This window comes from Mugil cephalus, chromosome 19, assembly GCF_022458985.1.
Source record: "Mugil cephalus isolate CIBA_MC_2020 chromosome 19, CIBA_Mcephalus_1.1, whole genome shotgun sequence".
Taxonomy (NCBI): Eukaryota; Metazoa; Chordata; class Actinopteri; order Mugiliformes; family Mugilidae; genus Mugil; species Mugil cephalus.
In genome coordinates this window covers 2894617-3154859 of record NC_061788.1, presented here as the reverse complement: position 1 = coordinate 3154859, position 260243 = coordinate 2894617, and the positions used below count along the sequence as shown (strand labels likewise).

The 260243-nt window shown below is 41.4% G+C and overlaps 9 protein-coding genes and 2 long non-coding RNA genes across 13 annotated transcripts; 5 read left to right on the top strand and 6 right to left on the bottom strand.

The window, feature by feature from the left end:
* Positions 1-5171: 5171 nt before the first annotated feature.
* LOC124996909 lies at positions 5172-18716 on the bottom strand. Its single transcript, XR_007110902.1, has 6 exons — positions 18541-18716; positions 17372-17664; positions 17161-17236; positions 16919-17041; positions 5976-6119; positions 5172-5855 (listed from the first exon to the last, which is right to left on the bottom strand). It is a non-coding gene; the product is annotated as an uncharacterized LOC124996909 (long non-coding RNA).
* A 29625-nt stretch (positions 18717-48341) lies between these two features.
* On the bottom strand, positions 48342-58420 carry LOC124996867. 2 transcript variants are annotated; one of them, XR_007110899.1, is made up of 3 exons: positions 58153-58420; positions 56084-56192; positions 48342-48868 (listed from the first exon to the last, which is right to left on the bottom strand). It is a non-coding gene; the product is annotated as an uncharacterized LOC124996867 (long non-coding RNA). The 2 variants fall into 2 exon arrangements; XR_007110900.1 differs by having other exon boundaries at positions 56084-56186.
* A 21047-nt stretch (positions 58421-79467) lies between these two features.
* On the bottom strand, positions 79468-85936 carry mzt2b (mitotic spindle organizing protein 2B). 2 transcript variants are annotated; one of them, XM_047568995.1, is made up of 5 exons: positions 85685-85936; positions 85333-85522; positions 83875-84035; positions 81730-81867; positions 79468-79940 (listed from the first exon to the last, which is right to left on the bottom strand). In XM_047568995.1, exons 2-5 carry the CDS (start codon positions 85506-85508, stop codon positions 79795-79797), a joined length of 621 nt encoding a protein of 206 aa, XP_047424951.1. In that variant the 5' UTR covers positions 85509-85522; positions 85685-85936; the 3' UTR covers positions 79468-79794. The 2 variants fall into 2 exon arrangements, with proteins under 2 accessions (XP_047424951.1, XP_047424952.1); XM_047568996.1 differs by lacking the exon at positions 81730-81867 and having other exon boundaries at positions 85685-85845.
* A 502-nt stretch (positions 85937-86438) lies between these two features.
* On the top strand, positions 86439-93872 carry trim23 (tripartite motif containing 23). The gene is made up of 11 exons (XM_047569464.1): positions 86439-86788; positions 87540-87702; positions 88297-88418; positions 88501-88779; positions 88870-89052; positions 89141-89356; positions 90085-90219; positions 90337-90466; positions 90548-90658; positions 91413-91537; positions 92721-93872. Exons 1-11 carry the CDS (start codon positions 86690-86692, stop codon positions 92898-92900), a joined length of 1743 nt encoding a protein of 580 aa, XP_047425420.1. The 5' UTR covers positions 86439-86689; the 3' UTR covers positions 92901-93872.
* Positions 93775-102525, bottom strand: ppwd1 (peptidylprolyl isomerase domain and WD repeat containing 1). Its single transcript, XM_047569463.1, has 11 exons — positions 102353-102525; positions 102135-102237; positions 101754-101857; positions 101052-101172; positions 99671-100118; positions 99369-99559; positions 96738-96927; positions 95706-95887; positions 95549-95630; positions 95284-95466; positions 93775-94289 (listed from the first exon to the last, which is right to left on the bottom strand). The coding sequence occupies exons 1-11, from the start codon at positions 102483-102485 to the stop codon at positions 94146-94148; spliced, it is 1881 nt and encodes a 626-aa protein (XP_047425419.1). The 5' UTR covers positions 102486-102525; the 3' UTR covers positions 93775-94145.
* Positions 102526-102960: 435 nt separating this feature from the next.
* cwc27 (CWC27 spliceosome associated cyclophilin) lies at positions 102961-133271 on the top strand. Its single transcript, XM_047569465.1, has 14 exons — positions 102961-103179; positions 103376-103472; positions 104178-104290; positions 104384-104527; positions 104620-104718; positions 104804-104907; positions 105146-105215; positions 105325-105404; positions 105961-105985; positions 106071-106234; positions 118685-118791; positions 125082-125191; positions 125283-125392; positions 132735-133271. Exons 1-14 carry the CDS (start codon positions 103138-103140, stop codon positions 132895-132897), a joined length of 1428 nt encoding a protein of 475 aa, XP_047425421.1. The 5' UTR covers positions 102961-103137; the 3' UTR covers positions 132898-133271.
* A 16571-nt stretch (positions 133272-149842) lies between these two features.
* Positions 149843-216905, bottom strand: adamts6 (ADAM metallopeptidase with thrombospondin type 1 motif, 6). Its single transcript, XM_047570681.1, has 25 exons — positions 216341-216905; positions 213861-214351; positions 213356-213741; positions 210482-210656; positions 209633-209856; positions 209442-209525; positions 207509-207654; positions 204347-204390; positions 200378-200483; positions 197967-198113; positions 191735-191876; positions 186711-186818; positions 182292-182437; positions 179769-179832; positions 176514-176616; positions 174909-175042; positions 169205-169328; positions 168575-168655; positions 165883-166046; positions 163723-163861; positions 161962-162091; positions 158633-158837; positions 158370-158546; positions 155222-155378; positions 149843-152783 (listed from the first exon to the last, which is right to left on the bottom strand). Exons 2-25 carry the CDS (start codon positions 213958-213960, stop codon positions 152674-152676), a joined length of 3396 nt encoding a protein of 1131 aa, XP_047426637.1. The 5' UTR covers positions 213961-214351; positions 216341-216905; the 3' UTR covers positions 149843-152673.
* Positions 216906-222677: 5772 nt separating this feature from the next.
* On the top strand, positions 222678-225618 carry LOC124996910 (placenta-specific gene 8 protein-like). The gene is made up of 4 exons (XM_047570324.1): positions 222678-223293; positions 223611-223749; positions 224231-224355; positions 225449-225618. Exons 2-4 carry the CDS (start codon positions 223632-223634, stop codon positions 225551-225553), a joined length of 348 nt encoding a protein of 115 aa, XP_047426280.1. The 5' UTR covers positions 222678-223293; positions 223611-223631; the 3' UTR covers positions 225554-225618.
* A 4776-nt stretch (positions 225619-230394) lies between these two features.
* On the top strand, positions 230395-233175 carry LOC124997066 (placenta-specific gene 8 protein-like). Its single transcript, XM_047570603.1, has 5 exons — positions 230395-230484; positions 230606-230711; positions 231181-231305; positions 232820-232928; positions 233020-233175. The coding sequence occupies exons 2-4, from the start codon at positions 230627-230629 to the stop codon at positions 232922-232924; spliced, it is 315 nt and encodes a 104-aa protein (XP_047426559.1). The 5' UTR covers positions 230395-230484; positions 230606-230626; the 3' UTR covers positions 232925-232928; positions 233020-233175.
* A 4483-nt stretch (positions 233176-237658) lies between these two features.
* cops4 (COP9 constitutive photomorphogenic homolog subunit 4 (Arabidopsis)) lies at positions 237659-243086 on the bottom strand. Its single transcript, XM_047570602.1, has 10 exons — positions 242927-243086; positions 242485-242564; positions 242227-242378; positions 242032-242135; positions 241793-241946; positions 240730-240880; positions 240466-240636; positions 239061-239176; positions 238781-238865; positions 237659-238089 (listed from the first exon to the last, which is right to left on the bottom strand). The coding sequence occupies exons 1-10, from the start codon at positions 242998-243000 to the stop codon at positions 237956-237958; spliced, it is 1221 nt and encodes a 406-aa protein (XP_047426558.1). The 5' UTR covers positions 243001-243086; the 3' UTR covers positions 237659-237955.
* Positions 243087-243996: 910 nt separating this feature from the next.
* Positions 243997-258679, top strand: lin54 (lin-54 DREAM MuvB core complex component). The gene is made up of 14 exons (XM_047570501.1): positions 243997-244120; positions 247323-248056; positions 250239-250350; positions 250449-250579; positions 251638-251793; positions 252610-252811; positions 252914-252987; positions 253077-253274; positions 253368-253459; positions 253944-254015; positions 254355-254457; positions 255628-255765; positions 255853-256055; positions 257567-258679. The coding sequence occupies exons 2-14, from the start codon at positions 247352-247354 to the stop codon at positions 257766-257768; spliced, it is 2388 nt and encodes a 795-aa protein (XP_047426457.1). The 5' UTR covers positions 243997-244120; positions 247323-247351; the 3' UTR covers positions 257769-258679.
* The last annotated feature ends 1564 nt before the right edge of the window (positions 258680-260243 follow it).

The window sequence follows — 260243 nt, the reverse complement described above, 5'->3', positions numbered from 1 at the left end:
TTTTATATTATTATTTAAACAAAACAAGCAAATTCTACTTGTTATGTTACAAAATGTTTATTTCTTTAAAAAATTCCTTATTGATGTTTTTTGGTTTTGTCTTGTCCTGAACGAGAAACGTCCAGTCTATAAGTAACACATGCTATTACCTTTCTTTCTTTCTTTCTTTCTTTCTTTCTTTCTTTCTTTCTTTCTTTCTAACCGTAACATCTCCCGTTTCCCTCCTTTTTTTACTGAATGATGAAGATTTAAAAAAAACCCTCGTCTTAAAAAGCAAACCAAGGCCGTTCTGTCTTTTTCTTTGGTGAAATGTCCCTTTATTTTTGTTCCCTTATTTATCTGACTGATGAAAAGTCAAATATAATCTAAATGTCTTTGCCAGACTACACCTCTCCTATCCATCCTATCCATCCTTCCTTCCCTCCTTCCTTCCCTCCTTCCTTCCTTCTTGGCTGTTTGTCAGTTTTCTTTGCTGTAACGTTTCCTGTTTCTTCACTTTTGTAACTAAATGATGAAATAGTCAAAAAACAAACAAAAACCCATCAGAGTAAACAGAACCAAGGCTAACGTCTTCTATCCTTTTTATTTTTACTATAAAATCTCCACTATTCTTGTTCCCTTATTTTATCTGAATAGGTTATTGTCTAAGTAGCTAACCCAGGCTAACACTGCTCTCTAATTGCTTCCTTCCTTCCTTAATAATAATAATGCACTGGTTTTATATTGTGCTTTTCTATTTTTAGATGTTGGGTATTTGTCTTTTTGTTTTGTTCCTTTTTTTAAAAAAAATGCTGAAACATCTATGACTAATGCAGACTAACACCTTCCTCCCTTTATTTGTAGCTATTTGTCTTGTTTCTTTAGTGTATTGTCTCTTTACTTTTGTTCCCTGATTTTACTCAAATATTGAAAAAGTTAGTAGCTGACATCTCTCTATTATTAATTACTTCCTTTCCTTTTATTTTTCTTCCCTTATTTTACCTGAAAGCTGTAAAAGTTGAAAGGTCATTGTCTGAGAAACTAACCCAGGGATTAACTGTTTCCTCCTTCTCTTCCTTTACAGTAAAATAAATAAATAAATGAAGCAAACAGCACAGAAAGCTATTTGTGCGTTTTATTTATTTATTTTACTGTAGCGTCTCCTGTGTTCATGGTCACTTTTTACCTGAAGGCTCAGATGTGTCCACTCAGACTAACACATCACTTCCTTCCTTTCTATCTGTGTTTTTTCTCCTGTATTCCTCTGTTTTTCCTGAAAAGTCAAAGGGCCGTTCTGTTCCCTCCTTGTTGTCTCTATATATATATAATATTTCAGTGACGCCGTACAGACGCATTAGAGCTCGTTCTCTCCTATAATTAGTGTTTCTCCCCCATCAGAATCACACGTGGATGTTATCTACAGGTATCCGCCGGTTTAACCTGGACGTTTCAGGTCTCTCTCTCTCTGAGGCAGACGAGGCCGGATCAGCTTCCCCCAATTACCCGGGATCCAAAACACGGCGACCTTTAGCCCCCGCGAGACGAGGGACAGACACACACACAAAAAAAAACACAACAAAAAAACAGATAGGAGGCAGACAAAAAGCCCACGGTGGGAAAAAGAGCATGTGAGGCAAATGCATCCAGTCACCTCTTGTTTGAATGCATCTCCATCACATTGTGTGAAGGAATAAATAGAAAGAAAGAAAAAAAAAAAAAAAAGCTCTTGTTTGCTTTTGCTTTGTCCTGCTCTCGGGTGCACCACCCAAACATGAAGACTCTCACCTGTGGAGAGGAGGGAGGGAGGAGGGAGGGAGGAGGGGGGGGAGGATGGGGGGGGGGAGCTGTCCGTGGTACCGGTGGCAGGAAGGCACCAAGGACAGCGGCGAGCTTTTCTTTCCTTTCAGGGAGAATCTCCGGGCGTTGCATGATCACATATAGCTTTGGCTCCGTTCTGCAGACGCCGCGTACATATTAAACGGATCCTTTGTGCGCGTCGGCGCGTCGGCAGATTGAAAACTGGTCCGAGATGACCTCAAGTCAGGGGTAGAAATACGACTTAGAGTTTGATTCTTATTTGCTGCGCAGCACGTCTCACAGCCGCCTCGTAACCGTCGGCTCGTACGAGCAGCAGATCTCAATAAAACGTCAGAAATCATTAGAATAATAAACTAATGTAAAGCTCATTTTTTTGTGATTGTCGTCGTAAAAGTTTCCTCAACGACGTTTTTTTTTTAACATTTCTCGTGGGTTATTCACGAGTTTGTTTTTCCAGAGGCGGCTCAAACGCGTCACGTGTTCCTGCTCAAGGACCGACGCGTGAAGCGGTTCGAGCGTCGGCCCCTTTTTCTTTACGTCCGCGCTGCAGATTCACCGGTAAAACATGTAAACAACACGAGAACATGCACAAACCCTGAACCCCCCCTTCCCCCCCCTCCTCAGACCCGCTACATGTTCCACGGCTCGGCTCAGGCTGTTTTCTGCAGCGAGTTTTTTAGTCATTCATTTATTTATTTATTTATTTATTTAGATGAAATAAAAAGAAGAAGCAAAGGATGAAGATCTATAAAAGCACCAACACCCCAGATTCAGCCCCCACATCCACGGCTCCGCTCCACTCTGCACCGTGACAGCTCAGACACCTAAGCAGACCTCCTCCCTCCCCCCTCCTCCCCCCTCTTCCTCCCCCCCTCCCGCCGCCGTGCAGTGTCACCCCAACCCCGAAGCCGCGCACACGCTCACACAGGCAGACGCGCACGCCCAAGACCACCTCCAGGGCCCCCTCTTTGGCAGGGCCGGTCCCAGGGGAGAGGTTAGTATGATGGATGTCTGATTGGTAGCCCTCCCTTAGGGCCTCCCTCTCCGTCACCTCTCTACGCTCTGAATTAAAAGGCCGTTTGTCTCCTCTGAGTCCTCAGCTGTAGAGCGTCGGCCTGCAATTTCACAGCACTCAGAGACAGAGAGGGAGACCATTACAGAGGAGGTTGTCAGGGGAGCCATCAGAGCCCGGACACGCCTGAGGGACTCTCTCTTTCCCCTCTATCTTCCGTGCTCCCCCGTCTCCTCCCGCCCGGCAACACCTCTATCCCACTGGAGGCAGCCAACCCTGCACTCCACAAATATATAAATATTCAAAGGCCTCGGTGTCATTCGAGCATGTATGTGCATACGTATAACAAAAAAAAAAATCATTCAGGGATTTGTCTTTTTTTTTTTTAAATCTCTGTTGCCGCTGAAATAAATTAACACGTGTGGTTATATAAAGACGATTAGGGAAAGAAGAAATAACACGTTCTATCTGGAAATGTAGAAAAATCCACTCGGAATGAATTCAGAAAACTCAGCGACGAGCGGATGTTAGGAAACTGAGTCAGCTTGATGACAGCGTGACTCTTCTCCACTTTAACAACAACTAATTAACTTCCTGCTTCTCGGATTTTTGAAGCCGGGTTGATGGTTTGGCGTCGGATCGACGTGCACCAGCCTCAGTCTCCTCTAAACGCACGTCCTCCAGCTCCGACGAGGCGCCGCTCAGTTCCAGTCTGCGCTGTTTTGAAGAGAGACTCGACGCCACCGGCCAGAAGACGACCGACGCAATTACACAACAACGCACCGACGCAAAAGGCGAACCCACGCGACGCTTGTGGCTCGTGCGTTGATCCCCGGTGAGAGCATACTCCGAGCTTTACGCTCATTCTGCAGACGTCACCATGCAGCAGAGTCTATATTTAACATTAATGCAACAAAGTCTTAATGGAGTCGGACCTGGTTTAATACCAAGAGGCTGCAGATTAATTAGAAGGATCCTGAGAGACGTTCATATTCAGACCTCTCTCTCTCTCTCCGTCTGTGGATCTAAAGCCAATGTACACCGATCAGGCACAACATTATGACCACCTTCCTAATGTTGAGCCTCCAAATCAGTTGTGACCTGTCAGAGAGCGGACACGAGCCTCCTGAGGGCGTCCTGTGGTGTCTGGAAACAGGAGGTTGTTGGCCGTGGGCTTTGAGGGGAGGGGAGGGGCCTCTAGGGGTGGATCATCCCACAGATACGTGATCAGTTTGGGATCTAGTGAATTTGGAGGCCAGGTTCAGTTCTTCATGAGTTGTTCCTAAACTGTTTTTGCATCATCTGTATCAGGCTGCATCCTGCTGCCATCAAGGCAAGGAGTGTCAATGCTATGTGGTGGTGTGTGTGTGTGTGTGTGGGGGGGGTTATTCTGGTGTAGGTGGGTGCTACATGTCTAACCCCTACATAGGGCCTTATATACGAGTTACACCATTTTGTAAGGGGTGTCTAAAGCCTTACTGATCAAATTCCATGTCCTACATAGTCAAAAAGTAGAGACTTGTTGGTTGGGTGGTGGTGGGCTTCCCATCATGCATTGCGTCCCTAGCGGCACCGCCCACATTTGGAGTTTCGTCACAAAAATATTAAACTTTTAATCACATGAATGAACGTTGTTTCCCAACAGAGCACTGGATTGTCACAAGATGGTTTAAATGTAATTCAGTCAGTGGTCATAATGTTGTGGCTGATCCGTGACATTTAAATTTCTACACATGCATTTCTTGTTTTTACTTTTACCCAAGGCAACAAACTCAATTCTTATCCTGAAAATCCCACTCATTTCCATTCACCGAAGCTCAAACTCGAATGATTGACGTCTCCTATTAGTGGTCATAATGTTATGGCAGCAGGAGCAGATTAAACGGAGACTTGGTTTGGGTTTCCAGCGGCGTATCGCTTCCAGTTTGATGATCTCGGTAGTTTTTTCCTGGGAGCCACAGAGCAGCGATTCAGTAAAGTACAGTGTCCTTGTGTCATTGTGCGCATTGAAAGAACATCCAGTTCTTTAGACCTGAACTATACGAGGCCCCGATGCACGAGCAGCAACAACCACCCGAGCCGAAACGCACAAACATTTTTATGGGAATTATTTTAGAAAAATTGAAAAATACTGAAGATTGCTGCCTCCAGACAGCCTGTAATATATAAAGAAAAAAATACAACAACTAGCGTCCTGTTTTTCCAAAGAATTTCACTTGATTGCATTTTTCAGTTTTAATATTTTTATTTTTTTTTAGTCACTGCTTCAAAAAAAAAAACACTTAAAAAAAAGACAATAAGCTTTTCCATTAAAAAAAAAAAAAAAAAAAAGTTCTTGAATTAATTCCGCAACGATTTTATTTTGAAGGATTCCACCCAAGTATCACGAGGAGGAAAAACAAACACGTCTGGAATTCCAAAACCACAAATAACCCCGTCTTCACTTAACCAGAATAAACACTTAATTCAAACAACTCCATTCACCCTTTTTCGCCCTCTGCACCAACTCCTCTCCCTGCAAATAAACACGAGGGGCACATCCGAGGCTGCGTCCCACATTTTCCCACTTGTGAAAAGATAATTGGAGCGTTGTTCGGGTCTGCGAAAGTGAGTCGCGAGTGATTGTGCGCCGCCGTCCGTCAGGGGCCTCGGCTTCTTTTTTTTCCTGCAGTCGGGCCCTTCGTGTAAAGTGGTGTGACTCGGTGTAAAAAAGACAGGTGGCTGGGATCCGGGCGTTTGTCGGAGAGTAAAAAACCCAACTGCGCGGCTCACACTGTGTCGAGTTCAGCCCCCTTCATTGAGATATAATGAGGGAGATCACCTTTCACTGTGGGCCATCCTAATGAGGTAATGAATGGGGGTGTGCATTGCACCTTTGCCCTCACCTACTCTATTAATCAGAGTAGGGTCACACATAGCCGCCAGGACCCAACCTCCCCCATCTGGCAGCACTAATGGACCAAGCGATGGATGGAAGGTGCTTTTAGTTAAAGAGCTCTGGTCAGAAACCAGGAGAGAAGAGGAGAGGAGAGAGGGATGGCATTTCCTAGAGGGGGGAGAATAAAAAAAAAAGGTGGAAGCAGCCGAGTGTTTTACACCTGCAAGGTAGAAGGAGTGAGAGTGTGTGTGTGTGTGTGTGTGTGTGTGTGTGACGTTGACCTCTGACCTCATCTCAGCCACCTCGAGGAAGGATCAGAAGGGTCGGAGAGCTATCTGGACCGCCGGTAGCAGGATCACAAATTGACATTTACCGTCTGAACCGCGATGAAAGACGACGACGCTGCTGCTCGTGTTGTTGTCTCGGGTTCGTCTGCAAGAACGGGAGGCAGGAAGAAAGGAAGAAAGGGAGAAAGAAGTAAAATGTCATTGTTTCTTTCATGAAAAGTGGAAATCTGATCTTCTAATAACCATGTAAATGCTTAGTGATTGTAAAAAATGATATAGATCAGCCACAACGTTACAGAAAACACAACGACATTACAGAATAGACAACATTACAGAAAACACGACATTTCAGAAAACACAACAACATTTCAGAAAACACAACATTTCAGAAAACATGACATTTCAGAAAACACAACAACATTACGAAAAACACAACAATATTACAGAAAACACAACGACATTTCAGAAAACACAACATTTCAGAAAACATGACATTTGAGAAAACACAACAACATTACGAAAAACACAACAACATTACAGAAAACACAACATTTCGTAAAACATGACATTTCAGAAAACTCGAAAACATTATGGAAAACACGACGACATTTCAGAATACACACCACTACAGAAAACACATTTCAGAAAACACAACGACATTTCAGAAAAAAACACTTCAGAAAACACAACAATATTTCAGAAAACACGATATTTCAGAAAACATAATGAGATTACAGAAAACACAACAACATTTCAGAGTACACAACATTTCGTAAAACATGACATTTCAGAAAACACAACAACATTTCAGAAAACACAACAGTGTTACAGAAAACACAACAACATTATGGAAAGCACAAGGACATTTCAGAAAACACAATAACATCTCAGAAAACACAACAGCATTTCAGAAAACATGACAATACAGAAAAGACCATGAGGAAACACAACAACATTACAGAAAACACAACAACATTTCGGATAACACAACGACATTTCAGAGAACACAACAACATTTCAGAAAACACGATGACATTTCAATATAACAGAAAACGCCACATTTCAGAAAAAAACAACAGTATTACAGAAAACACAACAATAGAGAAAAGACAATGAGAAAACACAACGACATTTCAAAAAACACAATGACAATACAGAAAGCACGACATTTCACAAAAACACAACATTTCAAATCAGATACTGATGACGTATCTGTGGGAGGATCCACCCCTTTTACGGCCCCTCCCCTCAAAGGCCACGGCCAACAACATCCTGTTTCCAGACACCTTGGTTTCACAACTGTTTCGGAGGCACAATATTAATAATACTTGCTAATATAAGGAAGGTGGTCATAATGTTTTGCCTGGTCGGTGTAATCGTTTAAATTTCCATCACATAAAAACTGTAGAAACAGACACCGGACGGAAATAACTCCACAAACTGTGAGATCAGTTTGACTCCAGATTAAACGGAGTATTTGCATTTTTAATGACGCAGTGTGTTTTGTGGATCGCTGCCTCTCAGCTGGAGGCGACTCAAAGCTCGTCCCGCGATGGAAACACACACACATCCCGTTTGGTTTAGGCTTTACCAACACGACACGACGCTTCCACTGTTTAACCCTCAGACCGAAAACAGATGATTTGATGTTTAAACTTGTTTGTGAATATATTTGTTTAACAAGGTGGATTAGAAATTAGGAACAGCAGCTATTTTCACTGGAAAAAATCCATTGTCTTCTATGTAATTTACACACTTTGACGCTGGCGGCCGCTTTTGGCCCTCGGGCCGCATGTTTGACACCTCTACTATAATGGATGTGATGGCACTTAGTTATTTTCTCACCATCAACTGTTGAAACGTAATTTTGGCCCAATAGAAACAACATTTTCAAATAAAAATGGCCGACAGTAAACGCAGTGAAACAGGAACTGATTCCAGCGAATGTGAAGATTTGGGAAAATAATAAAAGAAAAAGATGAAATTCAGGCTGCACTGTTCTTTAAGGGTTTGTAAAGTAATTTAAAGAGTTAAAGACGACTTATATATAAGGAAGTAGTGGTGCTCTGGCTTTGCTTTTTTATTAATTGTTGGTAAAAATGCACCAATTGTCCACACATAATAAAGTCTCAATAAATGGCCCTTATTTTGGGAAAAAAAGAATAAAAACAAAATGCAAAGATTAACTTTGATATAATACTCGGATGCTTTTGGAATAAATTCAGAAATATTTACATGATATACATTTTTGTCATATTACACAAACAATCCTGTAAATGTGTGAAAAGGGGCCTTAATTCAAATTATTCATTCATTTTATAGTGGTTTCTTAATAGTTAAACAATAATTTATTTTAATGATTGTTAGAGACTGTACGTTACAAAATAGAAATAAAAAAGCTAAAAACATGTATATTACATATTTCTGTATTTTTTACCTGCTGAATGTAACTAAAAAAGTAACTTGTAATCCATTTCAGTTACTTTCAAAATCAAGTAATCAGTAAAGTAACTAAGTTAGAGCAGTAATCAGATTACTTTTTCAAGGTAAATGTGGCAACACTGTTCCCACATTACCTCGAATGAATTGGAGTATCGAAAGTATCGATACTTTGATCTGGGAATCGATTTTAGAGCATAAAGACCTGGTATCGCAAGTATCGATATTTCGGTATCGATCCGCACCATCGCTGCTAATAAACACAAAGCTAATGATCCAGGGAAAGTGTGAAGAGTATCACTACACCTGTGAACGAAGGCCGTTCCCTTCACCAGGAATGATTTAGACCTGGGTTTATCCGAGTTCTCGTCGGGGATCGGAGCCAGAGTCGGATTACACACATTTTATTTATTTATTTATTTATTTTTTACTCCTAAACATCCGCTTCAGTGTGAATTCTAGTCTGTGTTAATCTGGTTAGAAGCTTCTCCGCTGGTGATCTGAGGAATATCTGTGAATAATATCTGGAGTGAACTCAGCATGATGGAGAGGGAGGAGGAAAAGAGGAGGAGGAGGAGGAGGAGGAAAAGAGGAGGAGGGAGGGAGGTGAAATAATCTCGGCTGTGTATGTGTTCTCAGCATCCCGTCCTCCCCTGGCTAACCGCACCGGCGGCCACTTGAATTAGCAGCGGAGGATTATGGGCAGAGAGCCTCATTAATCTGGGCAACAAACAGTGGCCAGTGTGAATATTTGCACCCAGAAATTGAAAAGATTAAGTCCTATTTGACAATGACTGGCAGGCTCTGCGCTGCAAGAGGCTACTGTTAAATATTCATACCCCGGACTCCTTCTCCTTCTCTTTCCGTCTGTCTGTCTGTTGTGTGTTTATGTGAGTGTGTGTGTGTGTGTGTGTGTGTTTGTGTGCCAATGTGCAAATGGGAGACAATAAGTCTGTCATTATGAGCAATCAAGCCTCCAAATTTAATAGTCTTTTAAACCAGATTGGCAAAAGGAGAAAATCTCATAGAGCAAATTATGGAAGACCAACTCTGCCATAATTAACAATTAATAAATAAATACAGATATATGCATTTTTGGCATTTATTTATTTAAGGCATATATATTTAGGTAATGATTTATTTATTTGTGGCATATATATATATATATATATAGGTATTAAGTGACTTATTTGTTTATTTAAGGCATATATATTTATTTAATGATCTATTTATTAATTTTTCATTTATTTATTTATGGAACATATATTTAGGTAATGATTTATTTATTATTTTTTTATTTATTTATTTAGGGCATATATATTTAGGTAATTGTGATTTATTTATTTATATATTTAAGGCATATATATTTAATTAATGATCTATTTATTAATTTTTGATTTATTTATTTATGGAATATATATTTAAGTAATGAGTGATTTATTTATTTATTTATTTAAGGCATATATATTTAGTTAATGATTTATTTAATAATTTTTATTTGATTTATTTATGGCATATATATTTAGGTAATTGTGATTTATTTATTTATTTAAGGCATATATATTTAGTTAATGATTTATTTATTTTTTATTTATTTATGGCATGTATGTTTAGATAATAAGTGATTTGTTTATTTATTTAAGAGAGTTATTTATTTATTTACAGCATATATCTGTAGGTATATTTTTTAAATTAATTAATTAATTAATTTAGTTTTAATTATGGCAGCGTTGGTCCTCCATAGAAAAATCACCTGGAATTAACTTTATAGCTTCCTATTTAAGCCAAAAACTGAAATAAAAAATAAATAAATAAAACAAAAGTGAATGAGAAACGTCTGCTGCAACGTCCCATCATCCTGCAGCCCCCCCTCCACAAACCCCCCCTTGTCTGCAGCCTGGCAGGAGATTCCCTCCTGCAAACGCTCAGCAAATACACCTGCTATTCATTTCCTACAAGGCAGAGGAGTCTCGCCAGACCTGACAAAGCTATTTACCCACCTCCAGCCCAGCCTGTGCAGACGCTATCGCTAATGTTTTCCCTTCTGCAGGAGATCAATATGTTTGGAAGCAGACAAACAGCCCCGCTCTGCCAGGCGGGCTCTATCCCCCCCGTTTAGCGGGGCCACCACTGGGGGCCCTGACAGCAGATGTACACAAGCGAATCAACAAGCGACGCTCCTCCAGAGTCAACACCGGACACAATCAACGGCGCGGGATCTGCGGCGCTAAGAATTAACACCGAGGCCCATATGTGCCACGCCGAGGATCAAACACCGGCCCCTCGTCCCGGCGCCAAGTCATGTCCACGACGACGGAGGAGGAAGGAGGAAGGAGGAGGAAGGAGCATCGATCCGGGAGACGGGGCGGAAATTTAAAGCTGCTGGAATGAACATAAACCTGGACGGAGGGTGGGAAATAATTCAGGCCGATTCAGGGAGAAGACAAGTTTCCACCAGATAAAACTGAGATATAAGCTTCAGCAAACAAAAAAAAAAAAAAAAAAAAACAACAAACAAAAAAAAAAAAGGAAAAGAAAAAGCCAGACAATATAAACAGCCAGAGCCAGACTAAACCAACATCCAGGTCCCTGGATAAACCCTCATGGTGCTCTCTAGGGCTTCCTCCTCTCCTCTCCTCACCCCTCCTCTCTCCTCCTTCCTCACCCCTTCTCTCCTCCCCTCCCCTCACCCCTCCCCTCTTCTCCTCCTGTGTACTTCAATTCCTCTCATGCACTTTTTCAACTCTAATTTCTTTTTTCCTGCATCTCATCTTGTTGTCTCACCCCTCTCCTCTCCATCTATTCTCTCCTTGCATCTAGCCTTCTCTCCCCCCCTCCTCTCCTCTCCTCACCCTTCCTCTTCTCCTCACCCCTCCTCCCCTTAACCCCCTCCCCTCTCCTCCTCCTCCTGTTTCCTCCGAGTTCCTCTCATACATTTCTTCTACTCTTATTTCTCTCATCTTGTTGTCTCCCCTCTCCTCACCCCTCCTCTCCTCTCTCCTCCTCGCATCTACCCTCCCCACCTCTCACCCTTCCTCCTCTCCTCACCTTTATCCTCCTCACCCCACCCCTCCTCTCCTCATGTGCACTCCAATTCCTCTCATACATTTCTTCTGTTTTTCCTTCCTCCCATCTTGTTGTCTCCCCTCTCCTCTCCCCTCCCACACTCCTCAGCCTTCCTCTCCTCTCCTTCTCTCCTCACCCCTCCTCTTGTGTACTCCAATTCCTCTCATGCACTTCTTCTACGCTAATTTCTTTTTTCCTCCATCTCATCTCGTTGTCTCATCCTCTCCTTGCATCTAGCCTCCCCTCACCCCTCCTTGTCTCCTCCCCTCTCCTCACCCCTCCTCCTGTTTCCTCCGAGTTCCTCTCATACATTTCTTCAACTCTTATTTCCTCCCTCTCACCTCCTCGTCTCTCCTGTTTCCTCCTCTTTGACTATTTCGACTTAACATAAAACATGTTCACACATAAAGACAAAATCCGAATCCGAAATATTCTTTCTTCAGCTTTTTTGTTTTTTAAAACATTTTATAATAATTTTTATTCTAGAAACCTTTGCTCCCGTCCTGAGTCCTGTCTCAGGTAGAGGAGTAAAAGGAGGAGGAGGACGCTGGTGTCTCAGCTCGGCTCCGATCCACGGATCGAAAACGACGAATCAGAGCTCGAACGCATTTGAATATTCTTTTCCGACGCGAAGCAGCTGTGTGCAAATGCGTGTGCCGAAGGTGGTCGAGGGGTCGATTCCAGGTTGAACGTGTTGTGTGGCCGTGCATCGATGTGTGTGTGTGTGTGTGTGTGTGTGTGTGTGTGTGGGTGTGTGCAGGGTGAGTGTGCTAAATTGCTCTGTGTTGTGGAGATAACAGCGTATCCCTATCAGCTGCATCAGGGGGCTTAAGACCCCGATGGGCGTGAGGGGAGAATGAATTTTCCTCACTACTCTGCATATTACGGGATTACACTGCACCTTTAGATATGCTCGGGCTGAGCCGGGCTCTGCCTCGTGGCTACACGCATGTAGATTATTGAAACAGACTGTCGCACGGAGAACGAACTGAAGCAACACCACGGGGAGCTGGAAACCGGCGACACTGATGAGGGGAGATAACCTTGATGGGATTTTGGGAGGTTTTTGACATTGTTCGGGGAGAATGGTTCTTTGTAATCGGAACTTTTATTTATATACTTAAATACACAACAGCAGGGATTGTGTTCTTTTAAAGAACTTCATGCTTATCGATACTTTTCGTGCTCAATCCAGAAGGGGGCGGTAGTGCACCTAAAAGTTGCACCAAAAAACAAACGAAGAAAAAGAATCTTTACGTTGTTGAAACACGTCACGATGGTGTTTGGCTTTGTTTTGGTTTTACCAGGCTATTGTTTTTAGCCGTTGTTAGCTTAGCTTGTAGTTTCCATATAACACATGAAACTTAAATTACACTAGAACAGCATTTCAACATATGTATGTGGATAAATACTGTCTGTATGACTCATTTAATGCAAAAAAAACTAATCACTGTGCTAATAGACGGAAGCTTCTATTTACTGTTTACACACAGGGCGGCCATCTTGGAAACTCAACTCAGGTGAAAGTGATTCTACGACTTTTTGAGGAGAAAATCCGACTTTTGGGGGGGATTTCGTTCGAGTTGAAAATTCCGACTTCCAAATATAAATGGGACGCACCATGAATAACAAGAGACACATGTGTTCAACAACCTAAGGTCAACGAGTGCAGCTAATCGCTAAGTCGCTAGTCAGGGTCCAGTGATCAATGAGAACACAAGTTCTTATCTCATGTTTAGAAACTTAATAAAATTGCTGTTGTTTACACGAAACCACGAACACCTACTTTTTCTAGACCATTGATCTTAAACAGGGGGTCTGCACCCTCTAGAGGGTCCACGGAGGTATTACAAGGGGGTCGCAAAATTGTTGGTTGATCAGACATTTTTATATATATTTTTTTTTAATTTTCTCCCACAAATTTAAACGTCTTCCAACAAATCATTCAGCGCCACAGTAGGTGTCTCAACAGATCATCGTTTCACACCTGTCAATCTAAACCTCCTGTGCGCAGTAGCCCCGCCCCTATCGCTGCTGAGCCAATCACAGGTCAGGTCACAGGTCAACTCAGGTTACTCCTCAACTGGCCGAGAGCCTATTTATTCTCCAGGTGGAATCACAGACGCACAACGTTACAACATTAGCAGAAGAGAAGCTAACAGTGCAACATTAGCTCCCATCGGCCAGCTACTACATTTAACCAAGATTATAGTTAAAACTATAAATAAATATATAATAGATATATATATACTGAACGGCCACGCTACTGTTGCACATGTATGAAATAAAAAAAATGAATGTGTGTTATTTTTACAGTTTAATATTGAATGCAAAATGATAATAATTTTATAAACAGCACTAAGTTTAATATAGAACATATATAGACGGTAGGGGGGGTCTCTACTTAATAGTGTGAGGGTTAGTTTTGGGGGCCTTGGTCTGAAAAACGTTGAATCGTTAAAGAATCGGTGTCAATAAAATAAAAAGTCATCGATGTCCGTCCCTAACAAAAACAAAAAATAAATAAATAAATGAGGGGTTTCCTTGAAAACAGCTCACTTAGCCGCCTCCAAACTGCAAATATCTATAATCTCTGGCCCCTGTTTCAGCCCGGGGGCCCCCTTCATCCCATCTTAAGTCCAGCTTACATCAGGTGCGACAGAGTCTTTCATCAGTTACAAGTTCGCCCACCGGTGCCACATGGATAGAAAACGTGTAGGCAGACCTGTCCTCCGCCGAGTTCAGTGGCGGGAGGGGCCTTCATCATCTTCTTCTTCTTCTCTTTTCCCTTCAACGCCTCCTCCTCCTCCTCCTCCTCCTCCCCCCACCCCACCCCACCCCACCCCACCCCATCCCATCCCCTCCTCACAGCCTCTGGCTAATTACTCCTTTTTTCAAATGCAAAGCAGCGGCAGAAAGTGAGATGATTTCTCGGCGGCCGCTTTAGGGAGAAAGCGAGGAGAGGGGAAGAGAAAGAAAGCCACAGCGAGAAGAGACGGGAGGAGAGGCTGAATGGAAGAAAGAGGTGACTTTCTTTCCTCGGCTGGCAGGGACCTTTGAAGTTGGGCAAGAAGACGGTGGCGGTGGAGGGAGGAGGAGGAGGAGGAGGGGGAGGAAGGAAAAAAAGCAAGGGGAAGATCGTGTTAACGAGATGGCCTCTAAAGACGAATTAAATGGTGGGAGAAAAGAAACACGATCAGGCCTGGCCCTACTTATAGACTCCTCACAGACCGGCTCCTTTCAGCTCCAAAGCCTGAATTCCTCAGCTCAGCTCTTTAAAAGGCTTGGAGTGTGGGGTGTACGAGCGAGGGGGGTGGGGGGTGGGGGGGTGGGGGGGGGCGACGGGGCTGTGTGTTTGAGTGCAAATGTGTGCGCGGGAGGGTCACCCGTCCTTTAGTCGCACATCCCGGCCCCTGAATGGGGGAGGTCAGGGACTTACACACCGATGGAGGGGTCAGAAGTGGTCGGGGATTACACGTCTGCTCTAAGTCCCTGAGATCCCAGTGTTTTCACTCCCTCTCGCTGTTTGTTGTTTTGTGGCGGAGCAGACGGAGGAAAGAAAAGGAGACGGTCGGGGGAATTAGTGTAAAGCTCAGGAGATGAATGGGCATCTTATTCGCACCTCTTGTTGGCTGTTTTTCAGGAGTCCCCCCCCCCCCCCTCTACAACCACCAACCACCACCTCCACCTCCACCTCCTCCCTCTTCCTTCCACCCCAAAACAGCCCTCCCATTCCTTGTCGTGGTGAAAGCGCGTTAGGGTTGCCTTTGTGCGGACAAAAAGGAGACTCCCCTCCTGGCTTTCATGCTCCTGGTGGAGCAACAAGAGGATTTGGCCGCCGTGCAGCGAGCGGAGCTGCTCCGGCTTTGATTGGACGTCGGCGGGAGAGAGAGCTCCGCTTCTCCTTTCTTGATTAATCAAGTGATTCCAGTGCTCTCAATAACACCTTCTTTTTTTTCCCCTTTCTGTGTCTCAATAATCCCCCAAACACCACCACCTCCCCCCGAAAAAAAAAAGAAAGGAAAAACTCATGTCTTCTTCTCTTTTTTCCCTCCTTCCCCTCACAGAAGAACATTTCTAATTTATCTTATTTATTTTTTCCACCTGCTTCCCGTCACTTTGCGCTGATCTCATGTTGTGTGGGCGGGTTTTTATTTCTGCATGAAAACTAATTTAGTTGAAAATAAATAAATAAATAAAAAGTTGACCGGGAGTCGACTGGTTTCTGATGCATCATTTTTTTTGCACGTTGATATCTGAAGAGTTTTAAACGCAAAAACTCTACACGCAAACAACAGAACGATATCACAAACCGAAGGCTGTCCCCGGTGCGACCGTGTGGTGCACGTCGGGTTCGGTTCAATTATATTCGTTTTTAGTTCATTTGCCCGCGTGAACCACGCGGAGAATAAAAGCGGGTGCTCGAGTTTGCAAATTATTTTTATTGTTATTAAGTGGGCGACTGGTCATTGTGCTCGAACCACTTCAGCCTCCGCTCGGGCAACGCACACAATATACCAGAGAACATACGACGAACACGTCGGCCGTGTTTCCACGCGCTGATCTGATTATTCTCCTCACATTTCTTCGATGCTTTTAACCAGAGCAGGCGACGGCCTGAACCAACGCCGTGGATCGTTGTTTTTTTTTTTTTTTTTTTTTTTTAAAAAAGGTGTACAAGATAAAATACATTACAAGTGTTTATCTCCAGAATTTGCAAATATCAAATAGCTGAAGGTAATAAAGTTGAACAAAAGCTGTTTCCTAGCAACACAATCTGAATGAAAGGATTATATATCTGAGCTGCGGAGCTGCTGTGGTCAAGCCGCTGGGGGTTGAGTGCCTTGCTTAAAGGGAATAAAACAGCGTTAAAGAGTCTGTTTGTGCAACTTTCACACTGTTTCCTTCCACAGAAAGTCTCAAAACTGCCGACCCTTCTTGTTGAGTAACGGAGGTAACTTTAGCAGCTTTACCACCACTTTAACGTAGTTATTCAGTGCAAACTAAATCCATTACACTCTGATTAGATAAATACACACACATATATGTATATGTATATGTGTACAGTATATCTACATACATCCAGGGGTAAAGGGGAAAAAATACGATAAAATCAGTCGTAGATCTCATCTTGAAATAGCTGCATCGAACCATCAGTAACAATAATGACTCTGCATTTGCAGCAAAATCATTTCCCACCAGTCCAGTCAATAGAAGCATGAAAACTGGCCAAAGCTTCTTATCAAAAAAACTCCAAACTCTGGGACTGAAAAACGAAACCAAGGCAGATGTGCTGAAAACTGCAGTTCCACAAATGGCCACTTGAGGCTCGCTCCAAAAACAGGTCAAAAATGTCCTTCTGAAAAACTTTACAGCTCTATTTTAGGCAGAATGTTGCTAATTTTGCACAGATAAGGAAGAGACTAGGATGACACTTACAGGTTTGTAGCTCTCTGGTTCTGCTCCGTCTCTTTGACCATGTTTGAATTTACCAATAGTAGTCGATTACTTCCAAGATGGCGACGCTCTTCATGGATTCCTACGGGAGACGCCACTGAAAAGCTGTTAAAGTAGAACATGTGCAACTTTACAGACGACATAACATATTTACATCCTGGTACTGAAGCTTAAAGTTGTGCATATATTAGGGAGAGGTGTTGAATGACTTGTTGTGCACTTACAGGTTCACCTCTTTGACCATTTTTGAATCAACCTGCTAACACCACATGGAGCTTCCTAGCGGCTCTTTACTGAAACCTACAGGTGAAGAAAATCAGATGCATGCAGTTTGAAAATTATAAAATCTTAGGATAGGGTAGGATATTGACAGAACTTGTGGATAAATAAGGAAGAGACTGGGTAGGGGTGTTGGATGACACATGGTGCACTTACAGGTTCAGCTCCATCTCCAGCTGGAGAAACCAAACTGAAGTTCACAGAGGCTCTTCACGGAAACCTACAGGTGACTGAAAACATCACTGAAAATTTCTAAATTTCTAATCTTAAAGAAAAGGTAGGATGTCTATAGAACTCATGCATAAATAAGGTACGATATGACAAGGTTCTCTCTGGTTCATCTCCACGGACGCTTAGCCAGGAGTCGATCACCATCAAGATGGCGGCGACCTGGAAACACCACAGCGAGCTTCACTGCTCCTCTTCAGGGAAACCTACGGGTGATGTCACTGAAAATCAGACGCACAATATCAGTTGAGGAGACCTTAAGGTGAACACTGGTTCTACCTGATTAATCTAATTAACACGCAGCCAACATGGGTCCAGGAAGTGGGCAGACTGGGGGGTTAAAAAGAACCCTGGGGACCTGTTAGACATTTTAACCCTCTGGAGTCGATGGACGCAACAGTGCGTCCAAATCACATGATCAGTTTAAGACGACGTGGCAGCAAGACGCAGCGTCACTGAATCTTCGTTTCAACTTTTGTAGAAAGTGCAAACTTTAAATTATAGACCAGCTTTTATATTGTGTTGATAGACCAAGTAAAACTAGACTCTTTAGAAATCATTTACGTCACAGTTTTCCTGAATATTTCCGTCATGTTGGTGCACGGACAAACAGAAAAAAGTAAAATGCTAGCAAGCAGAGAATGCTAGTTAGCTTTAAATGCTTGAAAGCAAAATGATAATAATAATGTATATTTATTTATTTTGATATTATAATAGAACACATATAGTAGGTAGTTACTTCATCAGTTTGTCCTTAGCCTGAAAAACGTTTAAAGTTATAAAAATGGTTCATTCACCGAGAAAAATCTAACTTTTTCCTACTGGAATAATTGTAAAATGACACATGTGAGGTTGTGCTGTAAAGAATGAAACCAAACAAGGACCAAAGTGATGAAATATAAAACCAAAAGTAGCCAAAAAACAGCCAATTATTCTGTTCTACGCAACATTTAAATCCCTCAGGATCCAAATATGTGTTGGCAAAAAAAAAAAAACAAAACAAACCTGACGAGATAAAACGGGCGCGCGAAGCATCAGTTTAACCCGTTCACAAAGATAAATACTTGTTAACGCACTGATCCCAAACCTCACCTCACCTAAACTAAACCCAGCACCTGCTCGGCTGGAGGCACATCTCTCTTCTCGGCTCCACAACGTTGGATTGTGAATTTCTTTTTCGCCTTATCAGTTCGGCGGCTTCGTATCTAGTTGTGGTGGTGGTGGTGGTGGTGGTGGGGGGGGTTCAGCTGGTAGTAGGTGGGTGGCTGCTATAGATGCTACAAACACAAGAGAAAAACACAGAGAGGGAGAGGAAGAGAAAGAGGGGGTGAGAGGTGGCGATAAACAGAGTTGGGTGGGGGGTGCCTTGCGACGATAAATCAAGTTCCAGACTAATCTATTTAGCATGCTCTCACCATTATCCTGTCAGTGAAACAGCTAATTAATTAACTGATTCCACAATGAAGAGGTTTTGAATGAGCCCATTTAGATAATTACTACAAGGAGCCGATCGGGCCAGTCATTTACAACTGTCACACAGGTTCCAGCGCTGGCAGCTGCCCTTCACTCTGGCCCCGGCCTTCACCGGCGCAAACACTGCACGACAAACGCCGTCAACACCACGTTTATGTCTCTGAACGATGCAAAGACCTGAGACGATAAAATCCATCCGTGCATCCCTGCTTTATTCACTCTCTAACGTGACAAACCTACTTCAGGTCCCATTCACAGCACAAATCTTAGGTAAATAACCGATCCCTGGTTCATTTTTTTTTTTTACCTCATTCGTTTCTTTGAGCTTATTTTGCCAGAGATGAAGCAGCTTAATAAACTGACAATTGTACATTTTTTGTCTTCGGGGCAACAGAGCAAAGGAATGCTCTGAACGCACGCCCCCGAAAATCAGGGATTACCGGCTCACATAAAAGAGGCATGATGAGATTTCCTTTCTGCAAACGATGCCAGCGTCAATTATCGGCGTCGTTTGGCTGCGAAGTAAATAATAAATCCGTTTAAATCCTGTTTTAGGTAAATTTCATTTTGGTTTTTCAAAATAAAAGCGGCTTTAACTGGATTTAGTTGATGAGGTCGCTTCAAATATACAGCCACACAAGGGATGACATGCTGTTGTATTAAAATCAGTCGTAGTTAACTCGCTAAAATCAAAGATAGGATGCAGGATGTCTCACTTCCTCCATCATTTGTGCCATTTTTAGCGAAACTGCTGAATAAAAACATCTTAAATATTACATTTACAGTGTAAACTTTCAATATGAAACTAAACGAAGCATCAGCTTTGAACAAGAAGTAGTTTTTGAAAAAAAAAAGCCCTCGTATATGTACACGTGGCTTATTTCACTGTATAATACAATAAAGTCACCACAAAACAATTTATTTGCAATCCTGAACACTGCTGTGCAAAAACAAGATTACAAACAATTAAGTCCCAACATCCTCAAACGAGTATTTGCTAATTAGTGTCATTGTAGCTCGTAACTATTGATATTATTTGTTAAATTTATATCAGTGTTAACTAGAAAAGTTAATAATCATAAATAAAAAAGTTTCAATCGTAATATTGGACGAGGTTTTTTTTCTTTTGTCCCTTGATCAGCTGCAGAATCAATCAGCCGACTAGTGTGTTAACGCTTTGCTGCCACTAGATGGCAGACTAACAGGTGTAAGTGAAGCAGAATAAGACTAAAACTTAACGTCCCCATATGAGGACGTAGGGTCTCGGGAGGATAAGAAAAAGACAATTAATATGAAATAATTTATAATATAATAACAAATATCTGCAAAAATGTCAACTTTAAATCTTGATTCAGATCCGTTGTAGCTGTAATAGGGAACTGGTTTTGGTTTCATGCAACTTTTATTGGTTGCATGAAGGAAAAACTGACTCAAAAGACCAAAAAGATGGTCTTTAATTTGCTTTTGTTGTTTAAAGGACCAGTGTGTATGATTAGGTGACACCTAGTGGTGAGGTTGTAGACTGCACCCAAATAAAACTGCTCGCTCCCTTCAACTACAAAAGCAGCCGGTCTTTGGTTTGAACCTTCAGAGCTACTGTTAAAAAAAATCTCTGTGCCCACTTTCAGGTGAGTTAATGAAACCCCCCCCCACCCCCCACCCCCAAAAATAACAAAAAAGTAATGGAACAGATTTGTTCGCTTTTATCTTCCACTTGATTTCATGGACTTGCCAAAAAAATAGCGCAACCACTTGAGGCACTTCAAGCTTGTCACGTTAATGCATTTAAAGATTTTTTTTTTTGTCTTCCTGTTATTTTATTTGAGGAAGTTTAATGACTTGAAGGCAAGGAGAGATGGTTGGGCTAAGGACAGGACATCGATCTAACACGACATTGAAATTACACTCCGGTGTAAATACAGTGACAGAGGCATGACTAGGTGTGATGATTGCAGGATGGTATCTTATTAATGCCTTCGCCACATATTTGAACATTTAAGCCTGAACTTTACAAAAACATTTTTAGATTTTTGGGATTTCTATTAGAATTTTGGTTTTATTCTAACTCTAACTTAACTTAGCCAAGTTTATTTTACTAGATAATACTGTTTTTATTATTATTTTTAATATTTCATTTTATTTTTTTCAACAACAAAGTTACATTTACAAAAGCTCAAGGTGGCAAAATAAAAATGAAGCAAACTCACAATGACATGACCACAGAAAATAAAGTGAATGAAAAAGAATAAAGAAAAAATATATGTTATGAAATAATGGAAGATACTGAGAGAGACAAAGGGAAGCATCACTAAAGCCAAACCACGCTCGAACACTATTATTTTATTTTAATCTAACCTTATTTTTTTATCTTTCTTTTTACTTGTGGTTTTAAAAGTGTTTCTTTTATGTGCAACTAAGCTACTTGGAGAAAGTAATTTCCCTCGTGGATCATTAAAGTCTGTCTCAGTCAAGTTAAAATTAAAGTGAAATAATGAAAATTTAAAAATGAGAGTTTTTTGTAGTTGGTAATGCAAAACTATTTCTGGTTTAGTACGAATGTGACGGGATCAGGACTGAGCAGGAGTTAAGGTTTTGCTAAATTTTAAGATTTTGATGGAATAAGTGAGGACTCTGATTACGAGGTGAAGCGTAGGATGGAAGCAGCGGTGATGTTGCCTCTATCTGATTGGCCAGCGGAGTTTGTTTCCAGATTGTTGAGTCTTTTATGTGGGACCACCCTGTGTGGCTCCAGCTGTGGAAGCTCAGCGACCTCTGAGTCGTAGGCTGCCTATTATCAACCCTTTCCCACCTGCAGAACCGCTCAAGTTTGTAAACGCATTAATATTAATATGCAGGAGCCGGTTAGAGCGTCGAGAAATTTTGCAAAAAATCGTCAAGGAGTGAACACGTAAAGAAAAGAATAGAACTGTTAAACAACAACAAAAATAATAAAAAAAAAAACACTACGTCTACTCCTCTAACCGGAGAGGGTCACATCTGAAGTCCTCTAATAAGGAATGAAAGCAGAAAAAACAAGCCTCTATCGGCGGAGGAGGTTAATTAACTGAGCAACGCGGGATAATCTACTATCTTTTCAAATAAACAATTACTTGATCAATTGTGTTTGATTAAAGGAAACATGATTGTCATTGTGTTTTTTTGTATTTTCCTCCGAGTACAGCAGCTCATTACGGCCGCGTATTTACAGGATCCTCAGCCTCGTCTTTACGCCGAGTCGGAGTTTGACCCGTTCGCAGCCTCTTAAAGGACATGCGTGTCCCTCATTAAGACTGACAGGAGCAGACGTCCGTGTTAAGAGCTACTTCACGCAACCTGAGATGAAATTAATTAAAACGAAGAGAAAAAAAAAAAAGAAAAACACTAGTTTCCAACTCTTTTAATTGTTGTTACGGACTTGAAGTAGTTGAACGGAGCCGTGGAGCCGCAGGTCCGTCGTGAATGAGGCTGCGTTCATGTGAGCTGATGAGGGGTCACCCTTTGCTCCACCACCATGGCCCCCCCCTCCACCCGTTCATAGTTTTCATGGGAAAAAAAAGGCCGAGTTAAGACCCCCAGACCGCCGCCCTGAGCACAAAGGCCCCCGAAGGTGGTTATCTCACTGCCTGAGTCACTGATCGGGGTTTTGTCTTGTCACCTTATTTCACTCCAGCAGCAGCAGACAGCTCAATCCACTCCATCAGATCAGAGCTCCTCTCTTCTCCATACACGGCCCCCCCACCACCACCACCACCACAACACCCCCCACACCTCCTTTTCTCTCAATAATGGTCAATCCCGCATCAATACGCAAGGCTCCTTTCAATGTGTCTATTCCCAGAGGTGGCCTCATTACCCCAGGGTGTTTTGTTTGTTTGTTCCTTGGTTAAAGGAGCTGAATTGAGCAGCCGGCATGGGGTTGGACTGGAGGGGGGGGAGGAGGAGGAGGGGACTGTGGGGGTGTGGGGGGGGTGGAGGGGTGAAGATGGAAGTGGTTTTAAGAGCTGGATGGGCGGGTAGGTGGTGGGCTCTGAAGAGGACAGATAGGCAATCACAGAGCAGGAGGTCACGGGAGGCCGCCTGCATCGGTGATGATAATAACAGGAATTATTCCAGGTAAGAGGACGCCGGCAGTAATGATGATGCATATTTACGTCTGTGAGGATCCTGAGAGGATCCTGAGAGGATTGTCCGGGTCGCGGCGCCGCGACCTGTACGTATGTACAGTTTTTTTTTTTAAAAGCTAAATGAGCTTGGAAGCGGCTGCGGCGTAAAAATCACACATCTGTGTTTGTGTAGAGCGTCACTTTGCTGCGTTTACGCGGACACACCGAGCTTTAAATCAGATCGAGAGGGAATCCTCTGTAAACCTTAGAGATTCGGTTCAACGGAAAAATCTGATCTGATAAACGTGTAAACACTCGTTTAAACACTTGATATAAAAAAAAAACCATCAGGTTGAGTTGAGTTGAGTTTGCAGGAGAAACAAAGATGAAGCAGCATCTTTGAAAACATCTCGATCGTCTTCTTTAAAACGTCTCCTTCTTGCTATATTTCCAGCGAGATCAGCCACATCATTATGACCAGACACCCCCACTCCACAGCAATAGCTGGGTTCACATGGAGCCAAATATTCCGATTACAGTCGGTTTAGAAGCCCAAAGAATATTCCCACATGACTTTAGGTCCCAAACGGACCTAAAGTCATGTGAACAGTGAATCTGAATTAAGTCAGAGCCTCTGTTCTGTCTGAGCATGCTCTGTCTTCAGTGACCCCCCCTCCACTAACAACATTGTGTTGCCAGACACATCACATGACACCTGAAGGCCACGTTCACACGTATGAACACTACATGTTTTTCTCCAGTTTTCCATGGCATCCTTTGGAGGATTTCTCCGTAAAGGCTGTAGTACATATCCCAGACCTACAGGTGGTGCTGTTTCACCTACAGAACTCAGCCAACGAAGAAGAAGAAGAAGAAGAAGAAGAAGAGGTAGAGGTAGAGCATGTGCATTAACCCTGCACACCGTATACAAACATACAGTCCAGATTACAGCCTTTTTAACTCGTCATAGTGGTGAAGTATCTATTGGACGTCGCCATCCAACAACCATGTTGTTGTTGTCATGAGACGTCGGGGGCTAAAGGGTCGAGGGTTCACTCAAAAATATATTAGGAAGGTGGTCATAATGTTATGCTAGATTTTAAATTTTAATTTAAAATAAAGTATGTCAGTCAGGTTGAAGTATTATTACTCAGTCATATGTGTTAAGGTTTAAAGGACTAATTTAGTTCAACATCCTGAGACTTGAGCTTTTATTCGTTATGTATTTTTAATTTATCCAAAACATTCGGGATTAGTTGGATCTAAGACGTATATAAAAAAAAAAGCATCGCCGTTGCACAGGAAGTGTTTGAAAAAAGAAATACATGTACGTATATATGTGGCCACTATCTCATTATTTATATTATAAAGAAGTTTAATACCTGAACATGGCTGTGTAAAGACAGAAAAGTCCCAACGTCCTCAAATGAGTCCTTGCTATTTAGTGACGTTGTAGCTCGTTGCTAACGATAAGATTAGTTAAATCTGCACGTCATATCAAAGAGGAAACATTAATAAGTATAAATAAATTAAGTTTTAACCTTTGCTACCACTACATGGCAGACTAAAGCGTCCACTAACGAGGACGATGGGTTTAAATGAGGCAGAATAAGCTGCAACAAAACCTAAAACTTAATGTCCCCATATGAGGACGCAGTGTTTTCTTTAAAGAACCAGAGTCAGATTTAGTGCCATCTAGTGGTGAGATTACAAATAGCGTTTTATCACAGTGTGTAAAAATTAAAAGTACATATGTTTCTTTAAGGGGCTCATTGTGAAGAAAACATAATCTGCAAACAGACTTCCTGGACTTTTAATTTCAATCCTGATTCATAATTTCTGTTTCGCCTTCACCCAACCAGAAACAAATGCAAACATAGGTCTCGTCTTTCGTAATTAAACAGCCTCGCGTCAGTGCTTTTACTCCGGTAAAGGACGCGAACGCTTTCACCCACCGCTTACAGGAGGAATCACACCTCGCTGTACGAACCTCACGAACCCTCACGTGACGCGGAAACTCTCACAACCCGCGAACGTCTTCAGGGACCGACTTCCTGAACAGAAAGCGACACAGTCGCGCACACGCACACACACAGTTGTGAAGGACACGCGGGGCCGATTAATTACGAGGAGTAGGTCACTTTAAATCTGGGGGAAGGACAGCCTGTTGTTCCTGCGGAATGGGTTGTAATTAAAGGAAGGCGAGCGGCAGCCGCCCCGAAAAGGCCACACATCAGCCCTTCATGGGCCTAAGATGCCACTGATGGGAATTTATGACCAACCCCCCCCACACCCACACCCACCCCCACCCATCCACCTACCACCACCACCACCTCCTCCTCCTCTACAACCCAACCCACCTCACAGGAGTAGGTGCTCGTCTTAGCAAAGAAAAGCAAAGAGTGCGCACTGAAACCGCTCTCATGTGCACAATCATGCAAATATAATATGTTTTAAGTAAGAAGAGGCGGCTGCAAATCACGGCAACAACACCAGAGTTTAGGTTTTAGGTTTGAGCTCCCTCTCTCTCTCCCTCTCTCCTCCCAAACAAAAATTGATTTTATGACTCCGGCTCTTCAGCAGGGGGACGGGGATTTATTTGAACAAGCCCGAAAGTGTTGTACAGTACTTCAGCGGGCAGGATGAAAGCCGGATCCTCCTCCTCCTCCGCCCCGCGTTTAAAAAAAACTACACCTTTCTCTTCCCTCCATTTCCATTTCATTTTTACGCTCATCTTCATCAAATTCCACTCCCGTCCCTCTTCGCCCGGACTCCGCGTATACTACGTCCTCACCTCTCCGTCTATCCCTCCCTTTCAACCCGCTCAGTCCTTTTTCAGCTATCGCTCCATAAAACACTCCTTCTACCCGCTGCTTTCTGACGTCTCTCCTTCCACCTCCATCCATCTCCTCCCCCCCTCCCTCTATCTCCCCAGCCTCCCCTCCTCCTCCTCCTCCTCCTGCCTCCCACCGCCTCAAACCGCCGCCACCTCACTCGCTCTCACAGCCGTTCACTCCATTTTTCTGCACATGAGATTTGCCTAACAATAAGTGGCTCTGCCCAAGGTCAGATAAGAGAAGCACAGCCCAGGAAGCCACAGCCACTGTTTCTTTCATCCCCCTTTTTTTTTTTTTTCTCCCCCTCCCTCCCCCTCTCTCTCTCTTCCTCCCTCCTCTCTCTCCTCACAGCTTTCGAATTATCTCTGCAGCACATAATAATAATTACTGAGGACGGCAACATAGAGATAAGAATGCAGGAGCTGAAATGGCGAGAGGGAGAAAGAGAGAGGAGGAGGAGGAGGAGGAGGAGGAGGGGGGGAGAGAAGGAGGAGGAGAAGGAGGGAGGGGGGTTAGAAAAACTATAGAAGCTGGAAGGAGCGTAGTAAAGGTATATTAGAAGGGCTGTGAGGCATGAGAAAATAAGGACGGCGGTCAGATGACAATGAAGAGGAGGCAGAAGAGAGAGAAGGGGAATTATTAAAGGAGGTTGCTGTTATTGTTATATAGTTTTCTTCTTCTTTTCTCTTAATAGCACCTCAGTTTTTTTAGCGAGCGTATTCATAACTGACGAAATGTTTTTGTTTTGTTTTACGTGGTCTGCAGGTTAATGATCAAAAAAAATTCAGGCGCCCAGAAGATTTGCAATTACAAGTACGTCCAGTACGACTCGCATGCAACAAACGCTGTAAATCGCAGAAACGCAACGACAAAAAGTGGAGCTAAAGCAAGTAGAGCTCCCCCTGGTGACGGGCTACAGCATAGATGACAGTAGCAAATTAGGCCACGCCCCCCGACACATGTCATCCATTCATGATCATTCCACAGTAAAAAAAACATTCACTACTTTGACTTTATAGTGTGAATTTGGATTTTTTTTAACATTATAACCAACGTTAGAATCATAATTTTAAAGTGATTAACACATTTCGACTCTCACAACTTTTAATATTTATCCACTCGTTTTGTTTCTGCGTGTTTTATCCATTTCTTCTGAGCGGAGCAGAGAAAACTCAAGAGTTTTGCCTTTTAAATGGTTTGAACAACAACAATACACAACACAAATAAGGGGGCGTGGCCTTTTCCGTGACTCTCTTCTACAGGTCGTAAGCCCCGCCCCCTCAACGTTAGTGGGCGGACCTAAAACTAAAACAAATGACGGTTTCTGTCTGTTTTATGGTAGTTAATATAACATTCATAGTTTTAGTTCGTTATTTGACGCTACAGAAACAGGATGTGACATAATGGCGACCACCAGTTGCCATGCCAACCGCTCCGTAAAGCAGTCTGTGGGGCCGTGAGAGTTGTAAAAAAAAAATAAATAAATAAAAAAAAATTAAGAACAAGTACAGAGTATAATCCAACATTTGGAGGTAGAGGAGAGCGTGGTATTAATTAAATGGAAACGTGAGCGAGGCTGGAGTTAGTGTGAGCGGGGGCATCGATATCACGGCTCATACTAATCAGGCTCCCGGGTTAAAAATAGTGTCCGTTTGGCCAATGCATATTTATGTATTTTTTTTTGGGGGGGATATTATCCTAGGGAGCTCTGTGGCTGTGTGGACGACTGACATGTATCAGGCTTTAGACGCACAAAATCACATTTCCACCGCTGGATTTGTTCACAATTACTGATGTAAAATGGCTAAACTTTTTCTGTAAAAAGAGACGAGAGACACATACTGCTTTCAAATAAGTCTGGTGTGAGGTTTGCTCTGCATCAGCTGCAAAAGAGATTGTAATGAAGGAACACAGAGGCAGAAGGAGGCTGCTTTATGAAGGATGGAAGGATGGATCTGTTCCTACCGGTCGTGTTCTGCAAATGAGTAAAGTTTCACGTAAATGTTTCCTTAATTTGTTGCACGTGTTTAAAAGTGAATCTATTATAAAGTATCTGAAACGTCTTCGTTACTTTCATTTTTGTTGCTAACTTCTGCTCAGTGTCGTCAGATCACAGAGTGAAGAAGAAGCAAATAAAAAGCGAGTGGACACCAAACAAAGGAAATTGCTTTCTCTGTTTTTAATGCTAGCGTGCGGCTCGGCAGCATTTCTGCACCTGTGACAATGCGCCCCCCCCCACACCCCACCACACCCCACCACCCCCTTCGCCGTCACATCAGACCTGCGCTCGGCGGGGGTCAAATTGCCATTTTGCTACAAGATGAAGTGTCCCTTAAATTGATTGTATTTCCACAATCACTCTGGGAAAGAGAAGAAGAGGAGACAATTTCTCTTTATGAGTTGTTACGCCTGCACATGCACACTTCGTCTGCGGGGGCCGACCGCTGTGCGCCGCCGCCGCCGCGCTGTGGCCACGTAGGACCGAGGGGGGGGGCAGAACGCACACATTAAGAAGTTCTGATTATCTCGGCAGAAAGAACCTGTTAAAACAAAGAAACATCTCCACAAACACACACGGGTCGAGCTCCTCGCGGCGTCCTGCTCCACCTAACCCCTGACCTCCATATCTGGGGGGGGAGCAGCGTAAGCTTCCTAGTCCCTGAGCTGCTCCCAAAACCCTCCACACATACACAAACACCACCACCTCCACCACCTCCACCCACCCACCCATGTCTCACCCCACAGTACTCCACCCCCAACCCCCAGAGGACCCGCTATCAGCTGGGCTGAGCCCTCCTGCACCAGCCTGATATCCACGCAGGGTTGGAGGGAGGGGCGGCGGCGGCGGCGGCTGTGTGGAAGTACAGAGCGGCTGTGATTTACAGTGAGAGACGGAGACAGAATGAGAATCGGGGTCTCTCTATATTTCTGTTTGTCTCTGCCTTTTGTGTGCAGCTCCCATACGTGCATGTGTACGTCCTTCTTCCCCCCCCCCCCCCCACAGCGTGCAGCGATGATTATCGCTAATGCGTTATTACTTCAAACGATGGCCGATTAGCCCCCACCTCCGCGGCCCGATCCCCTATCCCCCCCACCTCCCCCTTCTCCCCCCGTTTCATCCCCTGTCGCCGTGCAGCCGCCGCCCCGGCCTCACCCCTCAGAGTGTCGGGTGTAGTAATGCCATTCTGGCCACTTCTTATCTCCCAACTCAGGCCCCGTCACCTGGGTGACCCGTGAACTAACCATCGAGAGGGCAGGATGAGTTGGGAGGTGGGCGGGGTTGGCGGAGGGGGGGGGGGGCTGCTGAGGAAAAGGATGGAGGGAAAGGCTGAGTGGGTGGTTTGGCTGTCTGCTCTGAGATAATGACCCGGGTTCTAGTTCCCAGACGTAAACAGACGCTGGTCAGTTTAGCTCGTAGCTCAAATTAGCACCGACTCCCTGAAAACGTTTGTTTGCTCTTTGTAAAAATCTATAAATAAATAAATAAATAAATAACAGGAAGTCGACTGTTTGTGACGTTGCACCTGAAAAAATCTGCAAAATCCAGACTTCTAAGAGAAAACTGAAGCGTTTCATCACAAGGTTTAAATTTACTCTCAGTCTAATGTGCATGACATGAAATATTGTCTTTTTTTTATTCCTATTTACATTAATCAGCCATAACATTATGACCACATTCCTAATATTGTGCAGGTTTCTGTTGTGCCTCCGAGGGGGAGGGGCCTCTGTGGATCATCCCACAGATACTACCTGTTTCTTTGACTTGTTCCTAAACCGTTTTTTGTGTGTGTCAGGCTGCTGCCATCAAGGAGTGTCGTTGCTATGGGAAGGGGGGGGTCTGGTCTAGGTGGGGGCTACATGTCTAAATAACATCCTCCTGAACGAACGCCAGGGTGCAAAAAATTTCCCAGCTGAAGCACTGAACTGTCACAAGATGTTATTCACTTCTACTGTCAGTGGTCATAATGTTGTGGCTGATCGGTGTACCTACACATCAGGTACATGTTTGGAAGCAACTGAGCAATAAAGGTTTGAGCAGATGCACAAACTTAATCTGTCACGAATAAATCAAATTTCATGAGAAGACGTAAAATAAAAAAATGCATCCAAACTTTATGGAAAAACTAAACAGTCGGCGCTTAATATAGAAAACTACCGATTAAAAATCGCATATATTTAAAAAAACCATGCAAAGATCTGTAAAAAATAATAAAATAATAGACAACAAAGCTGTGACTGAACATGTGTAGATTGGTGATTGTTATCTCTCTCTAGTGTAGAATGATTGTGTCGACTGGAGCTGAGATTAGACCTGAGCACATTCAGATCTGTCAAAAAAAAAAAAAAGAACAACAACAACCACTTGATATGAGATTTGAGGCAAAGCAAGACAAGGTAGAAAATATATATATAAATATATAAATATATATATATATATGTATTGGGCTGATATTTCCAGAAAACGCTGAGGAAGGCAGAGGGAGAGCGACGCCGCTTCCTCTCCGGAGTTTGACAGAGATTATCCGAACCTACATCTGATTTGCATACTTGTCTGTGGCAGAAATCCCGCTCGCTCCCTCCTGTCTGATTCACGGTCCGACCTTATCTCTGTGTTTTTAGCGCCGCGAACCTGCCAATGACTGACTGTTAACCCTTCACAAATTCATCATTTGGCCGCATTGATTAAAAGATGAGTGAACTTATTATGCATTAAAGCGTCATGTCAAAGCCCTGGCACAGGCAAGATAGCGGCCTTATCTCCCCCCCTGCCTCCCCCCCTCCCCTCCCACCACCACCACCACCTGATAAGAGACAACATGGGAGAGAGAGAGGGAGAGAGACGGGGCAGCGGCAGGAGGAGGAGGGGGGAGGAGGAGGAAGAAGCAGAGCTGAGGAGAGATGGAAGATGGGAGGAAGGGGTGAAGGGTGGTGGGAGGTGGAATAAGGAGGGAGCGGCTGAGGAGAAGGAGCGCAGTACATTCAGAGCAGAGGGGAGGGATGGAAGAAATTGAGAGGGACGGCGGAAAAGATGGGAGACGGCGCCGGGGCATCTAATGTCGCCGCTGTCATGGGATCAGCCTCCCTCCATTCACTCGGCCTCCTTACCTCGCTTTTCTTTTTTTTTCTTTTTTTTTTTTTGCCTCCATTTGCATTTTTTTCCTTTTTCCTACAATTTCTTTTTCGGGCTTCTTCCTTTTCCTGAGTCTCCTCTGCCTCCCCCCCCCTCCCCTCCTCTGCCTCCCTCCTTCCTTCTCTCTCTTCAGTAGGTCTTTGAAGGGAGGTCATGAGGGAGACAATGCAAACACAGGCTCCCTGAATAGAGAATGGGAAGAGGACAGCTGTTGGAGATGACAGCGATGGCTGTTAAAACGCAATCTGTCTCTCTTCCCACCGGCCTGTTGCAGACACACACTAACACACACACTAACACACACACACAGTAACACACTAACACACACACACTCATGCATCCACGCAGACCGGAGGCCTCACATCTTTTCACAGAGGCCACAATGTCAGGGCGACACTCCCAACTGTCAAACACAAGGGTGAGTGTCTATATATATATGTATGTATATATATTTATGTGTGTGTGTGTGTGTAAATGCGCAGTAAGTGAACAATGAGCACACGGTGAAACGCGTCTATTGTGTTTAGCGCAGCGATAACAGTGAAGGAGTAAATGTCCAGAGAAACAAGCGTATTATCCCCTGAATAACACAAATAATCATATTAATGTCATCACGCTGCAACGATTAGTCATCACACTCCTGTTATAGTATCAAACTGCTTTTACGATAGAAAAATCATAGGTTTCGTTTATTATATTATCATTATTATTATTATTATTATATAGAGGGTATGAACGTGATGTCACAGTCAGCTGACGTCTCCATGGTTACGGCCACTGAGTGACAAACAGTGACAGTTAAACATGGAGATTAGCAGCGTTAGTTTGGATCACAGACTTTAATAGAGTCTAAACTGTAAAACTAAATTTTTAAAAAAAGGTGAAGAGCTGTTGTGTGATTGACTGAACCAACACATTTGAAAAGCAGTCAGATATATTTTATATTTTTACAGATATCTGCCAAAGAACAGAGAAGTAAATGTATCACTGCATTAGAAGAAACAACTGTAATCCAGGTTCACATTTAGTGTCAGTTAATATTAATTTATGTTGTGTTTATTGATGAAGTCAAACCTTAAGTTACTTGTTAAGTTACGTTCTGGAGGCTGTCAGATAAGTTTGTGGATGTTGTTGTTTTGTCGTAGTTACATCCGACAGTAACTATTTCAGTTCCAACAATAAATAACAATAAAACATTAAACTGAATATTTGTGATCGCTCCTCGTCATCCTTTTAACGCTACAGTATTATATGGCTAATGTTACTTCTCAGTAAAGCTCTTAGCGTTAGCATCTTTTATTTAGCTACATTTATCAGAACTGAAATGAGCTAAAACTAACTGAAACTGAGGCTAATCCACTTTTTCAAATCCATACCAGTTCAATTGTCCTTAATTTGATCTGATAATCCACATTTTTCCTGGTTTCTCTGTATTTAATGATACATTTCACCATGTTTTTGCCCCTCAGGGGGCGTGGCCTCAGATGACGTCAGTGACGTCAATGATACCCTCTATACAGTGTTGGGAAAACTACTTCAAAAACGTATTGCATTATTTATTACTTGTTACTGTCACTTTCAAAATAATTAGTTACATTATAATACCATTACATTACTTTGGCATTACTTTTAAATTACTTTCACCAAAATAACTGGAAATATGTATTCTGTGTTCTTCACAGTTTGTAAACAGTGTGATGGTTTTTGAGGGGCGGGGCTTAGCTGGAGGCAAAAGATCTCAAACACTGTAGCCTGCAAACGCCGGTTAGCATATATTTGTTTTGGCAAGAATTGACGAGCGAAATGTTTATTTTAGAGAATAAACTAATACACTCACTCCCCGAGACCATGAGTGCTATTTTAAAAAGTTGACTCTGACTATATTCACCGACTCGACAATTTGACCAAAGGACACTGAGGGGACGAAGTCTGGTCTGTCTTTATCAAGTGAAGCCTCTGCAACAAAAATATTACAAGAAGTAAGTGGAACCACTGTGGAGGGGAACGTAGTAAATGCAACTTAAGCTTGGACACCACTGAAACATACAGCTAATGTTGAGTTAGCTAGCGGTTAGCATTAGCATTGATCTGTAACAAGAATCCTCCAAATAATGATTAACTTAACGTAATTTCAGTCACGATTACATTACATACTAATCTTATCTGATATGAAGTGTGGCTGTAGTTGTTGACTGTCTCACTTCAATCTTCTTTAAATGGCCAAAGTTGTCTAATGGCTAATGTTGTGACATCATAGTGACGTAGGCCATGAAAGGGTCTATAGATCTTATTGCATTCAGTGTAGCCCATCACAATGACGTCACATCTTATTTTTATCGCGCCAAATAAGTAAAATAAAACTTTTCAGGGTTAAAAAAGGACACTTGAAAAAATACATGACAGAAACCAGCCTTGAACTATAATTTATTTGATGTGTATTTTTGCCTCCATCCACTAACATTAAGGGGGGCGGGGCTTATATGACCTATATAACTAACAGCCGACCACCAGGGGGAGCAGCTTCGCATGCTTTGGTGTCACTTTTAGAAGAGCTGTTATGGGCAACTTCCATTAATCGTGGTTTAATTCAGATAAGTTGAAACCAACGTGAGGAAATAGTGTGAAGTAAATTCTTATTGTTTGTTCTCACGCTGCTTGATCAACTGGAGAAATCAAATTTTTTGTTTTTTGTTGTTGTTTTGGCATCATTTTACACACAAGCAGCCTTTTAAAAGTGTTGTAATCACTGAGGGTTTGATTTACATTTTTATTTTTAGTAATTCTCACAATATCAGATAGGTTTGTCTAATTTCATGAGTGGTCGAAACATTTTGATCCTTTTAATTTGATCAAAGTCACTTAGAGCTCAGTTAATTCATCTCATTAATTTCTGGTGACATAACATCGGATAAAAATATGGAGTTAAAAAAAAAATGTTCACAGCTATGCTCTCTCACACTTTCAGAGAAATAAATAGATTTTCCGATAAATATTTTTAACACGAAGCGGCGTTAGCTCGCAACGTGACCTTTGTCTGATAGAATCCAGAACACCTGTGAACGCTGGGGGCTATTATGGTTTTATTTTATTTTTTTATTTTTTTTGAGCATGCAAAGCTGTATTGTTTAGGATAAAATGCAGAAAAAAATACAAAGCGTCCGGCTAATTTTTTTTTTTTTTTTTTTTTAGCTGGAATGATTAGAAACGTCCTCGAGTGGATGGAGAAAGAGTGGAAGCAGGAGAGTTAAAGTCTATTAGTCAACGTGTAATCAGCACAAACAGCTGACTGATGGGATTGGAGAGGGTGGGGGGGTGTTGGGAGGGGGTGAGGGGGGTGGAGGGGGGACGTCGGGAGGGGGTGGGGTTTGTGGGGGGGGGGGGCATCGGGAGGGGTTGGACGAAGCAAAAAAAAAAAAAAAAAAATGTAAACGGGAGGTTTGCTCTGTATCTGGCCTCCACATCCCCCCTCGTGGAGGAGGAAAGTGGCGTGAGGGAGGGGGGAGGGAGGGGGGAGGAAAAGCAAGAAATCGCAGGTAACAACAATCCTCTGTCGTCCTTGTTGATGTGTGTGTGTGAGCAGTATCTCAGGCCCCATACTCCACTGACAGCAGGAGATAAACATAGGCCTGTGCTACTGACCACATGATTTATCAACATGAATTTCACCCCCATCCGATATCTACTCCCCCCCCCACTCTCTTTCTTTCTCGAACACACACACACACACACACACACACACACACACACTCATACACACAGGTCCACTCATTAACTGTCAAAACGCACTAATGAGAAATAAAGAGATTGTCTGAGAATATTGGAGGGAGGTGAGGAGCAGCACAAAAACAAAGAAATTAAACATTCAGTACGTTTACATACATGCAATTCGAATTATTGCCTTAACCTCCCTGAGACCCTCCGTCCTCATATGGGGACATTGAGTTTTAGGTTTTATTGCAGCTTGTTCTACTTCATTTAAACCCCTTGTCCTCGTTAGTGGACACTTAAGTCTGCCATCTAGTGGAAGTAAAGGGTAAAAAGACGAGCACAGGACAAAAGTGGACAAAGAACAAAAGCCCATCAAAGTCGACGGTTAAAACTTACTTATTTATTCCTTCGTAATGTTTCTAGTTTGATGTGACCCACATTTAACAAATCTTTATCAATAGCAACGAGTTACAACCTCGCAAATTAGCAAGTACTCGTTTGGGGACGTCGGGACTCCATTATTCGCAATTCTGGTTTTGCTAAGTCATGTTCAGGTATTAAAATAAATAGTTTTATATTTTGTCACACATCGGTGACTTTATTATAATATAAATAATGAAATAAATACCAGTGTCCACATATGAGGACATTGTTTTTTGTTTTTTTTTTCGAAAACTACTACTTCCTGTTCAAAGATGATTTTTAGTTTTTATACTTCTTAGTTCCTACTGATCCCAAAATACCTTGGACAAATTGTAAATGCACATAAAATAAAAGCTTGGGTTTCAGAGGGTTAATCCGACTTTAACTGGACAACTTAAGTGCATGTAAACATGTTACTACGACTAAAATCAGTCGCTCCCTTTATCCAACGAAGACGCCCAGATAATTTTCTCCGTCATGTATACACATTAATACGACTTTAACTAGACAATCCCAGAACAAAAACATCCAAGAAAGCCGGAGCATCAGGGAGCATCCGGCGCTTCTAGATGACGTCACGTAGTTGTTGACTTTGCGTTTTATAATTGGTTGGACAACAGGAAGAAGCGGAAAAGAGGTTAGCAGTTTTAGTGGTTGTTATCAAAGCTGAGCAGCTTCTCAGTTCTGTTTTGTCCTTTTATTCTTTGGATAAATTGATAAAAGCTGTATTTTTATTTGATCTCTATCAAGATAAAACTTTTTTGCACCTACTGTACAAATTACTGGATTAAGTGAATTATTTTGTCATTTGATTACTTTTTTACACGAATAACGTGCTGTCTTCGTATTTTTTGTTTTGTGGAAAATTAAAAATTATAAATAAATAACAAAATTTAATTGAGCCGTCTCTTCCAAACACAGCCCAAGCAAAACGTAGCAGAACATATAGCAGTTTTTTTAAAATATATATATATATATATATATATATATTTTATGTGCAGTAAGACAAATAAACTGAAAATATTCTTTTTTTAAGATATATATTTTTCATTTGATTTTTTTTATGCGCAATAATACAAATAAGCCAAACATATAGTTGACGTCATCTAGAAGCACTGGATACTCACCCGAGCAGATCTGGTTCTTACACCGGCAGAAGAACCACCTGAGGGATAGCGCCATCTTATCTGCAACATAAGTAGCGCGAACATTACGTACAAGATTAAAACTATTATCCACCTGGTTTTTGTTTGAAATGCCGGTCTGACTCCAGTTGTTTATTATAGATGTGTTAGATTAGGGGGCCGTGTCAACCCTCTGAAAAGACACATATCGCCACCTAGTGTGGAGGAGGAGAATTTTCTCCATTGCATGTAAACTGGGCATTCAGAAAGTCGAATTTCGAGCATCAATCAATCTGTAACGGTTGTAAAAAAAACCTAAAGATCTGCATTATAACGACTGCAGAGAAAAATCCACTTTGTGCCATTACATGCACATGAATGTCTCACACACACACACACACTTCGCAATTAGACTGTTCCCTCTGCTTTGGTTTTTGTGCGAGGGGGCTCTGGTGTTGAAATGGGTGTTAACACCTTGTCTTCCTGCATCCCCGTTCCTTCCTCCCTTCCCTCCTTCCCTTTATTCCGTTCGTGCTACACCCCCTCGGCTCTGCAGCCTCCCCACTCGGAGCAAAAGATTTGGGCAAAAAAAAAAAAAAAAAAGAAATACTAAAAAAATAAAAAAAAAGGTGCCAGACGCTCCGAAGGCAGACCAGGGACTCACTCTGCTGGAGATGGAGATGGAAAGGAAGGAAGAAATAATGATGTAAGGAGGGCTGGAGCTGTGTGTGTGTTTGTGTGTGTGTGTGTGTGTGTGTTTGTGTGTGTGTGTGTGTAGGAGTGGTCGTCCATGTGTCTCCTACCAACAAGTGTTAGCTTGTTTACTGACTGTTTGGACCGTGTTGATTGTCCCCCTCTAACCTCTCCTCGCTTGATGAGTTTGACTTCGCCGAGGTGCTAACTAGAACCCAAATGCTCCGGTGCAGATAGAAACTCCTCCTCCTCCTCCTCCTCCACGCACTACTGAACGTCTGCAGGAGGCCACCAACCAATCTGAAATACAGATTTGTACCATAAGAAAAAATAATTCTTCCCATTTCCAGACTTTATTTCTGATTTTACATTCGTGATTTTATTATTTCCGTTCTTTCCGTTCTCTCATTATTCCAGTCGTCGCTGCAGCCTCATCACGTGCATTCACCTTTAAATCGAGCTGTTCTGGGCGGTTTTGAATTTTATTTCGCAGGTTTTTCATGCACATTTTTCTGGTGCATTTACTGCAGATAGCGTAGCCTGTTCTGGAAAGGACGTTTATGGAGCTGCCTCTTTCTGCAGAGCAGAGAAGCGCATATTCATCGTATATTTTGGGCACGATTTCCTCTGTGTGTGTGTTTTTGTTTTTGTTTTTTTTTTTTGTCTGGAAACCGTCGGTTGTATCTGGAGAGGACAGGTGTTCACAGGTGTGTGGCCTTGTTGCACTTAAGTACGGTGCCTCTAAACAGTATTGGCCCCCACCTGGATGTTTCCTCCTTTTGTTGCTTTTATGAATTGAATCATGGTCAACAGAATTCACGAACACACACAAAAAAATAAAATAAATAAAGAGAAAACTGTAGTCAGAGGGTGAAAACACATTTCTAGAACGTGATGTGAAATTAGGGACTGCATGAGTACTCACTCCTTTAAGTCGGTGTTTACGAGATGCATGTTGGGCTGCGTTCACAGTAGGGCTGTCACACTATTAACAAAAATGTAAATAACAACGTAAAAATCCAGGAAATGCATCTTTAACTTTATTTATGTAGTTTTCTCTCTTTTGGGAGATGAATTACGTTGAAAATAATAGTAGAATGGAATAAAACTGGCTGTAAGTACCACAACTACTGACTCGATTCTTGTTCACAACATCCCTCACTATTACTGTACAATATTACACATTAATGTTATTAGTGTACAATACTTCAAGTCATTTTACTGCATGATTTTGAGGAAAAATAGGCATCCTGACAGTTCAATTCCTCATTTTTATAAAACCCTTCCCTTCATAGGTTTGTTCAAATATTGGCTCGATTCTTGTTCACAGTGCCCCCAGTACCGTAACTACAGAAGTAGACGTGCAAGAAAAACTGGGTTAGTGGTTTGTTAGAGCAAAGAGCAAAAAATTTCAGCCACGTTCATCAAAAATTACAGCAAATTTTTACTGCACTTGTACATCGTCCTTCTTTCTTCTCCATGCAAAAAAAAAAAAAATGCTCCACCTTTGTCGGGTTTGTGCTTGGATCAGGCATAAAAAGCAGTTTCTGAGTCTGGGCTTGGACTCGGCCACTTCACAACATTCACCCTGTCGTCTTTAAACCAAGTCTGTGAGGCGATCACTCTGTCGTGGTTCGCTTGCTAAGTGCCTATGCAGGATTTCCCCTATATTTCCTTCTATATGTCCAGGCTCCTGCTGCAGAGATGCATCCCCAACAGCATGATGCTGCCACCGCCATGCTCTGTCTGTTCTCACCTGGATTCTCACATAAAATACACGATAAACCAAGTCACGGTGCAGAGGCCGACACCCTGACGCCACAGACTGACGTGCACCTCCTCATTGGTCGGCTCGGTAGTAGCATGTTTCCTGTTTAGTGTTTCCGGCTGGTTAAGGCTAAGGTTAACTGAGGAGGTTCAAAGACACTGGCGTTGTTAGGCCTGTTTTGGGGGCTGAATATGAGCTTAAATAAATAATTATATATGATAACATGAATAATATGATCATAAATTTGTCCATTTCCCTTCATATCACAGTGTCAGGTAGAGCGATGCCCCTCCACTGCGTCCTCATCCAATCCACTCCACTTATTAATATTAATTGAATTCAAGTAATTAAGTCGTATTTTTTTACGGGGCTTGAAATTGCAACCATTTTAGTCACGTCTATAATCTGTGCGACTTCAAAACATTTGAGAGCAAACAATTATTGTGATGTGAGCGACAGTCCTGCCTCTATGTTGATCAGGTATTAACAGTTACTATTGTGTTTAAAAAAAATAATAATAACAATAAATAAACTGTCTTTTGTGAAACCTCCCCTGTCCTTAAAACCTAGAGACGCCCCTGGTCGAAGATACAAATATTTCTGGAAGTGAAGCAGAAAGAAAGTAGAAGTTGTTGTTGACTGAGACACAAGTATAAACTCGTAGTTTATGTACGTCTAGTACTTTAAATGAGCCTTTAGATGACAGATGTGTCTGCACACGTCACCAGTCGGATGTGCGATTATTTTGTCACTGATATTGACAATTATGTTAAAAAAAAGAAGAAGAAAAGTCCAGTCGCTCTATTTTTGGAGCCTTTCTGCAAACACTGCGTATTGATCAGGGCTGTTTTTAACAGACTGCTGTGAGGTCCATTAACCTGTGGTGATGACAAAGCATTAAGAGACTAATGTGTCCCCCGGGGACTGCAGGGGCCGAAGAAGGATGAGTGGGACGATTTAAAGTTCAGTCCAAAGCTGAAGCTGTTCGAAAGACGCCTCAGACCTGATCATGTGATTCCTGTGACTGTTTTTATTGTGATGTATTTCATCATTTATATGATGACACTCACTTCACCACTTTCAGCCTTAAAGCAGCATTTTTCCGTCTGGTGTGGAGACACCGTGATGCTGCACTAGTCATAACAGGCCAGTCTGACCCAGTTGTGAATTATCGGGTCGAGACGAGCTCCGTGTTGGTCTGAGAGTCGCCTCATTCGTTCACACTGAACGACCTCATTAACCCAAACGGGTCAGAGACGGATTCATCCAGAAACCAGGTTTATTATAAGCAGCTGAGAACACGTTCTGAGATAAAAGTCAAGTTCTGAACATTTATCCAAAACTACAATCCGTTACTAATCTACAACAGAGTGCACAGGACCGATCAGCCACAACATTATGACCACTGATGGGAGAAATAAATAAACCACTTTGAGACAATTCAATGTTCTGCTGGGAAACTTTTGGACTTGGCATTAATTCGTTAGACATGTAGCATCCACCTAGACCAGACCAGATCAGACCAGTTACCTACCCCCCCACCCCATAGCAATAATAATAATAATAATAATAATAATAATAATAATAATAATAATCCCCAGCAGGACTCAGCCAAAAAAATACTACAATACGAGGTGTGTTTTTAACATCATCGTGTCAGTGATTATGTTGTTGCTGCTGTGATATTAAATAAAATAAAAAAAACTATTTTAAAAGAAAAGTAAATAAGTTGTTAAGGTTTGTGTGGAGCCTCTCGCCGACGGTGCAGGATGAGGGATGCGTCGTCGTTTACTGTTAATTTGATTGTTGTCCTTTCTCAGATCCATTCTGCGCCGGCGGCGAGTGTCGGGCTGATACGACGATGTAACTGTCCCCCCTCCCACCTCCACCCCCCCCCTCCCTCCTCCCTGTCATCCGTTCACTTTTCTTATTTCATGCTCAGCCGGGAAGCCGTGTTTGTTTCTCTGTGACTGCCACGTATCTGGCGTTCAATCAAAACGTCTGCAGGACCGAAAACTGCTCGTCTTTAAATGACTTTGTCCCGTGTTCACGTTGATTGTTTTTTTGTTTTGGGGGGGGCGACATATTGAAAGTGGTCCGCCGACTCCTCCTCGTCGGCTTCTTTGTGCTCCCCATCTTTAGTCCTTTTATTTTCTTCTTCTTCTTCTTCTTCTCCCTTTCCATCCTCCCCTGTTCTATTCTCCTCCACAGATTCCCTCCCTCCATAATTACCACTTATTAATTTTAAATGAGAGCCCTAACACGTTTGCATGGTTTTAATACAGCCTGGTTAATATGAGAGGTAATTTATGGGCTGTGGGTGGGATGGAGGGATGACGGAATGAGAGTCGTCCATCACGGGGAATCATTACGGACCCGGGCGCTCGCTATCGGGGGAAGGACGGCGCACAGGTGAGTGTCAGGTAACCGAGGGCTGGAGGTATATTAGGATATTTAAAGAAAAAAAAAAAAAAAAATGTGGTTGGTAGTTTGAGGAGAAAATCCGTATTCCTCCATATATTTTCCTCCTGCACTTTTTCCTTTCCTTCCGCCTCTCCTCTGATTTCCTTTCTTCTCCTCTCCACTCCTGTCTTTGTATTGCATGCCCCATTTCAGAGGCTTTTCAGGGGCTGAAGTGGCGCTCGGCTGTACTGAAGTGTCTGCACTGCTGTGCCTGAGCCTGCAATTCACCGACGACTCACTGTATGTGTGTGTGTGTGTGTGTGTGTGTGTGTGTGTGTGTGTGTGTGTGTGTGTGTGTGTGTGTGTGCCCGAGCCTGCAATTCACCAATTTCACCGCTAATTAGCCCACAAAGGCGACCGGCAGGGAGGAGCAGAGGAGGGAGGAGGGAGGAGGGAGGAGAGGGTGGAGAGAGGGGTGGCATACGTGGGAGGTCCAGGCCTGAAGGGGGGAGGATGTGGGAGAGGGGGGAGGGGGGTGCTGGCACAGCTGAGACACATGGCACGGGACCAGACAGACGTCTTTGTGTGTTTGTGTGTGTGTGTGTGTGTGTCTGCAGCAGTGTGTCGGAGCATGCGTCCCGCCGTCGGCCCTGGCCGTGGCCGGTGTTTGGTTGCAGCTGTAGTTCAGCGAGTCTTAACTCCCGAGGCTGGTTCCCAGCATGCCCCGGGAGTCCCACTACGCCCACTGGCATCCACTGCGCTGGTCCTCTGCCATCGCTGCCAGAGACACACACACACACAGAGAGATTCACATCCCTCTTGCCAATTGTTTTACTACGTATCAGACGGGGGCCTTTCCAGGGAGGGAGGCGGGAGGCGGGAGGCCTGGACGCCGGCCCACGGCCGCTATGGAGCCCGTCCAGTGTTTTTATTTTTACGCCATTTATTTATTTGTCTGTTTGTTTGCTTGTTTGTTTGTTTTATTGTGTCGCGTTTGTTCCGTGTATTTGCACACACAGACTTGGATGTGAAGATGGATCCAATATGTGTCTGTTTACATGTTTACTTATACTGTATGTGCACATTCATATATGTATACACACACACAGATATATACATAGGTATATAATAAAATAAATTCATTAATGTCGTGTAAATGCATGAACACATTAATGATAATGGAAAGAATAAATATCTAATTATAACATATGTTTGATTCTGCTGCAGAAGATGAAACGTTGACGAGCTGTTAGTTAATTCACTTAATACAGTAGATAGATAGATAGATAGATAGATAGATAGATAGATAGATAGATAGATAGATAGATAGATAGATAGATAGATAGAATCTATATTATTATTATTATTATTATCATCATTATTATTATTATCATTTTGAATTCAATATTTCCAATATATATGTTGGCTTCATATTAATGTAAATTTAAACAAATTTAAATTTGTGGGAGAAAATTTAAAAAAAAATAGATATAAAAAATGTCTAATCAACCAAAGATTTTGTGACTCCGCCCCCCTGCAGTACCACCACGGACCCACTAGGGGCACTGGAACGAGTCTGATCTGGACCTGGGTGGCTGTATATTCCTAACTACACTTGGTTAATAAACCAACTTTGCTTGCACATATTAAATGACATAAATTAATAATCAAAAGCTGCTGCTGGGGTCTGTGTGTGTGATGCATATATATGATTGAGGGTCCTGGAACTTGTCCCAGCCGTCATTGGGGTTAGAGGCGGGGTTTCACCCTTACACAGGTCTATCACAGGACTAACACAAAGACACAAACAATGCTTCACACCCACGGGCCAGTTTAGAAATCACCAATTAACCCAACGAGCTCGTCTTTGGACTGTGGGAGGAAACCGGGGGCATCTGGAGAGAACAGGCCAACGCAGAAAACAGAAAAGGCCCCAGCTGGAGCGTCAGCACCAACCACGACACAATTAATCTGATTACTAGTGTAAGACCTGTACATCAAGGAAAACCGAGCAGCGAGCTGAATGGTTCTAAAGGGTTCTAAACAATTAATAAATAAACACTTTAACCACATTATTCAAACCACTCAGTTTGGAGGTCAAGCTGAAAGTGAGTTTTCCATTATGCATGAAAATACTTCGCATACAACTATAGGAATTACAGAGTCAGAGCTTACTATCTGAAGTCCTGGTCAGTTCTGTCCATCTGTTGACTTCTTTTTTTTACCATCTGTGATTATATCGGCCCAGGTTCTGGGGGGGGCCCCAGGCAAAGATGTACTAGCAAAATCTGACATATTAGGTAGATAGAAGGAGGCCTTTAGGGAGGGATGTGGAGTCTTGTCAAAGCACTGTAGGGCTGTTTGAGGGTGTCGTAGGTTTGAGGGGGTTTATGGTTGTCATTGCAAAATGTGCCAAAAGGCAGCAATTTGGAGGGGGGGCGGGGGGGCCTTTCTCTGGTGGCCCTAAGAAATCCAAAGCTACAACAATGAGTCAAACAACTTGTCTAAATTTAGATACTTGTCAACAACAGCTGGAAAAGGAGGAAAGTTTATGGTATAGACTGTAAAAGAAGTGGACACAATGACAGCTCCTCTAAAATTAAATCCAATGCCTGTTGAGCTCCCCCTGGTGGCTGATTGGCATAAGCTCCGACTAAAATATTACGGTTCACGTTAAATACACATGGACTACAGGTAAAACAAATGGAAAGTAAATTTCAGTGAGTCTAACGTATGTACAGGTCATCAATATCTGCTCAGGCTGTGGATCCAAACTCGCAAGATGGCGCCACTTAGCATCAAATTAGGAGGAAGTTAGGATGTCGCATTTTTCTACAGGCTATGGTGGAGACTACAACTATGGAAGCCCTAAGCAGCCATGAATTCATACATATTTCCTCCGTTTTCATGTGATACCGAATTAATTTCCTCTGTTTTCTAGAAATCTTGAGTTATTTATCTTGAAAAAACAAAGATCTCCAGAAACTCAATTGTTAAGTAGCAAACATTGTACAAAAGAACAAAACAAACACAATGCTATTATCATTGTTAATATTACAGTAGTATTTTTAAGGGCATCCATCAGTCAGCACGGCAGATCACATATGACAGAACTCTCTCAAATTAAATACATCAAGGTTCTCAAGAAAAAAAGATGAAATTAACTCGTAATCACGGGAACACGGAAAAAATAATATGTGAACACATGGTCGCTTAGGGCTTCCGTACAAAACAGACGTAAAAGTCAATGTTGAAAGAAATTATTTGACATTTTCAGAGATGGTTTCACAATTTTAGGGCGTTAACATAAGTGTTTTTGTTCTAGTTTCACTTGGACACACAATGACACTTTAAAAACAGGATGTGACTTCATGATGATTGGCAGTTGCCATGACAACCGCTCTGTAAAGTGGTCCCATGGGTGAAAGTAGGAAAAAATAACAACGAATCAAACCCAAACACCGATGATTCGGTGAGAAGAAGTGTGGGCGGGTCAATCGTTATCTAACAAACATTAAAGCAAACAAAACTTTTGAGAAAACAAAACTTTTCCCGAGGCAACGAGATAATTAACTCGTTATCTAAAAAAAAAAAAAAAAAAAAAAAAAAAACGGAGCACATTTTCCCGAGATAATGAGATAATTAACTTGAGATTTCGAGAAAACAGAGGAAATTAACTTGTTACCGTGAGAAAACGGAAGAATAAATATGTGAACGCATGGCCGCTTAGGGCTTCCGTACAAAAACAGAGGAATCATTTAAAAAAAATAATAATACATACTTTAGGGCGTTAACATAAGTTTTGTTTTAGTTTCATTTTAGTTATTGGACGCACAATGACATCACGATGATTGGCAGTTGCCAATGACAACCGCATCACGAGTGGCTCTTTGCAAAGTACTAAATGTCAAAATTGAAAACGTTTCGAAAAGCTTAGTAAAGAAAAAGAATATCTTGTGCAAACAGATAAAAGAAAAACATACAAAAGAAAAAAGAAAAAATAAAGCCCACCGCCGAAGATCGATCAATAGATCGATGGATAAAATGAAGTCTGCTGACCGACAGGACTGTTCAGATGCACATTTAGTGCGGGTGAAGCCGAGAGGGGTCGGTGTGACTGATGGCTTCCTCGCCCTGCCTCTTCTCCCCGCTCGCCACTGATGGATTAAAGCTCTGGACAAGGCTTCAGCCCTATTGATCCCACCTGCCACGGCTGCTCACATCAGCTGGTGTGAGGGAAGGAGGGGGGGGGGGGGATGTGGATAAGATGGGGCACGGCGAGTTAGTCGGGAGGGGTTAAGGATGTTTTCCCACCCACCACCTAGTCCCACCTGTTTAGGTAAACTCTGATTACTTGGCGTGTTTTGGCAGCGGTGAACTGCACAACTGTGATAAAAAATCTGAAAAATCAGCTGGTGGAGAAAAAAAAAAAAAAGAAGAAGGAGAAACTGACGCTACTCACAATGTTTGCAGAGAGAGTGGGTGGAAGTGTTTGGCTAATTAAATGAGTAAACCCGTTTCTAGGCTAAATGAAAAACATCTTGTTCGCTGGTGTTTTAAACAAGTCGAGGAGGAGTAAATTTAAACTTAATGAGACTACTTATCAGCATGATTATCACTTTGTTTTAATGTTAATGAAGACGCTGCTCCAAATAAAGACTCACAAACAAGAGTGAGAGACTGCTGCCACCAGGCTTTGAGCTCAGTGCAAACTCATTGTGTTAGCATGCTAAGGTGCTAATATTCGTTCATTAGCTGTGGAACCCCGGCTGAGGCTGATGGCAAAGTCATTAGTGTTGCAGGTATTTGGTGATCAGGATGAGATTTGGACGAATTTATCCGTTTTCAATTTTTGGAAAAGTAGGAAAAGAATAACAGGACAAACGTTGATGAGTCTAAAAGAAGCGTGGACGGGTCAGCGATGGCCGTATCCCCGGGATACCAGTTTGACCAATGGGAGGATGTTGGACGTTTTAACAGGACGACGGTGCAACTTTTAAACCATCAATGTTCTGCTGGGAAACTTTTGGACCTGGAATTAATTCATGTGGATGTTTCTTAGACATGTAGATGTAGCCCCCACCTAGACCAGACCAGACACCCCCACCCCATAGCAATGACATCCAAAAGTTTTAGAGACATTTTTTCTCAAAACCACAAGTCTTAACCTACTTGTGGTGCAAGAAGACAAGACAAGGGGGTCACCAGTGTTACTAGGACGAACTGTGCGTTCCATTTACCTCGGAGGGCGGAAGTCGGCGCTGGGAATGATGTCACGCCTGAGTTATCGGCGTTCTAGTTACAGAAGTCGGAAAACTAGATGTGTCCATGGAAGCTCCTGACTTAATATAACTTGGTGTGTTCGATAACTACACAATTGTAAATGGAAGTCATGATTACACAGGATGAGATGTGCCAAGATCTGAGGCAAAACGCATTTATTAGTCCAGTACAACTGAAAAAACGAACAGCAGGCTAGCAGTCAGCTACCACTAGCAACCAAAAAGAAGACACCCGCTAACTAGCCTAGCCAAAAGCAGTAAGTAAGAAGTGATGGGATGTGCGACTACATGTCAACCAACACATCTCCCCTCTGCAAAACACAATTAGAAACCCAGTCCAACTGAAAGACAATAAAAACAAACACCGATCAGCGTGCTAGCCCTCAGCTACCAGCTAGCAACCAACAGGGAGACATTAGCTAACTAGCCTAGCCAACAGCAATCATTGGGGTTTTCAAGTGGGCACCTCCCTTCACAGATGTTTTGTTAAGTTAGGCCCATGACAGAGAGATTAGCTTAACTACTCGGCTAGCCTTACCTTTAGCATGCTCCTCAGCCAGGATGTTTCCTCCTTAGCCACAGCCACCCACTTGCTCACTCTGCTGCCAGGGACATGTTGTTTACTGCGACCCTCTGTTCTCTCCTGCGAATACCCAGCATCTACTAGACCACACAAGGCAGAAATTTATAAAAATATTCAAAGGTTTTAAGTATTTTAAACATTTAAACAGGTGTTTGGATCTGTTTTGGTTTTAGCAGGCTATTGCTTTTAGCCGTTGTTAGCGCCACATGGGCTGGTAGTTTCTATATAACACATGAAAACCAGCCAGTTTAATGCAACAAAAACTAATCAAAAGCGATAATAAACGTAATATTACACGTTTGCACATGGGGCGGCCATTTTGGATTCTACAACTTTCAGAGCAGAAAATCCGACTTCGGGGGGCGTTCCAGTAAATTCCGACGTCTTAGTACGAATGGAACGCACCAATAATCCTCTGGAGGCCAAGGACTGAACTAAAGACATCACCTTTCAGAGAGACGTTGTTAGAGTCCAGGTAAACTGGAAAATGTCTCGAGTCAAAGACGGCTCATTTTCCCTTTTTTTTTTTTTTTTGGGCACACTTAAAAGATACCCGTGTTTTTTTTTTTTTTTTCGTGAGCCCCCGGGGGCCGCGTTTGTCGCTGCGGATTCAGCAATCGAGACTCATTTCACGTGGCGGGACTATCACCGTCCTCCACGCCGCCCTTATCTAACTAACTGATAAATAACACAGTCTGTCACAATGATAACAAGGTCAACTCAATAGGCTGACCAACAGCAATGTTTTCCCCCCGAAGCGTCGAGCAGTCACATCTGATGCCTGCGCTGACCTCCATGCTAATGAACAAAACACAGGGACGGAGGGAGAAGGAGAACAAATGAATATGAATGAAAGGCAAATCTATCAGAAACACGCCTCCTTTAAATAACCCCCTCCCTCGCTCCCCTCCCCTCCTCCACTCCGCTCCTCGCCTCCCCCCCCCCCGTCCCCTCCACCCCGTTATATTTTATTCTCCGGCGCGTGGTGAATTTAATAAATATATGCAAATGTGTGCTGTGGAACATGACGAGTGTAAATCAGGCGAGGATGTTCTTTGAGCGCTGCCGAGATTGAGGCTGAGAGCTGACCCTGGGTTAATCATTTTTCACTTCCCTATCGCATTCAGTTTCTGCTGCCTCCGTGCATGCGTGTGTCCATGTGTGTGCCACAATGCAGCATGTGCGATTGTGTGTGTATGTGTGTGTGTGTGTGTGTGTGTGTGTGTGTGTGTGTGTGTGTGTGCGCTGCTGCAGGCAATACACAATGCATTATAAACTTTGTACACATGATTGGGATAATATTTACTTTCAAATTTATGCAAAATGAGACATCAGTACTTTTTTTTTTTTTTTTTTTTTCCAATTTGAATATTTCACACTTTTTGTGTAAATGTGCACGTTTTGCTGCAGCGATCCAAAGGCCAGGAGATGTAACAGTATCCCAAAAAGATCTCACCTCCAACCAGGTAGATCCAGAAATCCACTTTGCACACGCCTCCTGATTATTTTAAAGCCTTTTGTTTTTTGTCCTGTTTTTTTTTTTTGTTCCCCCCGCTAGTTGGTTAATTGCGTAGTAAACAGCACAATGCTAACACGCTATCAGCGATCTAAATGGACCAGGTGTGCAGTGATGGCTGCCTCCTGGACTGGCGCATAATTACTTGTCTTACAATGCTCACGGTGTTCACACATCACTTCCCGGTTTGACAATGCGGCGTGTTGAGATGTGTTTCACGCCGCTGGTCGCTCCAACTGTACATGTAGATTAGCGGGCTACGTTAAAAGTGTCAGCACTGAGCCAGCAGCAGACGTTCGTCTTTCACAACAAAGGCTGAAACAAAAGGCGGCCGGACTCGGGTTCCTCACCAGATTGACTTGTTCAGTTCTTAATGAAGACCTGAAGGATGGAGGGAAACGGGGTTTTATTGATGGGAGTCACATTTAAGCTTTGTTACGGACACACAATGACCCGGATGGTCGAGAACTTTTCGTTTTCTTTCTGCATGTAGCCACGTTGTGCAGGAACCGGTGTAGCAGCTGCACGGATGTGAAGTTTTCGGGAGATTAATTTAACAATGGCCCTGTTTCCACATTGTTGTCATGTGAATTTTGCAGCAACCGCACAAAATGGTGCAAGGTGTCTACAATAAAATAAGAACTAATTTAAAAAAAGAAAAAGATTTTGTGGATTCTTGGCCTTTTTTCTCATGTGATACATAAACGGAAACACAGATGGAGTAATTACACATCCTCAAACTTCCATATTGTCAAATTTTTGTGATAAACGTGTTTATCGCAAGTCTTTGTTTATGTCGCTTTAGCATAAGTTTGGAGTTCTTTCAACCAGTCCAGGGTATAATTGGCTTGTTTAGCTTCATCCTTTTCAGTTTGACCCTCACCTGTGTCATTTTACAGTTATTTTCTTTCCATTTTGACAAAATGTATTAACACATTGGACCTAAAACTAAACTAAAACCATAAAATCTGAGTAGGAAGAAGTTCAATTTTTCTCTTGTTTTTTCTCAACATGTTTAACGAACCATTTTTTAAACTGAAGTGTGAATTCCAAAAGCTTGTGACCAGATTTAGGAAACAAAAAAGCCAATTATAACTATTTCCAACCATTTACAAAAGCATCAGGTGTCACAATAAATAATAACATCTACAAATATCTAATCAACTTATATCTGAAAGCCCCAAATCTCTGACTTCTTTCTCTTTGGCTGCAGTCGCTCCATAAACTGAATATAGCGTCACTCCCACAACTTTTCCCTCTTCCTTAGTAACCATTGACACATATGCTAAGCTAAGCTAAGATAAATTTATAAAAATACTTTGTAAATATGCCGGATCGTAGCCGCTGAGAGCCGCTAACTTGTGTCAGCACATAATTTCCTGGTTGGTTGATGGGATGCATTTTTCCACCAATAGGAAAGGAGGAGTCATGTTTAGTTTTTTGTTTGTTTTTTCCAGCGTTTCGAGCATTTGAAGTCAGATAGCGATCTCCGTTTTCCTTTTCACCATTTTTTCCCATACACCAGATGTGCACCAACATGACGGCAACATTCAGGAAAAAGTGTGACGTAAATTATTTATAAGTCGAGTTTTACTTGTTCTGTCAACACCGTTTAAAAACTGGTCTTTAGGTTGAAGTTTGCACTTAAATACAAAAGTTCAAACAGAGCGGACTGATGGAAACTTCTTCTTCTTCACCAACAAAATATATTAATATCTGGCTTTATATCGGTCTGTTTGATTTGTTTGTTTTTCATTTAGTGTTATTACTGGTTTCTTTTTCATGTTAATGGACATAATGTAAATCTACATGTTTAGCATTTGTTTGTTTTTGCTTTTTAAAGTAAAAATCTAATAAGTCTGAAACCAAACTTGACCTGAAATCTTTCCACACTCAGAGTGTCCATCTTATATATATAAATATGTGTATATATAGCTATAAATGGAGACACCACCAGCGCTAATAGTTATGTTTTGAGGACTGTGAGCAGTAATCACCATGTTTACTTGTTTATTTATCATTAAACCGTTTCTGTTTTAACATCCAGGAGGTGAAGTAATTAACAGAAATTAGTAAAAAGGAAGTTCACTAATCATTAACTTGTAATGAAAAATATTCAGAGGAAGTCTATTATATATTTAATGTCATAAATCATAACAAATTAGCGGCTTTAAATGATAGAAAACACCTGTATCTGTGCTGCCCACTGTTTACTGCGTTTATCCTCTAATGAATTAACTACTAAAGAAATAATATCACAGATGATAAAACACAGGGAAACATCTCGCTGACGTACAGGTGTGCACACACATCTAAAAACTGTAAATAACAATACTGTCCAAACCAGTCTGCCACAACATTATGACCACTGTCAGGAGAAGTAAATAACATTTAAACCATCTTGTGACAATTTAATGTTCTGCTGGGAAACGTTTGGACCTGGTGGATGTTAGTTAGACATGTAGCCCCCACCTACACCAGACCACACCAGACCTGACACCCCCCACCCCATAGCTATGACACTCCTTGATGGCAGCAGGATGCAGCTTGACACAGACACACAAAAACAGGTTAGGAACAACTCAGAAAAAACACGAAGAACAGCCTCCGAATCCACTAGAAACTGAGCGTAGTGGGATTAGGAAGGTGGTCATAATGTTATGGCTGACTGGAATATGTATAAAGTGTTTCAGTCAGGTTGAAGAAGTATTATCATTCCATCATATTTGTTAAAAATCGTGTTTAACGGACTAATATTATTCAAGGAAAACGCACTTTCTTTAAAGAACCATGGTGTCGAATTTAGTGCCATCTAGTGGTGAGACTGCAAATAGGGGACAAGTAAATATCTCAGTTTTATTTCATTTATATGGATCTCCAATAGCTTTGGCTAAGAAGTCCATTATCTTTACACTGCAGTACTCAACTACCCAAAACCCACCACACACAACAACTTAAAAACACCTCACAACAATCTACAACACAAAAAAGAAAATGATACATATAGTACGTAAAGTACAAGTTAGCAGTAACACCAGAATGAAATCCTTAGCATAATTCATAAATGGTCAGATGGAGGTAGAAATGGAATAAACCCCTCTGGTTCTTCTTTTTCTCACCATTTATAGTCGAGTCTATTCAAGTAACCAGACTCTGAGTCCTTGTGTGTGTGTGTGTGTGTGTGTGTGTGTGTGTGTGTGGATACTTGACCAAATAAAGCCGATTCTGATTCTAATGCTGCTCTATTCTGGACGCACAAAGCACACACAGCACATCAGTCCATCTCCAAAGAAGAATCCCGCATCCTTTTCTCCTCCTCATTCATTTTGCGACTGCCTCTTAAACAGGAATCGTTTTTTTTTTTTTTCTGTTTGTGTTGTGTTGTGTTTTTTTTTTGTATGCTGCACACACTGTGTGAAACCCCTCGAGGCAGATTTTGTGATTTGCGCTGTTGGGTTATATAAATGAAAATGACTTGAGTCGACGACGTGGCTTTATGCTTTATGTGTCTTTGATAAACTCTGTGGCTGTGAATTCTTATTTTTGCGTAGACGTGACGGGACAGATTCTCCTCTTACTGAACATTACAGCTCTGGTCTCGTCTGACCCGCGATGAATGAGGCGGAGAAACGACGGCGGCAGAACCACGGCTTTAAAAACAGAAAGCACTGTCGCGATCAAAGACGTGTTTTTTTGTTCTAAATGAACTAATACAGTAGCAGGAGCTCTGCACAGCGACACATGGTTGCACAGCAGTAGGATCAAAGACTCAAAGAAATGAGCTTCAGATATTTTGTTCCTCTTTCTCTGGTCCTTCAACAAACTCAATAATGTTCCTTTATTAGGACGAACAACAGCGCTGTGGTTTCCCTTGACTTACACACATCATCCCATCCCACTGCCAGAAATACTCTACTACCGTGTATTTGTCTGCAGCTGAATATAATCAACCGGCGAACGCAGCAAAAGCTACGAATCCAGATGTTTAGGAGTCATTTTTGGATGAATAGGTGATATATATACGTGTGTGAAATGTAACTACGCGCCACTGTGATTGGTCCTCATGGTCGTAGCCAAGCAGCGACCTCCGGCTCATGCAGAACAACTGCAGTTCATCGAGTGGCCACTAGAGGCTCCAGAAGGGAGAAAATCCCCCATTGACCTCCATGTTAAAAAGCCCAACTTTACAGCATTATTAAACATGTTTACAGCCTGGTATAGAAAATAGTTTTAGAATCAAAAGTTTATTCATGACAACTGTAACGGGAGGTGATTTTCTTTCCGACTCATTAGTTTATTTTTTATTAAGGTTTAACATTGTTAATGGCGGAGTGATGTCACAGTGGGTTTGTCCATAGTAGATTCAGTCAGTGGCAGCAGCTTGTCCCTGCATTTTTCAGATCGATTGTTTTGGATCAATAAAGAATCAGTGAATCGGTCGTGGTTCTTGAACGTGAAGGAGGAAGTGGAAAAAAAATATCGATACGTCTGATACCAGCTCTAAAATCGATTCTCAAATCAAAGCATCGATACTAATACGAGGCATTTATTATGAGGACAGGGTCACAATTAAGATGCAAGTTTTTATTTTATAGTGAAACAATCATTTATATTAATGGTCTTATTATTTTATTTCCCTTTTTTTTGTGTTTGAAACAACATTTTCACATATTTTGTATGATTGTTTCTCTGTTTGGTTTCTCTGCCACAAACTCAATATACTTCAGAGTTTAAAATAAATAAATAAATAACTGACTCTGATGTCTTGTATTCTTTATGAAGCTATGATTTGAAATACTCTAGTTTTTTTTTTTTAGGTTTACCAGACACATTAGGTTGTATTTACACAAAGTATCGGATCGGTATCGCCGATACCAGCCTGAATTTTACTCAGTATCAGATCAAAAAAGGATATCGGTGGTATCGAACATCATTAGTGTTTGCATGGTGTTGTTAAAGAGTGAACCAGACGTAGGCTCTGTACGTAAGTTACGTAAGTTACGTAGGTTACTGCGTCTATGGAGCAGTAAATTTTGGTTAAACATTAACACTTGATATTTATTTGCCAAATTCCTTTTAGTTGAGGGCGTCACATAAAGTCCAGTTTGATCTCAAGGGGCTCAGACCAGTTTCATAAAAACCTTTCAATAAATAAATAAATAAATAAATAAATGAAGACAAATCCAAATGTTTCCCTTTGCTTTTGTGCAAAACATTTTATGAACAGTTTGAAATTTCCAGTGCAGCTTCTGCACGTCTGCTGTTTAGTTCCAGGCCTCAAACTGGGATCAAATCAGTTTTATTGGAAAAATAGCAGTTAGCGTCTTCATTCACGAAGTCTTCATAAACAGGTAATTGGTTATATTACAGAACGCAGCATAAAAGAATTATTACTAGAAGGGCAGCGCAGAGCGTCTCCCTGTATGTGCACGGTGTCACAAGCCGCACATGAAATGTTTACATGTTGCTTTGTGTGTTAAGATTAAACAGTTTAAAGGGAAGAAGAAAAAAAAAAAAACGCATTAACGCTTGTGCCTTTTCACCAGCTCATAAAAGAAATACCAAACATTCCTCGGAAACATTCCTGAAGCGGCGACTGTCGCATCTCTGCGGCCTGAAACAAACTCGTCCTCTAACGTAAACATCAGCTGTGAGAAAACACTCGAGAAAAACCCTCGAGAGACGCGTCCGTCCGTCCGTCCGTCATTTGTGCGTCCGCAGATCTACAGCAGCAACATCCCCGTCCCTCATCGATCGCTGGATGCTTCACCACGGGGCTCTTTTTCTTTCTATCTATTTATTTATTTATTTATTTATTTCACTCCTCTCTCCCTCTCTCTCTCTCTCTCTGCTCTTTTTCAAATGATTGCGCTTCTAATCAAACATAATTTGCTCACTATCGCAGCCCCTGTTCTCACCCCGCGCACCCTCACCCATCCTCGCCCCCTTTTCCACGGTAGCCCCCCCTCAGCCCAGGGCCTGTTGCCAAGGCAACCGGCATCTCATTTCTGAAGTGTCAGTTTGCATTATTGTCTTCACGCTTTCCAGCAATAACCCCTCTCCTTCTCTTTTTCCACCCCCCCCCCCCCCCCTCCCCCATCCTCCCCCCTTTCTCTCTGTTTGTCTGTACCTCCCTCACAAATACTCATACACTCACTCTCTCTCTCTCTGGTCATGTAATGTTTTCTCTCTTGCACTTTTATCCTTTAGATTTTTTATTTATTTATTTTTCCTCTCTCCACTTGAGTTCCCCCCCCCCCCCCACACACACACACACACACACACACACACACACACACACACACACACACATACATAATGCAACACAAACAAACACCGTGCATTGACTATGTCCTGTTACGATGTGAAATACATTAGCTCACCTGCAGAAGAGAAGCCGCTCTCAAGCACAAATATTATTATAAAAAAAAATGAATAAATTCATAAAAATCTACAGGTTTGGTTTGGTACACTTTTATATTATAGGGGCCAAAAGTAGAATTGCAAAGAAATAAATTGATAAAGCTAAAAACACTATTATATTTGATGCTTTTTACTTTATTATCCTGCTGTGATAAATCTGAAGCAGTTTGGTTCAATCGAATGGACGGATATTCTTTTAATTTGACATGCACATGAAGCTTTTAAACTGGATTTGAACTCTAGACAACTTAAATGTTGGACAACATATTAGCATATTAGCTAGGGCTGGGTTGGTAAACTGGTTCATACCATATACCAGTCCCCCGACTAAAGCTGTCCCCACAAAATGTCCCCAGTTTCAGCTTTTTATGAATGAGAAGAAAAATGTTGCGCGCAGACTACAGTTATTACGGTAGCCGGTCGCGCTGCTATTGATGTTACAAACATAGTAGTTTAAATATAAATGAAACTGTAATTGTATTTATTTCATCTCGATAACATTTAATTCATGCAAACCTGTTTTACTACTAGTGTGGGATTATTCTACAATATTTACTCATCATAGTAAAATAGTAAAATAGTCCATCCTTATTCAAACTACTGCATTAATTCCTCTCAACCAGTAGAAAATGTGATTATGCATAAAAAAAACGTCAGAATTTTGAAAAATACCATAATATAGATTTGTCAGCCCTAATATTAGCTACACTCAACTGCACTGGGTCAGTCACAATAAAACACCACAAGAAACGACCTGAATCGATGCATTTTCTAGCGATAATAAATGAAGTTGTTTAAGTTTCTGAAAGAAAAACATTTAAAATGTTCCTCGCTTCAACTTAACTCCAGAGTCTAAGGCCACTGAAATGAATGTGTGTTTACCTAAGGACCTGTAAATGGAACTTTTGTTAATTTATCTAAACAGAAATGCTTGCTGGATTATTAATATATATATTTAGTTTGTACTATCGAGTGATACGCTGAGATCTTTGTAAATCAAAGCAAATATTAAAAAGAAAATGTATTAAAAAAAAAAAAAAAAAGCTATTTATTCAAAATGAAACCAGCAACAGAGACCTTGATTTAATAAGAAGAAAAATAAATAAATAAATAAATAAAGCTACTGATGTTTGAATTTGAGGAAAGGAAAAGCTGCGGGGTGTTCACACTGACCTCAGCTCCATCCTGAATGTTTCAGGATCTGGCGCCTGGTGAGGAGCTGTGACTGTGGGGAACTTCCACCTCGGCGGCGACTCTCGGATGAAGCCGCCGGCGCCTGGAGCTCAACACAGAGAATCAACTAGTGAGATATGCAAGTTTCAGCAGCAGTGGTTTCAAACAGGTCACAGTTTTTGTTTTTCCCAGTCAAAGAAAACTCCACAGGATGTCTCCAAATAAACCACACTGTTAAAAAATAGTCAAATTATCCTGAAATATCAACAGTTTAATCCATAAATGCAGGATATTGCAGTAAATTATATTAATTAGATGAAATGTGATAGTGTTTTACAGTATTGAATGCTCCAAGGAAAAAAAAAACTGTATTTTTTCATAGTATTTTTTTTTTTACAGTGCATCCATTTCCGACTTGAGAACTGATGAATGGGTGTGATCACTTTTCTTTTTTGTCACATCACGTAGTCGTTAAGGATAATTTTTATAATTGGTTGAACAACAGGAAGAAGCGGAAGCTGAAGAGCAGTTAGCCGTTAGCAGAGCAGCTTAGCGGTTTAGTTTTGTCATTTTAGTCTTTGGATAGGTAGATTAATAATTATTTAATCTTTTTCGGGATAAAACTAATTTTTTCGCACCTACTATCCGGTACCTACACGTGCTTTGTTGTATGTTTTTGTTCTGGGGTCATATGTTAGTGCAACCGTTGTGGAGCATGCACACATGTGTTGTCTAGTTTAACTCCAATTAAGGTGTATACATGCCAGAGAAAACCGATTTCCAATCACAACGTCTGGGTGTCTTAACCGGATAAGGAGATTTTAGTTGTGGTAACATGTTTACATGCACTTAAATTGTCCAGTTAAAGTCGGATTAAGGCAATAATTAGCTTTTGTAAATGTAAATGTACTGAGCGATAAAGATCTGCACAGTTGCTGCTTTTAAATTTTAATACATGGGAAGCGCAATGTTCCCTCTTTTCTAATGTTAGATATTGGTGTCGTTCACACTTGTTTTTCTTTGTTACGTGGCTCATATTTTAGTTTTACCTTAAATCTTCAGGTTCTAACTTGTTCTCTAAGAAAAGTTTAATTTAAAAGGGTTGTATTCTGGTAAACATGTGACCACTTGGAAGCTGTATTGTTTGTTTTAAATGCTATATTCATGCAATGTTCAACTGCAAAGGAATAATCTTATAATGTAAAAAAAATATTGCCTAAATCTATACGTAGCATGTAGCAAAGTACAGTAAAAATTTGAGAATTTAGCATCTTCTTCACTTGAAGGAGGAAACTAGTTGATCTCAGTTCATATTCAATATTTCGTTTGAGGGAGTTGTTTGCTGAACAGATTGCAAAGCCCCTTGATGTGTGATATAGTGGCCTATTTAAATAAAGTTGCCTTGACTAACTTGTCTTAAATCCTGCAGGATTTCAGCCTCCTAAAAAAAAAAAACTCATTGAAGACACCAGGACGCGGCTCCAGTTGGACGTTGTTTGACCAAACGTCCCCTTCCTTTCCTTTACCTGAAAAGCAACGCTCCCATTTTCCACTACAATTTCACACAAGTTCCAACCATCCACATATTCTCACACACAAAGGTCACCTATAGCATTTACATAGCACCCTGGATCCATCCAGCCAACATTATGTAATTTAATAAAATTACAAAAATTAGGAAATACAAACCCATGCAGAAGACCAGCATCTACAAAACAATATTATCAATCATGTAGTTTTGTGTTTCTGTCCAGGTACTGAATCCAAATATTTATTGTCTTTTAGCTTCATTTTTGGTCTTGCCAACTTCTTGATTCCTTATAATGAGTAAAATACATCATGGAATCAAACAAAACAGAAATGACTTCATAAAATTATTTATTGACTGCTTTCAATCTAAACAAGGTGACTTCTGACTCTCTTCTGCTGCTGTTTCGTATTTTAGTTGCCTTGCAAATAACAGTTTTAAAAAGTTTCACCAAACCGACCCTGTATCATATCAAGCTAACGTTAGCTAACTACCGACTAGGCTATGTTAGGACAACATTAGCTAACTGACAAACACTTACCGGTCAGAATGGATCTTCAAATGACGAACAAAGTTTGAAGTTGTCGTCTGGGTGTGCGAGATGTTTATGCCGCATGTCTTGCACTGTGCTGTTCGTCTTTTGCCGTCAAAAAATGGTAACTCCGAAAGCCGAAGACGATGAGTCTCGGTACCCCTCCCGCTAACGTGTTGATGCTTAACGTTATCTAGTATGAGAGCGCGGGTTTCTCCAATAAACACGTAAGGTACGTACAGGGGGCGTGGCTGATTGACAGGGTAGTGATCCAATCAACGCCATTCTCAGCCTGCGCTCCTACCAGGTAAATCGATTACGGTGGCCCTGAGGTGCAAATCACAACAGCAAATCCGAAAACGACGGCAAATCAGAAAACACAACGGCAAAAGAGAAAACACAACGACAAATTACAAAACACAATAACAAATTACTAAACACAACAACAAAACAGAAAACACAACGACATTAACAAAACCAGAAAAGGTAAGTACCCTCGGGTGACATGAATCGTAGCTGATTGGACAAAACAACTGGTCTGTCCTTTGAACCGGAAAAAGGCGTTTTTGTTTTTTGTTTTTTTGCATGGTCTGAAAACATGAGCGCCCCGAATGGGCAGGTACGCGTTGCTATTAAGGAATACTTTGACGCCAGACATGAATATGACGCGATACTGGATATGGTTTCGACATTTCACAACGTAAACATTTTCTGATTTGCTGTTGTGTTTAGTCATTTGTTGTTGTGTTTTCTCTTTTTTGTGTTCTGTTTTCTCTTCTGCTGTTGTGTTTTCTGATTTGCCGTCGTTTTTGGATTTGCAGTTGTGTTTTGTCTTTTTTGTCGTTGTGTTTTGTCTTTTGCTGTAGTGTTTTCTCTTTTGTTGGTGTGTTTTCTGATTTGCTGTTGTGATTTGCACCTCAAGGCCACCGTACACAAGTCATAAAAACAGTGACTCGAGACCAAGTCACAGTGACTCGAGTCCCCGTCTCTGCCGTTAGCAAGCATCGACTATTTGAAGACATAAGTTCCAGAGCAATGTTATCATTAATTTATTCCTTTTTTAACTTTGTTTTGGTCTCAACTCTTAAGCTCTGCAGATGGTGACAAATCTGACAGTTTAACCTTTTTCGATCCTAGCTGAGCCTGGAAAAAATATTTTTAGTGGCTTTGCACAAACACACCGACATACACGTCTGTTTAAGGTCAATTTTAAGAAAAAAAATGGTTAGTAGAATTTACTATTTACAGATCCAGCAGTTAAAGGGCATTTTCACTCATTTGGAGCAATATTTGTTCTTTTTTTTTTTTTAGCTCTGTTTTTGGTCCCCACCATGCTGAGGGATACCGACATAAACAGGATAAATATCAGACTGTAAAGATTATTAGAAAGTAGTTGCATGTTTACAAATCATGCAGTTGTACAAAACATTATCGCTCAATCGCTCTGTTTTGGTTTCCATCATTTATGAATATGTTGGATTCATGTTAACGTGTATTTAAAGAAATTTAAAATTGTATATGATATATATATATATATATATATAAATATATATACAAAATGTTTAAACAACCAAAGATTTTGCGAACCCCCTGCAGTACCTCCGCTGACCCCCTGGGGGTTGTTATTTTATAAAAGTTTATGAAAAACTGGTTGGGTCATTTGGAGTCCTGTTTCTGGGCCAATATTTATTTATTATTTATTTATTTATTTATCAAGCATTCGATCTCCACTGTTTACACGGATACTAACATAAACAAGAGAAATAACTGGGTGTTAGGTTTGTTGTCGAGCGGCGTATTAACACATTAGCATTCATTTAAAGTGTTGCTTCTCGTCACCTGGTGAATAACATCGACTCTCTTTTCAGCTCTGTTTTGGTCTCCTCCAACTCCCCAGGGAATGTGACGTCATGTGACATCTTACCTGCTAAACGCCTCTATCGTCTATCAGCCATTAAAGACATATACATGTCTACTAGGAGAAAAAATAAAAATTACCAAATGTAATGAAAGAGCGTCTCTGGTGGGTGCTTGAAACGCGACGAGGCTGATTCCACAAAGTGAGCAAGCGGTTCGTGGAACGGTGGAGTAAAGTGGAGTGTTTTTGAAGGTCTTAAGTGAACATTACCTGTGATCTCATTCTCATTAGGAACAGGGAACATTGTGAAGTGTTGATAGTCCCCGCAGCCCGGAGACGTGTGTGAATGTGTGAGAATGCTGAAGAAATGCGTTCCTTGATGCTTGATGTCAGCGGCAGAACGCCAGCCAAAAGCGAGGCAGGCTGGAGATGAAGGATGCAGGAACCGAGGAGGAGGAGGAGGAGGAGGAGGAGGAGGAACGCTGAAGGTTGGATGGGATGTGTGAACTGCAGAGCCACAAGTGAGAACAGAAAAGAGACGCCGGTTGATTTGTTGCGGCTCGGTGGAAATTTGTCATAATTGCACCTTTTCAACATGCTGAGTGATCTGTTTAGTGACTCCTTTAGAAGCTTGAGGGTTTAACTGTGTTAGTGACGGAAGAAAATATGAAAACAAAAGGTTTTGGTTTAGGAAGTGACAATAAAAGACAGAAGCGCAGGAAAATTAGCACGTTTAGTTAAATTTATATGACCCCGATCAGCCACAACATTATGAGAAGTAAATTACATATTGTGATGATTTAATGTTCATGTAGCACCCACCTAGACCAGACCAGACCAGGCACCCCCACCCCACAGCAATGACACTCCTAGATGGCAAAAGTCTGACACAGACACATACACAAAAACTTTTTAACTACAAAACAACAGATCAGCATAATAATGTCCATTCTCTGAGGGGTCACAGCTATTTTGGAGGCACTACACAATATTAGGAAGGTGGTCATAATGTTATGGCTGACTGGAATATGTATAAAGTGTTTCATTCAGGTTGAAGAAGTATTATCATTCCATCATATTTGTTAAAATTGTGTTTAACGGACTAATATTATTCAAGGGAAACTTTCTTTAAAGAACTGTGGTGTCAAATTTAGTGCCATCTAGTGGTGAGACTGCAAACAGGGGACAAGTAAATACCTCAGTTTTATTTCATTTATTTGGATCTCAATTAGCTTTGGATAAGGAGTCCACAACCAACACGATTATCTTTACACTGCAGTACTCAACTACCCAAAAAACACCACACACAACAACTTAAAAACACCTCACAACAATCTACAAAACTTAAGAGAAAATCAAATACATATAATATGTATAGTACAGGACCTTGTTCCAGTTAGCAGTAACACCATCAACAGCACCAGACACCACAGGACACCCTCAGAAGACCCATGTCCATTCTCTGATGAGTCACAACTGTTTCGGAGGCACGCGGGAGACCTAGACAATATTAGGAAGGTGGTCATAATGATATGGCTGATTAGGTTACGTCATTATTATTAGTTCTCAGGCAAGTTCACAAACAAGAAGAAGTCATGTTACTGAAGCTTTAAACAGTGACAGTAAATAAAGACTCACAGTGATGTAAACACTTGTTTTCTTCTTCCCTGGTTCTTGGAGCCTCTAGTGGCCATCGGTGGAACTGCAGCTTTCGATACTTAGCGATTCTTATCCTAAGTAAACAAACCGATGCTACTTATTGGACGACAGGAAATGTAGACTCCACCCATGTATATAATTTTATTTATGTCTTCTGTACACTGTGGTTCACTTTGATGGATTTTATTTATGAATAGAATGAATTTTAACTTGGGTCACCTATTTGTTCGTGATGTCACTTCCTGGTATCACTGATATAGGTTTCACCTGTGTCTTCATGGAGGTTTTGTGCCGCAACACATAGGTGCATTTAAATATTTTACAATGTATTAGCCACTTTTAATAAAGGCTTTTTAAAGTTTGGGCCTCAATAATGCCTTGGTCACCTTCTTCTCAGTTTGATCACCCCTGCACCTAAGAGCACCTTGAAGCTTTTTAGTAAAAGTAAAAAAGAGGAAGCACTCCTTTTTTTCAGTTTTTGTCCCTTATGAATAGAGTTGGATTGAATCTAAAAGCAAAACTTTTCACAAAAACACTGATAATAGTCTCTCTTAAATTGATATTAGAAAACGTAGTTAGTAAAAATATAGATTCAGTAGTTAAAGAGCTTTAGTTTCCAACCAAATATTTGTTATTTTTTTTAATATATATCTGTTTTTGTCTCCATCATGCTGATGACAGAACAGAAATATGCGGCTCTAGAGTTCGTTTTTAAGACGTTGTATGGTTACACATCCTGCAGTCCTGCACCAAAGAGCACCTTGAAGGTTTTTTTACTTTTCCAAAAAAAGAAGCACTCCTTTTTTTCCTGTTTTTTTCCTTTATGAATAGAGTTGGATTGGATCTAAAAGCAAAATAGAACATTATCTTGTTCAAGCATTTAAAAAGATCGTTCTCCTTTTCAGTTTAAGCATTATGTTTAATGCAGTTTTTTTATTATAGTTTGAATTTTTACAGCTTTATCAGCTAATCTACGGATTAAGCGACATGTTGTCATGAAGTTCAGCTGCTTCTCTTTTATTTTGCATAAACTAAATGACTTTGATGGTAACTTTAAAGATGTCACTCGGGTTTTTTTTATTTAATTTAATAAAATAAACGTAATAATTAACCAGCTCACTGGATAAATAAAGCCTTTTTTGTTTGCAGTAAAAGCTTTAACCTGAGTGAGTCCAGCTCCGTCGTCCCGTGCAGGGCAGCCGGCCTCGCAGTGAAGGGCCGAGTCGCCGGGAGCCTCCCAGGACCTGGAAGGTTAATATTTGAAAGAAGGATGGCTCATAAATATGAGCAAAGGGACTTTTAATTAAATAAGCACTTCTTAAATATTCTCCTGGGCCTGCTGCTTTTGTTTAAAGATGATTGATTGACTACTATCTCTTCAGGCAGGACCATTAGTTTCGCCAGTCCCCACCGTACTCCATCCCTCCCCACCTGCTCTCTATTTTTCCAGATCTGCCAACATCTCTCTCCTCCCTTTCTCTCTCAATTACCTTCCTCTTTCTTATCCCGCCTCCTCCCGTTCCTACGCTCGTTTCTAAGTGCTGTCATCGCCACCCCTTCCCTCTCTGTTTCCATCAGTCCACGTCCCTGAGCCTCTCTCAGGAGGCCCATATTTCTCCAAACTGGTGACAAGGTAATGAGGCCATGCTAAATCCTACCACGCCCTGGAGCTACATCAGAAGGTGGAGGGGCAGGTCGGCCCCCCCCCCGGCCCCCCCCTGCTCGCCCCCGGACACCCCAGCCTGGCCTGGCCTGGCCCGGCCTGGCCCGGCCCGGGCCTGCCGTCACATCTGTCATCGCTTGAGTAGAAACTTTCAGATCTGCAGAGCTGTGCAAGCAAAAGAAAAAAAGAAAAAAACACCTCAAAATGAATTCTACCGTTTCAACCATTCCACTCCTCTGCTCCTATTTGTCTTTATCTGCTTCTGCTCTTTCTCCCGCTGCCTTCCCTCCTTTCTCTGGAGCTGTGCTGTAGCAGCAGTCTGCCATGCTCTGATGATTTCTAGCTGGAAGATGGGGATCGGCGGGGGAGCTCAGTCTGGCTGTGGGCAGCTGAGCCGTGGACAGCTCACACACACAGTCACACTCATATATATATATATATATATTTATCCTCCTGAGACCCAAGCATTTGTTTGGAATGCATCTTAATTTTTTTTAAGATTCTGATCTTTAGGTATTTGGGATTAGTAGGACCCAAAAAGTATAAAAAAAATGAGCATCATATTTGAACTGGAAGTTGAAATGAATTATGTGAATTATTTCAGTGTATATTCTTGGCAATTTAAGTCATTGATGTGTAGCCAACTGCGTCCTCATATAAGGACATTAAGTTTTAGGTTTTATTGCAGCTTATTCTGCTTCATTTAAACCCGTTGTCCTCGTTAGTGGACGCTTTAGTCTGCCATCTAGTGGTAGCAAAGGGTCAATACACTGGACAGTGGACGAGGAACAAAACCCCAACATTTCTAGTTTGAAACGACCTGATAATTTATCAAATTTTATCAATAGCAACGAGCTACAATGTCGCTAATTATCAAGAACTTGTTTGAGGACGTTGGGACTTCATTGTTTGCAATTCTGGGTTTGCTCAGCCATGTTCAGGTATTAAAATAAACTGTTTTATATTTTGTCACACATTGGTGACTCTATTATTATGTAAATAATGGAATAATCCCAGTGTCCACATATGAGGACATATGTGTACGTTTTTTTCACAAATGATTACTTCCTGTTGAAAGATGATGCTTAGTTTTTTTTTATTCTTAGGTCCCAAATACCTTGGAAAAAATAAAATAAAAAAATAAATAAAAAAAAAGCTCTGGTTTCAGGAGAATAATGCAAAAGCAGAGTTGAAAACAATGAAATCCCAACGTCCTCAAATGTGTACCTGTGAATTTGTTAATTTTTCATGTCATATCAAAATAGAAAAGTTAATAAGAAGCGTATTGACCCTTCACTACAAGTACATGGCAGAAAAAAATGTCTAAATTAAGCAGAATAAGCTGCAACAAACCTAAAATATCATGTCCACATATGAGGACGCATGTTCTCAGGAAGTTTTATATATATACATATATATATATGAATGCACACACAAAGAAACAAGAAGGAACTCGTTGCAAGTCCTGGGTATAAGAGAAACTGTGGGTGTGATGTGTCTGCGAACATTTGCACCTTGTCACGTTGAAATCTTCCTGCACACTAGGCAGGTTATCCTTGTGCTCGCATGAAAGGGGGGAAAAAAAAAAGTCTTAGCTGCAAAGCTGTACGCAACAATTCCATCTTTTTCTTCATTCTTTACAGCGTTTTGTGTAATTTTTCATTATGCATCGCAATCTCCAACAACTCCGACGCGAGCCTTATTATTATTATTACCGCTCGTCACCTTGAGGTAAAAGCCCCGAGCTCTGCTACTCCTTTTCCTACATCACCGAATTCCCGCCTCTTTTTTTTGCGAGAAGCAAATCGACAACGAGAGGGTGTCGATTCTGATGGAAATTAATTAAATGCGGTGTGTTTTTTTTGACAATAGTTTAGAAGATCTCATTCAGAGAAGCGGAGATTAGCTTCGTTTGAGATGTTTCAGATAAATAACGTCTCGCTAATGGCGCGGCGATAGGCGAGGGAAGATTAATAATTGGAGTTGAAAACGTGTCGAGAGACGAAGGCCGACGAAAACCACGGAGCATTAATTACCTCGTATTGATCAGGTGAACCGAACAACATGTTTACCAAACACTTTAATGACGCGACTGAAAACTGAAACGCAAACAGAGAGGAGTGACACGGCCTGGTCCATGTGTGGGATGGAGTGACACTCCACAGAGGAGGAGGAGGAGGAGGAGGTGGAGGAGGAGGAGGTGATGGCGTGATAATGGAGGCGGTGGAGAGAAAACACTCTGAGGATATAGAGACGATGGTCGCACTCCAAGTGTGGGACCATGGAGGAGGAGGAGGAGGAGGAGGAGCAGGTGAGGCAGGCTGCAGGTGAAGGGAAGAGGGGGATTGTGGGAGAGGAGAGCGTGAGGAGGGGAAGGGGAAGGGGAAGGGGGAGGAGGGGGGGAGTGGGCAGGCATATTAAAAATGCAGCAGTGGGGAGCAGGCCGGGGATTCACAGTAATTAGATGACAAAACGGCGGCGGGCTGGAGATGAGAGAGAGGGGTCACACACAATGCCACTGCCGCCGGGTAATTTGTAAGTGTCAATCACTGGGCTGCCAGGGGAAAAGAGAGGAGGAGGGAGAGGGAGTGGGAGGTGGCGGAGGAGGAGGAGGAGGAGGAGGTGGGGGTTAGTGTATAGAGAGGAGGGGAGGGGGCTAGAGATAGAAGAAGGAGTCAGGCTGAATATGTGGCTGAGAGAGAAAGAGTGGAAGAGGAGGAGGAGGAGGAGGTAAAAAGAAGGCAAAAAATAAAAAATAAATAAAATGGAGCAAAAAGAGGAGGAGGAGGAGGAGACAAAGAGAGGAAGTGACATCCGGTACGTGGCCTGTTATCGTCCTATTAGACAAACCGCTTTCTAAACAGGAAGCAACAACAGCGTCAGGAGGTTGAATCTACCACAGACACAAAAACAATTACATTTAAATACAGAATATGAACGTTATGACGTTTTTTTCATTTTGAACGTAAAACTAAACAGGTAGAAATTCAGACATAATTACACCCTGAACCAGCACAATATTACAAATAAATAGTGAAATTCAAAGAGCTAACGTTATCGTTAGCTAGAGAACGTTTAGCAAGTAAACAGTTGCTAATTTAACTTTGTGAATAAATGTGAAAGAATAAAAACCATTAAACCCTCTTATGAACTGTGATTGTGAATTATATTAAGTTCGAAACTAACTATTCAATTTAACGCACCAGAAAAATCTTCTCCGGACAAAACCTGATTTTAACAGTAAATGAGAAATGAATGAACCAGGAGTTGGGTCAAATGAACCCAACCAGGTGTTCAGCTTTAAATGATCCCCTTTCAGCCCCATTGACCCAACGCAGAACTACCAGCAAAGTGTTTATCGTACCTCAAATAACCCAGAAATGTGTTAACAACTTAAAATACAAAACACACAGATGTGATATGAATTTTTAATAAACCAACATACTGGTGTGTTTGATTACGCTGCGTTTGGAACATTGTGCTGTGAGACATCGTTTCAGACCGGACCGTTTACAGTGTAACGCTTCTAAACAGACATGATGTCACTGTGAGGTGCAGTGAAGATGGAGAGACTTAAACCTTTTTCTGGAGACAGTCCCTGTTTTGTATGACCTGTCCCCCGGCTAAAGATGTCCCCCTAATTTTAGCTTTATGTGAATGAGACAAAAAATGTTGTGCGCCGACTACAGCTATTACGGTAACGACAGAATGAGAAGACTTGTGCCAAAAAAAAAAAGGTTGTTTGTTTGTTTTTTTAGGGTGACCAAATGTCCCCAACTTCCGAGGACAGTCTCCATTTTGGATGACCTGTCCCCCGACTAAAGCTGTCCCCGAAAATGTCCCCAATTTGAAGTTTTTATGAATGAGGAAAAAAATGTTGTGCGCAGACTATAATTATTACGGTAGCTGGTGCTATTGACATTAGAGACGTAACAGTTTAAATATGTTTAAATATGTTAAAACAAATTGTTCCTGTTTCTTCATTTCATCTGTAAAACATTTAGTTCTTTTTTTTTTTCTGTGAGTTGTAAACATCCCTGGATTTCCATATAAACACGGGGTCATGCAAACCTGTTCTACTACTAGTGTGAGATTATTCTACAGTATTTACTCATCATCACAGTAAAATTGTCCATCCTTAGTCCATCTACTGCATTAATTCCTCTCAACCAGTAGAAAATGTTGTGATTATGCATGAAAAAAAAAAAAAAAAAACGTGATATACGTTTGTGATCATAGCACCCAGCTCTTTTTTTTACCCCATTATTTATTTATTTATTTACAAACTCGGGCACAAATAACCTTCAGCTCCATTGTCGTGGCAGAGATTTAGACTCTACCTGCGCGGCTCGGGTGCAACCACAGGTTGAAGCGTATTCAACGCTCAGGAAGGAGGAAGAGCCAGGAGAAATCAGACAATGACTGGAAAACACGGGCGATGCCACAGCCTTCATTAACAGACTGTCAGGACGTTTCCTTTTCAAGGTGCGACTGTGAGGACACGTCGGAGGTTCGCGAGGCGCAAAAAAAAAAAAAAAAAAATGAAAATGAGATTAACCTTAACAGGATCAGCAATGTATGTAAATATTCATCATGTTATAGGCTAATTGTGCGGCTTCTGCCATGCGGCTTGACGGACGGATGAATGTGTGTGTGTGTGTGTGTGTGTGTGTGTGTGTGTGTGTGTGTGGAGAGGCCTTTCATTCGCTGAAAGGAGTGTGGGTACAATAGGGGCAGTTGCTGGCATGTTTCCAGCGAGCTACACAATGAGGCAGCAGCACAGCACACACACACATATATATTTATACATATATATATGTGTGTGTGTGTGCACAAAATATGGTAAGGAAAGAAAAAAGAAGTACATAATCTAGTCTTTACACATGCAAAATACTCACGCGGGTGTCAGCGAGTCAGGCCGGTGACATGACATGACATAACAGTACTGACATATAATGGGTTCCTTCTCCAGGGAGGAGGGGGGGAGGAGGGGGGGAGGATACTGTCCTGCAGCAGCTTCTTTATCTGCAGCCGTGCACACACCTGCACAAGGATACACATCCATTCATGTGTCTCAGGCCTAGAAAACCGCAACACACAGGTTCAAAATATATAACACAAAGTACAAAGGAACTCATTTCTTCTTCTTCTTCTTCTTTTTTTCTTCTCTTGATTTACATCTCACGAGAAAAAAAAAAAAAAAAAAACTCAAAACCCTTCGACTCAGAACTCCACAGGTTTAAAAAGTTCCTAAACTGCAAACTGAAGGCGTATTAATTAAGCACGCATAAATAAAAGGCAATTAGAGTCTTCACAGTTGAAACACACGGAACGGAGAATTAAAATCTAGCCGAGATAAAGATAGACTAGTAACCTCTGCCTCCGCCTTAATCGAAAGGAATTCGGAGCGTCGCCACGCACACATGCACGGCGCACACCTTTGGAAGCGTCTTAATTGGGAAATGATTAAACTCCTCTTTTCCTCCCTGTTTATTCTCTGGTTGACAATTAGCAGCTCATAATCAGCGGCGCGGAGGATTGTTGCGTCTGAATCGTGTGGCGGAGCTCGCTGGGTTCCACTTCCTACGCTTCAAAACGGACGATATGGGCCTGGAGTAACTCATGAGGGTCAGAAACATGTGGACGGAACAAGGAGGCGACATTCATGGCAGCTAACGTCGCTAATAGTAGCACTGCAGGAGGGTCGCAAAATCTTTGATTGATTAGACATTTTTTATATATTTTTATTTTAATTTCCCCCCACAAATTTAAATTTCTTTAAACACACATTAAATATATAAAGCAAGGGGTCCCTCCTCAATCTCTACATCAGTTTGTGGGTCCTTGGTCTAGAAAATGCATTTGAAACATTTACTGAAAAACGTACAGTAGAAATAACTGCAAATTCATGCAATACAGTGAAGTAAATTTATCTCTGACTTGTATTAACAACAACCCATGTAGCCTTTATACTTAAACAGTTGGAAAATTTAATATTTCAGGATCTTGTTGGGTCTTTTGTCTGGAAAATCTGTATTTTTTTTTTTTTCCATTTTGTCAGTGAATGCAGCACAGCAATAAAAAATAAATAAAATAAAATAAAATAAAATAAAATAGAGAAGTTCAACCCAAACACAAAGAAAAATATAAAAGCAGCAAAATATATTTCGCACATTTACCCAAGTACTGTGCATACACTGATCTGCCAGAACATTATGACCACTAACAGGAGAAGTGAATAACATTTAAACCATCTTGTGACAATTTAATGTTCTGCTACAAAACTTTTGGACCAGACATTCATGAAGAAAAAAAACGAAAGAACAGCACCTGTGGGATGATCCACCATGGAGGTCCCTCTCCTTAAAGGTCCCCGATTAACAACATCCTGTTTTCCAGACACCATAGGACACCCTCAAAAGACCCATGTCCATTCTCTGATGAGTCACAGCTGTTTTTGGAGGCACAAAGGGACCTACAGAATATTAGGAAGGTGGTCATAATGTTATGGCTCATCTGAGTACATGATCTCATAACGATGTCATGATCTTCTGGTAAATCTGGGTCCTGTCACCACCACCACCTGAACATTGTCTCAGACAAGACTCACAGTTTCCCGTTACCATGGTGACGTTCTCCAGGTCAGATCCATCAGACCAGAACCAGCTTCTTCTTCTTCTTCTTCTTCTTCTTCTTCCTCCACGTCTCCGTGGTCCAGTTGTGATGAGGTCAGAGGTCAGCATGTCCGTGGAGATGTTCTTCCTCAAGCCAGGGCAGATATGTGCACTAATTAAACTGGATTTTAATTATCTGTAATAAAGGATAATAATTTAATAAAATACGTTGATCGTATGTTGACGGGTGAAGGAGCTGATAACCCTGATCTGCCGGCAACAGCTACTGCATGTTAGCATAGGCGGCTAATTTTGAAACAAATAAGATGTAACTTTCATTTGAAAACCTTCTCTAAGACCAAATGCTGCGTTTTAATTTTCTCAGATACGTTTTACTACGTTTATCCGACAGCTGTACTTCACTTTACAGCCGATCAGGTCTTTAAAAATCCATCATGACCTAATGAATGATGTGAAATAACTATTACGTTGCTGTAAGGTAAATTAACAAAGCCACCTGGCAGGATATAGGGAGGTGTAAAATCAGCTCTACCTCGTCAACTACAACATTTAATTGCTGTGTGCTCGTTAATGCATCAGGGATAAAGATTCGTCAGCACAACGTGAAGGGAAAAAAAACTGACAGAGACAGTTCTCAGTGTAAATGTTGTCACTTTATATACTTTAAGTACATTGATTTTAACCTTTTACTTGAACGACAGGTGCTTCTAGTCCCTGTAGAAAAGTGGAAAATGAGTTAATTTCACACAAACTGACAGTTTCATTAAACAGTTCAAGGCGGAATAATTATAAGGAACAAAATATGATTGTTGAAGTTGTCGCTTTTTAATTTATTGTGCAAAAATGTGTTTTCGTCTCCTGTCCATTGGAGGCAGAAAAGTACGACAGCTCTAAACACTACATGGATTCAATACGTTGAAACAATTTGAATGTGATTGGTCAGTTCCCAACGGAGAGGCTCCAGATCAACTTTCTGCAAATCAAAAAAAGGTCTGGGCAGGGACGTCGGTCTGGCTTCCAAAAAGGAGCTTTTGTCAGTTTTGCTTCTCCTGTCGGTGGTCATAATGTTTTGGCGGACAGGTGTAACTTTCTGATTAAACAAACACGCCACACCTTGTTCAGCCTTAACGAGATCAGCCTTTTGACGCGGCTCAGAGACACATCTCCACAGTAAAACTGAACAGCTGTGCAGAGTGAGTGCCTCTACTTCTTTTGTATATGTGTGCGTTATAGTGTATAGTGTATGTGTGTGTGTGTGTGTGTGTGTAACCTGACAGCCTGCCACACAACAGGGGTCCAAGCCAGTGTGAACTCTATTCGTTCCCACAGCTGCCATTAACAGACGGAACAAACAGCCTCTCGCTAATAAAGTGAATAAATAAATAAAGCTTAAGAGGCCTTGTTTACCTCCTCGGTCTCTGTCGATTAGTGCTACTTAACGGAAACCAAGGCTTCTCTGTGTGTGTGTGTGTGAGGATTAACTCCACGGTTAAGGTTACTGGTTCAAATTATAGACTGTAAAAATAAATAAATATGGGCGACACATCTTCACTTATTTGCATTGGCTAAACTTATGCTATTTTCCTAGGGGACAGGGGGCGAAGCCATCTTGTAACTTTGTGGTGGTGTCTGATCAGTACGGTCCAAGGGCGGAGCCACGATATCGATGCCCCGCCCACACTTCCTCCAGACTCACTGGCGTCTTCGTTTAATTAATACTAGGCTCTGCTCTACCTCCACCCCTTACAAAAACATGCTGGATTATACGATTATATCTACTTGTTTTTAATTTTTTGTTACAACTCCCACCGTATTGCTTTACAGAGCGGTTGGCATGGCAACTGATAGTCGCCCTTATGTCACATCCTGTTTCTATAGCGTCAAATAACTGAAACAAAACTTATCCACTGAACATTCATCAGAATTACAGTATATTAACTACCTGAAATGACAGAAACTGTCCTTGAAGAAGCAAAAAAATTGCATTGTTTAGTGTTTTAGTTTGGCCCAAGTCCCGCCCACTAACATGGAGGAGGTGGAGCTTATGACCTATACTGCAGCCAGACACCAGGGGGAGTTCTACTGGCTTTGGCTTCACTTTTGAGTTCCGACATCCATATTTACTGAGGCTTAAAACATCTTCAAATACTATGTCTTAAATCTATACCCTATAGATTATCTGGTTATTATAACTAACATTTATATTTAAAATCTCCCGAAACATATTTTTTTCATAAGTATAAAATAGACCTTGGTCCAGTTGGTATGTACAATGGACTTGAGCACTTAATTGCATATACATACTTACTGTTAAAGTCCATATCTGCTCCTGACTTTTATTTATTTATTTATTTTTTAATTCTCAAAGTCTCATTTATGTTGTACAGTTTTCTGTTTTTTTTATTTACTTATTTAAGTGTTTTGTGTTGTACCAATGAGCAAAGAGACCGGAGCCAAATTCTTGGTGTGTGCACACACACATGGAGACCAGGTCAACACCATCGACACTGTTGTGTATTTAACTGGTTTTAAAATAGAATTATAATAATCTGTGTGTGTTCATATAAATAATAAAAGGGACCCATAATGCAACAGAGTGACTCATTGTGTTTTTAATTATTTGATCGAGGAGCTTTAAGGCGCATGGGAATAGAATATTAACATTCATTAATTTTTAACCAACAATTTAATTTTTTCTTTTCTTCTTCTTCTTCTTTTTTTTTTTATTAGATTTGTTGACAGTAAAACTAAATGTAGAATATGACCAGAGCTTTTCACCCTGCAGTTACTCAGGAGTCCTGTTAAGCTTTTAACCAACAGCATGCTACTTTAGTGGAATAAGATAATATTTTCTCATTATATTAACAAAGAGTATATGTATTTCTTAAGTTTCAAGTTAATAAACTTAACCTTTTTAAGTCTGACACTAGATTAGAACGACTGCATCAGAGCTCCTTCAACTCCATTTAAAGACGTCTCAGGAAATATAACGGGCAAGAGTGTGTTTGTCTTTAATACTGCAGGCGTTAAGATAAAAAATGTCACAACAACACAACAGCTAGCCCAGATGAAGGTCCACTCTTCATACCAACATACACACTGAACATCGGGATCAGCCTTGCATGTCGTGTTTACTGACTCTTCAAACTACAAATAAAAATGAAAAGCTAAACTATAGTTGTCAGTTCACCTTAAAACAAATTGTTCAAGTCCAGTTAACTTAACTCAGATGGTTTGAATAATAATAAATAAATGTATTAATTGCGGATTATACCTCTGTGGGACGTAGACGCGTAAGTTACATACGTAGGTTAGATACATACAAGTGTTAAGTACGTAGGTTAGGTACGTAAGTTAGATACATAGGTTACGTACGTAGGTTAGATATATAGGTACGTAGGTTAGGTAAATAGGTCACGTACATAGGCACATAGGTTAGATACATTAAGTACGTAGGTTAGATACATAGGTACGTAGGTCAGATACATAGGTACGTAGGTTAGATATATACATAGGTTAGGTACGTAGGTTAGATAAATTAGGTACGTAGGTTACATACATAGGTACGTAGGTTAGATACATAGGTTAGGTTCATAGGTTAGATAAATTAGGTACGTAGGTTAGATACATAGGTACATAGGTTACTTACGTAGGTTAGATACATAGGTACATAGGTTAGATATATACATAGGTTAGATACATAGGTACGTAGGTCAGATACATAGGTACGTAGGTTAGATATATACATAGGTTAGGTACGTAGGTTAGATAAATTAGGTACGTAGGTTACATACATAGGTACGTAGGTTAGATACATAGGTTAGGTACATAGGTTAGATAAATTAGGTACGTAGGTTAGCTACATAGGTACATAGGTTAGATATATAGGTACATAGGTTACTTACGTAGGTTAGATATATACATAGGTTAGATACATAGGTACGTAGGTTAGATATATAGGTACATAGGTTACTTACGTAGGTTAGATATATACATAGGTTAGATACATAGGTACGTAGGTTAGATACATAGGTTACATACATAGGTACGTAGGTTGCTTACGTAGGTTAGGTACGTAACCTACGCTATGTCAGTGTGAGTCATCTACACTTGTGTGCTCATCTGTCTGGCCCACTCTGTAACAACTCCACCCAAACACTAGTTGGCGCTGTGTCTTTTTTTATCAGTCAGGCTCATTTCTCTTACTTTCGATAATGGCGATTTTGCTGAAGACCAGTCGTACAAATGTTTGCCCCTGAACCTCCTCAGTTAACGTTTCCTCAATGCGCTCCATCTTTATTTTTTTCCCAATTTTATTTCTAGAACAGGGATCTTAAGCGTTTTTCAGGCCAAGGACCCCAAACCGATGGAGAGATCAAGTAGGGACCCCCTCCCTACTATATGTGTATATGAAACTCAGCCTAGTGCTATTGATAAATATACATTATTATCATTTTGTCTTCAGTATTAATCTACTCCTTATGCCTTTACTAAAATATGTTGGATTCATATAAATGTGCATTTAACGACATTTAAATTTGTGGAAATTTAAAAATATACATTATAGACAGACAGTGAAATATACAAGATAAGGGATAAAAATATAGAATTAACACTAACACTGTCACATCTATCTATCTATCTATCTATCTATCTATCTATCTATCTATGTTTTGTGAAGGAGTCCTTTAAGGCAGGTTTCCAGTGAATCACAGAGGAACATATTTTCTAACTTAGTAGCCACACAGGCCCTTTTTGTACTCGCGTTATCCTTCACTGAGATTCAACCCTTCATCCAAAACAATGGTGCTGGGTTTGTTTGTTTGTGCTTAGGTCGCGTCCTTGGATTTTTTTTTTTTTTTTTTTTTTCTTCTGGGGATTTTCGGGGGGTTTCAGTGCCTCCCTCACACCAAAGTTTATATTCATCGTGGATGAAATCTGAGTTCTTCCTTTCAGAGCACATTTAATATGATGACGCTCAAGGTCCACTTACTACCTGTTATGAAGCTGCGGTTTGTTCCATCTTTTCTCAGTGTTTTGTTCTGAATACAGGAGAATTTTGCTAGAGAGGATTTCTGTATGTGCTCAACTAATTACTGTACTGACCGGGGAAATGAATAAAGACAAAGATATTACAATGAATATACTGTATGCGAGGCCTTTCAGAGACTGAATGTGGTCACTCATGACGCCAGCTCTGCTACAATACCTGCTAGGATATACCAGCCAGCCACAACATTATGACCACTGACAGGAGAAGCTAATAACATTTACAGCAACTTGTGACAATCCAGTGTTCAGCTGGGAAACTTTTCATTTATTTGGATGTTACGTAGACATGGAGCACCCACCTAGACCAGAAATATCACTCCAATATCCTCCAATATCGCTAAATTGTCAACTAGTTTACTAACAACCACCTTTTTATTAATGTTATTAAACAATAATAAATATAATGTTATTAAATGGTAATAAAAGGAGCTTATTCAGAATTAGTTTGATTGTGTTTTTTTGTTAAGTTGATATAATCATGACAGATATTTCTTTTCTGGTAATATATCAAATGTATATGGAAAATAATAAAATTGTGTCTGTGTCTGAGGATGTCAAACACATGACATTCCACCTCTCAAGGAAGTGTTGTTAAATCTCCTCTTTCTTAGTTATTTAATATAAAGTAGTGTGTGAGTCAAGCGTGGATTTATCACAACAACGCTACTACAACATGTCTATAAATAACTTTCAATCTCAATTTACTCAACTGTATAATATTTAGAAGAATATTTCCATGTAAAATGCCGGTGATTGGTTATAGAGGGTATGTGTGATGTCACAGGAAACAGACGTCTCCATGGTTACGGCCACTGAGTGACAAAAGGTGTCACAGTCTAAACTGTAAAATTAAATTTAGAAAAAAGGTGAAGAGCTGTTGTGTGACTGATCCAACAGATTTGAAAAGCAGTCAGAGATATATTTTATATTTTTACAGATATCTACCAAAGAACAGGTAAGTAAATGTATCACTGCATTAGAAACAACTGGAATCCAGACACAGAAACCTGGTGTTGTGGTTCACATTAAGTGTCAGGTAATATTAATTTATGCTGTATTTATTGATGAAGTCAGACCTGAAGTTACTTCTTAAGTTACGTTCAGATAAGTTTGTGGATGTTGTTGTTTTGGTTCCAACAATAAATAACAATAAAACAATAAACTGAATATTTGTGATCACTCCTCATCGTCCTTTTAACGCTACAGTATTATATGGCTAACGTTACTTCTCAGTAAAGCTCTTAGCGTTAGCATCTTTTATTTAGCTACATTTATCAGAACTGAAATGACCTAAAACTAACTGAAATGGAGGCTAATAAACTTTTCTACATCCACACTAGTTCATATGGATCATTGTTGAGTCCAATTGTTCTTAATTTGATCTGATAATCCACATTTTTCCTGGTCTCTCTGTATTTACTGACACATTTCACCATGTTTTTGCCACTCAGGGGGCGTGGCCTCAGGAGGAAGTGGCATCAATGAATACCCTCTATAGGCGGCCATGTTGATTTTGAGGCCTGAAAACAGTCAAAATGTGATGAACTATGATAAACTCAAAAAGTCCCTGTAGTTACACAGTATATTGGGTCCATTCTCTGAAGAGTCACAACTGTTTTATTTGTGGATGGTGCAGCTGCTCGACTTTTTAAGCTTTAACGAACAAAAATTAAATTCCACCTGCAGCAGAAATCTCAGGAGAAGGAACCAGAAACACCTGCATGGCTGCATGATTCCACATGTGTATATATATATATATATATATATATATATAGTTTTGTGAGCGTTAGCCTCGAGCGTTAACGCTAATACTGCTTTTGAAAGAAATAGCAAACAGGAGCTAAAGTGGCGGCCTTCAAGTGCTGATCCGGCTACGAGAGGAAAACAATGATGGAGGAGGAGGAGGAGGAGGAGGAGGATCAGCGGGAAAACGTTCGGCCGGTGGTTCAAAGACTTTAGCGCGAATGGAGATAGAGACGGGAGGATAGAGGGAGGGGGGGAGGGAGGGGGGGAGGAAGGGGAGGGAGGCAGCGGGAGGGTGCAACAAGATGGAGAGAGACTGCCTGCACATACTGTCAGGGCAGTTAATATAAGGTGTGGAGATAAGGCCCCACAGACAAACATTGACCAAATCAGGCGTTTCAGCAGCGCAGCCCGAACTGTCAGTCAGCCTGAGAGACAGACCAACAATCAGCACTCTACCTCTGATAAGGGCTCTACTGGGCGCGTGCAGGAAATAGCCAATCTGCAGCCAGCCTGGCAAGGAGGGTGACGGCGGGGGAGCCGGAGTCGGAGGGAGGGAGGGATGATGGAGAGTGAAGGGGTTATAGGAGGAGGTGAATGTAGAGAGACAACAAGTGAGAGAAAGTGGCCTATAAATTTAAAACGTGGAAGGAGTTCACATGATACCTGGAGAGAAGGAGGGAAGAAGAAGAAGAAGGAGAAGAAGGACGATTTTCCGATTTTCCACACCCAACCCAGATGCTCGCGGAGAAAAAGAAAGAAAGGAAGAAAGGAAGAAGAATCAGGAGGGAATAGAAGTGATGGTGTGATATCGGCTCTTAAAATAGTACCTCCCCCCAGTTTTTTGTCACCTGGGAACAGCTCGCACGGAGAGAGAGTGTGAGAACTTGGTTTAGACCAACACCTTACATTAATGATTTGCCAACAGCTTTGACTGGCTCATTCTTCAAGGCGCGCTCGCCTTGCCTTCGTGCACAATAGCATCGTTTCATCCTCTCTATTGATTAATGGTGCATGTAGTGTGTACACGCGCAACCTCACATGCATGAGTGTGTGCAAGCAAGCAAGCAAGCAAGCAAGCAAGTGAGGGATAACGCTTCCTGTTTAATGGAAGACTCTGCTCCGGCTATGAAATTCCCTCATAAGAAAATAAACACATCCAAAAAAAAAAAGAAAAAAAAAGATAGGTTGGGATGCCTATGGAAATCCAAGGTGACGGCGGCGGCGGCGTTGGTGGAAGCTTGGATCCACACTGGCCCCTGTGGGCCGCGCCGTGAAACTGCGGCCCTGGCTGGCGGCGAGTTTGGAGAGATAAATTCCCAGCCGTTTACCTTTGTCAAACACATTTAGGTTCCTCCAAGCAAAACAGCGGAGAGCACCGACAGCTGGCGCGTGTTTATTTTCGGAAGCGGAGTCAGAGGGGTGTCTGAGCTTCCTTGATCATGAACCAAGCCGCCATTACCGCGACCACTGATAACAGTAGGAACCGTAAACAAGCTAATCACCGAGGGCCTATTTGTATTCTCATTTGTGTTTGCATGCACCGGTTGTGCAGGGCATGGGGAGGAAGGGGGTGTGGAGGGGCCACGGATGGAGGGTGGAGCGCGTGCGAAAGGGTTAAGTTCCCCTCCCTGGTCGCATGCTGCTTTCCCTTGCTCTGTCAAGCCCCATTAAACCTGCTACACCACAGCAATATGGTGCCATCAATTACAGGCGCGCTGCCATCAATGCAGAGCGCAGAGGAGAGAGGAGAGAGGAGAGAGGAGAGAGGAGAGAGGCAGGAACACATAAACAGGACAAACGGCCACATAAAAGACCTGCAGCTACATAAAGCCCTGCAGCAGCTCACACACAGCATCCCTCATCTCCCCTCGCCTCCTCCCTGCAGCTCTCACCTCCCAGGCGTCGTTGCCGGGTTGTGAATGAGTGGATGTTTACTTCAAATACAAAACAACGCACGCATTTCACATTCACTTTCATTCATGATACCAGGCCGACTCATGAAAAAGGCTGTGACAAAAATAAATAAAATATATATAAATATACATATATAAATAAATAAATATGTATGCACGCTGGGTGATGGCGTGTGCTTCTACTGCCCCCATGTGACGGGTGTAAGAGCATCACAGGCACAAGATCCAAATGCAAACTTTTTGACCACAGTTGTGACTCATCAGAGAACGGACATGGGCCTTATGAGGGGGTCCTGTGGTTGTTAGTGGGGGGGTGGAGGGGGGGGGGTGTCTAGTCTGGTCTAGGTGGGGGCTACATGTGGATTGAATGCCAGGTCCAAACGCTTCCCAGCAGAACGCTGAACTGTCACGAGATGTTGTTTTACGTCTCCCGTCGGTCAGTGGTCATAATGTTATGGCTGATATATATTGTGCAGGGAACCGTTGTCAGCTACCTTCAGCGTAAAACACCAGAAAGTGTAACTTTGCTTCATGAGCAGATGGAAACTGCAGCGTCCGTCTTTCTCTGCACTCGCCATGAATCCATTTAACGCACATTTATTTTTGTGGCATCGCAGCCACTTTAAAAGTCCAACTGTTCAACTTTAGATTCCTCAAGTTACAACACACACACACACACAAACAAATCTGCATCAATAAACTGCAACTCTTTTTAAAGTTTAGGTCTGAACAGAGAGTTTTAAACCAGGTTAGAAGAAGAAAAGGTGAAGTTAAAGAAAAGAGAACAAATCTGTTACGTATATTTTGACTGGATTTATTAATGAGATAAATCATAATATAAAAATGACATTTAAATTTAGAACAAGTAGAAAATATTTTTGCCAAAAGAAGAAGAACTAGGAGACACTTTTTCATACAGTGTTGGGACTTTAAAGGACTGGTTCATCTAAATTATATCCAGTCACACACAGTCGCTTTCATTTTATTTTCTAAGCCTGAGAATATATCGATGATTCAGCTGAACCAGTCCTTTAACAAACAGTCAACACACAGTTAAACAAAGACATAAATTAAGTGTAAAAGGAAGCTACATATTTACAGACGGAGTCACCCTGGACGCGGGTCTCATGTGGAGTTTATCTGAGATGAGGAGCTGCTGCTGCCCGAGCTCTTGGCCTTCTGCCCTCTAGTGGCGCTGGGCTGCCGCTGCACCCTCTGGCTGGAGGCCTCCCTGCTCTTCTCGGAGTGGCCCGCCGAGGCTTTACTGCGAACTGTTAAAGACAAAAGACGAAAAAATAAATAAATGAATGAATAAATAAATAAACACCACGATCAGGGAGGAGATGGATGTGACAGATTCACACGTTCCGGCGCGAAATGGCCACGATGACGACGACGACGACGGGAATGAAATGAATTAGTTACAGAGGAGCACATGTTTCTTACCTTTTATTTTTAGTGGTGCGACACATCAACACTGCACACCTGACTCCAGACAGTAAAGTGGCAAGAAAGAGCTTTAATCTGCTATGATCTGTGACACAGTTCAGTCTGTGCTTTACTTTATTTAGTTGTTGTACTGTTACAATATGTTTAAGCATTGACCAAAAACCTCTAGATGTGACTTCAATAACAAAAATAAATGCACCATTTTGTGTTTTTAGGGGGGTTCTGCTATTAGATCCACCCCTGTATCTAATATCTATAGCCTTTAGCTTATGGTGGCTACTAGCTACAGTTAGCAAACTTTAGATAGCTATTGCTACGTGCCTATGCTACGGCTACATTATATTCTGTGTGCAGAATAACGCTCTGTTTATCTTAAATAACAAAAAATAAATAAATACAACAACATACTCAGTTCAGAGCTTTAAGTGATCTGGCTACTAGCTACTAGCTACACCCCAACTTCAATAGGTTTAAACTTATGGAAGCTATCAGCTAATATTAGCAAACTTTAGACAGCTATCACTAATTTATTCAGCTTATGTGGTCACAATGTTTCTGAAACATCTTAAATAACTAAATAAAATGCCCGTTCTGAATTAAATGCTTCCACTTTTGCTGCTAGCTACATCTTGACTTTTATAGCCTTTAGCTTATGGTGGCTACCAGCTACAGTTAGCAAACTTCAGGCAGCTATGGCTACATAATATATTGGGTGTAAAATAAGCTAATGGTGGCAAACTTTAGACATTATTTTGCTCATGTTATGACTTTAAGAGTCTTCCCTTCTTATTGTGCGATTGTTACAATGTGTTTTAGCTTTTACAAAACCCTCTACCTGTAAATAAACCCACCTAACGTAGCTATTAGCTATAGCTGCACTTCTACAGCCTGAAGCTTGCGGTGGCTAATGTTAGCAAACTATACAACTATTTTACACTAAGTTACACTATGTTAAAGCACTTTAACAATTAAATTAGAGCCTCTTAATAGGAAAAAAAACACACTAACATTAGATACTTTCAGCAGTTTTGCTACTAGCTAGAGTCTGACGTGCTAATTAAACTTATTGCATGATAAATTATAACAAGTTTTAAGATTTGTTAACCAGCACCAAAAGTCTGTTGCACTTGAACACACAATAAAGGCTAATAAAGGTAATATTATCTCATTTTGAGGTTCAAACCTGTGTAATCGGCTGAACTACTGAAACATGCTTGTTGTGCAACGACACTTAGGATTCAGTTTTAAACTTTCGAGCCACTTTTAAAACAAACCAGAAACATCAACATTTGAGCCGTGAATGTAAAAAAACTCTTCTAGTCCACATGCACCTACACACACACACACACACATGCAAACACACAATTTCATCTGCACGTCACACTTGCAGCACTCATTAATTCTCTGCACATGCTTTTTTCTAAGCGTGACAAGTCGACATGTCAGCTGTGGACCGCGCCCTATCGTGCAGGAGGAAGGCGTGAAGTTATTACTGTGACTCTGGACGATCTCAAAAACATACACAACACTTATATGTTGATTTTTTTTTTAAAAAAAAGGGCAAGCAGGCGGACAGATGGAGGCGTAGGACACATGGCAGCAGAAGGGGACCTTGAGAGTGAGGAGAGCTAGCGTCTTGGGGGCCGTAGACCACAATCTTAGTGTTGACCCTTGTGGCTCGGGGGCCTGACGCTGAGGGGGGGGCTGCAGGAGGCTTAGGGCTCTTTCCAGAGACCAAAGAGTCCTCGTCTTCAGGAAACAGAAAGAATTCACAGGGGGACAGAAAAGAAATTAGAAATCACCGTGACATGCACACAGCGAAGTTCAGCTTTAGTTATTTTTTTTTTTTTTTTTATGACTATCCTTGGTCTTCAGTTCACCTCCACTTAAGTGGAAAACCTCAGTATGGGGTGAAGTGAAGAGGGACTTTAGACGGAGAGAGGGATTAGTCAGAGTGCAGAACAGGAGGTGAGCCTACACAACACTGTGTGCAGACGTTAAGTGGAGGAATGTGAATAGTTCTCATGCTTGAACAGAGACGTGAGGAGCGAAGGAAGAATAAAGCCAGAAAGTAGAAGGAGTAATCATACGGTATGTTCTAAACAGGGCTTATAAAAAAAGAATCAAAACAATGTCCCTCCAGAAAAAACACCAGTTTGTCCAGGACTTTTCTTTTGAAAGTCTTTGGATGCAACAAACAAAATCTAAAGACGTCCTTCACTTGTATTCTGCAAAATTAACGTTCCAAATTTCAAAACTAGTTTTTCCTTAAAGTTTGTGTCTTTTATAAAGCAGTAGAAAAGCTATAAACTGAAAATGGCTGCAAATCAAACCCTCAAAATTGGGCTTGTAAAAGAAATCTATACCATGGAGAGACCTAACTTTGTTTTAAGACTTGAACTGAACGCTGGGAAAAATGCATCGTCTAAGCACATTGTACTGAATAGCACAACACCACAATGCTTCCATAAAACGCACTGTACTGCTTTTCTTTTCTTTCTGCTGTTGTGACACATGACGACCTCATGTTCTTTGTTTTTGACATTCAAAAGAAAATAAAAATGCATTAAAAACAGCCTTTATTAAGGCCAACAATGATCTATTTTCAACAGCTGGTGTCACTGATTAGAGATCCTGCCTTAAAAAACATACTTATCACTGGTTTATCTTCTACATTGGCTTCATTGACTAAAAAACGTTCCACAAGGCTCCCTCCTCGGACCCTTCTTCTTCTCAATTTACATGTATTTATTTCCAAAATCAAGTCCTTTATGTCCTAAAATGTCTTCAAGCGTAATTCTGTTTGACAGAACAGCATCGACTCCATGTCTACAAACCTCAAACCAACAACCAGGACTAATATTCAGCTCTGTGTCTCTTTGTCTCTTTGTGTGCAGATAAGACTGAGACTGAGGACGAGGTGAGGGACAGTGTAACTCACTTCTCAGGTTATATGTGCAGGTATGTACGTGTACGTGAGTGGATTCCAGGTTCGTCAGCTTGGAATGTGGACAATCTGATCCTTTGTGCTGCATTAATGTTTCTACATAACTCAAATACAAAAGGTGCAACATGTTAGTTTGGGGGATTTGGAGTTGCATAAAAACACCTGTGACAGTCCTGAAATGTGGTTCCAGTAAAAAGGTTTTCAGGTAAAGTGTGGATTAGTAATACAGCTTTTTTGTGTGTGTGTTAAAGGTGCAATACACAGTAATTAAGAGCTGATTTCATGTCATGTTTCATTCCTTTGAAAATTAAGGTCATTTTGTCACTTTTTGGAACCTGTCATTGTGTGTATCATTGGGAAATGCTGATTGGACAGTGCAATCATTTACTTCCCTTCTGCTATGACAAGTGAAAATGTGCATCGTGGGAAAGATGTTCACAGATGCAGAAAGCTGACTGACATTTAAACTCATCCGGTGGTTTAAATGGAGAAATGTCAGGGAACCGAACACAGTGGTCTCCTGCAGCTGAAGTAAATCCGTACTGATGTTTTCACTTATTTTGCATCATCAGCCAAAATGGAATTTAAGGACATTTACACACCTCTCCTTGTGTGACAATAACAAAAAAAAGCTGTAAGTGAGGAAGAAGACTTTAATCTAGCTTTTAGTATTTTGTAATTCACTGATTTTCCATCACTCATCCTTTTATAATAACATGACTGTGCTGTTTCGAGCCCTGTGGCAGCGTGTGGGGCTTCTATGTTAAAACCTGCGTTATAAGTCAAACGCTGCGTCTCCGGACACTAACCTCTGGGCTCTGTCGGTGCCGTGGTGACGCTGGTCGTGTGGGAGACGGTCGACGTGTCTCCGCCGCAGCTTTCCGCGACTCTCTGGCCTGCACACATGGCCTTCAGAGTCTGGAACACGGCCTGAGGGGCCACGTTCATCTTCAACAGGTCCACTATGATCCTGAAATCAAAGACGCCTCTTATTAGATTAATCCTTCAAATATAACACTTCACAGGGGTAAAACATACGGCACCGCGGGCCATAAGCCGCCTGCAACAAAGTGCATAAAAGCAAAGACTGGGACTCGAGTCGCTGTTTTGATGACTTGTGACTTGACACCAAATGTCTTTGCTTTTAGCTATTAAAACTACACATGTGAAGGTAAACAGTGAATGCAAAACGCTACGACCTCAAACTTTATCCAGCATTTGAAGGAACGATTCTGCCACGCTTGTAAAATAACTAAAATTAGTCTGAACTCTGAACTGATCTCTCACATGCAACAATCTGCATAATGTGCCACTTGAAACCATATTTACTCTCGGTGCTATTATGTCTTAACTATTATAAAAACCTGTGCAATACACGTTTACATGCTTGCATCTTACCACTGCTGCAACAAAACAACATATACTTCATATTCTATTTTAAAATTCTGTATAATTCATATATTACAATATTTTTAGTATTTTATTCTAACTAAGCTGTATATTTTGTAAATAGTAGCTTCTTGCATTTTTTTTAAATACTTGTACAATACTTTATTTTACTGAAAAGGAGAAGTTCTCCAATCTCATTATACACTGTATAATGACAATAAAGGGCATTCTATTCTATTCTATTCTATTCTATAGTCTTAGTTATCGTAGTAGCTAATGCAGTTAGCTACTACGATAACTTTAAATATGGTTTTAAAAGGCAGTAAATAATATACGTGTCAAGGCTTTAGAGGCTGGGAAACACTGATTTAGGTAAAGAGAGTTTCAAAACATTAAATATGGTTTTAAAACAGATGAAGTAAATGTGGTGTAATAAGGAGTTAATACGTTAATGGATAAAAACACATTTAAGACACAAAGAACTCATTTTTTTTAGTCTCTCTGGAAGCATATTCAACCAACCATGAAAGAGTTGTTTTTGGTCAACAAATAATAATAAATAATTATAAAATTGATTTGTGTTTTGTGTCGTTTGATTCCATGTATTTTACTGAACATATCAGTAGTTTAAATGTCATACGTTTTAAACAGGTTGGATAAATTGGCCGATAATATTATTTGACAGTTACTAATATCGTACATTTTCTCTTTATTAAGACCTGATTCTGCAGATAAGATTTCAATAATGTGACTTGACCCCATCTCTGCTAATTCACTTGTTCTTTTTTGGACTAAAACTAACTAATGGCCCCTGAACTAAAATGCGTTTGACACCTCTGCACTACTTTCCTATTTCTGCTGATTATCTTAACACTTACTTAAAGACTTCCTGGTCCACGATGATTCCTGCAGCCTGTGTCAGTTCAAACAGCTCCGTTTCTTCAGCACTGAGCACTTTCTTCTTCTTTATTGCATATTTCTGCACGTTAGATGTGACCACCAGGGCCGGGGAGTCCGGGGCGGTGGGCACAGTTTGTTGTGGTTGTTGAGACATCACTAATAATATACCTGTGGTGAGAATATATCATCTTACATTTTAAAAAAACAACTCCATCATTCAGTCTCAATAATAACAGTGTGTGTTACCCGCCCACAATGAACATTTTACCAAATATATGACCTTTAGATCCCAAAATGTTAAATATAATAAATAAAATAAGAAATACCTACCGTTTACAGGGTAAATATAAGAATTTTGAGCGTCGTCGTCCACCACAACAGACACCTTCTACAGTAGATGGCAAGACGCGCCAAATATACGTCATCATCATGAGACGTTACCGGAGACTCAAATAAATAAATTATAGAACAGGACGTTCCGCACCACGAACAGGATAAAGAATTAAATAATTAAAACACTCTAAGTTCTGCATGATATAATGTAATTTGTAGTGTACGGCACCGATTAGTTCGTATAAATAAAATTACGTTTTAACTTGTCAATACATATAGTTTTTGTATTTATTTTTTTTATCATTATTCCGGGTCTGCAATAATTTGAGCTATGTATATGTGTTTTTAAAGCTGACATTTTTTTTTTGTGTATAGATCCGTGTTTTCGAATTATTTTGAGGCATATAGAGCTTGTAGATGTACTGGTATGCTTGAAAAATATTTTAGAAAAATAAGTCTGTAAATGAAAGTCTGTAAATTCTGTATGATAATTTACTATCATCTCAAAATATCACAAATTAAGGCCATAATAGCGGTAAAATGACATAACAATAATAAATGAATGAAACAGAATAATATCTTGACGTAATATTTATCACATTCACGTTATTACAAATGTTGTATGTATTTAATGTATATTTTATGTCATTGTAGTTTGTATTTTAAACAACGTTGTTACACTGATAAATAGCATTTTTAAAATATATAGATATTTTAGGTTATTACGCCGATAATTCGGCTGTCTTGTATTGCGCACGCGTGAAAAAGCCGGAAGTAGTCGAAACAACTAATGTTTCTCGCTAAGTGCGAAATTCTCAAATGTATGTGGCACTCGCACTAATGTTACCACCCCAAAACATTAAAACACGCAACTCTACAAACATGAAAACTCTAATAATGGGAAAGTACGGCGATGTTTGCTAATACGAGTCACAGGACGAAACCGGAAGTACCCGGGGGGATTGTGCTCTCACACCTGCTGATCAGCGCTGTCGTCCAAGAATGGCCGCTGCTGCAGCAGGAATAAACAAGCAGGGCGCCGTAGCGACGATGGAGCCCTGTATCCGACACGGGAGGGGAGCCAGTGGAAACGCAGTTAAGGTTGTGATATTGTTGCTAATAAAATGTCCACTGCTAGGTCTCGATCGCGGGTTTTATAGTCGGTTAGTTTGCACGAATAATCGACAGTAGGGAGGCTTGTCTTCGTGGCTTCTGATTTGGGGCGAATGCTGCTGCTGCTGCTGCTGCTGCGTTGGCGTTGAATGCAGAGGATGCCAAGTGCGGATCTAGATCCGATAAGAGATGTCGTAAACAACTGGATATTTGCCGTCCGCTTATCTTAATAATAACTCGTCTGGATTGGTGTAAATTGACACGGCTTCTGGTGTTTGTATCTGCAGCATGCTAACAGGACTGGATGACCCACTGTCGCTAGCTGGCGTCTGCGTTAGCTTTGGTTTTCAGTGCATCTCCTGTGTGTGGTAACCAAAGCTTAGATGATTTTAAAATAAGCTGCTGCTCTTGAATTAGTGTCTACATTGCATTTGTTCAACTAGAAATCAAGAGGCTGATCAGCTGTTACAGCTCACATATAATCAATAACAAAGGATGACTGCACCTCACACTTTTAATCTGAGTATTTAAAATGAGTGCAGTCACTACAATCTATCATGTATAAGTCTCTGCTAAATGTTTTGTTTTTGTAAATATGATGTGACTTTATTATATTGTTTTATAGTGTCTGCCACATGTTAAACTTTTAACTAAACCGCCCCAGGACAAATAAAGTTTTCTGAATCTGAATGCATCTGACAAGCTGTTGATCAAGTTCCACTTCATTTTTTTTTCCCAGGTTCTCGAGTGCGGTGTGTGTGAGGACGTGTTCTCGCTCCAGGGAGACAAGGTCCCTCGTCTGCTGCTCTGCGGTCACACGGTGTGCCACGACTGCCTCACCCGGTTGCCCCTGAGCGGCCGAGCGGTCCGCTGCCCCTTCGACAGACAGCTCACCGAGCTGGGTGAGTGGACAGGTTGTCTGCGGAAGGAATCCGCTAAAGGTTGGAGAGCTGCAAAGAAATTCCTCGTGCATCTTCCTGCGAGTGGTGACGGAGAATAAAAATACAGAACCGTAGGACATCATCCAAGGTTCTGCAGGACAAAGTTATAAAAAAGTAAAAATTAAACTCAGTTAAAAGTGAAGAGATTCACTGAGGAACAAACAACGTTAGCAGTCATCTAAAAGAGGGGGATTACCAAGTAATAACAATAATAATAATAATAATAATAATAATAATACTCAAGTCACAAGACGGTACATTATTGTGACATTGTGGTATTGCAATATATTGCAATATTCTACGTAGTTCGCTGAGAAACTTTAACTGCAGCATAAAATACAGACTGTATGTAAGTACATCAACATATATTGTCATATAGATCCCCTATAATGGACTTTTCATCCAAGGATCTCAGAGTGCTACAGATTAAAAGCAACAAATTAGAGCATAAAAAGCATCGTATAGGAAAAAAGTATATATATAGAGAGAGAATGCACAGATCACTGTGCCATTGATTACTACAGTACTATTTCCCTTTTCTTCTCATCTGCACAGGGGACTCTGGAGTTTGGGGTCTAAAGAAGAACTTTGCTCTGCTGGAGCTCCTGGAGCGCCTCCAGAATGGAGCATCCAACCAGTCGGGAATGGCGGAGGACGCCCTGAAGGGCATGGGAGAAGTAAGTCGCCCCTTCCTTTTTACTAACGTTCCAAGACTGTTTGCTTTCCCCCTTCATTCACACCATCTCCTTTTTCGTCCAGTGTATAATTCGGTGTGACGAGGACGAGAGCCACACGGCCTCCATGTACTGCACCGTGTGCGCCACCCACCTGTGCGCCGAGTGCTCTCAGCTCACCCACTCCACCCGGACGCTGGCCAAACACCGCCGGGTGCCTCTGGCCGACAAGCCTCACGAGAAGACGCTGTGCCCGCAGCACCAGGTCCACGCCATCGAGTTCGTCTGCCTGGAGGAAGCCTGTCAGTCCGGGCCGCTCATGTGCTGTGTGTGTAAGGAGTACGGCAAGCACCAGGGACACAAGGTAGCCGGAGACGTGCTCGTATTACACAGCATTTCTGCACAAAAATGACTACAAACGTGTGCAGATTTTCAGATTTTTCTTTCTTTCCAGCATGCCGTTCTCGAGACCGAAGCCAACCAGATCCGTGCGTCCATCCTGGACATGGCCCACTGCATCCGCACCTTCACAGACGAGGTGTCCGAGTACTCGAGGAAGCTGGTGGGCATCGTGCAGCAAATCGAAGGCGGGGAGCAGATAGTGGAGGACGGCGTAGGCATGGCGCACACCGAGCACGTAAGATGTCACACGGGACTCCTTCCTGAACCCACCGTTTTAACGCTCCTCCTCGTGGCGCTGACGCCCTCTTGCGTGTGTCCGCCAGGTGCCCGGTACGGCGGAGAGCGCTCGATCCTGCGTCCGAGCTTACTTCGCGGACCTCCACGAGACGCTGTGTCGGCAGGAGGAGATGGCGCTGAGCGTGGTGGACGCCCACGTCCGGGAGAGGCTCATCTGGCTGAGGCAGCAGCAGGAGGACATGACCATCCTGCTGTCTCAGGTGTCCACCGCCTGCCTGCACTGCGAGAAGACGCTTCAGCAGGTAGGAAAGGACGGAGTTTAATGAATGGACTGGTGAGAATACGAGGCCGGTAGAATGGCAGTATGGCAATGTTTCAACATACAGAGAAGAAACTACATCTGCACACAATCGAATAGTCCTCAAACCAATCATATAGATCATATAGATATGATCTATGATTACGTTGCTATTTGTCTTTTGTCCGTTCTGTCGTGTTGTTTGTCCTGGCAGATCTTTGCTGCAGCGTAATCAGATCCAAACAGAGAGACTCTAGACCAAGTTTTGCTACAGAAAATGCTGGGAAGTTTGTCTTTTTGCTGACCCTCTGCTGGGATCAGTAAAAACTAAGCATCATCTTTCAACAGGGGAAAAAACAATGTCCTCATTTGTGGACACTGGGATTATTTCATTATTTATACTATAAAGAAGTGACCAATGTGTGACAAAATATAAAACTGTTTATTTTAACACCTGTACATGACTGTGTCCCAATGTCCTCAAACGAGTACTTGCTAATTAGCAAGGTTGTAGCTCACTGCTATTGATAAACAAGTAGTGTAACAAGTAATAAACAAGTGTATTGACCTTTCATAACCAGCACCTGGCAGACAAAAGTGTCTCCTTATGAGGACAACAGTTCTAAATGAAGCAGGATAAGCTGCAAAAAACCTGAAAAGTAACGTCCCCACATGAGGACGTCAGGTCTCAGGAGGTTAAGCCTGATGTGCATTTCCTCCCCCCTCCTATAGGACGACTGCAGAGTTGTGCTGGCAAAGCAGGAGATCAACTGTTTGCTGGAGACGCTTCAGAAGCAGCAGCACCAGTTCACGGAGCTGGCAGACCACATTCAGCTGGATGCCGGCATCCCGGTCACCTTCACGAAGGTACACTCGCGTGCATCCCGCTCACAGTCATTCCTGTGTATTTGCATGCTGCATGCAAATCCCGTCCCTGAAAATAGGGCGAGGGCGTGGGGTAATCTTCTGAAAATGTGTTTTCAGGACAACCGGGTCCACATCGGTCCTAAGATGGAGATCCGCGTGGTGACGCTCGGGCTGGACGGAGCCGGAAAGACGACCATCCTCTTCAAGCTGAAACAGGATGAGTTCATGCAGCCCATCCCAACCATTGGTAAATTCACCCGCTCGGTGATGTTTTTGAGTCAGAAGAGCAAAAACGTCACGTAAAGCTTGGTTTTCGTCTCTCGTCCAGGTTTCAACGTGGAGACGGTGGAATATAAGAACTTAAAGTTCACTATCTGGGATGTCGGTGGGAAACATAAGCTCAGACCCCTCTGGAAACACTATTATCTGAACACTCAAGGTACGTCCTCCACTTTAAAATACTCTGCAGCTACATGCAAATCAGCAACTGAGCAAATATTGTCTATGATAGAATGCAGTCTCTGCTGGATGGGACTGAATTGTTGCAGGTTTTACAGTAAACAAAACTCATTGCTGTCACTGTGTAAATACACTAAGTTCCTGTTGACAGGTGCGACTTTTGATTGTGCATTTAGATCATTCTCTCTGGTTTCCGTCTGCAACAGTTTTAGAATGAATCCCCCAAGGATCTTATATACCAATCAGCCACAACATTATGACCCCCCCCCTCCCTTAACTAACAATATCCTGTTACCAGACACCATAGGACTCCCTCAGAATGCCCATGTCCATTCTCTGATGAGTCACAACTGTTTTAGAGGTACAATGGAGACCTACACAATATAAGGAATGTGGTCATAATTTGGCCCATCGATCCGCCCCAACCTCCTCCCTCGTTTTTCCGATTTTATTGACGCTTTATATACTTATTAGTGGAGCCTGTGTACGTTTAATATTTTTTTATAGTCGACTCATGTTAGTTTTCACATTTCATTTCTGTGACTTTTGCATTTGTGTTAATGTAAAAGGATGCAAAACAAATCTACGTACGGGTGCAAATAAAGTAACCTGACCCTCATGCACAAACAGGGGAGACGGGAGAGGCTGTTTAATGCACCTGCCACCCTCCAGACCAAGGATGCTATTAAATCATTTCACTTTTTGTCCCTCCTCCATCTCTGGTCTTGGTGCAGCGGTGGTGTTTGTGATTGACAGCTGCCACAGGGACAGGCTGATGGAGGCCCACAGTGAACTGGCCAAACTACTGACGGAGAAGGAGCTGAGAGACGCCTTGTTGCTCATCTTTGCAAACAAGCAGGTATTTTATTATATATATATATATATATATATATATATATATATATATATATATATTCCTTAAAGGGATACGCCACCCCTATGCTAAATTTAGTCACTCACCGTATTCCCCAGAGTTGGACAAGTGAGGAAAAGTGTTTTTAAATAGGTCCTAATCCGGCAGTGAAGCTGTTAGCTTTAGCTTAGCATAGGCGCTGTAAGTCGTTCGCAAAGAGTGAAAAATAAACTCAAGAATTTTCCTAATTACTTCTTGTGACCTGTACATTTACATTGAGTACAAATGTCAATGCAATTAAATAAATAAATAAATAAATAAATAAATAAATAAATAAATAAAAGAAATCATGAAAACCTCCAACTTCCGTCAACACACCGACGTCACTCGTTTTCAGGTGCTGGTTGGTATCCTTGCGCCTTGCAGCGGTGCTTTACCGGAATATAGTCCCAAGTCTATTTCTGCCCCAGGCAATCCGTTTGTGTTAATTACATTGAGATTTGCACTCGATGTAAATGTATAGGTTCTGAAATTCTTCAGTTTATGTATCACTTTTGCGAACGACTGACTAATTGGCAACACTACATTACAGCGCCTATGCTAAGCTAAAGCTAACAGCGTTGCTGCCGGATTAGGACAACGCCTGCACCGATTTTAAAACGCATTTTCTCACATATCCAACTCTGGGGAATACGTGAGTGACTGAATTTCACTTAAGTGTGTTGTATCCCTTTGACACTTTAAAACCGGACGGATCGCCGGTGATCCGTTAAAGTTCGCGATTTTTTGAATTACCGTAACTCACAGTAAATTGCGCTATTGACAAAACTCAAAGTGTGCATGAACACAGGAAAGTTGTGCTTTTGTCATAAAGAAGGCATAACTTACTTAGTTTTTTTTCTTTCTTTTTTTTTTTTTAATAACAAAGTTCTCCAAACAAACAAACAAACTCTCTTCCTAGGGCTCCTTGGTCTTGTGTTGCACCCAAACCTGCAGGCGATATCATTACCGTAATGTTGTTGTTTTTTGTTGTTTGTTGTTTTTATTTTTTATTTTAAGCAAGCGCAACTTCCCAGTGTTCAGCCACACTTTGAATTCTGTGCATCTGTGAATTACGGTAATTTAAATAGCGCCAGCGGATGTTTAGGTCTTAAAGGGCTAACTCTTTTCACCGTTTTTGCCTCTGCAGGACGTCCCCGGAGCCGTGTCCGTGGAGGAGATGACGGAGCTGCTGAGTCTACACAAGCTGTGCTGTGGAAGGAGCTGGCACATCCAGGGCTGCGACGCCCGGAGCGGGATGGGCCTCCACGAGGGTCTGGACTGGTTGTCCAGACAACTGGTGGCCGCCGGAGTCCTGGACGTGGCCTGAGCCGAAGACCGGCCTCAGCTCCACATAGACTCTGCTACTCCTCCTCCTCCTGCCCCCACCCACCACCACCTTAACACCCACTTTAAATCAACAACCTCCTCCTCAGTCTTTCCTTGTTTGTGCATCAGTGTGGGCGAAGGAAACAAAGATGTAAATACTCTCTATTAAAACTCTTTAATACTGTCACCTGGTTCAAAGACGACTCCCCCCTTCTGACTCACTCATAACTGAGAGTGGAGCCTCTTTCTCCCCCTCCTTTCTCCCCCTTCTTCCTCTATTCCTCTCTCATCTCTCTTTCCCTCCCCTCCATCATAACTTAACGGTCCGTATTGTAACAACAGTTTCCTTCATTTAATCCTGAGAAATAATAATAATAATAATAATTATAACGAGGGGGGACTAGAGACGTGTCTTCAGACTTGTGGCTTCAAACCATTCATATATTTCTCCTGAGTTTAAAGTGTGAACCTGTTGAATCAGCTGGTCTTGGGTCATAGGACGGGATTTGTGGTGGGGGGGGGTCTGAATGTAGTGTCATCTGTTACGGAAAACAAACTGTTTACTGAAGTTTCTTATTTATGAGCCTCTCGAGGCCGAACAGGTGGGAGATTCTTTTTTTTTTTTATTTTATTTTAAACCGTCGGTCGAATGCACTTTGTCTGCTGCCTCACTACAGGTTTTGGAAGCATCTGCTGTTTCTGAGTGGACTTGAGTATTAACCTCACTGCTATAAAGAAAAACTAAAAAAAAAAAACTAAATAAATAAAGTGTTGTGAAGCTTCTTCCTGTAGAAACGTGTTCATACGCGGCGGTACGCCTCCAACCAGCCTCCAGTAGTAGTGTGATGTGACACATTTAAACGCCGACACTCGACTCGTTGTCCAGGAACCATCATTTGAGTTGATCTTTATTCATTGCTATGTAATGTTTAATATTTGTATCTATGTATAAAAAACAAAAAAAAAAACAAAAGGAAAAAACTGCACGTGTGAAAATCCTCCCACATAGTTTGTGAAAACCATCCGTTCCTCCTTTTTGAAAGCACATTCAGAGCCCTTTGTTACCTTTGGTGGACTTGATATTGGCTTTTTGTAAATTCTATATAATGTGATGCTGTATAATAAACTAATTGACCTAATTCGTGTCTGTGCTGATGCCGATGATGCTCTGGAGGAGGAGGAAGTGGAGGAGGAGGAGGAGGAGGAGGAGGAGGAGGACTGTCCGGGAGCCGAGGGAGACGTGCGATCACTTGACGGTGATGTTGATGATGCTGATGTCCTCGTACGGTTTGTCCGTCTTGGGGTTGACTTTCATGTTGGAGATCCTCTGCACCACCTCCATGCCTTTAGTGCACCTCCCGAACACCGTGTGTTTGTTATCGAGCCACGGCTGCAGAGAAACAGTGGAACAGATTAAAAACGAGAGTTCGCTCAGATTTAAAGGCTCCAACAACGTTTAAAAGAAGAGAAACGTCATCTTTCACAGAGTTTATGACCAGGACATTTCTCCTCTCTTCACGCTACATCAACTCAGACAGGACAAAAATAACAGTAATAAAAAACTGAGTCTGGACTCTATGATCTATAATCTATGATCTATGATCTATATTCTATGATCTATCCACTGGACCAGAACCAGGAACTGATGAGTTGTGACGTTACAGGATGATTCAGATTTAGGAACAAGATTCTTTAGTATAAAGAAAGATGGAGGGAAGGAAGAAAGAAAAAGGAAGAAAGAAAAAGAAAGAAAGAAAAAGAAAGGAACAAGGGGGATAAGAAAGAAAGGAATTAAAGATGTACAGAAGGAAGAAAGGAAAGATGGAAGAAAGGAAGGAAGACAGGAAGGAAAGTACTCAGGAAGGATGGAAAAGGAAAAAAGGAGGAAGTATTAACGATGGGCAGAAGGAAAAAAGAAAAGATGGAAGAAAGCAAGAGAGGAAGAAGGATACTGACTAAAGAAAGACAGACAGAGGAAAGGAAGGAGAGAAGGACGAGGAGAAGGAGAAGGAAAGATGCAAGGAAGGGAGGAAGACAGGAAGGAAATTATTCACGAAAGAAAGAAAGAAAGAAAGAAAGAAAGAAAGAAAGAAAGAAAGAAAGAAAGGTAGTGACAAAAGAAAAACGAAGGGAGGAAGGATGGAAAAGGTGTAGAAGAAAAAACAAAGAAAGAAGGAAAAAATAAATTAGATAGATAGACAGACAGACAGACAGACAGACAGATAGATAGATAGATAGACAGATAGACAGATAGATAGATAGATAATAGATAGATAGATAGATAGATAGATAGATAGATAGATGGATAGATAGATGGATAGATAGATAGACAGATAGATAGACAGATAGATAGATAGATAGATGGATAGACAGACAGATCTTACCGTGGGGACCACGGTGATGAAGAACTGGGAGCCGTTGGTGGCCGGGCCCCCGTTGGCCATACTCAGCGTGTACGGTCGGTCGTGTCTCAGCGTCGCGTGGAACTCGTCCTCGAACTCTCCGCCCCAGATGCTCTCTCCTCCCATCCCCGTCCCCGTCGGGTCTCCGGTCTGGATCATGAAACCCTGGAGGCCACAGCAACGAGGACTCAGGAACCACAGGAACCATCGCTGCCCCCCCCCCCTCACGTTCATTCAGGTAACTCACCTTAATCACTCTGTGGAATATGTGGCTGTTGTAGTATCCGTTCCTGCTGTGGACGCAGAAGTTCTCCACCGTCTTCGGGCATCTAAAATAAATAAACAGAGATGTGTAAATATAAAGGAGACGGTCTAAAGGACTGTGTCCACGCTGCAGGACGTACTCTACGGGGAAGAGCTTGATGTGGATGTCTCCCATGGTGGTGTGGATGATGGCGCTGTCGGACACTCTCTTGGGGCCCTCGGCCTGCGTGGCGGCCATCACCTCCTCCTTGGACGGCTTCTCGTTGAAGATGTCTCTGTCCGAGTCGGCGCTCTTCGTGTCCTCCGGTTCCCTCTTTGAGAACTTTCCACAAACAAAGACGGGAAAAAACAAAAACAAACAAGAGGGCGTGAGTAAGAGAGAGGCGTCTCCATGGTTACGGCCACAGAGCACGGAGGTTAGCGGCGTTAGCTCGAATCAGAGGGTTTAACGGCGTCTAAATCTGAAAATTAATTAAAAACACTACTTCTCAGTAAAACTCTTAGCGTTAGCATCTTTTATTTAGCTTCATTTGAACTGAATGAGGTTAATCCACTTTTCCAAACGAGGAAACAGTAATAAAAAGCCAACTTGAACCTTCTCTCCTTCCTGCAGATGTTTCACAATAAGAGCATTATTATATAAAGGAGCTCATAATATGAAGCTGAGCGTGTTAAGTAATAACAGCATCAAGCAGAAACTTCTTCAGAGACCTCTTAATAAAATACAGTAAATTACTCTTGTTAAACAGATGTAATTAGAGAATAAAAGCCCTGTTCTCCTCTGTAGTTTAGGTAGATTAAGGTTTCCATCACATTTGAGTAAAATAATTTTATTTCTATAAATGTCACATGATATTTTTCAAAGGATAATTTATTTTCATGGACTCTTGCAATTACACCAGTGACCACTAGGGGTCATACTTTAGTATAAATATATAAATATAGTATTTCCTGGCGTTGAAATCAGGTCCATATAAATATCAGGAGACCTGATTTCTGGCCACATTTTTTAGAATTGATTTGAAATAAATAAATGATCTCGTATTCTTTATAATTTGACTACTACTCCTTTTTTTAGGTTTATCAGACACATTAGAGAATCGAACATCTGCTGCGTTTCTCTAAAGGAGGTGACCTGCTGCGGCGCCCCCTCTGGTCAGACGTCCGCTCACCATGTAGAAGCGGTTCTTCTTGAACGCGGTGCAGAAGATGGTCGGGTCGGGCTCCACGTTCTCCAGGGCCGGGTTGTCGGAGGCCTTCATCTCCACGGTGGGAGCCACCTGCATGGCCTTAGCGACGCCCTGGAACAGGCTCAGCTGGACCACGCGGATGTTCTCCAGTTTCCCCAGGATACGGACACATCTGGAGAGAGAGGGAGGGAGAGAGAACTAACACATCTGGTCTGAAGGAGAAGAAACCACAGAGAGAGAGAAGGAGAGGGAGAAAGGAGGTGGGGAGAGAAAGAGGGATAGAAAGGGGGGATAAAGGAGAGGAGGGAAGGAAAGAAGTACAAGGAAAGAGAAAGGGGACAGAGATGGGTGGGGGGAGGAGAGAAAGAGGAGCAGGACAGAGACAGGGAGAAGGGGGAGGCAGAGAGAGAGACAAAAGGGGAGGGAGAAGGGGAAGAGAAAGAGGGAGAAAGGGGAAGGAGGGCTGGGGGAGAAAGAGAAGGGGGAGAGGGGGATAAAAACGGGGAGACAAAGAATAGAGAGGGAGGGAGAGAAAGAGGAGGGATAGAAAGGGAGACGGGAAGGGAATGCGGAGAGAGAGGAAGAGGGGGAGTAAGGAGGAGAGAAAGAGGGAGAGAAAGGGGGACAGATAGAGGGAGAGGGAGAGGGGACAGAGAGTGAGAAAAGAGAGAGAAAGAAAGGGGGAAGGAGGGGAGAGAAAGGCAGAGAAAGAGGGAGAAAGGAGGTGGGGACGGGGGGGCAGAAGAGGGACAGAGATGGGGGGAGGTAGAGATAGAGAGGGAGGGAAAAGGAGAAGGAAGGTGGGGGAGAGAAAGAGGAGAGGGAGAGGGAGAAGGGGGAGGCAGAGAGAGACAACGGGGGAGGGAGGAGGGGAACAGAAAGAGGGAGAAAGGGGAAGGAGGGCTGCGGGAAAGAGGGGGGAGAGGGGGATAGAAATAGGGAGACAAAAAGAATAGAGACAGACATAGAGAGGGAGGGAGAGAAAGAGGAGGGATAGAAAGGGAGACGGGAAGGGAATGTGGAGAGAGAGGAAGAGGGGGAGTAAGGAGGAGAGAAAGAGGGACAGAGAAAGGTAAAGATGGACAAGGGAAGAGAAAGAGGGAGGGAGAAAGGAGGCGGGGGAGAGAAAGAGGGAGAGAAAGGGGGACAGATAGAGATAGAGGGAGAGGGGACAGAGAGTGAGAGAAAATAGAGAGAAAGAAAGGGGGAAGGAGGGGAGAGAAAGAGGGAGAAAGATGGACAGAGATGGGGAGGTAGAGATAGAGAGGGAGGGAAAAGGAGAAGGAAGGTGGAGGGAGAGAAAGAGGAGAGGGAGAGGGAGAAGGGGGAGGCGAGGAAGAAACGGGGGAGGGAAAGAGGGAAGAGAAGAGGAGAAAGGGAAGGAGGGCTGCGGGAAAGAGAAGGGGGAGAGGGGGACAGAAATAGGGAGACATAAAGAATAGAGACAGACCTGGAGAGGGAGGGAGAGAAAGAGGAGGGATAGAAAGGGAGAGGGGAGAGAAATGTGGAGAGAGGAAGAGGGGGAGTAAGGAGGAGAGAAAGAGGAGGGAGACAGATAGAGGGAAAGAGAAAGGGAAAGGTGGGGAGGGAGGGGGTGGGAGAAAGAGGAGAGGAGAAAGAGGGAGAGAAAATGGGAATAGAAAGGGGGCAGAGAGAGGGATGGGAGAGAGAGGGAAGAGAGAGAAAGAGAAAGGGGGAGGAAGAGAAAGGGGAGTCTCTTCTGGGAGACATGTGGACGTTGTCCTTTAGTTCATCAGTTTATCCTGTTTGAAGATAGAAATTGATAGAAACGGGGACAGATAGAGGGAGAGAGAGAAGAAGAGAAGGGAGGGAGGGAGAAGGGAAAGAATGGGGATATAAAGGGGGACAGAGAGCGAAGGAAAGGAGGGAGAGAAAATGGAGAAGAAGAGGAGAGAGAAGGTGAGGAAGCGGGGGTCAGGGGGAGAAAAGGAGACAGAGAAAGGAGGTGGGGGAGAGAAAACAGGAATAGAAAGGGGGCCAGAGAGAGGGATGGGAAAAGGAGGGGAGAGAGAGAAAGAGAAAGGGGGAGGGAGGGGGGGTCAGGGGGAGAAATGTGGAGAGAGAGGGAGAAGGGGGAGAGCAAGGTGGAGGAAGAAGGGGTGAGGGTGAGAGAAAGGGTAGAAGGAGAAAGGAGGTGGGGACAGAGAGAGGGGGAGAAAAAAGGGGGAGAGAGAAAGGGAGGAAGAAAGGATGTGGGGGAGAGAAAGTCTCTTCTGGGAGACATGTCCTTTAGTTCATGAGTTCATCTGTTTGAAGGTGGACTATAAGTCCTGGCTCTGTCCTGGTCTCGTCCCTTCCCTGGTCCTGGTCTTGTCCCGGTCCTGTCTCTGGTCCTGGTCCCTGGTCTCTGTCCCTGGTTCTGGTCCTGTCCCTGGTCTCCTGGTCTCTGTCCCCTGGTCTCCTGGTCTCTGTCCCCTGGTCCCTGTCCCCTGGTCCCCTGGTCTCCTGGTCCCTGTCCCCTGGTCTCCTGGTCTCTGTCCCCTGGTCCCTGTCCCTGTCCCCTGGTCTCTGTCCCCTGGTCCTTTGTCCCCTGGTCCCTGGTCCCCTGGTCTCTGTCCCCTGGTCCCTGTCCCCTGGTCCCCCGTCCTCTACCTGTTGGTCTCCACGTTGATGACCTTGATGCCGAGCATCGTCCCGTACAGGACGAAATGTCCCGTCTCGTCAAAGATGATGTTGGTGAGTCTGATGCCGTCCACCTTCTCCAGCTCCCGCTCCACCGCCATCCTCCTCCCGAACTCCATGTCAGGAAGCTGCTGCCTCATCTGCTGCAGCTCCGTGAACATCTAACGAGGGGGAGGGAGGGAGAGACGGGAGAGAGAGAGACGGGTGAGTCAAATAAAAAAACCTCCTCATTCACTCGGGTCAAAGCTTCAAAGCCTCGTGTGAGAAAATACCGTCAGCGACTCGTCGAACACTCTCATCAGTTTCCCCGTCAGGAAGCGGAAGATCCGGACCTTCCGGTCCGAGGCGATGGTGGCCATCTTCCTCCCGTCGGGGGAGAAGGCCAGGCTGGTGGGGTAGGTTTTGTGCTTGGCGAACTCGTACAGGTCCGTGTCCGTCTTGTACTCCCAGTCCACGTGTCTGGGGAACTTGAACTCGCTGGGGAGGCCCGTCCAGTACTCCAGCATCCCGGCTTTGTCCGCCGACACGATGACTCGGAACCTGGGGTTGAGGCGGATCTGGGACAGGGGGGAGGAGTGCATCTTATCGAAGACGTGCAGTGGCTCGTTGCTCCCCCTCCCGTCGTACACGAAGATCTTCCCCGTGGACTTTTCCGAACAGGCCACGGTGGAGATGGCGTCACCGGGGTTATAGATCCACTCGCTCTGACCCGGATGGAAACTAAAGACAAGAAACAGCTCATGTTATCAGCGCTCAAAGCACAAAAAATACTTCAATATTAGTTATAATTATTAGATTTTAGTAGTTTTAAGTTTGCAGTGAGGATACATTCTTATAGCTTCATAATTTTACCAACAACAGTGACTTAAAAAAAATGAAAAAATGCGGGGTGGACGATGCCTTCAAGAAAACTCGGAAATTCTAAATTCCAACTCAGAAACATCAGATTTCACATATTATAGTGTTCACGTTACAGGTTAACTCAGAACATTAAAATATGCACAGCAGCTATTTATTTTTATTTTCTAATCAATAATTTCTGAGTTTAACAACATTTTAAAAGATTTTTACATCATATAAGATGATGAGTAAATATTGTAGAATAATCCCACACCAGTAGTTAAACAGGTTTGCATGACCCCGTGTTAGCACTGACTGATGATCCGGGGACGTTTACAGCAGAGATAAAAAAAAAAAAGAACTAAATGTTATCAAAATGATATTTATTTTGATATATTTATTCATATTTAAACTGCTGCGTCTATAATATCAATAGCAGAGCGACCAACTACCGTAATAACTGTAGTCTGAGTGCAACATATTTTTTTCTCATTCATAAAAAGCTAAAATTGGGGACATTTTCGGGGACATCTTTAGCCGGAGGACAGGTCATCCACAATGGGGACTGTCTCCAGAAATCGGGGACGTCTGGTAAAAAAAAAAAAAAAAAAGTAGAACTAACAACCGACACAGCACCTTTATTTGGCCATATCCATCCCTGTGTTTTGAAGCGCTACATTGAAAAGGTCCAGTCTGTATCAGTGTCTCACAGCGCAACGTTTCAAAAACTGTGTAATCAAGTACACCTCTATATTAAAAAATCATATCATGAGAGAAAAAAATACTGGTAAGAGATGAAACGAGACGACTCACCCCAGCTTCAGCATATTGATCATGTCAAAGTTGACGACATCGAACACTTTCATTGCCTGATCGTCACCCACAGAACAGAGAAGGGCTCCTTCAGCGCTGACCGCTATGCTTTCTATCACACCTGCACAGACAGACAAGAGCAACGCTTTAGGTCACCAATCAGCCACAACATTAAAACCATCACCCATTATGATGTAATATTCTTCTGCGAATCCTTCGAATGTTCACATCACTTTATTTCTCCCCGAGGGGCATAAAGTAGCTAAAAGTGGACACAATCACAATCAAGACACACTAAACAGTTTGTATAGCTGCATCTGCGGCCTATATGTGGGTCAGTGTTCAGTAGGAGAGGTGCTCTGGAGATGACTGTTGTTTGTTATAGAAGCAAGGAAACTTTAAATAAGATGTTGTGGATGTTTCTTTGTTGTATAAAACCACCTGAACATTCCTGTGGACCAAAAACCCAAGAACACCTCAACTGGGCGTTCCTTGCATTTAAGACCCGTTTTTAAATTCTTTGATTTGTGTTTTGTTGCTGCAACGAGAATCAGTATATTCATCCACCCATCTTCTAATGCTTTGTGGTCTAGTTTGGATGCTCATCTGTCCATTGTGGTTGCTTTCAGCCAATGACCAGACTTGTCAGTCATAATGTTTCATGCATCTTGGCCCAGATGTGATAAACTCCTATTTTCCTACCAAGGTGACTTCGAAAGTGTTTCACGAACTCGATTCCCTCGTCCTCCTTCTTCTTCCAAAATTTGACGTGTCCGTCCTGGCTGGCTGTGATGATGAAGTCTGTCCTGAAAAGGAAGGCGAATAATTTAAATATAAATAGAAGCGGCTTAACTTTCTCTATGTGCACCACATCAGGCATAACATTATGACAACAAACTGATGGTCTGGTCCTCTATTTAGGATGTGAATGAGCCTGAAGTAAACAAAGACTTCCCAAACTTAAAGAGAAGCCATAACACATTAGGTCAGAACCACTTCAGACACCTCCTGCAGGATAATTCATGAGATCAGATGTATGAAAGCTGCCCCAGCTGAGGGGGTAAAGTTCAGATTTTTACTTACTTGGAGCAAACTATGTGAGAGATAACGTCTCTGTGCATGTAGCTGCGTTCATACATTGCAGCCGACGGGAGGTTGTCCAGATACACACGTTCGTACTCGAGTACTGCGGAAAAAAATATTTAAAAAATCAATAGATGTGTTGTTAGCATCAGTTAGCTTTTATTAGCAGGAGTTGTAGATGTGTGACAATCTGGAGAATACACAGCCAGAAACTCCACCTTTTCTTTTCTTGGTCTTCGTGGCTTCGCTCGGCATGGGTCCGACCCATTCTGCATCTTCTCCATCCCCATCGCCTTCCTGGATATCCTCTGCTTTGCGTTTTAGATCCACATTGTTTTCAGACGCCGCCATAGCTGCAGATCTTCCGTCTGGTCCGTTCTTAGTTACGGTACTTCCGTTTGGCGCCAGACTTCCTCTCTTGCAGTTTTTTTTTAGTTTTTAGTTGAAATAACCTCCCACAAATAGGTGGAAAAAACACAGATTTCATTTGAGAATTTATTAATTAGTTAGGACGCTAATTTAGGTTTAAACTAAATCAAATAATCTACTTTTCGCGCACTTTTACCTGAGTTAGCTTTTGTTTCTGGGGGTTCATTATCCCAGAACACTTGGATCAAACCAAGCAGCATCTTTAAAGGGGGGAGGGAACAATAATGTTTGGTATTATCCTGACATAATCCCGTATATATGCGTATATCCCTTTGAATAAATTAAGTATTAACACAACAAAGAAACTAAATACAGTGAAACACGTCGTAATTTTCGAACAACAAACGAAAACTAACCACTGTTTCTATTTCTAATCCCCCCACATGGATGTGAAAGTAAACACTGAGCTCATATGCACGGTTAACATGGCTGAGGAGAGATGATCATTTTTTACTTTTAAAAGAAGCTACCAAAACAAACATTAACTATATACTGTACCTTTTCAAGGAATTTCTGACAGTTTAGGAATTTAAGTTTTCTAGGGTTAGCAAATAAACGCCAAGTCAGCGGCAGAATGAGTAATATTTACATTCAAGAACCACCAACAAATGGAAAGGTGAGTGCGGATTTAATTTCCACTTTATCCACTTATATACAAAACATTATTTACTAGTATAGTCTGTAACGTTGAGGGCGATTAGCTACTGACAGCTAGTCAGTGAAACTTATAACACGTAGAGCTATACGTCATTTCTAGAGTTAAACGTGCATACGTTCATGTTTAAATGTCCCTCTTTCATGCATTTCCTCAGGTCCTGTTGAAGACGACAGCAGGTGACATTGACATCGAGCTGTGGTCCAAGGAGGCTCCTAAAGCATGCAGGAACTTTGTGCAACTGTGCATGGAAGGTGAGAATTCACCGACAGATAGAAAACACACCGTAGTATTAGAATTATAATCTGACCCATGCAGCTTTACTGTGAGAACATTTGTCAGATACGTTGCAGGAACGTTTCTGTGTACATGAATTGTTCTTTATGGATGTATAAATATCTACTCAAGTGTTTATGCTTACAGAAGCGTATTGCATTCAAATAAATAAATATTTTTAATATTTATAAGTATCCGGATAATTCAGGAAATATCATGGAATAATAGAGGAGAGGATTAGAAAAAAATAGAATCTGAAAAATTCCAAAAAACAAACCAAAGAAATATGTTACTCAGAAAAACAGAAATAAATAACCCGAAAAACAAACCAAAAAATACATTTATTTTTGTCAAGTGAATACAATACATGTCTGAAAACGCCAACAAGAACTTGTTTCAATTAAGTCAAAGGTCCCATGTTTGCTGAGATGTCCTCAGAACTATGATTTGTTTTTTTCTGATAGTTTTCCAATATTGTCTTTCTTTTTTTTATTTTTTACTTTTATCACCCAGTTGCATCAAATAAAATATTGCATTTAATACATTTGATGCAATCAGTAAGGGAGACAGTTAATTTCTACTTTATTCTGCACGTGTGTCCACCCTGTTTGCAGACAGATGTTTTATTGTTATTGTGTTTTGCTCCTCGTGAAATGATTCTGCTGCGTTTCTCTGTCCTCTAGGTTACTACGATGGCACAATTTTCCACAGAGTGGTGCCGGAGTTCATTATCCAAGGCGGGGATCCAACTGGAACAGGGGAAGGTGGAGAGTCCATCTACGGCCGACCCTTTAAGGTCCGACTGCCTCTCGTCTCTGCATGAAAAGAATCAATAATTAGGACGTATTAATAATAATAATAATAACCGTGTCCCTTTCAAACCTTTCAGGATGAGTTTCACTCCAGGTTGCGCTTCAACCGTAGAGGCCTGGTTGCCATGGCGAACGCCGGGCCTCACGACAACGGCAGCCAGTTCTTCTTCACCTTGGGACGCGCCGACGAGCTCAACAACAAACACACCATATTTGGAAAGGTAGCTGCCTCCTTCATGAGCGGTCGCTGATCAGCTGCTAATGTTCAAAGACAAACTCAAGAGTGTCGCTTTCTCATCGATCCCCTCTGCAGGTCGCTGGAGACACCATTTATAACATCCTCAGATTAGCAGAAGTGGAATGTGACTGTAACGAGAGACCACTGAATCCCCACAAGATAAAGAACGCTGAGGTATTTTATTTACGTGTTTATTTTTTCTTTTTCGTGTTTCCTGTCTGCTGATTTAGTCTCTGATGACGCCTTCTGGTTCTTGCAGGTTCTCCATTCTCCTTTCGATGACATCGTACCTCGTGAAACAAAGAAATCTAAGAAGGACAAAGACAAAGAGGAGGGAAAGAAGTCACAGTCTAAAGCCACCAAGTGAGTTTTTTCTAATCAGAACATTTGCGTTGATCACTGATGGATTTATTAGTCGCTGAGTCTCATTACTCGATAGTAAGAGACTAAAGCAGCAGCTTGGACTTGACTTATGATAATATCTCGTCTTCTTTTCCTTCTCCTCTTTAAACTTTAATGGGTTTCTGTGTTTAAACTCGTTTTTAGTAGCTACGAGGCTAAATGTGTTTTCAGGTCGGTGTTGTGTGTTTTTGTGCTTCAGGAACTTCAGCCTTTTGTCGTTTGGGGAGGAAGCGGAAGAAGAAGAGGAGATGGTGAACCAAGTCAGCCAGGTACGGAGCTAGAAAAGTTATTTAAGTTATGTACTACAACCAGATTAGAGACGGAAAATCACTGGTTTAGACGTTGTTGTCAACAAATGTTGTTTTTCTGTTTCCTCAGACGTTAAAGGGAAAAAGCAAAAGCAGCCACGACCTCCTGAAAGATGATCCCAGACTGAGCTCTGTTCCAGCAGTCGATAAGTAAGAACAGTTATTCATCCATTAATGAGGAAAACAGACAATGTGACGTTTTTAAAAGCAAACTAAAGACCTGCATTTTTAGTCTGGTTATTTTTTTATTTTTATATTTTTTAGTCTGACTTTTAAGTGAATTTCACTTATTTTTTAATGATTTTATCTTTTAAGTCTGATTATTAATTGAATTTTATTTATTTTATCATTTTTATCTTTTTAGTCTGACTTTTAACAGAATTTTAGTTTTTTTTTATTCGTATTTATTTATTTATTTTTTAAAATATTTTTTGTCTGATTATTTATTGAATTTTGTTTATATTTTTTTAGTCAGACATTTAACTGAATTTTACTTCTGGCTTTTAATTGAATTTTATTTATTTTTATCCTTAGGAGATATTATAATTTATACAGTTATTTTATGTCTCTAGTGTTTCCTTAACTTCAGCCTGTTGAAGGTGTTTCCTGAGTGTTTTTAAATCTTTTTTGTTGTTGTTTTGTTTTTATGTAAAGCACTATGGGCTGCAAAGCAGTTACATTAATATAATTTATTCTACTTTTAAAGGAAAACACCTGGAGACACGGCAGACGTAAGTCGGACATATTGTTTAAAGCAAATAAATAAAAATCACCTCTTTTTGCTGCAGAGTAACATTTCTAAGTTTCTTCTTCCAGTCAGACGACGAGATCGAGGAGGACGAGGGAGCTGATGGAGACTACGACTCGGATCAGAAGGAGAGGATGAGAGACGCCGTCAGCAAAAAGCTGAAGAAGGAAAAGGGTGACGAGAAAACGACGGAGCCCCGTGAAGAAGAGAGAGGGAAGAAGGCCAGCCGCAGGTATGAACACAGAACTTTATCGAACTTCAATAATAATCCAACAGAGGCCAGAGCCATATATTAGAGAGAGTCTGTCCAACTAATGAATGGACCCTCTGTGCTGATTGGTTCTGAGTTGGTCATGTTGTTCATGGGCGCCATGTTGGAAACATCTAACCAATATTCACCCATAGAGAACAAAAACGGAGACATTTATGAGCGCAGAAGCTTAAAAGAAAGAACTGGATGTTAGCATCCTTTCCTCCAATGTGGCAAACATGGCGCCATGATTTGAGTTGGTCAGACTCTCTCTAATATATGGCTCTGATACAGACTAGCTGGTCATTTTTTTGGGTCACTGGGTCCTTTAGAAGTTATTTTTTCACTTGTAATATAACGTGGCCGCCAGGTGGGGGCGCTGTTTGATCATGAAACATAAACACACATCACTGAAACCTTTTGAGATGCCTCCCTGACTGACATATCTGAGAAGCAAAGCATTTAGCAAAGGAATGTTTAAAGTTCGGGCTGCGAACCAACACCCTGAACCTTCAGTTAAATACCAGTAAAACATCATTAGTGACTAATAACAAGCTGCAAATTCATAGATTGAGAATCCAAACCCAGGAAGTGTTTGGATAATTTCTTTCACCGCAAACTGATGTTAAAAGTTCCCCGAGAACGTTTCTGGAAGAGATTGATTTGTATAATAATAAACACACACACAACATATTGTGCAATAATAAACAGCCCCGGCGTCTAGACGCACTGCAAACAGTCATTAACATGTATTAATTGCTGCCTCCCTGCAGCAGTAAACACTGTCGTGTCGTGTCTGGTGGTTTCTCCGAGGAGGTTGTGGTTGGATTAGCAGGACGACTTTGATGTGTGAAGTGACGGATATGCACTTTAAGGAGTTATTTAAAACTTAATAATTCATCTTTTTTTTTGTTCGTAAATTGTCACATCGTTCATTTAAGTCAAATGGGAACACGGCAAAAGTTTCCAGAGTATATTTAGGAACACGAAAGTCAAATACAACACGTCTAACAAGCTTATTTATACTCTTTAGTCCTGAAATACTTTTAATTTTAAAACAATTCTACTCTGAATTAGTATTACACCTCATTGTAGGTCTAGGGTGGAGGGTTTAGGGGGATTCAATGCCAGAAATGGAATCTAATCTTTATATTTAGGACGTCAGTAGAATGTAATACTTTAAAAATAAGAACATTTTTCTTTTGGGATAAGCGCTTAATATCCATGTCCCGTATGTCTCTATGTTGGCCCAAAAAGGAAAAAATCTAGAGCTGAATTTGGGGGTGTTTATTGAGCTGCAGTATACAGCTTCACCACTAGGTGGAACTAAATCATACAAACAGGCCCTTTAAAAAAACAAAAAAACAACTTTACACTTAGTTTGACGGGATTTTGGAGGTTGGAAGTTTAGGACGTCCTTCTAGGGGAGAAGTACGGTGGGATAGTTCTAGATGTTGGAGCTTTAACCGGGAAAACTGCTGCTGATTCCCCCACAATGTGGACATTACTTAGCCTGTATATATGAAGCAATATATATACACATTTATTCATTAATTTATCCAGTTAAGCTTGATGCAAACATTCAGTATCTTCTGCAATAGTCAACTGGACATTTAAGTTACATCCCTAAATGTTAAAGTAAAAACTGAATCCCAAACTGGAATAATACTGCAAATCTTCTTCCGGGTGTCTTCTTCCACCTTCCACTCCGGCTCTGTGTCTACTACCTACGTCCACTCGCCTTCACACACAGTGGACCTGCTATTTGGAAAAACAGGAATGTTGGCACCCGACGCAAAATCACTTACCGCGCTGAAATAGAAGCAAACAGAAGCGTCCGTCCGCGCCAACGGTGCAGGCGCAAAAAAAAAAAAAAAAAAATGAAGGCATTGACGGCATTAGTGCGAAAAATGAGCCGAGGAGAACGGAGAGAGGCCGATTTTTATCTTTCATCTCCCTTTGATGGCGGCCGGTTATCGCTGCTTAACAGGTAGCCCTCAACACGCGTAATCAACATACCCTTCTCTCATTAGCGCTAATGGGATAAGGAGCGAGGGCCCCCACCCTGACTGACAGCCAGCCCGATGCAGGCCGACTCTAGTATATTAAACACAAGCGCAGATTGTTTTGCTACAAGAACTGTAACCCAACACAGTGGTTTGTGTTGGCAGGGAATCAAAGAGCAGACTGGTGGGTACAGTGTTAGTCCGGGACAAAGGGGGCATTGTTGCAGGGTGAGCTCTGCTTCTGGCTTTCAGCTGCCCTGTGCATAAGAGCAACGAGTATCCAGTCATTAAAAAAAAAATTAAAAACAAGCATTTTTAATTCATTTACACTCACACCGATCAGGCGTAACATTATGACCACCTTCCTGATGTTGTGTCGGTTTGGGATCCAGTGGATTTGGAGGTGAGGTCAACACCTCGTGATGTTCTTCATGTTTTTTTTGAGTTGTTTTCAGGCTGATGGGGATTATTATTATTGCTTTGGGGTCGGGAGGGGGTTGCTACTAGGAGCGGATATTGGCAAGGACTTCACGATACTTGAGTCACGATAAAATACATTATTGCGATCTTATGATATTGCGATATATTGCAAAATCCACGTACGTCACAGAGAAATTTTAAACGCAGCTTAAAATACAGGTTGTATATTTGTACATTAGTGATAATTTATTTGACAAATTGAGTCAAAAAACAATAGACTTGGTGCTATTTATAAATATACATTATTATTATTATTATTATTATTTTGGATTCGATATTAAGCTATTTCTTTATGCCTTTAATAGAATATTATTATGTTGGGTTCATGTTAATGTCTATTTAAAGAAATTTAAATTTATGAGGGAAAATTAAAAAAAAAATACATAAAAATATCTAATCAACCAAAGAAATTCCGAAGCCTAGTGCTATTTATAAATATACGTTATTATTATTATTTTGTATTCAATATTAAGCTGTTCGTTTATGCCTTTAATAGAATATGTTGGGTTCATGTTAATGTGAATTTAAAGAAATATTAATACATATATATATAAAAAATGTCTAATCAACCAAATATTTTGCGAACCCCCCGTTGAAGACTGATGTTATTTACTATTTACTTCGCCTGCCAGTGGTCCTAATGTTGTGGCTGATCACAGGTGATTCTTGAATCCTTCTTCATTTACTGAACTGCTGCTCAGAAAAACCAGAAACTCAGAAAACTCTCTCTCTCTCTCTCTCTCACCTCGCATCCAAAATAGTTTTTACATCAGGTCACGACTGACTATCTCCTCGTGTAGCTCCCTCCAGCAGCCAGATGATATTCCACTGCCGTACGCCATGGCTGCAATAACGCTTGGACGTGTTCGCGTTTCACACGGCGACTCCGCCAAATAACGTGTTGTGTGTTGTACCTGGACGGAGACCTGCTCTAAAAAAACCCCAGGATGAGTCACGGCCCGTGAGAAGAAGAGAAACCCCGGTTTTAACCAAGAGTTCGTCTCAACTCGCTGCTGCAGCTGTGACGTTTATTTACGGTTTTTATTTTAACCGTTGATATCGAATCTGGTTTGAAGCAGGGCCTCTTTATTTGAGGATTTAGTGGAGGCGTTGCTTCATAAGAGACACTTCTGAATGAAGTCCCAAAGGCAGCGTATGTGGTAGTCGCCACTTTTTGTTCAAGCCGACGGGGCATCGACTGGAGAGCTGCAAAACGCTTCCATATGGCCGTGACACACAGCAGGGCCTGGCTCCCTCTGCTGTTCTGGTCATCGCTGTTCAGTTTCTGCACGTCCTGTTATTTCCATCACATGTTATCACGTACGTGTATTTGGAGGCTTTAACGGCGCAGGTGGAGTGGCTCTAATAGAGACAAAGTTAGATCCAGATTTTTTTCCTCTTCTCGTTCTTCCAAATGCCCTTTAAATTTATAAAGGCCTTTGGCTGAGAGGGGGTTTTTGTCGTAAATGAGTTTGTGTAATTATCAGACGTTTAACGTCATAAAAAACAGAGATTTTGGAATTTTGTTCGAACGAGTCATTATTTCAGTTCAGATTTATTGATATCCTGAAGGAAATTAGTTGTGCAGCAGACAACAGAGACACAATGAAGGACAACATCAGATGACATCAACGGAACAACCACAATAAAAGTAATAAAATACTTTTAATGAAGACATAACACATTAAAGTGTGAAGTGCAAACAATGCATAAGGTGCATGATACTAATAGATGAGAATATAAGTATAACATAGCTCTGAATTAGTGCACAAACCACGGTTTAACAACATTTACAAATGGGAAGTTACCATTCAACGACTGTCAGACTCATAATATAGTAGCATTACAACCTATTAAAAAAATTACGTCTACAGATTTGTCCCTTTGTTATAGAATTATGAAAATGTTTGCATATAATAAAACATGACTGTTGTTAGTTGTTTAGTTCTGTGTCTCTTGGTGCGTTTCATTTACATTTAAAGTCGCTGGGAATGACGTCACACCTGAATTATCGGTGTTCCAGTTAAAGAAGTCGGAAAACTATAAAAGCCATGAAAGCTCTTACTTTGTTCAAAAATAACTTGGTGTGTTCAATATTTACATTTGCATTTGAGTGTAAAGTGAAATAATATATATATATTTTTTATACATCTTGATATAAGCTAATACTATTACTGTAATGTTAAACACAATTTAGGCGATTTAAGCTACAGAAATTGTTTCTAATTATTGTTTACACATGGGGCGGCCATCTTGGAAACTGAACTCAGGCGTAATGAGGTTTCTACGACTTTCTGAGTAGAAAATCTGACTTTAGGGGTAAAATTCCAACTTGTAACTCGGAAATTCTGACTTCTGAGTCCAAATTAAACGTACCAGTAATCGGTTCCCAGCAGTTCAAGCTTCCAGGCGTCTGCCCACCTTCTGTTTCTACATTTAAAAATAGATAAAGCAGTTGTGTTTACTTCACATCCATGTCTATCTTGTGTTTTGACTTCACTAGCAGACAAAAACCATTTCGCCGTATTTATCAGGCTCGACCCTTTTGTCAGAAAATCCGACTTCGGGGATCGTTCCAGTTGAAAATTCCAACTCAGAACTCGGAAACTCAAATGGAGGAACGCACCGTCTGTGTCCGCTATTCCTACTAAAGCAGCTTGAACAACCAAGAACAGATGCAAAATCTGTCTCTGTCTATGTCATTTTCATCCCTGGAGCCAGGTCGGACGCCCTGGTGGGACAGTTTTGACCCGTGCACTGAATAATCCGTCCCTGGATTCAGCCTTCCCCACATATATTTCCACACCTCAGACGTATCTCCAGCTTCGACTAAGCCTTCTTTTAGCCTTTCGCAGTGACTTAAGTGGGACGTCAGACACTAATTACCCCGACATCGAGGCCGTACCCCAGACGGCGTGTCACTGCGTATTAATTGGCCGCACCTGTGTCTTGTCATCGGTTACAACCCGGCGCCTTCTCAGGGAGAGGTTGCAGGGATCAAGAAAGCATTCGGCGCTGCGTTTGTGCAGAAAGCTGCTAGAGATAATCCAGTTCTTGGCAGAGGGATTGTGTATGTTTTGGAACTGCCAGGTTTAGACGTCTCTGGCCCAGTGTAGCATGTCTGCCCCATATGGGGCACTTGCTTACTGGAAACAGCCCCAGACAGCAACACATATCTAGGATGTGAGGGTTACACTTGAAAGTGAATAAAAATTTAAGAATAAAAAAAAAGCAGAAGGCCACTTGGATTGAGATCAATGTCCACATTCGAGTGCACATTTGCTTTGTCTTACGCTGTCAAACAAGCAAAGCATTTGATTAGAAAAGAAAATCCACAAATAAACGTAATTTATATAAATGTCATGAAAAGATGCAGCTGGCATTCGGCAAGATTAATGAGCGCGTTCCCTCGTGAGCACAGCAGAAGGCTAAATGATCCGTGAGTAATTGTGAGGCAGATGAAGCGCTCTGGAAGATGAACCTCAGTCCGCCGCGTGGTTAATGTGTTAGTCCAGATCACTCTGCAAAGTCATGCAAATTCCTGTGTTGAGGTTGGATTCCTCCACTCCACAGCTCACAGCTCCCCTTGGCTTCTGACCAAGCCATGGAGTGCCCCCCGAGGGGAGTTCACCCAGCCATCTTGTTATTCTAGCACATTCATCCACATCACTTGTTCGATCGTTAGCCCGGTTTGAATCCACCATAGCGGAGAGGAGCTGCCGCTGCCATTCTTGTGGTCGACTTACCAAACAAGACTTAGGTGTTAAATTTTCCCTTTTTAACCCGTTGCGTTTCAGGCTGTGGTCGCATTCCAGCTGATGCATTTCTTAAAGTCGCTGCAGGGCCCCGAATGAGAACACAAAGAAACCCAAAAAAGGCAAATACCCGCCGGCTTTTGGAAAAACTATTGAATCTTTGATGAACCATACAGTCATCACCGTACTATTTTTAAGGCTGTCGAAATTCCTGTGTCAGCCTCAGACTCCTGCCAGACACTGGAGTATTAAAGGCAAGGTTCTGATCATGAAAGACTTCTTGGGCCACAGCCAATCACTTCATATGCTTTCTTTATGAAAAGTTAATCATCCACAGCTCTCTGGTTTTCACATAGTTTGAATTTTCTGAAGGAGTGACCGTAACTGGCAGCCCCCAACCACTCTCTAGACGGGAGTCACAAAAAAAATCGCCATGTGTCTAGCTTTGCCATGATGGGTGTGTTTATTTGGCAGCAAATGACAACAGATGAGTGTCTCTCTGATCTCTGATTGGACTCTCCACTCTCCTGCTGCCACATTCAGAGAGAGCTCTTTTGTATGAAGGGGTCAGTGTTGGGCAGATGGAGGGTCGATTCTCTTTGGCTGTTGCCGGAAAAGGGACGGGTTTAAAGTTACAAGCAGATGGCCATCTCCGCAAACTTCCATTTAAACCTCAGCGCTCAATTTATATTTTTAACTGAACCCACTCAGACTTAGTCATTCCTAGGTTTCCTAAATTATTAACTTTCAAAACCAGTGCCGTTCTAAATTAGGTTGCACCATTAAAAGTTGAGGCATGCCTTGGCAAGTGAAGGCCTCGGTTGCTAGGACGTGCCATCCAGTCAGAACTATATAAACAGGAAGTGGCCGTAGCACCACAAGCTGCAATCAACTGGTTTAACTTCTAAACTCCTCTGTTATCGCCAGGCAAAGCTGGAAACCTCTGAGGAGTTGGCAAAACCGGCAATAAAAGTCACATTAGTCAAGCTTTGGCATTTGAAATTTTTGCGGTTGACAAATCTGTCCAAAAGCTCAGAAATGGTTCTGTCTGCACTACTATAAAATGGAGCGTCCAAAAATAAACGAGGCTGAAACGAGGATAGGGTTTCTCGAAGACCTTGCGCCACTCGTTCACGTTCGAACGAGGAACAAAGGAAGTTGGATGGAGATATAATCTGCCGTCAATTTCCCCAAGAAGATTCAACCCTGTTCACACCTTCAATGGCTGATAATGTGTTCATTCATAGGAGAAAGAAAACAGATTAAAACTGTTTCCTCCAACTCCAAGTTAGTATCTAGTCATTAATCTTATCTCTTATCGGATGAAACGCCTCTAAGAAACTCTACAGTTCCAGTCGCCCTTGTTTCAGCTTGTGTTTTGGATATACCACGACATGGACGACTGAGAACCTTAACAGATTTGACAAGCTTAAAGCCAAACATCTCAATAGTCTACCTTTCAATCACTGATTATCGTTTCAGAGCTTTGTCCATACAGCAAATATGTAAATATCTAAATCTAATCTTCTAATAATGTTCATGTAATAAACGATTATCCCCACCAATATGTCGGCATCCGTCCTCAAAGTCCATCTCAATCGAGACTCGACGCAGAAAATGTGATTTATTCCCGTCAAAGTGCGTAGAAACTGAATAATTTGTAGTCCTGTGATGTGAGGGTCTCGGGGGGGAGGAATTTGCGGAGCCCCAAGGTGAGTCTGAACAGGTGTTGTTGGGGGCTTTTCCTGTCCTCTCTGGCCCCCTTCGCTTTATTGGACACCGGGGCTTTGGGGCTGATTGTTCGGCTGTTGCCTTGGTTACGTCTCTCTTGTTTTTTCAAAATGGCAACGGCGTGTCAGGACAGGCAGAAAGTCATCACTCAGGGGGAAAAGTGTAAACCTTCACCTTTCGGTCTCAGAGAACAAGAAGAAGAGTCCAAGAGGCTTGTTAGTTGTTTGTTATTTGTAGTTTTTACTAGTTTACTTTTTGCAGTTAATACCATCAAGAAGCTTTTTTTGATTCTCTTTGTAAGCAAATAATATAAATAGACATCTGCATGTGACCACTGTTTTGCTTAGTTAATGTTTTTTTTTTGTAAATTTACTTGCTAATGACCTTTGCTAGCATGTTGTCTTTCTTCACATAACATGCTTTTGCAGTTTTTACTTTGTATTTTTCTGCAAAAAGGAGGTATCTGACCTCAGAGTGAACTGCTTTAAGCCCCACTTAAAGGGATTCCTGACTTTACCAATGCCAAGTGCTGAAAACTGCAGTTCCTCAAATGTCCACTTGAGGCTGACTGCAAAAGCAAATTATTACTCAATAACTCTTTGTTAATTACTTGCATGTGGCAGGTGGTTGTCCTTACAGATTGTTTTCCTAAACCCTTATCACCCTCCCGCTAAACCACTTCTTTAATCATTTGTTGGATGATCCAGTTAGGCGGGAGTCAGCCGCTGCCAAAATGACGACGGCCTGAGTCACAAGCTTCAAACCATGTGAAGAACTTTATAAACTGTTTGTTGGCATGAGGGACGCTAAATTATGTGTAAACACAGCTCCATCACTGGACAGTACAAATATTTAGCAGAGAGTTGTGCGCAGTGAAGATGCTAAATAGTTTGAGTGGTTTATTAAAACTACGAGTTGTATAAAACTTTGAGACTGCATTTAGATTTTTACACATCTACTATAGAAACCATTTACATGTATATCTTTTTAGGAATGTTTTAACTCAAATTAATGGTAGTATTTTTCATAGAGAGCTAAAACAGCCCTTAAATGTGGGCCGCCAATGACTTAATTGTTATTCTACCCACCTACAAACCTCACGTAGCCTCAGTTCTCATCAGAATCACTCTGGTAACGTGACGTCTGGATTACACAAATTGTAAATGGACCAGATAACTTGAACCAACTCATGAGTTGTGACTTTTTACAGTGATGAAATCTACAGGGCTGTAAAAATATTCAAAAGTTTTAATAGTTTAATTTAAACAGTTTGCCACCATGGTGTTTTGCACTGTTTTGGTTTTTACCAGGCTATTGTTTTTAGCCATAGTTACTTAAATTACACTAGAACAGAATTTCAACATATGTATGTGGAAAAATACTGTCTGTACGACCGATTTAATGCAACAGAAACTAATAAGAAGTGCTAATAAACGGAATATTACAGGAGCTTCTACTGTTTACAAATGGGGCGGCCATCTTGGAAACTCAACTCGGGGGTAGTGAGGATTCTTCCGACTTTGGGGGTGAAAATTCCAACTCGTAACTCGGAAATTTTGACTTCTGAGTCCAATTGGAACGCACCAATAATCGGTTCCCAGCGGTGAGACTCCAAGCTTCCAGGTAGCTGCCCACCTTCTGCTTCTACATTTAAAATAGATAAAGTAGTTGTGTTTACTTTACATGCATGTCTATCTTGTGTTTTGAATTTACTAGCAGACACCGTATTTATCAGGCTTGACCCTTTTATCATGTCAAACTGTCAAAGGCAGCTGTGGCCTTTAAGTTATTACGCTGTTTTGGCCACCTATGCTTTCTCACATCTGGTTTACATTACAATACTGTATGTAAAACGTGTCTCCAAAAAAAAAAAAAAAAAAAAGGTTTGTTGTCATTGCTTCGAGACAGAGCTGAGCAGGCAACTTCCTCACACAGACAGTCTGACTCTGCCAACCAGTTCTGCCCTTTGGCAACTCAGTCTGGATTCAGCTGCAACATTTTGTTTTTGTTTTTTTTCATGCAGAAAAATAGAGGACTAACAACTGTACGTCTTACTGATTCCTCATGTGTATCCTCAGAAGAACCAGGGAAGCTAACGAGGAAGAGACATGACATCAAGTCAGACACAGCTGTTAATATTTGCCAAGACACATACAGTTAAAATATCACACAGTTTGATGCCTCGGTGCTGTCAGAGAATTAAACAAATGCAACATGAGCTACAAGCGGAACAATCAAAGCTCCAGATAAAAGAAAAGAAAAGGATATAAATGACTGTCAGTCCGGAGAAGCAGATGTAAGAGACAAAAGCAGCCATTGTTTGGTCTGGAGATGCCTCACATGTTTCTAGGCCAGGGGCCCAGACTGTGCAGCTTACCTGTGCTTTGTGGATTCGCAAGTGAATGGGATGAAAACAGAGCTGTCAAGCAGTACGAAAATATTATCATTTCCTAACATAACATATCTGCTGTGTAACTGGCTGTAGCCTCAGTCATATGAAAGGGAACAATAATCAGTGTTGCTGGCCTTGTATGAGCTGGGCTTTGGGGCCTGCCAAAAGGGACACTACCTCGAGTCAAGAAAGCAAGGATGTGCCTTGGCCTGCCGCTGTCTGGCTCTGTCATCCAGTTTAGGTTTTTATTTGGGTGGCTGGTCATGAGCAGAGCCTGTAATACTTCACTCCACTCAGGCGAAGGAAGTATAAAGTTTTATATTACCTCTTACACACACAGAACATTTATATAGTCAACTGCACACAAACACGTAGTATGAGTTTAGTGTATCGTAGAGGACATGAATGGGACTTGAGTCTCATAACGTGACTTGACAAAATCAAAGCTAAATCTTTTAGTCTTGATTAGAGACTCACTTGTTTTGACTTGACCATAGACTCACTGACGATTTGTCTATAGTCACAACCTTGGGTTTTAATTTAGACTTGTTGTACTTTACCTCTGACCTGATTTGAGACTTGGTTCTCTTGGTTTTGGACTATTTTGTCTTGACACAAGACCTAGCATTTACTTTTTTCTTGACTCAGCACTTAACCTTTGACTTGTTGGTGTTGGCTTAGGACCTGTTGGACTTATTCCAACCACATCAGAACATGGTGTTCTGTTCATGATGTGGGGCTGGATGATCGTACCTGGAAACTTAACTTAAGACTTTTTTGTTTTAACTTTTTCTGTATTAAAACATGCTGGTCTTAACTTGGCACCTAACTCTGAACTTTTTTTTTGTCTTGGGACATGTTACAATTATGGTCTTTACTTGATCTTGACTTGGGACTTATTGGTACCGCCTTGGGACATAATTGATGTTACCTTGTAAGGTGACTCAGGACTTATTTGTGCCATCTGGTAAAAAGGTGGCTGGACGTGACTGGGAACTTAACTAGAGACTTGTTCATCTTAACTTGGGACTTGCTGGTTCTATCTTGGTATGTTTTAGTTTTGACCTGGAATTTGTTGGCCTAAATTTGGAATTCTGCTTAGGACACGTTGGTCTTGACTTTAAACTTAACTTGGGACTTGTTGGTCCTAACTTTGGACACTTGGCCTTGACATGGTCTTGACTTTGGACTTTCTCTTTTTAATCTGGGAATTGTTAGTGCCATCTTGGGACATGTTGGTCTTGACTTGGGCCTTGAAGATTTTAACTTTTTGAAGATTTTAATCTCAGAACAAGGCGGTATTGTCATGTGACTGGATGGTCTTACCTGGGAACTTATGTGTTGGTCTCAACTTGACACTTAACCTGGGACTTGTTGGTCTTAATTTAGGACTTGTTCATCCTTACTTGGGACATGCGGACTTCGACATGGTCCTGACTTTGTGCCATTTTAGAACAAGGTAGTCTTACCTGGGAACTTAACTTGGCATGTTTTGGTTTTTGCTTGGATATTAGCTCAGGACTTGTTGGTCTTAACTTTGGACTTGTTGGTCTTGGAATGTCTTGGTCTTGACTTGGTGTTTAACACTTGTTGTTGACTTGAAGGCTTTTACTTGCATCTAATTAGTCTTAAGACACAATAAACTACATTATATGTCACATAGGTTTTGGTCATCTTTTCCTAACACATCTTTGAATCCGTAGAAAATTTTTCCCCTTCTAGTGTTTTTCAAAAGCCTTGAGGAGGGTGCAATTATTTTATTACACCCCCATTAAATTTATTGGAGTTACACAAGCTTTTAATGTACATTCTTCAGTCTAACACTTTCACATTGTGGTTTAATGTTTGGTTTATATGGCCGCATGATTAACTGTGAACAATACATTGTGAGAAGCCGTGAATTTTCTTAACAGTTTTTTTGTTTTGTGAAGACGAGCAACATTCACGGTACCAACGGTTTTTTAAATGACGTTCATGGTAAATGTTTCTTGCAGCAGTTTAAAGTTTAAACTCTTCTTCATCATTTTTCTATAAACTGTTTTCTTAAACCTTGTTTCTCCGCTCACAGTGAGGAATTGCGAAAAGAGGCGCGACAGCTGAAGAAGGAACTGCTGGCCATAAAGCAGAGGAAAGAAGAAAGTTTAAAACCTCCAGCACCAGAGGAAGTCAAAGAGGGTACGTGTGCAGCTTTTATTCCCCCTGCATGTACTCGTGAATGTGTACTCATTATACTGCAAATTAATTGGCGGTTTATAATATACTGTACACCACAACTAGGTGCCTTTTTTAATGATGTTTTTAGAAAAAAAAAAAAAAGTATTCTTTCACCGCTCCAGCTGTAAGTGTGAACAAAGTCTCGAAGAGGGTGGTCCGCGCTACATTCTCTGCTAATGGACACTAAGAGAGGCTACCCTCTGATTTAGTCAATTAGTTGCAGACGTCTATTTCGTTCCCCCAAGGGTCTGCATTTTTGTGTTAAAGCGTTCTGAAAATTGCATGGGTAAAAATTGTTGACTGGCCGCCATAGTCGCACATCAAGCCCTTTGTATGTTTGTGAGTTTGGCTCATGTGACTAAAATAAAAAAATAAAACAAAAAAAAAAAATAAAAAAATACTCTGCCGCCAAATCTCCTCGGGTCCTCACCACACTGCAGTCTGTCATAACGCCGTCAATCTTTGGATTTTTTGCTGATGCTGGAACACATTTTTGAAAAATTACAAAACCCACTTAGGCACAGAGGTTAGTCTGAGTGTGTGTGTGTGTGTGTGTGTGTGTGTGTGTGTGCGTATTGTTGTGCAACAAAACAAAATAGTTTTGCGAGAGGGGGGGGTTCCTTCTTGCAGGAAACAGCCTGACTGTGGGATTACCACCAGCCAAGATTTCCAGAACACCAGGATGGGGTTTTGTTGCTCAAACATTGTTTTTGTCTCCACAAACATTGATGGTTTTATGTTTTTGAGCACAAACACTGAGGCCACTCTGCAGACTGGTTTCAGACTTTAGGTGAAAGAGCACAAAATACAATCCCCGCATTGAAATGTAGGTTTTGACGGCGTCCCCGACTTAATACGTTGCTCTTGGGGATATCTGCATAGAGCTGAGCTGTTTCCTCGTCTAAAAGATGCACTCGTATGGTCAAGTTTAGAGGCTCTTTGTTATTGTACCAACCGGCCTAAGCTCCTCCATTATCTTACAAGGTATTTAAACTCGTCTGGCGGCGTAGCCAGAGGCCGGAGTTTCTTTTAAGAGTTCCTCATTACATTTCTGCATTGGAAGCCAAAGTTAATTCCATTAGATGGAATCTGTAGATGTCGGGGGGAGACGGATGTCTGCTCAAACGCTGTAAATCTTAAAAACCGTGCTCGGCCACAGCGTTCATCTCATCCCCGCTGGAGAAGCTGCAGCGAGGCTCGCTCTGATACCACCGTACCCTGAAAGCTTAAATCATTCTCCTGATTCTGGTCTTTACTCGGTGAAGATCTGCTCCTGGTCCTGCATCGCTACCTTTTAAACTGGTCAGCGTAGGTTCACCAGGAGTGCACCGCACATAATGTTGGTTTGAAATATATCTCACGGACGCAACAAATGTTTATGGAGATCACTGCTGGCAATTTCAAATGGTTTTTTCTTTAAACCAGGATTCATGCTCTTTGTAAATGGACTTTAAAGCTCTGGGGCACAAGAAAAACAACCGATCTGTTCCATTTACTGCCATTTTACATTGAATATGTCTCTGAGACGCTGTAAGAAACGAAACACAGATCAAGTATATCATCATGACCGTCTTCCTAATATTGTGTAGGTCTCCTTTGTGTCTCCAAAAGAGTTGAGACTCATCAGAGTATGGACGTGGACCTTCTGAGTGAGGGGGGATTTGAGGGGATGGGCCTTTGTGCACCATCCCACAGATACTTCATCAGGCTGAGATGTAGTGAATTTGGAGATTTTTGAGTTGTTGTGTCAAGCTGCATCCTGCTACTCTAAAGGAGTGTCATTTCTACGGGGGGGTTAGACATTTAGGGGGATGCTAAATGTCTAAGTAACGTCCACATGAATGAATACCAGGTCTAAAAGTTTCCCAACAGGTCAATGCTGTGTAGGTTCCCTGTCCTGGTACTTATGGATGAATGTGCACTAGTTGTGCACAAGAAGTGTTTGAAAAGATGGAATCCATGTGGATAGGTGTAGGGTTAGCATTGGGGTTAGCATGTTAGCATTAGGGCTGGAGACACCTTGATCTTCTTTATTTTTGTATTTTTTCTGTAAAAAACAAAAAAAACATTTTATTTAGCCTCCGTGTAAACAGTTAAGTTGGAATCTCTGATCAGAACCATTGACTTTTCTCCATCCGAAGCCTTGAAGACAGCGACCTGGTCTAGAATATGTTTAAAATACCCTCACAGACGTAGGTTAGTGGTTGTGTTTCATGTGCGATTCTGTGATTCAGACCTCGTTCCTCGTCCTCGTTCCTCTTCGGCCAGCAGGCGGCCATGTGCCACATATGTCATGTGACTTGATTGGAGAGAGGAAGGGGGGAAAAGAAAAGAAAAGAAAAGCTAAATTTAAGACTTTTAAGCAGAAAATGACGGCAGTCATCACCTCAGTTTTCATCATGTGAATTAAATTTCTGAAGTCTGGATTTCTCTTTCCTTGGCATCACCCCGTCACGGTTGAGCCAAAGACAAGAGAGCCACCCTGAAGCCCCCCCCCTTCCACCCCCCAGGTCCCCTCAGTACCTGGCCACAGTCTTTATCCCCTTTTAGATCTGCAGCCTGTTTTTTCTCCTAGATCCATCATCACAGGGCTGGAGTCTTTTCATATGCAAACAGTCTGTGCCGTTACATAATGGTTAATAGATAGTTGGTGTTGACCTAGATGCCCCAAGAGACAAAATCATTTCGTTGTTTTTGATTGATGTTCAGCAGCAGCGGCGTTGCCTCACAGCTCGGCGCCGACGCTGCTGCTGAAACTTTTCTGTAAAAGCCCGGTGATTGTTTAAGAGCAACGGGGAAGCTTTTATCTTATGGAAGAGGGCGAGGAGGTGTGTGCGTTTGTCGTCCACAACAGCCCACGGTTGCTACAACACCGGCGGTTTTGATTTGTAGCTCTGCAGAGCCCAGGTGAGTGGAAAAAAAAAAGGGGGGAGGAATGTAGTTAGAAAGGCCATCAAATTCAAAAGATAGTAGTTAGTGACAACAGCTGGAAAAGGGTGATGTGTGTTCCTGGCGTGGGACCTCGGGGGCGTCATCAGTCAGCGTCCAGGATGCCACGGGGCTGCAGCAGCAGAGGTGACTGAGGGAGCCATGCAAGGAGATCCCCTCATTGGTCTCATAAATCAAAAAAAAAAAAAAAAAAAAAAGGAGGAACAGTCGCTCCCTGCAGCAGCTCTGCAGACCGTTCCAGGGGAAGCTGGTAAAAAGTTTGGCACTTGAACTTCCAACGCGGTGCTGAATGAAAAGTAATAAGAGTAATTGCACGGTTTTCCTAAAAAGGAGTGATACTCATCTAAGTCCGGGCTGGATACCGGTTAATACCGACGTTTTTTTCGGTATGATATGAAGTTTTAACATAGAAACATACCAGTGTATTTAATTACACAGCATTCGGAACAAGACACTGTTTCAGACCGGACCGTTTTCAATGTAGCGCTTCACTACGAGGCGTGGAGAAGGTGGAAAAGTCCGAAAAATGAAGCATCAGTACAAGACTTGTGCCAAAAACAAGGTGCCGTGACGTCCAGGGACAGTCCCCGTTTTAAATGACCTGTCCCCCGACTAAAGCTGTCCCCAAAAATGTCCCCAATTTTAGCTTTTTATGAATGAGAAAAAAAAAATGTTGCACGCACACTACAATTATTACGGTAGCCGGTCGCTCTGCTATTGACATTAGCAGTTTAAATGTGTTTAAATATGAATAAATGCGTTAAAATATATGAAACCGTAATTGTCCTTGTTTATTAATTTCTACTTGATAATATTTAATTTGTTTTTTATTTTTTTTAAATTTCTGTTTCCACAATTGTCCACACTAACCTGTTTTACTACTACTACTAATATTTACTCATCATCACAGTAAAATAGTTCATCCTTACTCAATCTACTGCATTAATTCCTCTCTCAACCAGTAAAAAATGTTGTGAACACGTGATTATGCATGAAAAAAAAAAATACCGTAATATACTGTCAGATATATTATATATTTTTGCTCATAGCACTCGGCCTTTTCCCCTTTTGCTTTTTTCTCCCGATATTCATGCATTTCTTCAGTTTCTTCTCTGTGTTTTTATGTCCTGGTCTTTACGTATTCTAAGCATCCTCCAGACTCGACCGCTCATAATAAGTGGCCGCGTACCTAAACAAACACCCATTAACTGCAGCTCTAAGTGTGTTTTCTCTGTTACATCATTTGTTTGCTGCGGTCATATGTGTCAGAGCGCCCAGTCTGGAGGAGGAGGCGGCGGCGGCCACCGCATTTTGTCGTGGAAAGAAAGTGGCCAGCAGACGGTGATCACTGTCTGCAGCTACGTGACTTCACAGGCTGCGAAGTCTGAGCCGCCGGGACGTTTACAGAAGCAACCTTTCTGTAAACGCTGAGACACACCGGCGAGCTCATTGTCTCTACTTTTTCATTTCGCCATGAGAGAATATTTCACACGTACCAGAGGAGGGCGGTCGGATGGAAACTTTCTGTTCCTGGCCTTGCTTTCGTTTGAACCCCACGGCCCAGACCAGATTTGTTGTAGTCTAGTTGCTGCCCCTTTTGTGTTCCTATTAGAGTAATTATTGTTATCATTAGCTAATGATTTACACCAACAGGTCTGTAAAGGATCTCAAAGACTTTTTTTGTCATAGAAGAGTTTGATGTGATATTAATTATTTTATTGGCTTTTTCAAGAAAAAAATAACAGTTCAACATAAATATAAAGGCACTCACACATATTATTTCCTCCATTTTCCCGTCAAAACAACTTCATTTCTTCCGTTTTCTGGAAATCTCGAGAAAACAAAGCTTTGTTTTCTCCAGAAACTTAGTCGTTATCTAGCAAACAAGACAAGAGCGCGTTTTCCAGAGATAAAAGACTCAAAGTCTTGAGAAAATAGATGAAATTAACCTATTACATCATATAATAAACAACTGGAGTCGTTCATGTGTCAGACCGGCATTTCAAGCGACAACCAGACGGATAATAGTTCAGCTTTTTAATCTAATACGTAATGTGCGCGCTACTTACGGTGCATGTAAGATGGCGCTGTTCCTCAGGTGGTTCTTCTATCGGTTCTGTTTACCTTCTTCTTCTTCTGGAACCGACTTTCTTAGATGTTTTTGTTCCGAGGTTGTGGAACATGAACACATGCGTTGTCTAGTTAAAGTCTGATTAAGGCGTATACATGGTAACGTGTTCACATGCACTTAAGTTGTCCAGTTAAAGTCGGATTATGGCAATAATTAGTTTTTTCACGTGCATGTAAAGTAAATAAACATAAATAAACAAGTTTTAGCTGTAAAATGTGATGAGGTTTTGTACCTTGTCCAACATCTAGTTATGAGGATAAAAGTTTAAATGAAGCCACAAACCTGAAACTTGACGTCCCCGTATGAGGGCGCAGGGTTCCTCCTCTGAGCCGTGGGTAACTTCAGGTTTGCGTGTGACTGAGCTGAGATTAAATGAGGGGTCACTGGGCTGGGACCTCGGTCCACTTCATCTTTTGTGGACGTTGGGCAGCGGCATCGATTCACGCAGAGCCCCGGCTCATCTTTTCACCTTTCTCATTAGCGCCTTTCTTCTCCGGCGGCGACGGTCACAGCTTGACAAGCTCTGCTTCCTTTTATCTTTTCTCTCAGATCGTGTTCTGCCCATTTGTTAACTCATCGGTCAAGGTGCAAAAAAGTGAGAAAAACAGGAGGAAAAACACATTTAAGATCAGTGAGGGAAAGAGAATGTGTCATTTTAGCACATGTTTTCAAGGTTTTATGAAAGTGAAGATATAATTTAATGTCAATAAAACATCATTTTATGTAAACATCTGCTTTAATCGACTCTTTTACCTGAGTTGGAAAGAAGAAGGCTAAGAAATATCATGAGTGCACATTACCATTTTGTTAAACAGAAAATTGGGCCAAAGTTTTGTTCGAGTCAAGATTTAAATAATAGGAATTACTATTATTATTATTACTAATTATTATATTTAATATACTCAATAGTATACCTAGTAATAGATTAAAATATTTAATTGACAATATGAGGCATATTACTGCCATCCACCGAGTGTAATTATTTACTGCACACTTCACATTCTGCTTGCTTTCCACTGTTGCTATATTCACTTTTTAATTTCCTAAACTACGGTGCCGTGCATGCGTCATTTTAAATAATATTTGGGGAAGTAGTCTGACATCTGCCCCTATATCAGTCTGTGATTTGACTAAAGTAAAGTAAAATGCATTGTCTTTTGTTTCTATATAGAAGATAAGAAGCCGGCCAATGAGGCCGTGGCCGAGTACCTGGAGGGAAGAAAGAAGTACGAAGAGCTCAAGAAACAAAAACACAAGAAAGGCTCCACCAGAGAAGAACAGGTAAGAGATGCAGACCTCAATGAAATGTAAATCTAATCAGCAGACGGAGAACCTACAACATGGCTAACGTGGATGCATCTTCACGTTGTAGACTCTGGCCCTGCTCAATCGCTTCAAGTCCAAACTGTCGTCGGCCATCACTGACGCTCCAGAGGAGGAGGATGATGTGGAGGAGCTGGCAGAGGATGACGACAAAGGATGGTCAGTGAGATTAGTACTGTTTAATTCTAAAAAAACAGGAGTATTTTAATGAAAAAGCTGCAGGCATAAGCAACGCTTTGAAGCTCATGTGGAAGTGCAAAAAGCTGCAGTTCATCAAGTGGCCACTTGAGGCTCCCCATCTCAATTTACAGCATTATTGTACATGTTTACAGCCTGGTACAAAAAACGATTTTGGTCCCAACTCATAAGTTTATTTTTTATTAAGGTTTAAAATTCTGAGACTATAATTTAGGACCAAGAACCAAATACCAAAATAATCTTTAATTTACATGTTTTTCACCATTTTTCAAGTTAGATTTACGAACACTTTGCTTTTCCTTTACAAGCTGAGCTTGTCTTACTCTGTCTACATTTAACCTCCTGAGAACCGAGCTTTTATTCGGTTTGTGTTTTTAATTTCTCCGTGGTATTAGGGATTAGTAGGACGTATTAAAACTAAGCTTTCAAAACATGTCCTCATATGTGGACACTGGGATTATTGCATTATTTTCCTTATAATAAAGTCACCCAATGTGTGACAAAATATAAAATTATTTATTTTAATACCTGAACATGGCTGAACAAAGACAGAACAATGGAGTCCCAACGTCCTCAAATGAGTACTTGCTAATTAGCAACGTTGTAGCTCGTTGCTATTGATAAAATTTGCATAAATAAATTAGTTTCAACCGTAAATTTGAAAGATGTTTACGTCGATTGTCTGTAGAATGAGTCCACTATCGTGTTTTTACACCAACTAGTGTGTTGACCCTTTGCTGCCACTAGATGGCAGGATAAAGCGTCCACTTCTGAGGACAGTGGGTTTAAATGAAGCAGAATAAGCTGTGATAAAACCTAAAATTTAGCGTCCCCATATGAGGACGCCGGGTCTCAGGAGGTTAAAGTTGTTTCGAACCAGGTTATTTATTTATCTATTAACTATTTTATTAATGATGAGATGAAACACTGAGCGTCGGGTTCCCTGATGTTGTGTCTCTGGAGTCACTGAAGTGATTGGTTCAAGTGGGAGGAGAAACCTGTTCATCTCCATCATTTACCACCGACACCACCCACTGTTCTCCACCAATAACTCGCTGCACTCTCAAGAAAAACCTGTCAGATCTGAAGAAGGTTCTAAGAAGAGCTTAAAAATGCAAAAAAAAAGAAAACAGAGACCAAACATTTAACTGAAACAGGCTGTTCATTCATCATCTGATCAAAAGTCTGAGACTGGGTTAAAGAATGGAGGAGCTTCTCATTACTGAGTCCTTTTCTGACACTTTACTTTCTGTTTTGTGGGTTTTCATTTTTTTTTTTTTTTTTAGCTGTGGTCTTAAACCTTTGATCAGCTGATGAATGAACAGCCTATTCTGAGCCTCCTTCATCCTCCTCTCAACCCTCCTCCTTCTTTCCACTGGGTTAGTTTATAGAAGAAGAATCTCCTTTCTTATATATATATTGCAACATTCTACATAGAAATTTTAATTGCAACTTAAAATGCAAGTTGTATATATGAGCATCAGATTACAGTGATAATTCATTGGACGATATTGTATCGGAAGTAAAAAGTATCGCGATATATTTCCATATCGGTATTTGGAAATGTGAGTGACGTAAAACAAAGATGGCGGAGCCGGAAAAACGGCTCATGAACGCATTTAAAAAGCAGATTTTTCTGTTAAACGGATGATTTTTACCATGTTTTATTTAGGTGTTATGTTTATGACAAGGACCACTGTATGTTACACAATATCAGTCACTGAAATGACTCACTGGTGAGTTCAAGAAGCAGTTTGAGTTTAAAGGATGACGAAAGGGCCAGTTTTCATTTATTAGCCCTGAACCTGGTTTTACATTGAGTCATTTCTGTTGGTATTGTCATGATGTGCACTAAAGGAAAACATTTATTATTATAAGAGCACGACTGGGAACGATGATCCCGACCGGTGTCAGATCCGAAGCTGGTGCCTTCAGGTTCCAGTAGATGTGTGTGAAAGTTCAAGTTGTGTGTGTGTGTGTGTGTGTGAGAGAGAGTGTCAAGTTGGGATTTCAACCCGCAGCCACCAGATTGGCCATCAGGAAATCAGCCCTGACGCTGTGTTTTCCTCTCATATTCTGTTTTTTTTTTTCGCCAGAGATCTCGAAGCTCGACGACACCGAGCGAGGGCCTTTTTTTTTAAATGAATACCATGTGTTTGAATTTGAGCAAAGTGTCTTTGTGTGTGTGTGTGTGAGAGAGAGAGAGAGAGGGAGATTTAGAATAACAAAATCTGTAGTTGCTATTAGTCTCCAGAAGCCTTGCCCTTGATGTGCAGCCTTGTCTGTGTGTGAGGGCCCTTAATGAATTTGAGAGAGGCCCTGGCCGGCGTTTGGAGCCTGCAGACACCTCACTGTGCCGCCCCCGCCAGGTATGGCGAGAAGGGAGGGACGGGGGGGGGGGGGCAGTAGCATAGCAGTCCTAGAAAAACACCAGTGGGAAGTCTGTGCCACTCTAGGAGCACTGTGAACAGAATGTGGGTTACAACAGGTCAGACATTGGAAGTCAAGTCTGGGCCAGAGGAGGTAAACTATTCCATCTGTGTCTGTGTCTACAAACCCTCCCTCTTCAGCCTCCCCCCTCCTCCCTTCTCCTCCTCCCTCTCGACGCAAAGCCGCCTCCACTGCTGCTGCTTTCACCGTCCCCTCCCGTACTCCCTAATTCCCACCCCCAGCCTTGAGTAAAGAAATGCAAGAAAAATAAATGGAGCACCGGCTTCTGTGGACTCGTTTTGATAACGCCGGGTTTTCCACATACCGTCTCGGAGCTTTTTTTTACGACTCCGAGGCCGTACGGCCGGAGGGCTGTCATCACCGAGGCTGCTAGACAAATTATCAGAGGCGGCCCGCTCGCGCAGCAGGAGCTCCTCGGGGTCTGCCAGAGTCTAGCCATGACATTCTAGATGAGCTGTCACAACTCCTGCCGACTTCAAATGAACACATGAGAGACTCGGACCGGGACACACACACACACACACACACACACACACACACACCGCAGGGTAGACGCAGTCGGCAAAGCCTTCAAAATATGTTCAAGTGTAGAGTGGAATATGTGCAGGATCGTAGGGTTCCTCTGCTGCAGCTCACTTGGTTGTAGAGGAGTTTGGTCCATGTGTGTGTTTTGGTTATTGGGTTTTCTGTTCAAAAAAGGACAGTAAAAAACAAAAGTTATTTGGTTTTCAGTATAAAATTTTTCTTAATCGGGGCCGAGAACAGACAAAGAAAGACAGAATCAAAAAAAGCACCTGTTTTTTTTCTATATTGTGCAACCGAAAGTTGGTGTTTTCAAAGTAAGAGCACGTATGAGGACGTTGTTGTGTAACAGAAGTTGATGGACGTGGATCAGTACGTTGTTTTTTTTTCGTTGTCAGTGAAGTGGACATGACTGCAGAAAAACTAAGCCGCATATTTAAGGTGAAAATTAAGAATAACTTCATATAATCAGGGAATAGTTAGCTACTAGCTAACATTACTCTGATATACTCTGCACATGATAAGCCTTGTTTTGTCAAAAATCACATCTGAGGAAGGTTCCAAAGACATTTTATCCTGGGCTAGCTAAGGAAACCACAGGTAGAAGTCACATATTTGGACAGAAACACAGTCCTAATCTGGGCTCTTACTTTAACTAACTACATATAGTCATATAATTCACATTGTGCAACCCGGAAGTTGCCGTTTTCAAAGTAAGCACGTATGAGGACGCTGTTTCTGCCTAAATATATGACTCCTACCTGTGGTTTCCCTAGCTAGCCCAGGCTAAAATGTCTTTGGAACCTAACTCTGATGTGATTTTTGACAAAACAGGGCATCTTTATCATCTACAAAAGTCTCTGCATGCATATCAGAGTAATGTTTAGCTAACTATTCCCTGGTTATATGTAGTTATTTTTAGTTTTTACGTTAGTTTTTATTTTATTTTACGAGAAACTGCACTGATCACATGATAATAACAACATGGACGCCTCCTAGAAGACAGGTGAGGAGTCCAGTGGGTCATTGCAGCAAACTAGCAGCAGTTCATTGAGTCTGTGTAAATACTTCTCTTAAGATGACATGTCAGTTCATGAAATGCATCGGCCAACGTTAGCAGAGGAACGGTCCAAATCCTCTGAACTACAGTCAGTTAACTAGTTGAAGGAGGCTGCACATCAACTATTTGATAAAGACCTTTAGCTGCAGTACACACAGAAGTCTTCAAGGCTACACTATTAAATGCTACTGATGGTGCTGAGTTGCAGCCTGTTTTTATACAGGCTATACACGTCTGCAGCTCACAGTACGTAGCACATGAGCTCTGGTACTGGTTTAAGGATGGATGTAATTACAAGTAATGTTTTGTTTTTTACTCTAGACCATTCAAGTCGCATGCTACAGGACTTTCATCACTTTGTCAGGAAGATTTTCAAGACTGTAACAGACAAACAGAATATACTTTGGTCAATCACAGCATGATGTGGTTCAGAAGGTGTAAATATTAACCCTTTTGTTGTTTTTTTTTAGCGTGTTAGCATAGCAACATCTGTCAGCTGGCAGACCAGGTTGATGAAAATGTCAAATCTGTCTACTTGATATTATTTTCTTTCTAACTTTTTACTTAAAGACATTTTCATTTTGCATGAAACGGTGCAAACGTGCAAAAGAACGAACTGAACAAGGAGGTCACAAGGTTCCAAAGACGCAAAGGACAGTCAATGCAATATGCGTCTTATTGGCTAATTAAACTGTTTATTCCAAAGTCTTTTCCCCAGTTTTTTTTCTTGTATGGATTTGTCCAAGATAGAGAGATGAATTATAAATAATCTGAATAGTTTTATGTGAATATTTGACCCAATGATGTCCCTAAATGACAAGTCTATTAATGATAGTCTATTATAGGCTATGCTTTAACTTTAGCTTTAGTTTTTAATGAGCAAATTAACCACAAATGTCTGTATCAAGTGGTTCAGTAACACTTCTACTGAAAACCGCATCCCGGATGCATGTGAAGAAATGTTCGTGGACCACCAACGCCATTGGGTTTCATCCTGTCGCTTCCAAAAACAATTCATGACAGTCCTTCCAGTAGTGGTTGAGATATTTCAGTGGTTGACCGAGAGACATTTCCTTCCTTAGAGCAATGCTGCTATTATGGTCAACAGCTTATTTTTTTTTCACCCCGTCCACAACAGAACCCAACATCTTTGGCTATTTCTGGTCCTTAGAGGAGGTGTTGACTAAATGGGAGGATTTACAGTTTTCTTAGATTCGCTGATTTGACGTCCTGTCACCAGTAACGTCCTGATATCTTTAATCTAAAGGACACATGAGCGTCTGTTCTTCAGGGACTTTAAAGAAGACGTCTCCAAACTAAAGTCAAAGACTTTCGTTGGAACTTTGGTGTTAATGTAGTTATATATATATCTAGACTCACAATTAACATTTTTGTCTGTGTCTTTAATTTCCACTTGGGCTTAAAAGTCTATGAACAAAAACAGTCTGTGTGGCCCAGGCTTTTACTGTGGCTGGATAAGGGATGAGCAACTTAAACGATGGAGGGGGGGCCACGATTTTTCACCCAGAACCGCAAACTTTCTAACCACATATATGACAAAAATGCTATTTTAAACAAGACCGAAATATGTGAGTATGTATGTCTTTTTTTTATTGAACCAACATACATCACAGTATCTCATGCTCCAGTGCATGTATAAAGATTCCACTCTTTATAGAGGGTTTGAACAAGCAAACAAGAAATAACCACCTTTTTTTTCCCAAGTGCAAAGAACTTTCATATATAAAAATTTGTGCTTAAGTCCAAGAATGCATTTTGGTAAGTTTTACAATGCAAATATTAATATTTTTCCTGCATATTTCTGCAGCAAGTCAGTAGGACTGTTTCTCTTTTAATGAGAAACTTGTGTCTTTACCTGTTGCTTGTTGAGTTTTCTTTATGCGTTTTATTTTTTGCTCGACCTTTCTTCCTCCTCATGGATCTAGTTCTTCTCTTTGGTGTTTAACGGCAGCTGGCCACCTGCATAATGCGCAATTATCGCCATACTATGCTCTATCGCCACCTACTGGCCAGGAGTTCTTCAGTGGATGCTCTGTGAAGCCCGCCATCTAGTGGTGAACTGTGTTGTTACAACTGAAAAACTGTTTGGGATCCGTAGAAGAAATGTTTTTATAATTTTCAAAAATTAATCCAAGGGCCGCTCAGCCCAGAGGCCGTCCTGTTGTCCATCCCTGGACTGGATATTAGCCACCTACAGGCAGCATATTTAGAATGTTTTAGAAATTAAAGCGGTGCTAATCACTTTTTGGTTGTTTATTACATAGAATATGAATTTAATGTTACACGAATCAGTGTTTTTTGTGTTGTATTTCAGTAACAGTTTAGGTCCGGCTCTTTTTAAAAAAGTAATTCTGCAGTATTAAGCAACTATTTGTCAAATCTAGATGCTAACGAGGTGAATATTTAAAATATTAGCAATTCTTCACCACCATTTTTTGCGTTTTTTAGCTACCAAGTTATGAAATGTGTTAGATTTTTGCTGCCCCCAAGTGGTCAGAAGAAGAATTTTCTCAACTGACAAATGAACAATAGAAATTAGCTTCGTTATCTGTGCTTATACAGTAAACTTTGTAGAAAGTTCTTTACAATAAACAGATCATCATTCAGAAATTAAACTATAAAACTAATTTCCTGTCACAGGACCAGCGTGTAGGATTTAGAAAGATCTTAAAATTTGTTTTAGTATTATCATTACAAATCACCATTCCAAGGAGTCTACAGAAACACAGGCTCTAGAGAGCAGCTGCAGTCTGCAACCTCACCACTAGATGGCACTAAAATGCACTCACTGGTCCTTTAAAGCCTCCACATTTTAAGTTCTTTGTTCCAGTAACTACTTAACCTCACAAATTCCCAATGTCCCCGCTAACCTTGGCAGTCCTTTCATTCCCCTCGGAGGCTTTAAAGTTTTCATGACTCCCGTAACTGCTTCTGTTTATTTGGTAAAAATATTTGATGACTGTTTTTGTTTAATTCCTGTGGTCGTCTGGTTTCGGTCGTGTTTGTGTGCTCATTGTGGTGCTTTGTCTGATTATGAATGCAAAAGTATGAACGGGGATTAAATGCCGAAATTAATGAATGAACTGTCAGATCATTCGTTCATTCATTTTTTTTGATGATTATTATTGTTTCAAAGCTGCTCAAAGCAAAGAGAGGAACTGACATTTAGCTTTACGATCTACAGCAGCAGTGATTTAGCGAAAGCCGCCGCTCTTTGAACTCTCCTCTCTCTCCCCTCGTCTGATTTAGGATGGGCCACGTTCTGCAGTTTGATGAGCAAAGCAGGAAAGTCAAGGATGCCAACATGCAGGACGAGGACACGTTCGAGATCTACGACCCGAGGAACCCCGTCAACAAACGCAGGAGAGAGGAGAGCAAGAAGATCATGAAGGAGAAGAAGGCCAAGAGGTGAGGGTCACGGGGTCGGAGGTCGCGTCCTAACCACGCCATGTGGCTGAAAGGCTGGTCGCACGGCATCCGGGCTCCATCCGCTCCCTTTGTCTCCGCTTTGTCCAACGGTCTCCTGGCTTGAACATCTGGATCGAGGACGCCGACCTGAGTGCGTTCACCCTCCTTGTAATCTTGGACGGCTTTCTTCGCTCGGAACAGCTGCAGCCAGAGAAACGCTCATCAGGAGGAAGACTGTGGTCGTAGTATAAAGATTAGACGATTTTCGTGTACTGTTAACATGTTTTTGGGACTTTTTACTTTCACTTTGTGTTGTTCCGCAGCTGGAATGTAAACGTTAAAGTTTGCCAGAAAAATAAACTTCATTAATAAAAGGTCTGCGGCGTTTCCACTTCATTTATTTCAAGTATTTATTCGGATTTTTAAGATAAAATTAAGATCTTTAGGTATCTGAGATTAAATATTCAAGATTTAATATCACTTCATTGATCAGATAAGAAAAAACCTAAATAAATAAATAAATAATAAATAAAATAAAAGAATCTAAAACAAAGAATTGGAAATGATTAAATCCCAACGTCCTCAAACACTTGTGAATTTGTTAAATTTTCATGTCATATAAAAGTAGAAAAGTTAATAAGAATAAATAGTGTAAAAAGTGTATTGACCCTTTGATAAAAGTGTCCCCATATGAGGACAACAGGGTATTAGACACACCTAATAGATGTAACACAGTTAACTGTACATAAAGATGCCTGAAGTGTAAAATATGTTTTTGCCGCTTCCATATTTCAGCCGTTGTGGTCATTTGAAATTTTCTTTCAGATGTTTCAATGAATGAAAACCAGCAACAGAAAATAACATTTTGGAGAATTTATCTTAACGTCACAAAGCCAGTTTTAGTCAGAGAGACGGGGAGGTTCCTGTTTAAGCTTTAGCTTTTAGCACTGTGAGTCCTGTTTAGTTCTTGTTAGTTTCTTTTGTTTCTAGTCTTTAAGCTAAGCTAAGCTAAGCTTCTCAGGGCTTTAGCTTTTAGCACATGACTATCAGTCATACTGCCTTTATGTTTTTAGTATTTTAGCTTTAAACTCTGATTTATTCATTAGCTAAGCTAAGTGTCTCCAAACTTTAGCTTTTAGCACTCTCAATCATTATTCCTTAAGGGTTTTTAATATTTTTTTTTGTTTTTTAAACCACACATTTTATTCACAAGAGGAGGGTTTTGCTCAATCTGTCACTTTTGTAGGAGATATGTTTGTCTATTTTCTTGCTTGGAATTAGACTATAGCAAATATTAAAGTTAGCCTAGCTTAGCTTTGTCTAGACCTGGGTGCTGGCAAAAAAAAAATCATATTTAACCGACAGATACTAACAGAAGAGTATTGCATCCAATTGATTTTTTTTGTTTGTTTTTCTGCGTTTTTCTGAGTAATTTTATTTTTATGTTTTTGTTTTTTGTGATTTTCCAAGTAATTATTTTTCCTGTGTTTTTTTTCCACAATTCTCTTATGTTATTTTGAATTTTTTTTTCTTCTGTGTGCATTTAAAACACTAAATTCATTCCTTTATTGAGAGCTTGATTTAATGGAAACAGACACGGCCGACTTGTTTAATCAAGTTTTACTTCCATCTACTTTCGTCTCCTGCAGAATGACAGTAACTCATCATAGAACCAACGCAGTTACTTACAGGTTCTTGCGGGACTTTGAAGTATCTCGATAATTCAGGAAAAAATTACTCAGAAAAACAAACATAAAACATAAATAAATTACTCAAGCGAATGCAATACGCTTCCGTAGATACGAGTTGCACTGATTTTTTAAATTCAATTCTGCAGCAGAACTCGATTTAGCTCCATAAACCGATTCGTTGGAATCCTGAGGTAAATACCAGAAATGCTGCAGCCGCCCCACTGAACGATATCTGCCTCTCTGTTCTGCTCAGGTCAACACTGGAGCAGTCAGGCCTTGTAAAAAAGGAACTGTTTAAACCAAAGCCTTTACCTCACCGTGGTGGTTTCTGGGGTAAATGATCTGCCGCTGCCATGTGTGTGTGTGTGTGTGTGTGTGTGTGACCAGGAGCTGCACTTGGCCGGCACACGATTTTTTAACTGCACTTCTGGGATTATGCTTAACTTTTCATATGGAACAGGAAGGAGAGTTAATGTAACATTATGAGCCCGGCTCTGCTTGAGCTCCCGCAAAATCTAAAACAGGTGATCGGACTGGGCTGGATGTGCTTCCGGGTCCCGGTCAGAGCTGAAAACCGGAGAGAGGTTTGGAAATTAAAAGACATACTGTAATCGTATTCTCCGGTGCACATTGACTCCTGCTCCTGTTCCGAACTGGCCCTGAATGCAGCTTTAATGTAAATAACGTCCTCATCGTGTGCAAAATTGCAACTGGAAATTCAGCAGGATTAAAGTTAAAGCAGCAAATTTTACTTTTTTTTATTTAATCCATCTATTTTATCCATGTATCCACAGTTTGGATGACCTGCCCCCGACTAAAGCTGTCCATAAAAATGTCCCCAATTTCAGGTTTTTATGAATGAGAAAAAAAAATGCGTGCATACTATAATTATTACGGTAGCCGGTCGCGTTTAAATATGTTTAACCTTCTGAGACCTCGCATCCTCATATAGGCTTCATTTAAACCCATCGTCCTCATAAGTGGACGCTTTAGTCTGCCATCTAGTGGTAAAAAAGGTAAAACTTATTTATTTATGCTTATTATTTATTTATGCAAATTTTTTCAACGAGCTACAACTTTACTAATTAGCAAGTGCTCGTTTGAGGATGTTGGGACTTCACTGTTCGCAATTCTGTCTTTTTACATTCGGTCACACACTGGGTGACTTTATTATGATATAAATAATTAAATAATCCCAGTGTCCACATATGAGGACATGTTTTGTTTTTTAAAAACTACTTCCTGTTCAAAGATGATGCTTAGTTTTTATAGGTCTTAGGTCCTACTGATCTCAAATACCTTGGAGAAATTAAAAATACAGACCAAATAAAAGCCCTGATCTCAGGAGGATAAATATGAATAAATGTGTTAAAATAAATGAAACCGTAATTGTCCCTGTTTCTTCATTTCAACTCCAACTCTGCTGTAAATTGCTAACACAGGGTCATGGAAACCTGTTCTACTACTAGTGTGGGATTATTCTGCAATATTTACTCATCATCACAGTGAAAAAGTCCATCCTTAGTCAATCTACTGCATTAATTCCTCTCTAAAACCAGTAGTAAATGTTGTGAACACCTGATTATGCATGAAAAAAAATACCGTAATATACCGTCAGAAAGGTCCCTCTTTTTTTTTTTTTTTTTCTTCTTTACAAGGAAGTGGCTGTTTGCCACATAAATCAGTCATTTATGCTTTTTAAAAGGTGGAGACCAGAGCGAAGGACGCGACATGTTTAACGTTCCTCTGTGTCACCACCACCACCACCCCCCCCCCCCCCCCGTACCCGGGCTCCCGACAGGAAATACCGCTCTTTGCTCCTGACGAGGCACGTGACCACCAGGGATGAGATGGGATGGTAATAGCATTATCGTAGCTACTCCCTACAACCACTATCTCCTCCTGCCCTTGTGGGGTTGGAGGCTAAATATAGACGAGTAATCCCTCTCATCTGGTACAAATCCAGTTATTTTGCCAGAGACCAGGCAACAACAAAAACACATTTTTCGTTCTTATTTTTCTAACGCAGCGTAGCGCTGAGAAACCCAGGGAGTCCGGCGGCAGAAAGCTTGACCCTCTCTCAGCGCTGGTCTGAATCCACACACACACACACAAGGTCTGTTGCGAGTTCTCCACGTGTGTGAGAACACGTGTCTGACCTTTGACCCCAGACCATGAGTCCTCTTTCTCGCCCCCCCCCCCTCCTCCTCCTCGGGTAATTCCCCGGGGTGTGATGGACGCCGTGTTCGGGAGGAGAGCGCTCGGTGGGTTAGCATGTGTTTATAGGGAGGGATATTGATGAGCTCTGGAGATCAAAGGCAGAGATGGTTTGTCATTCACGGACGTCCAAGGACGGAGCAGCGGGTTCATTTGTCTCCGCTGTCAGCTTTATTCACTCCGCTGCTGAAGGACGTGCTCTGGATCTTTTTTTTTTTTTTTTTCTCCAGGACCGGTCTACAGCGTCACATGCACTTAAGACTTTATTATCATGGCTGAGCTCGTTCTCCCGCCCCCCCACACACACCGGCCTGAAAGAGACGCGTTTCTAATCAGTTAAATTAAACCAGTATCTATCTAGACTGATTCACAGGTGGAGCTGCAGTAACGCTAGGACTTAGACGGCTATCAGACGCCAAATCGCTGCAGAGGTTTGTCTTTTATCCCAGTGATCCCAAGGTAAACAGAAGGAATTCACATTCTAGTCTTTTTTTTTTCTGACCCAGCTCCTTGCTGGAGACCAGTATCTTGTAGCAGAAGTTGAGGTAGGTTCAGCTTCTTTGGCTTTGTCCTGCTTTGCTCTGCAGGAAGCCCCCCTGCAGCGACAAAAAAAAAAAAAAAAATGTGGAAAAGAAAACTTTGCAGTGAAAATAAAAGTTCTGAATCCAGGATCATATTGAAGTAGCTGTGTCATTGCTATGGGGTGTCTGGTCTGGTCTAGGTGCGTCCTACATGTCTAAGTAACATCCACATGAATGATTTCCCAGTGGAACACTGAATTTTCACAAGATGGTTTAAATGTTATTTAGTCATAATGTTGTGGCTGATCGGTGTATATCGCTAATTTTAGCTTTTTATGAATGAGAAAGAAAATGTTGCGCACAGACTACAATTATTACGGTAACTGGTTGCGCTGCTATTGACATCACAGACATCATTACATCATTACACACATCCTGTCAGGTAGTGGTCATAATGTTGTGGCTCCTCCTCAGTGTCACAACACAGGAAACTAATCACCATAAATCTGTTTAATGTGCATTGTTGTGACATCACAGGTACTTTGAAAATCCACTATTCAACTTCAGATTCCTCCAGTTACAGCAAGAAAAAATGCATATCAATAAACTCCATTATTATTATTATTATTATTATTATTACAGAACACTGAATTATAACAAGGTGGTTTGAATGTTATTTACTTCTCCTGTCAGTCAGTGGTCATAATGTTGTGGCAGATTGGTGCATATCCCTAATTCTAGCTTTTTATGAATCAATCAATCAGTCAGACTTTATTTGTTAAGTACTTTTCATACAAAAGTGTGATAAAAAAATGTTGCGCACAGACTACAACTATTACGGTAAACGGTCGCGCTGCTATTGACATCACAGAGATTATGAATAAATGTGTCAAAATTTGTAATTATCTCTGTTTCTTCATTTCATCTCGATAACTTTTTTCTTTTCTTTCTTTCAGTGGTCATAATGTTGTGGCTCCTCCTCAGTGTCACAACACAGAAAACCAATCACCATAAATCTATTTAATGCGCATTTTTGTGACATCACAAGTACTTTAAAACTCCACTACTCTTACTACTTTAAACCAGATGCTACGTGTTTAACTGAATGGCAGCGAATTAACATAAGACGGTTTAAACGTCAGTGGTCATAATGTTGTGGCTGATTCACTGTAGGAATCGAACCATCTGTCAAGTAAATGAACGCTACAACATTTCCTTCAGCGGCGTGAGTGGACATATTAACGTAGCTCAAAGGTAAAGCAAATTAACTCCACTTCTTAAGGAAGGGAGGAGAAATTAAAGACATTTTATTCGTTTTTTTTTCTTTCTTTCTGAGTCTAGTTTAAAGACAAACTGTGAAGCTTTTTCCTTTAATGTGAAGCTTTATCTTGGCTCCTTCTCCTTTAATGAGCTTTAGTTGGATAAACGTCCTCATGTCTCTGGTCATATTTCACAGCTACTTTATGAGATTCGGCTTTTTCAAGTCTTCCCCGTTACACCTCCTCCACCTCCTCCACCTCCTCCTCCTCCTTTTTCCACTCTACGAACACGCTCTGCTTCTTGTGTTACACACTCGACCAGAATTAACATGCGCTCTTGTGTGTGAACGTGCTGAAGATGAGGGGGTAAAACAAAGCGTCCTTTGTGCCGCGGTAGCTGCTGGGGTGCAGCGGTGGATCCGTCTCCTCAGACACACCTTTGAGGAGGACGTGTCCGTGCAGGGACGGCAGGGATGGGACGCTAGGAAACAACACAACCCGTCGTTTCACTCGTCGTCCTGCCAAACGCCAGGTCCGAACGAGGTTCTGGCCTTCGAGAGCAATTTCCAAGACCGCAGCGGCTGGACGGGAGGCAACGGGCGCCATCATCTCCAGCGAAGGGAAACTAGCGTAAACGATAAATTAAGATCAGGACTATAACTAAGACCAAGGTTGAACTCCAAAAAAACAAACCTCAGTGCATATTTCACCTCGTGCTGGAGGAATGTTCATGGGTTGTGTTACATGTGCACGGTAGCTGCTACCTAAGCTTCTAGCTGAAACGCGTCCATTTAAGGTCGGGGTCGATTTATGCCACATAATGAGAGATTATTAGAGAACTATGTAGAAGTAGAACATTGAATTGTATGGATGCTAATAATAATAATAATAATAATAATGGTGGAGTGTTTGTGCTGATGCTGTGTTCCTGCTGCACCATTAGCTAACGTCTTAATAGCTATTTGGGAAACTGATCATCAAGGTTTAAACCAGGGGAGAGATTAAACACAGACCCCCTACCCACTACATATGTTCTATATCTATCAAATACTATTATTTTTATTTCAAACATGTAGCAGAAGTTGTCTGAGTGGAGCTAGCTGCACTGTTAGCTTCTCTTCTGCTAATAAAACTCGGCCAAAACTTGTCTGGCTCCTGACAGAGTCGGTGTGTAGTATGCGGCCTCGTGATTGGCTCAGCAGCATTAGGGGCGGGGCCTACTGTGTACTGGAGGGTTTGATTGACAGGTCTTCTGCCTCCGTTTATCGTTTTACTAAAATATGTTGGATTCGTGTTAATGTGTATTTAAAGAAATTTAAATTTGTGGAGGAAAATGTGAAAAAAATACATAAAAAATGTCTAATCAACCAAATATTTTGCGGCCCCCCTGCAGTACCTCCACGGACCCCCTAGGGGTGACGGACCCCCTGTTGAAGACCTGTGGTTTAAACACATTGAAAAAACTAAAATAGATCCACATCTGTTTGATGAACTGGACCATTTGGTTCCAATGTTCCCAGATGACGAATCCTAATGAATCTGAGACTTTTTCTCTTTTCTGTGATGTCTTTGGTTTTCACTAAAAGGTCCCCAAATTTTCTGGATGCATCATATTTCATACAGACATTTATGGCTCTATAACTCTAATGAAAGATCCAGTACAGAAATCTGTAATGTACGGACGAGTATTAGGCCCAAAGATGACAAAAAAAGAGAAAAAGGGCTTTGAGAATAAAGTCAAAACTGTATTTTATATTGTATTTTGTATATTATATTCTTAATATTATTTATTAATTAAACCCCAACACTCTTCGGCAGAGTATCGACGGTACCATGTATTTCTACCTTTTTCTTTGACTTTTTTTATTATTATTTATTGTTAATTATTTTATCCTTTTAAGCAGTTCTGCTTGGACATAGACGTATTAAATGTGACATCGACATAACAAATCAAAATTTTCTGTACAGATATTTTTGGCCCAGACAGTTTTTGGTTCTGACCAAATGTGACCCCCAACGTTTGGGTGGATTGGTAAATCAATTAAGTAAATTAACATTTGACATAAACTAAACATGACATGTTTGGTTTTCACAATAATCCAATTACAATAATTGGATTCATGCACATGTTCATGGTACCCAGAGGATGACTAATGGAAATTTGGGTCCAAATATCTGTTAAATGAACTGGCAAAGACATTTTTTTTGGTTTTCACGAAATGTCGCCCAAACCTTTGGATGGATTACGTTTCAAACATGTGTTCGTTGTACCTGTACCATTGCCCTATACTGAAGCCACTACTGGCTGATACTGGGCCTATTGTTTGGACGTGCACTAGAAAAAAAAACAAAAAAAAAACGAATCCAGTCTTTTCCAACTTCTCTTATTTCTTACCACATTTCAGTTCAGTAAACAGTCATTTAGTTGTCACTTCCAATAAGTTTGATGTGAAATACAAACCACCGAAAACAACGTAAATTCGAAAACTCAGTCGAAAAACTGTTCGCTTGGCTGCCCTCTAGTGGCTCGGAGGAGTTTTCCTTAAACGTAAATGATCTATTGTGCGGTTAACAAATCAGATTTTCTGCACAGATATCTGTGACATAAATTGACTCTGACAGTTTCTTTGTTTTCACCAAATGTCACAATAATTGGACGGATTTATTTCATCCAGACTTTCATGGAACCCGGAGGATTATTGTGTGGTAAAGTCATGAATATTCCAGTACAGATATGTTCACTGTCTGTATGAATGTATGAATCGATTTCTATATATATTCTATATAATGTCACCTCAATTGTTGGTTCATGGTGTCCAGAGGATGAATTCTATGCTAATCTAATCAAAGCTTCCATGCAGAATGAATGAATTTACACTGACATGTTTGGATTTCACCAAATTTCAGCCCAACTTTTGGATGGATTCCATTTCATACATATGTTCATGGTACCCAGAGGATGGATTCTACAGATCTCTATGGTTTCCAGAGGCTAACTCTATGGTAATGGCTCTGACATATTTGGTTATCGCTCATATGTAATTGTAATAATTGGATATATTCCATTTCATAAAGATGTTCGTGGTACCCAGGGGATGAATTCTACTTACAACAGTCATCCCCTCTAGTCACCAATGTGATTGTTGTTTTATTATTATGGAAAATATGTCTTGATGACAACTGAATGGCTTGTCCCCGAAAGAAACTATGACTCAAACTAAATTATATTCCATTCAGTGATTGAGTTAATAAACGCTGCATGCGAGCTCTTTTGTTTTCTGCCTGCACCAGACGGAGTATACGAGCGGTGACCTTCCATTTCAGCTCAGTGAGGTTTGGAACAAGTGCCTGCAGATTCTGCTTTCTAGAAATGGACACTACTTGAGCTCTTGAAAGAAACCCTGAGCTCATCTGTTTTTACCAGTTCAGACAGGATCCCATTCATCGCGGTGGCCTTCATAGATGTGGCCTAAGGGCTCAGATTCACCTTCTCTTGTGTGTGTGTGTGAGTGGAAAACAGAAAACCTAGATTACCAGGTCACGAAGCAGCTGCTCGTTGTTCTGAAGCATTTCTACCGACGAGAATATTTCTTTCTGGGGACTCGACGCCACATCTTAGTTCCCCTTTCCAGGAAGGTAAATTTAATAATGGGTCATTTCTAATATATATAATGGCTGAACGTAGAAACCCATGCACTCTCTGACCCACCGAGGTGTCTGTGAACCAACAAGTTCCTGCAAAATGCAAATTGCAGCTTTAATGAACTTTTGGGTGCAAAGGGCAAGTGTTTGGACTCATTATTTCTACCGCTGCTCAGTGCACAACGTGAGGTATGCAGCCTCTGAGGTAAAGAAGATAAAAAAAGACATGTTTGTCTGTAAGCAGGCGATGCTTCATATTCACACTCCCGTCAGCGAAGGAGTTTTTATCATCAATCACTTATTCGGTTATTTTGAACCGATGCAGCTCTTCATGTTTTTGTTTTTTTGTTTAAGTCTTTCTTGACATGGTTAAAATTCGTTTAGAAGTTTGAGAATATCCTGTAGGTTGTTCCATGAAGCCGGAGCAGGAAACCTAAATTTGGTTTGTACCTTAGGAACCACAAATTCCAGTACATCCTTAAAGTGGAGATTGGGGTTTTCACATTAAAAGTGAAGATAAAAATGTAAGAATCCTACCAAGAATGAATCTGTAAATAAAAACCAATGACTAAGGCAGCGTACACTTGGAGCAGGTCAGTGTAACTTGCAGTGGTTAGTTAGAGATCCACAGTTTGTGACCAGGCTGCTAAAACACCCGTTGGCGGCTACTTCAAACAATGGTGACTGGGATTGAGCATCTTTTGCTCAAGTTAATAAATAAAACATCTCTGCAATGCAGGAAAAGATGTATGAGTTGATGATTTGCAGGAGGCCGTAGGAGGCAATATTTGAGACATGGATCAGGACATGAATGCAACAGATGCAACATGTTCTTACATTTCTTCACTGGCCATGGTTCAGTAGCATCTTGCAGCTTTTAGATGCAGAAGAATAAATCTGACAAAAGTCCTCAAGATGACTCCCACTGTTATATTATTAGTCTGCAAAAACTCCCAAGTTGACGCGAGTCTGGTCTTGTAATATCTTAAAGATGTGACCATGGACCTCTGTTCTCCCGTCTGTGGCGCGTCTCTTTTAAATTAATTAGTTCAGAGCTGATTGTTTCGTCTTCACGGCCTCTCCTTCAGTGTCATGACTATAGGCTATAAACCAGGATGACTTATTCTTCGTAAAACATTTTGTTGTTGCCTCGGAGCCTCTGAGAGAGTCGACCTTAAAGAGGACTGCACGTCGCAGCAGCTGTCAAACTGTCACCGGACGTCCTCGGAGCGCCCACGTATCGTACAAAGATTCACCTTTTCCTCGTGGAGAGTGAAGGACATGCGAGCTATGAAACGGAGACGGCATCACAATGTACCCCAACACGGCAATAACCACGAGACCACCGCCCCATTATCATTCATCCTCATTAGCTTGCTGTCATTTATTAGTTGGAGCAGAAGAGGCTATTCATTCATTCTCGATGGATTTCATAATGCTCTTGAGGGAGGATGTCCTTAAGACCACTGAGCACGCCGTTTCAAAAGAGACATTCGCCCAAATGAAGACACACACACACACAAAAATAATTCAGTCTAATCCACGGCCGAGCAAAAACTCTTGGCTTTCCTCCACCGGCCTAAGAGATTGGCTATTGATTCCTCATACACCTAATCCACTTACCTGCCTCTTAATGCTGACGGAGGACTGTGTGGCAACCAAACGGTGTCCCTTAAAGGTGACCCAGCTACCTGCACAATCACAGCGCAAAGTGCAAAGGAGAGTTAAAGCTGCTTGAAACATATACACACACCTTCCCAACGTCCTAACAGGGAATAATGGTCAATAAGGTCTAAGACAGACAAGTGGATGCTGCAATAGAAGATCATTTATCAGACTAAGGCCACGTTCTCAAGATTTTTTTCTCTGGTTTTCCTTGGTGTCGTTTCGAGAATATGTCCATGAAGATGGATCCACTGCAAAACCGTCTCTAGTTGCAGAAACGCTGAAGTACAAACATATCCCAGGCCTGTAGGTGGCGGTGTTTCTGCTACAGAACTCTTACAGGACAAATTTACAGTCAGGATTACAGCCTCTAATCCTTTTTAGTTCATCGTAGTTGTGAAGTAATGGAACATAATGAACATAGACACCCAACAGGAGTCAATATCTGATGCAGCTACGTCACAAGCCTGTAGTCCATCACTGACGTTGTCGATTGACGCTGGCGAGAGTCAAGGCGATGACATCATCGTGCTCATATGAGGCGTATGAAAAAACAAACCGCACAAGCTCCATGTTTGTCTTTTTAACCTTTCAAACAGGTGCGGTTCCAGTCACCAAAAAAATCTGTATCCGTCATCGTCGTCGGCTTAAATGGCCGGTTTCAAACAAAAATCGTATTTGTGTTAATGTATCCCAAGCTTTCTCCATGGAAGGTGCAAATGTTTCTGTGTAGCCTGGAAGCCACCAGCTCAGATAATCTCAAATAAAAACTAAGTAGAAAGTAATGCTTTGCAACAATGAAATCTATATTTTCTTGACCTGAATTCATATGCTAAGAACAGACTGCAGATATGTATAGCCTGTATAAAAACAGGCTGCAACTCAGCACCATCAGTAGCCCACAGCGTGTTGTGCACCGTAACCTTTTTGAGTAGAGACAGAAAGCGTGCACTGATGTCGTCTATTTTAAGGTAATATTTAGTTGCATTTGCCAAATGACACTTTCTAAGAACTAGTTTGTTTGAAGCTTGTTGCAAACAACGTCAACGGACTGAAGACTGACCAGAGACCTTGGCTTCGCTCTCTGAGAGGCCAGCATTCATTAAAATAGAACCGCAACCTGTGAGCTAGTTTTAATGTAATGAGTTCAGGTTGGATGGCATGTGATCCATAACTTTACACTCTAATTGGAACCCATGGGGACGGTGCTCGTTATTCAGAACCAGTTTAATAAAACTGTCTTTTTTCTAGATGAGGAGCCAGACCTGTCCAGGCTGCACATTCTCAGAAGTCATTTCCAAGTTCTCAGGTGGAATTTTCAACTGGAACGGCCCCTGAAGTCATTTTCTGCTCAGAAACTCGCAGAATCCTCATGTGAGTTTCCGAGATGGCCGCCCCGTGTGTAAACTGTAATTAGAAGCTCCTGTAATTTTCCACTTATTAGCACTTCTGATTAGTTTTTGTTGCATTTAATAGATCGTAGAGACAGTATTTTTCCTCATACATGTGTTGATGCTGTTATATTGATGCTATTATATAATATAAATGCTGTTATAGTGTAATTTGCGCTAACAACGGCTAAAAACAATAGCCTGGTAAAACCAAAACAGAGCCAAACACCATTGTGTCAAACTTTTTAAATGAAACAATTAAACATTTTTGTAAATAATTCTGGCAAACAACTCATGAGTTGGTTCAAGTTATCTGTTCCGTTTACAATTTGTGTAACTTAAATAGCCTAAATTTAGTTTAACTTAGTAAAATGTATAGTAAAAAAAAAACTTGCACTCAAAAAATGTAAATATTGAACACACAAAGTTTCCACCAAGTTTTATTCAGACAAGTCAAGCATTTTCATGGACGCGGCCATCTTGTTTTCCATGTTCTGTAACTGGAACGCCACTAACTCAGGTAAATGGAACGCATCATACATCCCAGACTTCCTGCTCCACCTGAGCTCATACACTGGGTCCTGTTTGAAACGTTAGAGTATGGCGTCCATATGAACAGTAGCGTGTTTGGTTCCCGGGGGGGGGAGGTGCAGATTTGAAAGAGGCCGTGGTGCACAGCTGAATCATTTCTCTTCACATCTTTGAAAAGTGTGAAAGAAAAGAAAAACAGCTTCTCTGGTAAACGTGATGCGGTGGTGGCTGCTGCCCTCTCCTCTGCAGCGAGTTGCCCCCTCGGGGCTTTGATCTCCTCTGTGCCGGCTCAGTCTGGGCCTCATCTGTGGGAACGAGCGGCGGGGCTTAACAGGACAGAGCCCGGCAGATAGCAGGTGCTGGATCTGTGACCTTCCCATCCCAGAGCAGCATTCCTGCCTGTCAGACCCCCCGGGTCCATGCATGCTCCGTCTCCAGCCACACCATCTGGAGTTGCCCGTCCTGCTGCACTGTGTCGGGATGGAAGAGTGTCCGAAACCCCTTGAGGCACTCAGGCAACTTTGTTCGCTGCTGTGCTAATCTTCACACCTTCCAGCTGGAGAATAAACACAGAATAAACAGCCTCTGGCTTTAAGCTCCTCACTCCACTCAGAGAGGAGGCAGATGATTCACTTTGACATCTCTCTGATCGTTACCATCTTATCGCCTCCGTATCTCTGCACGGCTTCATTTTGTCGTGCAGCTCACGGTGGATGTTTTATTGCCGATAAGCGGCTGCGATGGCTTCTCTCACCGTCAGCAGCGTCCATTTGAAGTGCAAAATCCCAGAGAAGTGGAGAAATCTGCTCCCCGTCCTCTCCACACCTCTTATCGGGAGCGACCCGGCGTTCTAGGAAATCACGCCGTCACTTGTGGAATCGAGTACACGTGGTACGTGTCAGGGAGACGGATATCATCCCCTCATCTCAGAAATTTAACATACTGGGACAAAACCACTGAATGGTACCTCACTGGCTTTAAAACTCACAGTTCTTTAAATTCCATGAAATTCCGGTTGATAATTTTGGTGTATTCTGAAGTCCTGTTTGCATGGAACTAGTTTCTCCTGGAAGCCTCTAGTAGCAGTGAGTCATACTGTCAGTCTGTGATTTTAATCCCTTGTGAATTTACCATGTTTGCAAATAAATAACCAAATAATCAAGGCTGTGGTATAGATAGCGCTGGATTTAATTTAGGAACATTGAAGGGGAGCTATGAGCCGCTGCACTCGACCGTCCCGAACAAAATTTATCATTTTTGAATATGTTCAATATTTTTTTAGTATTAGTATTTTAACTTAAGCTTGTCAGTCTTTGTAAATAATACCGTCTTTGCACTATTTTGTATATACTATACTAAGGAGAAGCTCTCCAATCTTGTTGTACACTGTATAATGACAATAAAGGGCACTCTGTTCTATTCTATTCTATTCTATTCTATTCTGGTTTAGTGGTGAATTAATGCATTAATCATATCTCGTGAAAGTGGAGCGGATTTCATTAACTTGACTAAAGCTGTCAAATAAATTTAAATAAATTTAGTTTACTTATCCTGTGTGGATGAGCCAGGGAGTTAATTTCAGGTAAAATGAATCCTGTGTGAATATGGCTAAAGACAGGAAGTAAAACTTAAGACGCATTTCAAAATAAAAGAGGGAACAATTAAAAAGCAAACAACACCCCTAGCATCTATTGTGATTGACCAGTGTTCGTCCAGTCTGCTACTAAGAGGTACTTTTAAGCAGATTAATTCCACCGTTGCCATTTTCTAGCGTCTTCAGACTGTAGAACTGAAACCAAGACATCCCTTTTAAAGATAAACATCTCTTAATTTCATTGCTCCTCAGTCATGTGTGCATGCCTCGTCCATGTCTCCAATGTACGGCTCGTGTTGCTCTTTGTTTGCACGTCGAATCTACAGCGAGGTATCGTCGGCGTATGGGCGCACACACACACACACACACACACACATGAATGCGCTCTAGTGTAAATGTTTGGTGTAAAGCAGCCACCTCGGGGCAGATGCAGGATCCTTCGTTTGAGGCGTCTTCTTCTTCTTCTTCTCTCTCCGAGCTCTGCAGGTTAGGACTAATGTAATCACAGACCCCTGCAGACGGGGCCAGAGCGAGAGACAGAAGCCGCGGCCCAGACGCACAGGTATTCTAAACTGGTTACATTAAACCAAACAGGCCATCTGTCTCCCGCTGTAATTGGACGCTGCGGATTAGAAGAAGGCGGCGGCGGCCTCCCAGCCAAGTGGGCTAGTTTCTGTTTATTTGGAATTAATTACCAAGGAGAGTGGAAACCTCACAGCTCCCAGAAAAAAGAGCGAATCCAGACACTCGAGGTGTGGGATTAGGACAAGGGGAGCGGCGTAATAATAGTAATGCTATGGCAACGCAGCCGAGACAGCTCACGGTAGCTGACATTTATCACTGCCCCCGGACCTCAGAGGATGATGATGATGATGATGATGATGATGATGCAGCTGGAACAAAAGCTCCTTCTCTCGATCCGGTCACCCTAAACTGAGGCAGGGGAGTGAATGGGTGTCCTGGTCTGGAGCCATTAGCTGTTCTCATGCTGTGGGTGCTTTCCAAGAGTTGAATGAAAGGACAGGAGTGTGTATCTCTGAAAGCCTGTGAGAACGGAGCATCAAGTCTGGCCTCTCATCTGATCCTCAGCACAGCTTAACACGCACTCCACTGGAAATGCTGCACGGGGGCCCATGTATACACCGATCAGCCACAACATTAAAACCACTGACAGGAGAAGTTAATAACTTCTGAGTACTGGGAAACTCTTGGACCTGGCATTCATTCATGTGGATGTTATTTAAAGCTGTTACGTACTCTACGAGGAGCGACAACAAACTTCTGTTCGTGACACATGAACCAGGCAGAACTTTTTCTCTAGTGTTGTGTCGGCCAACTGTTCTGTGATTGGTCAGAAACTGGAACATGCTGCATGAACGGCGTTGTAAGAGCCAAATATGTTTTTGACTACTTTTTGGTTTTTGTATTTCATCTTAAAAACTCTTGATCTTGTTGCCTTGTTTGGTTTCCTTCTTTGGTGTCATTTTACAATCTTTTTTTTTTTCCATTTTAACAGACTGTATTAACACACTGGACCTAAAACCAGACTAAGACCAACAAGTCCCAGAAGGAAGTAGTTAGATTAAACGAACCATTTTTATAACTTCTGAAATCTAAAGTGTAAATTTCAAAAGCTTATGCATAAATTTAGCAAACAAGAAGCTATTTATAACTATTTCCATTAAACTATTTACCATTTTAAACTATCAGGTGCCACGATAAGTAATAATATCTAAAAGTCCCAAATCTGGCTTCTTTCTTTGGCTGCAGTCACTACTTCACCCTGTTCCTTAGCAACCGTTGACAAATCATTTCCTAATTGGTTGATGGGATGCATTTTTCCACCAATAGGAAAGGGGCTGTCCTGTTTTTTGTTTTGTTTTGTTTTTTGTTGCTTTCAAGCTAGCGATCTCCGCCTGCTACCGTGCACCAGACGCGCATCAACACGACAGCAATATTCAGGAAAAACTGTGGCGTAAATTATTTAGAATTAGTCTACCTCTACTTGGCCTAGCAACACAATTTAAAAACTGGTCTATAGGTTAAAGCTAGCACGAAAATGGAGACTTCTTGCTGCTCCGTCGTCTTTAATTGGTCATGTGATTTGGACGCACCGGCGCGTCTGTCGACTCCAGAGGGTTAAAGGGTTGTGTTACCGTTTACAGTTGTGGGATAAGGAAAGAGAGTATGCAGTGCACTACCTATGTCAGGTGTTGAACCTAGAAGGGCAAATGGTTTTCGTTTATGGACATCATTCTTTACGATTAAAAATATTTGCTTATGTGAACCAAAAGAGGAATGTCTGTTTAGACATCGGTGATAATTCATTGGACAAATGCTAGAGCTTAAATTAATGGCCCGATAGGAAGGTGGTCATAATGTTATGCTTGATTAGTGTGTTTAGATTTTGACATAAAATGAAAGGACAAACTCGAGAGTCTCTTTAAAAGCTGCTCTTTTTATTGTATCTACTTAAAAAAAAAAGAATGTTGGTGAAGGGCTGCATCACTGCATTTTTTTCACTATGCTAAATTTCTGTTTGCATGCAGTGAAATAAATGTACAAGTGAGACAATGCAATAAATTAGCATATAATTTACATTTGAAAGGAAAAAAAATTAGTAACAGTGTACCAACATTAATACTGAATATAAAATATATGCAGCTAATCACATGATGCTTTTCATTTCTCTTGCACTTTTTTTCTTTCTTTTTTTAATAATTTTATTTTTTTAAGGTAATTAAGCAATGTGACATTCAGACATCCAGGTTCACAGCAATGAGGACCAGTTTGATCGAGTTCACGTCGTCTCGTGTTCGTTTTGGAGGCTCCTTGTCCCCGGGCGGACGGGTCGTGTCCGAGCCTCCCAGCGTCCACCGTCCTGTCCCGACCCCCCCGGCTCATTCAAGGTTTCGGTAAAATAACCGTTTTAAAATGTGTTCATACTGAAGGTGGCTACAGAAATCGTAGCAGCAGCAAAAAAAAAATGTTTTTTTTTCCTACACGCCTTGCATTGTCTCTCGGATTTCTCCTTCTGTGGCAAGCGTGTGGTGAAGGGATCCGTGTTGGGGGAAGGAGGAAGGAGGGGGGGGAGGCGAGCGTCCATTTTTCTTATTTTTTTTTCTTGTTAGTTGCACAATCGATAAATGCACGGTTAAACAATGAAAATTCCCAGTGTGAGGTATAAACAGACACAAAACTAAAACAAGGACATGACCAGCATTTACCAAACAGAGATATTGACGCGTACATTATTTCATATTTGTTTGGAGGAGGGTTTGAATGGAAGCACCCGCTTGATTAGCACCAGAAGCCCAGGGAGGCCGCAACCAACGGAGCGTAGCAGGAGGAAAAGAAGAGGTAAACACAGTACTCCGTGGAAATTAAAAATAATAAAAAATACAATACAACAGGAGGGGAAGCACCGTTGAGTTGGCTGAAGTCCGGATACGTGGTGTGTGAGTTGGAATAGTTCAACATTTTGAAACAAATATGCCTTTAACGGATGGGTTGGCTAAAATAAATACTAGAAACAGGCCCTAAATCTTATTAGAGTTCAATCGTGGACTAGCTGTTTGTCCTAGTGGCCGCACGCAGTATTGCAGCGACTTATTTTGACCGCGTTTTTGTCTGCATGGACGCTGCGTGCCCTGAAATATCCATCACTATAAAACCTTCCAATGCCGCTGCCCACGTGGATTCCACCTTCGTTTATCTCCTGTGTTCCCTGAGTTCCTACTGGAAACTCATTTAGTTCATCTTCTTCATCCCACGTGGAGCAAAAACACGCTCAGAAACACTGGATTTGTTCCAGCCAGACCACGGGTGGATCGGATCAAGTGTTTCCCACCGACTGGATTGTGGTAGTTAACGTCTGTGAAGGTTCTCAGTCATCCAGGTCGCGGTGTTTATCCAAAATGAAAGGTCAACGTGACATTTAGACGTTTCATCCCAGTCTCCAGCTCTAAAGGGCCGGTGGGGAGCTGGGGTTTAAATGGGAACATGTGTGGGTGTCGCATGACTGGACCCTTAGTCACGACGAAGGAAACTCTACGAGCCCAGTTTTCTTTTTTTTTTTGGTGTGTTTTTTGTTTCTGGAGTCTTCAGTTTCTTGCACTGCAACTATAACTTCAAAGTCAATCCTTATGGTAAGCTAAGCTAACCTAGCGAGCTAACAGCTCCGTGTCCCCAAATGTTGAACTAACTCCTCCTTTAACACTTTCTGCTGAGCTGTGACGTCCGACCGACGCGTGGTGAGATGATGATCAACCAGCCTTGAAAAGAGTTTAAGATACTGATGCTGCTTCATAGAAAATGCTCCTTCAAAACGAATCCTTCAAATGTGAACGGAAAGCTCCTCGACGTTTGCCAGCTTGGCAACTGTCTCACATCCACTGCGTGTATATATATATATATATATATACACACATATATATACACACTTTGGATGAACTTTCTTTTTATTTGACTGTTAGGAACTAAGGCACACGTCCAGGGGGAAAAAATAAAACTAAAAAAAAAATGACTTTAAACTCCTCTCCTAACCCTCGATTAATCATCATCATGTATAATATATAATATATAAGTCCTTACAGTATATAAGGGTACGTTACAGTATGTAATATTTCCATTCCAGCACACTGAATATGAATCGAATCACATTACATTCCCTTCCGTGCCAGTAGGCTGCTGTCATACTATCAGACACGATCAGCTCTGTTTGGAATAAATATACAGTACACCGATGGGGGTTCTCTGTCGTACGTGAGCGGTAAATTGGCATTTAGTATTTACACGGGAAGACAAAAAAAAAAAAAAAAAAAAAGTGCACCGAAGCCTGAAGTCTGCCCGCCAACAGCACCATCACAGTCGTCCCAAAACGCAGGAGCTGGACGCCCCCGCTGCGAGCCGATGTGTCCAGCACTTTGGATTCATGAAACACGGAGGAAGACTAACAATGATATCAATAATTATTATTATAATAAAAAAATAACATCAGCAACAAACAATCTTCCCAGTTCCACTTCACAGAAGTGAAATTTTAAGTGTGTGTCAGCGTCGCCGGCTGAGCAGTGGTTTGGGTTCCACCACGATGAAGAGGGCAGGAGGACGACGGCGGCGCTGATCTCTTTTTTCTTTCTGCTCCAGAGTCTTGGCTTTTCTTTTTTCTTCTCCTCAGTCTGGCCGGTCCTCTCCCTCCATCTTGCTGCATCGCTCGATACTTTATTAAATTTTTCTTTTTTTTTGCTACGTCTCCTCTGTCCGAGGGTCAGTGTCCCTGGCAGGTCTTGCAGCACATCTGTCTGAAGTACGCTCGGCTGCAGAACTTGAACTTCAGGACCAGAGGGCAGTAGGCCACTTTGTTTACGTCCTTGCATTCTGCAGAGAGAAAGAAGAAGAGATGGGTTAGAGAGGTCCTGTTTGGTTTCAGATGAGATAAGATAAGGTAAGATAAGATAAGATATATTTTCCCGCGTGGTTTTCCCGTAAGACACGAGAACCAGGGTTAAGAGGTAGCTTGGACACCGACCGACACAATTGCGTATTTTCTTGAATAGTGGTTGAAAGTCACGCAGTTGTGTGGTGGCAGCATGGAGGGAAGTGACTCCAGGACGCTGGAACTCACTCTTAAACCTTCTTGAGGTTTTGTGGACCTCAGTTAATGATTTAAAACCCCAATGATGTGCTGCATACTGCTATTGGCTAGGCTAGTTAGCTGGTGTCTTCTTCTTGGTTGCTAGCTGCTAGCTTCCTGCTAACCTGCTAGTCGGTTTTTCAGCTGGACTGAGCTTCTAAATGCGTTTTGCCTCAGATCTTCGCATACAACTTGTAACATCTCATCCTGTGTCATAATGAATGAATATAACAGTAAATATTTTAAAGTGCAAAAAAATATTTACATATCGGGTAAAGCTAACAGGTAAAGCTAACGAAAAAGCTGAAAAACCAACTGATGTTAATCGAAGTTGGACATAGTAAAAGCTCATTTAAGCTACCGCATGAGAGAAGCATTTATACTTTTGTTCTCATCAGTCTTACTCTGTAACAACATCACCCAAATCTCTGTTTCCACTTCCTACTTCGATTTCAACAATGGCGACTGAAAATTTTGCTGAAATTTCGCCGAACACGAGTCGCACAAATGTTTGTATCTCCAAACGTCCTCAGTTAACCTTTCCTCAACATGTTCCATCAATTCGGAAATTGCATAGATGGAAAATCAACTGGAAATATTAAAGAGGAAACAGGCTACCACCAATGGGACCAATCACAGCTCTGTCGCCATGGCTACGGCGTCAAATTGAAGCCTAAACCACCTATAAAGACCATGAATATACATGAAATTAGCTGCATTTCCTTTACACATTATGTAATTGTCATATGCATTTGATGTATTTTTGTTTTGTTTTCCGTGTTAATGGGGATCCTTAAACAATAGACAATAAACATTTCCATTACAGTTTTTTGCTAAATAAAAGCGATATTTCTCACAACCACAGCTTTAGAACAGCTGGAGGCAGCAGAAAGTTGTTCTGCTGCAACGTGATCCAATGTTCCCCGTTCTTTTAGCTCTTTTAGCTCCTTTTTTGGTCTCCACCAACTCTTGAGCGAACTTTCTACCCTTTTAGCTGCTAAATACCCAACTAGTCTCCAATGTCTGCAGGAAAACTAGCGGTTAATTAATGAGCTCAACGAGTTTTGCATCATCTTTCTACAATTCACTTTTATAATGAATTAAAAATGGTTGCTAAGAAATATTCCAGATGCAGAATGAAAAACTTGGACAACATCCTTGGATCTGTCAAGAACAAGTAGCTAGAAATGACGTGTGATATTCATTCAACCTTCATAAAATTAAACAAAAATGAAGTATTTTCTCATTTGCAACATTTATAATATACAAAATACATGGTTATTCGGAAAGAAATGATAATTTCCTAAAGTTTGACTGAGGTCTAAAGTCTCAGAAACTTAGGAAAAGGGTTAAAATCTCCTCTTATTGTGCAACTAATGAGTATTCTTTCACTGATGTGGTTTAAAAGAGCTGTTACGGATTCAGGAAATACCTTCGGAATAAATTTAACTTCTTAAACAACCAACCGAAAAATATCTGGTGTATTTATGGGAAAATGGGATTGTTATCACCGTGACGGATACGTACAGATAAAATACGAGAGGCACAAACTGGGGGCTAACCTGCTACACGAGGACCGCTCCGTCTCCCTGGGGCCCCGTCAGAGTAAAACCCTGCAGCTATACTTGGACTCGGAGGCCGAGATCCTGGCCCCGTTCACTCACTGGGCCGACTGCCATCCCCGCGATGGAAGCTCACACACAAAGCGCTCGCTGGATGCCGCTCAGGCAGCGCTCTAAATGCCTTATCACGATCAGAGTGTCTTCCCTTATTAGGCTTTGGCCCCTGCCTCCTCGGAGCCAAATGAAACGAGACATTGCCTCACTGCCTGTCCGTAAAGGAACAATTAGCCCACAGCTAATCCCATTAGCCAGCCTGTAAACGCTGCTCACGTTTTCCATTCAGGCTAATCGAAGGGCCCTTCTGTGTGCATCTGAATAGCCATCCATCATGTGTAAGTGTATATGGAGGGCTGAGCCGCTTCGCTTTGACCAGGAGCCAACCTCGCTGGAAAGATTAATGTAGCTGGCAAAATGTAGAGGAGTGTGTCATCCAAGTGTGTTTAGGTCATAGTAGAACAGTGAGGATGGAGATAGAGACAGTTTATAAGCTTTAAAACCTGTTTTATTTTGTAAAGGAAACCGTGTGTTCACATGTGAAGGATGCTGAGGCCAGATCTTACCGTCGCCGTTGGAGATCGGCGTGGCGTCACACCTGCTCTCGCACTGCTGCATGGTGGTGGGTCGGAGGGACTCGGCGCACTCGTTCGACGGCTGCCCCGTGTAGGACAGGCACTGCACCGTCCTCATCTGCTGGCCCAGGCCACACTGAGCCGAACACTGGAACGAGACGGGAAAGACAGAAACGCACAGGGGCCACATTAAGGCAACGGGTTTAACGAGGTCAACGAGGACCATCCTGCCTCTGTGACCCTGAGAGCCGGGCAGCGAAGTCTGCACTGACCTCACGCGCCCACTTGATCCAATCAACCAATCAGCTTTCTGCTCGTCTCTGCTTCCCAACCTCAAAAAAACATGCAAACTTTGACTTTCTATTTTCTATTTATGTTTTCCTTCCTGTAGGAATCTCATGCACGCAGGTATTTCGTGTTGGTGTGTTTCTCTCTTCCTGTTTCTGCAAAACCTGGAGGAACTGAAAAGTCCGACAATTTATCCTGCTAATAATCTCAAAAATACACTTGTCTTCTCTGGACAAAATGTCAATGTTGTTTAATCGGGTCTTTGTAAAATAGAACAAGCTTTGTTTTGGACTTACTTCTTGAATTTCTACACAGAAAAAAACTCAATCTTAGAATATGTAATTTTAACATAAATAAGCCTGTGATAATAACAATAAAAAACAAATTTTGTCTCTTGACATGAATGTTTTGAATTTGTTCAAACTACAAGTCATTTTGATTTTTTTTTTCATTAACAAGCTATATGTAAGTGGAAAAAGTGGACGACGTGACTTTAGGTTATTAAGGAATTAAGTTAATGTTAGTGATATAGTTGGTTAATTACTGCCGTCTTTCAGGTTTAATATTGTAGAAATGTATAAGTATGACATTTGGAATTAGCAAATGGCCTCAAAAGACCTTTTATGTGAAACTAATGTTAGCATGTTGTTTTAAAATACTTGATTCAGTTTTAAGTTCAGGCTAACGTTTGCAAATGACTGTAATTTAAAGTAAACACATTTGTGTTTTTCCCCTACGTAACGTTAGCTTACGGAGCTAACACCGATTAGCCGTTAGCTAACACCGGTTAGCCGTTATGCCAAGATGGCTGCCCCGTGTGTAAACAGTCATTAGAAGCTCCTGTAATATTCCGTTTATTAGCACTTCTGAGTAATTTGCTGCATTAAATCAGTCGTACATAAAATGAACTGAAATGCTTTTACAGTGTCATTTAAGGTTTTCACGTATTATATGGGAACTACAAGCCCATGTCGCGCTAACAATGGCTAGCTAACGCTGGGTAGCCGTTAGCAAACATCGTTAGCAAGAGGTTTTAGCTGTAAATCTACGGGACTACGGCTGAAAATTAGCATTTGTGCTAAGTTCGGCGCATTTACACAAACGACTAACATCAATGTTGATAAATGCGCGTTGTCCCAATTAAATAACCTAAAAATAAAAAAAATAAAAAATAAGCCGGCCATGTACTGATATAAATACCAGCTATCTTCCATTTACTTTTCTGGATAAAGTCAACTTGTAAAAGCAAGTTGACATCATCTGCAAAAGTAAATTAACTTCACTTACAGAATTAATGTACCAATAAAGACTACTCTTGTTTTATCTACGGGATTAAATGATGCAAAAAGTTGCTTTACTTTTTTTTTTTTATGGAGCACCGTATTTTTATCAGCTTTTAATAAGTTTGCTTCTTTGCCGTAACTGAAAAAATATTTAATAAGATCTGCAGGGATTTCTGCCAGTACTGTTCACTTATTTAGGATTACTTTGCAAGCAAGTCTCTAAGCACTGTAGTTTAACATCCTAATAAAAGCAACCTGCAGGTTCCTCCTTTGGCACATGGTCCACATCGACTGAAACATTAGCTCTGCCTCTAGCTTCTGTCAGAGTGCCAGCTGTAATAAAATAATGACCCTGCTCTTCTTCTGGGTGGTTATTAAACTCTTTTTTTTGCAGAATAGGGGGAAAATAAAGGCGAGTATAAGTACAACACACCTGTCCGACATCAACCTGTGCCTGTGGGTCGAGTGTCTTTCCAGTCACCTTCAATGATCCTCCCTCAGATCACTGAGTCCACATGTCATCCCTTCCCAATTAGAGCCTCTTGTTATTAAGGGCCCGGCCAGCGGCCATGACAGATGCTGTACGTCAGTGGTGCAACTTAAATGGGATTTGAACCGATGACCTTTGTGGCCTGGGAGACTAATGTGCTCAGTAGCTCCCTGTGCGATGCTTTCGAAGGCCCGTGAAGTAAAAGGAATCGGTGGCGTACGAAGGTGAAGCTTGTAATTACGGCCACGAAAGAGAAGCAGAGCAGAGTCCAGCTGTTGCTCTGTGAGATAAAGCCCCACGCTGAGGTTATCAGCTCTGTTTACGGCCGCTATCGGCTCTGATTGAACCGTAAATAAGTTAAACTGATGCGTCCGATACGAGGAGAGTCCTGACCTTTGACATCTGACCCTAGCAACGCCGCTTCTAAAACATCGGAGTGCTCTGTTTTAAAAAAAAAATAATAAAAAATCCTCTTTATTAACAAACCCCTACTAAATAACAAGCCATCCTTTTTTTCTTTTTCGCAGATACAACTATCTCTGACGCACGACTTGTTGGCGTCCTCCCACCAACATGAGTCAGCTGTGTTGTAAAGTGCTCAGCAGCTTTTTTTTTTTTTTTTCCTTGAGCGCACTAAGTCACATCAGGCCGAGCCGGAGAATGCTTGCTCCTCTGTCTTCCTCAAAACGCTGTTCCTGGAAGTGACTGGGGTGGGAGAGTGGAGGGGTTGGGGGGTTGAAGGGGAGGGGAGGGGAGGTCTGGTCTGAGGCAGAGATAAACTTCAAACAGCCAGAAGGATATTACTGCCACCCATCACACACTCCAGGCCTCAGCCGGAGCTCACGGACTCCCAAACACAGCCTCTACGCAGACCTGCCTCCCCTTCCCTCCCCTCCCCGCCTCTATGTCATCAGGTGTAAATTATACTAACCACTCACAGACACATGGAATCTATCCGTGCACGTTTTTGTCTGTTAAACATTCAGGCTATCCTTTTAAAGGATTACCCGCCGTACTGCGCCGCGTAAAAAAGAAGAAGAAGAAGAAGAAGAAGAAGAAGTTGTTCAGGCAGTCTTACCTGACCCCATTCACCGGGGATCCAGCGGGGAGGTGGGCAGCGTCCCAGGCTGCAGCGGATTCGGACCGGAGGTTTGTTGTGGCTGGGGCAGTGCGCGGGCGGGAACGTCTTGGTCAGGTCGCTGCTCTTGCACAAAGCGATGCGGTGCTTGAAGCCGGGGCCACATTTGGGCGTGCACTGCAGACAGATGAGGAGGAGGAGGACATGTGAGGAGGTGGCACAGTGAGATAAAAGACACAACACAAATGAAACCCTTCCCTCACCTCAGACCAGTCCAGGGTGACCCACTTGGGGGGGCAGGACTGGTTGTTGCAGGACTCTCTCTCGATGGGCCGGTGGGTCAGACAGTGGGTGTCCTCCAGCGTCTCCTCCTCGGCCGGGCCGATCTTCCTGATGCACAGGACCGTCCTCGTCCTCGTCCCGCCGTCGCACGTCTTCCCGCACTCCGACCAGTCGCCAATAAACCACCTGCAGGGAAGAAGCACCACAGAAAACAGCGCTGATGTAAAAGCTACTCGTCATCACCTGTCCTATCATACAGTATGTTTACATGCACAGATTAATCTTTGCATGCAGCGGAGAAAATCAAATAACTGACGGGAACATGTCCTCCTCCTCCTCCACACTAGGTGGCGATATATATGTCCCACGTTGAGCTTTAAAACTGCTCTCTAGGAATTAGGGGTGGGCGATACTGGGAATTTTGATATCGATCCGATACCAAGTTAATCCGGGGGTGGTAGCGCCGATACTTGAAATGTCATGATCATTGAATAACTTTGCCTTTAATTAGTTTATTATGATTATGATAAAACACAAGGAAATTACTTTAGTCAAATAAACCTGTTTCTATGAACTAATTACAATATAAAGCAATTTAACAACACAAACAACAATAGTAAATAAAGTCAGTAACAAAGTCAGTAACAACGTTTTAATATAAGAGTTGTAAGAGTAAGAGTTGCTCAGGGATGGACGGTTGACTCATTCATGTAATTATTTCTCTTCCGAGTATCGACGCATTTCAAGAACAGCATCAATTCCAGATGTGCGATGCTGCTGTGATGCTCGGGTTTCTTGTATCGATCCGGTGTGGTATCAGTATTATCGATATTTAGATCGATACCCTGCTAGGAATCCGATGCGTTGACTAATCTCGTAGGCAGGAGGCAGGAGCGTTCGCAGATACGAAACCCTGACACTGATGAGTCTATTACATCTGCGATGTCATCCCAGGTCAGTCTTATTCAACCCTCTCGCCTCGAGAGTTGGCAATTAATATCACAACCCCACTCAGACAACAGCCCTCCAAACACATCCAGCCCTGCGAGGTGTTACATCATCCGAAGGAATGTATACAGAATTAACGACGTGTTCAAACATCTGTGCTGGCGTTCATTACCCGGGCCCGTAAAAAAACCGCTGGCTATTCTAAAACAATTGTGTTTACACGGCCTCCTTCAGCCGGCCCTTTTCCTGACGCTGAGCGAGAGGTGTTTGCCTTCCTAGCAGACACAAATGCCATGTGCCAGCTATAACTCAGTGCGCGCAGCCTAATCAAAATAAATGAGACACCGCGAGTCCGCATCCACCGAACACAGATGTGGAGATAAATAAACCCGGGACTGTTGTCTGAGCAAATTACTGCTGATACAGTAGATTTATTAGAATACCATTGTTTTTTTTTTTTTTTTTTTTTTTTTTTTCTGTGGCTGAAAAAGACGTTCGCTCTCGTACAGAAAAAGAAGTGTCAGATGGTCTGAAACTAATCTCCCCAGACGTGGTCGGAGTGAGTCTGGACACGCTTCCAGCTCCGAGGTTTTTACGGACGCTTGGCCACCAAACGCGAGTTCACATTCCACCTGTGTACGTGTGCGTTCCCCCCTCGAGGTTTTTTGGTGGAAGGAGCCAAAACAATCAAACACAGGTGGTCATTTTCGGGGCTCTTGTTTTTGGCACGAGGCGAACCCTTGAAAATAGTTAACATATGAAGTTATAAATCACTGACATCTCATTTCTTTATTTTCCTCCAAACACATTTTACAACCAGGGCTCATTGAAGGTGAATTAACATCACGAGTCAGTCTCGTTCCTATGGAGGCGTCTCTTACGCTTCAAAAAAAAAAAAAAAAAAAAAGTGTCTTTTAGCAAACTGTTTTGGTCTAGTTGATTTCCTTCTTGATGATTTGAGTGATTTTTGCTAAAAACAAAAAGTGACTTACATACGTACAAGTCACAAAGAGCTACATACATAGCGTGTAGCTAATTAGGGAAAAAATGTCGTTATGGCAATATATCGCGATCGTGAACGACTTCCACACCTCCACCATGTTTTCTTTACAAGTGTAATAAACTGGAAATGGATCAAATAGATTAATATTTTTTTGACTCAATTTATCCAATGAATTATCACCGATGTCATCTGATGAACATATATACAACGTGTACTTAAAGCTGCATTTAAAATTTCTCAGTGAACTGTGTAGAATATCGCAATATCATTATATCGCAATAATGTATCGTATCGTGATTCAAGTATCGTGATACGTATCGTATCGTGAAGTCCTTGCCAATACCGAACCCTAATGCTAATGGACTTTAGCTATTTAAGCGCTAGTGACGTATATAAGGAATCACTCGTTTTCTATATCTTTGTAGATGACAGACGGTCTCTGGTTTCCTAGGTGACATTCTTGTATACACTGATCAGGCATAACATTATGACCATCTTCCTAATATCTTTATGTTTCTTTTTAGTTGTTCCTAAAGCGTTTTTGTGTGTGTTTGTTAGCTACTGCCATCAAGGAGTGTCATTGCTATGGGATGGAGGGCGTCTGGTCTGGTCTAGGTGGGTGCTACATGTCTAAGTAACATCCACATGAATGAATGCCAGGTCCAAAAGGTTGAATTATCACAAGATGGTTTAAATATTATTCACTTCTCCCGTCATGAGTCATAATGTTATGGCTGATCTGTGAGCTAGTTCTAGGAGCCAACTGTCAGTGTGGTGGATTTAGGACGTTGGTCATCGCGTCGAGTTGAAATTAGTTCAACTTTCAGAGACTTCAGCTGGTGGAGACCCAAAACAGAGCTAAAACTAAGCAAATGTGTCTCTTGTGCACATTTCAGATGATAATGTGTCAGTTTATTGCTTAAAGCTCGTTCCTGGAAAGAAAGTAACTGAATGAAGGATGAATAAATGCTCTCTAGAAGACGTTGATTTTATTTAATTCTCTGTTTAATTTCTAAAGAACTTCATAAATAAAGATTGGATTGGACCAGGAATTTTTTTTTCTCTAATTCCCGAGATGATAAATAAAAAATAAAAGTCTATATCAGGGGTCTTCAACGGCCAAGAACCCCCAAACTGATGGAAAGATAAGGTAGGGACCCCCTACCTACTATATGTGTTCTATATTAAACTCAGGTATTTATAAATAGACATTATTATTATCATTTTGCATTCAATATTAAGCTATTCCTTATCTCTTTACTAAAATATGCTGAATTCATGTTAATGTGTATTTAACAGAATTTAAATTTGCAGTTTAAATCTGCAGTACCCCCAGAGATCGCGGTGAAGTGTACGTACTCTGGAGGACACGGCTCAGTGTTGCAGTCCCTCTGGTTGTCTGGAGGTTTGCTGTCTGGGTCACAGTAGTTGTTCTGCACCACCGAGTTGTCGTCCAGCCTCTTACACACCACCTCCTGCTTCTGGGAGCCTGCACGGATGTTTTGGGGGGCGGGAGGGGGAGAAAGAAAGAAAGAAAGAAAGAAAGACGGATCAATACGTCGGTACGGAGCTCAGCTGATCTCACACTTTAAAAAAAAAAAAAAGCATGAACACGGAGGCCGTGTCGAGCTCCGTGTTTGAGTAGAGGATGGTATCGTTTTCAGTCTGTAGTAAATCCAGACATGTAAATTCCTGATTCTTTGCAGGATATGTTGGCAAATCACTTTTACAGAGCGGAGAGCTCTTTACTTTGGCTTCCAACCGGAGAGAGTGAGGGCTACCGTATCGGTGTCACACCTCCCACTGTGTGTGTGTGAGTGTGTGCGTTGTGCGTGCATGTGTGCGCAACATACCAGCGAGGAAAGGGTCTGTCTGGACCCTCATGGGACGTATCCCGCAGCAGACTCGTCTGGCAGATGAAATGAGATATGGATGTGTGTGTGTGTGTGTGTGTGTGTGCCCACGAAGTGCAGAAAAATCTGCTCCAGGTCGGTTGAAATACAGTTTAGTGGAATAACGTGGCGCGCGGGGTGAAACGGTTTCAGTTGTGCGTCTGTCAAAGGGTGTTTTCCATAGGTTTTTACGGCCGCGCTGTGATATATGAAACAACGCCACGTGATTAGCTGAGCTAGCTCGATCGAGAGCGCGTGCGGTTCAATAACACGTCGCTGATTTAAAGCCGCACGCGGCCCGGAGACACAAATTAGATCATTTGGATCAACAATGCAAAGGCATGTTTATGACGCTGGGAAGGCCGTGCGTGCTTCCCCCGTCTAAGGAGCAGCTTCAAACCCCGGACTTGGAACTCCTTCCTCAGAGAAAAACCCACATGCTTATTCAGTCATGCTTTTACAAAATATTACAAACGCGTCCAGGCCACGCTTGACAACTGGGAAGAAACCCTATTTATTGTTACATGAAACCCATTGCTTTTGGGCTAAAAGGTTTGGTTTAGTCATTCTTGTGGCCGTGGTCGACATTTCGCTGCGGTTCCAGACGCTGGATGTTTGACTTCGTAGGACAAGAGGCTCTGGAGGAGCGGCCGCGTCTCTCGGCGCTGCGCTGGTAAACCAGAAGCTATGCAGAGCAGCTCATTCACAGCGCTTACACCATATTCATTACCCCGGCTAAAATATGGATAATATACATATTGAATTTATTAGAGGGCTGGACCTCCTGCTACAAAAGTAATGATTCTGGAAACCCGTCGCCAATTATGATACCGGGTTTCTGCGCGCTGCTCTTCAGCATTTGTGGAAATATTGGTTGTGGAAGATTTACAGAATGACACACACACACACACACGGTATAAAAGTATTAAATGTTTGCAAAAAGGGTTATCCAGAAAGAATTTAAACACACACAGCGTGTTATGGCACCCGACGCCAAAGCGCTTGGAGAGTTTTCCTCCTTTGCAGTAATTTGTGTGCGACTGATTAAGAAAAAAATACATCTGACCCAATTTAACGTGCAAGTTTTTGAGCGGTTTTGTTGTTTCCCAGCAGGAAAACACCTGAGGAGAGAATATTTAATTTGCACGAAAACGTGAGCGGTGCACGAACATAATGTTCGGCCGAGCACAGCGGAGGTTCCTGGTCCCCGGCCGAGGGTTTGACTCACCTCCGGCGCAGGTAGCGGAGCATTCGGACCAGGGCAGGTGGTGCCAGGAGAAGCCCACCTCGTTGTCACCGCTGCCCGTGCGCTGGATGGGAACGTTGAACCTGTAGCGTATCCCGAGGTTTTGTTCTTGAAGGAGGACCTGCAGGGACGGAGGGGAGTAAAACCTGCATTAACAGCTACACTGAGCAGTAGTTGGGTTAAAATGTTACCAGAAAGTCATGTTTATGGACAGATTTACCGTCTGCAACAACACCTGAAAGAAAGATATGTTCCTATATCCCATAAATGCAGTTTGGAGTGAATGAAAACAGTTTCGATGTGGATGAAAACCGGCTCAGAGCTGAGAACGCCACATTAGCGTTGAGATCTTGTGGGTTTCTATCAGTCTGCTGGACGCAGAGTCGAGATTTGTGAGCCGCAAAGAAATGGCCAGCGGTTGAGTGGCCATCGCTTCTCTATTACAGAGATCCTGTGTGGTCTGATTTTTTTTTTTCAGTGCAGAAAACGCTGAGCTGATCCTCTCGTGAACTTATTTAAGATAACGCGTGCATCCACGCCGACACACGCACGGGCATAATCAGGATCAGAACAAATCACGGTAAGTTTGCTCTCGGGGCCAAAACTACTTTTTTAGACCTTCCCGCATCTGAATGAGCTTTTAACCCCAAACCGCCGGCTCGGGGTCACCTCAGGTTAGCAGCCACATGCTGAGGTTAAGTGGACTGAGACGGACCAACAGCTGAAAAGGTTTAAATAAAGAGCTGCAAACTAGGAGGAGTTGTTTTCTAGTGTCTGGAATACTTCCATCATTTAATCAGTAAAATCTTCAGCTACCAGAGTGATATTTTTTTTTTTGAGAATGGTTTGCGTGTGAAGTAATTTAGCCGTGCACGAGGAAGAAGGGCGATGAAGAAAATAGCTAAGGACAGAAATCTGCTGCTGCTTTGAGGGAGAGGCTGGAGAATAAAAATAAAAACAAATGTCCCGACATCCTGCAACGAGCAGAAACTGAGAAGCAGCAAAACTCCTGGTGCAACAAACTGCAGTTCCCCAAACGTCCACTTGAGGCTGGCTGTAAACGCGAGTCATCTATAGCTACTTTCTTAATGCATTTTTTCCAAACAGCTCACTTGTAGAAAAGAAATTTAAGTTATGCTTCATAGGTTGCTAGCTGTCTTCTTGGCCTCAATCACTTCTACTCATCCTGAGTCATGTTTTTAATTCGCTGGGAGTTTAGGTGGAACTCGGCCAAGATGGCGACGGCCACAGCCACCAAATCTATTCATCAGGAGTCCCTTAAGTGACGTCACAGAGAGTTTGTCCATCTTTATCCAGTAAAGAGTCGGTGTCAGGATCAACGAGCAGCAGGTTCCAGGCTAACGAGAAAAAATGTGCAGGTGCATAATGAGCATGTGACGTACTCATGCTGAGCTTCAGGTGTCAGTAACCAGCCAAATGTAGTAGAATTTTAATCGTGATCATGATTTTGGCTGCCATGAGTAAATGAACTCGATCATGGGCGATATTTACATTTAAAATACTGTACATCCAATCAGGCAGTTTCTCAACCAGTAGTCAGCCAACCACCAGGGGGCGAACCCATGGTTAAGGCTTCATGAAGCTGCCTAAATAACAAGCGAGTGCACCTTGGAAGTTCCATTTTGCACTGAAAACTGTTCAAATATTGTTTATTTTAAAGTAGTGCAATAAAAATACAGATGTTTTCCCCAATATGATGAATAATCGGGATTACAACATTGATCAAAGTAATCGTGATAACCTCAGACCCTAATATGTAGCGAAGCACCAACAAAAGAGCCAAAGAAGAAGAAAACTGCAAACTGGTAAACACGAATGAAAAAGATACTTAAAAAATCAGTTCTAAACACTTAAGGAAGAATTTTAAACATACTTGTTTTAGCAACTGCAAAAATTAGACTTTAATGTAGGAAAAAATGAAAGCGTTTCAACACCTCGAAGGATTCTGGGTTGAGTTTTGCTACTGCTGAGGATGTAAACATCCTCCACGCCTCTAATATGTCAGAATCTGGTTGAATTTTAAGATTATTCAGCTTCTCATACTCAACTCTGCAAAACTATGACACAGGCAATGATAAAAACTTCATTTATTTTTTTTAAAAACAGAAATAAATGAGTTACCATGACGACCAGGTTTTCGGTGGTAGCCCCCAGCGCCTCCAGAGACTCGGGTTCATCGGAGGGTCTCTTGTAGTGGAAGGCCGTCCCCGCGATGTCAAACTTCCTGGGCCAGTCGATGGTCCACGCTCCGTTGATGTAGTAATCATCCTCTTCAGATTTCAAAGCTACAATCACAAAAACAGAAGTGACGTCATTGCCATTGTTCCTCTTCATCACCTTCATCACCTCCATCCTCCTCCTCCTCCTCCTCCTCCTCCTCCTCCCTGATGTCAGTGACGGCTTTGACGTCTCAACAGAAACAAACACACACACACAGAGGACGAGACGCTGCCAACGAAGACATTCACGAGCGCCGACACGTACATGCGTCTAATTTAAGAAGAGAAAGACAGCACAGTTCAGGTGAAAGCCAGGACGAAGCTCATGAATACCACTCTGTCTGGTTGTCAAAACAAAAGCCGGTCTCCAAGCACAACAGATCTGAAAATATCCACTTTCTCCACATTGAAATGGGGCCAAATTGAGGAGAAACAGTCCAAACAACTGGCTACTCTGACTCTGACTGGAGCTCTGCAGATCCCCCTCTGCAGCGTTCGCGCAGTTTACACGAACAATAGTTTACCGCTCTTGAACGTGTCTTTTTCTGCACATCTGGCACTGATTGAGGGCATTGTGATTTCTTAAGTTTACACACGTCTTCGCCCGTGTCCCAGCCTCTAGATTTATACTGTCTCATTTAGTCAAACTCTTCTGACCTAAATAGAGACGACTCAGACAATGCTACACAAAAGAAAAATATTATCATTATCACTGAGGTCACAGATGAGACTCGGTTGCAAATTGCTTGGACGGGAAAATCGAGTCCGACGCAACCGCCAAAATTGCACTCTTTAAACTTTGATATATAGACATCATATCCCCTTGTAATCCTGGGGGACCAGGCAGCTGTCACCGCCGCCCTATAAATCTGACGCAGCTCCCTGGTTCAAAGTGTAACTTAAGCCCTCCATCAACACCATCCGCTATAAATTCAACACGCTGTCACATGTCTTTCTCTCGCTAATGAAAAGACACAGGGCCGGCTTAATTGAATCTGGTCGTCTGATTTGATTTGGTTCCGACGCTGCCAGGGTTGCAAACATTTTATTATTTTTTTAATTATTATTTAGTCTGAAGCCGAGCGGATGAGTCCCGACGTTGCCAAGGGAGCTGTCACACATGCAAAGATTCAGATTTAAGAGTTTTACTGTTTTTGTGGCTTCGCTTAAAGCAACGGGGGGAGATTAAGCGATGGCATCCTCTCGTTCGCTTTCGACTAAGACACAAGAGAATCCCTGGAAATGTGTTTGACACAGAACGGAACAGATAATATGAAGCAGCCCGATGGATCAACATTGAGAGGAGGCTGCAGACATGATAGTGGATCTATAGACGCTCTACATTGATCTATAACGTACAGGGTGGAATATGTTACCTGGAACAATCACCAGGTTACCCTGCAAGGCTAGTTTTACGCAAGTTACGTGAGACTATTACAGTAACAACAAGCAGCTTCACCAACTATGAGGGAACAATAAATGGTTTATTGGACTTTTTAATGCTGATATTTTAATTTGACTGTTGGATCAGTTAAGTGACATCTATGCGATATGTTTTGTTTTTGTCCTTTTAATTTGACTTCTTGTTTCAGAAGTCTATGTAATACTTCATGCTTTTGTAAAACTTTGCAGCATGTAGACCCCAGGAAGACTAGCTGCCACCTTGGTGCCAGCTAACAGGAAACCGAACAAAGAATAAAGACATTCAACGCAATTTCTGATCCTAGTTTGCCTGTTGCGTAAAGAAACCAATCAAACACTGTGACTGACATGCATGCTAATGCTTACAGCAACCAAAACTGTGGTTATGTGATGGTTTTTACTAAAAGCTAACATTAGCATGCTAACATGCTCTGGGCACCAAATTTCATGGCAACCTATCCAACGGTTTCACTAATAAACAAGCTTAAAGTCAACGTCACCAAGACGCTAGAGTGGAATTAAAGTATTTAGGATTCATCCTCTAGGTACCATGAATATCTGCACCACATGTCATGCTAATTCATCCAACGGTTGTGTAGATATTTCACTTAAAAAGGTCACTACAAGTCAATCACATCAACGCACCGGAGGAAAATGGAGGAAATCGCCTTGATGGTTTATTATCTGAGAATCAAAAAACCCAAATTATCCAGAAACTAGATGGAGATTAAATGCAATCAAAGCAAAGTCCTGAGAGTTTAGCTATTAAGCTATTTCACTTAAAAGCAAAAGTGTCATCCCTGATAAAGTGTAAGAGGAAAATTAAAGGAACGTCTTTAGGATTTGTCCTCCAGGTAAAATTAATGAATATCTGCAGCAAAACTTCAATAGTTGTGTAGCTATTTCACTTACAAACACAATAGTCAAGGTGCTATTGGGAAATTAAAAGAAATCACCAAAGTCTTCCGGGTTTATCACCAAATATTTAACGGGAATCAATCTTAGAGTTGTAAATATTTAACATAAAGTCATGAATGCTTCGCCTGGTGTAGGAACACTCATCAAATGTCCAGATGTGGTTAAGATACACCAGTCTGGACCATCCCTGGATGACACCCAAGGCTAATGAAATACTCCTTAAAGTGCTAATTACACCGTATGTGTGATCTTACCAATATAATTCTTTGACATGGCTACTTCTGTGATCTCAATGTGAACGGAGCCCTTTGGGATCTGAACCACCTCCATGTAGCCTGGAAGAGAAGGACGGGACGTGTTGTTAAAGGTTTCCATGCATTTTACAACCCAGACAAGTTACATATCATCATGTAGAATAAATTCTGAATCACCCAAAAAAGGACAAAGCCATCCTGCGGGAGGACAAAACAACCCCCTCCTTTTTTTTTTTTTTTTGTAACATTAATACAGACACACACATGCACACATGGTATTTTTAGATGGTTTACTAGCCATACCATAGAAGGAGAAATATGTTTTCTCTCCCGCTCTCTATAGACGACCTCAGGCTACGGCCGAGTCCCTATCTCTGGTCCTGGTTTCTTCAGTGAACGGTTCAATTAATGGCACAAATGTTCTGTTCTGATCTATATTCTGACCGGATGGTTCCGAATATGCAAAAAACACACGTGGCTCCGTCCCATCAGTGGGCGACAAATGCAAAAAACAGCCGTGGGAGATTATCTTCCTGCCTTGTTTTTTATTTTATTTTCTTTTTTTCTTTTCCTCTGCAACACATCAGCTGACATCTAAGAGAAAAACCTGAGGCGGCTGCTGTGTCTGACCTCCTCTGGGTAGAGACTCGTTGAAGAGTCCCTCGGTGGCCTCGCAGGTGCTGCCGTCGCCTCCGCACACTCGGCATCGGTCTTCTTTAGCGTCGGAGCCCAGGATGTTGTCGCAGCCCACGTGCTTTGGAGAAAACAAACACATTCAGAAATATGTTAAAGTTGGAATAAAAAAAAAATGGGGGGATTCAGTGTTGGAGAGTTTGCATCAACGTTCCTGCTTTTGTTTGTTAACAACCACAGTTAGCTTAGCATTAGGGTTGCCAACTCCCTGAAAAGTAATAAATAAGGGACCGACTACGACTGACGACCGACTAAACTGTCCCTGGCAAAGAAGAGAAAAAAGATCTCCACCTCTTTGACCATTTTCTGAATTAGCTGGGAGTTGGGTGGAGTCGGACCAAGATGGCGGCGTCCAGAGACACCACGCTGAGCTTCAAAAACACGCCTCAGGAAACATATGGGAGACAGTCACTGATCCAAATGTAGCATAAAAACACCCACCATGAAGATTATTAGTTAAAGTGCATGTATAAATCTCTTTAGCACGTACATGAATCAAAGAAGTAAGTTTAGTTACTGAGCCTGAGATGGACTAGAAAGAGTATTTATGTAACTTCACCCTTGTTTCCAATCTTGATGCTAAGCTAAGCTAACCAGCCGCAGCCCTGCAGAGTAATATATAACAGAGTCAACAGAGCGATGTTGGTCGTCTCATCTGACTCTCAGCACGAAGGCAAATAAACACATTTCCCAAAATGTCAAACTATTACTTAAAAACAAATAAAGCCTGGAAAAAAACTGAAAAAAAGCCGACTGAGTGGCACAGTGTGTGCAGGAGGGCTTTTCGGGAAGGATTTGTCTTGTTTGTTTATAGAGGAAGTCACCAGAATGCAAGGCCTTCCTTTTTTTTTTTTAAATTTTATTTATGGAGCATTCACTCGGTCCCATGGAAGCACAATCTTCTGAATCAGAGTCAGGCCGACTGAACTGAAGTCATGCAAAATGCGTGTACCCTGAAATGTTTAAAGGTTCATTCTTAACCTTTGAAATGAAGAAATGAAAATGCCAAAGAAAATTCTTTAATTCTGCACATGTCAACATCAACCACTGCTGCTTTAGCCTTGAAGAAGAACATGAGTCTTATCTTGTGAGAGCTACGTTAGCGGCTGTTAGTTTCCCGGCAGGTGTTTTTAGAAGGTATGAGGGCTATTAAAAAAAAAAAGATGGTCTCGGTGTAAATATAAAAAAGTGTTGGCTTCAAAATAAACTTTTATGTGGAGGCCGTATGGAGCCCATTAAATCTTTATCTGTGCTCATTTTGGAGTGATTGCTTCATGGCTTGATTGGTAATGCCTCGGAGCTTCACGGGGGGAGGGGGGCTGGTATTCGGTAGGTTCTTTCGACTGAAGGTTTTCATTATTCTGCCTCGAAGAGCTGCAACACTCTGCAGTGTTTTCTGTGGATGATTAGGGCTAATGCGCTACATGCCGCATGAAAAGGAGACATTCCTTCAGTTCACTTCAAATATTTCAGTGCATCCAACAACACAACTTTTATTCATCAGTGCACTGTTTGTTTGTTTGTGTGTGTATATATCTCTACAGTGGAGCAGTAAATTGAGATTTTATGTAAATGTGGATTGAGCCACAGCAGAAATCAGTAAATCTGGTTCATGTGTATGAAATGCGTATTTATAGCGATATATTCACAAATCAACAAAGGTGCCAGTTGCAGGATTAATGGGTCGCCGAGCTGAAACGTTTCTGGCAACTAACCATTAATTAACATTCTTAGTTTCACTGTGTTTGGTCTTAAAGAGTTAAATGCAGCTGAGCCTCTATTTGAGCCTCAGTCCCAGAGAAGCGTCACCGTTTCCATGGACGCCAAATAAAATCATCCGACAACACGTACGAAACGGTAATCTGAACGTTTTCGGTGGATTCAGTGGAAGAAGAAGAAGAAGAAGATGGAGCCATGTTTTCAGTCTCCACATGGATCCCATCTTGGTTCATCCTTCCAAAAGATTAAATGTTTTAATAGTTTGTTGTTTTGCAGCCTCCGTGTTTCTGTCCCTCCTGGAAACTCGTCACATGATATAAGGGCGTTTGTTAATACTAAGTTTGCAAACTTCAGAGTTGATAAATTGGACCCTGGACTCTGGAGAAAAGGAGGACACGGCAGCAACATGCTCGATGACGTCTGCAAAGTGCATTCTGGGATACCTGGCTGCGCTACGTCCACAGAAGCTACGTCACATTCTGGGTGAAGCAGGTCAAACTTTTGGACTGTTCTTAGATTCATACTGACCTGGAGCAAACATGCTCAGAAAGAACGTTTTATTACGACCGGAGAGAAACCGAACCAGAGTTTATATGATTATCAGGAGTTAATCATCTGTTCTGACTGAGCTGGTTACATGAGGCGCCTCCCAAATGTCTTTTACTTTGGCCATAGAGGTGTTTACTTGCAGCTCCGGCATAAGAAAAAAAAATGTTGCTTGTGATATTGTGCCACAAACATCCTGTAAACCACAGGTCTTCTGCAGAGGAGCTGCAAAATCTTTGGTTGGTTAGACAGGACCTGTCAATCTAAGCTTCCTGTACACAGTAGGCCCCGCCCCTACCGCTGCTGCTGAGCCAATCACGAGGCAGCATATTACACGCTGACTCTGTCAGGTTCACCGCAATTGGCCGAAAGTCTATTCAGGTGAAATCCAGAAGCATTATTAGCAGAAGAGAAGCTAACAGTGCAGCTCACTCCCATGAGGCAAACTACTGAATATTTGAACCTGTGTATTATGTAAATAGCTTAATATTGAATGCAAAATGATGATAATAATATTTATTTATAAATAGCACTAGTTTAATATAGAACATATATAGTAACGGGGGGACCCTGCTTAATCTCCATCAGTTTGGGGTCTTTGCTCTGCACTAAACTAAAGGACTTTAACCTGATTTCGTCTGTTTAAAAACTGGGAGATTGGCCCTTTAAGTGAGAGGATCTGCAGACTCAGCACGTATTAAGTCTATTTCCATATGATGGCATGTTCATAAAACACAGCATTCCTGATCGGGAAACCGTGGCTCGAGCACAAAAAATATAAATCTGAGAAAAAGATCCCAGTTGTATCATCGCGGCGACTTTAACAAAGAACGAGCCGACGCCGGGATTTTAACGACCTTTAAGCTACTTATGTGCGTTAATGCGGTGTGAAGGATTTCTGCCGTCACTCACGCTTCCACTCCTCTTTTAGACCTCTGCTTCTTACTCTCTCCCTCGGCCTCTTTCCGCAGCACATGTGCACATCGCAGCAGCTTTGAGTGTTTTCTCGGAGCTTTCCAAGCAGACAGTGTTCCAGAGATTTATCACAGCGTGGCAGCGAAGCCAGAGAGCCGACCTCTGGATTCAGACTGGAAACAAACCTGTAATGCTCCTTTTGGGGTGGACTGGAGGGGGGAAGGGAGGAGGGAGGGGATATTCCACCTTCTCTGTGTTTTCTTCCCATTAAAGCCCACATCATGTTGTGTTTTTATATTAGAATTTGAATAACCACGCCGATCGAACCGCGCGGTTCAGGTGGGAGTCGAAGCTCATCTACAGGAGCTCGTGAAAAAACAAAGGCGCCAAAAGACGCTTCCAACTCCTTTCAATAAAACCTCACTTCGCCCTCGTTGTTATTAAATCACTCTTTTCTTTCCTTTTTTTCAAACGTGCACTGCGCAAAAATGATTATTCAATAAAAAAAACAATGATTTTTGTGGTTTATTTACGAAGAAACAATCCTATTCGAGGCTGCAGGGAGCTGATAAGAGACAGAAAGAAAGAGAAAGCGTCACTCGATCACAATCACAACTCAAAGGCCTGATTGTTCCTCGCCGGGAGAATGGTGCGGCCGCTTTTCTTTTTTTTTGTGTGTGTTGCTCGGGCAGTTTATACGTTCAGTATCTGGAAAGCAGAGCTGTCGGAGATAAAAAAAAAAAAAGAAAGAAAGAAAGAAAAAACCTGGCAGAAGCCGAGGGGCTGAGGAAACTCTTGCAGGGTCAGTTAATGGAGAGATAATATGTCGCTCTGGCAGAAGCTCCACAAAATATCAGTGACTAAGGATAATGTCAAAACATGCTGGGTCAATTCTTTTCTTCTTCTTCTTCTTCTCTCTTCCGTTTTATTGTAGTTGATGTGGAAAGTGATGGATGTGTCAGATTGTGTTCTGGCCCGGAGCCAGAAACGCCGTCGCTGCCTGAATCAAACCAAGATTACTCGTATATTTATATCCGCTAACAGTTTATATCTGAGGACCGAAGGCGGGTGGAGTCCTCGAAGACGCTCCACCGCTCATGTAAAGACGGGTGGAGAGCATCAAACCGGTTTTCCTCCATCTACAGGTGTTAATAGGCTGCACAGATGTTCCAATTTAAACCCCGACTCCTCTGTTCATCTGTTTCTGCTTGTTTTTGTATGATATATATCTTTGATAGAACCTGCTTTATGAATAGCATTGTCACAACGTCAGTGTTTATTTATTCAGTTTGTTGGTCCCAATTCAATAGTTTACTTTTGGTTTTTACAGACTAGTCGGTATACTGCTGCACCGTGACGATATAAACATGGACGCCTCCTAGAGGACAGGTGAGCAAGCTAGCAACGGTTCATGAAATACAACTAAAGCACTACTGCAATGCATCTGAAAAGACGTCGGCTAACGCTACCAGAGGAACGGTCCAAATCCTCTGGACATCAGTCAGTAACAACTTCACCAAACGTCCTGTTGTAACAGAGAGAAGGAGGCTGGACGTCAACTGTTTGATTGAGTTATTAGAGCTTTAGCTGCTACACTGTCCCATCTAACAACATTATTACATGCTATTGATGGTGCTGAGTTGCAGCCTGTTTTTATACAGGCTATACATATCTGCAGCTCTCAGCATATGTATTCAGGTCAAGAATATAGATTTCATTACTTAGTTTTTAATTAGCAACTTAGCTTGACTTTCACTTGTGCAACCTCTAGTTTATGCCCTGGTCCTTTGTCAAGCTCTATGTTAATTCTTCTTGGATGTATCTGTTGTGCCCACCTACGATTACACTGATACCTTTTTGTTTTTCTTTTAGTTTTGCTTTATTTTCTTGATCTTCTTTGATTTATTATTTCATTAGTTTGACCAATGGACCAAAAAGGAGACGCGTCGTCCATTTGTTTTCTACAGTCAATGTTCAAACCACAGCCAGCTTCATATACTGAATACTGAGGTATATCAGAGAGAGTCTGTCCAACTAGAGAATGGAGCATCTGAGCTGTCTCTCTATGCTGATTGGTTCTGAGCTGGTCACGTGTTTCATGGGCGCCACGTTAGATACATCTAACCAATATTCACCCATAGAGAAGTGGCAATAACAGAGAATAAAACTGGATTAAAAAGTTAGACAGACTTAGTTAAAGGATCAGGAAAACACAGAGGAATCTTCCCTCTGATGCAGCAAACATGGCGCCCATTGGAGTTGGACAGACTCTCTCTAATATATGACTCTATTGATGTGTACAGACTACTGCCACCTGTTGGTAGGGAGTGTTATTTTCTCTTGCAGAGTAATGTTTTGGCACCAAGAGGCAGCATCGTAATCAGCTTTGGTTGAGCCATTCGCTTTACACCAAATGCGTACGTAGTAGAAGTAAGAAGTGCAGAGTTGGAAGCTGCCTTACCTTACACTCTCCATTGATGCAAATGTCCAGAGAGTCTGCCTGACACCGGGTGCCGTCTATGACTGCAGGCGAGCGCTCGGTGTAGAAGTTGTAGCCCTCTGCCAAGCAGTTCAGTGCACAGGGCTTAACACCACCTGGGACACACACAGAGAGAGAACACCATCATCATCATCATGTAGCTCAGCCTGCACACAAAGAGCACGACCTCGATATAACGACGTCGTCCCTCGACAATAATAATCGTCCTCCATCAGAAACGCCGTAGCGCGCCAACAACAATTCCACCGACATCCACGCGTAGGTTATCTGCTGTTTTCGCATGGCGGCTCCCAGCACACGGAGCAACGCGAGTCGGGAGGTGATGGATTTGACAAAACAGACCCCTTTGATGAACGAGATCAGACTTGAGCTCTTCCATCCCCGAAAGGAAAACAAGAGCTGTGTTTACATGCTTCTAGCTTTATCACTTCTCTTTGAGCTATTTGTGTTTTCAGTTAAGTGGATATTTTCCACGAGCTGCAGAGGGGCAGTAGTGGGGGTGACACCAGGCCCGCACTCCTAAACTCCTGCCAAATACTATGATGGCAAAATAGCACTTCCATCCATTCTGGCTGGGACGGGCTCATGTTGATCCAGAGAAGCCTGAAAGAAAAACGAGTCCCAGTGCTCCTTCTGGGAGATTCTTGACTTGAGATGTGTCAAAATGTCAGTTCTGCCTGTAAAATCTCAGGCTGGAGCAGCAGCAGCAGCAGCAGCAGCCGCCAGGACAGCGAGGGTCGTCAAACTCTGCTCAGTGTAGAGGAATCTAAAGAATTCCCTACGCATCAAACAGACCTTCAATCCGCTGGTGTTAACAGCGCACACAAGGCAGAGCGGCCTGCAAATCCTCTTTTTGTGACACAAAGGATGACGGGAGGATTTCAGACTGCAGACTTCACGGAGCGAGCTGCTGCAAAGCCCATGTAGTAGTTACCATTCCAGTTTACATCAGCTAAAGCAAGAGGGGTTAAAAATGACTGGGAGTCCTTGAACGAGGGAGAAACAAAAAAACTTCCTCGCGGGATGAGAGTGGAACTTTTTCTGGGTGGAGGGCTTTGAATGCACCGTCTGATGTGTCATTTTGTGCAACATTTTGCTCTACTCCTATAAAACAGAAGGCTACACTGGTGTCAATGAATGCATTGGACAGTCCTGCACTAAATCTTGAAGGTGTTCAGTATTTGTTTCAAATAAAATGATAAGAGATGTTGATTCAATTGTGTTTCCATTCTGCAGACTCCACGACCAATCAGTGCAGGTCTGTTAAATAAGAATACATTTACTACTGTCCTTAATGAAGTGGCGCAGAGAGATATGCCCCTTCATCAGATTCAATTTCAGATTTAATATCTGTCTATAGTAGCATGCTAACGTTCACCGTCACTTGGCTCCTTTCTCTTATTGGTCACTAAATCCTGAAATATCCGGGGGTTTTTTTTCTGGTTCCAAGCATCCTGGGAAAACCTGTAGTCTGAGCTCAGCATCAATCTAAAGTAATTGGTTCAATAGGAGTCTACAGACTCACAAAATCGACAAAACGGTCGGTGCAGCAGATCCTGAACTCACCACCAGTGTACGGCTTCCAGTTGTAGTACTTCCCACGGAAAGGCATGCCGTCAAAATCGGCGCACTGCTTCTCCCGGAAATCACGAGCTCCTGCGGGACAGGCCTGCAGAAAAACAAAAAAAAACAGAACAGAGAAGCTGAGTTGTAGATGTTTAGAGGAACATATTAGAGTTTTAGCACAACATACACCAGACTGAACAGACTTTAAACAATGTCTGATCATTTAATTTACTCGTAAACAACATGAAGTAAGTGACCTAGAAAATGGAACAACCTACTTGGATATTAAGCATACAGGAGCTTTTTTGGTTCGATTGCAGGGTTTTCTGCATAAAAACGTGCTGTCCATTAAACTTAATACTCGTCCTACAAATGTTATGATGTCTGGAAACTCACAGCGGCATCACCATGCAGAAATCAACTACTAAATTTGTCAAAAAACGTCGGCAACATGAGCCTCAACGAACAGAATAAACATCCAAACCTCCACATTCAAACACGACCCCTCACGTCTGGAGGCTAGCATGTTGTTGCCATTTGACTTAAATGAGTTATCTTCTGAGACTATTTATTTACCTTCGCAGACAACGGCATTATTAACAGCTGGACAGAGTCTGTATTAAGATGTCACATTTTATTTTCAGGCACTAAAACAGACTCGTTTCGTGGAATTCCTGCCTGGGAGGAGTGTGTTTTGCATTTGGAGGGATTGCTCTTGCGTAGATTTATGGTGGATGATGAAGCATTTCTTTGGCTGGGTAATTAGAAACATAAACAGAAGACGTGGACAGCGCTGCGTGGTCCAGGCTGGTGCGGACTTGGCTCTGGCTCAGATTCTTGGATATTCTAATGTTGGATGGCACTCCAGTAAGAGGGGGTAAAAAAAAAGTGGAAAGAAAAAGGCTTTATTGGTGTGAAAAGGTCCTTAGAAACCCCCAAAACACTCTCCCCCGAGACAAATAAAAGCTCTCAGGTCAAAGCTGTATTTCAAATGCTGAAAGTGTTCCATGCTGGAGTGGGCCATAGGGAGTCCAGGAGTCCACTTTCATTACCAACTCCAGTGTTTTGCCAATATGGCAGCTTTAAACTTTCACATCAAACATGCAGATTGGGTCCAAAGAGACGGAATAATATCATTTATTATATGTGTTGGACTGAAAAAACAGGAAGATTTAGAGGCGGGAAGGAAAGACTTGTTTTTGTTTCTGACCAATCAAATAATCAATTTAGAATGTATGACAACACCAATGACAACAGAAGATTAATCTTACTGAGTCTGACGACACGAGCTTCTAAAAGTTTTAATAATTAAGATCTTAACATCTGTTGCATCATTCAAGATTGTCATGACACTTTAGATATTCATAGTCACCGGAGGATGAATGTTAATGAATTCCTCCTCCTCCTTCCATCCTCAAATGGTCAAACATTTTAGTTATCAGTTTACTAGTGATAAGAAGTCAGTCTTGACTAAAATATCCAAACAATTCCTGATTTTTTTGAACTGTTGTTTAAAGTTGACCAATCAAATAATAAATTTAAAATAGTTTAAACATGTTTGACAGCACCAGTGTCCTCCAGTTTTCTCAAGTAAAAGGGAACATGGCTATTTTGAAGCTATTCATGGTGCCCAGAGGATGAATCCTAACCATTTTGGTGACGCTTTGGATTTCTCATCTGATGTCACGAGCTTCTAAAAGTTTACATTTGTCCAAAGAAAGTTCTCGATGTCTATTGCACTGTGCATGATTTCTTACGGCACTTCAAACAGATACTGATGAACACCAGAGGATTGATTCTAATGAGCTCTGAGATATTTTTGAGTGAAGCGTCTCAGTAAAGGAAAGGATTGTCATGAAAATTGGTGCGTCCATTCTTTCCCTGATTAGGATGATATCTAACAAACTTTTAGATCCTTTAACTTCTTATACCTCTTATATGGTGCAATACTTTAGGTCATTAGCTCCATTTCTGCAAATTTTCCTAGAGTATATCTGTTTCTTTAAGTAAAGTTTGCATTTGTCCATAGAAAGTTCTTGACATCTGCTGCACCAAGCATGATTGTTATGGCACTTTGAACAGATATTCATGGTGCCCAGAGGATGAATCCCAATGATTATGGTGACCCGTTTAACTTCTCATCTGATGACTCGAGATTGTAAAAATTAGATTTTATCCACAGGAACATCTATTGCAGCACGAAGGATTGTCAGGACACTTTAAACAGATCCTCATGGTCACCAGAGGATTGATTCTAATGAACTCTGAGATATTTTTAAGTGAAGCGTCTCAATAAAGGGAAAGATTGTCATGAAAATTGGTGCGTCCATTCTTTCCCTGATTAGGATGATATCTAACAAACTTTTAGATCCTTTAACTTCTCATGTCTCTTATATGGTGCAATACTTTAGGTCATTAGCTCCATTTCTGCTAAAAAAATTCCTAAAGTAGAGTACATCTGCATGGAGGTAAGTATATAAACTGCTGGAATATCCCTTTAATCATCTTTAATTCAATCATTAGTGGAGGCAAAGCAGCTCTGGCATGCAGTCTGGTCTCTCACAGGACCAATACCAATGTAGTAGCAAGAAGGAAAGAAAGAAAAAGTAGAACCCCAGTTTATGCATGTGAGTATTTGTCATCATGCATATATCTGGTCCCATCAGTCTCTCCCTCTCACACACATTGCCTTGGATGAGGTGTGGTCGGCGTGATAAAACAGCGGTTAGGGTGGATGTTTGTTTTCCAACAAAAACACTCGGTCCTTGCTCTGAGCTGTTATTTTTAAGAGCTGCGGTTAAACATCCAGCGGGGCCCGAACTATTTCAATTTTCACCTAGCAGGGAAAAAAAAGAAAGGAGAAGAAGAAGAAGCAGGGCCACCTAGAAATAGTTGAACAGGAGATCTCTGCTCGTGGCCATGTTAAATATTTGTTTAAAGCTTTGCTCCAGAACCCTAAAAAAAGAAAAAGAAAAACGTCTGCGAAACGCTTTTTCAATGAAATACGCTCTGAAGCTGTCATCATCGTTTGACTGGAGCGAAGTGTCCCAAACAATATATGAACTGAAAAGTGACAAAGGAGCGAATAAACCCGAAGACACTGGGGGAATATTGAATTTTCGTCATCACCGTTCCAGGAAGGAAATATGTCGGCGAGGTTGACGTGCAGCCTGTAAAGATAACATGTTCTGCAGAGCGGACTTCTCTCTTTATACTTTCTCTAGATTTTGAGGCAGAGGAAAGTAGAAAACTCACATCGGTGTTACAGGATCTGTATCGTTTCCTCTCCCCGAGACAGTACTTGCCTCCTCCGGACGGCCTGAGAGACACAAGACAATTAAATGAGAATCAATGAGTCGTGAAATCACAATTAAAAACAAAGAAGCCATCATTCAGGATCTTTTAGGATATGGGAAGTGTTGGTGCCAGAACACAAAGTATGTTTTTGTGTGCAAGCGATTCATTCATGAAATCCAAGCTGCCTTCCCGGAGCTCTTTAGTGTGACATGACATTTAGATTTTTTTTTTTTCAAAAACCTCAGAAGGATTCTCCAACCGCACATCTAGTACTATCTATCTCCATAAGGGTTTGTTTTCCTTCTCTTATCATCTCTCTCCTTCTTGCACCCCCCCTCCTTCATCTTCCCCTCCACGACTATTTCCACTTCACTGCAAGAGAGAGACAGGCTCTGTAATGAATGTGTTGGAGGCTGGTCTGGCTCTAGTTTTTTTTTTTTTTTTTTTTGCCTCCCTCCTCCTTTGCACCGATGCCTGAGCAGCAGCAGCGGCAGCAGCGATCACCTTTCACAGGTGTTCCACATTATGCCTTCTTCTCTCCTTGCCTCCCCACCGTCTCTTTTTTCCCCCCCTTCCCTCTGGTTCACCCTTCCTCTCGTCTTCCCCGTGACGTGTTTGACGTAATACCTTCGCTTCCAAAACAGAGGAATGCTGCTGCGATGGAGGGGAGGATAAAGATCCCAGATGTCTGCCAGCCAGAAAGAGAAAGTCAGCCAGATGACGATGCTCTGGTCAGTGATTTGTCTGGTGAGGATGCATGGGGAGGGTGGGGGGTTGGTTTAACCTCCTGAGACCCGAGCATTTGTTTGGAATGCATCTCTTTAAGATAAGATTGAGATCTTTAGGTATTTGGGATTAGTGGCAGCTAAGAAGTATGAAAAATAAGCATCATGTTTTCACTGGAAGTAATACAGGGATTATTTCACCGTACATTACAAGTTAAGTCCCGATTGTGAACCAAAATATAATTATTATTATTTTAATGCAAAATCTTTGGTTGATTAGACATTTTTTTGTATATTTTTTTTAATTTCCCCTACAAATTTAGCTTAATATTGAATGCAAAATGGTTGTAATAATATTGAACTCGGCAGACGTCTGTTTTAATGCAACAGCATAATTGGAAACAATGAAATCCCAACGTCCTCAAACGTGTACTTGTGAATTTGTTCAATTTTCACATCATATCAAACTAGAAAAGTTAATAAGCGTAAAGCTGCCAGTACATGACAGACAAAAGTGTCCCATTATGAGGACCACGGCTCTAAACGAAGCAGGATAAGCTGCAACGAACCTAAAACGTAACGTCCCCATACGAGGACGCCGGGTCTCAGGAGGTTAAAACAAATCTCCGAGGAAGGAGCTCTGACAGCGGACCTCAAATTACGCCAAGACTTTCTACACAAAGGATGTGTTTTCTCAGCAGTTAATATGATAAATATTTGTCTTTGTGGTCATTTACAGCTTTAAATCTTAAAGAGGGTGATGTTTCAAAGTGTGTTTGTTTTGGCCGACGACACATGAACGAAACATCACAAAACTTTAAAACATTCTCTTTGAGCCTTAGGGTCAGTCTTCCATTATGGTGAAACTCTGCAGATAATAACTTATTCTATTGTATTTATTTTTTTCCCTTGCAAATGCATGAAAGACAAAAAAACAACAACAACGCATAGACAAACTAAAACTCTGAATTACGGGAGCTCACCAATGGTGTCTGGAAGACATCTCAAGGGTATAATTAAGTCAGTTTATTACCAACAAGTCCCTCCAAACAACTCTCTCTTCCTGGGTCTCCCCAGTCTTGCGTCGCCCCCCCATCCGTCATAATTACCATAATGGCAGCTCTTTTTTTTCCAGAAAGCGCAACTTTAACAGTAACATATCACCAGGCTTTAAAGGGTTAAGTTTGACCATAACCCACAATTAATTCAATTTTCTACTGGGAAACTTTATGACCTGACATTCATTCATGTGGATGATATTTAGACATGTAGCACCCACCTAGACCAGACCAGACACCCCCCACCCCATAGCAATGACACACCTTGATGGCAGCAGGGACTCAAAAAATGCTTTAGGAACTAAAAAGTGTTAAAAAATATATATATATGAAGAACATCACGAGGTGTTGACCAGGCCTCCATAGTCACCAGATCCCAAACTGTTTTGGAAAGCTGCACGATATTAGGAAGGTGGTCGTAATGTTATGCCTGATCGGTGTATATCCAGTAATTATGGGAGGAGCTTAAATAAATCATCACTTCCTGTTGTTATTAATGGTTAAATGCTTCATCACATCCTGCAGGAGTTAACCACGAAACAATAAAAAGTAATGAAATTAAAAGTTAATATTTCACAGGTAATTAAATTCAACACACATCCATATCACACACACACAGACACACACAGACACACACACCTGTAGGCAGGACCTGGTTGTGTGTGTTCAGCTTGCTGTGGCTTACTTTGCCTACTTACGCTGGGCTGTCACAGTGCCTCATGGAGGAGGAAACACCGCCCCCACAGGTCCTGCTGCACTCCCCCCACATCGACCACGGCCCCCAGCCCCCGTCCACGCTCTGAGGCCAGGTACCGAACGCCACGCACTCCCCCTGGTAGCACCACTGTCCGGGCAGAAGCAGAGAAAAGGAGGAGGAGGAGGAGGAGGAGGAGGAGGAGGAGACTCCAGTTAAAGAGACTCAGAATACTTAAGTGTCAGTTTTACAGTTTTCCAACCGTTTAGGAGCTCACATAAATCCACCAGCATGGGTAGAGAGTGAAATTCAGACTATACACAACCTGACTGATGAAGTTTTCCTACATTAACTCAACCCCCCAATTCTCCATCTTTAAAAACCGCGTATACACAAAAAGTAACTGGGAATTACACCATCGCTCATCCCCATGGTTTCTGCTCCTGCATCAGTTCCTGTAGCTGCTCCTCTTCAGCTGCTCTGTCCTGGTTTACCCATTTATCTGCACTGTGTTTTATCATTAAACGAACAGCTCGGCATTTTTTTTTTTTATTTCACTTTGTATATGTAAAGAGATAAATCTGGTCCATCCTCTGTCTTTGTGGCTGAGTAGTTGGGACGTCCACACTCTGATTGGGAGCACATTTCAACTTTAGATTTAGACTCTAAAAAAAATTAATAAATGAGAGTTTAGGTCCTTTGTTATATGAAAAAAATAAATCTTTAAGACAACTAATGGAGAAAATTATTTGATTCCTATAAAACCAGAAGATTTTGTAGATGAAGAAGACAATAAGTCCTGAAAAATACTTTAGTCTGGATCAAATAAAGTCAACTATACTATGGGTGTGAACCATCATCTGTGTATTTACTCTAAAATAATTTTTTTTTTTTTTTTACAAAAATGCTACACAAGTAAATTTATCTTTGGTTCTTTAAAAGATGTGGAAAAATAAAACAGGAAGTGAAGTAAAGGAGAAAAAAATCGTTATTTTATTCGTATTAAACCAGAAGTTTTTGCAGAACAAGAGGAAACTTGAAAAACTACACAGACACACGTTTTTCCTCAGTCTGGGTGAAATAAAGTCAACTACGTTATGAGTATCAACCACTGTCTTTTTTGCAAAAATAAGTAACATTAAAATATTTAGGGGGGGCTAACGATGCCAGTGTCTGTACTTATGGACCAAGTACAGTATAAATACCCTTTTTTTATGCATCCTGCAGAACCCAAACTTGTTATGTTTGCATATTAGGTTTTGTTAACTGGTCTCATCCTTTAAGGTTGGCTAGCTTGGGTTTAGCTTAGCCTAGTTTAGCGTAAATACGCAGGAACAGAAACAAACAGAAACAGACTTTTTTTTCATATTTTCCAAACTGCAGAACTCTTTCTTTCATTTGTGCATTCTCTTACACATTAAAAAAAAAATCCTCATTAAAAGAACCACGTCTGGTTTAGATTCTGCGGGTTTTTGCAGAGTGTTTCCGGGTCCAGGCTGCACCGTGAGCCGGTTTCAGAGGCAGGTGAGCGGAGCGCTAAACCCGGTGATAATCTGTTCATAGGTCCAGAGAGGAGAGGGGATCAGAGGCGGACCTTTGTCTCCCCAACTGTGTCAGTGGGTTAATAACCCGGAGAGACGGGGACAGTCAAGGTGAGGGCTACGTTGGGCCACTGTCCTCTTTCTCTGACTTACTCATTCACGTCCTGAGACGCTGCCTTAACGGGATTAGCAGAGGGACCGAGGTATATGTCTGAGGGTTCAATTTCAAAACTCCACCACCTCCACCTCTTTGATTAGATTAGATTCAACTTTATTGTCACTGCACATGTACAGGTACAGAGCAACGAAATGCAATTTAGCATCTAACCGGAAGTGCGATAAGTAGTAAGAGCATGTAGCATAAATAGTGTAGTAGTATGGCCCTTAATGCTAGTAGTATGCTAGTATGGCCCTTAATGCTAGTAGTACGCTAGTATGGCTCTTAATGCTAGTAGTACGCTAGTATGGCTCTTAATGCTAGTAGTACGCTAGTATGGCTCTTAATGCTAGTAGCACGCTAGTATGACTCTTTATGCTAGTAGTACGCTAGTATGGCTCTTTATGCTAGTAGCACGCTAGTATGGCTCTTAATGCTAGTAGTATGCTAGCATGGCCCTTAATGCTAGTAGTATGCTAGTATGGCTCTTAATGCTAGTAGTATGCTAGAATGGCTCTTAATGCTAGTAGTATGCTAGCATGGCTCTTTATGCTAGTAGCACGCTAGTATGGCTCTTAATGCTAGTAGTATGGCTCTTAATGCTAGTAGTATGGCTCTTAATGCTAGTAGTATGCTAGTATGACCCTTCCTCCTAGTTGTATGGCTCTTCCTGTTAGTACAGGGGTCGGCAACCCGTGGCTCTTTCTTCCCTCTGCTGCGGCTCTCTGTGGCGAGTGGTGCGGAGCAGGGACGCTGATCAAAGTCGTTCACTTTTTCACTAACTGCGCCGGCAACTATTCACTCGATAGTGGACGAGCGGGAGCTACGCAACAACTGAATGACATTGAATGCCACACTACACTCATGGGTGTGACGTCAACCAAATACACTGAACTCCCATAGTGCATTGCAGCACACATACTGCTGCTATCGAGTATTTAATTCAAATGTATTTTATTTTAGTTCGTTTTTTTTTTTTAAATATATATATAATTCTAAATTTGAATTTATGGTGATATTGTAACATTAAATAAAAATAAAATAAAATAAAATGTGTTTAATTTTTTAGTCGATCAAAATATACGTCACAACTGCCGATGTGCGACACCCGCCGGCAGGTGCAGCCCGCTATTTATTGAACTTTTCGACAGGAGGTAAGCCAACCATAGATAAATCCCTGTTATGTATGCATAAATAAAATTTTATTTTCTCTGTAGCAGTTCTTCCATTTCATAAATGCAACACATTATAGTTCTTTATAATGAGGGTTGAAGGTTGCCGACCCCTGTGCTAGTAGTATGCTAGTATGGCTCTTTATGCTAGTAGTATGGTAGTATGGTTCTTCCTGCAAGTGGTATGCTAGTATGGCTAATTATGCTAGCATGCTAGAATGGCTCTTCCTGCTGGTAGTATGCTAGTACAACTCTTCATGCTAGTAGTACGCTAGTATGGCTCTTCCTGCTGGTAGTATGGTAGTATGGCTCTTCATGCTAGTGGTATGCTAGTATGCTCTTCATGCTAGTGGTATGCTAGTATGGCTCTTTATGCTAGTGGTATGCTAGTATGCTCTTCATGCTAGTGGTGTGCTAGTAGTATCTCTTCATGCTAGTGGTATGCTAGTATCCTGCTCCTGCTGCAGGGGCCTCTCTCCATTACACGCTGGGTGAGAAATGGCTGACAGTCGTATTACTTTGAAGCCGTCCCGCCGCTGGATCTCCTAAAGCTGCTCAAAAAAAGCCGTTCCAAAGCCCCCGGGGCTCAACCTGGGGCCCCCTGTGTTGTCCAGGACCCTGTCCGTGGGCCCCGGTCCTCAAAGGCTCCACTGAGCTAATGGTAATCACGGGTGACAGCTCGTGACACTCTCCCATTCTTCCCTTTTAGACGTCGGACCATCCGGTGACAATGGCCGCCGTAATCCGTGTTAAAACTGTCTCCTCTAACCTGGCTGGCATCAACAGCGGACTGATGACCTAAGGCCTGGCCTGCTTATGCGTATGTGTGTGTGTTTTGTAGCGTTAGCGCACACTCGGGGAATCGTATCCCTTCCCACAGTGAAAAGTGCTGCACACATAGACGGGCTTTATAGCGCGTCGTGTCTCAGGAGTTGGTTCAGGAGTTTTATTTGAAAATATCCATCTCTGAATCCTCTCCCTGCAAGAGTTCTGCTGCAAGACTGACGTCAGTTTCCCGGAGACTAACCTCACTATGAGTCGGTTTTGTCTGGATGATGCAGAGAAGGAGAATGCGGGAAATGTTGCAGGGACAGTTTGGTATTCGAATGAAATCACCACAGCTAGGCCAAATAAATTACACTCATCAGGTCTAAAGCAAAGTAAATGAAAACAAGGCAGCTGCAGAACAGGAAGAAATCCTATGTCATGTTCTAGTTTTGCTCTGTGCACAAACCGTGTTTCCGTAAATAAGTGCAGAGTTTTGTGTATTAAAAGATTTAAATCTCAAGCATTTTTTGCATGCACTCCTCTCTAACTGCTCTGTCCTGGTTTACCCATTCATCTGCACTTTGTTCCATCATTAAAGGAACAGTTCTTTAAGTAAAGAGATAAATCTCGTGGCTGAGTGGTCGGGACGTCCCAGGCTCTGGTTGCCTTGGTAACGCTGTTTCCAAGTGAAACGAGTAAAAAAAAAATATCAACTACACAGAGAGTTTGTTTCTTAAAAGATTTTTTTGAATCCGAAGCACTTCTGCACGGAGAACACTACTCACCCCCTTCTCGATGCTGCCGGTCTGACACAGGGTCCCCTCGGCTGCAGGGATACTGTTGGTTACACAGCGGTTGCTTTTGCTAAGGCACCAGAGCTCTCTACACACTTCCTAGGAAAGAAGGCAAAGGCAAGTTGGTCAGAATAAATCAATCCGGTTATAAATTGTTAAATCTTGCTGTCTGGCAGCCGTGAAGACGACGACGACGACATAGAAGAAGAAGAAGAAGAAGAAGAAAACAGCACCAAAAATAAATCTATAAATCTCCACGATTCCAGATCAAATCAGAGGAGCTGACGGGACCACATCAAGGCCGCTGAGAGGCATCTTCAAGAGCCCCATATGCTTCGGATCAGCGTGCGTCTTGAGCAATAGGGTCAGCGGGGGCTCTTAATGTTCAATTATGAGAAATGAAGAGTCATCTGGATCAACACCATGACTAACGTTTGCTCACGTTCACCTCGGGACCACACGGGACCGTGACATCAGTTCAAGAAATCCTGTTTTGGCTTCTTGGGGGAAATCAAGAGTGAGCAATGCCCCCCCCCCCCCCCCCCCCCTCCCCACACCCCACCAAGTCTGAGATAAAGACGAACATCACCGCTCCTCTGTCTAGAGCATGAGGAGAATCCATTTAGATTACCAGGAGAGGAGGAAGACAGCACTAAGTTGCCCTCAGATAAATAACCGCGTAAAGAGAACATGTGTTACAAGGACTGAGCCGCACATTAGATTTCCCATTAAACCGAACCGGGTCGCGTCCCGTCTCCACTTCAAAGGCTTTTTTACAGGACAACTGTGTACGGGCAGAGGAGCAGGCCCATGAAAAAGAGTTACGATCCCACGCATAGATCCCGACCCCGGGGTCAGTAAATATGCCACGGCCCCGCGGCTCCCTGAGCCTGTCCAGATTAAATAAAGCAGCAAACTGCCACTCTCTCTGGCTGCTGGGGACTCCCCTTCGCCCAGCTGGTTTCAATAAACCGCCCTGCAGCTTCATTCGCTATCTCAGCCATGCTAAAAGGTCAGGGGGGCCGGGGCCTGAGCGGACGGGGGACGCGGACCTGATGGATTTACGTGAGCGGAGAACAAGCTAAAGAAAAAGTCGGGGGGCCTCGCTAATACGGCGATCAAAGGTTGATTGTGTTTCATACGTCTGGGGCCTGGAAACTGGTCGGAATAAGTAGCCGCAACTTCCTCGTCTGTATTGCTCTTCCCACCTCTGACACAATCATCTTTAAAAAAATCGTTTAAATTTAGCCGACCCCCCCTGAAGGCACCGCGGGCCACGGCCGGTGAAATATCGCCGTTGTGAGGCTCTGCGCTGGCAGCCGCTCCAAAAATCCCAAGTAATCACGACTCAGCCGAGGACAGATTTATTTTTCGCTTCTATTGTCTGAATTTATTAAATCCAGCGTCGCCAGATTTTCACTGACACCAAATAAGCCGTTCGAGGCCGCGTGGGTCCACGCGGGCGTCTCCAGAGCAGACGTGGAGGCCGTTTGATGTCGGGGTTGGACGGAGTAAAAGAAACACACCTGTCACTTTTAATGTGCAGCCACCGGAGTAACAATAAAGCTTTAAACAGAAACTAAACATCACACCTTTCACGAGCGGAGGATTTATCGCAGCATTAGCTTCAGTTCAGTGTCGCTAATAAACTCTGTGTTTATGTGAACGTGTAGGTGTTCACTTTAATCTGTTTAGATTTAAACAATCAGCGCGACGATAATAATAATAATAAAAAGACAGGCGTTAAAAGCTTTTGTCTTTTATCCTTCACAGCTCCACGTGTCCATTTACCTCATCCACCATTGTAGCTTTGCATGTTAGCATGCTAACGCTAATTTGGATTGAAAACAAACCGCAGGACGATGAGTTCTTGTTGCAACGTTGACGCATTTGCAGGATATGCAGATGTTAGCGTGTATCCTCTGGGGATCTGAGTTTTAGTGATTATTTGTTTAAAGTTAAAAACCTCGTAGTTGGATTTTAGGATTGAGTTGATGTTTCCACTGTGAGACGAGCTAGTATAAGATATTTCCTCTTGGCAACCCTAGAAACCTTTAAATATTGAACTTGTGAATACCACAGTTATTCATGTTTAAAATTTTACATCATTAAGGGCGTTCCCGCTTTGAGCTAACAGGTGTTAGCCTGAGCTAACAGGTAGAGGAGAGTTGGGTGGGCGGGTCTTAATGGCCAGGCTGCTTTAGCTCCGCCCCAACACGACCCCCATGTCCATATTTGGAGTGTCCGTGTGTGGGCGGAGTAAAGCTCATCAAACATGGCGATTTCAGGCTCCGCCCACTTTGGGCTTCATTTTTGAGGTTCAGAATCCAATGGGTGACGTTACGTCCACAGTATAAACAGTCAATGGCTTCAACACAATGTTGTTAGTGGGATCAGTTTGGGATGTAGTGAATTTGGAGGCCAGGTCAACACCTTGTGCTGTTTTTGTTTGAGTTTCTCTTTGTGTCTGTGTCATGGGTGCTGCCATCAAGGAGTGTCATAGCTATGAGGTGGGGGGGTGTCTGGTCTGGTCTAGGTGGGTGCTACGTAACACCCACATGAATGAATACCAGGTCTAAAAGTTTCCCAGCAGCAACACAGAATTGTCACAAGATGGTTTAAGATGATATTTGCTTCTCCTGTCGGTCAGTCGGTCATAATGTTGTGGCTGATCTGCGTATATGTCGACTTTAAAAGGTTTGACTGTGACTAAGAGAAGGAATTTATTATTATCTGACGCGTTGCCTGAAGCAGTTCTTGTTCTTTGGACATAAAAAAAAATAAATAAATAAAAGCCTGAATAATGAAGCTGTTCCAGTAATTGACCGTCTGGGGGTCCATTACTTCCCCGTTCACACAGTTTCTCTTCACACCGGGTCACGCGTGGTGCTAAATTTCCTCCGTCCTTCCCCCCCCGAAGATAAACGAACGTGATGCAGATTTGTGGTTTCACTGCAAATCATCTCGTTATCTTCCAGCCTTGTGTCCTAATGTTCCACCAGTGAAATATTACAACTACAGCGTGACATTATTTATAGATTTCTTAGAGATAAATTCTGATGCGGTTAAACTTCCTCTTCTTATCACTCATCTTCTAAATTCTTTTGCAATATGCTCCGAAAAAAAAAAAAAAAGTTCAGTAGGTCGTGGCTGAGCTTTAGACTCCACCAGAAACCATTTATTATTTCTGCTGCGGTCCGTCCCGTGCGTGGAGGGCATCTCTTTCCCAGGTGACCGTATGAAACAGATCTGATTGCCAGATGAAAAACGCTCCGAGTTTGAATCAGCTCATAAACTCGTAAACGTTCCGTCTTTCATTCTGATCTAAAACCACAATTATGAGCTCAGGAGCCAGAATAACAGGCCTCTTGATTTTTTTGGTGGCCTGTTATAATCTGCTTTTCAGAAATTCTCTTTCGCTGAAATGAAATAAGTCCATGATCTCAGCTAATCTCTCTCTATTACCGCTCATTAAATCCGCGAGGAATCTTTCAGCCGCTCGTTTTAAACCGGCTCTCGTCTTTCGCTGCCTGTGTCACCGGCTGTACCAAGGTTTTCTCATTAGTCGGGCAGACGGGTGAATCATTATCATTACAGACTTTAAAAAGAAAAAGAAAAAGAAAAGAGGAGGGAGTGTTGACTTCAGCCCTTCATCTCCGTGTCTGGGAAATGTAGAGATTAAAAAGAGGGATGAGGTAATGCGTGGAAAGACACCTCGGTCATTTATTAAACAATTCCTCTCATCATTAACCCTTTTTAATCTTTACTGGGAACTATTACAACATTAAAAGACGTGTAAAAAGCTTTTTTACATACTTTACTTTATCAAGTTGATGGGACAGTATCAGTGTAATGAATAAAAGTAGATATGATGTCACAAATGCTAACCATGTAGCGTCATAAACATGCATATGTGGGTGAACCTGGACAGTAAGAAGCTTAACTTTAAAAGTTGGGATGCACCAAACTGACACAAAGAAGTAAGAATTATAAAAGCTTATCTTTGAACTGGAAGTAGTTTTGGGGGAGAAATGACGTCCTCATGTGTGGACATGTTATAAAACTGTCCTCAATCGAGTTCTTGCTAATTAGGGTTATAGCTTATAGCTCGTTAGCAAGTTATAGCTCATTACTACGGATAGAACAAATTTCAAATGTAAAATCTGACTTTTGTTACGTGATCGGCTGCAGAATGAATCCGTTGTCATGTTTTAAAGTTTAAATGAAGCAGAATAAGCTGCTGCAAACCTGAAACTTCCAACGTCCCCGTATGAGGACACTGGGTTTAAAAAGTGTTAGTTCAAAGGATATAGAGCTACGGTTTATTCGTGATGATGTTCAGACGTTAACCGGTTCCCTGAGCAGATGATCTCGTTCAACATGCTGCAGTAACACAACACCAACACAAGAAGAGGAAGAAGAGGTCACCGTTAAGTAGCCGCCTCTGCAGATCTCCAATATGATCAATCAGGTTTTAATAAGTTGGAAAAGCTCTGCTTTATTTTATTCTTTAACACTTATTTGGCTCCTATAAGAGAAACAACGTTGTTTTCATTATCCATTAATCTGACAGCTATACTTCCTGTATTTACAGATAAAGGTCTCAGCCTTCTACCTTCTCTCCTCCTCTTTTCTTTTCTTCCTCCTTCCTTTCCATTTTTCATGACAGGAAGCCAAAAACTTCCTCGAGACGTCCGTCCGCTTCCCTCTCGTCTCGTCCACAGATAAAACTTCCTCGGGCCAGTGAAATGAGTTTTGTGGAGGTAAATCCACTATTCATATTCCAACGAGCCGTTGGAGGAACGTTGCAGATCGGAGATCCAGACTCTGCACCAGTGTGTGTGTGCATGATGTAAGAATATTTAAGGGGTTTGCTGCACGGATCCATCTCTATTACCGCGAAAATGATGTTTTCACATGTGTTTATGTCTCCGCTCTGCTTTTCGGAGGACGCAGTGAGATGTGTGCAATGAGTGTAAAAGCGTGAGGAGCTGGGAAAGATGCTGGTTTCTTACCCCGTACTTGCACTGGCGCGACGAGGCCCCGTACTGGAAGCGGCACTGCTCGTCTGCGTCGTACACCTGCCCCGGGGCCACTGTTGGGTACAGGAAGTCTCGTTTCAGAGGTTCATTGTCCAGACACGTCCCCCGACCTGAGCTGTCAAAAAGACAAACCTACAATGGGATTGTTTCTTACACCACAAGGAACCTTTCCACACGTGGCTAATGGCAGTAAGAGATGCCAACACCGGACAATTAAAGCCAGCCGCCCTCCTCCTCCTCCTCCTCCTCCTCCTCCTCCTGGACCTCGGCTGGTGTTTGACTCATTTAATTATTCCACCACCGCTGTAGGAAGCTTGTCAGAGTCCTCAAAACGACATGTGATTAACGCAGATATTACACATCAGCGCCTCCTCATCAAACAACAGCGCCGAGGCCCATTTCACCAGAGGCCTAAAGAGACCGGTCCTCTCTGATTATATGGCTCCGCCGTCCTCTATGTCACTGCTTTGGTCTGAGGAGCCAATAAAATGACAGCGCAGGGAGAGGAAGAGAAAAATCTGGAGTGAGCTATGGGTCATACGTCCAGGCCTAGGATTATGTTTAGTCTGTTTTGTCAGATAGAAATATGTGCACTCGCTGAAAACTCGAAGAAGAAGAAGAAGAAGGAGGAAAAAAAAATGCACAGATTACATTTCAGTATTCTGGTAGCTAAAACAACCGGGATACTGTTTGTTTTGGGTCGCGCGTTTTTCGGTTAAATTCGCGAAAGACAAACGCCATTAAACAAACACTGACGTATCTCATCCTGACGTCGAAACCTCGCGCTTCTCCCTGAGTCAGAGGATTCTCCGGAGGTAAAATATTACCCCGACTATTTACTATTACACTCTGTTCTTTCCAGCTGTGGCAGCTGCAACATGCAGTGGAATGCTTCCATCCCTCGAAAGGAAAAGTTGGGCCCGGTGACAACAATAACGCGGCGCTAGACTTTATGATTGAGCAGACGGCAACTTGGGCCCCGCAACACGAGAGAGAGGGAAGATTGAACACTGGAGCCGGGAGAAAATTATAAAAGGCTGCTTCGCCCCCAAATTACTAAATATATAAATATATATTTGCAATTTTGCATTTACGTGCCCAGGTTTGGTGGTTTGGAGATAAATATATATATATATATATACATATATTCCTGAAGGTTAACGCAGGTTAATGGATACCTTCAGGACTTGCTGCTTGTATCTGGATGCACTTGTTCACAAACTACACTGGAAATTAGTTTTTGCTCCCGTAGTTTTATTTAGGAATCCTGGATCAGTGTTTTACTTCAACCAACTCTGATCTTTTGTAGTTATTTATTGCCATAAACTAAAACCAGGTCCCTGTAGCTTCAGAATTTCTCCTTCTGTTTTAATGGCGCCCAGCTAGCATCAATGCTAAGCTAAGCATGACTAAGCGTGGTTTGGGTTTCTGGAGGAAGTGAGTTAGTAAAGATTTACATGTGGCTGCACTCAAACAACAAACACTGAACGCCCGCTTTAAAAAAGAAGAGACAAGTTTTCTGGAGATGGTGTCGGATGACGGGAACATTAACTCTGACTGAAACATTAATGGGACTGAATCCAGTCGACTCCAGGAGAAAACAAGGAAAGACTTCAGGAATCTGCAGGGGACCAAATTTAGGACGTTTAGGTCTGATTGGTCCACCAACCAGATGGCTCCTCCCCTTTGTCCTGACTTCCTGAGTTACTGTTGCTAGGTTAGACCAACAACAGCCTTGAGTCTAGAGCACAGGTCTTCAACAGGGGGTCCGCGACCCCTAGGGGGTTCGCAGAGGTACTGCAGGAGGTGTTGCAAAATTTTTGGTTGATTGGACATTTTTACATTATTTTTTCTTATACATACATACATTTTATTTACATATATTTTTTAATTTTCATAAACATGAAGGTTCGACCGAGAGCCTATTCAGTCCTCGGGTGAAATCCCAGATGCACGCTGCAATATTAGCAGAAGAGAAGCTAACAGTGAAGCTAGCTCCCGTCACCCAGCTACTGAGGCTAAATATTAGCTTGGTGATTCCCTGTCCCTACTACATTTAGCTACGTTTAAAGTTAAAAACTTGATTCACTCAATTATTGTCACAGCACTTGCACAACCACCCAACTGTTTTAAATAAAAAGATGAAAATTAGAACCGGTGTATTATTTGAATAGCTTAACATTGGATGCAAACGTTGGAGACCTCTGGTCTAGAGGTAACTGTGCTAACGTTAGCTAACATTAGTCAGAGTAGAAGAATCACTGCAGGTTATCAGCATATTTTAATTCTATGATACGTATCCTTTCGCTACGCTGTAGCATTTTTCACACCCGGTTAGCTGTTGGTCGCTAGCTTGACAAACTGTTAGCCTGAAAGATGCCAGTTTACAGATGTTCATCAGGCATTTCATATCAACAACTTTCCCTGTACGTGTCGTAGTAACCAGGGCAACCAGTTCCATTTGAATGTCACATCCACCCCTCGCTCCACCCCAGCACCTCCCACTGTCCATATATGGTCAATTACTGTCTGTATTCTTTAGAACATCTGCACTTGTTGCCAAAATTTAAAGTACAGTCCTAATCCCAGACAGTTTTACATCAGGAGGCAACATGTGGGGACTTAGATATCCCAGAATGCATTGCACAGACTTAATTATTCCGGAGCAAGAGGAGCAGGACATTCTCCCTTCACTCCCTCTTGTCTTTCTTCCTCTCTTGAACCCCCCCACCCCCCTTTTCTCAGTTCCTGGGTGGAATAATCCTATTTCCCGACTCTGGTTCCTCCCGAGTACCCTCTCACCAGCCGCTGAGGCCCCCAGACTCAGTATTTATTGGTTTGGAGAGAGACAAAATAGTCAAAGTTTAAACATAGGGGCTATTGTTTGACGTTGTCGCAAAGGCTTCCTGTCCGGCGGATTCAGCCAAATTCATTACACCGAGGGGAAATATCTTCTAATAAGCGGAAACGTCAGCGATCCCTGAACTCTGACACCGGGGCCCGTTCACATATACACGCATATATAGATATTAACCAGACAGCTAGCGTGATTAAATCAAGCTAACCCAACGATTATCATGAGGCACCCAGTCAAACAAAATCAGAATCAATAGAGTACGTGGCCTCTGAGGGTTTAATAAAGCCAAACTGCCTGCCTCTTAGCGTTTATAGCAAACTGGCACGCAGGCCCGGGAGGATAAACTATGACTGAACTGTGAGCGCATTCATAAACCGTTCCTAAAAATCCCCAAACAAAGCGCCCCGCATATTGCTCTGGCATAAAAAAAAAAAAAAAAAAAAAAATTAAAAAAAATTGGTGAATCTAGGCCAACACCGCAGCCAAAGTTGTTTACTTGGCAGGGAGAAGCGCGAGCAATATCCAAAACTCTGATTGAGGGGAGGATAATTGGAGTTTACAGACAGAACGCTTTTGTGAGAAACATAAAAGCCATAAAGGCAATAAAAGGCGAAAGCTCAAATAACCCAGACTGATGCAAAGAGGCGTTTGAGATGAGATATTCCAATTCTGCTCAGAGGTGAAGTAAAACAACTGTCTCGCTTTTATTTATATATATATATATATATATATTTTCTTTGTATACTTGAGCCAGAAATGGACAGGAACCCGACGGGGGGCAGCAGAGAAGTGGCTCTTTGTGGCCCCTCTCCTCCGCCTCGGAAGCTGGCATTTAATACCGTTCAGACAGTTTTCAGCCGGAAACATCATCTGACAACCGCGGCCGCTATTATCCTCTTCCTTGGAGGGCCTCGCCGGTTCTAAACGCGGACAACAAAAGACACAGACACGCCGCAGACTCGCAGCCAAACCTCCGCCACCACAACCATGTGATGTGGGAATTTCGGAAAGAAGCGTCCCGCGGCGTCTTGGTGATGTGACAAATGGAGGCATCCTGCTCCTTTTTTTATTTATTTAAATAAATGGACTCTATCGGAGAAATGTTTTTATTGTGCATAATCGTACACCAGGAGGCCTAATCTGCATAAAGACGTGTCCTCCTGAAAGACACCAAATTCCACTGAAACCTGCACGAAGCTGCAGCTACTTTACATGTTTCTCACAAAAATCCACAGATTGTTAAAGTTTAGAAGAATTTATTGGCTCCATCGCCTTTTATACATATTTATGCATGTGACCTTTCCCTTAATGCTTCATACATCTACTGCAGACACACCGACCAGCCACAACATTATGACCACTGACTGACAGGAGAAGTAAATATCATCTTAAACCATCTTGCGACAATTTAATGTTCTGCTGGGAAACTTTTGGACCTGGGGTTCATTCATATGGATGTTATTAGGACCTGTAGCCCCCACCTAGACCAGACCAGACACCCCCACCCCATAGCAGACTTACACACACACACAAAAACGCTAGGAACAACTAAAAAAAGACACGAAGAACAGCCTCTGGCCTGGACACACGATAATAGGAAGGTGGTCATAATGTTATGGCTTAAGAAATATGACCTGGTGATGTCTAATAGTAGTCTATGATTTTGATAATGAATAAAAGTGGGTAATAAATGTTTCTAAAAGACATTTATTGAATGTTTTCTTTTGATTTTCTGCTCTAAAAGATCCAGCATTTAAATATATTGTAAATTTAATCTAAAAAAAAAGCTGTAAAATATCACATATTGTCTCCATCTAATGTTTATTTGGTAAAAGAGTCAGATCTATTTTCATTTGATTCGTTTTTTTATATAACGGTCTGTTTTGCAGCAGCCTTCAGTTCAGTATCAGGATCTTAATTCTAATCTGTGCACCACCTCTGCAGAGTCAGCAAACAAGCGCCGTGACCTTTTTTCTTTCTCTTTTTTCTTTTTTTTTTTATTGGTGCTCTTTATTCTCAAACTTTAATAAGAAGATGACCTTTTCAGTCCCACAAATGCTACAAAGATAAGTGGGAGGGGGGTCCTTGACCTCACCCTGTGATCATTAAAAAGGCATTAGCTGCTCCGTGGGTTAGCGTTAGCCGCCACCAGGGGAAAACACAGCTGAAGTGTTGTTGCTGGAGCTGCACAGAGAAACATGGGTTTTGATGAAGAGTTGGTTTTGATGTTTTCTCGATTATATATTAGAGCCTGTGAGGAGCTCTTCAATCTGTCAACGAAGCAACATCTTTTCATTTAGACGCCTGCTCTAACTACATGTGTCTATATGTGATGGAGAGATTAAGGAGGGACCCCCTCCCTACTGTATGTAGCCTAGTGCTCTTTATAAATATACATCATTATTATCATTCTGCATAAAATATTAAGCTATTCAAATAATACACGGGCTCTTTACTAAAATATGTTGGATTCATGTTAATGTGCATTTAAAGAAATTTAAATTTGTGGAGGAAAATTTTTAAAAATATATATGAAAAATGTCTAATCAACCAAAGATTGTTGAAGACCTATGCACTAAACCATGGGTCTTCATGGGTCGCAAAATCTTTGGTTGATTAGACATTTTTTATACATTTTTTTTAAATTTTGCTCCACAAAAAATAAATTTCTTTAAATGCAAATGAACATGAATCCAACATATTTCGAGGCAGAAGACTTCGTTTCACATAGACGGCTACTCGGGCCGAGACCTGTCAATCTAAACCTGTACACGGTAGGCTCCGCCCCTATCGATCCTATTAAGCCAATCACGAGGCCGCATGTTACACACTGACTCTGTCGTTGGCCGAGAGCCTATTCAGGCTCCAGGTGAAATCCCAGACATTCGCTCCAAAATTAGCAGAAGAGAAGCTAACAGTGTAGCTAGCTAGCTAGCTAACTGAATGTTTGAACCTGTGTATTATTTAAAAAGCTTAATATTGAATGATAATAATGATGCATTTTTTATAAATATCACTAGTTTAATATAGAACACATATAGTAAGGTCCTGAAAAAAGATCCATGTGCTCAACAGCAGGGTGGTGGTTGGAGGCAGCACCACCACCACCGCCACCGCCGCCGCCGAGCTCTAACGCCAGGAGTGGAAAGCAGTTGGGTTATCACACACAGCCACAAGGAGGTCTGGCAGGAGCCTCGGTGATGAAATGGATGTGAATGAGCGGGGAAGGCCTTTAAATACGAGTCAGCCCAGCGGGTCACCGCAAGGACCAGCCGGCGGCGGCGGCGGCGGCAGGTTGCAAAGCCAGACATCTGCACGGAAACGTTCCGAACGCACTCATCCACTTACTCGAGGAAGCTGGTGATGTAGTCTTTGCTGCAGGCGGACCAGGAGAAGGGGTTGGTGTTGGCCGTGATGTGAGCCGCCATCAGCTTGGCCGTCTCGTGGCCTTTGGTGCCGCAGGAATTCCCGATGCCGTCGTGGTTCATCCCGAAACTGAAAAACACACACACACAAAAGACGTGAAAGCTGCAATTAATGCATGTGGAAGTGATGCTTCTGGAGCACGTGGCTCAGGTGGGGACGGCGGTGGACGGTCCAGGCTGGAGTCTAACCCCGGCAGGCTTTTAAAGACGGAGCTCCGCGGCTCTGAAACAGCTGTGCATGCGGAGGGGTCAGGGGTCAAACCCTGTCTGGAGGCTCGGCAGGAATGAAAAAAAGGTTCTAATCACCACTCTGATGCCTGCCTGTCAATCACCGCCTGCAGGTCTGAGCAGGCCGGGACGGAGAGAGCCACCGCCGACTCGCAGCCGGGGACGCAAGAATGTGGCCGACTCCGAATCCGCGCTGCGTATTAATCACTCAAACTATTCCTCTTCTTCTTTCTGTAGGTTTTTCGAGAGAAAAACCTGACGCTGCAGCAGGATGTCAAAGCTCACTTTTCCTTACGCGCACAAATCAGCTCTAATGTATATAACAAACCCGACCACATCGAGCAGTCCTCAACCTGTTTTTCTAAGGCCGGCGTTTATGACATTTTACTCTACTCTGGAAATAAATCAGGCCGCTCGAAACCTCGCTGCAGTGTGTGTGCGTGTGTGTGTGTTTTTTATACATCCTCTAGAAGCAGAGACTATTTTTACAACTGCCCCACAACAGAAGCAGACACGAGACATAATAAAGGAAATCGCCATCTTACTGAACTCCCTGGAGAGGGATACGTAGACCAATACATCATCATTATTTTGCTTTATATTCAGGAAGAAAGAGCCAGAGGTATGTGGACGCTGACATTTGCATGAGGAAATATGTCGAGATACGGTTCAGGACGTCTGCAGGCGGGGGCAGGCTAACATGTAAGACCGGAGAACCCGAGGAGTGTTTGTTTAAGAGCAATTTACAATCGTGGAAGAGATGAAAAAAATAAAATAAATAAAAAAAAAAGGTTTGATATGGATGATATGAAGTGAAGGTAAAAGAAAATTCAAAAAAATGCCTTGGTTTAAAATGTTAGCATGCTAATGTTTGCTAATTAGCGCTGTGCAGCAGAGGCGTTTAATGCAGGCGATTAATCAAAAGCCAAAGTACTGGGGGGAAAATTTTAAATTTACACCTGATGGTGGCGCTAGACAGAAAAAATGGGAGTTTCTGTGCAGACTGTCGTGAATCCTGGACCAATTTTTTTCATGGACTCTATGTAAAGATAGACAAATGCTCTATGATATGATATGATATGATATCATATGATATATATTTTATATATCTACTTTATGAAGATATATAATATATATGTTATATATCCTTCCTATGTACCAATATAAATATATATTTGCTACATAAATTATACTATTTCTCTACTATTTCTATTTAATTTAATTTAATTTTCTAAATTTCTTTATAAAATGATTTGTATTATTTTTATTCATTGATTGATTGATTATTATTTTATTATTTATTTATTATTTTTATTTGATTTCTTTATCTATTTTCCTCCAAGTTTTTGTGCAACTAAGCTAACATGACCAAGAAATGTCCCTTGTGGCTATATTTCACTTTTTTTTGGTAGTTTTGATATATCTGCTGGTTCATTGAGGCTAGAAATATATATATATTTTTTAAATGATGGTAAGTCACATTTTCCAGATCATTTTGCTTATTTTAAGTCCCATAGTCCTAATTTTAAAGTTTTGAGTTTTTACAGTGTAGGCGAATTTGAAAGCCACGATGACGACTTCTCTAACGTAGGAGAACCACCACATTTTTTAAAGTTTTTGATGAAGACAGATGAGTGCAACAGCTACTTTATCAAAACTGGGATTTAACTTAACTTATTTTAAAAAATAAATACGTTTTTACAGTATTTTATTAGTAGTTTTGAGATATCTGCTGGTTCTTTGACGTTAGATATGTTTCTGACGAGTCACATTTTCCTGAACATTTCGCTTATTTTAAGTCATATAATCCTCATTTTAACTTTACTTTTGTTTCTTGAGGTTTTACAGTGTAGGCAACAATGAAACAGCTACTTTCTCTTATTTAAATTAGGTTTTAATAGTGTTTTATTAGTAGTTTACTTGTTTTAAATCATCATCATCATCATTATGCTTATTTAAAGTCATATATTGCTCATTTTAAATCTTTTATCTTGTGAGTCTCTTAAACAACTCCTATGTGTCACGTTAAAGACTCTCTCTCAGTTATCTGCACCGGGGACCAATGCTTTTTATATATTTTCTTACATCAGGTTCCTTAAAACTCACTTGTGGCCGATCTCGTGCGCGATGGTGAAAGCGGAGCCGAGGCCGATGTCTTCGTTGATGCTGCAGCTTCTCTCCGGCTCGCACATTCCAGCGACTGAGGCCAGGCCTGGACGCAAACACACAAACACACAAGACGGACAAACACACAAACGCCGGGTCAGGTTGTGGCATTCTTCAGAGGCGCGCCCATAAAACCGAAAGATCCTTCACATGTGATGTCCCAGGTTAGCATCAAGGCCCAGATGCCTTTTCTCTTTTTATTTTCTTTATACACACATATATATATATATATATTTCAGTTGCTGGAAAATGTCTAGACACAAGTTAGATTTATACATTTCAATCCATGTAACAAGGGATCGGCTACAACGTGAGCCAACGAGGGGAAATATAAGAAGCCCCTTCACCAACGGTCAGAAAATCTAGATGTTTTCCTCATTTTCCAAAGTTGGAAACAGACAGGGGGAGGAGAGGAAAGTTAAAAACTGCTGCGTGGTCCAGGTGTGGCTGGTCCAGGTCAGATAGGGAGGTGATCCCTCACAGATTACATCTACAGGTGACGGCAGCGTGGATCAGATGACAGCGCAAAGCAGGTGTGTGAGCGTCAATGTGTAAAAGGTTTCACTTATTTCTCCTTGATTTAAACACAGTTATTTATAGCTTTTGTTATATTCTGGTCATTTTCAATGGAAGTTTAAGTCTATAAGTATATATATACATATATATATGATTGTATTTTATATTTATAGGTTATATATTGCTTGTACTTTGGTATATTTTGTCTACCTCGCCTGTAGCTTATTTTTGATCTTGTTTTTACCTGACTACAATTAATACTGTCTCTGTGTAAGGATGCTACTGGATATCCTGAATTAAATAAGGTCTAAATCTAACATTAGATCAGATTCAACTTTATTGTAACATTACACATGTAGAGGGATGGGCATCGGTAACCGATTCTGTTAAAAAAAAAAAAAAAAAACGGTTCCAACTACTTTTTGTGCCAAATCTTTACGTGCAACTTATGCAGCACCGTAATTTCAAGATGAAGACTTGTTGACGACGTATGGAATTAAATACAGAGAGCCGTGTGTTCAGCCAGTGCAGCTAATCGCTAAGTCTCAGCAGAGCAGAGCTAGTGAGGATCCAGTGAACAATTTCCTGCTTGTTTTCTTAAACAAGCTTTTATCTCTTGTTTAGAAACTCAATAAAATTGCTGTGGTTTACACGAAACCACAAATGCCTACTGTTTCTAAACCAAACATTCACCGGAGGAATTGATAAAAGTATCAGATCGATGAGCAGAATCCATAATGACGTCCATCCCTGCACATGTACACTTATTTAAAGTGTCCATGTGCATCTATTACAGCTCTGTCCCAAGACAATCTGATTGGCCAGATGCAGAATCAGTTCCTAACGGAAAGACTCCAGATCAACTTTCCACCACAAAATAAAAAGTTGTGGCCAGGGGAGTTGGTCTGGCTTCCAGTCTACTCTGGTTTATGGCCAGTTTGGTTTCATTTTGCAATTATTCACAGGCAAATGAGGAAGTAGCAGAGCACGTAGCTAGCTGACGTTAGCCTGTTTTCTGACTCTTTCTGACTCTCCAAAATGACAGAGACCAACCCTCATGTTCTTAAGAGTTCGAGTTAAAACCTCAAACACACATAAATGGTGCAGACAACAAGATGAAATATGACTTAAATGATCTCATCGTTTCATCTGGTCCTATTTTGGTTACCTCCCAGGTAGAGAAGAAGATGAGGAATGGCTTTTTTTGCTCAGTCTGCCATATTGCACAACTAATGTCACAACTTTTCCATCGCTCTGCCAAGAGCTAAAACTTCTTCCCGCTCAGTTTTCATCTGCAAAGGCTGCAAACTGAGCAGAAGAGTCATTTGGATGCAACGATGCTTCCATTTTTCTTGCATGCATGGACGTCATTTTTGACATTAGGGTCGAGATTTCCTGCAGAATGAAAAGCCCGGCGGTCACTTCTGCTTCAGATTTTTTTTTTTTCACCGTGTAGTTTGCACCAACTGCCTGGCCTCAGCTAGCTAAAAGGGGCATGGCCTTTGTATCCTCTTCACTAAGACGCTAAACAAGAATAGACTCGCAAAATGTGGAAATCACACATGAGTCATTAAAGAAAAGTTTCAACCGAAACGAACCAAAGAAGAGTGAGACTTCTCAGACACATATGTACATGTACAATCAAAACAGCCATCGCTCAAATGAGGAAGTAGCAGAGCACGTAGCTAGCTCAGGTTAGCCTGTTTTCTGCCTCCCCTCCAAAACAATGGAGACGAATCCTCATATTCTTAAGAGCACGAAGTTAAAGCCTCAAACACACATAAATGGTGCTGAAAACAAGATGAAATATGACTTAAATGATCTCATCGTTTCATCTGGTGCTATTTTTGTTACCTCCCAGGTAGAGAAGAAGAAGAAAAATAAGAAGAATTCCTTTTTTTGCTGAGTCTGCTATATTGCACAACCAATGCAACAACTTTTCCCTCTTTCTGAAAAACTTCTTCCCGCTCAGTTTTTGCAAATTTGCATTTAGGTGGACCAACATTTCCATTTTTCTTGCATGCACGGACGTCGTTTTTGACATCAGGGTTGAGATTTCCTGCAAAATGAAAACCTCAGCGGTCACAGATTATTTTTTTTTTCTCTCCCCCGGTGGAGTTTGCACCAACTCACTGGCCCCAACTAGCTAAAAGTGTCATGGCTTTTGTATCCTCTTCGCTAAGAGGCTAAACAAGAATAGACTCGCAAATCAGGAGGCCACTGAAACCATTACTGCAGGGAGAGAGGGAGCCTGGAGGTGAAGAAAGAAGGAGGAGAGGGAGGGAAAGGAAGGAGGGTGGCTACTCTGCGATTAGTTTAAGAATGTGTGTGTCGCGGGTGAGTGCAAACACACACAAACACACACACACACACACACACACACACAGTGCACACTGCAAGCTGTTTTCTTAACACCGGGGTGGACTGTGTATTATCTCCAGCCCCGTGATTACTCGGTGACCCTAAAGGCCAGAGATCTGACCCGAGAGCACGATCCCGGAGAAGGGGGGGGGGGGAGGAGGACTGGAGGGTGGGGTGGGGGGGACAGGAGGGGAGGGGGGGGAGGACGGGGTGGCGGTGAGACAACGAGGAAGCCAAGCAGATGCCAGGGCAATTAAAGCCACCGGGGAATGTGACGAATGCGGTCAATCTGTCAAACCACCCCTGAAGTCACAATATTACCTCCAAGATATACTGTGGTGCCTGCGGGGCCTTCACAAAGATAAGATGGAGGGGGGGGGTTAGAAAGGGAGGGGCGAGTCCTTTTTCCACCCCCAGCATCACCCACAGCCTCCATATCACCCACTCTATCTCCCCTCCGCGTCCTCCAACACTCCCTATAATTGTCCTTTTCCCCTTCCATTTTCCTTTCAACTCTTCTTCTTCTCCTCCCTCTGCCATCACTCTCCATCTTTCTCCCTCCTCCTCCACCTCCTCCTCCTCAGCTTTTCCAACACTTTTTTTTTTTTTTTTCTCCCCCAATTTCCCTCTCTGTAAACACCTTAGACAAACTGAGGTTAGAGGAAAGAGGACGGAGACAGAGGAGTTTTATAAACCCTCTGGAGGAGGTGACCACGGGCCCCGTTCCTCCGTCCTGGGCTCAGGCCTCAACCAACACACACAGAGGGGCTGTAATAACACAAGTGAAAACATCCTTCTCATTATGTCTCACAGGAGCCGTCTGGTGCGACTCTTCTAAAAAAAAAAAGGGGGGAGACTGTGAAGGCTGCTAAATAAGGTTTGTCTGAGGACACGTTGAAGGACGAAAGCTTCTCCAGGGACGTGGGGGGCAAAAAAAAAAAACAAAAAAACTCCTAAACCAGAGATTCATATCATCGACATGGGCTACGGTTACTTATCTGGCAAGAAAATACATGTTAACGGTCCACTCACCTAAAGTGCCACAGGGTTTGTTCTTGTAGGTGCAGATGTCATACCTAAGAAAAGAACACAAACAATTGAATTAACTACTTTTTTTTTTTTATATATATATATATATTTATATTTGTACAGTTTTTCCTCCACTGGCTCGTTGCCATTTCATTCTTTCCCCGTTTAATCACACGGTCTGGCGAGATATAATCTCAGCCTTTAGCATAACAAAGGCATATGATGAAGTCATGACAGGTTTGGTTCTGGAAAACACCTGGTTCACTCCTGCATCCACAGCTCTCTGCAAAATGTCACTTTAACTTAACACACAGGACGGGCAGAGAGGCTCCGGTCATGTTACGCTCATGTTCTCGCTCTTAGCTCACATGCAGGTAATCCAAAAATAAATAAATAAATAAATAAATAAAAGGCCAGAACACTTTGTGCTTGGATGCTTAAGAACACATCATACGTTTCTAATGAATAATCCAATTGCTCCTAAAGCTTTTAATCTATTAAAACCAAGGGCACTGCAAATTTAATTTCATTCTCCCTCCCCCTCCCTCCTTCTGAATTCCTCCCTCTGTCTCCGTTCTCTGTTTTGTTTCTCCAAACCAACGAGGGACATTTGTTTAGATTTATTCAGCTTTAATTTCCCTTTTTTTTTTTTGTCTTAAACGTGACCAAGACTTGATCCGATGCGGAGGCCGATGACGAAGGGGCAGCGGAGGAGGTCGGCGTTAATGAAGGAATGGTGAGTTATTTCAACGCGCTGTGCAGGGTCAATGAAGAACTGCAGGGAACATTTTTTGTGTTTACACGCACAGATTACTCGAGCTATGCTCAAAATTCGACTTTCTGAATGTGGTATTTGTCCCAGTTTACATGGAACAGAGAAAATCAAATTACTGACAGGAACATGTCCTTTTCCTCCTCCACACTAGGTGGCGATATGTGTCTTTTCAGCAGGTTATTATCTTTCTGTTTGACCTATTACATCATACAATAAACAACAAGAGTCATTCATTTGTCATTTCAGACGACAACAAGATGGATAATAGTTCAGCTTTTTTAATCTTGTACACAATGTGTGCGCTACTTATGATGCAGATAGATGGCGCTATCTCTCAGGTGGTTCTTCTACCAACTCTGTTTACCTTCTTCTTCTGCAACCGTCTTTCTAGGGTGTTTTTGTTCCAGGGACACATGTTGTCCAGAGAAAATCATTTCCAATCGCATCATCTGGGTGAACTCTGATTTCAGTGGGAGTAACGAGTTTACATGTTTACATGCACCGAAGTTGTCCAGTTAAAGTCAGATTAAGGCAGTAGTTAGTTTTTTCATGTGCATGAAAACAAAACTACCAACAAAACACAAAACTTAAATATCCCAATAAAAACTGGAAATGGAAATGCCCACATTTCTAAAAACCCCTGAAATGTGTAAAGCTAAAACACTTTTATTCTCGTGAGGTGGTTTTTCAGATGATCGATGTAAACACTTATTGCAAAAGTGCGAAAGAGTGTAATGGAAACGCAGCTAATGTCTACTTCCACAAAGCCCTCTGTCCTTGTAATAAAACCATTAACCATTACACCGGAGGAGAGCAAACGTCCAGAAAATATATTTGACCCTAAAGAAGAAGGCCAAACCTTTGGTATTTTATCATCATTTTATCACTAGCTGTTGGCTAGGCTAGTTAGCTGGCGACTTTTAGTGTTTTACTTTCGTTGATAGGTAGAGGGAGAAGTGTTGGTTCACTTCTTCTTAACCACTGCTGTTGGCTAGGCTAGTTAGCTGGTGTCTTCCTAGCTTACTGCTAGCCTGCTGGTTGGCTTTTCAGTTGGACTGTGTATTTATGAATGCGAGCAAGCCCCAATTTTCACGTTTTTATAGCATCAAAACGTCTCCTTCTGCTTTTTCTGTCTTAATGGTGGTTAGCTAGCGTCAAAGCTGGTGGTAGTAGTTGATCGTCATCCAATGCTACCACCTTTATCCAACAAAGTCCACTCAGGTTTAAAGGCTGCAGCCAAGCAACAACAATAAAAGTTTAAAAGAAAAGTTTCCCGGAGACAAATCTTCCAGAGAGGTTTAGGGACTTTACGGCGGAGTTAGATGTATGAGCTCTCTTCTCCAAACTACATTAACTTTTACTTAAATAAAGATTTACTGGACTGAATCCAGTCGACTCCAGGAGAAGACAAGGACAAGGACTCAGTATTAAATTTGCTAAGTTTGCCATTATTTACCAATGCAAGCAAGCAATGCACGGCGCTGGTTTGCAATCAGGAGCAACAACAAGGAGGTTCCAGCCTAGAACATTAGACGCCATCGCTGCTCTTCTTAAAGGTTTAAATATCAGATGCTACCAGAGGCAACGCTGACACTACGAACTGCAGCAGCCTTCCTAAACATGAATGGGCTGGTGATGTATACTGGTTCTACGAGGTCTGTAAAAACAATGTGCTATCACATTTCTCATCTCCCTGCCAAAAAAAAAAAAAAAAAAAAAAAAAAAGGGAAAGCCCGTGAGATAAACTCCATGACCACTGCATGTAGTCTCTTCTCGCCGGCAGCCTCCGGTGCTTCTGCTTACTAAGTGAAGCTAAAACTAATAATAAAAACAGAAGCCAACGGAGCTGGAGAACGTCAGCTGACAGGCAACAGCCGAGAGAGCACCTCCGATTAAAAGGCTGTTTTGTACAGAGTCCAGAAAGTCAAAAATCTTGGCTTTAGCCTGCGTCAATCACATAAACGTATCCTCTTTAGCCAGTGGCGTGGAGGAGATGCACTTTAGTTGCTAGGCTATGTGGCCAAAACAGATCTGGCAACAATGGGGCCTATTCTAGGTAATGACAGAGTTTTTTCTGTTTTGTAGTAACACCCTTAACATAAATTGCAGGTTGACAGGTTAGAGTGCGTCTGCAGCAGAACGGAGCTCTTTATTCACTTCGGCTTTAACAGCTACAGGTAATGTGTGTGTGTGTGTGTGTGTGTGTGCGCATGGGAACCTGGCCTCCGCAGAAAATATTCCACAACGTATTCCCTCAAAATGAGAAAATAAGCGGCACTTACAAGGAAAAGTGCTGTTAAAATAATACGTCTTCTGGTTCCAGGTTGGACCGGCGCACTGACAACTGAGCAAAATGTGGTTCGTATCTGCAGCCGCGGGCCAAGTCTTACCGGGTGATTAGGACAGCGTTGTCGTGATGAGCCATGCCGTTCTCCGGGATATTGTTTCCATCGCTGTGATGAGACAGGATGGACTTCTGCCACTTACAGAAACTGTCCAGAGACTTGTCAGCGTGGTGATTAATTTCCAGGTTTGGCTGCAAAGGACACACACGAAAACACGGTACAGTGTAGAATCCAAGTTCAACTGAACCAGACCGAGTAATACGACACAAACATGCTGCCACAGTACATTACAGTATTATGTTATCACGCTGTGTCAAACTCTGATGGACTGTTTCATGATGTGTTGTGTCGTCTTAAATATAGTCACATTTATACAGATTGTTGTTCTGTATTTGTGTCATTCTGAGTCAGGTTATCGTATCGTACTGTTTTGTATTGTATTGTATTGTGTCACATTGTTTTAGTTAATTTCATTGTATCTAATCTTATCTTGATTTCTCGTAGCTTTGTTTTCTTTTGTCGTATTGTATCTCATCATATGTCATTGTTTTGTTTTGCTTCACATCACATCAGTGTTGTTTTAATGTTGTATTGTTAGGTATTTTTTAACTTCCTATTTTTTGTATCGTATAGTGTAGCATATTTCATCATATTGCATCGTTTCCTATAGCGTCTATTCTATGATTTAGTTTAGTTTTCACATTGTATTGTATTGTATCGTTATGTATCTTAAACATATTATTGTTTCTTTTTTTGTATTCCCTTTTGTATTCCATATTTTTTTGTATTGTATAGTACTGTAACACATTTCATCATATTGTATTGCTTCCTATAATTTGTTTTGTTTTGTATCGTATCGTGACGTATAACTTACCATTGTATCTTTTGTACTTTACCGTTTTCTTTCGTATTCCATATTTTTTGTATCATATAGAATATTAGCATATTTCATCATATTGTATCTTTTTCTACAGTTTTGTATTGTATGATTTTGTTTTGTATCGTTACAAATTATTGTTATTGTCATTTTTTTGGTATCGTACTTTACTGTTTTCTTTTGTATCACATTTTTTTGTGTCATATTGTATGGTAGCATATTTGATCATATTGTATTGTTTCTTGTAACTTGTATTCTATGATTTTGTTTTGTTTTGTATCGTATCATTATATATCATATAACTTCCAATTGTATCTTTTTTTGTATCATATTTTACCACCTTTTGTATTCCATATATTTTGCATTGTAGTAGAAGCACATGTCATAATTTTTTATCGTTTCCTGCAATTTCATATTGTATGTTTTGTATCGTATCGTTTAGTTTCACATTGTATTGTATAATCTTCTTTAGTTTGGTATCATATCACATCGTATCATATTGCGTCATATTGTCATGTACAGATTTGTGTTGTTTTGTATCTTAACATATCGCCACATATTACTTCATATTGAATCTTATAGTTTTTGTGTGGTAACTTATTATTTTGAATCAGATATTGTAGCCTAGAGTCTAATTGTATCATGTTGCATCGTATTATTTCGTATGATATCGTGGCTGTGTCTGTAGTTTGCTGTGGGAAACGCACTGGAGAAGACTTTTAAGGCTAAGTGGTCAGGAAACATGACTAAGGGGCCACCATGGTGACCAAGTGGTGTAACGTAAACCTTAAACCTTCCAGCACTGGTTAAACTAGTATCAACACCGAGCGAAGTCTCACTGTTTACACGGAAACGTTTGGGCCTGATGCTACTTTCAGAGCCGCTCTGACCTTTCTAGAAAAAAACAGATGGTAGAAAGATGCTGTTTCTCCCATCACACATGTACAGTGTACAAATCCTCAATGGAAGCCCCCTGAAGGGAAGAAGCCCGAGCACATCTTTCATCTGAAGTGGTGGCCATATGTTAAGTCCCCCCCCCCACCACCATAAAATACTGCCGCTCACTCACGCCATGCTCCAAAAAAAAAACCTTTTTCTTACTTGATCTTCAGTCAGAACAATCAGCCTGGTCACAATGATGTTCACAACATTTCCTAGACTGGCATCACGGTAAAGTTTGGCAACCTGACCTCCAGAAAAGAAGAAAAGACACAAAGTCAGACAACTAGACGACGTTTCGGCGTCCGCCGGCGAAGGGGGAAAGCGGCGGGTGGAGAAAAACAACAACTTACAATATTCATCACGGACAGGATGTAGTGCTCGATGTCTTTGCGCCCGTGGTAGCCGACCATCATCTTATCAGCGACCACGAGCGTCTCCACGAAGCGCTCGGTGCTGACGGAGCGCCGCTGCCTGTGGGTGCTGTTTGACGGCTCGCTGTCGTTTTGAGGGACAGAGGACGGGTGGACAGGGGAGGGTGTGCTAATCTGGCAAGGTACACTGCTTTTAATGAGGTCTGAGGACGACAAGACGGGCGAGGGGGGGGGAGACAGGTTAGGGATTCAGGAAACGACAATCAAGAGTTATGACACACGGTCTGTTGGAGAAAGCTGGTTTGTGTATGATGGATGCAGATAGAGAGTCTGCCCCTTTGAACCTTGCAGCTAAAGCCTTTTGTTTTATGACCCAGATGCTCTGGGAAAAAAGCTATAAGATGGTACATGTTAGGGCACGCTAGCTTCCCCGGCGATGACAGCCTTCGCTGTTTCTTATAAGACCTTGGCCCAAATACCTAAATATCCACCTGGTTCTTTTTTTCCAGTTCGTCACATCTCAGGAGACGCCGGCCGCAATTTGGACGGAGCTGAGCAGCATGAATTTTTAAAAAATCCAAACACGATTTTTCAATTCTATAAATAGGATTGTTTCGCTCCTATAGAGCCAAGCTGGAAAGCTGTCAGGTTAAAAGGTGTCCAGGCCGGGAGCAGCTACAGCGCACACAAGAGCCCCCGGTCACGTCTACCAGAACCTGGGCCTAGAACCAAACCAGCACTTCCTCCAACCTGCTATGTATAGTTATTCCTTTACGTCAGTTCCACCCACACACACACAGAGTCCAACCCAGATGGAGGTTCACCAACCTGAAATGCCACAGCTGAACTCCTGGCTATGCTCTTGTGGTGAGGGAATGGCAGACATTTTATAAATAACATGTTGCTGTGCTTCTTCCAGGTTCCATTCGCTGGAGGTGGTGGAGGATATGTTCTTTAAAGGCTCTATTAAATACTGTTCTTCCTCTGTTGTTATGACGCCGTGCTTGTCGGGGGAGAAAACCAATGAAAGAAACAGGTTAGAAGCAAAATCCAAACATAAAAAAATGCAAAGACAAGTTTATGTTAACGATGGAATCGTCTGATTTTAAACACAAATTTAATTTTTCCTGCAGCTATTCACACACTGGGGCACAGCTAGCTTGGACGTTGCTAGTTTTCTGTGCAGCTGCAACACAAAGTATCTCAGGTAAATGTGCACAACTTCCTCCTTTTCTGTCTTTTTTATACTTTAAAGCTTTTGGACTTAGCATGTTGCCGCTAAAGCTAATGCTACCTGGCGCTTGGTTGACTTCCTCATCCCTTTCAACCTCCTGAGCTTTAATTTGCTATGCATTTTTTAATTTCTGCAAGGTATTTGGGATCAGTAGGACCTAAGAAGTAAAAAACCAAGCATCATCTTTCAACAGGAAGTAGTAAAAAAAAAAAAAAAAAAATGTCCTCATATGTGGACACTGGGATTATATTAGTATTTATATTATAATATAATGAAGTCACCAATGTGTGACAAAAAATATAAAACTGTGTATTTTAATACCTGAACATGGCTGAGCAAACCCAGAATTGCGAACAATGGAGTCCCAACGTCCTCAAACAGTACTTGCTAATTAGCTACGTTGTAGCTTGTTGCTACTGATATCAAACTAGAAATAAGCATAAATAAATAAGTTTTAACCGTAGAATTTGATCAGGTTTCCTCCCGTGATCGTCTTTAGAATGAATTGCTATCATGTTTTTACCAACTAGTGTACTGACCCTATGCTACCACTAGATAAGACTAAAGTGTCCACTAACGAGGACAACGGGTTTAAATGGAGTCGATAAGCTGCCATAAAACTTAAAACTTAACGTCCGCATGTGAGGACGCAGGGTCTCAGGAGGTTAAATGAAACTTGTCGTCGCATGCCACACCCTTATCGGAAAAGTTGTGAATACCACAAGAGGGCGCTGTTCGTACGGCGCGCACACGAAAAAGAAACGGGAACTCCTAATATTACGAGGACCGTTGACCCACTGGACGGTTTTTAAAGACTCATTTATATAAACCTCGTTCTGGCATCGGGTTCATGATGTTGGCCGACCGATAGATTTGCTCAAGTTGTGGATTTATGATTCATTTTACTGCCGTGCTCCATTCTTTTATGTTTTGTTTGTACTTTTTTCCTCTTTTATGGCGTTTTATTCGTTTTTTGGACCTCTCTGCGTAAACTAAGGTAGATGTTGGACAACAGATCCATTTCTGCTGCGTTGCATTATGGGAAATGTAGGATTTTTTTTACGCCGTTAAATTCCCTATTTGTTGGTTCTAATTAGCCGGAGTGTGCCTGTAATCACGCGGCCTCCTTTCCCTGAATCGGGATGTTTTCACACATCCAGTGCATTAGTCACTTATCTGCAGTCAAATTTAACAACCCCCGAGCAATCAAACACATCAAGACTAACATTTAAAACATTCCTCCCTCTCTCCCCGTCGTTGCTCCCTCTGGAGCGTAAAGACCTTTCAGGCTGGGTTTATAGGAAACACTGGCTTGGCTCAGTAAAAACTAACAATAAAAGCAATTAAGCACATATCACACTAGCAAACATTTCTGATTTGGGGTTTTAATAGCGCATGATGTCAAGATCTCAAACGGCCCAGACAGCTGATTACATTAAAACACACACACACACACACACACACACACTGAGAGGGTTTTTATTTTTTCCATTTTTGGTGCTGTAAGTAAAAAAGAGCAAACACTAATTCAATTTATGATGCTCGGTGCAGGACTTGCCAACACATTTGGCCACATGTTTTCTCCACATGATTACATTTGCCAATATGCAGCAGGCCATTTCTTTTCTCTTTCTTTTTTCTTTCTTTTTTTTTTTTTTTGCATCTCCTTCTTTAGAGTTATTCTGGAGAAAGGAGGCATAACAGCTATTAAAGTCTCTCCCAACTGTTTGATTAGAGAAAGAGACACTGCACACACACACACACACACACACACACACACTCGTTGGTTAATTAGACGCCTTATTAGAGGCCGTTTTAGAAACGTGGAGCAACATCTGGACGTTTAGGACCAGGTGAAGACGTGTGATGTTTAAGCCCTGATGCTTATCACTAATGGAGCATAGGTCTGCAACAGGTGGTAGTGCAGGGAGGGGGGGGGGGGGGGGTCACAAAATCTTTGGTTGATTAGACATTTTTTATATATTTTTTTTTTAAATTTTCTCCCACAAATGTAAATTTCCATGAAAAAAAATTAACATGAAACCAGGAGCCACACTAGACCTGTCAATCTAAACCTGCTGTGCACAGTAGGCCACGCCCCTCTCTCTGCTGAGCCAATCACGAGGCTGGATATTACACGCTGAAATCCAGACACATGCTGCAGAAGAGAAGCTGATTCACTGTCTCTATTACATTTAGCTATGTTTAAAGGTAAAGCTATGTATGTTTATGGCAGTCGTACATTTGAAATTTGAGCCTGTATTATTTGAACAGCTTAATTTATAAATAGCACTAGTTTATTATAGAACACATATAGCAGGGAGGGGGTCTCTACTTAATGTCTCCATCAGTTTGGGATCCTTGGCCTGATGAACGTCCCTGTAATCGAGCGTCTACATGAGCTGCCTGTTACCGTTAACCCTCCGGTCTGAGGCTCCGTGACGGCGCCGTGAGTTCGCGCCACTCACCAGGCCTTTGCAGTTGCTGAGCGCCACCCTCGTCGTGCTGTGCTGGTCCTGCAGGAACCCGACGTAGTGGCAGTTGTCCACGGCGTCGTGCCTCCACTCCAGCCCGTCTCTGCCCCAGTACTCCACCGCGAAGTGCCTCGACACCAGGTGCGGGTTGAGAGTCAGGTTCAGGTGAAAGTGCTTTCCGTAGGCCGACAGTCTGTAGAAGAGCCGGGGCTCCAGCGGGGGGTCCAGCGCGGGCTGGGGGCCCACGATGGCGTCCGCCAGGCCTCGTCTCCGTCGGCCCGGCCGGTGGTGCTTCACAGTGTAGCTCAGGAACTCTCCATTCTCATCCACCCGCACCGGGACAGTTAGCTGGTAGTGCTGCAGGTAGGACAGGAACTCCTCTTTTACCGGATGAGGGGTAGGGATGGGGACGGAAGGAGGGAGGGAAGAAGAGACACCAATCATGTGACAAGTGACACCTAATCAAAGTTGCCAAAGCCTCCCAGACGCCCCGTCATACCTTGAGAGTTGTGCGAAAGTCTGTTGACGCTTTGAAATTCAGAAGCGGCCATCACCACCAGGCTCAGAGTCCAAGTCAGCGTCTTCCACAGAATTTCCATAATTCAGGGAAAGATGTGACATGGGGTGGGATGGGGGGGGAAAAGGGGGAGGTGGAGGGGTGGGGGGGGTGAAGGGGGAGGTGGAGGGGTGGGGAGGGAGAGAGAGAGAGGGCGCTGCAGACGGGTTAAAATGCTACGCTGCGTCACACCATAACAAGTCCATGGTTCTCGTCTCCTGCGCTTGAAATTCTCTCGCAGTCGAGTCGGAGGCTCATCCAGGTCTCAGATTTCTCCTGAAGGCGAGCAGCATTTCCACATCTCGCTGGCCCCTGGATTCATGTCAGCCGCTCGCAGAAAACACCGTAATCCATCAGACGCAGTCAGTCTCAGGTGTAACTCCAAACAGGAAGCGCTATATTGGAAACTTGTCTTGACTGATCCATCTGCATTCCTGCTCGGAGGAAATCAAGCTCAGGTTATCGATCGGTTCTTAAAACATGCTGCTTTTAACCTCCTATCACTGCAGCCTTTTCAGGACATAGTCAAAGTAAACTGGTCTTGGTCTCTTTTTAAAGTCAAGACTCTGAAGTTTCTATCACAAAAGTCAGAATCACTCTAAGTGGTTTTGCTCTTGAGGAATCAAAGTTAAAAAATTGGTCAATTATCAATGAAACCAGATGAAAATGACATATTACATCATGCAGCATTAACTCGTGTCCAGAGCTCTGATTGGTCCAAAAAGCTGCTGACGCCCGATAAACCACTATATTAATAGCGTCCATGGGAAACTGAGTACTTTGACATGTCATTATTAAAATGTTCATTCATTCATACAATATAAATACTGAAGCTGTGTGATGTGTAAAAGCCACAGCTTAGATATTTGTACGTATAATGTGTTCACACATGGGCAAAATTTGTGTCTCTTCCAAACTGAATGACTATCAATGGTTAGAAAACAGGTACAAAATGAAAAATTAACCATTTTATTGTCCACTACTACTACAAAAAGGTCAACTGTGGGGTTACAATGCCAGTCAAAGGGTTAAGGACTAAATTTACTCATAAACTAATGAGTTAAAGTCACTTCATTCATTCGAGTATTTAAGAAAAATCAGAGGTAGAGAAAGTAACTTTACTCGAGTACTAATTTAAAGGCACAAAACTGCACATTTCCATCTTAACCTTCCACTCAAACGCTTCTAATTCAATCAATTTACTGTTTTTTTGGCCAGAAATCAGAACAATTACGCAAGTAAACTTTATGTGGAGTAGTCGAGTACTAGAGTAAATGATTTTGCTTCAGATTCTTGTTTAAATGAATGAAGGATCTGTTATGAAGAGATGTTTACATATTTTTTACAGTGTAGAAAAGTGACTCCAGTTTGAATCCAGCTGTTTAAGTTGAAGGTTTTATCTTATGAACGCGTTTTTATGTAAATCCTAAAGGTGCATTTAGTTGCAAAGTGTATTAAAATGACTAATTTTGCACACAAAGCTGTAAAAAGTCACTTTCTCGTGTCAGCAAAGACTTTACAGCGCTATAAACCTCATAAAAAGCTGCACAAGAACCAATCAATTAATCGACTAACTGTTGCAGATCCATCGTAAACACGTCGTTAGTTGCAGCTCCGGTGTGACTGGATATGTTGCGGCTCTCACTCTGCACATCATTTGACACGGCGCTCATTTTTTCTAACTTACATTTGCGCCTCATCAGTTAAACACCGATGACAGTTTAATGACAACACCGAGGCTGAAAGCGACGCATAAATCTCCACCGTGCGCACTGATCTAATTTCTTTTTTTCTTCTTCTTCTTCTTCTTCTTCTGGTTCCACTTCTTCTACTACACACGCTGACGCGCTGCACGGCAGCATGCGCAAACTAGACTCGTATAAACAAACGTCAGCGGATCCCCGGTGATAGAGGGATGATGATGTCAAAAGAAACAGAGTGGAGAAGCTTTTCTTTTCTTTTCTTTTCTTGAGGGAGGTGGGGGTGAAAGGAGGGGGGATTTAGCGCGTATTTCTTCAGCTGCGGAGCTCCGAGCGGTCCAGACAGACAGACACACAGACAGCGCTACCTACTTGGCCACTCTGACCCAGACAGTTGGCTGCCGGCCCGCATGCATTACACCGGCATCTCGCATACGAGCCTGAAGGAGCGCCTGCGAATCAAAATAAACGGTGCGTTCGCTGCGTAAAAGCCGAGGGACAAACTTTACGCTCTGCAAATTGTTGACACCAGCGCGTAAACGTCGCCAAATATGCGAAAATGTGTAAACGCAACTCGGCACAAAGAATACGAGGCTGTGAATTCTGGTTTGTAAACCGCTGCTCCGACATAAATAAATATATATATATATATATATAAACTACAGCAAAGACAAGGTCCCCGTTCTCAACATGCGACAGGAGGGATAGTTAGGAGATATTTACCACGCTCATCCTCACTGTCAGCTCCGGTCCAAGCGTTGAAGGGAGAGCCCGGGACAAAAGACTCCTGCAGACTCCCCTCAAGTTCCGCGCACAAACTTCCTCCGCTCTCCTCTTCTCATCTCCCTCTAAGCTCTCTGGCCATCCTCTGGATCTGGGCTGAGAGTCTCCGCTTCAGCTCCAGACTGCCCGAGGAGCAGGAGCAGCAGCAGCAGCAAAGGATCTGAGCACAGGAACAAAGTTTGAGCTCCTCCAGCAGCCAGAGACTACATTCAAGACTCTGTGCTCAGGGTCTGTGGCTCAGGCTGGATTGGAAAGGTTAAGACAGGGGGGGGGAGAGAGAGAGGGAGAAAGTGCATCCAAACACCAGCAACAACAACAAAAAAAAAGTTTGGCTTGGAGCAGCGCCTCCTCACTACATTGCAGAGACCGGGTTATGTCTCAGTCCCGGACAGCTTCAAATTGGCAGCTTTTTCAGGGGGTGGAGGTGACGTCATTGCAGATGTGCTCTCTTCCATCAGCCGTGCGCATGTCTGTCAGTACCGCCCCGAAATAACACCTCAGCAGCTCCTCGGACGAAAGATCTCAGGACCAATGACATGACACAATGACATCCATGTCAGTTACCGGACTCCTACACTGTAAAAATATACAGCGTAATATATTACTTTGCAGATGACACACGAGTTTACTTAAAAACGCACGTTATAAGCTTATAAACATAACAAATTTGACTGAAATAATATATATTTTTTTCACCTTGAATAAAAGTAGCATTTATACACTGTAAAAATATATACCGTAAAATTTACTTTACAGATGACACGCGAGTTTACTTAAAAACGCACTTCATAAGCTTATAAATACAAGAAATTTCATCATAATAATATTTTCTTTCATCTTGAGTAAAAGTAGCATTTCTACACTGTAAAAATAATACATAACAAGTCAAAGTCAATTTATATCAATGCTTCTTTCAAGTATTTGAAGCAAAATCAAATATCAAAAATAACAAAGTACATGCAGTCAAGTACTCTACTGATGAAATACATATTTTTTTTTAAGAATACACCATGAAATGTCTGCTCAGTACAGTTTAAGAAAAAGCACATAACCTACACTGTAAAAATAATGCATGTATATATATAAAACCAACTACATTTACTGGAGTCCTCAATTTACTAGATTAAACCATTAATTACAGTTAATTTACGTAAAAAAGACAACATACACACACAACATATTGTACGTTTTTAATCTTAAGCAAAAGTTCTCCATCTACATTGTAAAAGATACTGTGTGACAAGTTAAAGTATACAAGTATGAAAGTACTTGAATTCACTTGACAGTTTGAGCTACTTGTCAGATTTTACAGACATCCTCTGGCTTCTGCCCTTTACTCAATACCAAAGTAAAAATAACTTTTCTACACTGTAAAAATAGTGTGTTGCAAGTAAAATCTTTACAGATATCACATTCAAATACAAAAATATTAAGAAAAACATTACTCCACTACTACTATTTCTAGCCTGTAACATTTACTTATATTTAGAGATTTTACACTCATGATAAGCCAATAAAATATATTGTTGTTAAAAACACAGGAAGTCAGTTTTTTACTGAAGTAAAGCGTTTTACTCTTCATATAACTCTTCATATAAAATATGTAACAACGTAATAAGAAAAGTCATATAAGTTACTGATCCGTGAAGTATAAAAGTGAAATTTGGCTAGTAACTAAGTATGTTTACTCAAGTACTTTAGGCCTTTGGATCCAGTATAGTTTTCATACACTTTAAAAAGAATGTAAAGTGGTCAAAGTTGATGAAGTATTTCCATCTTAATCTACTCTAATACTAAGTATATTTACTGTACATTTAGGGATACTTGTCGGATTAAACATGCATGAAAAATATGCAAAGTGAAATGAAAATGAAAATGAAAGTTGAATAAACTTAGTGTCACTTGAATGAATATATCATGATATGAGATTTAATTATGTTGAAATGTCATATAACTCGTAAACGTCAACAAATTCAACTCCATGTCGTATATGACTCCTGTCTCTTCTGTCCATCACCACTTAAAGCCCCGCCCCCAAGCAATTTGATTGGCAGATCTTTTCAGTTCTCCATGGAGAGACTCCAGACCAACTTTCTATGCCAAAAATAAATAAAAAAATACAACCAGAGAATCATCTTGTTTCCTTTAAATCCTCTCCGGACTCTTCTGATTTGCAGTGCGACCCTTTTGAGGGACTCGACCCTTAGGTTTGGAAACCCTCAACTAAACCTTTAAAAGTAAAATATGCACATTAATGTATCAGGTATAACAACCTAATAACATCTCATATAATAATACGCTTTTACTTTTTACTGCAGAAGAAGTACTTTTTATACTTTGAGTCCATTTTAGTGTCTTAACGTTATATTTATAGATTATTGTTGATTCATTAACGCGTGTAATCATCAGAAAAGGAGTTAATTTGACTTTGAATTCAGAGCTGAGTCATTTATTGCCCATGTGCAGTATATCTGAGAGTCTGCGGAGCGGCGTCCTGATGGAGTCACTCTGTGGGCTGCAGGCTAATAGCAGCTCTGTGTACGTTAGTGTAATTTAGCCCTCGTCTATCTTTAGTCTGTCGGAAATTGAAAATCGTGCCCGCTGCTGCTGCAGCTTTTGGTCACAGCTGCTCATTATGTCACAGTCTGTATCATTACAGTCAGGTCGTCATTTACATGGTTTTACAGGCCCCTCGTGCACCGGCCGAGTAGGTGTCAGCCGGGGTTTTGTGGGAAGCGGCGCCACCGTGTGTCAGAGTAGAACACTGCAACCGCTTCAAGTAGATGCTGAGGAGGCGAGTGTAAAACCGTGCTGTGTTTTAAAGGTCACTTCAGGTCTGTTACTACATCGTTATCTATGCATGAGGGAGTGAGTCGGCTTCATGTTTATGACCCTGGAATAGAAGAAGTGTTGAAATGATCAGAAATTAATTTAGATGCATGAATTTTCTGCACAAACACTAAAGCCAAAGGTTTTGAAGCAGCTTCAAGTTTGTGTTTGCCATGTTTTCATGTTATATGTATGAGTTCTATGTGTTCTGGGATGTATTTACTGCACAGTCAGACTTTGCTTTTATTGATATGAACAATTTACCTCAGTTTATCTCAGTTTACCTCAGTTTACCTTCAGGCGTATGTCAGCAAAAGAAAAGAAGAGTCACAACTTCAGTGTAAAAGCAAAAGCAAAAAGAAAAAAAATCACAGTTTGCATTATTCACTTCAACCCTTTGGTTTTTAAGAGTCTGCAAACAAATATGCATCATGTTATGATGTTAAAGCCAGAGGAGGTTATTATTTACACTAGATCAAATTTGTACATAAAAGGTCATAGTTTCATCGGTTTCATTGCATCAAATCAAACATGATGATCATATAAATAGTATTTTTAAGACATTTTTACTATAATTATCAGGTATTTGAGTTTTTCTTTCTTCATGTTGTTTGTACCTAGTGATGCATCTAAAATTCATGCTGCTCGTTTTGTCTGTTTTCAGGCCTAAAATCAACATGGCCGCCTGTAACCAGTCACCACGTGGCATTTTTATGGAAAGATTCTTCTAAATATTAATATAAAACTGAGTAAATTGAAAGTTATTTGAACGTTATGTGTAGATATATTGTAGTAATACTGTTGGCATGTGATAAACCCACACTACTTCATATTAAATAACTAATAAAGAGGACAAACAAACCTTGGAGCAGGTCATGTGATTTGGATTTAAGTCCTTGTGACGTCATGTGTTTGTAATGAAGCACAGAAGAGAAAGAAAAAACACAATCAAACGTTGAATGAGCTCATTTTATTATTGTTTAGCTAATTAGAAGCTGGTTCTTATTTAATTAGTTGATATTTTAGTAATTTGTTATTAATAAGTGATTGTTTCTATAATAAATAATTATGGGTTTAGTAAAAACGTGATCATGAGGAATATAAAAACATCATTAATATTTTTTTTTTGTATGCAATAAAAGTTATATATTGACTTAATTAACCTCAGTTATGTGACGCAAGATTAAACCAGGTGGTCAAGTCCACTTATTTCCAACTGAGACAACTTCCCAAAGTGAAACAGTTTCTTTCTCCGCATCACTTTTCAGATTTTAGTCTGTGTTTTTACCACAGCTTCTTTAAGTTATTGCACTTTGTGTCGTTCAAATTCTACCTGGAACCAAAAGACAAGAACACGTTTCCCCGAGAAGCTTCACCGGCTCCCGGTTCGTTTTAAAACGTGCTCGTTGCCTCTGAGAGGTATTTATTGTTTGATTGTTTTATTGTTTTAATCTTGTTCTGTCTGTATTAATGTACGTGTGAAGTACTTTGTCCAAACGTGTGGTGAAGTGCTCTATAAATGACGACTGATAGAAACATCATCCTCCTGCAAAACAAAACGCATTTAAAATGAAGCAGAATTTCCAAAGTTTTCTCAGTAAATTAAACATATCAGTTCTTATTTATAGTTTTATTTCATACACAGTATGAAATCAATTAAGTTGTGTGTTCACCGAACTTTTCACATCTCCCTGCATCAGATTCCTACCAGGGCTGAACGTCTCCATCTGAATATCGATAGTATCGTTACTAGTATCACGAAGAGGTTGATACTTTTCTTTTCTTTTCTTTTCTTTTCTTTTCTTTTCTTTTCTTTTCTTTTCTTTTCTTTTCTTTTCTTTTCTTTTCTTTTCATATTTTTTATTACTTTGTTGCTTTCGTTTACTTCTTCTGCTCGTGACTTTGTCACTAACTTTATTTTCCATCGTTGTTGTGTTGTTCACATTGTTATATTCATATTTAATTACATTTCTTTGTCTCATTTTGCAACGACTTTGTCAAACCTGTTTGTATGAACTAATTACATTATAAAACCATTAAACAGTACACAGCTGTGTAGTAAATAGGGGCTTACTTGACAGTTTTATGTTGTGATGTCACAGGTTTGTTTGCCTAAAATATTTGCCCTGTGTTTTATCTTAATTAACTTACTAAAGGCAAATATACAAAGTTATTCAATGATCGTGACATTTCAAGTGAAAAGTATCAGTATCGGCGATACTAGCCCTGCATGTCCTCGGTATCGGATCGATGCCAAGTAATAACAAAGAGTCAGAGGTTGAGAGATTGCAGAGCTGGAGCCGAGACAACAGCTTGATCCTCAGACTGATTAAGGAGGCTTGTTCTGGACTCACTGTGGACTATTGTCAGACACATGTGCAACACGGTGGACGACACCAGGCACTCCTTCCACGGCATCGTGAGTCACCGTGTCACCCTCAGGACTTACAGGAGGTTTTGTCAGCATCACTGTTAAAACGTTCCTTTGTAAAAATGTAAAATGTCCGGTTACCTGTGCATAGTTTGGAATCACCCAGGTGATGAATAAAGTATTCTATTCTATTCTATTGTATTCTATTCTATTCTATTCTATTCTATTCTATTCTATTCTATAGAGGGTATGTATGTGATGTCACAGCCAGCTGTAGTCTCCATGGTTACGGCCACTGAGTGGCAAAAAGTGACAGTTGAACATGGAGATTAGCAGCATTAGTTAGCATTAGCAACCCTGACTGCATTCATTTAAAAAGAGGTGAGGAGCTGTTGTTCAAATGACTGATTTGATCAGAGATATATTTTATATTTTTACAGATATCTGCCAAAGAAAAGAGAAGTAAATGAATCGCTGCATTAGAAGAAACAACTGGAATCCAGACTCAGAAACCTGGTGTTGTGGTTCACATTTAGTGTCAGGTAATATTAATTTATGCTGTATTTATTGATGAAGTCAAACCTTAAGTTACTTCTTAAGCTACGTTCTGGAGGTTCTGTCAGATAAGTTTGTGGATGTTGTTGTTTTGTCGTAGTTACGTCCGACAGTAACTATTTCAGTTCCGATGATAAATAACAATAAAACAATAAAGTGAATATTTGTGATAACTCCTCGTCATCCTTTTAACGCTACAGTATTTTGTGGCTAATGTTACTTCTCAGTAAAGCTCTTAGTGTTAGCATCTTTTATTTAGCTACATTTATCAGAACTGAAATGACTTAAAACTAACTTAAACTGAGTCTAATCCACTTTTTCAAATCCATACTAGTTCATATGGATCATTGTTGAGTCCATTTGTCCTTAATTTGATCTGATAATCCACATTTTTCCTGGTCTCTCTGTATTTACTGACACATTTCACCATGTTTTTGCCCCTCAGGGGGCGTGGCCTCAGGAGGAAGTGATGTCAGTGCATACCCTCTATTGAAGAAGTTGATCCTGGACTTCTGACAACAACTTCCATGGAAGGAGGTGGTGCAGCTACTGCATCACAGCGTGGTACAGTGTGGAAAACAGGAAGTCGCTCCAGTGAAGCAGCTCCAGCTCCGCTTCATCTAGAAAAACCTAGAAAACCACGGCTAAAGCTGCTGTCGGCCAAACTTAATGTGGAGATGATGAATCCTAGTTAGAGATGAATGTAATAAAACATATCAATTGTATAAGATAGTAACATTACCTTGGGATGATAGTGAGACAAAGTCTTCATGCTCTTAACTGTTCAGCCTTCATTAATTAATCATTGTTATTTTATATGGCGGAGCTTATACCTGTAAAGGACTATTACATTTGATTATGAACAGGAATCCACTGCACAGATCATTTAATTATTGACAGATTTTTATTACTAATTTGAAGCATCCACATGGGAAGTTGGATGATCACCAGGTGACAAGAGCAGAGAAAACAATTCATCTCTGGTTTATTGGGTTTTGTCTACACCCTCTAGACAATAACATGTTGATTAAGGCTGTAACGAACCACTCACCTGGTCACTTTGGATATAAAGGCTCCTGCTGCCTCTTCTCGTGTCTTGTTCTTCAGGAGCCTCGTCCATCAGCCGTCCAACTATCGGGTAAGATTCACCTTCCACTTGAATTCCACCTGTTTGATGTTCAAATGAAGGTTAATTTATGTCTCATCACCTGCTGCTGTGGAAAAGCAACATGGCTGGTGTCTGGAAGTATCTTACGTCTGATCTTGGCAGAAGGGAGAAGTGTTGGTTGAAGTGTAGTTGCATTGTCCATCACCTCTATTAACTGCTGCTGCTGCTGTGGACGAGGCTTCTGAATGAGTTTGACCTCAGATCACGGCACAATATGAATAGATACATCTGCACAAGGAGGATGAAAGAGAAGTCAACGCTTTTTTCTTTTTTTTTTCATCCTGCAGAGAGAAGTTTTCATCCCCATCATGGCCGTGACCAACCAACCAGTCACATACGAACCCACTCACTTCCAGACCGGCCTGTGTTCGTGCTGGGAACACATGAACGAAGCCGTCAAACAAGTGTGCGAACAGTGTCAAACCTGTAAGACACTATTATTATTATTTATAAAAACAGTTTTACATATGATGCAGGATTCAAGGTTCATCCACCACGAGTCTCTTTGCTGCAGTTTGTTTATATACGTGACTTTTATGCACTTTTATACACGTTCAAAGGTTTATTTGAAGTTGAAATGAGGCTGTTGACATGAAAATGACTGAAAGTTAGTTGATAATTCCTCCTTTAGTGTTATTTCCTCTGCAACTTGGTGTGGAAATGTAAAAAAAGAAAGAAAACGTGACACACGTGAATTTATTTTTAAACCCAAAGAGGACTCAGGGTTTTGTTCCTTGTCACTAATCCTTATTATTATTGTGTAAACCTGAGCTAAAACAATATCAGCTGGACTTGTTTGGGTTTTCTATAAGACATTTCACCACGTCACGTCTTCATTCCTGCAGAGAAAGTATCTGTCGCTTCCAGACAGAGTTAAAGACCGTGAGCGTTTTCTTTGACTCCTCAGGCTGCCATGACATGTGCTTCCTCCCCTGCCTCGGCTGCTTCATCGCCAGAGAATTAAAGGAGTGCTGCTGCTGTGGTCTGTCCACGGCCATACGAAGCATCTACAGGACCAGATACAACATCCGGGTAAGAACTCCAGACAAAAAACAACCTTAAACAACATTCAGGGAACGTTTTTAAATTTCAATTCAAGATGTTTTGGTAGTTTTTAACTATAATTTGAGCTCTGTTTTACCTTTTACACCCTGACATCAAACCAGTGAAGAAGAATTATTGATCATGTGACCCGTGTGGCCGTGTATGATACTAATTCCAAACATAATTTAAAAAGACGGAGATTAAAAGATTGTAACTTGTTTGTGAAAGAACTCGGAACACTTTTATGTGTCTTTTTTATTATTATTATTTATTTTTTTATTGTTGTTTGATCAACTAGTCTAACGTTTGTTGAGCGTGACTCATTTAGTGTCGTACTAACTGATAACACGGACAAAAATGAGTCATTGATGAATGTTGTGGTCAGAAATTCAGAAGTGTAACGTGGCAGAAAATTAGTTTTAAGAAGTTACCTTTTCTATGGTTTCATTTGTACGTAAAGACAAATAGTATAAAACAAAATGTCCAAAAAAAATTATTTTTTAATTTTAATTTTCAGGAAATAATTAATTGAGATAAATAACTCTTCTCAAAAAATATACAAAAGACTTAATGTTTGCCTCATACTGGACTTAAGACATATAACTGGTGTCTACTGATGCTAAAAAACTAAAATAGTACAATTTAACTAAATTAAATTCATTTGAATATGTAAAGATTGAAAGGACTTATATGCAACCTTTGGGTTTTCCAAAAACTAAAGTTAGAGCACATATAAGAAGCCTCACGTTACCGTTACACTGTGAAAATGACCTGGAGAACATTGTGCTACAAACAACTGAACCGTAAAGAGCGCTGTAGTACTTTTTACAGTTTGCAGGAGTTGTGTGAAAAGTTCAGTTTCACACGTTTCAGGTTAAAGTCCACCCGGACAGAACGGCCCCAGTCGGTCCATTGATCAGAACCCAGGACCTTCTGTAATCACTGAGAATCTGGAGCAGATATCATAAAACATAAACAGTGTGACCGACCCTGATAATAATTTTATAACCTGTTAAATATTACTGTGTGTATCAGATAGGAGTGTGATGAAGGTCTGAGTCGTGTCGTTCTCTGCCTCTAGGGGTCGCTGTGTAAAGACTTCATTGCGACGACCTTCTGCGCGCCCTGCGCCGCCTGTCAGCTCAAGAGAGACATCGAGCGCCGCAAGATGCAAGGCCTCTTATGAAAAAAAAAAAAGTGAACAATAAAAATGAATGTATTTATGGGTCGTGATAACGGAGGGAGGTTGTAAATATGGACGGCGGAGATGATAAATCAGAATCAGCTCGTTCTTCTTCTGATAAACATGTTAATATGGTTCAGTGCAGCCTCTGTGGTTGAGGCTGTGTGTGTATTTTATGTGCTTTTCTATTAATAAAAAAAACATTTTGGAAACAAATTTTCAATCGTTGATTTCATCTCTGATGTTGATGCATGAGTTCAGCTGAAATGCTCTTAACTTGAGGAACTGTGAGTTTATTTAACAAGATAAAAATGAGTTTTCTTCAATGAATAATGAATCAGGATAAGGATATTTCATTAATCCTTACAGCAAAGGTCCTCAACGATTTTCAGGCCAAGGACCCCAAACTGATGGAGTTTGATATAGATGTGTTCTATATTAAACTCGGCCTAGTGCTTTTTATAAATATACATTATTATTATCATTTTGCATTCAATATTAAGTTATTCAAATAATAAAAAGGTTCAAATATAAAAGATAAAGAAAATAAAATGATTTTGGCCTCAGTAGTTGGCTGATGGGAGCTGCACTGTTAGCTTCTCTTCTGCTGATATTGTGGAGAACCTGACTGAGTCAGCGTATAATCTGCAGCCTTGTGATTGGCTCAGCAGCGATAGGGGCGGGGCCTAATGTGTTCCGGAAGCTTAGATTGACGGGGCTAGTGTGACCTCTAGTGAGACAGCTCGTGTATCGCTGAATGAGTGAAGTCCTGACTGAAAGATAACGTCTCCTGCCTCCATTTATCCCTTTACTAAAATATGTTGGAGTCATGTTAATGTGTATTTAAAGAAATTTAAATTTCTGGGGGAAAATTGAAAAAATATGTAAAAAAAATATCTAATCAACCAAAGATTTTGCGCCCCTCCTGCAGTACCTCCACGGATCCCCTAGGGGGTGCGGATCCCGTGTTGAATGCCTTATAGGAAAGTGTTTTGTTGCTATTGCTCCCATAAAGTTACAGTTCTAAGGAGTCAAATGCAAATAGGATAAAGTTATATAAGAAAAAATAAATAAAAGTAAATAGTACGAGTATAACAGAGGTAAATGGTTACAAATAGATAAAGAGTCGGAAGATTTAATTTGATTTAGTGATTTTTTTCCAAACATCCAAATGATATGTACAAATAAAATAAACAGAAATGATGATAGAAAAAATGGAGATACAATCTTAACCTCCGGTTACCATTTTTAATTTCTCCATTTCTCTTTATTTGGGGTCAGTAGGACCTAAGAACTATAAAAAAGTAGTTTTTTGAAAAGAAAAAAAAAAGTCCTCATGTGTGGACATTGGGATTATTGTCACAAAATATAAAACTGTTAATTCTCCTGTCTGAACATTGGTGTGCAAAAGCCGAAATGCAAATAATCAATGTCCTCAAACGAGTACTTGCTAACTAGCGAAGTTATAGCTTGTTGCTATTGATGGAATTTGTGTCATATTAAACTAGAAAAGTTAATAAAGTTTAAACTGTAAAATTAGATGAGGTTTCGTACCTTGTCCACTTTTGTTACGCAATCAGCTGCAGAATGAATCCACTGAAATGATGCTATATATGTGTTTTTACACCAACTAGCAGAATAAGCTGTCACAATAAAAGTTAATGTCCCCATATGAGGACACTGGGTCTCAGGAGGTAAAAAACAAACAAACAAACAAAAAAACAGCCAAAGTGTCAGAAAAAGGAGTAAGAAAAAGTACAATCTTCTGATTAACTAAAGAAAAATACATATATATAAACAACAATGAATAACCTGGTGACAATGTGTAGGCGCCACGTTTTAATTTATGAACATTGCACCTCTACGCCACTAGGAGGCAGTGTTTCATTTACAGACCAGAGCCGGAAGCTGGCGGGAGTCGAGCAGGTTACATAAGGGACATTAGCGCCACAGGTGTGTTTGATCAGAGGGAAATCAGAGGAAGAAGCAAACAGTTTTCGTCTGTGCTTTGGATTTTCTGTTTATTTTTCGCGTGGATAATTGTTAAGTCGCCTACGGGACTCTATTAAAGAATTAAACATCATTTCAAACACAAAGGAGGATGCGTTGGTTTATTACCCGAGTGCACGCCAAAACAAATACTCACCAGCAAGTAGTGAACAAAGCAAATTACTCTTAGACTCTTAAACATTTTTGTTTCTGAAGTGGTTTACGTTTCCTTGTGCTCTTCCCTCAGCCTGTTCCATAATCTGACACCACATCTACTTGAACGTAGATTGATTCTGACTTTGAAAACGATCGTTGTTTTCTGGATTTGATAAAGACGTCTCTGAGTTTTAGCAGCTTTGACTGTAAAAAATAATGAGTTTGTATGATCTTTGTAACCTGAGCTATGAATGATTCTTATTGCTTCTTGTTTGCAGAATGATTAGTGGATTTACTGTAGTGATCAAACCTCTGCACAGGAACTTACATATGGAAGATTTATTGATCCAGGACCTGTTATGCTCTGTTTAATTCTGCTATGTGTGAAATACCCTGTTTCATGTCATTCCACACACACATATATACACACACATATATATACATATCTGTATATAGCTCTAATTTTCTCCACTAGCTCAGATCATTTATAATAAGCCTGAAGGTGGAAGTATCATTAAGTAAAAGCAAACTATGAGTGAAGGACGTCCTTGATTTCAGACATCTGGTCCTGCCATCATGTGTTAAAATGTGCCGACAGTATCTGAATTTCATTTGTTGTAATGTTGGAGGAGTGGGATGAGATTAATGAATTAATTTACACTGTGACATTTGATGGTAATTGCGTTTTTAAAGCAGCATGTAGAGTTTTATTACTGATTTATCTCCATCCACTGACATGAGCCTGTGAGGACGTTCATAATTTTATGGCGTAAACATGTGGCAAATAATTTAATGGCACATGTTTATCACCAAACGCCACTTAGCATTAGCCTGTGTAGCAGCCTTGCTAGCTCCACGCGCTGTTTGTCCTCTATGTTTTGCAGGAGCCTTTTTCTAGTTAGTGGATAAATAATAATAATTTAAAAAATAATGACATTTAAAAGGAAAAAACTCTGGATTTGTCCTCACTCAAGTACTTGTATTCGTTTATTCTAAGGTAAACCCAACAAACATTAAAGTATATATAAAAAAATAATGATAATAATAGTAATGCATTGGTTTTATATTGGGCTAATCCAAAGATTAGAGGATGTGTCTTTATTTCTTTCATCATTCCATTCTCATCTTGCACAAACTTGTATTAATACTTGTTGAATATGGCACATATTGATTCTTATTCTTATTACTTATTACATATACAATGTAAATCTTATAAATATATCTACAGCTGCTTTTAATGATGAGGTTGACTAATTGATGACACATATACACGTGTCACAGCCAGCTGACGTCTCCATGGTTACGGCCACTGAGTGGCAACAAGTGACAGATAAACATGGAGATTAGCAGCATTAGTTAGCATTAGCAACCCTAACGGCATTCATTTAAAAAGAGGTGAAGAGCTGTTGTTCAAATGACTGATTTGATCAGAGATATATTTTATATTTTTTACAGATATCTGCCAAAGAACAGAGAAGTAAATGAATCGCTGCATGAGAAGAAACAACTGGAATCCAGACACAGATAATAAACACAATATTTGTGATAACTCCTCATCGTCCTTTTTACGCTACAGTTTTATATGGTTAACATTACTTCTCAGTAAAGCTCTTAACATTAGCATCTTTTATTTAGCTACATTTATCATAACTGCAATGACCTAAAACTAAAAATGAGGCTAATCCACTTTTCCTACATCCATACTAGTTCATATGGATATATGGATATTGCCTCCCATCCCACACTCACTGAAGTCTGACGTTCCCTAGTGCAGTGTTCACCTGAACCAGCAGGGGAGGAGGGTATAAAAGAGGAGGTATTTACCAGCACTGGTGACTTATTAGTTTTTATTTAGTTTTATAGTTTGTTATTGGACGCTTCAGTTTATTCCAGCGTCGATCCTCTTTCTATGACTAAACCTGAAGCTGCTGTTGGCCAGACTCTATGTGGAGATGATGAACCCCAGTCAGAGATGAATCAGAATGAAAGGACGCCGACAGGAGAACAGATAATCCCACCGTGGACCAAAACAGTCATGAAGCCAGGAAGAATAAAGCCTGGGTGTGTCTGCACATCTATAAAGATCAAGCTATAAATAAAAAAAATAACCTTTATATGAATTAAACTGTCTGTTCTGTGTGTAACTGTTGTTAACTTCTTCATTTATTCCCACTGTGGGATAAATTAAAGGATTATTTGAAAGGACTGTTTTTAATATTCACTGTTTGAATATTTCTGGAAGTTATTTATAAAGTTTAAACCACAGATTTTGTCTTTAGTTTCTGCAGTCGATGAACTGGAGGCTCTTTCCAAACTCAATCTGATCAAAAAGTTATAAAAGGTGATATAATAATAATAAGCGTTAATAGTGTAACATATTATGACATAACCTTGGGATGATAGTAAGACAAAGTCTTCATGCTCTTAAATTTCCAATCAATCATTTATCGCTGTTATTTTCTAAGGTGGAGCTCATACCCGTAAATGACAGGAGTACGACACTTGATTATGAACAGGAATCCGTTGCACAGATCATTTAATCATTGACAGATTTTATTCCTAATCTGAATCATCCACATGGGAAGTTGGATGATCACCAGGTGACAATAGCAACGAAAGCAATTCATCTCTGGTTTATTGGGTTTTGTCTACACCCCCCGAGACAATAAAACGTTGATTAAGGCTGTGACGAAACACTCACCTGCTCACTTTGGATATAAAGGCTCCTGCTGCCTCTGGCTCTAAAGTCACCCTCCAGGATCTTCCTCCATCAACCGTCCAACCATCAGGTAAGATTTACCTTCTGCTGGAATTGATAACTTGCACTGTTTGATGTTTAAATGAAGGCTAATGCACTGATGCGTTTGCATGAGAGAGAATCAGAACAAACACTTTTTTTTCATCCTGCAGAGAGAAGTTTTCATCCTCATCATGGCCGTGTTCAACCAACCAACCAAACACGAACTTTCTGACTTCCAGAGCGGCCTGTGCAACTGCTGCGACGACGTCGGAACCTGTAAGACACGATTATTATTTATGAAAAACATTTTTACATCCTGCAAGAGTCTCTTCGCTGCAGTTTGTTTACATACGTTACTTTTATGCACTTTGAATGTTAGCGACAGAGGACTAAACCCATGGTCCTCGTATCGGACAAAAGTTCATTTGAAGTTGAAATGAGGCTGTTGACATGAAAATGACTGCACGTTAGTTGATAATTACTCCTTTAGTGTTATTTCCCTGCAACTTGGTGTGGAAATGTAAAAAAAAGAAAGAAAATGTGACACACGTGAGTTTATTTTTGTACAAAAAGAGGACTTAGCGTTTTGTATTATTGTGTAAACCTGAGCTAAAACAACATGAGCTGGACTTGTTTGGGTTTTCTAGAAGACGTTTCACCACGTCACGTCTTCATTCCTGCAGAGAAAGTTTCTGTCGCTTCCAGACAGAGTTAAAGACCGTGAGCGTTTTCTTTGACTCCACAGGCGTCTACGGTTATTTCTGCTACATGTGCCTCGGCTGCTCCATCGCCAGCGAAATGGGCGAATGCTTCTGCTGCGGTCACAGCGTGGCCATCCGAAGCATCTACAGGACCAGATACAACATCCGGGTAAGAACTCCACACAAAAACCCAACTTCAACATGTTTTTATGGTTCTAAACTATAATCTGAGCTCTGTTTTACCTTTTACACCCTCCAAAGCATGACCATATAAGTTTAAGAGCACAGAATTTTTAAAGGGATGTAAAACTATGAGTATAATAAAAGGTTCATGTGAGTGATGAGTTATATAACATATAACTCGTGAGCTAACTTTCACTCAGAGCTGCTGGAGGTGGAGCTGCTCTTTTTTAACTTCGTGTAAAGTTTAACTTTTGTTCGGAGGTTTTTTTTTGGCAGAGAGACATTAAAAGGTTGTTACTTGTTACTTATTTGTGAAAGAACACTGAACACTTTTATGTCTCAAACCGTAAAAAGTTTAGAAGATATTATTGAGTGAGATTAGGAAGCATGTTATCATGTTGTGTCCTGTGTTCTGCTTCTTCTTTTTTTTAATTTTTTTATTGTTGTTTGATCAACTATTCTAACGTTTGGTGAACATGTCTCATACTAACTCATATACACGGACTAAAGTTAATCATTGTTGAACGTTGTTGTCAGAAATTCTTCTAAAATGCTTCTGAGGCTGCGGGAGCTGTGAGATTCACCTTTTCTATGGTTTCATTTGAACATAACGACAAATATTATAAAACAAAATGTCCAAAAGATGCATTTATTTATTTATTTTTTTAAATTAATTGAGATAAATAACACTTCTCAAAAAATATACAAAAGACTTAATGTTTGCCTCATACTGGACTTAAGACATATAACTGGTGTTTACTGATGCTAAAAAACTAAAATAGTACAATTTAACTAAATTAAATTACTTGCACGTTCTCCTCCAAAAATGCAACATGTTAGAAGTTAAGACGTGTCCTACAGTCTTTGGGTTTTTACAAAAACATGACAAAAAAACAAAAGTTGGAGCCTCACGTTACCTTTAAACCTGGAAAATTACCCGGAAAACATTTGGCTACCAACAAAAAGCACAAACAACTACATTATTTACAGTTTGCAAGATCCAGCTGTTGCATATTGTCCTAAAAAACTGGAAGAAAATTCACTCAAATTCGTCTTTTTATCCCTCGCACAATTTCACCCCACCCGAAAAAAACATACACATGAAGAAAATATCCAAACATACAAGCAATTTTATTGTCTGTGACCTCTGAACTATCTTGCTTCAATTTGAGTTTAAGAGGAAATTGTCTCCTAAACAAACTAAAATAACCATAAATGGAGCTCCACACTATCATCTTTTAAGTTGAATTATGACACTTGAAGCTCAGACTGCATCATTTACAGCTCTGGAGACGTTTCCCATTGGTCATACATCCTCCTCATGGACCCAGGAAACACACACACACACAAAAAAAACCTGACTGCACAAATTTCCATGATCACAGTCGTCTATGAACACATGTGCACATCCGGTTCTTACACCCAGCAGGCAGATGAGACAGGAGTCTGATAAAGTTCTGATAAAGATCTGATAAAGATCGTGTCGTCCTCTGCCTCTAGGGGTCGCTGTGTGAAGACTTCATGGTGTCGACCTGCTGTTCGCCCTGCGCCTCCTGTCAGCTCAAGAGAGACATCGACCGCCGCAAAGAGCAGGGCATCTTCTGAACAGGTGAGGACAAAAAAAAAAAAAAAAAAGGAAACAATAAACATGGCTGTGTTTATGGAGCCTGAGAGTCTCTCCTTATCTTTATGCCTTCCAGAAACTCGTGATAACGGAGGGAGGTCCTAAATATGGACGGCGGAGATGATAAATCAGCATCAGCTCGTTCTCCTTCTGATAAACGTGTTAATGTGGCTCAGCCTCTGTGATTGACTGTGTGTGTTATTATCTATTAATAAAGTTATTGTGGAAACTATTTTCAGTCCTTGATTTCATCTTTTTTTTTTGTTGATGTCTTGACTTTTTGCAGTTGAAATAATGAGAAACTGTGAGTTAATTTGACAAGATAAAAATGAGTTTTCTTCAATGAATAATGAATCAGAATCAGGATATTTCATTAATCCTTACAGCAGAGATGATGTGTAGATGTGTTCTATATTAAACTCAGCCTAGTGCTATTTATAAATATATGTCATTATTATTATTTTGCATTTAATATTAAGTTATTCAAACAATAAAAAGGTTCAAATATAAGGGATAAAGAAAATAAAATGATTTTGTCTCAGTAGTTGGCTGATGGGAGCTGCAGTGTTAGCATCTCTGCTAATATTGTGGAGAACCTGACTGAGTCAGCGTATAATATGCAGCCTCGTGATTGGCTCAGCAGCGATAGGGGCGGGGCCTAATGTGTACAGGAAGTGATAGATAACGTCTTCTGCCTCCATTTATCCCTTCAATAAAATATGTTGGATTCATGTTAATGTGTATTTAAAGAAATTTAAATATGTGGAGGAAAATTCTTAAACAAAAAAATATATAAAAATATCTAATCAACCAAAGACTTTGTGACCCCCCCCCCCCCCCTGCAGTACCTCCGTGGATCCCGTAGGGGTTGTGGACCCCCTGTTGAACACACATACAGGAAATTGTTCTGTTGCTATTGCTCCCATAAAGTTACAAATAAAAATAGTGGATTTATTGTGCGCTTCATTGTGCACAGTAACTTATATATGGAAGAATTATTGAAGAATAGAGAATGCAGAGTGATTTGTGATCAGTTTATTTAACATGTGTGAAACACCCTGTTTCATGTGCAGTCGTCCTCCTCATCCACAGCTGCACTGTCCTGTTATATCTGCAGGTTTGCACCGTCTGCATCCTCCTGGTAGATGTGTGCAAAAATGTGTAAAATTCAAAAGCTAACTAGCTATAAACCCAGTGAACCGGGAAGAGCAAAGCCAAGACATGGATAACTTCGTTATCTAAATTAGATAATCTGCAAATAAGTTTAAACATAAAATTTGTCAGCACTGCAAACCAACTGGAGACATTACTGCTCACAAATATTTGGCTTTCACTTGTACTTTGGACTGTATATAGATAATACAGGATTATTTTGGTTTTTCATAAATTGAATGCTAATTTATTTATGTCAAACCACAGTTTAAATGTCTTAAATTCAGTGTTAATCTCGTGCATCAGGAGTTAACCACTGCCAGAACAAACAAAAAATAGTTATAAAGTTTGATAATCACAGGCAGGAATGGACTCCGGTGACGTTCTGTGGCGCATTTGGATGGAAATGAAAGTCCTCCACCTTAGACTGGACAGTGTGTTGTGAAATAGTTCTGAGGAGTCATCCAGGTTTGGTCTTTACATCTGACGCTGTGTTCAAAGAGTCCAGCTCCACCTCAACAACATCACTGGCCATCGGTGGAGTTTATTAGCATCTGCTGATGTTGTTTTAACTCATGGCATCAAGTTGAAACAAGAAATGATTGTCAGTAATAACTAAGAAGCATATTTTTTAAAAAGTTTTTGTCATATTTTTATTTATTTCTTTAAATATATTGTACTTTTTTTTTATCCTATTTTATTTTTGTTGTTGTTGTTTATTTTGTAATTTACATTTTTATTTTTTAAAAATTTTGTATTATGGTATGTAATTTTTGTTTATTTTTTTAATTTACATTTTTATTTATTTAAATATTTTTAAAAAAAAAATTTTATTTTATTTTATTTTTTTTCTTGTTTGTTGAACTGTTTTTAAATTTACATTTTATTTATTAATTTAATTTTGAGTTCTTTATTTTCGTTGTTGTTGGTTGTTTATTTTTTAATTTAGATTTTTATTTATTTATTTAAATATTTTTGTGCTTTTTTACATTTTTAATTTCATTTTATTTTTGCCTGTTTAGACACATGTTTTTCTTGTACTTGTTTGGTGAGGGGACGATGGTTTGGGAGGGGTCATGTGTTAGTGACGTGTTGTTTGATCTGTTGTAACTCTACAACTAATAAATACATTTATAATAAAAAATCAGACATGGATGTGTTACAAGAAGCTCTGATTTTGTCCACTAGCTCAGATCATTTATAATAAGTCTCAAGGTGGAAGTATCGTGAAGTAAAAGCACAGTGAGTGAGAAACGTCCTTTTCAATGAACACTGACAATATTTCCCCAAAATCTACAAACCCTGTGAAAAGCCAGATCATGTGGTAAAACGTGCCGACAGTGTCTGCGTCTCTGTAAGAATTAACTCTGAATTTAATTAGTTGTAATGTTGGAGGAGTGGGATCAGATTCATGAATGAATTCATATTGTAGCATTTGATTGTAGCATTTTTAAAGCAGCACGTGAACTTTTGTTACTGATTTATCTCCACACACTGACACGAACATGTGAGAACCACATAATCAGGGTTTGTTATCAGACCGTCATGAATTTATGGCACATATTATGACAATAATAATAATAAACCTTATCAATATAGAGTCTTTCACAGATAAAGAAATTACAATGAAAATCATATAAACGTCTGCCAAATAATTTCACGGCACATGTCTGTCAACAAACGCCAGCGAGCATGAACCTTTGTAAAGTAACAATTCCCATCAGCCTCAACTGTGCTTTTATTTAATTACATAAAGCTAACTCAGCTAGCATTTAGCTCGATTTAAAGATATGTTTCTCTAATGGGTCGGCTACAGTGGTGAAGGTGGATAGTAAGTTCCCGGAATATCAAAAAAATCTGTCCGATAAGACTCTCATAAAGCAATTGAAAACTCCCAGCTGTTTTATTCTTACAACCGTCTGAAGTTTTATAGCTTTACAAGGGACTGGCATTTATAATTAGAATATATATTTATAGTAACATTTGAGAAAAGGGCTCGTACACACTATTTTTTTGTTTCTTATTAAGTTATTTTAAGTTATTCCTTCATTAAACTGTGGCGTCTAGCTGAGACGTTACTGAGCATGTGCAGAGATGAAGCTCTTCTTCTTCTCTGGGCCCCTTTTAAATATTCATTTGGATCCAGGTCCAAGCTCAACTACTATTTCACCTCCTTAGACCCCACATCCTCATATGGGGACATGAGGTTTTAAGTTAAACTGCAGCTTACCCTGCTTCGTTTAAACCCATTGTCCTCATCAGTGGACGCTTCAGTCTTATTTATTTGTGCTTATTAATGTTTGTAGTTTGATATGAATCACAAATTTAACAAATTTTACGAATAGCAACGAGCAACAAAGTTGCTAATTAGCAAGTACTCGTTTGAGGACATTGGGACTTCATTGTTTTGTCTTTGCTCGGCCATGTTCAGGTATTAAAATAAACTGTTTTATATTTTGTCATGTGACTTCTTTATAATATAAATAATGAAATAATCCCAGTGTCCAAAAACTACTACTTCCTGTTCAAAGATGATGATTTGTTTTTATACATCAGTTACCTTGGATGAATTAAAAATGCATAGCAAATAAAAGCTCGGTTCCCAGGAGGTTAAACATTATAACATTAAACAACAATATCTTTATCCTTTAAATTACATAACATTTTACTAAATATCGTCTGGAGGCTAAATGGAGATGTTGCAGAGAAAGCTAACTGGAAAAAGAATGAAAGCAAAACAAGTACCCACCATGTATGAACCATCTTTATCGGTCAGACTCATGAATGTTATCTTATCTTACTGACAAATGCTGCACCCTACGCTACGCTATGCTATGCTATGCTATGCTAAGCTAATTGCTCTGCCAGTCTACATACAGGGATATTTTAAGTTAAATGTTAACCTCGTTGACATTTACTTGCTGGGGTTAAGTAAACAATAAAATGTCTCCACCTTATTTCACATGTGTTAGCATGCTAACATGTTAGCAACAACAGCGGTGAAAAGAAGGATTAACATTTTGTGATACGTTATAATTCAGTTCCTACGTAAAGCATGATTTATTTGATTGTCATGGTTCATTTAACATTTAGTTGTTTATTCCCTTTTGCATAAAAAAACCAATGAAGGACTTAAGATATTATTTTTTGTTATAGTTTTTTTTATTGTTACTAAAGTTTTGGATGTGAATGAGTAGCAGCAGTAGCTACGTCTTTTTTTTTTATAATTTGTTAAAAAAATGTTTAGAATTTTTATAAATTGGAAAACTCACAACTAATTAGTCAGGAATTTAATCCACAATACAGACACAAGCCAAATCATATTATGTAATAGTAATATACACTGTAGTGGTGAAGGTGGTAATTTTAATACTTAATAATTTTAAAAGGACATTTAAAAGGAAAAAAGCTCTGGATTTGTCCTCAGTCAAGTACCTTTCTTCAAAGGTAAACCTAATAAACACTTAAGTATAAAAAAATCAATTAGAAATCAATTTAAATTTTATTGACATTTATTTTTAATCGCTACCGGACGAACAATGAACAAAAATAACCAACCTGAACACATTCAGCTTTGAATTTATTTCTCCTTTATGAGTTTTTTCTTTTTTTTTTTTTTACATGACCCCAGCTGTACAGACGTAGCAGTGTCGTGAAATTAACAACCGAGTACGTATCTTCTTCTTCATCACAGGTCAAACACATCTGAACAACTCCACCCAGTAACGTGTGATCGATAGATACGCTGAGAGAAGCGCTGAGCCGAGAAATAAAAACGGTGTGAAACATTTAGCCGAAAGAAAAAAAGAAAACGGGTGGATGGGGCGGTTTAGAGGAGGTTTAGAGGAGGTGGAGGTGCTTCACTGGGTCATCTGGGCTTCCATAGCCTGCGCCGCCCACTCTGGAGCCGCCGTTCGGATCTTTTCTAGGAGGTTGTTGACTTGGAAACATAGAGACTGGATCTGTTTGTCCCAGGTAGGAAGGGGCTCACGGGCTGAAAGAAACAAACAGAGGACCAAGTAAAAGATTAGAAGTTGTGTTTTTTATTTCTTACTCTGACCTCTCATCATTCTCAGTGAAGAGGTTGCCCTCTACTGGCCACAGACACACATTACATCTCCCATCTTTCTGAAGAAATCAATATTCTGCCTCAGATATTTAAGTAGATGCAAAGGAAACCAAAAGGAAGACATGCACGAAAAGAGGCAGAAAACTACAGATTTACAGTGAGTCTATGGCAGCGTTGGAGGACCAGAACACACTACTTTAACTTTTGACGAGGGAGGAAGTTTAGGACATTTAAGATCAGATTAGGACTCAGGATCAGGAAGCAAAAAAAAAAAAATAAAAAATCTGGAAATCAGTACTGAAAACTCCAAAATGTCTCGAGAATTTGGCTATTTTATATTTTCTTTTGCTTAAAATACATTCAATCAGTCATGCAAACTTTGCACTAACGCCTCTTGGACCTTTTATAAAGTACTAAGAAAACCACTAGTTCACTGGGCCATGGTGCAGACAAAGCTCCTTTAGTTTAGTTTAATGCTTTAAGCATCAAACCCGAGTGACTCCCTATGTGTTGATATTGATATCGATTGAGAGTAAAAGTCCATTTAAAATTATAAAACGAGCTTTTGTTTTCCCTAAATATGTGGAATAAAAACACACAAGCCTGGCCGACTCACTTTCAAAGTGTACGATGCCATCTATCTGGTCGATGAAGCCATTCATGCGTCCTTCAGTGATCATCTGGGAAGCTATCTTCTCAGCCTAAAGGCAAAAAAGCAGAAATCTAGGTAAAAACAGGCATATTACATAGTTCAAATGCAGCTAACTTAGCTTACTAACTCAGAGCATAACATAAACAAAGTCTGAAACTCTAATTATCTATGTCTATATGTGCAGATACAAACTAGTAAACGTACTGGTGTTAGCATGCTAGCTATTAGCATGCCCGTGCCTCACCTTTGCCGGGGGGATTTCCAGCAGCGCTCCCAGTTCTTCAAACGTGATGTTGTTGTAGAGTTTACTAGCGGACAGGAGGTTGTGTTCAATCACAGCTCTGTCCAGGATGCTCGACCCTGCACCAGAGGACAGAGAGTTAGCTCACTTAAACTTTACCACCGTATCCAGGACTAACCATGTCACTTCACCTTGGAGAACTTGGATAGACCGAGCTAATGATGATGTCACTACTGGATGTTGTCCTATAAGTGATTCAGGATTCGGGGCCAATTTGACGCTGTAGAGCGACAGACCCTAACGCTGTAACCCAGAAGACCCAGACCACCAGAGCCATGATTGGTCCACTTGGTAGTAGCGTGTTTACTCTTTAGTATTTCCGGCTGCTTCTCCATCTCCGCAATTTTCAAATTGATTGTTTTGGTTTTTGGAGCTGAAATTTAAATGAATTGTGTGGAGTAAAGGCTGTTTGTCTTTGGTATATTGTGTGTGGTAACTTTGTATATTGATTGCTGTGTATTGAACCATGGCAAATATTTTACATTAGAAAAATCCAATGTTAACATTAACCCTTTAAGACCTAAACATCCGCCCGTGGATGAGTTTTATCCACTGGTGAGTTGCGATAACTCAAAAACCACAAGCTTTAACACATCGCTGGTGGTTCATCGGTTCTGAAGGGTTAAAAAAAACATTTGTGTGACTTGTCCCTGGCAAATTTACGGCAAATGTTTCAGTCTCCATTGCTGAAAGTAAAGCAGGAAGTAGATGTCACGCAGTACCCTAAATGAGCCTTTAGTCTGATTTGATTCTTCAAATGTGATCTTGTATGATATTAAAGGTTCGGTCAAATATACTCAAGTGTCTTTCATACAAGTTATTCTTTCCATCAGACACAAGAAACCTGCAAATTTACATTTATATCAGATGCTTCACGTGCAGGTCTAAGGTCTCGTCCAGACTTTGCATTAAAGTTCAACCTGGGGAATCTGAGTTCAGGCTCTTATACAGAGCCTCTAAGGGGACATGAGAAAAAAAAAGGATATTATCTCGTCACTCCATTCCGCATCAGAGGACAATTTACACTTTTGACAGTTTTAGTTACTTTTATAATGGATATTTATATCGGCTGGAAATTATAATGGATAATACAACATATATTTTTGATACTATTTATCCCGGGGAAGAAATGTCAGCATTTAAAGCAGCTCCACCTTTGCCGATAAACACTTACACTGTGCTCCCTAACATCTGTCCAGACTTTGAGACTTTGACGCGAATACATTTTTCATCTCCTGCACATGCGAGAGGCAGCTCACGCATGAGAAACTCTCTCGTGACCATGATCATTTCCCCCCCATGTCGCCTTAGGGGCTCTGTACTTTTAAACCCCAATATGCTGACGTACCGTCGGCTGTGGTTGCTTTCTGGTGGGGCATCAGCATGGCGGCAAACTCCTGCAGCTGGTTCCCTCTGATGATTCGGTCCAGGTACATCTTCTCCAGAATCCCGTAGGCGGCCAGCTGCTGACAGCGCTCGTCCTTAAAGAGAGTGGCCAACATACGAGAGCGCTGCTGCCCTGAAAGAGACGGACAAACATGCAAAAATTAACTCCGTTCGTTTAGATTACGTCTGACAACGTGAAACCAAACACACTAAATCCTGGTCGTACCTGCTGATGCTAATATCGTGCAGTTCAGGGCGTGTTTAAGCGCCTCCAGACGTTCACTTTCATGGACAATTGACTTATATGAGAGCTCGTTGTATCTTTGCGCAGCTTCAATGAATTTCCTTCTGAAATCGAGGACTCTGGCGTAGCACACCTGAGAAGGAAAACACACAAATACAGACACTGCATTGCAAAGTTTCGAGGGCCGACAAAGTTATATAATTGTGTTGTTTTTGAAATTTAAAGCCAGCGCACTCTGTTATTCCACCCTCAGCCTGAAATCAGGAAGCAGTGCAGAAACGCTGCGAATGTTAAGCTCAGAACCAAAGCCCCGAGCAGATGGCTCTTCCAAGAAAAACAACAATAAAGCCGCTGTCATTCAGAGTTGATGAGAACGGAGCAACCGCAGAGCACATCGAGTTCTGGAAACCACCTGCTCGCACACAACCGCAGAAAGCTTCTTCTCGCCAAGGGCCGACCACGGCAATGTAGACGCAGCATCTCCTCTTCCTTCCTCTAACTCTCCTCTAACTGATTTTAGTTCGAGGGCCACATATTTAGTTTGTGATCTCAAACGGGCCAGACCAGTACGATAATAACTTATAAATAAGTAATGACAACTCTAAAATCTAGGTCATTTGTTTTAGCGCAAAGAAGAACAAACATTTAATAAACTATCCTTTAAACAAAAATGAAATTTCCTAAGAAAAATAAATGCAACTTGGGCTCATTGCTGCCTGCTGCTTAGTCTCAGTGTTGTGTTCTCTCCACTTCTCTGACTAAAATAGTCGTCTTCTGTGCAATTTTCGCACAGTGCAGTATGCAAATTGTCACTGTGGGCCAGATCAGACTCTCTGATGTGCCACTTGTGCCACCGTGGTCTGTATGTTTGACACCTGTGCCTTAACTTCTTGAGAATCAACCCACTACTGCTTTGCCACTGCAACTACATCAATAAATGGTTTGACAATTAAAGCTGCCTGGTGCTTTAAATATAGAACAAATGCACAAATTGTTGTTGTTTTAGAGACAATCAGTCATTTTTGTTGTAGGCGACCTCGCGTACCTTATAGTGTATCTGCAGCTGCTCATTGGACGACTCGTTCTGAAGCAGCGAGGCTCTGTTGATATAAGCCTCGGCCTGCACCGGGTCGTCGTCTTCTAGGTAGAGTCGGGCAATTTTCAGATACGTATCCAGCTTATAGTCAACATTATACTGCCTAAAGGGGGGAAACAAGCAGGTATTTAAAGATGAGACGATGTATAATATATATATATAACGAGATCTGTAGGTAGTTTACATACTTCTGTCCTGTTTCCAGGGGAATGCCGACTAAAACCTGGGCAGCATTTCTCCAGTCTCCCTCCTTTTCATAAATGGTTGCTAAGTGCTGTCGGATCGAGGCTACCTGAGGACGAGCGATGAGCATTATTCGGTTACGCAGGGATAAATAAAATCAGAACAGATGAAGGGTTATGGGAGACGGTGCGGGCGATCACCTGCTCCTCGAAGGAGATGACCCTCGGCTGGATCTTTTCCAGCGTGAAGTGGTACACTGCTTTGGCCGTGGCGTCCGGCAGGCTGGGCAGATGTGTGCAGAAATCGGTGAGCAGCTGTCTGGAGATGACGAGGCTGACATTTTCATTAACCACTGTAAAAGCACACGGAGAGAATGACAGTAAGATATCCTCACTTACACCCAAATACTCCCAAGAAATGTGGATGATATATGAAAAAAGAAGGTATCCAGAGCATACTTGCTTCTACAAAGGCTTTCAATGACTCCAGCTGATCTGCATCTGTAAACTGAATGGCCTTCTCCAAGATTTGTCGATACCTGCATGGGATTTTACAAGTTAGTGTCATTTTAACTCTTTTAAAAAGCTGCGTGTGGCTAAAGTTTAGGATTACTCCTCGTTAGCCAACATGATTAAAAATATATTGGTAAACGTAACATATCTGCTTCTTAGGTGAAATAAAATGCTACATAATATAATAATAAAGCGAAATATTAACATTAAAAACATTCGAGGCTGTTAACGTGTATCCCAGCTTAGCTGGATGTAAGGCTAATGAAGCTAGGTGGCTAACGTTAGCTTAGCTTGCAGCATCACAGCTAACAGTTGCAGTTCTCGTCGCGAACTGCTGATGAAACGCTGATGAGCTAATGTTTCCTTTTTAGTAACTAGCATCACTTACTTGGCAGCGAGATCTTTATGGGATCCGGTGGAATTCATAAGCTGTGCGAGCTCCTGCCTCACTTCGGCCGCCATGTCGCCTGTGTCTGTCGGAGCTAAGCTAAGTGTCAGAGTGTCAACAAAACCGGGTTCCTCCCCCGGCCAGGAGGGGGCGCGAGAGGCGCGTTCATACAGCCACGGAGGCGCGTTCATACAGCCGCGGGAGTGCGCACAAGGGAAAGGGTTTCTTCTTCTTCTTCTTCTTCTTTCTCCTAGTTTTTTTTAATTTATTTATTTTATTTACTTGCTTTTGTATGTAGTTTTTGTGTTAATGCATTCATAAATATGAGAAGTTTGTGTTGTTGTAAAAATCTAAACCTAGTTTTTGGAAAATTTCCCTGAAAACTGGAATAAAGTGTGGTTGTAAAAATCAAAAGATATCTAAGGGGGATGTAAACAGGACTGTTACATCCAAGATAAAGTGTGTTGGAGGTTGTACTTGGTGGCACTGTCTAAAATTTCGACTGTAGAGTGTTACTGTAGGGCATGAGAAAACTTTTGTACTTTTGTAAAATTGATCAAAATCTGTAATTCTTTATAGAGAAGATCAAAATGAACGAATTTACCATATCGTTAGCCTAATAGCATAAATAAAAAAGTAATATTTGAACGTTTTCAGAAAACAAGAACAAAACAATTTATAGCAAGCCCATTATAAGTTTTATTGATATTGTAAATTAAATTAAATTAAATTAAATTAAATTAAATTAAATTAAATTAACAATACGTTTTTATGTATTTTATAGAGATTCTGTTGCACAGTAATCTGCTTTTTGTGCACAACCTACCTCACTGTCTACATTTTATACGTTTAGCAATTAAATCATATTACTAATTTTATTGCAATTTAAATTCCCTTTCCTTCCTGTCCTTATATGCCTATTTTCCTCTATATTTGTTATTTTTTTCCCATACGTGGTATAAATAAACAATGTCTTATATTTTGTGATGTGAAGATTTAACCATTGCGTTCAGGTGACGTCCAAGAAAGGGCGCGCTGCGCCTTTAAGGGTTGCGTCACGGTGACGTAGTGCGCGGAGGGCGTGGCCGGCCTGTGAGATGTCAGGGAGGAATGGCGCTCGGCGCGGTATTTTGAACAATCGCTTTTTCCTTTCCTCGTTTAATCTGGAAACGCTGCCCGGCCCGTGAATCTCAGGTAAGCACGACGGCGCGTCGGTCCGTCCCGTCCCTTCGCTAACGCCGCATCCAGGAGGAAAGCCGCACACCCGGGGACGTGTTCAGTGTGGAGATATAATGTTGTGCTAGCTAGCTCGGGGTTAGCAGGCTCAGCAAGTTTGCTAGTGCAGTTGTCCTGGCCGCTGGGCTCATAGATGGGAAAGAGTAGACCCAGAGGAGAGCAAGCACACTCCCAGGAACTCATTATATCACACTATTACCTAATATAGATTAAAGTGTTCACAATGCACAGTTGAATTACATATCCTACACAGGGTTTCCGCGGAGTCTTAAAAAGTCATAAAAAGTCTAAAATCTGATTAGCCCCAATTCAAGGCCTTCAAAAAGTCTTAAATACGAGCGTATTTTGCATTGTAGCTGTTAAATTACATTTAGTGGGGTCTTCATTTGCAGTGTGGCCCCCATCTGGCCTATTATGTTTCTGTTCCTCATTAGTGATGAGTTGATGGTTGAATGACAATACAGGTTGTTATTCTGAAAAGTTAATCCCTTGTCTGTGATTTGTTCCCTTATTTTTTTCGTGCATCGTGTAGGTGTTAAATTTAACACGTAGTAGTGTTAAAAAGTCTTGATTTACATTTCTTAAAACTTGCAGAAACCCTGCTAGAATAAAACTTAAGTTACTAGTAAAAGCTAACAAGCGATAAGTGTTTATGTGCTGTCAAAAATTACAACACACAACTCTGCAGCAGAGTTTATGTTTATGTTATGTTCTTTTTCTCTCTTTTAAATATTCGGATCTTGACACGTCTGGGTCAAAAAATAGCGTTTGTCTTATGTTAAACGAAAAAAAATTGTCATTTATAAATGTTAAGTCTGAGATAATTTTAGCCTCAGAAGCGCATGTTTATAAGTAGGAGATGTGTTAATGCAGCTGCAGTGACAACATTGTCGGGTTTAAAAGGTTATAATCCTAAAGAGAAACGCTCCCAAGTGACAGGAGGAGGAATTATTGAAAGCTAGCGTTGTTTACGTTGTCGGGACTGCGCTAAAAGAGTTCGGGAAGTTGCCGGTAGTTCTCGGATAACAACAAGTATTATCGCGTGGCTTGCGCTTTGTTTTGCGGGCAGTATCGTGCTTTGTCCGCAACAGTGCGTGCAACACTATAATACGTGCATTTCCCCTCTTTTTATTTATTTATTTATTTTTATTTTTTTTTTGGCGTAGCTGAGAGTTAGCCGGGGCTAAGCTAGAAGCTAGTCGAGCTGATGACGATGTAAAAATGGCGGATCTTTCGAAATCCAACCCCGGCCTGAAATAGTAACGCAGCCCCGTCGCCTTCTTTTCACACTTTGCCGCATCCGGGATCACTTCTCTGGATGTTTTTTTTTTTTTTTTTTTTACATGGACTCCAGCAGTTTGGTTAAGTTTGTGCTGCTCTTGTTTTGATCATGGGGACCGGAAAACACTCGGGTCAGTTCTCGCTGTGTGTCTCTTTCTGTTTGTGTGGTGGAGTTGATATGTGCGTTTCGGTGGATTAATGTTGAGCACAGAGCAGCAGGACAAAGATAAAAAGCTTTAAATGATCTGTGAGGCCTGACTTAATCCATCACACCTCTCTATTGTTTACTCATTCACAGATAAACTCACTCTTTTTTTTGCTAAAAACTTAGCTTCCTCGCTAGCTTTAATTGTTTGTTTACATTCCCTACAAAGCCTCTTCCTGTCAAGTTATTAGTTTTTTTTAATTTACGTCTCGTTTACTGCACTAAAATGTACCTTAATTGGGCCTGAATGACTATTGGGGATTTAGTGCAGTAAGTTCATGCTTCTAAATAGGTTTATGATACTTTAATTTGTTTGCTTTACTGTCCACCAATCAGAAGCCGTCTGCCATTTGTTAAGCCCCGCCCCCATGTTATTGTTAGGTAGGTTAGACAAACAAGGATTCGAGGAAACTTTATTGTCATTCCAACAACATATGCTATTATATGATAATACCAAATAACAACAATATGAAAGTGTAAAAGTATAAACAGTATTTACGTTAAATTATAATCATAAACAATATTTACTTTTAATATAGAAAGTGGAGCTAAGTTAAAATTAGGAGTGATATCGCAATATATCGCGATACTTTTTCTTCCGATACAATATCGATTTTTGAATGTCTTGTTATCGATTTTAAAAGAAAAAGTCATATTTTGGGCCGACGGTGAACGACTTCCACACCTCCACCACCACTTTTTCTGTAAAAGTGTTTTAAATCGGAAATGGATCATCTGGATTAATATTGTTTTTTGACTCAATTTGTCCAATAAGTTATCACTGTCATATCGCAATAATCTATTGTATTGTATACCTATGACTCATACCTGAGTTGAGTCTTTGTACCAGTCTGTTGTAGTGAGTGCCCTGTATTTTACTGTGGCTTGTACCAGCGAAAACAAGACATCAGTTGGATGAAGTGATTGGTTGGGAGTTGGAGTCTCTGTGAGGGACAGGAGGACACTGGATAAACTGCTCTTCATTATGGACAATCCGTCCCATCCACTGCACCAAACACTAGAGCGGCAGAGGAGCTCATTCTCCAACCGACTGATTCAGCTCCTCTCCCACTAAAGCTGCAATGACCAAGCAATTTCCCTTGTGGATCATTAAAGTCTAAGTCTGAGTCTGAGTGTAGATGTTTGACTGGGACTTTATTACGTTTTTTTGTTCTTTTCACAACATTTGCTACTGGTTGAGAGGATTTCATGCAGTAGATTGACTAAGGATGGACTATTTTACTGTGATGATGAGTGAATATTGTAGAATAATCCCACACGAGTAGTAAAAACAGGTTAGCATGACCCCGTGTTAGCGCTGTTAGCACTTCCTACCGATGTGGAAATTTACAGCTCGGAGACAAAAACAAAAAATTAAATGTTATCAAGATGAGATGAAGAAATGGGGACAATTACGGTTTAATTTATTTTGACATATTTATTCATATTTAAACATATTTAGATTGCTATGTCTGTGATGTCACTAGCAGCGCGACCGCAATAACTACCGTAATAACTGTAGTATGTGTGCAACGTTTTTTTCTCATTCATAAAAAAATAAAATTGGGGACATCTTTAGCCGGGGGACGTTTCATATCATAACAAAAAACCACCCAGCCCTATGTTTGACTCGTTTTATGTCGACCGTGAAAAATAATTGCGTTGTTCTTTCAGGATCAACAGAGAGCTGAGACTGTGCAAACATGGACGTAGTCTCACCGGAGCTCAACAGCCTCCTTCCTGATGAGATCATGGACACCGAGGCCATAGAGGACGTCTCCCACTCCCAGCCGGCTCCGGTCCAGCCGGAGGCCGCCGACGACACGTCGGTCCCGATGGAAACGGACACGCCCGCTTCGTCGGCGGCTCTGAGCGCCTCCACGGCCACAGACTCCACGCTCAGCATCAACCTCCCCGTCTCGGCCTCCAGCGCGTCGTCGGCGTCGTCGCCCCGTCTCACCCTCAAACCCGTCATGGCCACGTCCACGGCCACGACCAAAACCACGGATAGCCTCACGGGGACCAGCGTCACGACGAGCGGCCTCCAGAAGCTCACGGCTCCGTTCACCATCTCCGCCGCGAACCACCAGATCATCCTCAACAAGGTGGCGTCATCTCAAGCCACGGAGGCGGCGAAGTCCGCTGCAGGCGCTCCGGCCCAGGTCATCAAGCAGGACGGACAGAAACTCTTGGTCACGGCGATAGGGAAGTCGGGGCAGCCTATCGTGCTCCAGTTACCGCACACAGCCGGAAAGCCCGGCGTCCCACAGACTTCAGGAGACCCCAAATCTCCCACGCCACAGTTTAAAGTGGTGACTATTGGCGGGAGGTCGGAGCTGAAGCCGATGACGGGGAACGCGGGGGGTCAGGTGACCACGATACAGACGCAGCAGCTCAAGACAGTGCAGGTAAAACGGACTGAACAGATGAATGTTGATATATATAAACATCATTTATCAATTAATTCATTTAATTACTAATGTAGTCGACAGAGCTGTTAAAAAAAAAAGACCTTCATCCATGTTTTCCATCCGTGGACGTGTTCTTAGTGACCTTTAAACGAAGTAAACTTGAAGTGCTCAGCTGTTGGCTGATGCTGGAGAACAGCTGGTTGTCAAACCTTTAAATCTTCTGTAGCAGCAGCTCACGACACATGTAGCTTCTAGCGCCCGGCAGCATGAGAGCAACATGTGTTGTACATGTAGCTTCGCTGACTTTGCTCTAATGTTTTAAGAAGGTCAGAAAAGGAGTTGATTTGCATCCATTACTTTTAAAATACAGATTGGTGATGTGTGCAAAAAAGAACGACTAGCACATATTAAAAGATGGTTTCTACGCAGCCTCATATTATTTTTTTTCAGTTTTCCTGTGATAACGAGTTCATTTCCTGTTTTCTCAAGATCTCGATGGTTGATTGGATATTTTTTTTTATATATAATCATGAAATCACCACATTACGAAAAAAACTCTCAAATATCACTGAAACATTTTCACACTCTCATGAGGTGGGTTTTTCAGATGTGTTGATTTAAAGGGTTTTTTTTACGTCACCAGAGATGATCCATCTTCCTCAAATTTAAGAGAATTATGGGATATCGATGGAAACACGTACAAAGAATTGAAATTTCAGAAATAATGCTTTTATTTAACGCTAAAAAAAAACTGTGACAGAAACGGAGCTGCTGAAGAACTGAAGAAAAGTCCTCTAGAAACACATAGAGTCCAGGAGTTCTTCTTTCAGTTTTATTTATTTTTTTTGGATATACAATGACCTGGATGACTGAAAACCTTCAGAGACTTGACTGACTTCATGGCTTTTTTTGAACAGTTTTGTTCAACCTGATGAACTTTCTTCATCAAGAAGAAGTAGTTTGATGCACATGTGTCCAAATGCTGCACAGATGGAAGAAAAGAAGCAGATTATATTCTACCACTTTCACATCGGAAAAAACAGGTTGACCCACCTTTGTTGTGCTTTCACTCTGCCATCAGTCCCTATTTCTTTCTTGACTTCAATTTGTCACAGTCTGGGAGGCAAAATCAGTCGACTCTTTAACATGGAACCGCTCAGCGTGAAAGAGGCTTTACTTGCGTTTATGAAAACAAATCTGTTTGACATCGTGTTAAAAACCTGCTAAATAAACAAGACGTTACAATTGGAAAACACTGGATTCTCGCTACACAAGAGAAATTATTGAGGGAATGAACCACAGACGCACGATAACTTTTCTTTGAAGCCGATACCGATAACCGATACCTTTCTGCTTCCAAAGGCTGATACCGATAACCGATAACATACCTGGAGACAAGAAAGACTAATGAACAAACTCTTTAAATGAAGATGTTTATTTTTTTCAGGTGAAAAACTATTAGCAAGCAAACATTTGCCAAAATATCAAGATCAAACTAAACTATTTGATATTTCAAATGAACATCACAAAATAATGAAGGCCTAAAAAGTGTATTCCATAAGTTCTAAAAAAAATAAAAAATAAATAATGCACTGACACAAGTTAGAATCAAACATGCTGTTTCTTCCTCCCGTATTATTTTCTTTAAACATTTATTACACTCAGCCAGTGAACTGTCTTCCTCAGAAGCTTTTTAAAAAAAACTCCCACACTACTGCCGCCATCTTGTATGTTTTGTTTACAAACGTATGCATATTGTGATGCATTCACGTGGTGACGGAAATTCCCCTTCCCCGGTGTGCGAGTCGTTTCCCCGACGTTTTTATGTTCACGTTCCTCTGATTTATGAGTAAAATACTGAAGATAAGACGTCGGTATCAGTCGCCTACGACCAAAATTATGACAGAGCTGACGAGTTGTTTTCCGACATGAGGCAGTAATGCATCTTTTCCTGTCAGAAGGTTGTTTTTCTGATTATACTGATGCCACTTGAACGCAGCATTCACTGCAGGTCGTGCAGGTCTCATGTAGGAGAAGGATTAAACCTGATAAAAACAGGCCGTTAAGTCATGATATCCTGATGATGTCATAATGTCCTGATATCGGTACTGATACTGTGGTGTTTGTGGTGTTTGTGGTGGACGTCTGCTTAAAAACTTTTCCCTGAATGTTTCTCCAGATCCCGAAGAAAACGCCCGTGTCGTCGGCTGCACCGATCAAGTTCATCATCACCAAAACCGTCAACAGCAAAGGTCTGAGTCCTCAGACGTCGGTCGCTCCTGTGATCGCAGGTTTGGCTCATCACTGTTTATCTGAGCATCACTTGACGACGAGGACGCGTAGCGGTTAAATGAATGACTCACTGTGATGTCGTGGCGTCTTTGAACAGGACGCGTCCTGACCCAGAGTTCACCAGTGATGCCTCAGAGAACCATCACCATCACGGAGACACACAACACTACGCTACAGAGCCTCCCCGGGAAAAAGATCGCAATATCACCACTCAAGACCCCCAGCAAGGTAACGTCTGCTCCCTGCACGCCACTCTACTCATCAGCCATAACATTATGACCCCAGGGAGGAGCTGAGATCATCACGGTAACGTCACTTCCTCCTGGAAGGTTTTTACCGTCTTATAACATGTAGTGAATTGCAAATAACTCCCAGTGAATAAAGCGTCGTTGAGTCTAGGTTTGAAATTCTTCGTTTAAAACCAAATAATCTGTTGAAAAAGAAATAAAAAAGCGTTAAGTTAGTTCACCTGTAAAGTAGATCCAAGAAGAAAGAAGCAAAGACACGTGAAAGATGAGAAACTAGAAGAAAAAGATGTGAAAATATCAGAAACTCATTCATAAAGTAAAAGTAAAATCTAAACATCTCAAAATTAACCACATTAATGTGAGACGCTACAGGTGAAAAAGGTAAAACTTTTAACTCATATATGTCAGCATGAAACGTCCCCAGTTGATTACTTAAATAAATATGATAAAAAAAAATGTGAATTCATATTTAAATATGCAAATGAGGAGTTATCTACTTAAATATGCACTAATTTGCATACATTTCCAAAACAGAAATGTGAATAACGGCTGAAAATTCTTGTTTCATTTTGTTAACATACAAGATTTCAAGGTATTTTCAGATTTACTCAATAAATAGTCCCAAAAAATAATGTTTTCCCATATTTTTAGCAGTAAAACGTTCTATAAATCAGGCTCTGAATGATGTATGAATAATCTCCTCTGTAAATACCTGGAGGATGTAGTTAGGAATAAAATGTGTAAAGTTTGCTTTGTGTACGTGATACTGAAGTGGAGATTTCTGGCTCAGAGCAGCAGAAAAAGTCATTTTAAAGTTTTACACTGTAAAATCATGTGTATTTTTATTGGAAACTAGTATGAACCAAAACAAAATCTACTCAAATCCTTTAAAACACGTCAATAATGAGGCAAAATAGCAAAGAAATCTCAAAATCGAAGTCTGATTGATTGTTTGAGGCATTTAGCCCTAGTTTTAATGTTGTGGCGGATCAGAGGACAGAAACACATGCTCCATCCGTCTCGTTTGTCTCGTTCCAGGTGACCGTGGTGTCGGTGGCGTCTCCGACCTCCAACGCGTCCCAGAAATCTGTAGCGCTGCCCGTCAACGTGGCCCTCGGCCAACAGATCCTCACGGTCCAACAGTCCACGTCTGCGTCTCCGGTCAAGGTGGTCGCCACCCAGACCTCAGCCCAGGTACGGGTCACCCATCAGCCATAACATTATGACCACCTTCCTAATATTAGAGAGAGAGTCTGGCCAACTCAAATCGGATGTGCTGTGTTGAAATAATAACTTTAAATGTTATTAATATGTAAAAGGTCCTCACTTAAATATCCCAGCGTCTACTTCCTTTAAATATCTTAAATGAGCAGTAAAATGCTTTGTAGCCCAATCACCTCATCAGTCATGGAGCTGTGTTTACCTTCTCCTCAGTCTCCGTGTTCATCCATCACCGTTAAAAGGTTGAAACGGGCTGAATGTTTTATAAAGCAGCACCATAAAGCAGCGCTAGTTATTTATTACACGTTTAAAGGCTAAATCAGGTAACGCTGAGTTCTGAACAAATGTTAGTTCACGACAGAGAGGCTTTGTTTTTAAGTCGGGTTAAACATGTTGTTTTTCAATGAAAGAACTATGAATAAATTCATACTTTTTACAAGTTATTCATGTATTTCTTTTATGTACCTGCTGTTTCTGACCTGTCTGCATCTGTATCTGCATGTGTGAACATTTATATTTATAAGCATCCATACATCTTTACTTGGGTTTTTATATATTTTTTGATATTCTAACATTTTTATTCTTTAGTCCACCAATATCTGCTCTGTTTATGATGCTGTTAACAACGAGAATTTCCCCATTGGTGGTTGAATAAAGTCAGATTTTATGTTTCCTCCAGTTTGGATGTGAAATGGGTCTTAAATTATATCCATCATGGTCTTAAAAAAGTCCTAAATGTGACCGTGTATTCTAAAAGTTAAAGCTCCGCCTCCTGCTTGTCGTCTCCAGAACATTAAACCCGGTCAGTCCGTGGCCGTGGGGGGAGTCGGCGGTTCCCAGTTCAAGACCATCATCCCTCTGGCCACGCAGCCCAACGTGCAGCAGATCCAGGTCCCGGGAAGCCGGTTCCACTACGTCCGCCTGGTCACGGCGACCACGGCCAGCAGCACGGGGCAGCCCAGCGGGCCCAGCACCAGCTCCATACAAACAGGTGACCCCCCCCCTCACACACTCCACCTCCTCCTCCTCCTCCTCCCCTGCCGAGAAACAAAAAGCTTCTGTGTGTGTACTCATGAGTCCTGCTGTCCTGCAGCTAAGCCCATGGTGGTGGGGGCCGGCGCCGTCCGGATGTCCGTCCCAATCGTCCAGGCGCAGACCATCAAACAGGTAAAACCCCCCGTCCTGTTCGCTCACACCTGAACTCCGGCGTCGGGCTGCATTTCATTCGTGTTTCTTTCCTCCCCCCCCCCCTGCAGGTGGCGCCCAAACCCCTGACGTCAGCAGCTCAGGTGGTGACCACCCCCCAGACCCAGCAGCGCCTCATCATGCCGGCGACTCCTCTGCCCCAGATCCAGCCCAACTTCACCAACCTGCCCCCGGGCACCGTCCTGGCACCAGCGCCCGGAGGAGGCAACGTGGGCTACGCCGTCGTACCAGCACAATACGTCACACAGGTCCGTGGAGGAGGGAGGGGGGAGGGGGAGGAGGAGGGGGGAGAGCTCTGTTTCATTTATTTATCCTCCATCCTTTATTCCTTCTTCTTTTAGATCCAACAGTCGCCTTTTGTGACTCTCGCCAGCAGCTCTGGTTTCTCTCCATCCACCGGCATCCAGACTCAGGCCAGACTCCCTCTCAACGGGTGAGGAGGGGGGAGCAAGGGAGAGGGGGGAGAGGAGGGGAGGTAGCTGGTTTAGGAGGAGAGAGAGGAGATGATGATGGAGGAAGACGAGAAGGAGAAGAAGAGGGGGGAGAGGAGGAGGAGGAGGAGGAGGAGAGCAGAAGAAGAGCAAAGGGTGGAAAAGAGGAGAGAGGAGAAGGACGAGCAGGAGTATATGGAGAAAAAAAGGAAGGAGGAAGATGAGAAGGAAAAGAAGAGATGAGGAGGAAAAGGAGAAGAAGAGGGAGGAGGACATTGTCTCTGTTGTATATTGTGTGTAGAGAGCAGAAGGTCTAATAACTGAACCCTGGTTCCAGTGTGAACTCCTCTGGTCTATGATCTGAATATATATATATTATTATTATAATATATTATTATTATTATTATTATTATTAATAATAATAATAAAATAAAATCCTTTCAGTTTGATGAATTTATATTGTCCTAAAAAATTCTTTCTTCTCAGTTTGTCAACAGCTGAATCGACATCGAGGCCAAGAAAACCGTGTAACTGCACCAAGTCACAGTGTCTCAAGCTGTAAGTGTCACAAACTACAGGAGAAAGAGTAAAGAACATTTAAACCTTCTTCATTTATAGTAATGAGTGTTTCTACTGGGAAACTTTTGGACCTGGTTTTCAGTCATGTGGATGTTACTTAGACATGTAGCCCCCACAGAGACCAGACCAGACACCAGAAGGGAGAGTGGTCATAATGTTATGGCTGATCAGTGTAGAACCTTTATCGACAACGAGGTTCTGAGGCTGTGGAACCTGCTCCAAATATAAGAGAGTTTATTTATTAATAAAGAGAAGATGAGGGGATATATATATGTGTGTATTACTACTACTAAGGAGCTGTGTGTCGGTTTCCTCCAGATACTGCGACTGCTTCGCTAACGGAGAGTTCTGCAACAACTGCAACTGCAATAACTGCTTCAACAACCTGGAGCACGAAACAGAGCGACTCAAAGCTATAAAGGTGAGACCTTTAATTATATTCTGTTATATTCTGTTACCGTCTGTACTAATATTACAGTATAAGTACAGGAGGTAACTTATAGGGACCAAAGAGACCAAGTTCCAAAACAAAGTGTGTAAAGTTCGGGGCTGATTTTAGGATCTTTTGTTAGTGTACAGTATTATACAGTTTATTATGAATTCTAAGGCGCCGTCTTGTATAAAAGTTAAATAAAAAGATAACGAATTGAAATGGTGGATAACACTAAGGGAGTGAAGATTTATCCATTGGATATAGGACGTTCAAAAAACAAAAAAAAACGTGATGAGTAAAAACCGGATTACAAAATGAGAAAGATGAGTCAATATCAGATAATTTTGTAAAGGAACTCTTCGTTTAGCAGTTTAGAAGTTAAGAAATACAATATTTGTGGGGAAATAACCAGGATCTTTTCAAGTCTATATCCGTAAGCAAGTTTTTTTTTTGAAGATATTGGTGTTTGTTGTTGCATTTTTTATCAAACCCCATTCGATTCAACGGGTCTAAGATAATAGAAGGTATGAATTAGCTTAGCCACGCCCCCTGAGCGGCAAAAACATGGTGAAATGTGTCGGTAAATACAGAGAGACCAGAAAAAATGTGGATTATCAGATCAAATTAAGGACAAATGGACTCAACAATGATCCATATGAACTAGTATGGATCTGGAAAAGTGGATTAGACTCAGTTTCAGTTTTAGCTCATTTCAGTTCTGATAAATGTAGCTAAATAAAAGATGCTAATGCTGAGAGCTTTACTGAGAAGTAACGTTAACCATAAAATACCGTAGCGTTAAAAGGATGATGAGGAGTGATCACAAATATTCACTTTGTTGTTTTATTTACTTAGGAAGTAACTTAAGGTTTGACTTCATCAATAAATACAGCATAAATTAATATTATCTGACACTAAATGTGAACCACAACACCAGGTTCCTGTGTCTGGATTCCAGTTGTTTCTTCTAATGCTAATTACTTTGACAGATATTTGTAAAAATCTGCTGGTGTGAAAAACCCAAATCTGAGTTGGTTTTCGGTCTGGTTACTACCATTAGCATTAGCACCATTAGCATTGTTGTACCCAGTATCAATAGCCGCCCCTGGAGTTCTTGTTATTGAATCTGAGCCTGTGAATCCCTTTGTTTTTCCCCAGACGTGTCTGGACCGAAATCCAGAAGCCTTCAAACCTAAAATCGGTAAAGGCAAAGAGGGCGAGTCGGACCGTCGCCACAGCAAAGGCTGCAACTGCAAACGGTCGGGCTGCCTGAAGAACTACTGCGAGTGCTACGAGGTCGGTGCTTTTCCTTCCTCTCACCTCACCCACCGTTCCTTTCGCTTGTCGTTCATAGTTTTATTTATTTTTTCCTCCTTTTAAAAGGCGAAGATCATGTGCTCGTCCATCTGTAAGTGCATCGGCTGTAAAAACTTTGAGGAGAGCCCGGAGAGGAAGACGTTGATGCATTTGGCCGACGCGGCGGAAGTGAGAGTCCAGCAGCAGACGGCAGCAAAGACCAAACTGTCGTCTCAGATCTCGGACCTGCTCATGAGGACGGCGCCGGTTATTTCCAGTGGAGGCGGGAGGTAATAATCCGTTAATTCATCTACAGGAAACTCTATAACTGAACACTAGCTGTGTTTCCATTACAGCTTTTTGCTAAATTAAAGCGATATTTCTGAAAATTCATAATAATAAATCACTACAATAATAAATGTTTCCATTGAAAAGCGTCTTGCAAATGAGCTGTAACTCTCATAAAGTCTTGTCTCGTGAGATTCTCTTAAATTCTCTTCACATGAGGAAGATGGATTTTAAATGAACTGGTCACACTGCAAAAAGGGAATTTCAAGAAAGATTTCAATAAAATCCTCGTATCAAAGAAATACATCTTATATTTGGTTCAGAGAAAAGAATTTTGGGCTTATTTTAAGAATTTTTGTCAAGCAAAGAAAGCTTAACCCACTGGCAAATTCTTTTTCCTAATACAGGGTGATTTGATTGAATATAAGAATATTTTGCTTCTTTCTAGTAAAGCTGTTTTCGCTGTGCACATGTAGAGCTGATATATATAGTATCTATATGTACCCCAGTATTTTTAAGTAAGTGAGCTAAATATTCAGTCAAAGTAAAATATGATACAGTAGTATTATTGAAAATGGCTATTTAAATACATTTAAACATGAATACAGTAATTAAATAGGTTTCTAAAGCTGCATAAATAACAATAATATAAAAATAAAAAATGCTGTATAACAGGAGGAACTTGTGAAGCTCCTAATAAAATAAAATAATCTTTTTTCTAACAAATACTCAACTACACAAATTAAAATATCACTTTTGTTGTTGTAAGACACTGACAGGAACATGTCCTGCTCCTCCTCTACACTAGGGGGCGGTATGTGCGTTTTCAGAGGGTTAATACAGCCCCCTTTATGCTTGACGTCATATAATAAACTAGAGTTGTTCATGAACAAACATGATGGATGATAGTTCAGCTGTTTTAAAATCTCATACATAATGTGCGCACTACTTCTTGTGCAGATAAGTCGTCCTCAAACCCTCGTCTCCTTCTGCGACCGACTTTCTTAGATGCTTTTGTTCCTGGTCATTCGCTAGCGCAACCGTTGTGAAGCATGTGAGTAAAGAGTAGTGATGTTCGATACCACAGATTTTTCCTTTCTGGTCCGATACTGAGTAAAATTCAGGCTGGTATCGGCGATATCGATCCGATACGGACACTTTGTGTCAATAAACGTTAATGTATTAGCCGAGATAATACAACAACAGACACAGTCATACAAAATATATGTAAATACACTTATATAAGAAATAAGTAAAATAATAAATGATTGTTTAACTATTAGGAAATGACACTCTCTCCGGAGTCGTGGAGTAAATCCAACATGGCGTCCACAGGCTCCGCCCACTTCATTTTCGAGGTTCAGAATCCGACGGGTGACGTCTCGATGGGGTTTATCCACAGTATAAACAGTGAATGGTGTAAACGTGTCCTAACTCGTTTCCTTTCTCTTCCCCTCCTCCTCCTCCTCCTCCTCCTCCTCCTCCTCCTCCGCCCGTTAAAAAAAAAAAACAGGCTGCCGTATACGTTCGTGACGAAGGAGGTGCTGGAGGCGACGTGCGAGTGTCTCCTGGAACAGGCCAAGAAGGCAGAACAGACTCACCAGCCTCAGGCCGAGGCCGAGCGGCTCATCCTGGAGGAGTTCGGACACTGTCTCATGAGGATAATCAGCTCCGCGGGCAAAGCCAAAGCAGACTGTGCCTCCATCAACTGCTAGGACGAGCTCACCTGACCCCCCCCCACCCACACCCCCACCTACACCCACCTACACCTACACCCACTCCCTCCACCTGCGAACCGAGAGGCATGGATTACTTTGCACTCTGTCTCGGAGCCCTGGGGTTTCTGTCTTTCCTGGAAAAACAGGATGATGGACCAAAGGCAGACGGACCCCACCCCTCCTCCTCCTCCTCCTCCTCCTCCTCCTCCTCCTCGCCTTAAGCTAGCTGAGGCCAGCTGGACTAATAAACACAGAGCAGTTGTTTGTGCTCTTCACCTCCTCTAAGAGACGGACACGTGGACGGAGAGCGAACTGCCTTCAAACCTCTGACTGAACAGAAAATTAAAATATTCTTTCACAATATTATTTCCCCCTCAACGGCCCCGATCAGATCTGCTCTCTCTCTCTTTCTCTCTCTCTCTGTCTCTACTTGGGTTCTTCCATTTTAATTGTTCTTTCCCATTTTAAGGTTTTCTCATGAGATGCTTGTGACTTTTATGTAATCAGTATATTTGTGCTTACAGTAGACGGAACATCTTTTTGATATTTATTTCGACATGTACTCGTAATCATCGTGGGCGCTAATGTCGTGTGGCTTATAGTGCTTCAAACTGTTAATTATTAACCGAGGCTAGGCTAAATTGTTTCCAAGGAGATAAGTAGAGGCAGTCTTTGGATTTTTTTTTTTTTTAAAAAAAGAAAAGAAATCCTAAATGCAAGTGTAAGGTGAATTCACACACACATACACACACATACGAAGCATTATGCAAGAACACACACAAACACACTGCTCGGAATAGATGAAAACATGGCTACACTGACGGAGGTGCACAATTCTCCTGGTGCTGATTTGTGTTTTAACAGTCACATGCTTACTGTACATTAAAAACAACGTGAATTGAAGATTATCTGAGACCTATATGACTTGTTAAGCTCCTCAAAACATCTTCTAATATGAGTAAAGGAGAGCTCGTCTAATGACGGCAAGTGGAGAGTGTTAACATTTACAGCCATATTTAAGTTATGATTGTGTGTGTGCATGCATTGTGGCACTTAAAGGCAACATATTTTCCTCATTTGGCTTCTTGTCACTGGCACATTGACAAAATCAAATGGTATTTCGTTAATTTTCAGAAAAAAATCCTTCCAAAATTGCACTACATTTTATTAGACGTGTTTTTTTTTAATGTTATTTATGTTTGTAATGTGTTCAAAATGTTGAAAAAGCAAAACTATTCTTAAACCTTAGTTTTCCAGCTCTGTCAAATATAGTTAATAAGAGAAACTGAGACACGGGTCACTGCGCATGCTCAGTCTTCCCCCATAAATCAATTGCTTGTAGTACTCCCTAGCGCCATTGACAACAACGGTGTTTGGTATGTAGGAGTGTAGGGGGCGCTAACGAACAGAGACTGAGCGAGAAGAAGAAGACGAAGAAGAAAAAATACATGTTAGTGGAAGTGTAGTGATACTTCGCATGTGTTGGTCGTAGAAATATAACGCTTAACTTAGTATAAGAACAAATTTAAACGCCTTGTACTAAAATTATTAGTTAATTAAGTCCGACTTGTATGGTTAAGTTACCAGCCAGACCACTTACTTTGGCTTGAGCGTCATTTTTAAACGCGGTTTCGTTCAGTAACTGTGGCTCTACACGTGGGATTCCTGTTCAGTAATTAGGTAAGTAAATTGTACATTAAAAAAAAAAACACAAAATTATCTTTTTTTTTATTATTAGTGTTGAATTTGTAGAAAATGCTGCACGCGGTCTATCCAGAGCACGTGGTTCAGAGAAGTCAACGTGTGCAGCGCGGATTGAACGTCTCGCCAAACTCCTATTTAAAACATGCTAGTTTTTATATTGATGAAATTATTTACAAAGTCACAACGACAAGAATATAAGTCAACACATTTTTCTGAAATTTAACCAGCCGTTTATGAAATCGGCTCAGGTCCTATAAACTTAACGTTTGAATTTAACACAATCAAATGTTAAAATCTATTATGTAGCATGTGTGAGTGTATTGTTCCCAAATTAAAATATAATCTTAATTTGACAGGTTAAGTGAAGAAAACGACTTCCATGAAATGAGACGAAAGGACTTGATTTTGCACGTATGTATCACAGTTTTTGTTACAGTGAAATGAATGTCCATCCCAATGATTATACCAATCACTACCCATCTGACCCATTCATGTGTCTGGGGGAGATTATTCATGAGTTTTAAATGAGGGTTTGGGCATTCAGTTTTAAATTTTGATCCTTTGTTCAATGGAACTGTTAAATTTAATGATACCTTTTGTTCTTTCAGGGTGAAAGGCTGATTGGACCTCAGGTTGTGTATTGATACAACTACAGTACATCTGTATGTGGTGATTTATTTTTTTATTTTTTTTAGTTATTGTTTTTAAATCGTTGCCAAATAAAAACTGAAGAGATGCTGGTGTCCGTCTCATTTTGTACATTTCCTG

Excerpts from the sequence above, each read along its gene's own strand:
- adamts6 (XM_047570681.1), bottom strand. The coding sequence starts at position 213,960 with ATGGAAATTCTGTGGAAGACGCTGACTTGGACTCTGAGCCTGGTGGTG. Across the intron at positions 210,657-213,355 it reads TCAGCAACTGCAAAGGCCTG|CACGGCGTCATAACAACAGA; the intron begins GTGAGTGGCGCG and ends TCCCCCGACAAG. Across the intron at positions 158,838-161,961 it reads ACTGAGCCGTGTCCTCCAGA|GTGGTTTATTGGCGACTGGT; the intron begins GTACGTACACTT and ends TCTTCCCTGCAG.
- cwc27 (XM_047569465.1), top strand. The coding sequence starts at position 103,138 with ATGAGTAATATTTACATTCAAGAACCACCAACAAATGGAAAG. Across the intron at positions 103,180-103,375 it reads AACCACCAACAAATGGAAAG|GTCCTGTTGAAGACGACAGC; the intron begins GTGAGTGCGGAT and ends GCATTTCCTCAG. Across the intron at positions 103,473-104,177 it reads TGTGCAACTGTGCATGGAAG|GTTACTACGATGGCACAATT; the intron begins GTGAGAATTCAC and ends TCTGTCCTCTAG.
- ppwd1 (XM_047569463.1), bottom strand. The coding sequence starts at position 102,485 with ATGGCGGCGTCTGAAAACAATGTGGATCTAAAACGCAAAGCAGAGGAT. Across the intron at positions 101,173-101,753 it reads ACACTTTCGAAGTCACCTTG|GTGTGATAGAAAGCATAGCG; the intron begins GTAGGAAAATAG and ends CTGTCTGTGCAG. Across the intron at positions 95,631-95,705 it reads ATCAAGCTCTTCCCCGTAGA|ATGCCCGAAGACGGTGGAGA; the intron begins GTACGTCCTGCA and ends TATTTATTTTAG.
- cops4 (XM_047570602.1), bottom strand. The coding sequence starts at position 243,000 with ATGGCGGCCGAAGTGAGGCAGGAGCTCGCACAGCTTATGAATTCCACC. Across the intron at positions 242,379-242,484 it reads GAAAGCCTTTGTAGAAGCAA|TGGTTAATGAAAATGTCAGC; the intron begins GTATGCTCTGGA and ends GTGCTTTTACAG. Across the intron at positions 238,866-239,060 it reads TGGAAATCCCCCCGGCAAAG|GCTGAGAAGATAGCTTCCCA; the intron begins GTGAGGCACGGG and ends TTTTGCCTTTAG.
- mzt2b (XM_047568995.1), bottom strand. The coding sequence starts at position 85,508 with ATGTCTCAACAACCACAACAAACTGTGCCCACCGCCCCGGACTCCCCG. Across the intron at positions 84,036-85,332 it reads GTGGACCAGGAAGTCTTTAA|GATCATAGTGGACCTGTTGA; the intron begins GTAAGTGTTAAG and ends CTTTGATTTCAG. Across the intron at positions 79,941-81,729 it reads TAGCTCTCCTCACTCTCAAG|TTCGCAGTAAAGCCTCGGCG; the intron begins GTCCCCTTCTGC and ends TGTCTTTAACAG.
- trim23 (XM_047569464.1), top strand. The coding sequence starts at position 86,690 with ATGGCCGCTGCTGCAGCAGGAATAAACAAGCAGGGCGCCGTAGCGACG. Across the intron at positions 88,419-88,500 it reads CCCTGAAGGGCATGGGAGAA|TGTATAATTCGGTGTGACGA; the intron begins GTAAGTCGCCCC and ends TTTTTCGTCCAG. Across the intron at positions 90,659-91,412 it reads CTATTATCTGAACACTCAAG|CGGTGGTGTTTGTGATTGAC; the intron begins GTACGTCCTCCA and ends GTCTTGGTGCAG.
- LOC124996910 (XM_047570324.1), top strand. The coding sequence starts at position 223,632 with ATGGCCGTGACCAACCAACCAGTCACATACGAACCCACTCACTTCCAG. Across the intron at positions 223,750-224,230 it reads GTGCGAACAGTGTCAAACCT|GCTGCCATGACATGTGCTTC; the intron begins GTAAGACACTAT and ends TTGACTCCTCAG. Across the intron at positions 224,356-225,448 it reads GGACCAGATACAACATCCGG|GGGTCGCTGTGTAAAGACTT; the intron begins GTAAGAACTCCA and ends CTCTGCCTCTAG.
- LOC124997066 (XM_047570603.1), top strand. The coding sequence starts at position 230,627 with ATGGCCGTGTTCAACCAACCAACCAAACACGAACTTTCTGACTTCCAG. Across the intron at positions 230,712-231,180 it reads CTGCGACGACGTCGGAACCT|GCGTCTACGGTTATTTCTGC; the intron begins GTAAGACACGAT and ends TTGACTCCACAG. Across the intron at positions 231,306-232,819 it reads GGACCAGATACAACATCCGG|GGGTCGCTGTGTGAAGACTT; the intron begins GTAAGAACTCCA and ends CTCTGCCTCTAG.
- lin54 (XM_047570501.1), top strand. The coding sequence starts at position 247,352 with ATGGACGTAGTCTCACCGGAGCTCAACAGCCTCCTTCCTGATGAGATC. Across the intron at positions 248,057-250,238 it reads AGCAGCTCAAGACAGTGCAG|ATCCCGAAGAAAACGCCCGT; the intron begins GTAAAACGGACT and ends ATGTTTCTCCAG. Across the intron at positions 252,812-252,913 it reads CACCAGCTCCATACAAACAG|CTAAGCCCATGGTGGTGGGG; the intron begins GTGACCCCCCCC and ends GCTGTCCTGCAG.